Here is a 221,560-nt window from a genome sequence, read left to right as displayed (position 1 = left end):
ACTATTTTGTAAATGTATCTCTCCTACAAACAAACAAACAAAAAAAAAAAAAAAAAAAAAAATGAGAATGAGCAAAAACTGTGTTGTTGCCTTCAACATCTATTCAACATTTCTGTTAGTCAACCACGGCTGTTGGTGGTGATGGTGGATCTTTGTTGTTCATGAGAGCAAAAGAAATCTTCCGATGGAACTTGTTTGTCCTCGCCCAGCAGTCTATGAACATACACTACAACACGAAATATTAAATGGGGCAGACGACAACACAAAAATCAGAAATCAGATAATGGGCACTAAAAGCTTTAACAAGCCTCTTATTGCAGACAGCGAAAATAACTATCAAAACAACGAAGCAGATAAGACAATATACAATAAAAATTGCGGGCACGTGTGTGTGTGGAGGGAGGGATAGGGAGGGATAGGCAGGGGAAAGCCAGGCTCGTGGTGTCATCGTCTAATCAGCATCTGTATCTCATGGCCAGCTTGTGATGTCCCCTGTAATCAGGGTGGCTGCTTCAGCGTGAAATCGCCGTCAAACCCGACTTGTTCGTATCTCAGTCCTGCTCTCTGCGTGACAGGCTTTGTCAGTTTTCTCGGTCAGAACATCGGACAAGACCTCTGCTTCCATCAGCATCCCATCGTGATGAGGGGTTCGGAAACCACTTCGCACGCGCATGCGCTGATGAAGAGTTAGTGCACGTGGTATCAGCGTAGACGGATCGCCAGTCGGTCGCCATCTTTCGCTTTTCGTTGTCGCGCGTCGCGACGTGGATTTAAAAACACTTACATGACAAGCCATGGAGGGTGGTGGCGAGGGCGGGGTGAGTAGGGGGTGGGGGTGATCAGGGAAAACGGTTGGAAACGAAGTTTTGCAGCTCCGTGTTGCGTGGTCAACTACTGACATCGCTTTTAGTCTTTCATCTATCTTCTCTCTGATCTTACTCATCCTCTGTCGGAATCCTGTCTCTCACTCTGTTTGTCTGCCTGTCCTACTAGTTTCATTCAACCTTAAAAAATGTCTGGCACACAAAATGCTTTATTAAAAGAAAAAGAAAGAACAAGTGACGACAGACTATCAGAGAGAGTTTGCCACTCCCCTCCCCCTGCTCTCTTTCTGCCTGCCTCAGTCTCACAGAAGGAGAAAGAGAGAAGGTAATGCCACTTTGGCGGCTACACGAGGAAAGCAAGCTCTAAATCCTCATCTTTCTGAAGAGCGATTAGCATACAAAGAAAGCCAGTGAGACAAAATGGCAGAGGAAGGCAACACTCCCCACTCGGGGAGAGAAAGGGGAGAGGAAAGGGAATCTAATCAGAACCTCTCGCTAGGTCGTCTTTGTGACCTGTTACACGTCACTGATCCCCTAAGTAGCGTCAACGAGCGTAACGAGGGGTCACTGTTTCGTCACCTCCACGTGACCAGCACGGTAAGGAGCGCGTGGAGGGCCTGGGGGCTGAGGGTTGTGTCAACAGACTCGCATTATCCCCTCAGTAAACAATAGTGTCTGTAAGCAACAGGTGGCGCTGTTTCAAGGACTCTTTGTTGAAGCTACCAACTTCTTGTGACCAACTGTCCACCTCCCTCTCTTACACATCAACGCCTCATCGACCAGGGTAGGTCTCTTCCAAAACAACGCCCTCCTTGGATACCAGGCTGGAGGGTATGAGGCAGGTGCCGTCTTTGTCCACAGTCGTTAGGCTGCTTCAACCTTCTCTCCATCTTTCTAGACAGCTTTCCTCCTTAGATAGCATAAGCGGGGTCACGTACTTCGTTGACCTTTTCCCCCCTGTACAACGATACGAAAGTAGCCACTGCATGGTGGACTAAAGATTAGCTTTCAGAGTTTGTGGATTATGTCTTGTTAGTTGTTAGATATATTCATCTGATGAAAGAACTCTAGTTGGCTAATGTGGATCTCGATGCGGATCGCTGTTTGCAGAACCCGGGTGATCGTGATAACAAAGGATTGAATGCACCCGTTATTTCACTTACTTGATGATTCACCTGCGCCAATCGATCCAAATAGCTAATAAGCCGATTTCAAAACCCTTCTCTTTTTTTTCTGTCTGCAAAACGTTTACCTACTGTCTTATCTAAATCGATTTCTTCCTCCCCTACCACCCCTCACCAGAAACATTCATAATAGACGGAAATAAGCCTGTTCCCGTAATACAGACATTCGCAAACAGCTTATGTGTACCTACATGCAAATGTTATCTTGTTGAAAGCGGTTGAAGATTTGCAAAGTATGCGTCTGGCCCTTAGCTGGTCTTGGCGAAGCCTCGAGACAAATCCTTCATGGAGCTTCGCACCTCCCAGGACGAACTTGACAACGAACTCGTCTCTCGTCGACAACGGCGGTCGTCGTTGCTTGATGACCAACGGCAAGTCGTGTAGTTTCCTGGCTAAGCAGTTGAGGTGTTACCTGTTTGTCATCCGGCCAGCCAGGTCCCCCCAACTGTTTCCTTGGGTGGGGTGGAAAAACTGGAAGCGAAGATCCGACTTTTTGCGGCCCGACACGATGCGAGGATTTAGTCCGCTCCTCGCACGCGCCCTATCGCCTTGCACGAGAAGAGCCTGCGATCTCCTGCACGTGCCGCTGTCCAGCAGGTGTGCGGCAGCCTCGACTTACCTGTCCTCGATCTACCGGCAACGGGATGGTATTCCCTGCATGCCGCGCTCAGTGAGTGCACCTGTGCCTCGCAAGCAGCCAGAAGAGTCGTACCTGGTGATCCTTCCTGGGGCCGGCTGCTCGGAGATAGCATGGTGTGTTCGTAGACTAGCAGCTAGACCTCTCTCTGTCAAGTAGTCAACAGTGAAAATAAATAAATAAATCATTCGCCTAGGAAGCTACAGTCATTGAAGCAATGTTAAGCCATGACATACCCCACAGGACCGTATGATGACTCAGTGAACATGCTCGGGTACATTGTCTCCTCTCACCTGGTGGCAGGTCGTCCAGGTGTGACTTTGGGTGTCTCCAGGTAGTGTGGGTCCACTCGCACAGCATGTGTCTGTCCAGACAGTGATTGTTTATCTTTGTGTTACTTTGTTTACTTAAGGAACTGAAACTTCTGATCGTCCACAATAGGCATCTAACCTTTGAACCACAAAGACTCATCAACAAATGACAACTACTCTAACATTTATGAAATTTTTCATGTCACATCACGTCTATACATCCGTACACGACTCCTCTGCTCTTCATTTTCAAGCAGCTCTTGAGAAGGCACTTAGTCGAGGCTCACATTGTACAACACCGTTTCCTTGTTTACAGGAAAATGCCCTCGTGTCGGTGACCTGCGACACCGTCTACCCTCACGTACAGCTCGGTCTGTCGCCACCTCTATGGCCCACACAGCTAGACAGCCACACCAACACTTTTTTTAAAGATTGAGAGAATGAAGAAGATCCTAACCAACGCTTGTTCAGTATCGAAGATTGAATGAATAAAATAATATCAGGTATGGTTGAACATTCTGAAAAAATGAAAAAGGTGAAAACTGTTGAAAAGTGAGTGAGAGCTGTTCACAAATAGCAATAGCTGGTGACTGCACAGTGCTATTAAAGGTCTGACAAAGGAGACTGACGATAATTACATGTTTCAACCTGCAGTTGTAATGAACATGATATAAAACCCCTCTCTGCTTCAAACTGTTACTTCTTGTCAAATATTACAATGCAGAAAATATACAAACATTGGGCAAGAGAAGTAAGATGAAACATGTATATACAGTCTATAGGTGCAGTACAAATCTCAGGATTCTGAAATGAGATCTGGTATCAAATTATTTGCAAATATCTTTTTCATTATTTGGTGTTTCGAAAACAGTTTTAAAGCTGAATGTAAAACCGCGACAAAAGACGATTTTGACAGAGAGCGAGAGAAGGAGGGTGTTTGTTTCATGTCCAACACCCGTCCTTTCATTTCTGTGAAAATTGCAGCACATAGACGATTTATTTATCACACAAAATGCGAGCCATCAAACAGAAGTTGACACTTCTACACATTCTTCACGTGAAAGCTTAATTTAAAAATAACAAGCTAGCTCCCTTTTCAATAAAGTTAATCTTTTGTTTTAATTTATTTTGGTTGTGGGAGAGGGATTAAGGGGTTGGTGAAAACTCACAAAGCTCAATTCCATTTCAATGGAACCCATTGGAAGGTTGTCCGACTGATAGCAGCCCTGTCATACATTCAGCAGGAGACATGTTGCTTGTCCGCTTGCCCAGTGAGCCACTCACCTGTGGCGCGCGCTGCTGTTGACGCTCGTTATCCAAACTGACAGAGTGTCGCTCGGTGTCCGTGATTCCACCTTCGATACGCAGACAGGTAGATGTTCGCCCGAAGCCTGTCCGGGCTTAGGGGTGGCTTTGGGGTACGCACCCTTAATACTGTGCGCCGCAGATATGAAGCATGACTCATGGTACTTGAATCGACTTGATAGCAGGCTTTCAAAGCTTTTCTTTTGTTCTTTTCTTCTCGCAGTTTTTCCACCTCCATGTCACCGAGTGTGTTGTCGAGCTGAAATAAAGTTTCTGCTTGAAGGCGTAGCATTGCAAGCACCGTCTAGAATCTGGCTGGCCCGCCATGGCTGACACTTGGAGTGTTTTCAATAGGGTATGAATAAACACTGAAATTATTTCTCGTGCATGCGTGTCCTAATGGGGGTGTGTTTGCTCGATTCACGTGAGAGAGAGAGAGAGAGAAAGAAAGAGAGAGACGGAGATGAATATCTTGATGAACATACTTTTTCCATCTGCTTCATTTTACATCAATTTGAAGATGATAACCAATAAAAGGCTGCGCATGTTCTGAGATAAAACAAGATCTATATAATTCTTTTCTTCTTTTTTTTTTCCTCTCTTTTGTTCATTCACCATTCTATTTTTTATTTCATTTATTCTCTTTTCCTTTCTTCATTCATTCTCTTTTCTTTCACTGATTCTTTTATCAGTCATTTTCTCTTTTCCCACTCATTCTCTCTTTCTTTCATTTATTCATTCTTTCTTCTGATTTTTCCCCGTCGCTATCGTTCTCATCAACTTCGTCTTCTTCTTATCGAAGTCATTTGTCAATCTTGCTCAACAACTCGTCGGTACAGCAGTTCTGAACTGTATCGGTGTCGAGGAACAAATCCACCGCACTGAACGGAGGCCCCGAGTGTCCGGGGCTGTCTACCCGGTATGGCTTGCTCTCAAAACACTATTAATGTTTGGCTTCAGCCAACCTTAAACTCACACAAACAGCCGCTAAGAATGGTCTTCAACTTCAGCAGCACGCGGTGCAGACAAACAGCCCTTTGGCCCTCGCAGATGCTCGCAAGCCCGGGACGCTGCCTGTTGCTGCTGATGCTCACCTCGGAGGTGGCTGCAGTCGCCGCACCTGGTGGCTATTGACAGGGACGGGGATGCAAGCTGTGAGGCTTCCAGTGGTAATGAGAGGGGCAGGAGTTCCATACCCCATGAAACTATTAGCTGATGAGGTTTCCAGAAAAGGAGAGCACTCACTCACTCACTTTCCCTCCCACTCACACATTCACTTTCTCACTCACTCGGTGCCTCACTCCTTACTGTTGACGACATAATCGTCATCAAAGACTAGGAAATACCTAATGTATGTGGCTGGTGAATAACTGATCAGTTATCACCAATTTCATCACATCTGTTGTTTTCATTCTCCTTAACCCTCCTCTTTATCGTTCTCATCATCACCCACAAAGGTGAGCAGGTGCGGAATCCGTAAAGTGGAAAGCTTTTAACTTCTCCCAGCAACCGAGACACAGTGTACATCAATACTAATCAACTCCCAGCCATCCATCAGCCCGCGGCGGTGGCGTGAAAGGCATATCAGAAAGTGTTAATTATTGTTATTATTTTTTGCCCTGTTGATGGGCCTGAGAATTACGAGTTGACTAACACGTTAAGGCTCTCGGCGCAGGTTGTCAGACCCTCGTTCTCTGCTCGTGCCGCTGTTTGCTGGCCCAACCTCGGGAAAAGTGTTTGTGTGGAAACATAATGTGGAGGCTGCGAGAGGCGAGCTCAGGGTACCAGACTCCTATTTCCAGTAACGGCGCTGTTTATCCAACTCGGGGGTATGTGACCGAATTGCATATAAACAGGGGATCGATAGCAGGAAGGGAGGAATCGGCGGGTCTGGCACCGCACTGACGCCAGGCGCCTCGCCCTCGCAACATGTGGGATTGCCACACCAGCCACCGGGGCACAGACCGGGACGGGGCCAGCACCAGGCAAACACTGGGAGACAAGTGGAGCTTTAGGAAACAAGACACAAGTTAAGAAAAGGTGGGGGATGATCATCTGCTCCATCAGACAGAAAGATGACAGTGATTGCAAGTGTTGGGTCGAGCTTGCTGCGGTTACTGATGGTGGATGTCTGGCGACAAGAGTTTGGGGTGCAGCCAGTCCTGATAGAGTGTGTTTGGTGAGAATAAAGTAAAACCCTCACATACATATAACAGGAATAAATTTTTCCTTTACAGACAAAAGAAACCAGCAGTTTCTATAGAAAAAAAGTGTGTCTTGAGGACAGGCAAACTAAAAAATAGGAATGGAATTCTCAAAAAAATTTGTAAACAATTCTTACTGCCCAAAGTCATACAAAAGAGTTGGCATTCAGCTTTGCTCACATTCAAAGAAACAAACTTGCTCATTTTTGTGTGATCTCCCGAAAAACATTTTTCAAGATGCCGTGAGCATGCATACTCTGGGTGTTAGCTCAGGTAAACTCATTCTACAGGAGCTAAGGACGAGCTGTCTCTCGGAATGGTTTGAACATTCCACTTTTTAAAAAAGTCATTAAAATCTCATTTAAAAAAAAAAAAAACTTTCTGTAAATGTGTGGATGCTGGCACAAACCTATGGCCGGGTGGGATGCTGAACATCTCAGCTTTTGAGGGGTGTGTAAGGTCATTTGTGGACGGCCAGCCAGCCAACCATGAAGGGTCGCTGATTACTGAAGTACTAAGTGTTAGGGTCACACCCTGGAGGTGTGTAGGTAAGTTCGTGGTCACACTAACGGTCCGTACCCCGCGGCCATTTTCGCAGGTGTCAACCTCCGCGCGGAGGAAGGAGAGAAAATACCGCACTACCCCGGTCTGACAAAACACCCGAATACCAGCATCGCGCGTGTGACTAGCATCTCTGTAGCACGAGGGGAGGTACAATGGAAAGTTTGACGTGCGAGCTGCGCGAATAGTTGACAACTTTCTCCTCCCGTCGCGTGTTTGCCCTCGCCGCGCGCGGCCTCATGAATATTAATGAGGTCACAGTGCATCTGACAGACCATGTGTACGAGAGGTCATTCATGGCGGCACCATGGCGCAGGCAGTAGCGTTGTGGTTGTTTCTCACTGGGAATTTTCTCTCCTACGGTAAGTTTCTAAGTTCTTTTTCACAGTTTTGCTTGAAATTATGGGCAGAGCATAGGTGCGTGGACTGTTCGTGGCGGTTGGAGCGGTCAGTGGGGTCGTCCGAGCGAGAAATCGAGGGAAAGTCTTAGCGGCGCCAGGGTAAACTACACGTCGAGGGAGCAGCGAGGGAGCCCTCCCCCCTCTAGTCGCTCACGTTGCTGGGCTAGTCAGTGTTTACATTCAACAGTGCGGCTGCCAGCGGATCGAGTTGAGCTCAATTAGCCGATATTCTGGGCTCCGATCTCAGCCATCGGAAGCAGATGCGAATAATAAGCATTCTGAAGTTCAGCGGGAGGAAATTTGGGTAAATTTGGAAGGGAAAGCAGACAGACGAGGCTCATACACATTCGCTGGCAAAACAGCCCCCTCAGACTTCTGGCTCTGCTCAGCCCCACGACTGCGACACACCAATGAAAGAGGCAAAGCTTGGAGAGAATCTGATAAAAGGAGGTGGAAATAATTGGGTTCAGGCTAGCTCAGCTTTGAAAGTAAATGATGTGGCGGCCCATTAACAAACAAGTGTAGTGCAGGAGGGGTAAACACCACAAATGACATCCTTGCCTTTAATGTCATTCTGTGATAATACTTCATCTCAAGGCTGGAAATTTAGTTCCCAGGTACTTGTGACTGTGTGTGAAAGGGGTAGCTATGATGTGTGGGAATAACAGTGATGTACCTTGTACAAAATGCAATGTACAGGACCCTGAGCAAATGAGGGAATCCTTTGAGTTTTATTTAGGGAATCTGAATATCTAGTAACTAAGTAGAAGCTTAGATGGGATTTGGAGATAAAAAGCCATTATTCCTTACGCCAAACACAGAATAGTGAATACAACAACTACAGTGATTTCATGTTGTATTACGTAGATCATAATTGAATCTTAAGAATCGTTAGGGTGTAATGCTGTTAACTCATTATTCAGACACAGAATTACTCTGGAAACAGGGCAGTCACAATTATATATTTTTTATAAACATTTGTTCGAAAGAGAAAAACATGAAACTGCTTACGTTAAAATTCTCCTTCAGAAAAAAACCCAAATAAAGTGTCACCAGATTTTCTGGTATGAATTATCTTTTAAAGAAACCAAATTGTGCAACAGAATATATAATGGCTGGAGGAATCACTCTTAGTATGTTATTTTATCCTACCTGTCATTAACCACGTGCAGGAGGTTATGCCCTGTAGTTTAGGCTACAGACTGCCATTTCCTAGTGTGTCTTTACTGAGTTAGATAATTTAAAATAATAACTCTGGCATTTATTGGAAAGGAGAAGAGAAACACTCAATGTGAAATGGTTTTTAGAGAAAAGCTGATTGTTTTACAATGACGGACATCTAGGTATATGAATAGAGCAGTCGATGGATTATGTGCATCTTGCCAGTGGGACAGATATTTGGATCAGAATATTCATTGTTGTTGGTCATTAAACATCGTAGATATGTTTAAAGATGAGCAATGTAGAAAAGGCAGAATTTTTTTTTTAGCCGTGTTTTAATGGAAAACTTTGGTGAATTTTTTCATTCATTCAACATATGTTCTTTATAATATAAGAAGTAATTACATAAAAAGAATACCACATACCAGCAATATACAAATGATATAGTAAGTCAATATAAATAGTACAAATGACCACCTGGTAGTGGAAGACAGTATATAAAATGTTAGACCAGCAAAACAATGTTTAAACTAACTTACCTGTGCATCAACTACCTTATACTCCTATAAAACATTGTTGGTTGTAGTTTTCCATTTTGTGTCTGTAGCTCAGGTAGGTTTACACCAGTTTAGCTGATAACACATTGTTCAGAGTAGGTACAGTCTGCTTTGGTTTCTAATAGTCAGGTATGATAGCATGATTCCATTGACATGAATGTACCAAAATTATCTCACATAAGACAACTCAGATACTGTCGTTGGCTGTCATTGGGTAGCCGCTAATTTCTCACTGTAAATTAAAGCTTGATTCATAGCAGCTGCTTTATCTTGAGTTAATTTTAGTAAATGAATGTCTTTATTTTAGATAATGAATTCCATTAGTGTAAATAATCAGTGTTATGCCTTCAGTTCAGTTAATCAGATTTTTGTGTGAATCCTCATTTACATGTTAGGAGAACAATCTGTGTTAAGTAGTCATATACACACAAGTGGAATTGTCAGTCTGTAATATCATAACAGTCTTGTCCACTAATAATTTGAAAATTCACTTACCAGCATTGGGCAGACTTCTTGGCCTGATCATTGAAAAGGTGTTTAAACGAAGCAAATTTAGGAAACCCTGCAGCAAAAATAAGTTTAGAAAATTTTTTAGATGGAACCTAAATATCTGATAGAGTAGTGTGAGAATTATTAGTGAGAATACGATGCCAGTTGCCAGTGATCACTGATTAGAGGAACCAATGCATGATAATTTATTCCAATCATCTTAAAAATCGTAAAACTGTGTGATCACGAAGAGCTTAAAATTGCTGAAATGGTGCCATAAAAAATAAAATTTCTAAGGAGATCACTATGACCAGGTCATTGAGCTTAGACCCGTAACCAGCGAGGCTGTGTAGTGAAGAAAGTATTCCAACTGGTGTTGAAAGTTTTGTAAAAATTCTGCTAGATGAGTTTTAAAGTGTTAGGCAGTGTGTCATGTTGCCTTTTTTTCCTTCCTCCAAATACAAAACAATTTATCAGTTAACCTGGATTAGCTAGAGTGAAATAACGGTTTTCCAAGGTAGGAGGCCTTGTTGTCCGCCTCTTCTATTTCCTGAGCATCCAACCATGACCTCCACACAAAGGCAGCTCAACTCACGGCGGTTGCACAGAGCAGCTTTGTGCTCACCTGGGTACAAGACAAAACTCTTTGCCGCGCGATCATCAGAAATGAGACAAACATTCACCGGTGTAGCAGGTGCTCAGTCGAGCTTGTCTTGGTTCGTCCGCTGTTGTTGTTTTTTTCCCCAAATCCTTACCCACCCGTCTTCCCGGCAGTTTGGGTTCGTCATCATATCGCCTCCTCGAGAATTACTGTTGACAGAGGATGTGTAATAAAGTAGTGATGACTGTCATTAAAAATGTATTAACTAGCGATGACTGTCATGCAAAACGTAGGACATGCTTAGTTTTAAGTAGTTTAGCTCAGTAGTGTAGCCGTAGCCTGAAGTAAATTGAGGAATTCACATTGCCAAGCACAAACTATTTAAATTCTTACAAAATAATAGTTTAAACGTATGCAACTAGCAAGTGAGCGGATGACCAGTACAGATGGTACATAAATACGAATGATCGACAAATATGCAGTTAATTCCATCACTAACATTAAAAAAAAAAAAAAAAAAAGGCTGGGCAGGATTTTTAGAACTTGGAAGCTGGTGTTTGGTTGTTCGGCACCGGCTTAAAATACGATTTTGTGTACTTGAAAGTTTTTGTCCAGCGAATGATGGCATCGTGACCCCTTTCTATTCTGCTCCCCCTCACTCGCCTACCTACCCTCGCCCCTAGAAAGGAAATAAAAGAATGGAGGACGCGGGAGGAGGGACAAGGTGGTTCCCGATGGCGCCGGCGCTTCCTGGGCGGGAGGGTCCGCGGCTGCTAACCGTTTTGCCCACCTGCGTCCTGTGGTGCTTGGCCCGGGAGGTTTCCCAACTGGTTCGTGTCCTGCCGTTAATTGGGGCCGGCTGTGGGGGGAAATGAGAAAGTTGCCCCAGGAACCGTTTGCCACTTGTTGCGACTTGCAACCATGTTTTTAGTGTCTCGCTTCGCAACTTGTGTGGGATGTTGCCGGTTACATAGATGGGGGGGAGGTGAGAGCAGTGAAAGTGCAGCCGCAGATAGAAAAACACTCGTGAAACAGTGGAATAGAGGATAGTAAAATAGTGGAATAGAGGATAGTAAAATAGTGGAATGATGATAGTTAAAGGGTCATGTGCTCCTGAAATAGTCCAGCAGAGTTAAAGGGGCGTGTGGCTTCGGTGTTCACGTACAAATTGTGAGACACTTGGTAAAGGCAAAGCTATGTTTCCTTGTGGTTGGGACAGACACCCTCATTTTTCAAGTCTGTGTTAATTTTGAAAGATTTCAGTGCCACTATTGGAGGAAATTTTGTGATTACAGTTATGTTCCCAAAAGACTTAATGATGAGATATCTATCACAAAAAACACATAGAACCGAAACAAAATTCAGTAAAACATTTAAAGCTATGGAAAGAAGGAAATAATAAAAACAATAAAACACAAAACACGATCTGGGCCTACACAGATGTAAATGTTTTAGCGAAGGATTGTTTTCCCTCGCTAACTGCAAACTGTTGGAATAAATTTATATAGTCCATCCGGTGGCTGGGAAACAAATCTGCTGATGATTTCTTTCCAATTCCCCTTTCACAACACCCTCCGTAAAACACATTATACTTGGTGATGGCAAGGGGAACAGAATTGCTGAATTAGTGTTGGTGCGGGTGTCAGATGATAGGACTTCATTGCCAGCCGCCATCCAGGCGTGAAACCATCAGAGTTAGGATGCTGGCTGTTGGACTTTCTCCTCTCTTACAGCCGCCACTGGGTGTGAGACTAGAATTGCTGTGTAGAACTACAATAAAGCCTTGTTTTATTGACAGGAGTACAATGAAAACAATAATGAACCCTTGTTTTATTGACAGGAGTACAATGAGAACAGTAATGAAGCCTTGTTTTATTGACAGGAGTACAATGAAAACAATAATGAAACTTTATTTTATTGACAGGAGTACAATGAGAACAGTAATGAAGTTTTATTTTATTGAGAGTGTTACTTGTTTGAGAAACCGTATGCGGGGTTAGTTTGAAGACCATTTGTATCTCATTTGTCTCTCGCTCCGTCTTCTTGCCTGATTGTCTGGACTGGCCACCGAAAGTTTGATTGGCCTCACATCATAGGTAGACAGTGAAGAGTTTGTTTTGAGTGATGGCAGCCAGTGTGAGGATGTGCCTTAGTACACACGATCACCTCTCGTGGAATTTGTGGGTAGGAGGCGGGGTAGACCAAACAGAGAGAGGGTTGACTAGCAGCTTGACACCTCTCTGTAGTCTGGCAGCACTTAATACTGTTGTCATTGAAACACTAGCTGCTAGTATAATGGCCCCGCGATTGGCCCACTACACCCAGCGTAGGAACTGTCAGCACTACACTTCACTCCATTACTTACCCAAGACAAGGATCGGCGCAGAAACCCAGGGTGGCAGGGTGGCAGGGGGGACGAGCAGGCGCTGTATTCCTTCCAGTGAGTGTTCCGGGGGCGAAACTTTCTTTCTCCCGGAAACGATGAAACGAGAGTCCGTGCGGGCAATGGTGGACCACTCCTGTTTGGTCTCATTGGTGTGACTGTAGATGTTGTACTGTAGAGCTCTTCCCAACCCCGAGTTGCTTTGTAATATTACAGTGGAACCTCGGTTAGCGAACGCCTCGGATAGCGAATTTTTCGGTTAACGAACAAAAATTTCGCTAAAAATTTGTCTCGGATAGCGAACAAAATTTCGGATAACGAACAAAAATTTCGTTAAAAATTTGTCTCCGATAGCGAACAAAATTTCGGATAACGAACAGCCACGTGAACCACACGTGACCGACCAGCATGTAATCATTCGCGCTCGAGACAGTTACGATCAGTCGTTCCTTACCTGTGCGCATCCTTCTTATTTAGTGATTGTTGTGCTTTATTTTAATAAGATAATCCTCAATCATGGCTCCAAAGAAGATTAAGAGCAATTAATAGTAGTGAGGTAATGACAAGGACGCGGCCAACAAATGAATTGAAAAAGGAAATGATTTCAAAGTATGAAGGTGGCATGCGTCTGTCGGATATGTGATGTCGTCTTACCGAAGAGTTTTACAAAAAAAGGCAGAAGAAGCAGACACTGGACAAGTTTTTTTCTTCAACCTCAAAGCTACAGAAAAGGGAAGTCTCCCCGATTTTATAATGTCACGTGTGCTCATAGAGGTGGATTCAAAGCAGTAATTCCACCCCTTCCTCCCCACACCTGTTTCCAACCACGCCGTCAAAACGGCAAGTTTTCTGATGTTTAAATGCTTTCGTTAATGTTTTTATGTTTATTTAACTCCATTTATATTGCATTATAACTGTTCTCATTAAAACAAATACCTATATATATACAGCCTGTAACTTTCAAATAGCGAGTCAACAGGGGCTGGGAACCAATTAAATCTATTTCCTTTATTTCTTATGGAAAAAATTGTTTCGGATAACGAACATTTCGGTTAACGAACAGCTTTCCAGAACGGATTAAGTTCGTTAACCGAGGTTCCACTGTATATCCTGAATTTTATTTTCAAAGGTGTTTGAAATGTTTCAGTCTGTTTTGAATGTTTATTCTAATTTCCATTCAAAGAAAAATTTATGTCCTCATTCCGCTCAGGAGCTTGTGAGTCGGGGAGAACTGATTGAGTTGTCTTACTGCAGAAGTAAAATTAGTGTAGTAAGTATTCAGCAGCTTATTTAAATGTTCAGAATACTGCATTACTGAACTATAAAGATGGGTTCACACTTTCACTACATTATTGAACTATAAACACGAGTTCACACTTTCGGCTCTGCTTCAATGTGCGAAGTTTAAAAACAAAAGACGACTTTATCTCAGTCGCTGCTACAGTAAATTCAACAAGAGCTTTCGCTTTTTAAAAATATTTTTAGAGGGAATATGCTCTGGGCAAAGAAACGGCAGAGGGGCAAGTGGAGGGAGAGGACTGGAAGGGGGTTGTTGCAAAATAAATTCCCCACTACAGGGGTCTGATTGTTTATGGGATCCCGCAAAGAGCAAGGGGCCATGAGGCCCGTTTTGAAATCTCCGTCTTCAACCTAAACCACATGTAAAGTGGAGCCGGTTGGCACCACGCGGGCAAAGTAGACAAGAGAAACAGGCGGCGATATGCAGGAATTGTTCTCTTGACATTCCCATTGTATTGTCTGCTTCACTTCATCATGGCTTCCTCTCGGGCTGTGGTGGGAGCTGGGGGTTGGTGGCACGGGATGGGGATGTTTCTTCTTTGGGAACATGTTTGATTCTGGGATGCAGTTCATTGATGATATGATGGCGCCTAGCAATTCCTCTAGGAAAATAGTGCTTTGTGATCATTATTGAAATCTTTATCATTTTAGAGACTAACACTTTTATATTATTGAAAATGAAGCTCGTTTATTTCGTTCTTTGGAGAGCAGCAAAGTGAAAGATAGAAATTTTACGAGTTTTCTCACGATAATTATAGCCAATCTGTAATTATTATTGTTGTTATTATTATTGTGATTATTGGCTGTCCACTGTCCACGTAGTACTGGATGGACAGTGGTTATACACTTGTCAAGATGATGAGGCTGGTGCACACTCGGTGCATGCCCCGCCATCTGCACATGTAGGTTTTTGTAGTTGTAAGTTTTATTGTTGACAGGACTGGACTAGTTGGGACTAGCTGCTGACTCGGCATAAACAACCTCCACTAACTTGCCTCGTGCAAGCTTGCAGTGTTGGTGGTGCACCGAGCGCTGTATATTCTGATGTAAGCCATCCTACCTCCTCCCTGCACTTGTAAAATCCTCTCTCTCTCCTCTTTCCGCATTTCGCATCCCCCGTCCCGCAAAAAGAAAAGTTGGAAATGTTACACCTTGCCGGCAAGATTGTCAACATGATAACAGAACAACACCGTGCCTTCTTGCAGCACCCGGGGATATGGGAGGTAGGGGTAGGAGCATCCCTACACTAATCAGGTGCGTTTAGCGCCTTCAGTCTCATCCTCCCACCCCACCCCACCTCGTGCTAGTGGAAAGGTAAGGGATGGGGGTCAGCACAGTGCACACAGTGTTGTTGGGGTCTTAATTAATAATGATGTCTGTCCCTAAACCCCTGGCGTTGCGCCTGTGTCACGGCCTGTAGAATTTAGGGGTCCGTGTGGGGACTGGATTAGCACGGGGCTGTATTTATATCATGGCTGCCATTATGTGACACTGGCTTCATGGCGTTTGCTCGCCTCCACAAGGTTTCGCTCTTGACAACAGCTTTCGCCAGCTTTTTCTTGGCAGGAAATGTCGGGCGGGGGACTGTGGGGTGTGGGGTGTGGGCTCGCGCCTGTATTCTCATGCAAATGCAGGTTATATTGGTGGGCACGCACATTTGCTCACTGCGCTCCCTCAGGCGCCTCGCCAAGGGGAGACAACATTTTATGAGGCGGGTTCGTAGCCCTCAATAAACCACCAGAAGCCAGAAGGAAGCTGAGCTGAAGCAAGATGTAGCTTTGCTGACATCAACAGGTCGTCAGGTCTCATTCCTTTTATTTTTCCTTTCAAACCTGTCGTCGAAAATTTAAATCGTGGTTACGACGAGTTACAGCCCCTGATTATGTCTGGTAAAAGAAGGAAGCAGTGTGGTGGTGGTTCTTGTTAAGTGGAAAGAAAAAAATGGATACGAGTGACGGGGGCACTTCCTTGACAGAAGTGCTGTGAGAGAGTAGCTTAAAGGGGAAAAAAATTCAAGTTGCTGTTGTCAGAAATAAAATGAATTGTTCTTGGAGTCTGGTGTCAGAGAGACCTGTAACAAAATCCGAGACTTGATTACCTGAAGCTGGGGAAGGTTTGCAAATCCACCCTGACATTATACCTCAATGCATTAAAAAATACACAGATTGTTGCAAGATGGAGACGGGTATCATAAACAAACGCCGACTTCGTTTTCAGAAATACTGTATATTTTTGACTTGGTTTGGAAAGCGAGGAGGGTGGTGAAGGGGTGCCGAGGTAATATTAAATATTCAGGGACACGACTTCCTTGCCACCCACCTCGGCGCAGTGGCAGAAGTCGTAGCTGATCACCTGTATTAGGGCCTCACTGTGGAAACCCGCCGTGTGAAGCTCAGTTTAACGGGTAGCCCGCTGTGTCTACACCCGTTTTCATCTGTGTCGCTCAAAGCCTGCTGAGGTGGTGTGAAACCAGTGGCCAAACACGCCGGGTGCTACCCGGGGGGCTGACAGAGGTTGCGTCTTTGTTGTCCTGGGTGCAAGTAGGAGACGGCTTAGCCCGGGGTGGCAGATGGAAGCCCCCTGTCTCTGTTTTTTTGTTGTTGGTTTTTTTGTGGTTGTTGTTGTTGGCTTTTGAAAAAAAAAATAGAGGTATATTCGCATTTCATTCTTTTATTATTATTATTAAAACTGTAGGTAGAGGTGATGGAATACATATATTTGTGTAACCAGTTCAAGGCGGATTACAAAAGAGTTCAAGCCACTTATCACAATACAAAGAAAATGTTTTCAGCCTTCAGTGATAAATAATTTTTTTTGTTTGTTGATGATTTGAAAATTTAAAGTCACTTGCTGCAATCGCATTCCTTTTCGTTTTATTGACAGGCAGTTTTTGTGGTTTGCTCGGCGTATTAAATAACTCTGAAAAGCTCGTAGACATTTTTTTTCATCTGACCACAGGACGAGACCGCTTACTGTGAAGTCACCGCATTTGTGGCGGGCTCGTTATTTTGTTTGTTTGTTTTTTTAAAGATATGAAAGGAGTGATTGAAGGGTTGGAGATACACAAACTACAGTTTTTGTTCATGCAACCTGCTTTGCGCCAGACGTGCATCACACGAGACATGGTTAATGCCAGTTTATTGTGCGAGGTTTGTGAAACTTGTATCTGGTTGACACGTGACTGGAGTCAACGCATGGCTGGGCACGCCGTGCAGGTCAAAGGTCGCTGTTGTGACGTGCGCGCTGTCACAAGGGGTTTGTGGTGAGGTTTTTGTGAGGGTTGGGGACACGTGGGGGGAGGATCACTGTTTCGCTTTTGGCCTAGGAGTGATGGCCAGTCATGTCACGATAACAAGAGCATGGCAACAATTCTTCTGTGTTCTCTTCTTCCCGTCTTCCTATCTTTTACTTGTATCTCTGTTCTTCTCTCTCTTTCTCTGTTTTTCTCCTCTTCTCAGTCCTGTCTCAATTTTCCTCTCCATACTCCCCGACTCATTTCCTGCCTACATGCTTCGCTTCTTGTTCGCTTACTCCCGTCCTTCTCCCTTGTCTGTCTTCCTTCTCCGTTCATGTCCCCCTTCTGTTTGTCCCTCTTTCTACATACTCTTCTGCCAATCATGCCAGAGTGCACATCACAAGGTCGTAGGTCGAACTCCTTGCACTGGCCCGCAACCTTCCGGCCTGTCACCAGCTCGCTGTCTGGCCACCCGTTGACAAATCGCGGTGATCAGGGTATCGGCCAACTTGAGCTTTGTCTGCAGAAGGTGAAGGTGTTTGATCCTAATGTCAAAGGTTGTCTTGCTTTGCTTTTGCTCTTCCTTTCAAACTCGTTCATTGTAATTGAAGAGCAGCAGCAGCGCCTCTAGTTGTTTGACATCAGTAACCAGGTCCTCCCCAGGCGCTGCACATCAAACTCTCCAGTTACTGTTTCGATACATGCATTCACATGCCCCCTAGTATGACCCATGCTCTTTCTGCGCATGCGTCAGCACGAAAACATACTTCCGTTTCCTCTTTGGAGCCTGACTACTGGGACACATGGCGCCGTGTGTCTCACTTTTTGCCATCTACCCACCCTCAGGACATTTGTCTCTTCACCCGGCGTGGACTATTTTGAATTGTTGTTTTGATATGACTTTTTAGTTCTTTGATGTGTATTCTTTCATTATTCTTTTCTTCACCCTTTTCTTACTATTTTTTCCTTTATTGCGTATTTAAATCTCATCCCTGTTCCTATAACAATAACCTTAAAGCAACATCCAGCAACTATTACAGACGGAAGTAGATTTTCGTTTTGACGCATGCGCAGTGTGTCCTAAGATGTGTCCTCTGATGACCTCCTTGGCAGTCTTCCTTCCTGCACTTATGTCAGTTGATTTTGTTTGCAAAAGAAGGCAGTAGATCAGTTTCTTCCCACCATTTAATTCTCTATCTCGCATATGCTGTATATATATCTAATGTCTGTACCTACGACTGTTCACTTTTCTTTGTTTCTTTTCATTAAAGTGACGACCTGATAATAAAAATCAGTTAAAATTCTTTCATTCTCTAGCACCTACACACACTCGCCCCTTGACATTTCAGACGTATGAATATGAAACAAGTTTTGTTAAATTTTTGCAGCAGGTGAGTAAATCAAAGTTTAAAACAAATAAGAACTGTTGGAAAGCTGATTGTTTAGCAAGCACTGTGATCCAAGGGAGAGGCAAGTAAGCTTGTCACGAGCGTCTTTGATAATCGGACCCAGCGGAGGGCAACATGGAGGGTGTGTGTGTGAGGGGGGTGTGTTTGTGAGGGAGGGGCAGGCACGCTCCAGTAGCCACCCAAAGCTGCAGAAAGCTGGCAGCCAGGCGAACCAGTGTCTTCAAGATCTGTTTCTGTGGCGGGGCTGGAGGCGAGAGAAACAGACGCAAAGGCGCCACATCTTGCACTCGGGCTAAGCCTCGGCACCTTCATCACTGATTAGCCGAAATGTAGAGGGGAGTGAGGATAAAGTCGATGTCGGGGGAGATGGAGGAATGGCTGGTAGAGAGGCTTGATGATGCGCATCGTTTGGACAGCTCGGCGATCCTTGTGATGAAGGGCTGGGCCGTGGAAGTGAAAAGTGATGTAACCGTTAAAACTTATCTGACACCCAATGCCTTCTCAGGATCTTTCTTTCCTAACAAGCCGTTCTTAAAATGTTTGAAGTTTTTTCTCCTTAGAGGGAAAATATCTTTGACTGCTGGTAGGCTTCATAGGAAGGAACCACTTGTAAATATAAAACAGACAGGCGCATGTCAAGCTGTGACGGGTAGTTGATGAAGCAGCGATCGCAGTGTCCGGGTTTTTTCCTTCCCTTGAAATGGAGAAGGGGGTGAGATGGAGCCTTTGATGCTAAACTGCAAATATCAAAGGCATGTCGGAATTGCCTGATATTTGCCTGTCTGCACGCCTCTCACACCCCCACTCAGCTGTGGCCTGGCGGGCAGTTTACCCGGTCCGTGCACCCGAATTAAGCACACGGCTGGGAGGCGGCGAGAAGACAGCTCCGTGTTTTCAAACCGTGGAACAAGCGCACGCAAACAGCCGCAGCCAGGGCAGATGGGGGTTAGAACGGGGTGGGAGGGTACACACAGAGAAGCCACGGGATCTGTCAGTGACTTGGGGGCATGTTCAATGAAGTGCAGCCAGGCGCATACAAGCGGACCGGGGACAGGTCTATCCACACGGCGGCGCTTTAATCAAGGTCTGGCTTCGTGTAAGCGCTTGTGGATGGGGGATGTCGGTGTTGTGGTGGTGTGGTGGTGGTGGGGGACACGTGGCACCAGACACACTACCTCCCAAACCTCAACTGACAGTCAACATAAACTTGAAAGCTTAAATCTTATATATACACTGTGGATGTGTGTGCGCGCGTGGAGAGGGAGAAAGTGTGAAGGAGAAGGTTTGGTAAACTCTGGAGTCAAACTACCTGTCGATGACCGAACTCGACTAACGACTGTTGGCATGTCATGTTTCTTCACTTGTTACTGTACATTGACCTTATCCAGACTCCACGGTAAGTCACACGAACAACCGCTGAAATATTTTCATTCCCGGATCGTGGCCCCATTTTCACACCGACGATATTATTGAAGAGTTTACGCGGCCATTGTGAACACTTTCTTTGAGCTCGGTTTTACAGTCCCGGCCGTTGGAAGATGAATAAGAAACGAATGTCGCATTTTTTTCTTGGTACTAATGCGCGCACGCACACACGCACACACATGTATGGGAGACGGGGGACGCAGCGTGGGGAGGCATAAAGCGACTGTGGTAATTCATGGTGGGGCGAGGGGGGGACCTATTGACAGTCCCTCATCATTAGAGCCGCCGCCAAAGTGCTGGGGACGGGTTGTGAGCCTTCCCCACACCTGTCAAATAAGTCGGATTGGCGAGTCCCATGGCACTGGTCTTTTGTGCAAGAGGACCTTCGTGGCTCTTGTCTGGCCTGCCACAGAAGTGTCTGTCAAAGAGGCGAGTAGGGATGGGGTGGAGGGGATGTGGAGGGTGGCGGTGGAGAAAAGCTTTCAGCTTTTGTGTCTTGGGTTTTTGTCACAGCGCCCTCGCACTGAGAACACTCCTTACATCCAACCCTCCACCCCCGAGCGACGAGTGCCCCTTGTCGGTTCATTTCTAATCACCTGGGGTAGAAGAGCAATAACCTGGGCTTAGCCGGGTGCTGAAAGCCAGACCTGCGGTACTTCAGGTACCTAGCCTTGCCTTGTGGTGGTCGTTCGGGTAGCTGTTGATTGGGTCCACTCTACTCCGCGTAAGCCTACTTCACACTCTACCCCGTTGATGTCCATGTTATGGACGGTAGAACTGAGGCCGGGTAGCCACAAAGTGCCGGGAGACGGGGAGAAAAGAGAATGAATGACCTTAGGTGATGGGGTTAAGCGGGTGCGTCAGGTGACCACGACTGGACATTTGGCCGCAGGTGTTGGGTATATACAACGGGTGTCACAGGTGGACCATTGAGGTGGCCATCTGGTCTCTCATTGTGTTAGTCTGTGAAACAGTCATTTCCAGTAATTGATTCTATTCTCGTCCTCATCCAACCGGTGTCAGCGGTCGTTGACTGGAACGTTAACGGACTGTTTCACTGACAAGGACTAATCAGTCTTTGAGGACAGGTGCAAAATATACCCACTGTTACAGCCCTGTCACTGGACTCTTTGCAAAAAAGCTTTTGATTAAATATTTGTCCAAACTCTTTCTTTTTGGAACAAGCTTGTCAAACCGCCGTTGTTTTGGGGAAAGAAAAACCATTATTCCGACTCGACCTCGGTCGTCGCATCTGTAACTTGAATGATTCAAGAATAAATTTTGGTTTTTCTGTGGAGACCGTCACATTTCTTTCTTTCCTTCATTCGTTCAGACTGCAGGCAAAAAGAATGTTGCCGACTTCCCCCAAGCGCTGACACGTTTGTTTGAAATGATAATGGTCGTAAAATTTCCTCCGTGGCGAACCCAAACAGCTTTCAAGCACCGCGCAAGTGAGCGGCGGGTAGAAAAGGCGCTGGAACAACGAAATGCGGGTGGGCTTTGAAACAGGACACCATGGCTTGCGGCAAGTGCTGATCGCAGAGAGAATTTCCTGAGTCCAATGAGGACCGCGACGATAATTGAGAACTATTGATGGTACAGGGGAATATTTTTATAAATCGCCTGCCAAGTAGGTAAACGTGTCAACAAACAGACACGCAGATAGTAAACACTTGAAATGATATTATTAGGTTAGGCAGAGATTAGCCTGTGATTTGTATTGGCTTAGTTTTAGCTAGTGTTCAAGTGTGTTGTTTAGTATAAACAACAACAAATGTCAGTTTCTCTATCATAAAACTTGCAAAACTAATTTATACAGAAGCTTAGACTGCGTTTACTTCTCGCTTTTCTTTGGGATCCCCATGAAAGAACTTCTATTAAGCAGGCGATTGAAGTTTAGCCATCTTGTCATGTCTGGTGGAGCTGCTATCAGAGCAGCCTGGCCTGCTGGCTGGATGGCTGGCTGGATGGCTGGCTGGCGGGCGGGCGACACGCACAAGTGCGACTTGTGAAGGCAGGCGTGTACTTCTCTCCATCCTCAGGCCTCATCTCACGCCTGGCTGGTGGACCTGAAATAATCGACGATGAAGCTGCTCGGGCCGCCAACCACCCAGTCCTCCTGCACCCGTCCCCTTCCCTCCACGACATGAATTCGCCTGCTAACAGCTGTTTTCAAAAGGAGAAATCCATCATTGCCGATCGCAAATCCATTTGACTTGCTGCATTTGTTCCACGCAGAGCTTTCTCAGTGTTGGGTGCGCCGTATAGCTTTTACATACCTACCTGCATACATAATATACACAGGTACATACATTCATATTTACATAAATACTATGCTTACATCGATGTGTACAAGTCATTAGGACTGCTCTTAATTCCATAATTTGGTAAAAACATTTTGACAGTTTGTGAACTCAGGACGTGCTCCTCAGAACACACGAAGACCGTTTTCGAGATTTCCGTGGGAATACAAATAAAAGGAAGAATGGTTGGGGGTACAAAAAAAATATATATATATTAATGTGTAAGCCAGGCATTGAGTGGGGGCCACATGCACGTGTAAGGAGCGCATGGCGCCGTCTGTGCAGTGACAGGTCGGGGCTGAAGGAAGATGGACGGAAATCCGATTGCCCGCAAGATGTATTGCATGGAGCTTGGACTCTGGCACTCCTCCCTCCCATCCGTGTCCTGGGTGTAACCGTTAGGTCTCGGGTTTCGTGGTGGTTGTGTGTAGAAGGGGGGAGGTTCTTCACAAGAAGCGACAAGAGCAGCAACTGCTTGTATATTTTCATCTCGCACACTTTGTTTATGGTAATCATCTGCTTCTTTCATATTTACTATGCTATCCTGCACTTCCCGGGAGTTCTGATGGCGGACGCATATTTAAAAACATAATACACGTAATTAAGCTGTTTGTGTGTGTGTGTTTGTGCGCGTGTACGCTCGAGAGAGCACAGTGATGCTCATGGATGTAAACAGTTGTGTGTGTACACAGCCACGCCGCCCGCTCTTGCAGCGATTCATTTGATGAATATCTTTAATTGTGCGGAAAGCAAGATTTTTTGAAGCCTGGCAAACGCCTTTTTTGTTGATGATTTTTTCGTTTTGGAGGAAAGAAAACAACGCGCTTTGTTTCCCTTGAGAAGTTATGATGCGTATGCACGCGCGCGCACACACATATCTATGCACGTACATAGATTATTCTTATAAATAGTTTCTGTTAACATTGTTCCTCTAGTATTCCCTCCTGAGAATTGTCGAATATGGGTTGAAAAATGGCAGCGAAAGATAAAAAGTGAGGTCAGGAGGAGGTCACAAATAAGGTTTTTGTTGTTTGTTTTGTTTTACACAAACAGCTTTTAAAAAAAGACAGAACTACGAGATGTTTATGCATGGACCTTATTTTTATTATTGTTTGGATTTTAACGTTAAAAAAAGAAAACAAATATCATCAGCTGTCATAACATAAAAATGTATATTCCTTCGGGAATTCAACTCACATTGCATACAAGTTTTGGAAACTCCTGTGTTCGTTTTTACTCCGTTCTTTTTGTTGTCTTTTTATAAACTGCATGTTTATCTGGCTTTGCGGGTTTTCTTGTCTGCTTCCAATCAATTGTCCTGTTGCAAGCGGATGGAGGGAGAACCGCCTAATCTGGTCAAGATGGACGCCTGGGGTTTGGCGGCGACACCCGGTCTGACGATGAACTGAGGCAAAGCCGGAGGGAGGAGGACTTGCGAGAGTGAGGAAGCCACCTTAGTGGGTTCATTAGTTCACAACCATTTGTTGAGGTCGCACGCGACTATATTGGCAAGTAAGAGGTCAGTGCTTGTAATCACACACTTTAAAAAAAAAAAACCTTCGCGAAGATTCGAATCACAAGACTGACACCCTACGTAGTTTGTATGAAAATAGAGGCGACTGTGATTTCTGGACTTCAATACTTTGAAGACATTGTGATAAATGTTCAGTCTGTTCATCCGTCCGTCTGTCCTTTCTTTCATTCGTGAATAGGTGTGATAATCGACATCTAAAAATTGCGGTTGCACACAGAAGTAAGGTATAAAGATAGAAGACGAGAAGGAATTCAGGTTTGGCGTGGGGGGAAGGGTGACGGAAGGAGAGTTGAACAAACATCCAGACGATGACGATGATGATGATGATGATTTTGATGCCTAGCGTTGCCGACGACGACGATGGCAAAACCGTCTGCGTAATCGCTGGCGGAATGTTGCGCCTCATTTCGTCATCTTCCAAGAACTCCCCCCCTCCCACTCTAGCAGCGAGAGTCGCGCCATCTACACTGCACGTGATCTGTGCCGACAGGGGGAGCCATTGCCGGCCGCAGGTTAAAGTAAAAACGAAAATCGCGATTTTTAATGACCGAATGATTAGTCTGTTATTTTGGATTTCTGCCCCAACTGCAGCATGCAGCAGACTTTTATAATTCAGAAATTGGTAGGGAGGGGTGATGGAGCCCCCCTGGTCGTCATGGGCACAGATTTGGTTTTTGTTGGTTTTTTTGGTGGAGAGGGGGAGGGTGGCTGACAACTGCGTTTGCATGTGCGAGCTATGACAAGTGGCAAAACAAGTTAGTGTGGGCTTTTCACAGCGAGCATAAAATAAAAGTGAATCCTCCCTAGCCCTCGCTCCACTCACCACCTCACTAATGTCTTTTTTTTCTTTTTTATGCGTTTGCATATTATCCAATAAGGTCAGCTTTCTTGGGAGAACTGGCCAATCGACGCGTGCGTCACTAATCCATTGCAGTCAGAACGGGTTTTGTGTCAGGAGACCATTATTTTCTCTTTATCTGACGACAAATTTGATTTTAATTATATTTTATTGGGGTTGACGTTGAATAAGTTATTTTTCCTAGATTGTACACCTCAGGGTGTATGAAATAAAGGTCCGTGGTTAGAGCTGACGTGTTATTGCATACTGTAATGTCAGTGGACGCGTTTGTCGCAGTGGACGAACCATCAGATTGAAATAAATCTCGGTCCTGCCGTCTGCTTCTTCTTTTTTCTGTTCCCCGAGAGCACGAAGCTCAAGGACGCGATAAATTCCAGCTCAAGGAGCGCGAGCGCGGGGCAGACAACTGCTTTCGACATGGCGCCGAGGCGCGCGTGGCTTTTCGCGCCTGTCAGCAGGGGAGAGCACCTAATGAGCGCTGGACTTGCGATCAACGTCGTAAAGGTAGGCGAAGTGGCGCTGCAGCTGCCAGCCTTACCTCCCTTTGCACTCCGGGACGGGAAGCTGCGCAGCTGGGCGGGTGTTGGGTGCGCAGGCGGAAGATAAAAGGTGGGTAATGAATCGATGAGCGCGCGGCACGAACGGATTAAATTAATTTGGCCGCCAGTTGCGACTAATCGCCGAGCCACCTCCGTGTGGCCAGAGCGCCATTATCGTTGTCGCGCACACCTCGTTAAAACACCACCAGAGTACTCTCCCTTGCTTTTTGAAATCACCGGCCAGTGGAGACGGGGAAAATGTTGCCAAGTGAAAAGTGGGGTGGGGCTAGGGGGGACTGGGGGTGTTGGTGGGGAGACAGACTCCCCGTGATCGAATGGCTGCCTTGTCGAACGGGTGTCTGGCACAACGGAGCTGCCAGCGCGAGAATAAGTGTGGCATAAATATGCCTCTCCCCGTTACGGCCGTAAATGAGAAAAACACCCAGGAGTCAGATACAAATTTCTCGACAACAAGGGGGCGACAGGGGCTGAGGCAGATTAACCTTTATATATTGCTGCTTCTGTTGCTGCCTCAATTTTTGTAAATGGAGCCTTACAACAGATATCATCAGAAGTCCCATATATTCAGTGTAATCAGGTTATGAGAATCAGTTTGTCTGATTCCTTCAAAACTGTTGTTTGTTTCCCGTTAAAAAAAATTAAGGCCACAAGCGTCAGACGAGGCTGGGATAGTTTGTTATTGTAAATCAAGTTTTTGTGGTCAGACTGACTTGGCATGAAGGTGAGACTGAGTGGCTGAGGCTAGCCGCTGGTGTGTTGCACTGGAGTCAGCAGGTGAGGCTGTATCACAGTCTGTTAGTCCAGCACCACGTCCACACAGGACACGGATGGGAGGGAGAAATCCCAAGCCACAACCCACTATTCTTAACAGACAACCACGTGACCGGACCTTTGATTTTTAATCCCTGCAGGTCTTCTTTAGACTTTCATCATGTCTTTGCATGTCAGCACTGATGTTCACTTTCTACTCTACACATTCTTTTTAAGCCTTATCCAGAAGTTTTGGTTGAAGCCGAAGCTTCAGGGAGGTTTCAGTCAGTAATGAATCGGCCCATCAGTCAAAGACTTTCAACAGTTAATAAGCATTTTCTGGGTCTGGACTTCCATCAGCCACTGACCCCGAGTCTCAAATGTAGCTTCGTGGTCTCTAGTCCCCCTTCCTTTCTCTCCCCTCCCCATCCTAACCCCATTCGTGTTTTTATTTCTTTCTCTGTTTTCTTCCGGACTAACGGAAGGACATCTGCCGTCGGAGAGGCATGCTGGGAAGCAGTGGGGCACGTTGCAGTATGGTGGATGAGGGCCTTGGTGGCGGATGGCGGAACGAGCGCGCGAGGTGCTGCTGCAAGAGGTAGCGGTCTAGCAGACTCGCAGGGGGCTGTTTGATGCTCGAGCCCGAGTGCCTTTACCGGAGCTCCCCCCATCTTCCACCGGTGTCTTGACTCTCGACAACATATGGACCGCAGAGGACTGTTTTTCCCTCCCGCCGTGTCATTTGCCCCCTGCTGGCGGGGGCCTGGCACACCTTTCGGTTAGAAGCGATGAGGGTGGGTTGGGGTGGGGTGTGGATGTAGTTTTTAGAGGGAGAACGAAAGGTGGTGGAAGAATTAGGCCAAAGGGCAGGGCGGTGAAGTTGCGATGCACATCCTACAATCTCACGGTCGGAGGATTCGAGGACGAAGTGTGCGCTGAGGAGGCATCCGGCGGAGATTTGTTCTGACGAGTTTCCAGTGGCCTGATGGGTTTTATTTTGCGTCCTCCTCCCCCGTCCCAACTCCCAAACCCACGCCTTCGCAATATTTGGTTCTGTCACTCTTCGCGGAGACTAGGTAAGAAGGTAGTGGGGTCGGTCACAATGGTTGGCTGGTTACTCGATTCGAGAGGAAGGTGTTTCTAACTACTGGTGGCTTTTCACTCTCAGGGAAAAAGGGGACCGCAGAGCACGTCCTCCAGCAGTGAACATGTGTCACATCTAAAGAGAAATACACGAGCCCCGAGGCGATATTTGAACCCAAGACCCTATCATTTGTTTTACCACAATCCTGCTGGACCGCCTTGGAGTAAGCCATTAAGAAGCAAGGGCAAGTCATGGCCCTGGGACAGAATAGGGTAATTAATGTTAACCCTCTTAAACACCTTACGGATGTTGCTTTCTGTTATTTAACTCCTCGGGGAATCTTCGCCTCCGCTTTTAGGGCCACAGGAGTAAAGCAGCGTGTTGTCCATGTTTCGTTCTTGCTAAGAGCATGCTCCTTAGGGGTGGGAGTACATGCTTTACAAATTTATTAATATTAAACTTGGTCACCTGTTTGTGTAAATTTATCAGAACTAAGAAGCACAATATTTACGGTTTTTATTTACATGCCAGGCCATCCAAGAAGAGGCCAGCTATATGTAAACAACATTGACGAACCTCGGCGTCTCCATTGTGTCCCCGTCTTCTGGCTGGTCTTGGTGTTGGTCTTTAAGATTGAGGGAAGCTGTGAACGATGTAATTGTAGGTTAAGAGCTGGGAGGCCGAGTTCTACGAAAGAGTTACAGTAGGGATGGAAAGGGTTGACTGGCAAGAGACTGGCGAAGACTTTATCGGATTATCCCTCATCTGAGCCTGGTGGCGCTCGACCGAGGGCAAGGTGCAAAGTTTGTAGGTTTTGTCAGGATAATACTCCGTGTGTGTGGGAGCGAGAGAGAGGAAGCGAGTGAGAAAGAGAGCTTTCACATTCATGTATATGCGCGAGCGTGCACGTGTGTAGTTGTGACGGTTTCCTCTCTAGTTTATCAGTTGCACGCGCCCCTATTCGCGATAAGAGATGAGACGACAGGAACAGAAGACTCGGCCACGTCCAGAATAAAGCCGCCCTTGTGCATCGCCTCTCTCCTCCTCTCCCTCTCCCCCCTTAGCTGTGATAAGCACCAACAAGAAGTCTGTTCTCTGCATCGCCCGATATCGGGTACTCGCTGCTCACGCCTCTTGAGAGATGAAATTTGGAATTGAGGATGGAATTTTTCATCAAAGATGCCGAGGGAGCTGTCCAGACAGCCTCACCCTGGCTGGTGTTGTGGCACGTGCAAGGAGGAGACGTGGAGGTGCTTGTTATGCAACCACGGACATCAACACGGGCGTCCTTGGGTTGGGCAAGCTGGGTAACTTTGTTTTTTACCCATCCTACCTCCCACTCCCCCTCCACTCTCCCCTCCACCCTGGCCCGAGCGGAGGGGAGCAGATGGTGCAACCGAACGCCCATGCACACCCGTGATTCCACGTGGCTGTATATTTTGCTTCATGGGGTTGGGGAAGGTACGTCAGATGGCCAATTAACACAAGCCTCGCGGCCGCCGATATAGAAACATGAGGAGCGCGGAGACTTTGTACGAACTCGCCGCATGTTGTCAGATGAAACATTTTAGCTCGGGTGCCCACCCTCTTTGGCCCCGCGCTCGCACGTTTGCACGTGCGCTAACATACACGCACACGGCACCTGTCACGGGAGCCTTGCTACCCAGCTATCCTCACTCTGCATCAACTTCTCTCAGGACCTCATTTTTATCGCCGGGTATCAGCTGTTTATTCGGTGTATGGATTGATTGAGAGTGTCGAGTATACGCGCATAACCGTTGATTGCTATTATGATGAATTATTTCAGTCGGACTGAAACTATGTCAAACTTCATTTTCTTCAGGCTTAAGACCACGTTTGCCAATACCACAGAAATCTGAGGTATTCCTGCATCGTCGTTATCATTATCGTCGTCGTCGTCATCACCATTCTTATTGTTATGGATATCGTCATTATTGTAGTGTGGTCAGAATATGTCACATGATTGCAGTCATGCATCTTTGTCTCTCCAGCCATATATTTTTTCAAATTTCCTACATATATTATTGGACATTTCATTAACCAATCGAAAATCAATACACATCAGTGTAAACATATTATGGTCGTGATTTTTAGTCAAGAACCGTTATCAGTGCCGTGTTTTGTACATGTCACACTGTCACTGACATTTGATAACGGCTTTCACATTATTAAAAACGGTCTTCCGCTACAAGACACCCGACCCAAACTGTCATGTACAAACTAGAAACAGTTTTGCGACCACTTGTTCGTGGTACAGAGGTGCGGAAGGAAGAGAAAAGAGCAGAGACATTGTTGGCTATATTATTTTTCCTCCTGACATATAACAAAGATGTATAGGCGTGTTATATAACAATAATATGATATAAGCATAAAATAACACCTCTTGAACCTAGGAGGTTGGCGGAAGAAGTGCGGTCGTGTCACCTAATACCATCACAGACTGCAGCCTGGTGGCAAAAGTCAGACAGACGCTTGACCTTTGGGGCCTGGTGGGCACCATTAGGCTGACTGAGGCCCCCATAGCCCGACCCTCTGATGTTACCAGCGCATGGGGTCGAGGTTGTAAGGCTAGGTGGCCTGCAAAGAGCATTTTACAACGGACACTGTGCTTCCGCTGAAGCTTTGTATCTTGTACTTGGTTGTCAGCGGAAGAAGTAAAGCGGTGCAGGGTGTGAGGGCAGTTGGGGGAGATTGACGGTTGCAGATGTCAACATTACTAACCTCTGATGTCAACATTGCTGACCTCTGGTGTCATCGACTTTAATGTTTAGATTGTTTAAAACTTTTGTTTTGTCTATATTAACCGAGTCGTTTTTGTGTCTTCGTCACCTGCATGTCCCCCTAAAGATGAAGGTCAAGGGACCTTAAGGTAGACACAGATTTCTGTACCACCCCTCTTCCCCACCACTCGTTTTTTTTTTTTTTGGTAAAGATGACGAGCGTTGGGAACGGTTCGCCTGCCATCTGCACAAACGCTCATCAGTATTCAGCCATTGTGGGCCTAAGGGGACTGCACCCACGTGGGTCTGGTCTGAAGTTTTTGGAGGCAGGATGGGTTGCCTTGTCTTGCCGTGACATTTGTTCTCCCGTCTTTTGCACGTCCATTCACCTGTCATTCTCTCTGCCCAGGTTTCCTTTTTGCTGTGTTGAGTGGTTGTGGGTAGGAGAAAGTATATATGTAGAGAAAAGAATACAGATGGGGATTATAATATGCATGTATACATGTAAGGATAAAAAAACTGTTTCTTGGGATGTGTCTGTCTCAAAAAAGAACACTTGTGTTGACAAAAATTTCAAGAAACTCCAGTTTCTGTTTTCTTCAACCTTTTCTTTAAGCAGTGCTCTCCTTGTATTCTGGACATGGTATTATGACATTATTCTTGGTGTAAAACTCACCTCAACGACTTGATCAGGAGGACAATTATCAGAATTAGTTTCCCAGGCTTTCACAAAAAAGCAAATCGCCGCTTCCTCGCCCTCCACATAGGTAGTTCTCTTGCAGCACTGGCTCCAAGGCGACACAAAGCTTCTCTGGACCTGCCGTCTGCTTCCGAGGACGAGAAGCTAAGGGAGGAGCTGTAATAATAATGATAATGTTAATAATAATAATAATGTTGATTTATATAGCACTATACCAACATCAAAGGCAAAGTACTTTCCAGAAAAACCACATGGAGACATATTAATAATAAATAATAATAAACTCTGATCTCAGAAACAAGTTTATTGTGTGTCCATGTAAATATCGCCATCAGTACATATTGTATCCTGTATCCATGCCGCTGCATGAAATCTTTGAGGGTCAACAAAGTTCAGTTTTTAAAAAGTAGTTGAGAGTTAGTACGATGTTGTTTAGTAGAAGCTCAACTGTAAATGTTTGGTGGAATGGCTTCACTTTTGCAGGCAGCAATAATGCTCCATAACGACAACTCTTGTTCCACCTTCACACTAACGGTCACAAACTAGTTTCACAGAGATCACAGTGTCAGTCTGTCACACCTGTGTTTACTGTGCACGATGCTTGTTGTGACAGCTCACCATCATAATTTTAGTAGTTGTAGAAAGGTGTCTGGTTGACACTGCTGATTCACAGATGTAAAATGTAAATTAGGACAAGATGGCGCTGACGTGGCAGTACAAATAAAATGGCGCAGAGTGGAAAAGTGGCGAAGGCACAAAAGTCAGTCCAGGAATATGTGAACTTGCGATAAAGATGCACAAATTAATGTTGCACACACAATCAGTCAGCAAGTGACACTTCTCTTGTTATCCTTACCTGCGTGCAGCCAAAAGCCATGCAGTTTCGTAGGTTGGGAGGTTGCCTCCCTTAGTCCCTATTGTCACGTGATACGTCATGTGGACAGAGTACAGAGAGTTACCTCGCTTTCATGATGCGTTGTCATGGCGGTTCGTGTCCAGTGTCCGGCGCAGTCTGTTATTGTTCATAATGAGTGCGAGCCAGACGTAGGACCAGCCATCTAACCAGTTTCTGCTTCTCCAAATAAAACAACCATCTGTCTGTCAGGGCGAGCAATCTTAGGCCGCCTTCTAAAGCACTCCTCTAGGTCTTCCCCCTTTTTTTGGAAGATTTTAAAAATCTTTTTACTTATCCCGCTTCCGTTTGTAGGTAGTTCCTGTGGTTTGACTGACTGGAATCTGTCGCTTGTGGTGGAATCGTTTGTTTATTTGCCGAATGTGTCTTTGCGTGTATTTTCTCATCTGGGCCCGTAGTCATGAAGTAGAGGTAGCCTTACCCCAAGGTTAGCTGCGGACCAGAAGATATTTTTTCCCCTATAATTCTAGTATTCAAAACAGGCTCAGGGCTAGCATGCTGGTTGACAGTCTAGAGGTCTCCATCTTGTGTCACGGTCCGCAGCTTTGCGCTACCGGAGGGATTGCTAGGGCTGTGGATCCTGAGTGATGGCAAAGCAAGCCTAGGAGGATGTCCCTCTGTTTTACACTCACGGGCCTGATAAGCTTATTTCGCTAATGCTCTTGAGAACTGCTATAAAGGTCAATACCGGGATAATTACTTTCTCCGTAATCTTTCAGTCAACCCATCTACGACAGCTTCACAAGGAACATACTGTGATAACCTCGAGTACACCGACAACATCCAGATTATTAAGGGTTTATCAGTGCTGAGATTGTTGGTGTAGAATGTTATGTGACTACTCTTGGTTGGGTCACCTCCCAGTAAGTTGTGAGGTACAGCTGTGGGCACTATATTTCACATTTCTATAAACCAAACTATTGACATGCTTCACCTGTAGCTGCTGTAACCTACCTACATTGTTTTTGACAACACCTATATATTATCAGTATTTAGGAGAAGTGCTGATGGCCATGCTTCAAGCGAAGAAACAGCGCGTAGAATCAAGTTGCTGTAAGGGAAGGCTTGCCTCTCATCATAAAAAATGTGCATTTTCGGGTCTCCTCCCCTCCCCCTAACGGCTCCCAAGTACAGCCACTTAAACAGCGAGCCCGGCTGTCGTCACAACCAATCTGGCATTTTATGCTTGCCCGTCTGGCGCCCGGGCACCACCGCACACCTTTCCCTCCCCCCTTCTCTCTCTCTTTCCCTTTGCACTGAACATCAATACCAGACATGGAATGGAAAAATTATCTGTGGGGGAAGGGGGCTTGGCGGGTAGGGAGGCCGATGCGAATTGCAGCCCTTGTTAGACACGGTTGTGCTGGATTGCAAGACCACACCACGGAACTGTCTGGAGACAAGCTGCGTCTCAATCTAAGCGTTTTAAAGGCGGTTGCTGTAGGGTGTCTGTTACTTTCGATCTACCCCGTATTAAGCAGCACACCCTGGCTGCTGCCAAGGCGCGTGTGCTGCGTGGGTAGGCAGGGGAAGGTGGGTGAGCAAGCAGAGGGAAAGGTGTAAGAGAGAGAGACAAGTAGCAAAGGTCAAGCCTCGCTCTGACCAACGTCCCGCGACCGTTGGCATGTCTGACAGAACTCAGGCGCCAATCCTTAAAACCGAAATTAGCATAGTTAAACGGAAACATGTGAAATATATTCTCGATTGTGTCACTCTCCCTGCCTCCTCCGATCTTTTAGTGTGCACGGCGCATGAATAAAAACCATGTATAGTCTGTATATTAATATTCTCACTTAAAGAGAGAATGGTGTGTAGGTGGGGCTGACCTTTCCGTGTAACCATCCACGGCATCTGCTTTTAACTTCAAATGTGCCTCACCTTGTAAAGGCAAAGCAGGCTTAGAAGCTTGTAACATGAAGTATTTTGGATCGCACCCTTATATTTCAGAAGAGAAAAACTATTTGTAGGAAGGGTTGGGTATGGTGAGGAGGGGAGAGCTGCATTGGAAGAATTTAGTGAAAGGGATTGCTTGGCTATCACTCGATGGCTGGGAGATATGAAGGAAGGTTGTGATTTGACCCGTTGTCCATGGCAAACTGTGAGAACTCAACGAACAGAGAAATAAGTGTGTGTGTGTTGATTGGAAATGCGCGTTGACATCCGGGTACCGTGGCAAAGTTGATGGCAAATGTAAAACTGCAGATGTCTGTGTGAGTTTAACTCCAACAAGTTCAAGGGACTCTGCGTTGAACTTTCTCGTGTGCAGACCCGCCATATTTTTTGTGATATCGATCAACCCTAGCGTCTCACGAAATAACTGTTAAGTGATTTTGAAAAGCCCGTCAGTGCTCCTGTGCGCACTCCAGGGTATTGACAAATCATTTTAGGACGAAAACCTCGACTTGGGATAAAAAAAATATAAAAAAAACATTTCACATTGTAAGACGTTTTGCCGTTGCTCTGAATGAAGGTTTTTGCTCACTGCTGCATGACTTCAAAATAGCCAATGACTGCTCCCTTCCTGCCATAAAGTAGGCAATGATTGCTCCCTCTCCTCCATAGGGTGTGACGTAGCGATAGTGTGAATACCTTTCCGGTCTTAGCTTCAGCTTTACAACTTTCGGTTGGACAGGGTGCAGGGAGGAGAGTTGTGCGAATCGTTAGAGAAGCTGAGTAGTGTTCAGTGTTCACTACAGTCGCTTGGGAAAGATGATGTCCGTCAGGGCGTGCGTCTGTCCGTGTGTGTGTGAGGGAGAGTTTTTGTTGTCTTACATTGTTATCGGTGACTGAGTTTACACAACAAAGTTTAGACATGTCGATGACAGTGGCGAGAGAAAGTAGGGATGGCTGATGTGGACGTTGATGATAGCTGCGAGAAAGAGAGAGAGAAGTGTGGAGGGGTCGACGATGGAGATGATGAATGTGCTGTTGCGGGCTCGAGGGTGCACGGCGGTGGGGAGCCCGGGGAAAGCCTAAAGAGGGTGTGTGTTTGTTGTGAAAGGAGCAACTGGCTGAAGAGAGACATCTGCACATCTATTACCACCAGTCTAAGCGCTTTTGCACCCTCTGTGTAAATACCTCCCCCTCTGTCTGCAAATACTCTCTCTTTGAAGACAACTCACGTAGAGGGAGAGAGAGATGGGGGGAGGGATAGCTCACAGCGAAATGAGGATTGCGAAACGCTCATAGTATAATCATAGTAGGAAGACTGAAAGATGTAGTACGTGTGGAACTAGGAGATCATAAAGAAAAGAAATTTACATCAAAGTTTTAATCTTCGAGTTCCATTGGAGAGCGGGGTTGACAATAATATGATCATGTAGTGGTGTGGAACAGGGGTGAAGAGAGAAAGACATGTTGTGTTCCACTAGTCGCTAAAAAGTAAACAAAAACTCCAAAGACTGTGGAGCGATATCTTTTTCAGAATTTTGCTCGTAAACGGTTATAGTCGGACATTTTTAGTCCTGTCTGTCTGCGACTGTGCTGTTTGAAATAAATTCCCAACCTTCGTATGTTTCGAAAGCTCATCGAAACCCGGATATATGCGCATAATTAGACAAATGACAGGGATTTTCAAAGGTGTATCCGAGTATTCATGTCTTAACAGTTGCGATTGTATTCTAATAATTGGACAACTATGCTCATGGCAAGGTCTCCTGAAGGGAAGGGGTTAAGGAGGCCAGTGCCAGGAAAAAGGTTATTGACAGTGACCTTCTCTAAAATCACTCAGCACCAAAGTTAGTCCTAGAGAGCATCAGGGACACATGCGCACTGGGATTCCATTCCACGCTGAACTGTTTATAGCTTTTGTTTATTTTTATAAACAGTTTCAGGGTTCACAATGGAGGGTGGGGTTAAGTTTGACAACTCGGTGGTCGGGAATGGGTGACATGAACTACAATTCATCCTGTTATTGTTGTGGCGTGGTGCCTCATGCCACCTCGTGCAAAAAAGATTTAAAAAGAGGGCGGGGGATTGTTCACCTTGCACACTTATCAACACCTGCGCCAGACGGCGCAGAATGAAGTGCATCCTGTCAAGCAGGGCACCGGGGTCAGGAAATGATCGCAGCAGGGAAGCTGAGTAATTTCAGTCACGAGGAGCACATCTGCATGATGGCATCACACCTGCATGCTTGACTCAGCGATTCCTCATCCTAATAAATCATCAGTGTCCTCCCTCTTTAGTGGGACCGATTTAATTTTTGCTGGTATTTTATTTATTTGTTTGTTGTTTTTTTTTTTGTGGTGGGGGGAGAGGATATTACAGATCTTAGCATCATGAAACTTTGAACTAGGGACTGATGGTTTGTGGGTGTGGTCTGTCACAGGGAACCCTCTGCCGTCCCAGAATTCCAGCGTTCCCTTGTTCTCCTGTGCTTGTGATGACTGCCCCGACTCTACCTGTGAAACAGCATCCAAGGTAAACACCCAACAACATTCACCCTGTGCTCATCTGTTTTCTCTCTCTCTCTCACACACACATGCATCCAGAACAGATTAATTCCACAAAATCCCAAAAGTTTTCCACATTCGTATTTTTTTTGTTTTTTGAGCTAAACTTTTGGGGACAATTTAGAATGCATGTGCTAATCATTGGTTGTCCCTCACCTGTCCTCAGTGCTACACTGTTGCCTATAAGGAGGATAACGGGGAGGAGCAGTACTGGAGGGGCTGCTTCGAGGAGGACTCCTCCCAGATGAGCTGCAAGATCGAGAACCTGGAGTACAAGCTGGCGCTCGCCATCGAGTGCTGCACGGGCCAACTGTGCAACAGCGACCGGCGGCCTCAGATCCCTCACGAAGGTGAAGCCATCACCTGGGTGTCGGTGTTGTCGTAGGAAAACAGGATGGTGGTGGTGGTGGTGGTGGGGAGGGTGTCGGGGGTGTTCGGAGGAGGGGGACGAGGACGATGTAGACTGTGTGGAAACAGTAAAACCTGAAGGACAAGTTGGCGACTCACCATCATTTCCACACAGGGTGCATCGTCAGTCAGACAGATGTATATCGGGCTTGACCAGAGTACAGCGGTGTCATGATGAGGATATATTATTGTATTAGTGTGATGGAAAAAACCATAGAAGATCTGTGAAAATTTTATAGTAAGATAGCAACACACTGAGGTGAAGAGAAAGAACCAGGTAATAAATCTTGACGGCAGTAATAGTCCGTGTGACAAACATATTTGTCAAACTGTCTGTAAGCCTTGTCATCAATTGCTTTTATTGATATTCATGCATTCTCAAGGCCGTACGCCCTCCCTAACCTCTTCGCCGCCTGCTCTTTCTTTGTACCTCCGTGTGAGTGTGAGAGAGAGAGAGACTGAAATATTAGTAGACATGGTTTGAGGTTTACGGTGACCATCTGTTTTCACAGAGCCATACTCGGAGCACAACATGCAGGAGTTCTGGCCCATCGTCATAGCAGTCGTGGTTCCAATTGTCATCGTGTCGATGCTGATTGGGATCATTTCTCTCAGCTGCCGCCATTTCCACAAGCGCCGCATGGACGCCCTCCTGGTGCAAGAGCGCCGCCTGCTGGATGAGGATGGTTTGCGCGTGCAGCACGTGGGCGAGAGCACTCTGCAGGTGAGCACCCTGTGTACCCAGACATGGAAGTGTCCAGAAATCTCGTGGACGTTGAGAATGTGAGGAGGGAGAAATCCACCCGTTGTCGACCCTCTCTGCTTCCTGTCCTCGCTAAATAGTGAACCACATCGCTCCTCCATACTCATCCACTACCTTGACAAATACAGACAAACCTCACATCAACCATTAGTTGTAATATCAGTAACTGGGTTAATTAATTGAAACTCTTTTTTTAATTTTTTGTTGTGAATGTGTATAGAATAAGAAAGCAATTTCTATTCGGTTAAAAAAAAAGACTTCACCAAAGTAGAAAATGAAGGGAACTTCTCAACTCGACTTTGGTAAATGGACTTTTATAAAAAAAAAAAATTAAAAAAAAATCTGTTCTCGTGCATTGGTGGAGCAGGTAATTTAGTGACACCTGTGATAAATCGATCTCTTGTTAATGAGGACTGACTTTGTGTTTTGACCGAGTCTCGCCGAGTCTAACAGGTAAACATCGCCACACCTTGAGTTAAATTCAGGCCACGAGAATAGCGCAGGTGTAAGGCATTTCTTGCGGAAAGAGCGCCAGACTCCGCCGTTCCGTGTGTGGCATTTACATAAAGTAGAGCATCCTTTCCCGACATCACCCAGGCATCGGAAGTCGTAATCATCACACACACACAGAGGAATTTTGTGGGTGGTGGGGAGCGAGGGGCTCTGAATGACATTTGACCACAACTCCACCACCTGCAGAAAAGGCAGTAATTTCAAAATAGTGACTGGAGTTGAGGATGGATTGAAGGGAATAAAAGCTTGTTTTCTACAGAATGCTTGAGTGAAATCTGAGTGTTAATGGTCTTGTTTAGCGAAGGGTTGAGTACAGGTTTGTGTTGTGTGACAACACCTGGCCCAGTTTACATGGCTGCTGCTGTTTAGCATCTTCCACCCAAGTTAAAGATGGCTGAATGGTGGTGGTGGAGGTGAGGGCCTCTGTGGAAGCATTTATGATACCGGTAGCATGGTTCTAGCCATTAAATGTCCTGGCAAAAATTATTGGACTGATGATTTGCAGCAATGCTTTCATAGGTGGTCAGTTTTAATTTGTCTGTACCGAATTTGGGAGGCACAGAATAAGACCTGGTTCCGTGCTTGTAGCCTGTAGTCAGGTTACTGACAACTATTCATTACAGAAAAAAACTGCATGATAAAGATTGCATGTTCCTACATGAGGTGTTGTGTAGCAGATGCTAAACCAAGTAAAACTTGTATTAGACTCTGGGCATGTCTTTCACCTGTGAGACTGATAGAAGGATGGACTGATAGATATGCTGCTTGTAGATTAATTGCAGGTAGCTAAACAGAGTGGTTTTAAGGTATTTGATGAAGCTTTGCTTGTGCTGTTGTTCCAGGAACTTCTTGATCATTCTTGTACATCTGGCAGTGGGAGTGGCCTCCCCCAGCTAGTGCAGAGAACTGTAGCAAAGCAGGTGTGCCTTGTGGAGTGTATAGGTAAGCATTTGTGAAAGATACATAATACACTTTTCTCTAAATAATGTGAAGATGACAGGGCTTAGTTGTGGATTTACTGACCAACATGATCTAGCAGTAGCTAGAGTAAGGGAAGTAACTACTTTTTTTATCTGAAGACATGGCTTCAGCTTGCTGCATTTTTGATCCAGCTCTCATATTATTTTCATAACCTTTTTTATGACATAGTGATATTATTGTGTTTGTGTTTGACATTGTCAGGGATTGTCTACATGATTTCACTACCTCTGTTTAGATTTTAGCAAAAGAACATAATAAAAATTTTTATCTTGAAAAGGAAAAATTTGTTGACATAGTGTTTGCTGCCTATCTCCTTGTTAATCAGCAAAATAGTAATTGATATTGGCTCTACTACAGGTAAAGGAAGATATGGTGAAGTATGGCGAGGGCGATACCATGACGAAGATGTTGCTGTGAAAATATTTTCATCTCGAGACGAACCAAGCTGGTCACGTGAGACAGAAATCTACAACATGTGCCTTTTGCGGCATGAGAACATCCTTGGATATTATGGCTCGGATATGACATCCCGGCATTCATGCACGCAGCTGTGGCTGATCACCCACTACCACCCTTATGGCTCCCTGTATGACTTTCTGCAGAAAACCACATTAGATTACGAGCAAATGCTCAGTCTTGTGCACTCTGCGGCAGCAGGTCTCTCGCACCTCCACACGGAAATCATAGGCAACAGAGGCAAACCTGCCATCGCACACAGGGACATGAAAACCAAGAACATTCTGGTCAAGACGAACATGACGTGTTGCATTGGAGACCTTGGACTGGCTGTCATTCACCGCCAGCAGGAGAATGTTCTGGACTTGGGTCATAACCAGAAGGTGAGACAAAGGTCCTTGGGGCATGGCATTCTGTGATGTATATTTGACATCTTGTCAGTTTTGTGCTGATTTAAATATGCTTTTAAATATTCATATTGAAATACTAACTTTATTATTTCATGAAAATTCATAGATGTTGTGTTTTTTAGACCTGTAATGCAAAATCAAGAATTTATTGTATTGTAATAAAGCATCAATATTCAGCCTTCAACCACGAATTTGCTGCTGGAATAAGATCATGTACAAACAGCTGCCAGAAATTTAATGTATTATTTTAGCATATAGAAGTCTTTGCATCTGGATCCTTTACACACTAAGGGAGGCTAAGATGTAAATGTTTCAAATTCAGAGCTGGTCTGTTTAGTGGTTATTTAAATCAGCCATTTATTTCTATGCTTTATTTGTTATTTGGCTGCTTACAGGTTGGTACAAAACGATACATGGCTCCAGAGCTTTTGGCAGAAACACTGAACCCTGATTTCTTTGACTCTTTCAAGTGTGTGGATGTCTACGCTTTTGGACTTGTCGTCTGGGAAGTAGCACGACGATCAGGAGGTAGGATCTCAAGCCTTGCTTGTATTCGTGTATGATAACTTCGTTAAACTTTTATACAGGTTTCATGGGCTTTATACTTGATACTTGTCTAGTTTAAAGACTAGGATATTTTTAGGGTAGAGAACTGTTAGGCAGAGTGCAAATAATCAGGTTTAAGAGAAAACATTGCAGACTTGTTTTTGTCTCCTATATTATTTCTTGACATGAATCCAGATTTTTAAATGTCTGTTTATTCTCTGGCTTTAGAGTATGCAGAAGAATACAAGCCACCATTCTATGAGTGTGTCTCAAGCGATCCCAGCTTTGAAGACATGAAGAAAGTGGTTGTCATAGACCAGACACGACCTGTCATTCCCAACAGATGGTCGTCAGACCTGGTCAGTATGCATCATGATAAATTATTGGATGAAAGGCCTTGTTGAAATATTTGCTAAATATTTGTTAAAATATACAAAAAGTGTGCATTGTGTATATGGATACATGTAAGCATTTAGGAGGTATTAATGTGCACATAATTTTAGCATGGCCTCATTTGTACACACAGCACATGCAGCTGCTTAGAATTGAAATAACTTAGAAAAACACTATTAGCATCATCATAGGGTGCTAAATATGATTCCTTCCTGAACTTGTTTGTCTATTGTTTCACCAGCTCATGAGCCAGATGTCCAAGTTGATGAAAGAGTGCTGGGCACAGAATCCAAAGGCACGCCTGCCCATTTTGCGGGTAAAAAAGACTTTGTTCCAGCTACTGAACTCTTGGCAGTTACAGCGCAAAGAAGACAGAAACTTGAAAATAGAGAATCTGGAGAAGAGTGTGTGAAAGTGTGCATAGTTCGTTATGGAGTAATACTTCAATTCTGTCATGGATCACAGAGGTGAACACGACCACAGTGTGGCTTTTGATTATCCTGCATATAAGCAAACGGTTGGACTGAGGCAACATTGAGGTGAATCTCATGCAGTGTAGGCAGAGAAGTCCTCCCAGAAAAATCTGCATCCTACTTTGGGCTGTGAAGCTAGGTCCACTAGGAAATGCTGCATGAGGGAAAGAGTTTCTGCAAATAAGAAATTTTTGACCTTATTCTTCAGGAAAGAGGCAGTTGAAGATGATAAAGTGAGGAAAAGTTATGCTCAAAGCCGCTGGTGTTTACACAAGAAAATTGCAGATGTTATGAAAAAAGTAAAGTAAGGAGATTTATCACTATAATTCCTTGTTACCATTGGCCACAAGGAAGAACTTGGTGTTTTGGTTAGCTCCCTTGCAGAATTTGAACATCTGTAGAGGTCACTTGTCTGTTCACAATGAATAATTAGAAGTTGGTGTGTTGGTGGTGGGTAGTGGGAGGAATATCTGAAGCACAGGAATGGATTCTTTTGTTCTTTCTGACAGGCATAATTTAGCATATAGCAGATATGTCAGAACTCTTTTAGCATACACTTGAGTTTTCTGTTTTCCAGTCTGTGAATTCTGTTATTGTGCCCCAGCTATTAACTGCTGATGTTTGAATGAATGCAGCTGTAAAGTAAAACCATGGAAACCCACCTCAAACAAGTGCCTTTCAAAAGACAAAAGGAAATGTGGACTGTAAGCATGACTCTTCACCGACTCACTTTCTCCTCTAGGAGTTTGCCTCATGCCATGGATAATCATTAGTTGTCTCTGCCATTCTGATGGCGGTAGACAATATGTTTAGAGCCGTGAACACTTGAACATGTATCAAGTTTTAATTTAGGAGCTTAGCGTATAATTATCGATACAAAGATTACTTAGCAGTCAGAGAAAGCCATCTTTATTATGATGGGCAAGGCATATATTTTCCATTTCTTTATTATATGATCAAAATGCCAAAACTGTGAGGCTAACCAAGTAGCCTGCGAGTCGGTGGTCTTAACTGGTGCAATGTAGGAGTTAAATAGAAACAAAACAAAATGTGATTTTACACTTGTGGCATGTTCACAGTAGAAAATAAATTACATACTGTTTTGTTTTCTTCACAAAATAAGTGTATTTTCTACTTTATTGACAATATTTATTGTTTGTAGTGTTATAAATATGACTTTTTCTCAAAATATGAGGATGTTTAAATGACCAAAACACCAACATTTTATCAGAATTCTTATTAATATCACCGAAATGTGAGGGAAGTTAGCCCAGTCTGTGAATGCATTGAAAATCTTTATAGCAAAGTAGTCAGAACACTTTGTAGTACTGTTAATAAGGTAAAAATTTACTGCAACTGCTTTCAAGCACTTCTTTGTTAACATTGAAAAATTGTGAAACAAGGTCAAGTCAGTACATGCCAACAGTGTGTTTGAAGACCTAACATAGGCTGTTGGATGCACTTTGTGAGGATTATATGTGATTTTTTTTTTTTTATATAAACTACATTTTATTTGAAAATTTTAACATCATAGGCTTACAGATTAAAATGGTATGACTGAACTCAGGTCACTTAGTATATCATAGAAAGATATTAAGATATTCTCTGATAATGATACCGGCTTTGGTTTTAGGAGACTGAATATAAATTTGTGACTCCAGATGCACGTAGTTATTATTCTGAATGATAAAATTCTGAAAGTTTGTGCATGTTGAATCACAAGCACAGTCTCTTTTTTCCCCATTCCCCTGCCCCCAACACTTCCCCCCAAATTTGTTGTAGGCATTTGCATATCAAATGGTGAGATTTTCATCACATGGGTGCAATTTTGTGAATTTTCGAAAGAATATGTATGTGTGTACATGTATGATTGTGTGTGTGTGTGTGTGCAAATGTGCACATATTAGTGAGGGAATGATAAGATTATTACACAGTTTAATTGTTATGCTGTATATCATTGTTAATCATTTTTCTCACAAGTGTATCCTACATTCACCATGAGTCGGTCCTTTGATGCTTTGAAAGATTGGTTACCATTAGCACATGTGCTGTCTGTCTTGTTTCTTACTTGTAGCGAATCCCTTCTGAAGGGGTACCAGTCTGTGGATATGCAATAATACAGCGTGTGTGTGTGTTTGCATACAAGTATACATGTAGGGATATGTTTTGTTCCGTCCAACTTCCTACACAAATACATGTACCAGCAGATTAACTTAAAGCACACATAGACAAAATAAGTAGGGCTTTTTATTTGCTTTATTGGAAAATCAGGTGCCTTGATATTTTCGAAAACCAGCTAGGAAAAAATATTAACAAGATAGAGCTTCCAAGTATACACAGTCAAGTCTTTTTGGCATAGGTCTACAAATTACCATCCTGGTTTTCCTTTCTGTGCCATTCCATTCATCCACAATGAAAGTTACAGTAAATACTCTTAAATAGGATATCTGAATTGTATTCTGTAAAAGATATTGAAATTCATGGTCATTTTGTGTGTAAGAGAGAGGAAGGACTCAATAATAATTTCTTACAGACAAAAGCATAACTGCTGAAGAGACTGTAGAACATGCAGTCTGTAGAAATTCACTGCAGCACATTTGGGAAGTCTGGCATTTAAAGGTTAGAGTACAAGAGCTTCTTAGACCCTCTTAAAGTGGAGTCTTAAAGTCTACATAGTTTGACACATTGTACCAATGTGTTTAAATCTCTTTCACATTCAATTTCGGAAGTTATGGCTGTCTATTTCATTCCTTGACTTTGGTTCTACAACGAACAATCAAATGACTTTAAGCAAGGTGTGGGCAAACTATGGACCACTGGCTTTGGACCGGACTGTCTGCAAAAATATGAAGTGCACTTGTTTTCATTTTTAATTTATTCAGCCTAGGTTAATTTTATTAAACTTATTAAGTAAAACAGCGTTAGAAATTGGCAATCTGTAACATTCTAACACAAAGTACAAAGATAACAAAAATCATGGCTGAAACCTCTGATGTAGTTCTAGTGAAGAAAAACACTTCTAAAACATATTTATCTTTTATGTTTCCTGTAATGCCAAAATATGGCCTGCTATAAGGAGAGAGTGAAATGCATCGAATACTAAAGCAATACTAATGCAAATGATGATAGAAGCAAGAGAGTTAAAGAGATTGATTATAAAGTTTATTTCCCAGGCCATCATGGTTGTCTCCAGATATACTGTTTCATCCAGCCTATGTGTGTTGTGTGAGAGAGAGAGAGCAGGAGACTTGAGGGAGTAATTCTGATTAGAATGATGGTGAATAAATTTGTAGGATACATTTGATGCCTGCTGGTGTGTGCTTGTGTGACTTCACGTATGTAAGCGCCTTGAGCCTGCCTGTGTTGGTGAGAAAAGGTGCTCTGTAGGTAAACATTATTATTATTGTTGTTAATCTTTTTCCCCCTCCCAGAATCCCCTATGTCAACAGAAAATATGAATTATAATGTGAGATGTTGATCATCATCAGTAAAGTTTCTACATGCTGTAACTGTTCTTGACTTATTTTGCCTATTTTTTTTGTTTTTTTTCGTATGTGAGAAAAGAGATTTTAACAGATGTCACTTGCCCTCACTGTTCAGATTTGCTCCACCTGAAATTATTGTTCACTTTAAGTACTGTGATGTCTTTCGTCTTACTTTGTTAATTAAGTCGTTTACTGTTTTTAGATGTGGCCATGGTTGGGATTCCTCTGTTTGGATGGAATGTGTCTACCTTCATTGTCAGGTTAAATGGTTTGGGTAATGTGTGAATGCCTGCAAGACACATAGAAAAAAAGTTTTCACAAAGTTGTAGATATTCATGATTTGTCATTATATCTTGTAAATAAAAGTACACTTCATGACCGGGTTGGCATGAAAACAGAAAATGAAGAAATAAAATAAGTTATTTAAGAAAAATGTGCGCATTTGTTAATGGTGTGCACATGTGTGGATGAATTGAAGTATCTTCTGATTGTTGCCTTAGTGTTAAGGGTAAGAAGATGGTTGGTTGTCCAGCACTTAAATTGAGCGATGAAGCATAAGTCCCATAGGCCTATGTCAATGGCTCGTTTCGGATCCTAAATCTACGGTTCCAACCTCTCCAAGAAACTGAGTCTTTACAGTCAAAGATATTTGAACGAAAGAACTCTACAGTTTATACAATCGAGTCCCCTTGTCTTCACACTGGCACATCAGCGACACACGCCGCAGAAAAGTTCTTTGAACCCTTCTAACATATTACTCAGCCAAACCAAGGTCTCCACGACCGGCTGATTGGCTCTTCAAAAGAACAAAACTTGAAAGGACTTCATGAGATGAACGGTAGATCAGATAAATTGTTTACACTCACAGAGATAAACGTGTGAAACATGTTTTCGGGGGTTGGGGTAGGAGGAGGACTATATACATGCAGGTGGGAAAAGTTGCACTATCCACCAACTTTCTATCAGGTATGACAAAAGGAACTGTATAGGTAAATCATTATAACAAGATTGTAAAGATTATATTGTAATAATTATTAAAAATATGAAAACATTAAAAGATAAATGGAGTAGCTGTATCAACAATGTACACAAATAATATAAAATAGCTTATATATATATATCAGCACATATGTCCATGTGAACTGAGTACTTTGCTTAAGAGCGTTGACACCTTCAGCCTTGATGAACTGTATGACGAACAAGTTGGTGGAACGACAACTAGCAAGAGATGTCCACGGAGTTAGTTAACAAGGACGTGCAGAGAACTGAACTCTGAAAAATGTTAGGTTCAAGCCACAGCTTCCTCTGTAACATTGTCGCTGTTATTGTGATTCAAGATGCGTTTTCCATGGTTGCAGTTCTACCATTTTGCCTGTGAAATCAAGTCCTCAGGGTAAAGAAAAAGCACCATGATTCTTAGAGTAGTAGCTGCTATTCTCTTACAAATTCATTCTCCAGCTCCAAAGTGTCGATGAGTACTGACGGTTCCTTTTATCCTGCTCTCAATGCTTCGAGACAATACCCCAAGACAATTTTCAATGTATAAGTTCATATTCGGAAATCATAATGTACAGGGGTGTTCTTTTGCTTTTGTTTAGTCTCAGGAGGGTGAGGTCCACAGTACTTCATTAGGTGCTGAGGGGACATCCATCCTCTGGAATAATGTCATACAGTTCTTGTTCTTCATTGGCCTGTGGAGTCCTGAAATAGTTGATACAAAGGGAATAAATACCCACCCCACTGCAAATTTGTTTTTCCAAAGTTGTTGCAGTTTTCTAATTCTTAACTTATTTTGAATATAATCTCCTTTTTCTCCGAAAAACAATCCATGAAGCATCTAAACACTTTATTTGTTTGAATAAGCATTTTGTCACGAGTCTTTTCAAAATTATTTACAAATTTGGATTTAAAGCATTCTTCTGAGATGGTCATTTCCAAAAATTAAGAAATACAATTAAGAAGAAAGACAAATCGAAGAAGAAAAAAAGCAACTGTTAAAGTTTTGTTTTATGGAGAGTCTGTACTCATTCTATACATACAGATGTGAACGCTGAGCGTCTTACATTGGTTGAGATGTGAGGCGCTTAATATTTCAATGTTTTTATTGGAAATATCTCACCCCGGGGCCTTTTGACCTCCAACTTCACGCATCTCCAAGTTTTCGTACCCAGGGTTAAGTATGCCGTATTCCTTCTCCATTACAGCGGAATGTCCTAGTGATACCAAGATATTGCTTTTGCTGTGGGAAGAAACAAATTATGGTTTGGTTGTACATAGTTAACTTTGAATACATTGTTTCATCAACATTGACAAAGTAAGGTAAATAATCAGTGACATTGAGAGTATATCTGTCCTAATTCTCACGTACCCAGTAGAGGGGCTTGTGTCCGAACAGTTTGTGTTTACCGGGTACAAGGAGTATGCAGTAGAAAGTACAAGGATCGCCATTTTAGCGGCTGGCGGTGGTTTCAAATTTTAATTTTTGTGATGAAACTGATCTCTTGACTTTCTGATGTAGGGTTGTGGCTGTTTCTACCCAAGAACATCCGTGAGAAATATTCGACTACCAAGATGGCCCCTTATGTTACAGCCTGTGAAAATACGTCTTCAAGAAACCTCATCAAACCTCTCTATACACACTCTCCAATCCTTTCTATGTGCACTTTATAAAGAGACTCTCGGTCTTTCCATCGTTACATCATGGTATTACAATAAGTTATAATGAACTATAAGTAAGCTTGAATATACGTAAGAAAATAATGCACTAAATGAGGTTTGCTTTTAGAGATATTTAGAAATTCAGATTCTTGCATCAACGGTAGGCTTGAGACGACAACTTGCCTAAATAAAAACCAGATAGTAAATAAAAAACATACCCCCTTAACTTGTATAAGACGACTGAGAGGATAATGACTACGACGACAGCGACGACGCAGCCAAAAATGACACCGAGGTGATGGGTCAGGTAATCGTCCGCATGCACTGTGGGACAACGACCGATGACGAGCAGTTAGATGTGAGCATCGTGATAACGGTCTACTGAAGCCCTATAAATAGGTTTGTGTATTTTTGTTTATCGACTCCTGAGTATCTTTAGTTTTGATGATGAAGTTCTTGTTTACTAATAATCATGATGTGATCGTAAGTAGACATTTTGTTTCTGCCTTGATCTTGATTGTAATAAAATGAAAAGTGTCTGACTACACTAATCTCACAATTAACATAAAGAGAAATAGGAAACCTATGGGTCAGCGAGAACATCTGGTGTTCTTGCACAAAGAATTAATAAATAAACAGTCGGACCTCGTACATCGAATAATGTTTGACGATGACATTACAAAAGGTTTTATTTCTCCATAACCATTGTTCATGAACGAATGATAGACATGCTGGCAGTGCCCAGTTAGCCACCAGATAGACTATAGTCAGAATGATCTTCCATTTCATGATTGTGTATCGTGTTATGAAACCTTATACTCTGAGAATGCCCGGGACTCGACAAAAGATGTCAGTTCGTGAGAATTCTGTAAAACAATAACTGATTTTATAAAGTGAATTCCAGAGCGAAGTTGGTCCTACAAACATTTTGTTAGAGACCTTGATAAGAACAAAATCACCAACGGGTGTGTCTGATCGTTCCACACAAATGTTGATGTTCTTCCTCATCCTGTGAGAGGAGACTGCTGTGTGCAGGTCACACCCAGGGCGTGCCAATGTTACAATATTATGATCACTTTTTGCCATCAGTGTTTGATTTCCGTGAGTGAAGTGACATTGCGGCAGTTTGTGGTTGATAACAACAAAACATAATGTGATTATAGGCTGTCCACGAGGAGAGGATTTCCCTATTAACAGCAACAATCTGTACAAAACATTGAGAGTAGATGCTGTATATTTTGTGTAGTCAGATACGCATTTACCCTTCTAAGGATTTCCGTCAAATGTTCTGATTACAAACGAGGGTGTATTCTAACTCAAATAAATGTCTGACCTTGCGATAATGTTTGTTGACCAGTGTGTTCTACATTAAAATAAAGACAAGCATTTTTCTCCATCTGATCCCTTACCACAAATATTTTCAGAGAGAACGAAGCCTGGAGGACATGTCTGCCTTGAACTGGTGGCGATCTTGTTCTTCTGAAGAACTGTGCCAGGTATCTGCAACTATAAACAACATGGAGTCTTTTTCTTCGATACACTGCTATTTTTTTTAACCTAAACAGTTAAACTTAATAAACAACAACTTCTTTTGTTTGAGTGGCCGGGTGTCTGGCACTATGCATACACATGTTAAGTGAGGCTATGCATGTGTGTGTGTGTTGACTCACGTGATCAAAGATATTGGTGTGTATGGCAGTCTGCAGCAACAGCTCCTCGGGTGGCACCAGGCTTATGTTTGGGGTAGACAGTTCAGTCCTGTAAAAAGATAAAAGGAATGTTTAATAGTTCTTTACATACACATTAAGGTCCCTGATAGTGCTGTTAGTACAAATTAGAATACATGTATTTAGTAATGCTGTCAATGCACACTAAGGTCCCTGATAGTGCTGTTAGTGCGGGCACAACTACCACTCACGGCAGGTTGTCGAAGCGTATCTCGCTGTTGATGACGTAGGCCGTGTAGCTCTCGCACCACGCCGTCACGTGGACGTTGGAGCACGCGAGATCCACGCACACACCGTCTACATCCAGTCGCTGCACCTGGGTAAACAGGTGTGTGCTGACCTCACGAGCCTGGTCATCGGTACAGACAACCAACAGAGTGTAGATGAGAGTCACCGTCACTGTGGTCGAGGGCGCTGGAGATTCTAACAAAATGTAATCCGATGGAGTAACATAAATCTTCAAACCAAACCAAAATGTGATGTTGACAAGCAAAGATCAATCGACGTAGAAAGTATTCACAACTTCTTGGGTAGAGGACAGTTATGTACACGTAGTCACGCCCAATACAATGGTGAGATAATTTAGGAGTAAGTTTACATAATTCTTTATTTTAATATTAAAGACAGCTTTACGTTTATTAAAAATTTTGGTATTTTCACTTGTGTTTGGTTTAATGTGGAGGGGTTTTATTGTGATCTTGATTTACTTGGGGATGTGGGCACTTAAAAGAGCCACTGAAAAAATACATAATAATGTGATTACTTAAAGTTTAAATTATATTACTATTATGGGATAGCTGAGAGTCAAGAAAGACATCACAAAACAAAGTGACTTCAGCGTAACCTTCCCTTGCTTTGCATTTTGCTTTTTAAGATTTGAGTTAGGTATTATAGACACTTGAATGGTAGATAAAAACATTAAGTAATAAGGGTTCTACGATAATTTTCATTTCTGGTGTTGGTGCCAAGCAGGGATGGGGAGTAGCTGTAGCCATTCGTCGACAGCGTGTCAGCAAGACGACGACAGCCACTGCTCTCACTGCTCGGTGTGTTGACAGCCAGACACCACGTGTCTCGCACGCTCAGTAACCGGAAGTACCGGGTCGTCCATGTGGCGGGAGCGATTTGAAAAACGAAGATGGACGTACCCATCAATTTCCAGCCTTATTTGAATTTTTTTACATTTTGCGAAGCCACAGAATGTGGGTATAGTTTCAAATGCAAGAATTGTTGAGAGATTGTTCAGTCTGGCAGGACTTATCATGACAAAAGCTGCGCACTAGGGTGACAGACAACAACTTCGAGGCCAAAGTTCTGGTCAAATTCAATTCCATGAAGGACTAAAAGAATGTAGATTTGTTTTAAGGTTACCGGTACACTCCAAAAATTAAAATCCATATTTTAAATATCTTTAGGGGTTTTTAAATATAGAGTAACAAAATAACATAAATATAGCACTTTAAAACTGTTTTTGAGTACCTAAAGTGAAAATTGTGACTTTAATCAACGTTTTTGTTTCAAAACGTACAAGCATTTTAAAAACAAATTTACACAATACCATAAGTCATATACCAAAGGTTTTGGATTTTTTGTAAACTAGAGGCACTGATCTCAAGATTTCTAGGAGATATAAAAAATCAGACATGGTACCCCCGACTCAGTGTGAATGTGGCAATTAAATATTTAGAAAATATTTAGAAAAATGTTAATTTTATCAAAAGTAATGTTTATACCATATTCTCAAATGCATCACTTTGTAGCTTATGCATTTCTAAACAAAATTGCAAAATTGTACTGCTGTAGCACAAGCCAATCTTGAGAAATATGTTTTTATAGTTTAGGACTGGATGTCAAAAACGACAAACAGAGAAATTCAAGCTTAAAGATTTAAAATAAATATATCTTGTATCAGATCATTTTTGAAAAATATATTTCAGTGTTTATATGCTACATTTGACATCCTACTATATAATTAAAGTCTATTCTAGTATGCCAGGACTATACTTTTCACCCTATCAGCTTTTGGAAACAATTAGTTTGTGTTCCTTTCTTTGTTTTCAGTGTCAGTGTTAGAAAAAAATGCCTTATGATCTGCTTGCCTAAATTAGATTAAGCAGTGTTTTACTTATATTCCATGCAAACTCATTTATTTCAATGGTCTGTTGTTCATTGTCACAGTATTGATAAGAGGTTGACATTTTTCATCACCACATAACCTAACTTATTGAAAATTCCACCAGGTACCTGATACTTAAGCATCTGTTTAGTTTTCATTTCTAAGTAATAGGGAACAAATAGTTATAGAAAACAAATGTTTATCGGAAAACTTATATAATTTCTTTTGTCACTAAAACAGGATGAGGAAAAAGATCCAGAAATGTTTAATATAATCGTAAAATACGTGTACTTATTGTGTGAAAAAGGCCGGGGGAGGAAGGGTGCAAGGAATGAATGAAAGCATTTATTGTCGGTATATCGCAGTTCTCCGTTTCATTATTATAATAAAAACTTTGTAAAGCAAGTAATAGTGTTTTGTGTGTATGTTTGATGTTTGTGTATGTTGCTACAGCCAGCTGGCTACAGCTAACTTGTTACAACATCACGCTTTTAAAAGTAGCCAAAAGAAGCCAAAAGAAGCTGGCTACATTTTAAAAGTAGCCCAAAGTAGCTGGCTACTTTTTGCAAAATTGTAGCTGTAGTGTAGCCGGCTACATTTTGAAAAAAAGTAGCTGTAGCCTAGCCGGCTACAAATTAAAAGTAGCTTGCCCATCCCTGGTGCCAAGTAAGAAGCTGCCGATAAAAGGACTTACTACGGAAAGTATTGAATACTACAACCGCAGTGATGGAAAATAAACACTTGGTACAGTACAAGAACGATATGAATTCGATACAGCATAAGAACGACAAACATTAGGTACTGTATAAGAACAACAACCACTCAGAACACTATAAGAACAATACACTAGGTACTGTATAAGAACGATAAGGACTTCCCAGTGCTAACTAATACGAAATATAAATATATGTCCAGCACTACAACATACTAACCTGTGCAGTTGTTGCGATGCGTTGCTGCTGGCAATGATGTGCTTGTTCCGTGGGGACACGTGCTGCAAGTTGACTGTCCGCGGCCATCTTGGTACTGACCTGTTGGACAGGCCAGACACTGCTGCTGCGCCTGCTGGGGTTGATGCTGACCCTGGGGGCAGGGAAGACAGGTGTCCACACCTGCAGAATGCTGCCCTGGAGGGCACGGCATACACGAGGTTTGGCCAGGTAACTTTTGAATCCAGCCTGCAGGACAATCTGTGCACAAGTCCTGACCTGAGGCATTTTGAAATTGGCCAACTGGACACAAGGTGCAAACCTCCTGACCTGTTCCGTTTTGATGCTGACCCGCTACACACGGAATGCAGCTGTTCTGTCCTGAAGTGTTTTGATAATAACCAACAGAGCATGAAGCACATGAAGACTGGCCAGGCATAGCTTGGTACTGACCAGGACGACAAAGTATACAAGAAGATTGACCAGTTGCATTCTGGTACTGACCTGTAGGACACTGATCGCACTTTGTTTGCCCAGAAATGTTTTGATAATGACCAGCAGGGCATGCACTACACGAAGACTGTCCAGATGATCTTTGGTACTGACCAGGAGGACACGAAATACAGGATAACTGACCGCTCTGATTTTGGTACTGACCAGTAGCACAAGAAATACAAGATAACTTACCGATCTGACTTTGGTACTGACCAGGGGGACAGGAAGTACAGGATGGTTGACCACTCTGACTTTGGTACTGACCAGGAGGACAGGAAGTACAGGACAGCTGACCGCTCCCATTTTGATATTGACCAGGAGGACAAGTAATACAGGAAAGCTGACCGCTCCTATTTTGGTAGTGACCAGTAGGACAAGACATACAGGATAACTTACTGCGCTGACTTTGGTACTGCCCAGGAGAACAAGAAATACAGGATAGCTGACCACTCTTATTTTGATAGTGACCAAGAGGACAAGAAGTACAGGAGAGCTGACCACTTTGACTTTGATATTGACCAGGGCGACAAAAAGTACAGGATAGCTGACCGCGCTGACTTTGGTACTGCCCAGGAGAACAAGAAATACAGGATAGCTGACCACTCTTATTTTGATAGTGACCAAGAGGACAAGAAGTACAGGATAGCTGACCACTCGTATTTTGATAGTGACCAAGAGGACAAGAAGTACAGGAGAGCTGACCGCGCTGACTTTGGTACTGCCCAGGAGAACAAGAAATACAAGATAACTGACCGATCTGACTTTGATACTGACCAGGGGGACAGGAAGTACAAGATAGTTGACCGCTCTGACTTTGATACTGACCTAAAGGACAAGAAGTACAGGATAACTGACGACTCCTATTTTGGTAGTAACCAGGAGGACACGTAATACAGGATATTTGACCACTCTGACTTTGATATTGGCCAGGAGGACAAGATGTACAGGATAGCTGACCGTTCTGACTTTGGTACTGACCAGGAGGACAGGAAGTACAGGACTTCTGGCCACTTTTACCTTGGAACTGACCAGGAGGACACTGCACACAATTAGTTTCTCCTGATATATTTTGGTATTGTCCAGCAGGGCATGGCTTACAGAAGTCAGCGTATGGCCAAGGCTGGTGTTTACCAGGAGGACAGTCCACACACTTCTGCCGAGTTGTATCGAAATACTGCGCTGTTAAACAACCTGAAAAATGTAAGGAGATGGCAGAAAGCAGAAAACAAAAATTGATTTTGAGAAAAAGATAAAGACAGAAAAATAGAAACAAAGTGACAGAACGAAGACATAAAACTAACGACAGTTGCAGTCTGATAACTTTAATTACTGGAATTATTTTATTACGGAGAAAAGTACGACCTGTCAGAGTCTTACGATCCGACAACGTCTGTCTACGAGCATCTTTTTCAATCTTACAGCTTGTCTTAAATAACTGGACCTAACATGATGACTATCAGTGATTAAACGGTAATAAAACAGGACAAAAACAGGAAGAAATAGAAAAAAATGGAAGAATGTGAGGAAAGCTCTAGTATTTGAAAATGATTTTAGGTACAGCAATCTTTTTAGGAATTATTAGATTCAAATTAGTGGTTGTGATTTCCCTGAGAATAGACACTTGCTGCACTGTGAAACTAATTTATGCGAGCTGTATTTCAGGTGTTTATCTTATGGATGGATTCATCATGTCACGACAAGCTTTTCCTTACAAAAATCGTCCCCTTGTCACACTTTTCCCCTCTATGAACTCCCACTTCCTCCCTCTTCCTCTCTCCGCCTGTCACCAGAATACAGTACAGTGAGGATTGACTGTCGTGGGTTCAGATCTCGTCGGGCAAGCTGTGGCCTTTGTTATACAGGCCCGGATGTTTTGAGGTGATACGACCTTAGTTGCTGAGTCGGCGTTAAGCACACACTCCTCTCCTTCCCACTCTGCTTCTTATTTTAATTTTACATGCAACTAAGGAAGTAGGTGTAAGTAATAATCATCAACAGTTCAGTTTAACATCAACAAAACAAAACACCATCGCACACTTATAATCGTCGCGAGATCATCACCAATCATATCCCCAAGCAATCAAAAGTCAAACCTGGATACATCACAATTCATTCAAAAACGTCGGCGTTCAGATCAATATTTAACGAGTTTAAATTAGTAAAATAATTCCTAACAACAGATGATAGTAATACTTGACATGCACTTGACCCCCGCGTCTTCACCATGATCACAGTCATGAGTTGTCCATGAGTTAGCTCTACAGTTCGCTAGAGTTGTCTCGCTCCCTGTGCAGTGTACGCTGTCGAGATTTATTGGGCCTGTGCCCCGCCCGTAGAAATCAGCAACAACAGCCTGCACACAATGCATCAAACTATATCAGCAGGTTATTCACGTTACGATGAAAGGAACGAATCCTGCAGTCAAACATTCATCAGGAACATCGGCAGTATTTTCACCAAAATATAAACAAATATAAACGATGACTAAGCGTTAGAATATCATCAATTCTTCTTTCTCCTACACACACACACTGCGCAATCGCACATCCTCCTCTTTATCATCAGGAGGAATAATCATACTAGCAGAAGGCTAGACATATTGAGTGGTGGATATGAAAGAATCATTCTCACCAGTCCTGTCTGTCCGAACCCTAGCTGTCGACACACAACACTTGCGTCATTGTTGTCCCAGTAGTCGTCACACACAGTGCCCCAAGGGTCACTCACAGACTTCCTCACTTCAACCCGTCCCTCCCGAGGCAAACTTCCATTTACGAGTCTGACAAAGATGTCTGCAACAAACATACCATTAACAGGTTGACAAACACATCTGTGACAAATGTGTTAACAGCACCACGATAATCCCAATAACTCAGAACAACAGATGATAGTCATATTACCGCACTTGACCCCAGCATCTTTATGATGACCACAGTCGTGAGTTGCCCATGAGTTAGCTGTACAGTTCGCTAGAGTTGTCTCTCTTCCTGTGCAGTGTACGTTGTCGAGATTTATTGGGCCTGTGCCCTGCCCATAGAAAGCAGCAGCAACAGCCTGCACACAATGCATCAAACGATATCCGCAGGTTATTTACGTTACGTTCAAATGAACGAATTCCGAAGTCAAAAATTTATCAGGAACAGCGGCAGTGTTTTCACAGAAATATCAACAAAACGTAATTGAGCGTAAGTAAAACAAATGATGAATGACTATGAGAATATCAGTAATTCTTCCTTCTACTCTTCCTTTTTCTACACACACTGGACGTACGCACATCATTCTCTAGCCCTTTCTCCTCTTCTTCGTCATGAAGGCAAATCCTACTAACAGACGGCTTGACATAATTGAATGGAGGATATGAAGGAATCATTCTCACCTGTCCTATCCGTCCAAACCCTAGATGTCGACACACAACATTTGCGTCATTGTTGTCCCAGTCGTCGTCACACACAGTGCCCCAAGGGTCACTCACAGACTTCCTCACTTCAACCCGTCCTTCCCGAGGGGAACTCCCATTGACGAGTCTTACAAAGATGTCTGCAACAAGCATACAATTAACAGGTTGACAAACACATCTGTGACAACTAAATATACCGAAGTACAAACCACGATAATCCCAATAACTCAGAACAACGAATGATAGTCATATTACCGCACTTGACCCCAGCATCTTTATGATGACCACAGTTGTGAGTTGACCATGAATTATCTCCACAGTTTGCTAGAGTTGTCTCGCTTCCTGTGCAGTTTACGTTGTCGAGATTTATTGGGCCTGTGCCCTGCCCATAGAAAGCAGCAGCAACAGCCTGCACACAATGCATCAAACCATATCCGAAGGTTATTCACGTTACGTTCAAATGAACGAATTCCACTGTCAAACATTCATCAAGAACAGTGGCAGTGTGTCACAAACCTGCTGAGCTATATTTTTTTAATTTCTTTTTTCAGCCTGGAAGTGTACAGGGAAAAGTGAATAGAAGGGGAAGGTGTTAAAGATGGCAATTAATGTTGCTGTCAGGGTCAACAGACTGATGCTAGCCGCGCCAGTGATGGCCGTCCGGTCTTTTTGATCAACTGGTGTTGATAGGTTGATTTGTTCGAAGAACAAAGGAAAGAGTGTTGTGGTGTTTTGGATGTTTGTGATGTGACTGAGTTTCTCCTTGACGAGAGCAGGAAGAAGTAACAGTCTTCCCAGTGTTTTCAGTGCATCCGGACGTTTTGTTTGTAACAAGTCCTGAACTGACTTGGTGTTGTAGTCCTGACTGGACTGGGTACAAATCCTGACCAGATTTGTATGTTATGTAACAAGTCCTGAACAGACTTGGAAGTTACCTGATTTGTATAATAGTGTAACATGGAACCTGTTGAGGTGAGTGTGTATCTTTATTAATTCTCGGTGAGCCTGTGTTTAATGTTTGAAGAATGGGAAAATTTCTGTATTGGAGGAATGTGATATAGCTGTGTATTTTTTATGGATATAGTTAAAAATCCCCTGTGGAACCCCGGGGTATGCTTGCCTAGCAAGCATTGTAAGAATAGGGTCCCTGCCATCCAGCCAGGCATGTCGTAAGAGGCGACTAAGGTGGACACCTCACCTAGAGGTAAATTAGGTTGTGGTAGGGCTAACAACCCCACCATGTAAAAAAAAGTATGTTACAGAAACTAAAACCAGAGAACTCGTCACAGATGGCGGAGGTAATGAAGCACACCAGGTGACTGGACTAATGACGGACGACAGCCAAACCCGAAAGGGAGCTGGCGCCCCGACAGTGGATTTACTGAAGCCGAGGCAAAAGTTGAGGGTGGGGTGCTGGAACGTCCAGACCTTGTACCAGACTGGCAGGATGCTCCAATTAGTCAAGGAGTTTGACAACTACAACTTGGACATCCTGGGAGTCAGTGAGGTCAGATGGACCGGCACGGGAAAGAGGAGACTAGCGTCAGGACATACCATCTTGTTCTCAGGAAGATCAGACGCTCAGCACTCTGAAGGAGTAGCTCTACTCCTCAACAAGAAAACGGAAAAGGCACTGCTGGAATGGAAGCCTTATGGACCTAGGCTTTTGAGAGCAAGATTCCATTCCAAGTACACCAAGCTGACAGTGCTAGCCTGCTATGCACCAACAAATGACTCAGAGGCAGAAGACAAGGATGCTTTTTACGATCAGCTCCAGGCAGCCTCAGAGAGCGTTCCAGCCCATGACATGTTGCTCATCATCGGCGATCTCAATGCCAAGGTGGGAAGTGACAACACCTGCAGGGAGCATGTCATGGGCAAACATGGAATCGGAACCATCAATGACAACGGAGAGAGACTGGCGGACTTTTGTGGGGAAAACAACCTACTGATTGGTGGCACACTCTTCCCACACAAAGACATCCACAAGGCAACATGGACATCACCAGATGGGATCACAAAGAACCAGATAGACCATGTCATCATCAACCGAAAATGGAGGAGCTCACTTCAAGATGTTAGAGCCTACAGAGGAGCAGACATTGCCAGTGACCACACTCTTGTGATAGCCACAGTTTCTCTGAAGCTACGTCGATCACGAGGAAAACAGGCATGTCAGCAGAGAGTGGACTCTGGCAAACTGAAAAATCCAGTCATAGAAAGGGCCTTTGCTATGGAAGTAAAGAACAGGTTCCAAGCACTAGGAGACCAACAAGAGATGACATTAGACGACTTCAATCGAGTCTTACAGGAATCAGGAGAGAAAATACTGGGCTTCCAACGGAAAAAGAAAGAACAGTGGATCAGAAGAGACATGGAAGAAGATAGAAGAGAGAAAGTCAGCCAAACAAAGAATCAACAGCACCAGATCTGAACGCCTGAAAGAACAACTCAGACAAAGATATGCAAAACTAAACAAAGAGGTAAAGAGGATGGCAAGAACCGACAAAAGAGACCACATAGAGAAACTGGCAGATGAAGCAGAAAAAGCAGCAAGTAAAAATGACCTGAAGACACTGTACAAGATAAACAAACAGCTAAAACAACGGGTTTAAGAACAGTGATGTGCCAGTGAAAGACGTGAACGGTAATGTCATCGAGGGAGAGGCAGAAAAACTACAGCGCTGGAAGGAACATTTTGAGTCGGTTCTGAACAGACCAGATCCCCCTCAGCTTGCAGACATCCAGCCAGCAGCTATAGACCTTGACATCTGCACAGACCCACCAAGCTGGAAGAAGTGACAGCAGCAGTCAAGACAATGAAGAGCGGCAAAGCACCAGGGGCAGATGGAAATAACAGCAGAGATGTTGAAAGCAGATATAAATGTGACAGCTCCCAAGCTGACTGAAATCTTCAAGCAAATTTGGGAATCAGGGCAGCTCCCTGTTGCTTGGAAGACAGGGCTCATCTTCAAGTTACCCAAGAAAGGAGATCTTGGAGACTGCAATAATTGGAGGGGCATAACACTTCTTTCCCTCACCAGCAAGGTCTTCAGCAAGATTGTTTTGTCAAGACTAACTGCAACTCTTGAGAAAGACCTCCGACCACAGCAAGCAGGATTTCGTCCTGGGCGATCCTGCTCCGAACACATCTTCATTCTGCGACAGATTCTGGAGCAGAGCAACGAATGGAACACACCGCTGTACATCAATTTCATCGACCTGGAGAAGGCTTTTGACAGCATCCACCGCGAGTCCTTATGGAAGATCCTGAGGCATTACGGAGTCCCTGCAAAACTTGTTCAGGTCATTGCAATGCTGTACAGCGATTTCAAATCCCAGGTTGTCTGTGACACGGAGCTCACAGACCCCTTCAACGTCAGTACCGAGGTGAAGCAGGGCTGCATTCTGTCGCCGTTCCTCTTCATCCTGGCCATGGACTGGATCATGAAGACTTCCACCGACAGTGAGAGGAGAGGGATCAGATGGACCATGACTATGACAGCAACAACAACGCTGGAAGACTTGGACTTTGCTGATGACATTGCCCTGCTGTCACACCGCCACCAAGACATGCATGAAAAAACAAAGGCCTTCTCAGAAACAGCTGGAAACCTTGGCTTGAAGGTCAGCACAAAGAAAACGAAAAGTATGAGAGTGAACGCCAGAGTCCAAGACGGCATCAAACTAAATGGAGAAGAGATTGAGGAAGTTGACAGTTTCACCTATCTTGGGTCCAAAATGTCAAACACAGGGGATGCGGAGGTGGAGATTCGAGCCCGACTGGCGAAAGCCAGCCAGGCCTTCGCCTCACTCAGGAGCACATGGAAGGCAAAAAACATCAGCCAGAAGATCAAACTGAGAATCTTCAAGTCAAATGTGATCAGCACCCTCCTTTACGGATCAGAATCCTGGAAGATGACCAAAACCATCAGTAACAAGCTTGACGTCTTCCAAAACAGATGCCTCAGGCGCATACTTAACATCTTTTGGCCAAATACCATCAGCAACGAAGAACTCCACCGAAGAACTGAAACCGAGTCCATCACCACGCAAGTTCAACGAAGGCGTTGGCGATGGATTGGACATGTGCTCCGCCAGCAGACAGCAGACCTTTCCAGAGTCGCCTACGATGGACTCCAGACGGCCGAAAAAACGAGGCCGCCCAAAGGAAACTTGGAGAAAACAGTGGAAAGGGAGATGAAAGGAAAGGGCTGGACATGGGGTCACCTAGAGCGGGTTTCAGCCGATCGACATCGGTGGCGGACTCTGGTTGAGGCCTTATGTGCAACCTGATGCACGAAGAGGAATAGATAGATAGATAGTTAAAAATAGTTAAGTTTATATCTTGCCATTTGTTTAAAGACTGGTTATTTTTTTCTCTTCATGTTTTTTTGGTGGTTTTTTCACTTTTGTTGTTTGTTTTTCGTTCATTCATCATATCCGCCTGGGGTTCGCCGACCAGCGCTGAATTAGAAATAACTTCAGGAAAAGCATCGGTGTAAGGAAACTTCGTGTTATATTCAAGTGGAGACTTAGTGTCATTTTAAACTGGAGATTTTGGGGGGAAATTCAATAGTAGGAAGGAACATTAGATGTGTTGTGACAGTGGAAGTGTTGGGACTGTGGGTTGGGAAATTTGGATTTGTTTTGTGTTTGTTTTTTTTTTACTTCAAATTATATTTATTTTTAAATTTAAATTGTTGCCAGAGTTTTTATTTATCTTCCTCGTCTGAAAGGCACTGAAGAGTGCAGGTGTCTTAGTGTTTTAAAAGAATTATCAACAAAATATTATTAAGCATCAATAGCTTAATAATAAATGATATATGAGCATCAGAAGATCAATAATTCTTCCTCACTCACAAAGATGGATAGAATGCACACCCTCATCCTTCTTCTCCTCCTCTTTATCATCATGAGAAGCACAATCGCACTAGCAAATGACTTGGGTTGCGGATATGAAGGTATCATTCTCACCTGTCCCGTCTGTCCAAACCTAAGCTGTCGACACACAACACCAGCGTCATTGTTTTCCCAGCCGTCGTCACACACAGTGCCCCAAGGGTCACTCACAGACTTCCTCACTTCAACCCGTCCTTCCAGAGGTGAACTACCATTAACGAGTCTGACAAAGATGTCTGCAACAAATATACCATTAACAGGTTGACAAACACATCTGTGACAAATATGAAAAAATATACCGAAGTACAGTGCTACGATATCAATAATTACAAACAACGAATGATAGTCATATTACCGCACTTGACCCCCGCATCTTTATGATGACCACAGTTGTGAGTTGACCATGAGTTAGCAAAACAGTTCGCTAGAGTTGTCTCGCTTCCTGTGCAGTGCACATTGTCGAGATTTATTGGGCCTGTGCCCTGCCCATAGGTACCACCAACAACAGCCTGCACACAATGCATCAAACGATATCCGCAGGTTATTCAAGTTACGTTCAAATGAACGCATTCCACGGTCAAACATTCATCATGAACATCGGCAGTTTTTTCACAGAAATATCAACAAACGATGATTGATGAGTTAGCATAAAATAGTAATAGTTTTTCTTATTACTCTTCCTTCTCCTACACACACACTGCACGCACGCACATCATTGTCAGCTCTTTCTCCTCGGCTTGTTCATCATGAGCAACAATCCTACTAACAGACGGTTTGACATATTGAGTGGAGCAGTGATGCACAACCTTTTTCGGCCTGCGGGCCATATCCATTTCGGACAGCCGTGTCGCGGGCCACCTCACCGCAAAAATACAAAAAAAAAAAAAATAGAGCAGATACCATTTTTTATTAGAAACAAGTTGTACTTATCATTAATTATGTAGTAATTAATGGGATATTTGAAGTTGTTTTCCCGAAACCAACTTCTGAATGTCCGGCTGCATCGTAGAGACACCAAGTCGGAGCACTGAATAGAAATGTTCGTCCATCGAAAAAAAGATTGAGAGACGCCCCTACGTTGGGATAAATACTTCTTCTTCCTTTTTCTTCGTTTTTTTAAGGTCTTCTTTTATTACTAACATGCCGATTTCCTGCACTGTGGGCAGAAGATTCGCGGGCCGGATGGCACCGCGTCGCGGGCCGTAGGTTGTGCATCCCTGGAGTGGAGGATATCAAATTATCATTCTCACCTGTCCTATCTGTCCAAACCCTAGCTGTCGACACACAACAACTGCGTCATTGTTGTCCCAGTCGTCGTCACACACAGTGCCCCAAGGGTCACTCACAGACTTCCTCACTTCAACCCGTCCCTCCCGAGGCGCTCTTTCATTTACGAGTCTGACAAAGATGTCTGCAACAAACATACCATTAACAGGTTGACAAACATATCTGTGACAAATACGTTAAATATACCGAAATACAGTGCAACGCAATCCCAATAATTCCGAATAACACATGATAGTCATATTACCGCACTTGACCCCAGCATCTTTATGATGACCACAGTCGTGTGTTGCCCATGAATTAGCTCCACAGTTCGCTAGAGTTGTCTCGCTTCCTGTGCAGTGTACGTTGTCGAGATTTATTGGGCCTGTGCCCTGCCCGTAGAAAGCAGCAGCAACAGCCTGCACACAATGCATCAAACGATATCCGCAAGTTATTCACGTTACGTTCAAATGAACGCATTCCTCAGTCAAACATTCATGAGGAACATCGGTAGTGTTTTAGCAGAAATATCAACAAAACGTAATTTAGCGTAAGTAAAACAAATGATAAATGACCATCAGAATATCAGTAATTCTTCCTTCTACTCTTCCTTTTTCTACACACTGGACGTACGCACATCATTCTCTAGCCCTTTCTGTTCTTCTTAGTCATGAAATCAAATCCTACTAACAGACGGTTTGACATACTGAGTGGCGGATATAAAGGAATCGTTCTCACCTGTCCTATCTGTCCAAACCCTAGCTGTCGACACACAACATTTGCGTCATTGTTGTCCCAGCCGTCGTCACACACAGTGCCCCAAGGGTCACTCACAGACTTCCTCACTTCAACCCTTCCTTCCAGAGGTGAACTCCCATTAACGAGTCTGACAAAGATGTCTGCAACAAACATACCATTAACAGGTTGACAAACATATCTGTGACAACTAAATATACTGAAGTACAGTGCTACGATAATCACAATAATTCCGAACCATGGATGTCAGTCATATTACCGCACTTGACCCCCGCATCTTTATGATGACCACAGTCGTGAGTTGCCCATGGCCTTGCTGTACAATTCGCTAGAGTTGTCTCTCTTCCTGTGCAGTGTACGTTGTCGAGATTTACTGGGCCTGTGCCCTGCCCATAGGCAGCACCAGCAACAGCCTGCACACAATGCATCAAACGGTATCCGCAGGTTATTCACGTTACGTTCAAATGAACGCATTCCTCAATCAACCATTCATGAGGAACATCGGCATTGTTTTCACAGAAATATTAACAAAAGATGATTGAGCATAAGTAGAATAAATAATGAATGAGCGCTAGAATATCGATAATGCTTCATATTATTCTTCCTTCTCCTACACACACACACTGCACATACGCACATCCTTCTCCTGCTCTTTCTCCTCGTCTTCTTCATCTCGAGGATCAATCCCATGTTAGGAACGGGGACGGGAGAGTGGGGGTGTTGCGCCACTGTCTGTTGGTAGGTATGGATTATCCCCCTTGCCCGTGTACTAGATGGAATGCGTGGAAGTGAAGATGTCTTAAGAAATAGCGTTCTGGGGCCATAGTCACATCGCGTCGACATTTTTCTGGTCGGTAAACTCCAACGGCCCGAGAGCTGGTCGGCCGCCAGGCGAGCGCCATGCGTGCGAGAAATGTCGCCCGTGTAACCGCACTTCAGCAATCGGGCCATCGACACCCTGACCTTGAGGGAATACCTAGGGAACTCCACGTGTGCGCATGCGCGAACCAACGTTTACCGAGAATCGAGAACAATGGAAGAAAAACATGAAGCAGACAACATACCGCCATATAAGAAGCTGAGAAAGGCGAACTGCATGACAAACAAGGAAATCTGGATCTTGTTAGAAGACTGAAGTAGTGTTCGTTATCTTCTCTTTTTATATATCTTGACTGTGCTTTTGTTGTTGTTGTTTGTTTGTTTTTGTTTTTGTTTTTTTTTTTTTTTTGGTCAGGTAAGGTTGGAAAAGGTGTGCTTAATGAGTTCGTTGACAAATGAAATAACTAATAGAAAGAAGAGTGCAATATGGCAGCGAATTGCAAAATTGCCGCCTCTTGTGGCGTAGAACATCGCAGTCTTGTAAGTTGGTTCAAGACTTGATACAAAAAAAAAAAAAAAAACGACCTCCGCTCCGGACTCACTGACAATACTGAAGAGAATCTTCTTCTCCCCACTCCCATCAAGTAAAAACACTCAGTCACACAACAACATTCAAATCACCACAGCACTCTTTCCTTTGTTCTTCGACCAAAACAACCTATCAACACCAATTGCTTAAAAAAAAACCGGCCGGCCATCCCAGCATTGTGTGGCACGACTGTTGACACTGACAGCCCCATTAATTGGGGTCTTTCACACCTTCCCCTTCCACCTAATTTTCCTAGGCCCTTTCCAGGCAAACAAAGCATTTAAAATAAAAAATAGTACAGCACGTTGGTCAGCACACACATTTTGAAAGGTACCTGTCGCATAGAAAGAAAGGCAAGACATACTTGCAATGTCGGTGTGACACTGCGCCCTCGATTCGCAAATGTTAAAGCCTCCTGAATGTCGTCAACGATCTCCAGGATGTCAACTCTTCCAAATTTTCAAAGTTCGTATATCGTTATGTCATCCCATGAATCGATGGGATTACTTCCATCCCGAAATATCCTGTTTCTGTGAAGATTTCGGTCCGTGTCATACAGCATAAACACCACGGCGGCCATGTTTAACGAGCCCTTCGCGAGTTACAGACGCCAGCGGCCGTCTCTACACTTACAGGCCGAATCACCCGAAAACTCAGTCCAAAGACGCGACATGTCTCGGCCTCTAAACCACTTAGAGGGTGGTCGGACCTTTGATGGCCTCTAAGTGGCTTAGCGGCCCGATGTGACTACGGCCCCAGGAGTGAGCGAAAGGTTCACTGTACCCCAGGTGTATGTGGAAAATACTGATTTTAATTATTCCCACCCCAGTCTTCGAAGGAGAGAGACTGTAGCGAATTTTGAGTAGAAGAGATTGGGAATCTGATTAATTTCTTGCGTAGTCAAGGTATAGGAAGTTTTTTTTTGTTTTTATTTGCTTTGGCTATGTCCCTATATGTGAAAGAACGGTGTGCAATGATGTAATATTTAGTTAGAAGTGATGATGATGGAAGGAGTTGGTTGCTGTTGTGATAGTAATTAAGTTCAATACAAATGTTTATTAGACAATAAGCATTTCAGGAATTACCTAGGAGAGGAAGTGAAGTACCTAGGAGAAGGAATTACCTGGGAAAAGAATTACATAGAAGGAGAAATTACCTAGGAGGAGGAATTACGCAGGGGAGGAATTAGCTACGACAAAGGAAGTAATGAAAAAAAAAGGAAGACGTTTGGAGTAGGATCGTCAGCAGCTTGGTGTTTATAGCTTATAGCTTATAGCAACGTTTATTTACTGATGTCCAGTTGTGTAGCCTCTGCACCCCTACAATAAATACAAGCTCTCGCATAATAGAAGAGAAAGTCTGATTACAAATCTCTGTACTTTGTTGTTAGGAAAAACACGTGTGGGACGGAATGTGTTGACAATGACCTTTTTGTGTACCCGTCCCCAATATCCTACTAATAGACGGCTTGACATATTGAGTGACGGATATGAAAGTATCATTCTCACCAGCCCTATCTGTCCAAACCCCAGCTGTCGACACACAACACCTGCTGCATTGTCGTCCCAGTCGTCGTCACACACAGTGCCCCAAGGGTCACTCACAGACTTCCTCACTTCAACCCGTCCTTCCCGAGGGGAACTCCCATTAACGAGTCTGACAAAGATGTCTGTAACAAATATAACACTAACAGGTTAACAAACACATCTGTGACAAATACGCTAAATATACCGAAGTACAGTGCTACGATAATCCCAATAACTCAGAACAACCGATGATAGTCATATTACCGCACTTGACCCCAGCATCTTTATGATGATAAAATAGCTCCTCAGGCATGGTAGAGACCTCCTAAATATAACACAAACATCATGGGATACTGATTTTGACATACAGGTTGAAAGTTCCGTATATGTTCATAATAAAGGGAACTGTGAGAAATGTTTACATTTTAGCACAAACTCAAACATAGAAGAAGAAATTTCTCACTCCGAAATACTTGAAGCTATCCGTTGCCAAAAAAAAAAGCAAAAGCACCTGGACCTGATGGATTACCTTTTGACCTATTTAAGATTGCAGATAACATCCTCCTAAAATTTTTACATCCCCTCTTCAATAAAGTGTTCACAAGTGGTACATATCCAGAAAGTTGGTCCAAAGCAATAATCTTTCCTTTACACAAGAAAGGTGATAAAGGTAAAGTAAATAACTTTAGAGGGATTTCACTTTTAAATATTATTAGCAAACTGTACAGCTGCATTATTAACAAAAGACTGACCCAATTCTGTGAAGAAAATGAACTCATCACAGAAGCTCAAGCAGGTTTTCGTAAAGGTTACAGTACAACAGATAATATTTTCTGCCTTCAGTCACTGATTCAGAAATATTTGACAAAACAAGGTGGACGCTTTTACACCCTTTTTGTAGATTTTTCGAAAGCATTCGACAGTATTGACAGATCTAAACTGTTATACATCCTGCTAAAAAAGGGTGTCCATGGAAGAATGTTTCAAACACTACATAGTATGTATAAAAATGTGAAAGCGGCTGTTAAGGTTGGATCTCAAATAACTGATTGTATATCTGGTGTCAAACAAGGATGTGTACTAAGCCCTTTACTGTTTTCTATATTTCTATCTGAGCTTTGGTCAGACCTAACATTATGTGGTGCACGTGGTATTGATGTCCTGGCAGATCCACTTGGGATCTCTCTTTTGATGTATGCTGATGACATTGCTATTGTTGCTGATTCCCCTGTTGACCTTCAACGTAAAATATGTTATCTTGAAACATTTTGTAACAAATGGGGACTTACAGTCAATATGGACAAAACAAAAGTAATAGTTTTTAAAAATGGTGGATTTATTAAAGATTGCGAAAAATGGTACTATGCTGGAAAGAAGATTATTGTAGAACCCAGCTATAATTATTTGGGGATCACATTCACGTCTACACTTAAATGGGTCAAATGTACTGATAGTTTATCTGGAAAGGCATTAAAAGCCTTTGCAGGAGTCAAGAAGATGTATTTCAGACTAAAGAGCCTTCCAACAGACATAATCTTTAAAATATTTGACACAAAAATAAAACCTATTCTTTTATATGGATCTGAGATTTGGGGATGGAAGAAATACAATGATATAGAGAAAGTTCAAATAAAACTTTGTAAATTAATTTTAAATGTAGGTAGGGATGTTAAAAATGATAGAGCTTTGAGTGAATGTGGAAGGCTCCCTCTTGTGTCTGATTCATATATAAGAGTTATTCAATACTGGTGCAGAATATTAACGTTGCCAGAACACAGGTACCCAAAACAATGTTACAACATGTTATATTTACAAGATAAGGCAGGCAGAACCAACTGGGCCTCCCTAGTTAGAATTTTACTATGTAGCTATGGTTTTGGATATGTATGGGAATGGCAGACAGTTGGTAATCTCCCCTTATTCATCACCACTATAAAAGAAAGATTCAAGGATTGCTCTCTCCAAAAATGGCATGATTCAGTATCTTCTTCTTCTTCTTCAGATTACTGTGATTACCAGCCAGATTTACTTAGAGCAACATACATAGACCAGATATTACGACGTGAACATAGACGGGTCCTGTGTTTGCTGAGTAGTAATTGTTTACCCCTTAATGGAAATACTCGTCACCAAACTAGCAACAAACCTGAGTGCAAGCAATGTGACAGTCAAAGTGTGGAAGACCGATACCATTTTCTGTTAATATGCCCTAAATATACAACTCTACGTAAGAGATATATCCCACTCTTTTACCATAAATTCCCTTCATCCTTTAAGGTCCACCTTTTGTGTAAGAACCTTAAGGGTAAAGTAGCTATTAATGTAGCCCTCTATATAACAGAATGTCTGAAAATGAGGACATCATGACAGTGTACATATAATTACTTAGCACTGAATGTCATTATACTGTTTATCAGTTAACTAAAAACCAAATACAACTAAAAGGTTGATCATGTACAGCAACCCACTGTTAATATGCATGTAACATACAATATAAGAGGTTGATGTGAACCAAATGGTATTTGGAAGTTGTAAACTACACATGTAAGAACCTAGAATCTTGTCTGAATCTTGTCTGATTGTTATTAGTATCTGATGTTGATGTGGGCTAGATGGCCTCCTAAAAACTGAATGAATAAATAAATAAATAAAAATAATAGGCTAAATATACCGAAGTACTCAGCCACGCAAGTCCCAATAATTCCGAACAACGGATGATAGTCATATTACCGCACTTGACCCCAGCATCTTTATGATGACCACAGTCGTGAGTTGACCATGTGTTAGCTCCACAGTTCGCTAGAGTTGTCTCTCTTCCTGTGCAGTGTACGTTGTCGAGATTTATTGGACCTGTGCCCTGCCCATAGAAAGCAGCAGCAACAGCCTGCACACAATGCATCAAACCATATTCGCAGGTTATTCAAGTTACGTTCAAATGAACAAATTACAAAGTCAAACATTCATCAGGAATATCGGCATTGCCTTTGCATAAATATCTACCAAATATGGTTAACCATCAATAGCTTAGTCATAAATGAAATATATGGGCATCAGAAGATCAACAATTCTTTCTCTCTCATAAAAAGGCAAGTATGCACATCCTCATCCTTCTTCTCCTCCTTGTCAGCATGAGAAGCACAATCGCACTAGCAAACGGCTTGGGTTGCGGATATGAAGGAATCATTCTCACCTGTCCTATCTGTCCAAACCCTAGCTGCCGACACACAACATTTGCGTCATTGTTGTCCCAGCCGTCGTCACACACAGTGCCCCAAGGGTCACTCACAGACTTCCTCACTTCAACCCGTCCTTCCACAGGGGAACTTCCATTAACGAGTCTGACAAAAATGTCTGCAACAAACATACCATTAACAGGTTGACAAACACATCTGTGACAAATATGCTAAATATACCGAAGTACAGTGCCACGCTAATCCTAATAATTCCGAACAAAGGATGATAGTCATATTACCGCACTTGACCCCAGCATCTTTATGATGACCACAGTTGTGAGTTGCCCATGAGTTAGCAAAACAGTTCGCTAGAGTTGTCTCTCTTCCTGTGCAGCGTACGTTGTCGAGATTTATTGGGCCTGTACCCTGCCCATAGAAAGCAGCAGCAACAGCCTGCACACAGAGCATTAAACGGTATTCGCAGGTTATTCAAGTTACGTTTAAATGAACAAATTCCACAGTCAAACATTCATCAGGAACAGCGGCATTGTTTTCACAAAAATATCAACGAACGATGATTTAGCATAAGTAAAACAATTGATGATTTAGCATTAGAATATGAATAACTTTTCTTATTACTCTTTCTTCTCCACACACACACACACTACACGCACGCACATTATTCTCCAGCTCTTTTTATTCCTCTTCTCAGAGCGGTCCGGTGGCGCAAAGGTTAGCGCCTGTCACCAATACAGTGAAGGCCGGCTGCCCAGAGTTCATTTCTAGTCCCGGGCACGCTGTTCTTTCTCTGCACGTGGCATCTGTTTACAGGGCGGGCTGCCTTACCGTAATATGGCCTCAGTTATGCGGCACGGCGTAAAACACCAATCCCCCCACCCTCCTATTCTCATCAGGATGACCAATCCTACTAACAGACGGTTTGATATATTGAGTGGAGGATATCAAATTATCATTCTCACCTGTGCTGCATGTCCAAACCCTAGCTGTCGACACACAACACCTGCGTCATTGTTGTCCCAGCCGTCGTCACACACAGTGCCCCAAGGGTCACTCACAGACTTCCTCACTTCAACCCGTCCTTCCACAGGGGAACTTCCATTAACGAGTCTGACAAAGATGTCTACAACAAACATGTCACTAACAGGTTGACAAACATATCTGTGACAAATACGCTAAATATACCGAAGTACAATGCCACGCTAATCCCAATAATTCCGAACAACAGATGATAGTCATATTACCGCACTTGACCCCCGCGTCTTTATGATGACCACAGTTGTGAGTTGCCCATGAGTTAGCTGTACAGTTCGCTAGAGCTCTCTCGATCCCTGTGCAGTGTACGTTGTCGAGATTTATTGGGCCTGTGCCCTGCCCATAGAAAGCAGCAGACACAGCCTGCACACAATACATCAAACGATATCCGCAGGTTATTCACGTTACGTTAAAATGAACGAATTCAACAGTCAAACATTCATCAAGAAAAGCGGCAGTGTTTTCACAGAAATATCAACAAAAGATGATTGGGCATCAATATCTTAATAATTGATGATATATGAGCATCAGAAGATCAATAATTCTTCCTCCAACACAAAAAAGAGAAGTATGCACATCCTCATCCTTCTTCTCCTCCTCTTTATCATCATGAGAAGCACAATCGCACTAGCAAATGACTTGGGTTGCGGATATAAAGGAATCATTCTCACCTGTCCTATCCGTCCAAACCCTAGCTGCCGACACACAACACCTGCGTCATTGTTGTCCCAGTCGTCGTCACACACAGTGCCCCAAGGGTCACTCACAAACTTCTTCACTTCAACCCGTCCTTCCCTAAGGGAACTCCCATTAACGAGTCTGACAAAGATGTCTGCAACAAACATAGCATTGACATGTAGACAAAAAAATCTTTGACGAATTTGCTAAATATACCGAAGTACAGTGCCGCGATAATCCCAATAATTCCGAACAACTGATGATAGTCATTTTACCGCACTTGACCCCCGCATCGTTATGATGACCACAGTTGTGTGTTGCCCATGGCATAGCTCCACAGTTCGCTAGCGTTCTCTCGATCCCTGTGCAGTGTACGTTGTCGAGATTAGATGGACCTGTGCCCTGCCCGTAGAAAGCAGCAGCAACAGCCTGCACACAATCCATCAAACGATATTTGCAGATTATTCACGTTACGTTCAAATGAATGAATTCCACAGTCAAACATTCATCAGGAATATCGGCAGTGTTTTCACAGAAATATCAACAAACGATGATTGAGCATAAGTAGATAAATAATAAATGCTATATGAGTATCATAAGATTAATATTCTTCCTCACACACAACTTTTGCACATCATCATCTTCCTTCACTTCCTCGTCTTTCTCCTCCTCCTCATCAATTATCATCAATCATAAATCAATCAACCATCAACCTTCAATTATCAATCAATCATCATCATTAGAAACAGAATCGCAGTAGCAGAGACTTGAGTGGCGGATATAAAAGAATCATTCTCACCTGTCCTGTCCGTCCAAACCCTAGCTGTCGACACACAACACCTGCGTCCATGTCGTCCCAGCCGTCGTCACACACAGTGCCCCAAGGGTCACTCACAGACTTCTTCACTTCAACCCGTCCTTCCCGAGGTGAACTCCCATTAAAGAGTCTGACAAAGATGTCTGCAACAAACATAGCACTAACAGGTTGACAAACACATCTGTGACAACTACACTAAATATCCCGAAGTACAGTGCCTCGATAGTCCCAATAATTCCGAAGAACGGATGATGCTCATATTACCGCATTTGACCCCCGCATCTTTATGATGACCACAGTCGTGAGTTGCCCATGAGTTAGCTCCACAGTACGGCAGAGTTGTCTCGCTCCCTGTGCAGTGTACGTTGTCGAGATTTATTGGGCCTGTGCCCTGCCCATAGAAAGCAGCAGCAACAGCCTGCACACAATGCATCAAACGATATCCGCAGGTTATTCACGTTATGTTCAAATGAACGCATTCCTCAATCAACCATTCATGAGGAACATCGGCATTGTTTTCACAGAAATATCAACAAAAGATGATTGAGCATAAGTAAAATAAATGATGAATGAGCGCTAGAATATCGATAATGCTTCATATTACTCTTCCTTCTCCTACACACACACTGCACATACGCACATCCTTCTCCTGCTCTTTCTCCTCGTCTTCTTCATCTCGAGGATCAATCCCATGTTAGGACAAATGGGTGGGGGTTGTCGCCTCTGTCTGTTGGTAGGTAGGGATTATCCCCCTTGCCCTTGTACTAGATGGAATGCGTGGAAGTGAAGATGTCTTAAGAAATAGCGTTCACGAGTGAGCGAAAGGTTCACTGAACCCGAGGTGTATGTGGAAAATACTGATTTTAATTATTCCCACCCCAGTCTTCGAAGGAGAGAGACTGTAGCGAATTTTGAGTAGAAGAGATTGGGAATCTGATTAATTTCTTGCATAGTCAAGGTATAGGAACAGTTTTTTTTTTATTGCTTTTGCTATCTCCTTATCCGTGAAAGAATGGTGTGAAATAATGTAATATTTAGTTAGAAGTGATGATGATGGAAAGAGTTATGGTTGCTGTTGTGATAGTAATTAAGTTCAATACAAATGTTTATTAGACAATAAGCATTTCAGGAATTACCCAGGAGAGGAAGTGAAGTACCTAGGAGAAGGAATTACCTGGGAAAAGAATTACATAGAAGGAGAAATTATCTAGGAGGAGGAATTACCCAGGAGAGGAATTAGCTATTACGAAAGAAGTAGCGAAAAAAAGGAAGACGTTTGGAGTAGGATCGTCAGCAGCTTGGTGTATATAGCTTATAGCTTATAGCAACGTTTATTTACTGATGTCCAGTTGTGTACACTCTGCACCCATACAATAAATACAAGCTCCCGCATATTAGAGGAGAAAGTCTGATTAAATCTCTGTACTTTGTTGTTAGGAAAAACACGTGTGGGACGGAATGTGTTGACAATGACTTTTTTGTGTACACGTCACCAATATCCTACTAACAGACGGCTTGACATATTGAGTGACGGATATAAAGGAATCATTCTCACCTGTCCTATCTGTCCAAACCCCAGCTGTCGACACACAACATTTGCGTCATTGTTGTCCCAGTCGTCGTCACACACAGTGCCCCAAGGGTCACTCACAGACTTCCTCACTTCAACCCGTCCTTCCCGAGGGGAACTCCCATTGACGAGTCTTACAAAGATGTCTGCAACAAATATACTATTAACAATTTGACAAACTCATCTGTGACAAATATGCTAAATATACCGAAGTACAGTGCCACGCTAATCCCAATAACTCAGAACAACGGATGATAGTCATATTACCGCATTGGATCCCAGCATCTTTATGATGACCACAGTTGTGAGTTGCCCATGAGTTAGCTCCACAGTTCGCAAGAGTTGTCTCGCTCCCTGTGCAGTGTATGTTGTCGAGATTTATTGGGCCTGTGCCCTGTCCATAAAAAGAAGCAGCAACAGCCTGCACACAATGCATCAAACGAAATCAGCAGTTTATTCAAGTTCCGTTCAAATGAACGAATTACACAGTCAAACATTCATCAGGAACAGCGGCATTGCCTTTTGCAGAAATATCAACCAAATATGAATAGCCATCAATAGCTTAATAATTAATAATATATGATATATATATATATATATATAATATATATCACAAGATTAATAATTCTTCCTCACTCACAAAAAAGACAAATATGTATATCCTCATCCTTCTACTCCTCCTCCTTATTATCATTAGAAGCACAATCGCACTAGCAAACGACTTGGGTTGCGGATATGAAGGAATCATTCTCACCTGTCCTGTCCGTCCAAACCCTAGCTGTCGACACACAACATTTGCGTCATTGTTGTCCCAGTCGTCGTCACACACAGTGCCCCAAGGGTCACTCACAGACTTCCTCACTTCAACCCGTCCTTCCCGAGGGGAACTTCCATTAACGAGTCTGACAAAGATGTCTGCAACAAACATACTATTAACATGTTGACAAGCATATCTGTGAAAAATATAGATTAAATATACCAAAGTACAGTGCCACGATATCAATAATTCCGAACAACAGATGATAGTCATATTACCGCACTTGACCCCCGCATCTTCACCATGATTACAGTCGTGAGTTGTCCATGAGTTAGCTGTACAGTTCGCTAGAGTTGTCTCGCTTCCTGTGCAGTTTACGTTGTCGAGATTTATTGGACCTGTGCCCTGCCCATAGAAAGCAGCAGCAACAGCCTGCACACAATACATCAAACCATATCCGCAGGTTATTCAAGTTACGTTCAAATGAACGCATTCCACGTTCATACATTTATCAGGAACATAGGCAGTGTTTTCACAGAAGCAACAAAAGATGATTGAGCATCAATAGATTAATAATAAATGAAATATGAGTATCATAAGATTAATAATTCTTCCTCACACACAACGTTTGCACATCCTCATCTTCCTTCACTTCCTCGTCTTTCCACTCCTCATCATCAATTATCATCAATCATTAATTAATCAACCTTCAATTATCAATCAATCATCAATCAGTGGTCAATCAATCATCATCATTAGAAGCACAATCGCACTCGCAGACGACTTGAGTGGCGGATATGAAAGAATCATTCTCACCTGTCCTATATGTCCAAACCCTAGCTGTCGACACACAACATTTGCGTCATTGTTGTCCCAGTCGTCTTCACACACAGTGCCCCAAGGGTCACTCACAGACTTCCTCACTTCAACCCGTCCTTCTCGAGGGGAACTTCCATTAACGAGTCTGACCATGATTTCTACAACATACCATTAACAGGTAGACAAACACTTCTATGACAAATACACTAACTATACCGAAAGAACAATGCCACGCTAATCCCAATAATTCACTGACCAGTCGTGACACTGGGCTACTCAGTGCTTGCTGTAGCGTGAAGTGTAACGACTCGTGTACTCGTTACCTCAGTGTATGCGCTCATACTTTTCAAAGAACCATAAAGGAGAACAAAGAAGTCACAAAAAAAAAAGAATCCAGTCTTTTGAGACTGAAAACAGAGTGATCAGAAAAGAAAACATCACATGGTGTGTAAACAGACTGTTTATCGTTTACTCCAAAAACCACTCCAAAATCTGAAATGTTTTGAGTTTTAAAGAAGTATGTAGTGATAATTGGATAAAAATATATCTATTCTTGATAATGAGACGAAAGTCAAATCTGCATTTTTGTTCTTGCACGCTTTTTGGTTGGATATTCGTGAAATATGCAAACAGCGTTACAGGAGGATGAATACAAACTGTGGATAGGTTAGGACTGGTTACCTCCTATGACAGTAGTTTGGCCGCTGACTCCACGATTCACAAACCCATGATTCTGAAAAGGACAAAAGAGTTAAACACTCTTCTATGCAAAACTTTGTGTCCATACATAATCGCAAAAGGCGAGTGAAGGAGACAAATGAGCATCCTAATAAAGGTTATCATCATAGACCACACGTTGCTGGGTGCAGACATATACCGATGGGTTAGCTTACAGGACATGTGGGGCTTAGAATTATTCTTTCTTATGGTTGAGACACTTTCTGCGCGAGATACTATTTCCCCATGTTTACCTTACACAAGTCAAGGTCAACAACACAGACACCGATATTGTACATAAATATCAAAATCAAATCAAATCAAACTTTATTATCTGTCGAGGAAACCCAAGACAGAAATTTTTCTTTTGCACACAACATAATATGACAGCAACTCATACAGACATTTAACACATACACGCATCTACTCATTCTCACACAAATAATGGATGTCGGCACCCTCTTCTCTTCAGTCTGTTTGATTCCTCCTCTAGATCAGGGGTCTCAAACTCGCGGCCCGCGGGCCAACTGCGGCCCGCGAAACAAAAGTTTGCGGCCCCCACCTCAATATCAAAGTTTCATGTTAGTGCGGCCCGAGTTTGATACTGTTACATGTATATCTTATCCTCTCTCGCTCCTTAGTCTGCAACTTCCAGTTTCTGTCAACTGTCCTCTGGATGGTCCGGGCGGGTGTCCATAAATCTTGACCAGTGACACGTGGACCGCCGACTTCAAGCGGACGGCCGTGGGAAAAGTTGGGTGTCTGCCAGTTTCCCTGAATCGGTCAACTTCAAAGGGAGGACTGGAGACACGCCAAGCGGAGGGAGAAACATCTTGGCTTCTGCGTGAGAAAAATCCTCACTTTTCAAACTGCTCGAGGAAACGTAAAGTTGTATGTGGTGAAGATAGGCCGTTTGTGTTGGTAGTTCAATGAGGTGTGCGGAACGAAAGTCAGTTTAAGTTTGCCATTGCACAACAGTGAGCCCGCAAAGACCTCTACGCACAGCCCCAAACATGTCTTTTTCAAAGCCTGCAGTTAAGAGAAAGGTTGGTGATGAGCACAGACAATTTCAGGAAAAGTGGGAAGAGCAATATTTCTTTGTTGAGCACAGAGGCAACCCAACGTGTCTTATTTGCACAGAGAAAGTTGCAGTGCACAAAGAATACAAGTTGAATCGTCATTACACAACTAGACATGCTGAGGAGTATGCAAAATACCAGGGAGATGAGAGAGTCAACCGGGTGGCTAATCTTAAAACATATCTACTGAGGCAACAACATTTCTTTAAGAAAGCAACCAAAGAGAATGACGCAGCAGTCGAAGCTAGCTACGTGGTTAGTGAGATGATTGCTAAAGCAGGAAAGCCATTCAAAGAAGGTGAATTTTTAAAAATGTGCATGTTACAGGCTGCATGTATTGTCTGTCCAGAAAAGAAAGGTCAGTTTAGCAACATCAGCCTTTCTGCCAACATCGTAGCAGAGCCCATTTCTGACCTGTCAAGTGACATTTATGATCAACTGTATGAGAAGGCAAAATGTTTCAGTGTATACTCAGTCGCTCTTGATGAGACCACAGACATCACCGACACTGCCCAACTCGCAGTCTTTGTCCGCGGTGTTGATGACACTTTTGAAGTCATAGAGGAGTTGCTCACAGTGATTCCAATGCATGGCCAGACCACCGCTCAGGAGATATTTCACCAGCTGTGTGATGCCATTGAGAATGCCGGTTTGCCTTGGAGGAGGTTTGTTGGAATAACAACTGATGGAGCGCCATCAATGACAGGGAGGACTGGTGGCACTTGTTCAAAAAAAAAAAAAAAACAAAAACAAAAAAACAAAAAAAAACCAAACAAACTGGAAGAGGAAGGTGTGGAGGAGGCCATTGCTCTGCACTGCATTATTCATCAGCAGGCCCTTTGCAGCAAATGCCTGAAGTTTGACAATGTGATGTCTATCGTTGTGAAATGTATCAACCAAATCAGATCCAGGGGCTTAAAGCACAGAAGGTTTCGTGCTTTTTTAGAGGAAATGGAGTCAGAATATGGGGATGTGCTCTGCTTCACCGAGGTACGTTGGCTCAGCAGGGGAAACATATTGAAGAGATTTTTTGAGTTGAGAGCCGAAGTGAAAGCCTTCATGGAGAAAGATGGGGTTGCTGTTCCTGTGCTTAGTGATCCAAAATGGCTCATGGACTTAGCTTTTTTGGTTGATATGACACATGAGCTTAACGTACTGAACAAGAAGCTACAAGGTCAGGGGCAACTTGTCAGTGCTGCCTATGACAACGTGAGAGCATTCTCTACAAAACTTAGGTTATGGAAAGCCCAGCTTTCTCAGACAAACTTTTGCCATTTCCCAGCATGCAAGGCACTCATGGATGCAGGCACACCGTTTAGTGGTGAAGAGTATGTGGATGTCATTTTGAAGCTACAGGAGGAATTCGATCACAGATTTGCAGACTTCAAGACGCACAGAACCACATTTCAAATTTTTGCGGACCCCTTCTCCTTTGATGTGCAAGATGCTCCTCCTGTGCTTCAAATGGAGCTCATTGACCTGCAGTGCAACTCTGAACTCAAAGCCAAGTTCAGGGAGGTGAGTGGAAAAGCAGACAAGCTCGGGCAATTTTTGAGAGAACTGCCCCCTAGCTTCCCTGAGCTTTCCCGAATGTTCAAGCGGACCATGTGTCTCTTTGGGAGCACATACTTGTGCGAAAAGCTCTTCTCTACCTTGAACTTCAATAAGTCCAAGTACAGATCCAGACTTACTGATGAGCATCTTCAAGCCGTACTGAGGGTCTCAACTGCTTCCTCCCTTAAGCCAAATGTGGCTCGGCTATGCGAGAGTAAGCGCTGCCAGACCTCTAGCAGCAAGAAGTAGGCAGAAGAAGCCATGTTCAAAACAGTTTATGTTCAATGTTCCATTCATATTCAGAAAGTTAAATGTTAAAGAAATGCTAATACAGACATTTACTCGACCTCTGTTTCAATCTCGTCGACACTCGTTGGTCCACCGGCAAACTACTGAAAGCGGACTAACTAGTATGCTCGTAGAGCCTCTGTCCACCCAACGGATAGCATCATGGTCCTCTCTATGTACTAATCTTCTGTCGTGGGCTTCTGCCCGTGATGAACAAATGTTTCTTTTTGTTCAGCAGTGCTTTTAGGCCCTTGGTCACCCAAGGTTTGTTGTTAGGATAAACATACACTGCTTTGATGGACTGGTGCAATCAACACTATTTTACTCCTCACTTTTACTCCTAACTGTGTGTTAAATGTCTGTATGGGTATGTGAGCAAAGACAAATTTCTGCCCTGGGTCTCCTGGGCAGACAATAAAGTCTGTTTTGATTTGATTTTGATTTTGATAATAATAATTACATTTCTCTGGTCAGCAACTATATTTTCTTCAGTCTTCTATATCTGCTGTATTATTATTATATTTTCATTTTCAATTTATTTATTTATTACTGATTGATTTATTTTTTGTTATAAATTTGTTAATTTATTTTTATTTTTTAATAAGATGAAAAAATAAGACATTTGATGACATTGGAATGTTTTTGTAAGAGCTTTTCTTGTGGAAAACCTGATGCGGCCCGGCCTCATCCAGACTCTGCCTCCAGTGGGCCCCGGGTAAATTAAGTTTGAGACCCCTGCTCTAGATCCTCTCAGTTTCTTTTTTTCTGTTCCCTCCCTTTGTCAGTATGTCACTTGAACTCACATCAGGGGCCTGTGTGGCCTTGTGCCGCAGCGATAGCAGAAAGTTTCGAGTGTAAACTAGCATGACTACGTTACCCTTCTAACTGATCGAAGTTTGAAAGTCTGCCGTACAGGGACACGTACGCACAGACATACAATGCTCCACACACAGTCAGACGCAATGCAGTACCATTTGCATCCATATGTGCACACGCTGATGTAAACAAACTTCCGTAGAAATCAATCAAGTTGAACACGCGAAGGACGAAAGGGAACTGGTATCATAATATCACAATGTGTGGCAGATCTATCTCTGAGCCAGCTATGGTTTGAGATTTGGATAGATCTGCTTGGTAGGGGCGACACTCAGTCACTGAAGGAAGGTGATGTTGTCAGCCAGAGTCCTGATTGGCCTCACATGTACATGTATTCTGTTTCTGATATATTCGCTAGATCATACGAGTGTAAAACTAACGGCTGCATCGCCATTTGCAATGCTCGCGGTTTGGCAAGAGAAAAAAATCTCTCGTACAGGGACTCACACACAGAAATACGATACCTCACACAGTCAGACGTATTGCAGTACCTCTTATGCCCATTCATGCACGAGCTGAAGGAAGCAAAATTCCAACAGAAATCCAAAACAAGTCAAAAACTTGCAGGACGAACGTAAGCCGGGTCAAGCCACAGAGTAGCGTCCCCTGATTCATATGTTTATGTTGTTTAGGCCTTCGCCAGTCTAAGAGATGGTACCATAAGTTAATTAGGAAAATTTGTATACAAATGTCACAATTTGGACCCTGTTAGCAGAACAGCCACGTGTGGTTACCGGATTTTTAGTTGCTTTTCTGCAAAATAATAAAACTTTTCCTTTCCATATCTTTCACCTTCCCACCATCGAATCCTTCAAACGTGCTCTATAACACATCTGTACCTTCAGCATTATTCCTTACACCATGCAACTTACTTGTCTGTCTTTTATTACTTGTTGCAATAGGTTTTTTCTACTCTTTTTCCCATTCTGTCCATGTCTCCTACTTGTATTAAGTGCTAAGAGCATGCTCTTTCGTTAGCGTGATTATCATTATCTGATGTGAGAGACAGTAAAGATGTTTTTGGGTTTAAGCTAGAACAGCTATCCTGAATTTGTAATTATATATTTTGTTTTCCTTCTAACAACTGTAGATAGCTCATGTTCAGCTTCCACCGTAGGATCGAATCGAAAGATTGTTCGTATCTGTTTTGAAAATGTAACATTCTCCATAGACTTTATTTAAGTCTGTGAGCGACCTCACGGCCCAACCCTACACTAACACTTGATCCTCACAGTCTTTGGACTTCTCTAAGTCTCTGGTATCGCTCCTGTCAATTTTTCAAAATACTGAAGTTATTGGGTACCACATACAGGCAGTCTAAGGGCCTTGTACAAGTTGTTGAACTGATTCCATACCAATCGGTGTTAAAAAACTTATATACTTCTATACTTACCAGGGCCACAGAAGCGACGCAAAACAAAACAGAAATCATTGCAGCTGAACTCACTTTGGTAACAAAATAAGAAAGTATCTTCTCAGAATAGAGAGAAATTTAAAAAGATCTGAAATGGTTCCATAGAGTGAAGCGAAGCTGCTGCCAATGCTGAGAACAACTGGTCCAAGTGACTCTAGTCTGTGTAATACTGGTTTCCGGCATTGACAGTGAAAAACGGATCCATCCTTTTAAGCGCGCGCGTGTGTATGTGAGAGATGCTGATCACACTAGTACAAATACTCATTAAAACGGTATGAATATCTGCTATAATACAAATGGCTCTTTCCGTAAAGAAGAGAAGTGGGCAGAAGTCAACAAGTTATGGACCAGACTGTGATGTTCTATCGTCGCGTTCATGCCTCGTGCGTCATGTTTACGACAACATGTCTGCGATCTTCAGATAAGCGACTGCGGCATGGCTTTGTCTCCTGCTGTGGACCAGGATGTTGAGGGAGATATGAATAATTAATGACTTCTAGGAAAGGCCAATGTGCTCAGAAATTTGAATACAATTCTGCTTCCGTCTTTTTGTTCGCTCATTGCTCTCTACACGAATAGTTTACGAGAAGAGTTTCAAACTAATATCATTTATCTGTTTATTTTACTCAGCCTCTCTGTTTGCTTTTCTATTGTCTCTGATAATGGATATTAATAGATACAAACAACATCCCTAGTGCCAGATTCGAAATGCTACTTTTGTGACAAGATGGTAAAAGACACCTTTTCCCTTGCCCGCACCTTGAAGGTTTAAGAAGTAGATTCTTGTCATGGACATGTTTATCTCACCAATCTTACTTACCCCCTCAGCCTTGCTCAGTCATACACTGCACCTTGATGGTGTACCCAGATAGCATGAAAACATTTTAAAAACGTTTTAAAAACGTTTACATGGTTGTAATAAGGTTTACGTTTTAGATAAAACGTTTTAAAAACATTTTAAAAACATTTACCAAAAAAACATTTTTAAGTAAAACATTTTAAAAACATTTTTAAAATGTTTGAAAATAAAACATTTAAAACAAAACTGTTAAATAAATGTTTTATAAACGTTTACAATGTTAACCTTTATGGCTGGCGTCATGACGTAATTTTTTAAAAGACGTCACTATTTGATTCGCCGGCTTTCGCTTCTCCTATGGAATTTTAGAGCCAGTCCACGGTGTAGATACTGAAAATCATCACCAAAAAGCTTTTTTAAAGACTGTGTTATATTTGTCTTATGACTAGGTTTGATAGTTTAAAATCATTGCAGTTTTTAGAACATCAATGCTACGTAACTAAATATTTGCTATTCTTCTTGTGGATGCACGTACTCCCATGATTCCACGCGGCGCGACATTTTCTCTGCTGATGTACTGTATGTTTGAAAACCAAGGTTGTAATCTTTTCTCTTTGTTTACCACACACGTACTGCAGGTTCTTAATTATAAAACGCTATATACCGTGTTCTAGTACAACACACATTTAATGTCTGCTTATTGGGTGTGATGTGTCAAAGTTTACTTTCTGAATTGAGCGCTCGTAAATAATCTAACACGTGAAGGCAACTGATAGTTCACATCATGTCGTCCTACTGGACGAAGCGGAGAAAAGTTAATAAAACTTGTAGAAGCAGAGTTGGCAGAACTGAAAGAAGAAAGATGTATTCAATACACACTGATACAAACATTCACGATCCACTGTCGTAGAGAAGGTGCTCACAGTTTTAGATCTACAGAGTCAAATTAATAACAGTTCGAACCAGCGGACACCAGAACTCTCAGCGATAACATCACGCCAGCAATATTTACCGACTAAATACAATTTGGATGAAAATAATGATGATGATGTTGTGAAATCTAATTTTAGTGAATTTGAAGATTATATTGATGATCAGTTTAATTCAGCGATATCTTCAGACAGCGACAGTGAAACAGATACAGATTTGGCCACACAGTTGGCATATTGGGTCACAACATTTAACATTTCTAACAGTTCACTTTCAGTACTTCTTGCCTTGTTGCGACAAAAGCATCCTGTAATAACTGCTTGCTTGAATTCATTGCTAAACCGTTATCTATGGCTGAAATGGTACCACTGGTATTGTGTAATCATTTCTGATTATGGTGTAAATTTGTGTTACATGTTCTTAAAATTTACGTTAAGGATGATAGAGTTTTTACTAACATTAAATAACGTGACATTATAACATTGCATGCCACAGAAGCAAACTGCAGTCAATACAATCATATCTCAGCTAAAGAAGATTCATGCTATCCTCCCTGTATTTACCATAGTTCCTTGAGTATAACAGTGTATAAAAATTTATGCAGTCATAATCTCTGACGGAAATATGACAGATGAAGTCAAACGTCCAACACTCCCATAAAGACACACAGTTAGCCTCCCTGGTAAGAGTTCATAGAGGATTGTTTATTTTTCAGCACGCGAAACGGTTAGCATACTGGCCACCAAGTGAGCTGACAAAACACCTTAAGGAGGGAGCTCTGCCAGATAGACATACCTGGACTCTTCAAGCTGTTTGCATTTTGGGTTCAAAGGGCCCTTTTATACTTTTTTTACTCATTGTCATATATATGTATATTATAGAGATTAGATGTTTGATGACTTCGTCAGCCTGGTTAATATTTTTGTGGTCAGTCTCTTGATAAAGTTTAAAAGTATTGTTCATATTTATTTTGTAAAAGGTTTTAAGGTAGTGTTAGTGTCTTTAGTCCACGCAGACCTTGCTTAGGGTTTATTGTGGTTACAGACTGGAACATACAGCCATATGACCATTAACATCTCAGCGAACAGACAGTTAACTGATTTTGTCATGTGAAATTCATATTGTGTGGTAAAGCATTGCATGCCATTATTCTCGATGTTTATTATAACCACAAAATAATAACCCTTTCAGATGAGTATTTGGTTGCCAGACGAAAAGTGGAAAACAGCCAGTATACATCAAACTTGGATACAACAGATGATGACAGCACTAACGGTTGAAAAGATCGGAAGAGGAAGAGAAACAAGTAGTCACATTGTGTCTTGTTTGAGTTATAGAATGACAGGGATTAGGGAATCCCTAGGTTTGGAGAACAACTTACAAGATCAGTACAGATTTCAGTATTGCAGTTCATTTCAATTTTTCATGAGGGTAATATTGATATTATGATAGGTATAGCCTAGGAATTATTTATTATTTTATTTCTTAAATCTTTTACTCCAGAAATTCTTAAATTTTCATAATTGTCATTTCACTGCACACTTATTTATAGGTATGCTTGTTAATTAGGTTAGGGCTAGAGAGCCAAGACGAGGAGGAAGAAGACGACTTTAGATGGAAATCAGTGCATCCAGCAGTGCCAGCAGGACCATTGCCAGACTCATTGCAACCACAAGTGGAAAACAAGCGTTTATGCCCACAGGTAAATGCACTAACCACCAGAATATTGCCCCCACGACGTGAGCACCCCAGTGACCAGCGTAGTGACTCTCAGCAAGGAGTACAAGAGGGGACAGACCTCACAACTGCAGCAGTAAAAGGCGGTACCCAGAGAGTGTCTAATGAAGGTAATTCAGACAATTTTATATTATGGGTAACTTTTCTTGCTTTTTGTTTTGCCTATTTAATTTTGTTGTGAATTCCCTTTCACAATCTCATGTTGAACATAGTGTTGGTTATACAAGTTTCTTACTGCCTCCCAAATCACCGTTGATTGGCTTCATTCACCTATAAAAGTTAATTGTCCACTTTTGCTCACAGTGCTATGTTCATATTGTTGCAGCATTTGCCTGGCTCATTCTGAAACAAGACAGAGAATTGAAATTGATGCTACAGGAAGTAAAAGATATGGTGATTCATTCACTGATAAGCAAAGACCAGCCTGCTCCAGCAAAGGATGCCTGAATGTTGCCAGAAGATTTGAGCCTTCCGATTAGAACACAGCAAGAGCTGTTGGAACTGGATGGACGCCTTGATGATGATTCCTTTCATGAATTACTCGTACGTAAAGCAGATGTCATTGTTAAAGCCATGATTGAAATGATAATCTGTAATAATTTAGGGGAATTTTAAAGCATAGTTTGACATTTTTGAAAAACTTATGTTTTTATAGGGAATTCATTTGAGAATGATCAGTTCTTGTCAATCTATCATACATATATAGTGTGGAACACAATAAGTCAAATTTTAAATCCAGTTTCAAAGGGTTTCAGCCTCATAAACTTTATGGTTATTGGGGAAGGAAACATTAAATGTCAGCTTTTTGTGAAAGTTTTCAGTTTATAATTTTTGTATGGCCCTTGAATTGTAAATAATTAAAGCCATGTATATTTTCACTACACCCTTTCTTGTTTATGATGTGTGGTTTACTTTTGACAGATATGTTTCTTGTCTTCTGAAGATTTGCAAGTCAAAAGCCTCTCCTGTGTGGGTAGAACGAATGCAAAGGATTGTGCGAAAAGAATCATGCGGCGACTCCTGACCAACAAGGTTGCTCGGAACTATAACTGGAAAGGACAAAAGGGAGAGATGTGTGCTTTCAAGGGACTGAAGGTGCAGGCCATGATCTACAGTAAGTGATGATGTATAAATGTTAGTGTATATTATTATTAAAGGTATAGATATATGATATATTGTCTACACATACTTTGACAAAAAAGAGAAGTGCAGATCTAAGTGCTTATTTTTCTATAACATGAATTGACATTTTTCATTGCTAGCTCTACAGTTGAAAATTATCTGTAGCTCTTGTCAGTATTAATTGCGCTTCTATGGGTGAAACTAGCGTAAAAACGGAAAGACATGGGGAACAAGCATAAGCACCATAAAACTGAAACAATATGTATAGTGTGAGACTTCTTTAGTCCATCTTTAATCTATAAACCTGTAGCGCTTCTTTAATCTACAAATCCCATTTTTGCTATCTGCAGAAGCTGTACGGAAGAACCGTGGGTGTATGGAGGCTTCCGATAAAGTTAGTGCAGGAGCCATCACAGAGTGGAGACCAATGCTTCAGCAGACAGTGCTGTTCCACCTGTCCGTCGTCCTTCCCGCCCGAGCTGCCATCCGTATCAGAGAGCGACGACTCCTCTCCCAGCGACAGAGAAGTCTAGAGATATACACGTAATGTCTACGATGACTGCAATGCCACCTACAGCCGCCGAATGCCAGTACTGGTCACATAGCCATTCGCTTCCAACGGCAACAGCAGGCAGTCCTGACAGTCCTTTGTCACTGGCTCTCCTCCACGCTCAAGAGCTGTCTCCCACATATAACACTTCTGTGCTTTTGCCTCCTTTTACTCCTCTACACTGGCATGTATGCCTAACTTTGCTGCATAAGGAACATCAGGCTTATCACCAAGCCACTCTTAATTGGGACGCTTGCTGATATTTAGCAACAATGTCTCATATTTGAGATATCTAATAATTACATATAAGAAGGTTTTAGTATGTTAAAATGAAGGCATGTGGATCTGATAGTGTTCTAAGTGCATTTTTCGTAAAGCCGCTTTACCAGACATACATGAACTTTTAATTGTTCAGCCTTATTTTACGGTATGGAAATTCTCATATTATTAATTAATTGGAATGATATGTCCCTTGTAGAAGGGTAGAGATGATAATGTGCATGTTGTTATCTACAACAGGGTAACTGTACTTTTTGGTGTATTTTGTACATCATCCAATTGTATTTACAATTCACTGTTTTTTGTAAATCTAAAGGTCTATAAGTTTAGTTTTAGTTTAATTATTCCTTGGCACTCTGCACAGAGCACAGTGCCGCACCATCTCACCTTTAAGTATTTGAAATTGAAATATTTAAAAGTATTAATTTTAGAAAAAATCCTATGCATTGATTTGTCGGTGTTTAATTAATTTATATTCTTTTTTCTCTTTTTTGAGTATCATTTATTCATTTTTATCACAAATGGTCACCATTTTTTACTTGCTATTGTATAATGTAAATGTCTCCTGGGTTTATTCCCAACGACATGAAATATGTTTTAATTACAACAAATGGAAATCTTCTCTGTACGTCATTTATGCCATGTTTGAAGTGAAACTGTGAAAAGTATGTGTGAACTGTGAACATTTACATTAGGTTTCAAAAACATTTTTAAAACGTTTAAAAAACGTGTCCTTCGAAACATTTAAATTAGGTTTAAAAAACATTTTAAAAACGTTTTTAAAACATTTACATACGAATATTTATTAAATGTTTTTAAAATGTTTTACAGAAAAATGTTTATAAAACGTTTTAAAAATATTGTTAAAATGTTTTACAAATGTTTGCAGAAAACGTTTTTAAAACATTACTTTGATGTGCATGATAAACATTTTTAAAACGTTTTCTGCAAACCTTTTTAAAATGTTTTATGTAAACATTTTAAAACGTTTTTAAAACGTTTTTAAAACGTTTGCATGCTATCTGGGTAGTCAGATATCTCTACCACTGTTCAAGTGACGTAAAGCTAATAATGTCAGTAACTAAGTGAACAAACGGTTTTCTTGCTATTTTCTGCTGATGCAGCGAACATTTATTGACTTGTATGATCTTTAAAGTTTTGAGTAGTGTTCAATTCCCAAGTTGTTGAGGCCACATGGTCTAGAACAAATTGTCTCGTTCTGTTTGTGTGATAGGTAATACTGGTTAATTTTCTAGTTCTCTTTGTGATAATTCTGATTTTTGTCTGGTTCTGTCTCTGTGTGATAAGGTAATGCCGGATGGTTCAGCTTTAATCTCATGGAGTTGTTGCGATCAGTGGAAGTCATGTGTATCGATATTCTGTTTGGTAAAGTGTGCACGCCCTCTTGCACACACACACACACACTGTCACGATCACGTCACACACTGACGTCACCGCCTCACACACAGTGTTCACGCGCATTCGAACAACACAAAACACAACGATCTGTCTGGAATAATGTCATAGTTTTCCTCTAGTTTTTCTGCTGGTGACCTGAACCTGAAGACACAGTCACAGACACTGATATTATGATTTGAAGATACTTTTCTTATTTCACTTCTTTCTTTAAATATTAAATATTCCACTATCTATGTAGTATAGGTCGTATTTGAGTTTTGTTGCTCTGTTCAAAATGATAAATAAAAAAACTTGAGTCAAATAATTTTTCAACAGTCACTGTAACGGTTTAACAACGGCTTCACTCCATTTCCGTGATGGCGTCATTAAGATTATTTTTCCTTTTTTGTGACTTTTCCCATTTGCTTCTTTCTAGTTTTGTTAATTTTTAATTCGAAAACATTATTTTCAAACTTGTATTTCTTTATGTTGATTCATTTGTTTAGTGAGTTGTAGTCTCATATTGTCTCATCAGTCACTATCACAGTGACCAGATTATTGTCTCTGATGAACTCCACAAAGACTCTCTACAGAAGCGAGCTATACTGGAGACTAATAGGGTTAAGTCTCTTTAACCTGTTAGTGGCAGAAGGCGAATAACCACGTCTGTCAATACCACAATGACCAGATCATCCACAAAATGAATCCATGTGTTGTTATTTGTTTATAATTTATGTGAAATAGAAAGTTTGAAATCTCACCTGGCATACCAGTGACCTTTGTCTTTGACTGCTAGTGCGTCATATCCTGTCACATCAAATTCTTCTTTCGGAACAGCAAGGCGTCGTCTGTGGTATAAACGAAAGTAAATATTTAGCAAAAGATTTTGAAAATACTTTGTTATATTCTAATCGTAAGACTTTTAATGTAAGCTAGTTGAGGAGATCGAATGAAAATATTATTTATTGAAGATTTCTGGGTGTGTTGGAAAGAGGGAGAGGAAAAAAACGAAGGAGAGAGGGAGACAGAGAGTTTGCGGTTGTGCGAGCATGTTTACGAAGTTTGTGTTCGTTAGTTAACACTGTCTGCTAATCAGGTAAAATTTCAGGAAACAACTACTACCTTCTCATCTTAAACAGTATGAAAGAGAGGATAACAACAAAAAAAGCAGCGATGATGCAGCCGAAAACGACGCCAATCATGTGAGCCAAGTCGTCCTCCACGTGAGCTGAAACAGAGAGCGAGGGATGCTAGATCACGTGACCTGTCATTGTGGTTTAGGTCTCACGGGTTATTAATCGCATGGCTGATCCTAGAAGTGTTGAGAATCCACACACACACACACGTTTCTCACACATACACTCTGTCACATACACCACACAATACCATAAAAACACAATGTCTCTCGAGGTTTTAAAAGGTCTGACCACAACTGGTTCCTGAGAGCTGAAAGCCTGGAGGACATGACTTTTTCTCTCTGACAGCCACACTTTCCCTCAGTAAGACAGCCCCAGGTACCTGCAGCACAAAGTGTGGCATTACACAGAAAGTGTGAAATATAAAGTGGAGCAGCATTCAACCAGGGTTTTGAATGGCGGTATAGTAGATTGAAGGATGGTCCTACACAATAATTAAGATTGTTTAATAAGCCTCGTGATTTTTATTTTTAAACTCTAAGCAGAAAATTCAGGCTAAATTCTTGCGCATAGGGTTGTGGCAAAGGATGTACCAGATAATGGCACAGTTGAATTGTTATGCTGTACATCTTTGTTATTCATTTTTCCTACAAATGTATCCTACATTTATAATGAGTCAGTCCTTTGATATTTTGAAAGATTTATTATCATTAGCACATGTGCTGTCTGTCTTGTTTCTTAATCCCTTCTGAATGGGTACCAGTCTGTGGATATGCAATAATACAGAGTGTGTGTGTGCATGCATTGTTTTGTGTGCATACAAGTATACATATAGGGATATGTTTTGTTCCGTCCATCACTGTCTACACAAATACATGTACTAGCAGATTAACGTAAAACACACAAAGACAAAATAAGTAGGGCTTTTTATTTGATTTATTGGACAATCAGGTGCCTTGATATTTTTGAAAACCAGCTAGGAGAAAATATTAACAAGATAGAGCTTCCAAGTATTCATGGTGAAGTCTTTTTGCCATAGCTGTACAAATTACCATCCTGGTTTTAATTTCTGTGCCATTCCGTTTATCTACAATGAAAGTTACAGTAAATACTCCTGAAAAGATGGATAATATTTTTAAAAGGATATCTGAATTGTTTTGTGTAAAAGATATTGAAATGTATGGTAATTTTGTGTGTGTAAGAGAGACGAAGGACTGGATAGTAATTTCTTTTGTACAAAAGCATAACTGCTGAAGAGAATGTAGAACGTGCAGTTTGTAGAAATTCACTGCAGCACATTTGGGAAGCTGGGCCTTGCCAGCCACACTCGCTCACACACCTGTTAAAATGACGCAGGTGACTCTAGTCAAAGCCACGCAAACAGTCCTCAGCAAACCGACAGACACTAATCTCAGTATCTCGTTCAGCGGCTTTGGCGATCGGAGGGAACTGTGACAAACCTTTCAAGCAAAAGGTCAGAACAGTTCTTTGACCCCTTCTTACATTACTCAGCCAAACCAAGGTCTCCACGACCGGCTGATCGGCTCTTCAAACGAACAAAACAGGAAAGGACTTCATAAGATGAACGGTAGATCGGATAAATTGTTTACAGTTTACACTCACAGAGATTGTCATGAAAGAGTGGGGGTGGGGCTGTAGTGTGGGTTTGTACATCTGTGTTACTCTAGAAATGACGTAGTTTCTCTCTTTAGAAATTACGTCATTTACGCGGTAGCGGGTGGGAGCTTAGGCTCGCGGTGGCGGTGAGGCGTGATTGGTTGTGGTGTGTCAGGTGGCATGACTGGCTACACAGTGCCAGAGTCTCTGCGCTGGAGACAGAGAAGTCGCTGCAATCCACAGTGACCCAAACAGTTCTGGGACGTCGAACAGAGGAGACCTCCACGTGCACGTGACTTTTGGTGTAGTGAGATAACTGGCGAGGGTGTGTTGTGTGAAGTAGTGTGTTGTGTGTGCAGTTAGGGTAAGGATAAGTGGACAGTGACTCATTAGATATCTGGGCTTGTATTCATGGACGTCGGTTAAATCATCGACGTTAAAGTTAACGACCGTTGGTTAGGGAACCAACGGTTAAATCCTAACCGACGTTAGAACTAGCGGCATATTCATGGGCAAGAAAGCATGCTGGGTTACCAAACCGACGGTCTATTTTAGGCACTCAGGGTATCCCCGTCACTGCGCATGCGTTAACGGGGCGAGTACGTAGAAACCAATATGGCGTCAAACCAAGTTACAAAAAAGCGGAAGGCAAATTGTTCTCACAACAAGGTGGTGATGCTGGAGAACACTCTAAAAATAAAAAAATAAGTATGTAGAACCTATGTTCATATTTGTGTCGTCGCTGGGAGCCGCAACACGTACCAGCGATGAAGTACGGGGTTAAAGTTTTCAATTTGAAACGGGAACATCGAGCGCGAGCATCAGCAACGAACAAAACGGGCAAGTGAGGGGCTGCCACAAAACCCTATGACGATGTACATCCTCGATGCCATTGTTGGGAAAGACAAAGCTAATCATGGGGTGAAAGGTGAGTAAACTTGCAAATGTAGACAGAGTAGCAAACAAAGTACAATATAGAATGAACTAGCTGGTGACTGAGAAGGCTAAAGAGTAAAGCATCTTATAATGGGCTGTTTTTTCTTTTGCAAATCCTTTTTCCAAATGACCATGTATCAAGTGTCTTCACCAATGCTGATAAAATCACAAATGTCATAAACTTTCTTGTTAACACAGAAGTGACACATGTTAGAGATGATGATATCTCCAATTCAATAAATTACTGATCAAGTAACCTTGTGAATTTATCTCATTATGCATATTCATAAGTATAAATTATTTAAAAAAAACAAGGCTTGATATACTAATGTTTGCATCATGCAGTGAAATTTTAGATGCATTTACAGTATTTTTTCTGGTTCAATTAGGTGGTGGGCATATTTAAGGGAAGCCAAACTTCTGCATGTAGTGAATCAGGTGGGTTTTTTTTAATGAAATAAATGGATCCTAGGACTATGTGCTATCAATATTAGCTAAACTTTCTCTGAGCTGTTTCCTTTGCTTGCTGTTTTATACATGCACCTAAAGTATGAATATTATGCTGACTGTAGTCCTAGACTGCAATTTTTGTGACAACTGTACAGCTTGTACAAACTGGGGTTATAGGGGATAGATGGGAAATAGTTATTTACAAAATTCCTTTTGAGCCTGGGGGAGTGGTTTGAAATTTTGGTGAGAGTAAGGATTGGAGGTGATAGTTTAAAATTATTTTTTGTGATTTTTATCTTTCACGTCATGTTTCTCGTGTAGTTACTTTGAATATAACTACATCTTTAAGTACACATCACTGTGAATGTAAACATTTCTGCTCTGTAGCTGTGCTGTGGTTGGAAGAAAATCACTTAGGACCACTTGTCAAAGATGAAAAAAGAAAGTTTCTATTTACCCAATTATTTCATAGAAGGCATAAACTAGTAAACACCAATAATTACAAACATTTTTTGACGAAATCCCCTTATTCACTTTAATCAAAAAAGCATTCAAATGTTACAAACAAGAAAATGTTGATCTTGCTCATGATATAACATGTACACATTTATTACAGTCCTTGACACAGCTGCATAGCAAGGATGGTATGGTTGATACAGGCCGCATCAGGCATCGGGCAAAATTTTGGGGTAAGGGGCATCAAATTTATAATTTTATTTTTAATCTACAGTCCATTTGGCAAGAAAAGAGTGCAGAACATATTACATTAAGTTCATCTTATCACTACTAATATCAGTACAGATTTTATGGAACAGTATTATGCCTATTTTAATTGTAACTCTTAAGTAACCAGATACTACATTTATCTGCACGCCTATCTTTTGCTCCCCAAACATTGTCTTTTCTTACATTTTCAGAGTTTACAGAACTACATTTGCCCTTGTGACTATCTTCTTGCAGAGTCTTCAGAAGCATATCAAACAGTTGAGGTGCAGACCCAACACCAACCACCGACAATATCTGAGCGGCCACTGAATGATATTGATGAAATACAGATCCCACCACATCAGACACCAGTGGAACCAAAGCAAAAGACAAAGCAAAGCTGGAAAGACCTAAATAAACAAATGCCACTCCAGAGAAAGCTGAAGAACAGGCAGAGTACAGTAACTAGAGAAACCACTTTGTGGTCTGCATATTGAACTCACTAAACAGACACAAGACTGAACTTATAAAGCTGAAAATAATGAAACTGAAAAATGAGATGAAAATTAGTCACGCAGCAGATGCATGTGCACCTGCAAAATAAAAATTACTGCAAACTATTCTTGTTTCAATTTGTCCGTATACTGCATTTGTGTGAGTACCTTAAAAGTGCATGTTGATCACTCTCTGTCTCTTGTACATGTTGATCACTCTGTCTCTTAGCTTTTTCTGTGGCTATGTACGTGCCTGTTCAGATGCAGGTTGAGCCACTGAGCACTGTTGTGCAATATAAAACATACTGTGATCACATCACAGGCTTTTGCAGAGGATGACCAAAGCTTTGTACGGCAGCTCCATCTCCTCTTGCACACTCCAATGGCATGCTTCACAGGAAAGGTGTGGAGGTATGACTAATGGTGTATTGCTGTTCTGACCTGGTTAGGGTTAAGATTAAGTGTTAGCAGCCACGTTTTCAGCATGTAGCTGGAATCACTACAGAGGCATCCTCTGACAGGCCGATTTGCTTGCTCCATGGTATCGAAGATCCCGGATTCCCTTAGTACCCTGGCATCATGCAGAATGCCAGGCAACTTTGCAACAACATCAATAAGTATCATGTCCACATCACAGATTGCCTGCAAAATAGCAAAAAATTCTGTTACAAATCTCCACACTAAAATCTAGCTGCTTATTTTATGTTTGGATATGTTTACAATTTTGTTTGTAAAAAACAAGTGCTGCTATGCTACTGTACATCTTTGTCACTACCTCAGAGTCTCAATGTGGATGTTTACCCAATAAATTTATATTGACATTTTATGTGGTATTTTAAAAGTTTTAATTGACATTTCACAGTTTGTATGTAACTGTATATTTCATAATTTTTATTTACTCAGTTCTCATCTATGATGGTGGGTGATTAGATAAGTGTCAGAAACCAAGTAAAAATGCTCATAACTGGAATATGAAATACATCATATGAAAATCCTGTCAAAATGGTGGCTAAAAATATAAGGACTACAAGAATTTTCCACAAAGTTGTTACCTGTTGGCACAACAACAACAACAACAAAAATAATGAATGTGCTGCAACAGCTTAAAGTCAAAGAAATTTTAAGGAAAAGAAATTTCACTCACCTGCATATTAATTGAATGTACATTTTTCCTATTGATGTATTCATGTTCGTTTTCTGATGGATTTTTTTTTATTGGAATGTGAGTTCCATCCACACAGCCAAAGACGCCTGTGAATCGCGCTATTTTATAGAATTGTCTCTCTCTGCAGCTCTGCCTCATCGTGATCCGGAAAACTAATCCACTGTGTCATAAGACTGAGCAGAGCTTGTGTCACAGCACTTATGGTCCTTGGTGTTGTTGGCTGGCTCACATTTAACAATTTGCCCGCAAACATCTTGAAAGCCTGTGGATTAAAACCTTAATGCTAAGCACGTACACTTGCAGCACTGTAGGTAGTGCGCCAACGCGGTTCGAATTTACGAGCTGGTTTTCAAAAACATCTGTAAGGCTGAGAATGTGATGTCGGCTATATCTAAATTTGCACAACAGTACAGCATCGTTGTATTTATAAATCGGATTAATCCCATCGCGAAAAACGCTCTTTTTCCTCAAAACAAGCTCTGAGCACAACAAACGCCGCCATCTTTAATCGTCGGTTTCGCGATTTAACGGTGGGGACCTCCACCGTTAAAGCTAGCGTCGGTTATAGGTCATCGGTTAGCGAAATTTCGGCCCATGAATACGCCGTTGTCGCGCTAACCGACGACTAGTCACGTGACCGGTATCGGTTAAGGCTTAACCGACGTCCATGAATACAAGCCCTGGACACATTAGACCTAAGGGGAAACAATTGGGAACGGAACGGCCTAGGGAACCAGCCAAATAAGGGGAAACAACTTATTACAAAGTTATTTGTTCTTGTGTATTCCCTTTTATATTTTTGGTAAATTATAGTAATCTCTAAATCGTACTAAATTGCCTCGAGTTGTGTTTTCATTGGGGTGATGCATGCTGGGGGCTCGTGTAAAGCTAATTATAGAGTGTAGATCTGCAATTTAGTACAATCGCATGCAGTGAAATGTCGACGTGATTTGGTGGGGGTGTCGACGGTGTGTTAGACCGAGTGTCAGAAATCATACCACCTACCAAAAGCTACGGACTCCGCCCCAGATGAGTGACATAGATAAATGTGGGAAACTTTTGTTTTGGAGGCGAAGGGGAACTATATACATGCAGTTGGGAAAAGTTGCACTATTCACCGAATTTCTATCACGTGTGACAAAAGGAACTGCATAAGTAAATAATTTTATTAAGATTGTAAAAAAAAATTTTGTAATAGCTATTGAAAATATGAAAACATTAAAAGACAAATGGAGAACCTGTATCAACAATGGACACAAATAATAAAATATAGCTTATGTATCTTATGTCCATGTTAACTGAGCACTTTGCTTTAGAGAATTGACATCTTCAGTCTTCATGAACTGTATGACGAACAAGTTGGTAAAACGACAACTAGCAAGAGATGTCCACGGAGTTAGCGAACTTAAGGATGTGCAGAGAACTAAAATCTGAAAAATATTAGGTTCAAGCCTCCGTTTCCTCTGTAACATTGTCGCTGTTTTTGTGATTCAAGATGTGTTTTCCATGTTGAAGAGTACCATGAGTAGCTGCTGTTCTCTTACAAATTCATTCTCCAGCTCCAAAGTTTCGATGAGTGCTGACGGTTCCTTTTATCCTGCTCTCAATGCTTCGAGACAAATATTTCAAGAGAATTTTCGATGCACAAAGTAACATTTTGAAATCATAATGTACAGGGATGTTCTTTTGTTTTTGTTTAGTCTCAGGAGGGTGAGGTCCACACTCCTTCATTTGGTACTGAGGTAACATCCATCCTTTGGAATAATGTCATACTGTTCTTGTTCTTCATTGGTCTGTGGAGTCCTGAAATAGTTGACACAAAGGGAATAAATACCCACCCCACTGCAAATTTGTTTTCCAAAGTTGTAGCATTATTCTAATTCTTAACTCATTTCGAACATAACTCCCTTTCCCCCGAAATACAAGCCTGGAAACATCAAAACAATTCTTTTGTTGGCATTAGCATTTTGTCATGAATCTTTTCAAAATTGTTTACAAATTTGGCTTTTTAATCATTTTTCTTATTAGTTCAAATATAAAAATTAAGAAATAGAATTAAGAAGAAAGACAAATTTGAAGAAGAAGAAAAGAAAATGTTGAAGTTCTGTTTTATGGAGAGTCTGTACTCATTCTATACATTTACAGATGTTGTGAACGCTGAGCGTTTGACTTTGGCTGAGATGTGAGGAGCTTAATATTTTGGTGTTTTTATTGGAGGAAATGTCTCACCCCGGGGCCTTGTGAACTGCAACCAAGCATCTTCAAGTTTTCACACCCAGGGTTAAGTATGCTGTATTCATTCTCCGTTGCAGCGGAATGTCGCAGGGATACCAAAAGATTTCTTTTGCTGTTCGAGGACAAAAAGATCGTTTGGTTGTACATCGTTACATTTTCACAGCTTGTATCAGCTACATTGACAAAGTAAGGTAAATAATTAATGACATTGAGGGTGTCCGCCTCCTGCTTCTCACGTACCCATTTTGTATTTACCAGGTACAAGGAGTATACAGTAGAAAGTAGAAGGTTTACCATTTTAACAGCTGACGGTGGTTTCAAATTCTAATTACTGAGATGAAACCACCCTCTTGATTTTCTGATGTAGGGTTGGGACTGTTTCTATTCAAGAACATCCGTGAGAAATATTCGACTACCAAGTGGCCCCTGACGGAAGAGCCTGTAAAAATACATCTTCAAGTAACCTCATCAAACCTTTCCATGTACACCTTATAAAAAGACTCTGGGGCTTTTCACAGTTGCTTCATGGTACTATAATAAGTTATAATGAACTCTAAGTAAGCTTTAATAAACATCCGAAAATATAGAGGTTTGCTTCTAGAGATATATAGAAATTCAGATTCTTGCATCAACGAAAGGCTTGAGACGACAACTTGTCTGAATGAAAACGAGTAAATAAATAAAAACATACCCCCTTAACTTGTATAAGACGACAGACAGGATAATGACTATGAAGACGGCGACGACGCAGCCAAAAATGACACCGAGGTGATGGGTCAGGTCATCGCCAGCCTGCACTGTGGGACAACGACCGATGACGAGCAGTTAGATGTGAGCATCGCGATAATGGTCTACTGAAGCGCTATAAATAGGTTTGTTTATTTTTGTTTATCGACTCCTGAGCATGCTTAGTTATGATGATGAAGTTCTTGTTTACTCATAATTATGATGCGATCGTAAGTAGACATTTTGTTTGCCTCGATCTTGATTGTACTAAATTGAAAAATTCCACAAAGAATTAATAAACAAACAGACTGATCTCGTATATCGAAGTATGTCTGACGATTACACTACAAAAGGTTATATTTCTCCAGCATCATTTTTCATGAACGACTTATAGCCATGCTGGCAGTAGTCAGAATGATCTTCCATTTCATGATTGTGTATCGTGTTATGAAACCTTATACTCTGAGAATGGGACTCGGCAAAAGATGGGAGTTCACTAGAATTCTGTTAAACAATATCTTATTTTATAAAGTCCATCCCTGGGAAGTTTCGGAGAGACGTTGGTCCTACAAACAGACCTTGTCACAAACAAAATCACCAGTGGATGTCTGATTGCTCCACACCACCATTGATGTTCTTCCTCATCCTGTGAGAGGAGACTGCTGTGTGCAGGTCACACCCAGGGCGTGCCAATGTTACAATATTATGATCACTTTTCGCCATCAGTGTTTGATTTCCGTGAGTGAAGTGACATTGCGGCAGTTTGAGGCCGATAACAACAAAACAAAATGTGATTATAGGCTGTCAATGAGAAGGAGGGGATTTCCCTATTAGCAGCAACAATCTGTACAAAACATTGAGAGTAGATGCTGTATATTTTGTGTAGTCAGATACGCTTTTACTCTCCTGACGATTTAAGTCAAATGTTCTGATTACAGACGAGGGTGTATTCTAACTCAAATAAATGACACGCGTGTGACCTTGCGATAATGTTTGTCAACCAGTGTGTTCTACATTAAAATTAAGCCAAGCACCTGTCTCCATCTGATCCCTTACCACAAATATTTTCAGAGAGAACGAAGCCTGGAGGACATGTCTGCTTTGAGCTGGTGGCGATCTTGTTCTTCTGAAGAACTGTCCCCGGTATCTGCAGGTATAAACAACATGGAGTCTTCTTCTGCAATACACTTTCTTTCTTTTGAACCTAAACAGTTAAACTTAATGAACACCAACTTCTTTTGTTTGAGTGGCCAGCTGTCTGGCACTATGCATACAGATGTTAAGTGGGGCTATACATGTGTGTGTGTGTGTTGAGGGGGGGGGGAATTGGTGTTTTACGCCGTGTCAGCAACTAAGGCTATATTACGGCAAGCAGCCAGCCCTGTAAACAGATGCCACGTGTGTGTTGACTCACGTGATCAAAGATATTAGTGTGTATGGCAGTCTGTAGCAACAGCTCATTGGGTGGCACCAGGCTTTTGTTTGGTGTAGACAGTTCAGTCCTGTAAAAAGAAAAAGAGGAATGTTTAATAGTTCTTTACATACACACTAAGGTCCACGATAGTGGTGTTAGAGTAAATTAGAATGTCTGTTAGTGCTGTCATTACACACTAAGGTCCCTGATAGTGCTGTTAGTACAAATTAGAATGTCTGTTAGTGCTGTCAATACACACTAAGGTCCCTGATAGTGCTGTTAGTGCAGGCTAGTGCCGGCATGACTACCACTCACGGCAGGTTGTCGAAGCGTATCTCGCTGTTGATGACGGAGGCCGTGTAGCTCTTGCACCACGCCGTCACGTGGACGTTGGAGCACGCGAGGTCCACGCACACACCGTCTACATCCAGGCGCTGCACCTGGGTAAACAGGTGTGTGGTGACCTCATGAGCCTGGTCATCGGTACAGACGGCCAACAGAGTGTAGGTGAGAGTTACTGTCACTGTGGCCGAGGGCGCTGGAGATTCTAACAAAATATAATCCGATGAAGTAACATAAATCTTCAAACCAAATTAACATGTGGTGTGTGCTAAGCAAAGACCAATTGAGGAAGAAAGTATTCACAACTTCTTGAGTAGATACCAGTTATCTATATACACGTAGTCACGCCCAATACAATGTGAGATAATTTAGGAGTATGATTATATAATTTTTTTCAATATTAAAGGCAGCTTTTCTTCTATTAAAAGTTGTGGGATTTTCGCTTGTTTCTGGTTTAATGTGATGGGGTGAAGGGGAGTTTGTGATCTTGATTTACTTGGTGATGTGGGCAATTAAAAGAGTCACTGAAAAACGACATAACAATGTGATTAATTAAAGTTTAAATTATATTTCTATTACAGGATAGCCGAGAGTCATGAAAGACCACCCCTTGCTTTGTATTTAGCTTATTAAGATTTCAGTTAGGAATTAGACACTTGAATGGTATATAAAAACACGAACCAATAAGGGTTCTATGATAATTCTCATTTCTGATGTTGGTGCCAATTAGGAAGCTGCCGACAAAATGACTTACTATGGAAAGTATTGAATACTACACCCCCAGTGATGGAAAATAAACGCTCGGTACAGTATAAGAACAATACACTCGGTACTGTATAAGAACGATCAACACTTCCCAGTGCTATGTAACACGAAATATAAATACAAGTCCAGCACTACAACATACTAACCTGTGCAGTTGTCGCGATGCGTTGCTGCTGGCGATGATGTGGTTGTTCCGTGGGGACACGTGCTGCAAGTTGACTGTCCGCGGCCATCTTGGTACTGACCTGCTGGACAGGCCAGACACTGCTGCTGCGCATGCTGGGGTTGATGCTGACCCTGGGGGCAGGGAAGACAGGTGTCCACACCTGCTGAATGCTGCCCTGGAGGGCACGGCATACACGAGGTTTGGCCAGGTAACTTTTGAATCCAGCCTGCAGGACAATCTGTGCACAAGTCCTGACCTGAGGCATTTTGAAATTGGCCAACTGGACACAAGGTGCAAACCTCCTGACCTGTTCCGTTTTGATGCTGACCCGCTACACACGGAATGCAGCTGTTCTGTCCTGAAGTGTTTTGATAATAACCAACAGAGCATGCAACACATGAAGACTGGCCAGGCATAGCTTGGTACTGACCAGAAGGACATAGGATACAAGAAGACTGACCAGCCGTATTCTGATACTGTCCTGTAGGACACGGAGTGCACTTTGTTTGCCCAGAAATGTTTTGATAATGACCAGCAGGGCATGCAATACACGAAGGCTGTCCAGATGATATTTGATACTGACCAGGAGGACAAGAAATACAGGATAACTGACCACTTAGATTTTGGTACTGACCAGGAGGACACGAAGTACAGGAGAGCTGACCACTTAGATTTTGGTAGTGACCAGGAGGACAAGAAGTACAGGAGAGCTGACCACTTAGATTTTGGTACTGACCAGGGGGACAAAAAGTACAGGATAATTGACCGCGCTGACTTTGGTATTGACCAGGAGGACAGAAATTACAGAATAGCTGACCGCTCCCATTTTGATATTGACCAGGAGGACAAGAAATACAGGATAACTGGCCACTGTGACTTTGGCATTGACCAGGAGGACAAGAATTACAGGATAGTTGACCGGCCTCACTTTGGTAGTGACCAGGAGAACAAGAAATACAGGACGTCTGGCCACTCCTACTTTGGAAGTGACCAGGAGGACACTGCACGCAATTAGTTTGTCCAGATATATTTTGGTATTGTCCAGCAGGGCATGGGTCACAGAGGTCTGCGTATGGCCAAGGCTGATGTTTACCAGGAGGACAGCCCACACACTGCTGCCGAGTTGTATCGAAATACTGCGCTGATAAACACTCTGCAAAATAAAAGGAGATGGCAGAAAACAACAGAAAAATTGATTTAGAGAAATAGATAAAGACAGAAAAATAGAAACAAAGTGAGAGAATGAAGACATAAAACTAATGACAGTTGCAGTCTAATAACTTGAATCACTGCAATTATTTTATTACGGAGTAAAGTACGACCTCTCGGAGTCTTACGATCCGACAAGGCCTGCCTGCCTGTATTTAAGGTGTTTATCCTATGTATGGATTCCTCTTATCACAACGAGCTTTTCCTTACAAAATTGTTCCCTTGACACACTTTTCCCCTCTGTATACTACCATTCCTCCTTCTGATAACTTTAATCACTGCAATTATTTTATTACGGAGAAAAGTACGACCTATCGAAGTCGTACGCTCCAACAACAACGTCCGTCCGTCCGTCCGTCCGTCCGTCCGTCCGTCCGTCCGTCCGTCCGTCCGTCCGTCCGTCCGTCCGTCCGTCCGTCCGTCCGTCCGTCCGTCCGCACCTTTTTCAATCTTCCAGCTTGTTTTAAATTACTGGACCTAGTATGATGACTATAAGTGATTAAACGGTAATAAAACAGGAAAAATAAGGAGGAAATAGGAAAAAGGGAAGAAGGTGAGGAAAGCTCTTGTATATGAAAATGACTTCAGGTGCAGCAATCTGTTTAGGAATTATTAGACTAAAAGTAGTGTTGTGATTTCCCTGAGAATAGACACTTGTTGCGCTGTGAAACCAATTTATGCGAGCTGTATTTAAGGTGTTTATCTTATGTATGGATTCATCACGTCACGAAGAGTTTTTCCTTACAAAATCGTTCCCTTGACCCTCTATGAACTCTACATATAAAATTATGGAAGTAGGAGTAATTAATAATCATCAACTGTCCAGTTTAAACATCATTAAAACACAACACGATCGCACATTTATAATCATCGTGAAATCATCACCAACCACATCTCCAAGTAATCACCACTCAGGCCTGCATACAATCACAATTCATTCATACACGTTGGCGTTCAATATTTAACGAGTTGAAATTAGTAAAATAATTCCGAACAGATGATCGTCATACTTGACATGCACTTGACCCCCGCGTCTTCACTATGACCACAGTCGTGAGTTGCCCATGAGTTAGCTGTACAGTTCGCTAGAGTTGTCTCGCTTCCTGTGCAGTCTACGTCGTCGAGATTTATTGGGCCTGTGCCCTGCCCATAGGCAGCAGCAGCAACAGCCTGCACACAATGCATCAAACGATATCCGCAGTTTATTCACGTTACGAGGAAAAGAACGAATTCTGCAGTCAAACATTCATCAGGACCAGTGGCAGTGTTTTCACAGAAATATCAACAAAATATGATTGAGCTTAAGTAGAATAAATGAAGAATGCGCATTAGAATATCAATAATTCTTCTTTCTCCTACACAAGCACACTGCGCTAATGCACATCCTCCTCCGTCTCTTCCACCTCGTCTTCATCTTCACGAGGAGCAATCCTACTAACAGACAGCTTGACATATTCAGTAGCGGACGTAAAGGAATCATTCTCACTTTTACATCCTGTCCAAACCCTAGCTGCCGACACACAACTAGTGCGTCATTGTTGTCCCAGCCGTCGTCACACACAGTGCCCCAAGGGTCACTCACAGACTTTCTCACTTCAACCCGTCCTTCCAGAGGTGAACTCCCATTGACGAGTCTGACAAAGATGTCTGCAACAAACATACCATTAACAGGTTGACAAACACATCTGTGACAAATATGCTAAATATACAAAGTACAGTGCTACGATAATCCCAATAATTCCGAACAACGGATGATAGTCATATTACCGCACTTGACACCCGCATCTTTATGATGACCACAGTTGTGAGTTGCCCATGTCCTAGCTGCACAATTCGCTAGAGTTGTCTCGCTCCCTGTGCAGTGTACGTCGTCGAGATTTATTGGGCCTGTGCCCTGCCCATAGGTAGCAGCAGCAACAGCCTGCACACAATGCATCAAACGATATCCGCAGATTATTTACGTTACGTTCAAATGAACGAATTCCGAAGTCAAACATTCATCAGGAACATCGGCAGTATTTTCACAGAAATATCAACAAAAGGTAATTGAACGTAAGTAAAACAAATGATGAATGACCATCAGAATATCAAGAATTTTTCCTTCTACTCTTCCTTCTTCAAAAGACACACACACACTGCACGTACCCATATCATTCTCCAGCTCTTTCTTCTTCTTCGTCATAAAGCCAAATCCTACTAACAGACGGTTTGACATATGGAGTGACGGATATAAAGGAATCTTTCTCACTGTAGAAAATAGGTTTTCTACTTTTGAGCTATTTTGTATATGTAGTATAGTTTGGTATGTTAGTCGGGCGGGGGTAAGGTTGTTTGAAATGTTAAAGCAATGAACTGGTCAAGCTGGCGGCATATCGGCCCGACTGGCGCGCCAAATGTCTAGCCGCCCTATTCATCACCAGTGGGCCAGTCGAAGCTACGACAACAATCGACGTAAGCGGCCGCGAGTAGACCATGGCCAGAGGGAGACAACCGGGTAACAGCCCGACCTCTCTTTGTCCAGCTGAAGGTCGGGGACCGCCTGAGGCGAGCAACGCCCCTTACACCTGCGTCCAGACCCTTGCTACACCTCCAAGGCCAACGGGAGGAAGTTACACCACCGGAAGAAAGGAAGTCTGGCGAGGGGCAGAGAACGTCACTTCTCGAAGTAGCGAGCTGATGAGCGGCCGCAAGAGGGTCCGTCTGAGGGATTCATAGCCAGACGTAAAAGTGTCCATGGGACGTGAGAACTTCGAATTAATTGCCTAGAGAACAGAGTAACCGGCGTATTTGGTGTATATGAACCAGGGACTGAGACTGTGAATTGTGATCTGTTATGAGTGAACAGTGAACTTGAATTGTGAATTTTAACCAGTGACACGTGAACAGCGACAAATGGAATTATCATTGTGCGAACGCTAACGGATGAGACAGCCGAGAGATAAGTTTCTTAGATTATGTCAGTACTGGTAAACTATTCTTTTTTTTATATATATGTACTCTTTTGTTTAATTATACTCTTTCAATTTGTTCTGAAGTCTCTTTATTAAGATTGGCACTGAATGCGTTGTAATTAGATGCGTGTGGGCGCATGCCAGATGATTGTACGAATGCACCAAGCTAGCCATTGCCCACAGAGCCCCATTCAGTCCATTACACTCACCTGTCCTATCTGTCCCAAACCTAGCTGTCGACACACAACATTTGCGTCATTGTTGTCCCAGTCGTCGTCACACACAGTGCCCCAAGGGTCACTCACAGACTTCCTCACTTCAACCCGTCCTTCAAGAGGTGAACTCCCATTGACGAGCCTGACAAACATGTCTGTGCAAACATACCATTAACAGGTTGACAAACACATCTGAGACAAATAAGCTAAATATAGCGAAGTACAGTGCCATGATAATCCCAATAACTCAGAACAACAGATGATAGTCATATTACCGCATTTGACACCCGCGTCTTCACTATGACCACAGTTGTGAGTTGCCCATGGCCTAGAAGTACAGTTCGCTAGAGTTGTCTCGCTTCCTGTGCAGTGTACGTTGTGGAGATTTATTGGGCCTGTGCCCTGCCCATAGGTAGCAGCAGCAACAGCCTGCACACAATGCATCAAACGATATCTGCAGATTATTCACGTTTCGTTAAAATGAACGAATTCTGCAGTCAAACATTCATCAGGAACAGCAGCAATATTTTCACAGAAATATCAACAAAATATGATTGAGTATAAGTACAATAAATGATGAATGATCGTTAGAATATCGATAATGCTTCATATTACCCTTCCGTCTCCTACACACACACTGCACATACGCACATCCTTCTCCTGCTCTTTCTCCTCGTCTTCTTCATCACGAGGACCAATTCTATGATAGGAACAGGGTGATTGGCGCTTCTGTCTGTTGGTAGGCAGGGATTATCGCTCTTGCCCGTGTACTAGATGGAATGCGTGGAAGTGAAGATGTCTTAAGAAAAGCGTTCACGAGTGAGCGAAAGGTTCACTGTAGCCCAGGTGCAGGCCCGTTCTTAGCCCCCGCGGTCCCCGAGGCAAAGGGCATGTGCGGGGCCCTCACGCCACGATCACACGGTTTTAGTTGGGATCTAAAGTCACTTTTTTCCTCAGGGATATCTCGTCTTTTATCATTGACAGCACGCTGTATACACATTACAACACAAGCCTACGATTAATTTTTTTGTAACATTCGTCAATACCCCTGTGGGACCCCGGGGTATGCTTGTCTAGCAAGCATTGTAACAATAGGGTCCCTGCCATCCAGCCAGGCATGTCGTAAGAGGCGACTAAGGTGGACACCTCACCTAGAGGTAAAATAGGTTGTGGTAGGGCTAACAACCCAACCATGTAAAAAAAATCATGTTACAGAAACTAAAACCAGAGAACTCGTCACAGATGGCGAAGGTAATGAAGCACACCAGGAGACTGGACTAATGACGGACGACAGCCAAACCCGAAAGGGAGCTGGCGCCCCGACAGCGGATTTACTGAAGCCAAGGCAAAAGTTGAGGGTGGGGTGCTGGAACGTCCAGACCTTGTACCAGACTGGCAGGATGCTCCAATTAGTCAAGGAGTTTGACAACTACAACTTGGACATCCTGGGAGTCAGTGAGGTCAGATGGACTGGCACGGGAAAGAGGAGACTAGCGTCAGGACATACCATCTTGTTCTCAGGAAGATCAGACGCTCAGCACTCTGAAGGAGTAGCTCTACTCCTCAACAAGAAAACGGAAAAGGCACTGCTGGAATGGAAGCCTTATGGACCCAGGCTTTTGAGAGCAAGATTCCATTCAAAGTACACCAAGCTGACAGTGCTAGCTTGCTATGCACCAACAAATGACTCTGAGGCAGAAGACAAGGATGCTTTTTACGATCAGCTCCAGGCAGCCTCAGAAAGCGTTCCAGCCCACGACATGTTGCTCTTCATCGGCGATCTCAATGCCAAGGTGGGAAGTGACAACACCTGCAGGGAGCATGTCATGGGCAAACATGGAATCGGAACCATCAATGACAACGGAGAGAGACTGGCAGACTTTTGTGAAGAAAACAACCTACTGATTGGAGGCACACTCTTCCCACACAAAGACATCCACAAGGCAACATGGACATCACCAGATGGGATCACAAAGAACCAGATAGACCATGTCATCATCAACCGAAAATGGAGGAGCTCACTTCAAGATGTTAGAGCCTACAGAGGAGCAGACATTGCCAGTGACCACACTCTTGTGATAGCGCCAGTTTCTCTGAAGCTACGTCGATCACGAGGAAAACAGGCACGTCAGCAGAGAGTGGACTCCGGCAAACTAAAAAATCCAGCCACCAAAAGGGCCTTTGCTATGGAAGTAAAGAACAGGTTCCAGGCACTAGGAGACCAACAAGAGATGACCTTAGACGACTTCAATCGAGTCTTACAGGAATCAGGAGAGAAAATACTGGGCTTCCAACGGAAAAAGAAAGAACAGTGGATCAGAGAAGAGACATGGAAGAAGATAGAAGAGAGAAAGTCAGCCAAACAAAGAATCAACAGCACGAGATCTGAACGCCTGAAGGAACAACTCAGACAAAGATATACGAAACTAAACAAAGAGGTAAAGAGGATGGCAAGAACCGACAAAAGAGACCATATAGAGAAACTGGCAGATGAAGCAGAAAATGCAGCAAGTAAAAATGACCTGAAGACACTGTACAAGATAAACAAACAGCTAAACAACGGGTTTAAGAACAGTGATGTGCCAGTGAAAGACGTGAACGGTAATGTCGTCGAGGGAGAGGCAGGAAAACTACAGCGCTGGAGGGAACATTTTGAGTTGGTTCTGAACAGACCAGATCCCCCTCAGCTTGCAGACATCCAGCCAGCAGCTATAGACCTTGACATCTGCACAGACCCACCAAGCCTGGAAGAAGTGACAGCAGCAGTCAAGACAATGAAGAGCGACAAAGCACCAGGGGCAGATGGAATAACAGCAGAGATGTTGAAAGCAGATATAAATGTGACAGCTCCCAAGCTGACTGAAATCTTCAGGCAAATTTGGGAATCAGGGCAGGTCCCTGTTGCGTGGAAGACAGGGTTCATCTTCAAGTTACCCAAGAAAGGAGATCTTGGAGACTGCAATAATTGGAGGGGCATAACACTTCTTTCCCTCACCAGCAAGGTCTTCAGCAAGATTGTTTTGTCAAGACTGACGGCAACTCTTGAGAAAGACCTCCGACCACAGCAAGCAGGATTTCGTCCTGGGCGATCCTGCTCCGAGCACATCTTCATTCTGCGACAGATTCTGGAGCAGAGCAACGAATGGAACACACCGCTGTACATCAATTTCATCGACCTGGAGAAGGCTTTTGACAGCATCCACCGCGAATCCTTATGGAAGATCCTGAGGCATTACGGAGTCCCTGCAAAACTTGTTCAGGTCATTGCAATGCTGTACAGCGATTTCAAATCCCAGGTTGTCTGTGACACGGAGCTCACAGACCCCTTCAACGTCAGTACCGGGGTGAAGCAGGGCTGCATTCTGTCGCCGTTCCTCTTCATCCTGGCCATGGACTGGATCATGAAGACTTCCACCGACAGTGAGAGGACAGGGATCAGATGGACCATGACTATGACAGCAACAACAGCGCTGGAAGACTTAGACTTTGCTGATGACATTGCCCTGCTGTCACACCGCCACCAAGACATGCAGGAAAAAACAAAGGCCTTCTCAGAAACAGCTGGAAACCTTGGCTTGAAGGTCAGCACAAAGAAAACGAAAAGTATGAGTGTGAACGCCAGAGTCCAAGACAACATCAAACTAAATGGAGAAGAGATTGAGGAAGTTGACAGTTTCTCCTATCTTGGGTCCAAAATGTCAAACACCGGGGATGCGGAGGTGGAGATTCGAGCCCGACTGGCGAAAGCCAGCCAGGCCTTCGCCTCACTCAGGAGCACATGGAAGGCAAAAAACATCAGCCAGAAGATCAAGCTGAGAATCTTCAAGTCAAATGTGATCAGCACCCTCCTTTACGGATCAGAATCTTGGAAGATGACCAAAACCATCAGTAACAAGCTTGACGTCTTCCAAAACAGATGCCTCAGGCGCATACTTAACATCTTTTGGCCAAATACCATCAGCAACGAAGAACTCCACCGAAGAACTGAAACCGAGTCCATCACCACGCAGGTTCAACGAAGGCGTTGGCGATGGATTGGACATGTGCTCCGCCAGCAGACAGCAGACCTTTCCAGAGTCGCCCTACGATGGACTCCAGACGGCCGAAGAAAACGAGGCCGCCCAAAGGAAACTTGGAGAAGAACAGTGGAAAGGGAGATGAAGGGAAAGGGCTGGACATGGGGTCACCTAGAGCGGGTTTCAGCCGATCGACATCGGTGGCGGACTCTGGTTGAGGCCTTATGTGCAACCTGATGCACGAAGAGGAATAGATAGATAGATAGTTCGTCAATAGGTTACATTCAAAAGAGCGGGGCCCCTTGAAGCGCGGGGCCCTAGGCAGATGCCTCGTCCGCCTGCCCCTAAGCACGGCCCTGCCCAGGTGTATGGGGAAAATACTGATTTTGATTATTCCCACGTCAGTATTTGAAGGAGAGAGACTGTAGTGAATTTTGAGTTAAAAAAAGATTGGGAATCGGATTAATTTCTAGTATAGTCAAGGTATGGGATAAGTTTGGGTTTGTTTGTTTTTTTTTATATTGCTTTGGCTATCTCCCTATCCGTGAAAGAACGGTGTAAAATAATGTAATATTTAGCTAGAAGTGATGATGATGGAAGGAGCTGTGGTTCCTGTTGTGATAGTAATTAAGTTAAATACAATTGTTTATTAGACAATAAGCATTTCAGGAATTACCCAGGAGAGGAATTAACTACGACGAAGGAAGTAACGAAAAAAGACAAGACGTTTGGAGTAGGATCGTCACCAGCCGTGTTTCTGCCGCGTCAGCACCTGTTGTTCGGAAGTTGGAAAGTGTAGTGCAGTCAGGTGAGTCTTTCAAGGAAGTTAAAAGAACGGGTATTCAAGGAAGTGTGTGTGTTAAGTATGAACGTCTCTGGAACATCATCCAAACAGTGAGTTAAACTATTTTGTTGAACTATTGGAGAAGCATGTGTTTAAAAGGGTCGTCAGGTTGAAAGTCATCAATGACATTAATATGATGTTAATACTTTTAGCCACATTTATGTACTGATGTCTAGTTGTGAAAACCTAGTTGTCCCCACTACAATAAATACAAGCTCCCGCATAATGGAGGAGAAAGTCCCCTTACAAATCGTTGTAGTTTGTTGTTAGGAAAAACACGTGTGGGACGGAATGTGTTGACAGTGACCTTTGTGTGTACCCGTCTCCAAGATCCTACCAACAGACGGTTTGGCACATGGAGTGGCGGATATGAAGGAATATTTCTCACCTGTCCTATCTGTCCAAACCCTAGCTGTCGACACACAACATTTGCGTCATTGTTGTCCCAGCCGTCGTCACACACAGTGCCCCAAGGGTCACTCACAGACTTCCTCACTTCAACCCGTCCTTCCAGAGGTGAACTCCCATTGACGAGCCTGACAAAGATGACTGCAACAAACATACCATTAACAGGTTGACAAACACATCTGTGACAAATATGCTAAATATACAAAGTACAGTGCCAAGATAATCCCAATAACTCAGAACAACGGATGATAGTCATATTACCACACTTGACACCCGCATCTTTATGATGACCACAGTTGTGAGTTGTCCATGAGTTAGCTGTACAGTTCGCTAGAGTTGTCTCGCTCCCTGTGCAGTGTACGTCGTCGAGATTTATTGGGCCTGTGCCCTGCCTATAGGCAGCACCAACAACAGCCTGCACACAATGTATCAAACGATATCCGCAGCTTATTCACGTTACGTTCAAATGAACGAATTCTGCAGTCAAACATTAATCAGGAACATCGGCAGTGTGTCACAAATCTGCTGCGCTATATTTTTTTATTAGATGTTTTTTAGCCTGGAAGGGGACAGGAGAATTAGCTGGAAGGGGGAGGGGTGAAAGATGGCAAGTAAAGCGGCTGTCAGGGTCAACAGACTGATGCATTCCGCGCCAGTGATGGCCGGCCGGTCTTTTTGATCAACTAGTGTTGATTGTTTTGTTCGAAGTAACAAAGGAAAGAGTGTTGTGGTGTTTTGGATGTTTGTGATGTGACTGAGTTTTTTCTTGACGGGGGCAGGAAGAAGTAACAGTCTCCTCCATGTTCTCAGTGAGTCCGGACGGTTTGTTTTTAACAAGTCCTGAACTGACTTGGTGTTGTAGTCCTGACTGGACTGTGCAAATCCTGACCAGATTTGTATATTATGTAATAAGTCCTGATTAGACTTGCAAGTTACCAAATGTGTATCGTAGTGTAACTCTGAACCTGTTGAGTTGAGTGTGTATCTTTGTCAATTCTCAGTGAGCCTGTATTTAATGTTTGAAGAATGGGAAATTTCTGTACTGGATGAGTGTGATACATTTGTGTATATTTTATGGATATGTTTAAAAATAGTTAATTTTGAACTTGCCATTTGTTTAAAGACTGATTATTTTTTTCTCTCCAGATTTTTGTGGGTTTTTTTTTTCACTTTTGTTGTTTGTTCTTTGTATATTCATCATATCCACCTGGGGTTCGCCGACCGCTGAATTAGAAATTACTCAGGAAGAGCATACGTGTCAGTGGAAACTTTGTGTTATATTCAAGTCGAGACTTGGTGTCATTTTTCAACTGGAAACTTTGGGGGAAATTGAATAGTCGGAAGGAACATTAGATGTGTTGTGACAGTGAAAGTGTTGGGACTGTGGGCTGGGAAATATGGGATTTGTTTTGTGTCTTCTTTTCCTTCATATTATATTTAGTTTAACATTTAAATTGTTGTCAGTTTTTTTATTTATCTTCCTCGTCTGAAAGTAACTTTAGAGTGCAGGTGACAGTGTTTTAAAAGAAATATCAACAAACTATGATTAAGCATCAATAGATTAATAATTAAAGATATATGAGCATCAGAAGATAAATAATTTTTACTCACTAAAAAAAAAGGCAAGTATGCACATCCTCATCCTTCTCCTCTTTATCATCACGAAAAGAACAATCGCACTAGCAAACGACTTGGGTTGCGGATATGAAGGAATCATTCTCACCTGTCCTATCTGTCCAAACCCCAGCTGTCGACACACAACATTTGCGTCATTGTCGTCCCAGCCGTCGTCACACACAGTGCCCCAAGGGTCACTCACAGACTTCCTCACTTCAACCCTTCCTTCCAGAGGTGAACTCCCATTAACGAGTCTGACAAAGATGTCTGCGACAAACATATCATTAACAGGTTGACAAACACGTCTGTGACAAATATGCTAAAAATACCGAAGTACAGTGCTACGATAATCACAATAACTCAGAACAACGAATGATGGTCATATTACCGCATTTGACACCCGCGTCTTCACCATGATTACAGTAGTGAGTTGCCCATGAATTAGCTCCACAGCTCGCAAGAGTTGTCTCGCTTCCTGTGCAGTTTACGTTGTGGAGATTTATTGGGCCTGTGCCCTGCCCATAGAAAGCAGCAGCAACAGCCTGCACACAATACATTAAACGATATCCGCAGGTTATTCACGTTTCGTTAAAATGAACGAATTCTGCAGTCAAACATTCATCAGGAACATCGGCAGTGTTTTCACAGAAATATCAACAAAAGAGGATTGAGCATAAATAACACAATTGCTGAGTTAGCATTAGAATAGGAATGATTCTTCTAATTACTTTTCCTTCTCCTACACACACTGCACGCACGCACATCATTCTCCAGCTCTTTCTCCTCATCTTGTTCATCATGAGGAACAATCCTACTAACAGACAGCTTGACATATTGAGTGGCGGACATAAAGGAATCATTCTAACTTTTACTGCCTGTCCAAACCCTAGCTGCCGACACACAACTAGTGCGTCATTGTTGTCCCAGCCGTCGTCACACACAGTGCCCCAAGGGTCACTCACAGACTTCCTCACTTCAACCCGTCCTTCCAGAGGTGAACTCCCATTGACGAGTCTGACAAAGATGTCTGCAACAAACATACCATTAACAGGTTGACAAACACATCTTTGACAAATATGCTAAATATACCGAAGTACTGTGCCACGATAATCCCAATAATTCCGAACAAAGGATGATAGTCATATTACCGCACTGGACTCCCGCATCTTTATGATGACCACAGTTGTGAGTTGACCATGAGTTAGCTGTACAGTTCGCTAGAGTTGTCTCGCTTCCTGTGCAGTCTACGTTGTCGAGATTTATTGGACCTGTGCCCTGCCCATAGGCAGCAGCAGCAACAGCCTGCACACAATGCATTAAACGATATCCGCAGGTTATTCACGTTACGTTCAAATGAACGAATTCTGCAGTCAAACATTTATCAGGAACAGCGGCAGTATTTTCACAAAAATAACACAAAGGGTAATTGAACGTAGGTAAAACAAATGATGAATGACAATCAGAATATCAAGAATTCTTCCTTCTGCTCTTCTACTCTTCCTTCTTCAAAACACACACACACTGCACGTACCCACATCATTCTCCAGCTCTTTCTTCTCTTCTTTGTCATGAATCCAAATCCTACTAACAGACGGTTTGACATATGGAGTGACGGATATAAAGGAATCATTCTCACCTGTCCTATCTGTCCCAACCCTAGCTGTCGACACACAACATTTGCGTCATCGTCGTCCCAGTCGTCGTCACACACAGTGCCCCAAGGGTCACTCACAGACTTCCTCACTTCAACCCGTCCTTCCCGAGGTGAACTTCCATTAACGAGTCTGACAAAGATGCCTGCAACAAACATACCATTAACAGGTTGACAAAGACATCTTTGACAAATATGCTAAATATACCGAAGTACTGTGACACGATAATCCCAATAATTTCGAACAAAGGATGATAGTCATATTACCGCATTGGACTCCCGCATCTTTATGATGACCACAGTTGTGAGTTGACCATGAGTTAGCTGTACAGTTCGCTAGAGTTGTCTCGCTTCCTGTGCAGTTTACGTTGTCGAGATTTATTGGGCCTGTGCCCTCTCCATAGAAAGCAGCAGCAACAGCCTGCACACAATGCATCAAACGATATCTGCAGATTATTCACGTTTCGTTAAAATGAACGAATTCTGTAGTCAAACATTCATCAGGAACAGCGGCAGTATTTTCACTGAAATATCAACAAAAGATGATTGAGCATAAGTACAATAAATGATGAATGATCGTTAGAATATCGATAATGCTTCATATTACTCTTCCTTCTCCTACACACACACTGCACATACGCACATCCTTCTCCTGCTCTTTCTCCTCGTCTTCTTCATCACGAGGACCAATTCCATGCTAGGAACGGGGTGATTGGCGCCTCTGTCTGTTGGTAGGTAAGGATTATCGCTCTTGCCCGTGTACAATGGAATGCGTGGAAGTGAAGATGTCTTAAGAAAAGCGTTCACGAATGAGCGATAGGTTCACTGTACCCCAGTGTATGGGGAAAATACTGATTTTGATTATTCCCACGCCAGTATTTGAAGGAGAGAGACTGTAGTGAATTTTGAGTAGAAGAGATTGGGAATCAAATTAATTTCTTGTATAGTCAAGGTATCGGATAAGTTTGTTTTTTTTTATATTGCTTTGGTTATCTCCCTATCCGTGAAAGAATGGTGTGAAATAATGTAATATTTAGCTAGAAGTGATGATGATGGAAAGAGTTGTGGTTCCTGTTGTGATAGTAATTAAGTTCACTAAAAATGTTTGTTAGTAGCTAACCACTGGACAGGATTACAGAAGAAGCAGCAATGACTGGCCTAATCATCAACATCAAGAAGACGGAGGTAAAGCAGGTCAACACAAAGCAAGAAGCCCTACTCCACCTACATGGAGAATGTATTACAGAGTCTGACCGTTTCACCTACCTTGGCAGCATAGTCAGCAACAAAGACGGAGGTACAGATGAAGATGTCAGAAGCCGAATAAATAAAGCCAGGCTTGCATTCTACACCCTAAGACCTATCTGGCACTCCAAGGCTTTGTCTCTACACACCAAGATCCGCATCTATAATACCAATGTAAAGTCAGTCCTTCTGTATGGGTCTGAGACATGGCGGGTGACAAATGCCATCACTAACAAGATACAGACATTCATCAACAAATGTCTGCGCCGCATCCTCAACATCGGATGGCCTGAGGAGATCTCCAATGAGGACCTGTGGGAGAGAACCAACCAAAACCCTGCCAGCCAAGACATCAAGAAGCGAAAGTGGGGCTGGATTGGCCACACTCTACGAAGGCCAGCCGACAATTTAACGCGACAAGCTCTGGGCTGGAACCCACAGGGGAGGCGCAGGGTTGGGAGACCCAGACAGACGTGGAGGAGATCGGTCCACAGAGAGGCAGAGACAGCTGGCATGACATGGTGCCAACGAGAAAGGGACGCCCAGGACCGGGTCCAATGGCGGGGTGTGAATGCGGCCCTATGCTCCACTGGGGGCGTATAGGAAAGAAGAAGAGAAGAAGAAGAAAAATGTTTATTAGACAATAAGCATTTCAGGAATTACCCAGGAGAGGAATTAACTACGACGAAGGAAGTAACGAAAAAAGACAAGACGTTTGGAGTAGGATCGTCAGAAGCTTGGTGTATATGCCTAGTCAGCACCCGCTGTGCCTGGTTATTGTGTTGTATCGTCACCAGCCGTGTTTCTGACAAGTCAGCACCTGTTGTTCGGAAGTTGGAAAGTGTAGTGCAGTCAGGTGAGTCTTTCAAGGAAGTTAAAAGAACGGTTATTCAAGGGAGTTACCAGAACGGTTATTTAAGGAAGTGTTACGGATGATTATTTGAGGAAGTGTGTTTGTTATGCATGAACGTCTCTGGAACATCATCCAAACAGTGAGTTAAACTATTTTGTTGAACTATTGAAGAAGCATGTGTTTAAAAGGGTCGTTAGGTTGAAAGTCATCAATGACATTAATATGATGTTTATTCTTTTTGGCCACATTTATGCACTGATGTCTAGTTGTGAAAACTTAGTTGCCCCCCTACAATAAATACAAGCTCCCGCATAATGGAGGAGAAAGTCCCCTTAAAAATCTTTGTAGTTTGTTGTTAGGAAAAACACGTGTGGGATGGAATGTGTTGACAGTGACCTTTGTGTTTACCCGTCTCCAAGATCCTACTAAGAGACGGTTTTTCACATGGAGTGGCGGATATGAAGGAATTATTCTCACCTGTCCTGTCTGTCCAAACCCTAGCTGTCGACACACAACACCTGCGTCATTGTTGTCCCAGCCGTCGTCACACACAGTGCCCCAAGGGTCACTCACAGACTTCCTCACTTCAACCCGTCCTTCCAGAGGTGAACTCCCATTGACGAGCCTGACAAAGATGTCTGCAACAAACATGCCATTAACAGGTTGACAAACACATCTGTGACAAATATGCTAAATATACAAAGTACAGTGCCAAGATAATCCCAATAACTCAGAACAACGGATGATAGTGATATTACCGCACTTGACCCCCGCATCTTTTTGATGACCACAGTCGTGAGTTGACCATGAGTTAGCTGCACAGTTCACTAGAGTTGTCTCGCTCCCTGTGCAGTTTACGTCGTCGAGATTTATTGGGCCTGTGCCCTGCCCATAGGCAGCACCAGCAACAGCCTGCACACAATGCATCAAACGATACCCGCAGGTTATTTAACATATTAAATTCATCAGTCAAATATTTTCAGTAACACTGGAAATTTTCACAGAACTATGATTAAGTATCAGTAGCTTAATAATTAAAGATATATGAGCATCAGAAATCAATAAATCTTACTCATTCACAAAAAAGGCAAGTATGCACATCCTCATCATTCTTCTGCTCCTCCTTATCATCATGAAAAGCACAATCGCACTAGCAAACGACTTGGGTTGCGGATATTAAGGAATCATTCTCACCTGTCCTATCTGTCCAAACCCTAGCTGTCGACACACAACATTTGCGTCATTGTTGTCCCACCCGTCGTCACACACAGTGCCCCAAGGGTCACTCACAGACTTCCTCACTTCAACCCGTCCTGCCAGAGGTGAACTCCCATTAACGAGTCTGACAAAGATGTCTGCAACAAACATACCATTAAAAGGTTGACAAACACATCTGTGACAAATATGCTAAATATACTGAAGTACAGTGCCACAATAATCCCTATAATTCCGAACAACAGATGATAGTCATATTACCGCACTTGACCCCCGCATCTTCACTATGACCACAGTTATGAGTTGCCCATGTTCTAGCTGTACAATTCGCTAGAGTTGTCTCGCTCCCTGTGCAGCTTACGCTGTCGAGATTTATTGGGCCTGTGCCCTGCCCATAGGCAGCACCAGCAACAGCCTGCACACAATACATCAAACGATATCAACAGCTTAAATAAGTTACTTTAACATGAACAAATTCTGCAGTCAAACATTCATCAGGAACATCAGCAGTGTTATAACAGAAATATCATGAAAAGAGGATTGATCATATATAAAACAATTGATGAGTTAGCATCAGAATAGGAATAATTCTTCTAATTACTCTTCCTTCTCCTACACACACTGCACGCACGCACATCATTCTCCAGCTCTTTCTCCTGCTATTCTTCATCACGATGACCAATCCTACTAACAGACGGCTTGTCATATTGAGTGGCGGACATGAAGAAATTATTCTCACCTTTACATCCTGTCCAAACCCTAGCTGTCGACACACAACAACTGCGTCATTGTTGTCCCAGCCGTCGTCACACACAGTGCCCCAAGGGTCACTCACAGACTTCCTCACTTCAACCCGTCCTTCCAGAGGTGATCTTCCATTGACGAGTCTGACAATGATGTCTGCAACAAACATGCCATTAACAGGTTGACAAACACATCTGTGACAAATATGCTAAATATACCAAAGTACAGTGCCACGATAATCCCAATAATTCCGAACAACGGATGATAGTCATATTACCGCACTTGACCCCCGCATCTTTATGATGACCACAGTTGTGAGTTGTCCATGGCCTAGCTGCACAGGTCGCTAGAGTTGTCTCTCTTCCTGTGCAGCTTACGTTGCTGAGATTTATTGGGCCTGTGCCCTGCCCATAGGCAGCAGCAGCAACAGCCTGCACACAATGCATCAAACGATATCCGCAGGTTATTCACTTTATGTTCGAATGAACGAATTCTGCAGTCAAACATTCATCAGGGAACATCGGTAATGTTTTCACAAAAATATCAACAAAAGAAGATTGAGCATCAATAGCTTAATAATTAAAGATATATGAGCATCAGAAATCAATAATTCTTACTCACTCACAAAAAAGGCAAGTATGCACATCCTCATCATTCTCCTCCTCTTTATTATCATGAGAAGCACAATCGCACTAGCAAACGACTTGGGTTGCGGATATGAAGGAATCGTTCTCACCTGTCCTATCTGTCCAAACCCTAGCTGTCGACACACAACACCTGCGTCATTGTTGCCCCAGCCGTCGTCACACACAGTGCCCCAAGGGTCACTCACAGTCTTCCTCACTTCAACCCGTCCTTCCAGAGGTGAACTCCCATTAACGAGTCTGACAAAGATGTCTGCAACAAACATGCCATTAACAGGTTGACAAACAGATCTGTGACAAATATGCTAAAAATACCGAAGTACAAACCACGATAATCCCAATAACTCAGAAGAACAGGTGATTGTCATACTCGACGCGCACTTGACCCCCGCATCTTCACCATGACCACAGTTGTTTGTTGCCCATGGCCTAGCTGTACAGTTCGCTAGAGTTGTCTCGCTTCCTGTGCAGTTTACGTTGTCGAGATTTATTGGGCCTGTGCCCTGCCCATAGGTTGCGCCAGCAACAGCCTGCACACAATGCATCAAACGATATCCGCAGGTTATTTACGTTACGATCAAATGAACTCATTCCTCAGTCAAACATTTATCAGGAACATCGGCAGTGTTTTCACAGAAATATCAACAAAAGATGATTGAGCACCAATAGATTAGTAATAAATGATATATGATCATCAGAAGATTATTAATTATTCCTCTCTCAACGTTTGCACATCCTCCTCTTCCGTTACTTCCTCACTTCATCCTCATCATCAATCAGTCATCAATTAGTCATCAATCAATCATCATTATGAGAAGCACAATCGCGCTAACAGACGACTTGAGTGACGGATATTAAGGAATCCTTCTCACCTGTCCTATCTGTCCTAACCCTAGCTGTCGACACACAACACCTGCGTCATTGTTGTCCCAGTCGTCGTCACACACAGTGCCCCAAGGGTCACTCACAGACTTCCTCACTTCAACCCGTCCTTCCAGAGGTGATCTTCCATTGACGAGCCTGACAAAGATGTCTGCAACAAACATACCATTAACAGGTTGACAAACACATCTGTGACAAATACACTAACTATACCGAAAGTACTTTCGTGACACTGTGCTACAGTGCTTGCTGTAGCGTGAAGTGTAACGACACGTGCACTCGTTACCTCAGTGTATGCGATCATACTTTTCAAAGAAGCATAAAGGAGAACAAAGAAGCCAACAACAAAAAAAAAAAAAAAAAAAAAAAAAGAATCCAGTCTTTTGAGACTGAAAACAGAGCGATCAGGAAAAAAAAACATCACCTGTTGTGTAAACAGACTTTTTATCGTTTACTCCAAAAACCACTCCAACAACTGAAATGTTTTCAGTTTTAAAGAAGGATGTAATTAGAATTAGAAAGATAGAAAGATATATCTATGCTTGATAATGAGACGAAAGTAAAATCAGCATTTTTGTTCTTGCACGCTTTTTGGTTGAATATTCGTGAATACAGCGTTACGGGAGGATGAATACAAACTGTGGATAAGTTAGGACTGGTTACCTCCTATAGCAGTAGTTTGGCCACTGACTCCACGATTCACAAACCCATGATTCTGAAAAGGACAAAAGAGTTAAACACTCTTCTATGCAAAACTTTGTGTCAACACATACTCGCAAAAGGCGAGAGAAGGAGACAAATGAGCATCCTAATAAAGGTTGTCATCCTAGACCACACATTGCTGGGTGCAGACATATACCGATGGGTTAGCTTACAGGACATGTGGGGCTGAGAATTAGTTTTTCTTATGGTTGAGACACTTTCTGTGCGATTTCCCCATGTTTACCTTATACAAGTCGAGGTCAACAACACAGACACCAATATTGTACATAAATATGTTTATGTTGTGAAGGCCTTCGCCAGTCTAAGAGATGGTACCATAAGTTAATTACGGAAATTTGTATAGAAATGTCACAATTTGGACCCTGTTAGCAGAACAGCCAGGTGTGGTCACCGGATTTTTTAGCTGCTTTTATGTAAAACAATGGAACTCTCTTCCTTTCCATATCTTCCACCTACCCACCATCGAATCCTTCAAACATGCTCTATAACACATCTGTACCTTGAGCATTATTCCTTAGACCATTCAATTTACTTGTCTGTCTTTTATTACTTGTCGGAATTTTTTTGTATTCTGTTTTTCGCATTCTGTCCATGTCTCCTACTTGTATTAAGCGCTAAGAGCATGCTCTTTCGGTAGCGTGATTATCATTATCTGATGTGAGAGACAGTAAAGATGTTTTTGGGTTTAAGCTAGAACAGCTATCCTGAGTTTGTAATTATATATTTTGTTTTTCTTTTATCAGCTGTAAATAGCTCATGTTCAGTTTCCACCGTAGGATCGAATCGAAAGATTGTTCTTATCTGTTTTAAATACAGTGGAACCTCGGTTAACGAACTTAATCCGTTCTGGAAAGCTGTTCGTTAACCGAAATGTTCGTTATCCGAAACAATTTTTTCCATAAGAAATAAAGGAAATAGATTTAATTGGTTCCCAGCCCCTGTTGACTCGCTATTTGAAAGTTACAGGCTGTATATATATATAGGTATTTGTTTTAATGAGAACAGTTATAATGCAATATAAACGGAGTTAAATAAACATAAAAACATTAACGAAAGCATTTAAACAGAAAACTTGCCGTTTTGACGGCGTGGTTGGAAACAGGTGTGGGGAGGAAGGGTGGAATTACTGCTTTGAATCCCCTCTCCATGAGCACACGTGACATTATAAAATCGGGGGAGACTTCCCTTTTCTGTAGCTTTGAGGTTGAAGAAAAAAACTTGTCCAGTGTCTGCTTCTTCTGCCTTTTTTTGTAAAACACTTCGGTAATACGACATCACATATCCGACAGACGCATGCCACTTTCATACTTTGAAATCATTTCCTTTTTCAATTCATTTGTTGGCCGCGTCCTTGTCATTACCTCACTACTATTAATTGCTCTTAATCTTCTTTGGAGCCATGATTGAGGATTATCTTATTAAAATAAAGCACAACAATCACTAAATAAGAAGGATGCGCACAGGTAAGGAACGACTGATCGTAACTGTCTCAAGCGCGAATGATTACATGCTGGTCGGTCACGTGTGGTTCATGTGGCTGTTCGTTATCCGAAATTTTGTTCGCTATCGGAGACAAATTTTTAACGAAATTTTTGTTCGTTATCCGAAATTTTGTTCGCTATCCGAGACAAATTTTTAGCGAAATTTTTGTTCGTTAACCGAAAAATTCGCTATCCGAGGCGTTCGCTAACCGAGGTTCCACTGTATTACTTTTAACATTCTCCATAAACTTCATTTCTGTCTGAGCGACCTTAGGGCCCAACCCTACACTAACACTTGATCCTCACAGTCTTCGGACCTTCTGTAAATCTATGGCATCGCTCCTGTCAATTTTCAAAATACTGAAGTTATTTGGTATCACATACAGGCAGTCTAAGTGCCTTATACAAGTTGTTGAACGGATTCCCTACCAATCTGTGTTAAAGGACTTAAATACTTACATACTTACCAGGGCCACAGAAGCGACGCAAAACAAAACAGAAATCATTGCAGCTGCACTCAGTTTGGTAACAAAATAAGAAAGTATCTTCTCAGAATTGACAGAAATTTAAAAAGATCTGAAATGGTTCCATAGAGTGAAGCGAAGCTGCTGCCAATGCTGAGAACAACTGGTCCAAGTGACTCTAGTCTGTGTAATACTGGTTTCCGTCATAGACATTGAGAAACGGATCCACCCTCTTAAGCACTCGCGCGCGTGTGTATGTGAGAGAGATGGTGATCACACTAGTACAAATACTCATTAAAACGTTATGAATATCTTCTATAATACAAGTGGTTCTTTACGTGAAGTAGGAAAGTGGGCAAAGGTCAACAAGTTATGTACCAGACTGTGATGTTGAGGGAGATATGAATAATTAAAAACTTCTAGGAAAGGCTAATAATGTCAGTAACTAAGTGAACACAACGGTTTTCTTGCTATTTTCTGCTGATGCAGCGAACTTTTATTGACTTCTGCGATCTTTAAAGTTTTGAGTCTTGTTCAATTCCCAAGTTGTTGAGGCCACATGGTCTAGAACAAATTGTCTCGTTCTGTTTGTGTGATAGGTAATGCTGGATAATTTTCTAGTTCTCTTTGTGATAATTCTGATTTTTGTCTCGTTCTGTCTCTGTGTGATAAGGTCATGCCAGATTGTTCGGCTTAAATCTCATGGAGTTGTTGTGATCAGTGGACGTCATGTGTATCGATATTCTGTTTGGTAAAGTATGCACACCCTCTTGCACACACACACACACTGTCACGACCACGTCACACACTGACGTCACCGCCTCACACACGGTATTCACGCGCATTCGAACAACACAAAACACAACGATCTGTCCATGGGCTTCTCGTCTTTCTTTACTAAAATAGCCCGCTGTCGTTTTTACCGTAAGGTTTCTTTTCCTTGGGCTCTTACTTATCCTCTCTCTCGGTGGATAAATGGCAACAGTATACACACAAAAAGCAAAATAAAGATTAATATCTAGAATGAAGCTACACTAACTTTTCTCAAAGCTAATTCAAATACTCAAATAGACAGGATATTCATCATCCTTGTCACTCATCAATATCATCACACACTACATTTCTAACTCAACCAGTCTTGCACCAAGAAAAGGAGCGCAGCTCTGGAACTCGGTCCAGAATACAAATGGCCTCCCTGATAATTTGTAGAAAGTTTGAAAACACTTACTGTTACTGTCCACAGTGTCACTGAGACGCACGGAGAAAGTCAGACGTAATCTCTGCGTCAGGAGCGCTCCCACTCAATCCACGACGAGGGTACAGGTTCACTTACACACTTTCTAAACACACTAAGATACAAATTCCACCAGGATTTCCGTAGCTGGCACGCACACACTCCAAACTGCTATTCCGAACGCTGGGGTCGTCGAACAACACTTCAGAACGTCGACGGACTGAACTCCGCCCTGGACGCCCGACACACGACGCAAGTGGAGGACTCACTCTTTACGCCCCTTGGCCCTTCGTCTAGGCCTTGCCGTCGTTAGGGACTTCCCTTGCACACTTCGTTCACCTTAGTGGGTCCCTCAGAAGTTTCTTGACTAGGCAAGCAACTTCAATTATTCCCGGTCCTGTAACCACACGTCCATCAAGACCATCCGTCTCGGCGGTTTCGTTGCGAAACCTGACTCCCCGTTTTCTTAGCTAGAGCGTGAGGTCACTGTCGTCTGCTTCCTTCCTTTTTCTTTTCTCTCCAAACGTGAAATAAAATCTAAAATTGCGTCAAATTATGACGTCAGATTATGACGTCAAATTATGACGTCAGATTATGACGTCAGACTATGACGCAGCAACCTCGCTCACGCACAGGTAAGGGCGATAATGCCTGCCTACCTATTCCTAACCACCTGTTCCTAACACACAAACAAACAAAATAACCTACAATACACAGCAAGCCATTTAAAGGTTGATGTTTAGTTAGCTTGGATACATTTCACATGAAATTCGAATAACAGAATGTAAACATATACTGTTACGTGTTTTGTGAAGGAAGAAAAGTGGAAGGATGCACACACACACACACATGTTAGTGTAACGCTACAGTTCATAAATACTGTACATTTACAGGTACTTTGATATACTCTCTATTCTGTCACTCTATCTTATTTGTAATAATCCAGAGAAATGTGTAAAAACAATATCGTGGGAGACATTTGTCGCAATATTTTTTGAGTTTTAGATAGTTCATGATTACTTGAAAAACTCTAGAGTTGAAGAAAAAGATTCAGAAGTGACAGGATCAGTTGGCCAATGAAATGAGTTGTAACTTCGTGCGCCACGTCAGGTGTGTTTACCGAGACAAAGATGGCGGCAAGGTGTCGTCTTTCCTGAACTTATTTTGTCATACCAGCCGACACTTTTTTGAATAAAAATTGGGTCTTTGAGTAAAAATTGGGTCTTGCTCATTTCCCTAGGAGCTGTTCACAAGGAATCTTCTGGAATGATGTCATAGTTTTCCTCTAGTTTTTCTGCTGGTGACCTGAACCTGTAGACACAGTCACAGACACTGATATTATGATTTGAAGACACTTTGCCTATTTCACTTCTTTCTTTAAATATTGAATATTCTACTATCTATGTAGTATACGTGGTATTTGAGTTTTTTTGCTCTGTTCAAAATGATAAATAAAAAATCTTGAGTCAAATAATTTTTCAACAATCACTGATGGCGTCATCAAGATTATTTTTCCCTTTTTGTGACTTTTCCCATTTGCTTCTTTGTGCTTTGTTAATTTTTAATTCGAAAACATTATTTTCAAACTTGTGTTTCTTTATGTTGATTCATTTGTGTAGTGAGATGTTGCCTCATATTGTCTCATCAGTCACTATCACAGTGACCAGATTATTGTCTCTGATGAACTCCACAAAGACCCTCTACAGAAGCGAGCTATACTGGAGACTAATAGGGTTAAGTCTCTTTAACCTGTTAGTGGCAGAAGGCGAATAACCACATCTGTCAATACCACAATGACCAGATCATCCACAAAATGAATCCATGTGTTGTTATTTGTTTATAATTTATGTGAAATAGAAAGTTTGAAATCTCACCTGGCATACCAGTGACCTTTGTCTTTCACTGCTAGTGCGTCATATCCTGTCACATCAAATTCTTCTTTCGGAACAGAAAGGCGTCGTCTGTGGTATAAAAGAAAGTAAATATTTAGCAAAAGATTTTAAAAATACTTTGTTACATTCCAATCGTAAGACTTTTAATGTAAGCTAGTTGAGGAGATCGAATGAAAATATTATTTGTTGAAGATTGCTGGGTGTGTGAGAAGAAAGGAGAGAGAACAAAAATGAACGAGAGAGGGAGACAGCGAGTTTGCGGTTGTGCGAGCATGTTTACGAAGTTTGTGTTCGTTAGTTAACACTGTCTGCTAATCAGGTAAAATTTCAGGAAACAACGTCTACCTTCTCATCTTAAACAGTATGAAAGAGAGGATAACAACAAAAAAAGCAGCGATGATGCAGCCAAAAACGACGCCAATCATGTGAGCCAAGTCGTCCTCCACGTGAGCTGAAACAGAGAGAGCGAGCGATGCTAGATCACGTGACCTGTCATTGTGGTTTAGGTCTCACGGGTTATTAATCGCATGGCTGATCCTAGAAGTGTTGAGAATACACACACACACACGTTTCTCACACATACACACTGTAACATACACCACACAATACCATAAACACACACACACAATGTCTCTCTCGAAGTTTTAAAAGGTCTGACCACAACTGGCTCCTGAGAGCTGAAAGCCTGGAGGACATGACTTTTTCTCTCTGACAGCCACACTTTCCCTCAGTAAGACAGCCCCAGGTACCTGCAGCACAAAGTGTGACATTACACATCAAGTGTGAAATATCAAGTGGAGTACCATTCAACCAGGGTTTTGAAAGATTGTTTAATAAGCGCCATGATTGTCATTTTTAAACTCTAAGCAGAAAACTCAGGTAAAATTCTTGCTCATCGGGTTGTGGCAAAAGGATGTACCAGCTCGTCAAAGATGTTGCTGCTGATAACCGCCTGAAGTAGCTGCTGCTCAGGTGAGACTTCGGTTGCATTGGGCAGGAGCGTCTCCACTCTGTTCACACACGAACACACACACACACACGCACACACAAACACGCACACACACGAACACACACACAGGTGGGAAGTACGTACTGTTACCAAGAACTGTGAATGAACAAATACTAATAATACAAATACATGTTAATACTGTATACAGTTTTTTCATGATTCTTTTTGCTGTATTAATTTGTTTTATTTAATTTTTCTTTAGTCTGACTACCTTTTGTGCGTGTCGTGCATCGTTCTTTAGCAAGGAAGTGAGTGAGTGATGCTCAATTCCTCTCCACGAATTAAAGAATGAAAGAGTGAGTAGTCACCAATAGTGAGCAGTGAAGCGACTTAATTTGTCACATGACCCTGTTGGTCATAGATCATACCTATAAAATATCTAAGTCAGGACAGCATACAAACAAAACTAAACTCTTTTTGGGTCGAGTGTTATGTGGTGTGGGCTACTTACGGCAGGTGTGAGGTAGTGAGTCACGTGTGGGCTACTTCACGTGTGGAATAAGTCGGTCACGTGTGGGAGACTTTGTCAGGTGTGGGGTACTTAGTCACGTGTGGACTACTTACGGCAGGTGTAGGGTACTTAGTCACGTGTAGGCTACTTATGGCAGGTGTGAGGTAGTGAGTCACGTGTAGGCTACCTACGGCAGGTGTGAGGTACTTAGTCACGTGTAGGCTACCTACGGCACGTGTGAGGTACTTAGTCACGTGTAGGCTACCTACGGCAGGTGTGAGGTACTTAGTCACGTGTGGGCTACTTACGGCAGGTTCTCGAAGCGTATCTCACTGTTGACGACGTAGACGGTGTAGCTCTCACACCACGCTGAGGCAAAAGCGTTGGAACAAGCCAAGTCCACACACAGACCCTCGGCCTGAGAGTCCAGACGCTGGACACGTGTGTACAGAGCCGTACTGACAGTCTGTGCCTGCTCATCAGTGCACACAACTGCCAAAGTGTATGACATTGTCACAGTCACTGTAGAGGATGGTTCTGGATTCACTGGTAAAAAAAAAATGCTAAAGTTCATCAATGTCCATGTTATCACTTTCAGACAAAGGGTTTACATATTAAAGGTTACAACAAAATGAATCAAACGACTGAGAAATAATAATTTTGATTGGTAGAAATAATTTTCGTTAATGTTAATCACAAGAAGAATATTCAACTCTATCTTTAGTATGCGCGTCGTACACAGTTGCAATGATTATTATACAGTGATACCTCGGTTCTCGAACGCCTTGACTTTCGACCAAATCGGTATTCGACCAGGAAATTCGAGAAAATTTTGTCTTGGAATTCGAACAAATATTTGGAACTCGAACATCCGAACGTCCGAGATGAGCCGAGTTGAGCCGAATGGCGTTCATTCTGCCCAGCGCGCCTTGCTTGCGTCATCAGTGACAATAACCATCCCCCTTCCCTCCTCCCTCCACATTCATTCCCTCCTGCCATAAAGTTTCGTACAGGTACAGTAAATGAAACACAATTTACTGTACTGTACTGTACAGTACATTTTTTTGTTTGTTTGTTTTAATAAATACACTTTTATTTCTTATTTCTTGTTGAGACTCATGTTTTCTACATATTATATACAAATTAGGCCAGTAAATAGGCATTTTCTGGGGCTTGGAACGAATTAATCCAGTTTCCATTATTTCCTTTGGGTTTCATTGCTTCGGTTCTCGAACAATTTGGTTCTCGACCGTCCTCCCGGAACGAATTATGTTCGAGAACCGAGGTATCACTGTATCTATATAGAGAGAGATGTTAGCACCAAAAATACTTATCTGACGTAGACACCTACATATGTAGTTGTCAAAATTACTAAAAATAAAATTTTACGCGAAAACTGTTTGTAGTTTCTGCCCACCTGTACAGTTGTCAGGATGGTCAGCGCCCAGTCTTGATGTACTTGTTCCGTCTGGACATTTCACACAGGACGACTGACCAGCGAAGGGTTGGTAGTGGCCAGCAGGACAGGATCCACATGCGCCATGTCCCTCTTGTTGCTGATACTGTCCAGCAGGACACGGAAAACACTCGGACTGTCCGGTCAGATTTTGAAACCAACCTTTTGGGCAAAGTGTGCATAAGGGCTGGCCGGATATGTTTTGGAACTGACCACCAGCGCAAGGAGCACAAAAGTTTTGCCCTGATGCATTTTGATGATAACCGACTGGACAAGGAGAACAGGAAGTTTGACCCACTTCTTCCTGATAATATCCGGATGGACAATGCGAACATGAAGCCTGACCAAACAGTCTTTGAAACTGACCAGTCGGACACAATAAGCAGGTTGTTTGTCCTGTTATATTAACGTACTGTCCATGGGGACATGGACTGCAACTTTGTTGTCCCGACATGTTTTGTATATGGCCTACTGGACACGACATGCAGACAGGCTGGCCAGAGGTTTCCTGATAGTGGCCAGGGGCACAAAGGTTACAAGAAGTCTGACCGTACATAGGCTGCTCCTGGCCTACGTCACATGGCAGACACGACGGTTGTCCCAGTCTGCTCTGAAAAGATCCAGAAGAACAAGTGTCACAGGAGGACTGGCCTGTTTTGTTTTGAAAATGCCCAGCAGGACAGAGTTCACACGAAGACTGGCCTGTCCTGTTTTGAAAATGACCAGCAGTACAGGATTCACAAAAAGCTTGACTTGGTCGGGGTTGATGGTGTCCAGCAGGACATGGAATGCAGGAAGTTCTGCCAGACAAATTTTGATAAAATCCAGGTAAACATGGAAAACACAAGCGTGTTTGTATCTCTTGTTGCAAATAATGTCCAGCAGAACAAGCGAGGCACTCGGACTGTCCAGTGAGATGTTGAAACCAGCCATCAGGGCAGGTATTGCAAGAGAGCTGACCAGAGCGATTCTGGAACTGATTTATGGGACATTGAAGACAAGAGACCTCGCCGGGCAGACTTTGAAACTGACCCGAAGGACAAGAAAAGCAGGAGCTCTGTCCTGTCCTATTAGCGTAATGCCCTGGGGGACAAAGTGCACACATCTTCTGTCCTGATGTGTTTTGATAGTGACCTGGCGGGCATTGTAAACAGCTTGGCTGACCAGCATTTTCTTGATAGTGACCTGGTGGACATTGTAAACAGCTTGACTGACCAGCACTTTCTTGATAGTGACCTGGTGGACATTGTAAACAGCTTGAATGACCAGCACTTTCTTGATAGTGACCAGGGGTGCACATTCTACAGGCATTCTGGCCATTTAGTTCTTGTACATGTCCAGGAGGACAAGGCTGACATGACAGTTGACCCCGTTCACTCTGAAAATGACCTAAAATGCAGGAATGGCAGGACGACTGACCGGAAGTATTTTGAAAATGACCAATGGGACAAGATTCACAAGACGACTGGCCTGTCAATGCTTGGTAATGACCAGAAGGGCATGGAGTACACGAGGTCTGGCCGATTGTGCTTCCATAGTAACCAGGAGGACAAGGAGTGCACGGTGTCTGACCGGTCGAGTTTCCATAGTGACCAGGAGGACAGGGAGTGATTATGGTCATTTTAGTTGTGTTTTCATACTGACCAGAAGGAAAGGAAGTTTCTGACCTCTGGCTTGTCGTGTTTTCATACTGACTAGGTAGGAAGGGTGTGGAGGAGCCTTGACCGCTGGATGGCTGGTAAGAATCTGAAAAAATGACATAAGGTTTAAATATAAATGGTTTAAAAAACAACAAAAAGACTGTAACAATATTTTTGGCATAACTTATTTAGGTAAGAACAAATAGGGCTGTTAGTGTGCCCAGTATTATTTTAGTCTGAAAAGAGACATTTTTGAGCCGAAAATAGTTTGATATACTTCAATGTTTTCGTATACATGTATGTACAACTGTACAAAAAAATGCATTAGGTATATGGTAACATACTTAACCTTCTCAACAATCTTTAATACGATTTATGACAATTTTAATTAAGAGTCATTTTTAAGGTGGTAAGCATCTTGTCGTCCCGGGAATGGGTTTGGAAATAGTCAATAAGCACAGCAGTTGCTGACAGTCATGTGTTAATCAAACCTTGAAAAGTTTCAACCTGACAGTGCTATGCGTGATGCTACACCATTTGCTCTCAGGGAGGAGAAAGCAATAATATTTGTGAATAGGTAACAGCCCCACCAGGTTGACAAATAACACCAGCATCTTCCTGGTGGTCACATTGATGATATCCCCAGGGATGCATCTCGCACTCCTGTAGAGATTGCTCAAGTCCCTTGCAGCTCACTTCGTAAAGGTATATGGGGTCAGCATCAGACCCCGGTCCGAAGAAAGCATCACTCTTTGCCTGCACATGAACATTTCATCGTGGCCTCATTCAACTACATTTCACTTGAATTCAGCCACAGAACCTTAGTTTGCATTCAATGATGTTCTTTGAAAACATTTTGATTGGGCTGGTCATTAGATTACACATTAACGAAGACTAGACTACTGATCGCTAAAGACTAGCAAATGTTCGCAATCATGTGTTAGACGCCAGCAGTTGTGTGGAAGAAAGATAAAAGAAGTGTCGAAAGGAACTACAATCTTACTATATTTTATTATTAGGTCTAATTACATGTTCGTGGCAATGTACGTGTGTTTAGAGAGTGTCGTGTTTTATTGTCTCTGATATAAGTAATGCAGGGCTGGCCCAAATTACTGTAAGCATTACAGTTGCATTTCAACATGGTCTACATTCCACTTGCTGCGAGATTCTGTAAAATAATTAGTCTCTACCAGCGAGTAGACTGTTAGCATTATCCATTATGTCATTAGGAGAAAACAGTTGTTGACCTGACCTGCCCCGAGTTTCCGAGCTTCAGCTGCCGACACACAACAGCCGCATCGTCGTCATCCCAGCCGTCGTCACACACGGTACCCCAGCTGTCACGTGCAGACCTGCGTACTTCCACCCGACCCTCCAATCGTGACTGGCCATTGACGAGTCTGACCTCGATGTCTGCAAAAATCAAGTTATCTAGCTTACAGCAGATATGTAGCTAACATACGAGCTAACTAGCTAACTTGCAGGAGCTAACTAGCTAACAGAAGCTGTCCAGCTAACTTACAGGAGCTAACTAGCAGAGCGTAGAATCCAATAAGAGCATTAAAAGCAGTTGTAGCAAAAGGGATGTAAGCGAGATGCTGTTGCTGCTGCTTCTGATGAATATTTTCACTGCCATTATCGTCATTTTTGTTCGTGATATTATTCTTGCTGCAGCATTTTGAGCCAGAATGAGAGTTCAACTGGGTTTGTGGACGTACTGAAGCAAGTTAAAAATGGTAATGACATAGTGTATTCATTACTTTTTAGAGATGACAACAGGAGGAAAGTAGGATTGAGTAGGGGGGAAGAGAAAGTGGAAGACAGGAATGAGGCTGGCTAGTGATACCATTTTGATTAGCCAACAGACTCCTGCAGCATTTTCATTGTGACAACTAAACAATCATGGAATGTTCTCATACCTGTGGTTTCCTCGGTTCCAAGGGTACAGTAAATCCCTTCCTGAAACTAAGCCAACAAAGAAATAGTGATCACACGTAAGAACATTTATCACACACTTCTAGTCCACAGTCGTCGTCGTCGTTGTAGGAGTTGTAAACGTCATCCCCAAAGCCCGCGAGAACTGCGATGTTCAGCTCGTACAAGGAGGATCAGTTGAATTTTGCGGTGGCAGTTGAGGAGTACTTAGTCTTCAGCAACCTGCATTTCCCTTTTTCCCTCCAAGGATACTGACTCCATCTTAGTTTTTATGAAAGGGTGATGAGTAAATGTGATCCCCAGTGTGTTGTTTACAATGCAAGGGAGACAATGTGTTTTGCCAGACGTTGGTAGAGCATTGTTGTGTGAGTGAGTAGATGTTCACTTAAATCAGTCTGACAGTGTTGAGAATGGCAGGCTTAAGGCAATCTCTTAGCACTGGACCCGAGTGGTGGTCGTAGTCCTGACCTTTGACACGACATCACTGACGACACCAAGTTGTTATCGTCAACATCGCCAGACAAACACGCCAATGAGAGGACTGGCAGTCGCCACATGACCTGACATGACCCAGGAAGTCCTTGACACGAAATATTCCGACACCAGCAACAGTATGCTTCCGAGTATCTTAAAGATTTTCATTATTAATAAAGGTATGAACCGGATCTTTCACAGCACGGTGACTTATTTATTTGTTATTCGAAATGTAGGAAGCTTATGATTGACCACTCCCCTTAAATATTAGAGAATCTTACACTAAGAGTTAGCAGCATTTGTCGGAATGCCGAAGTAGTTTATTTCGAGAAATTACTGATAAATTAAAATGAAGTTAATTTGTGTGAAATGCTGAACACTGTTCCCAAGTTTTTGTTACACAGTGTTGCCGGCACATCGCATTTCCACGAGTAACTTTGGGAGGGAAAGGACAAAGATTCGGAGGAGCAGGTATCGTCCTCACCAGCAAAATGAATTTCTCCTCCCTTAAAAAGTTCTCTTTGCGGACTTGACATGGATACAACCTTGTTACATGAGTGATACTGTAGCTTTCTACACACAGAAGAGTGGATGACATTTACAGTTTTGTGGATGAAACATGAATAACGGTTATGTAACAGTTCAGGTCGAAAGTTGTGAAAACCTGTCTGGCAATTTTCTTATGTCAACAGTTTTGTCTTTTTCTTATGTCAGGCGACATAAAGAAGATGCAAATGCACTTCGTTTTCTATCGCCGATTTTCTTTTCGTGAGAGAGCAAACTAAGATAATCATCCAATGAACGGTCTAGCTTTACCAAAGACTAACAGAAGACGAGCATAAGTACAATTAGCTTAGTTATACTTCCAACATTATTTACACATATTCAATGGCACAAGGTGACCACCTGAAACGACTCACCCACAGAATGGTTAGAAGACAGGCAGCGGTTATGATCATTGCTGTTAGTCACATCCAGGACATCCGCGCACAATGAAATGGTCGGAGGAGCCAGGCTGTGTCACACGTCCTCCTTACTTGTGGTGAAGTGTGTGTCGCCTGAAATAATCTTCCATCGGCATATTGTCGCCGCTTAGCACTAATTTTCTTCCGGATCTTGCTGGGAACATGTCAGCACACATCAACAACATCAACACACCCACCACACATACTCGTCATCTGCCACAACAGCGTACAGTCACAGTTCATTCACACATGCCAGAGTTCGAAAGTGGTCCAACGACCAAAGGACAGACAACCTGTTGGTCCCACATGGCAAGACACAGACTAGAGGGTCCAACGGGAGGTGACGGAACTCTCCCAACAGGACATGCCTAGCATCATTGGAATTTTTAAAACTTGACAGCATCTACCGGCTACTAACAGTTTGACAAATAGTTATGACCAGTGATGTTAAGACTACTGGTGCTTGATAGGATGCAGAGCTATGGCTTTCTTTCTCCTATCCACCGACTTCCAACCTCAAACCATCCATAACTGATCAAATCTATATTCTAATCAATGTGTATAGTTGTATGTTTACTGTAACTGTGATACCCAGTAGACAACATCCAACTAACGACTGGCATGCACTCCACGTTTGCGGAAGGCCCGTCACATGAAGGCTGCAAACGACTAAAGGACCTTCGACACGAAAAACAAACCTTGCATTCTACTCGACCCACATGAGGGACAGCTCGATGTAGAACAATGCAGCTTTGAAGGAAATGCTTTTGATGGTGCTCACGCACTTTGAGCAAGAATGTCAGAATGCACATGCCGGCACGAAGCACAGCAGGGAAATGAGCATTAACTCATAATTATGATCCCTGGTTCTACCTGCATGCTTTGCAAGGTTGTGTGTGTGTTTATGCGATATGTGCCTGTGTAATCACATATGTATGCAGCAAAGTTCCATGAACACAAATCTTGATTGCCCTACATTCAACATCGTGAAAGGAGACCCGCCCTTGAGCCCAAGGATCACCACCAGCGGTTCCGAAGCCAAGTACAGCTGTCACCCGAGACCCGTCTTCCGTCATGTCTGTGAGGTTAATGCATTGTTCCTTGTCTGTTGTCACTTGAATAATACTTACTGGGTTGTTGTAGCGAGTAAATGTGAGGAAACCTCTCCTCTAAGGAAGATGTGAATGACAAAAAAAATCACATTCGTTCTTTCTTCCTGCGCCGTCCTCTGGCGCTGTGGATGTCTACTCCGGCACTTTTCCTCCTCACTTCTGCCAAGCATGTACACATAGTCTTTTACATATGTCCTTACCTGGTATTTAATGTAAAAGCAATACTTTCTGATCAGACAGAAAGATGGAGGTCAAGGTTTGTTAAACTGTTACCACTTTCAGCTGCTCACGCATGCGTAGAGCGTCAGTGGTAGAAGTCTGTTGAAAGTGTGTTCGCATCCGGACTTGGCGGAAGTCAGCTGTTAGTGGCGCAGTGAACAGTCTAGTCTTGCAAGAATTGCAGGACGAAATATAGTACCCGTGTGTGTGTGTGTGTGAAGCTTGTTGGACACACACGTTCATCACATGTTTTCTGTCTTTTAGTAGTGTCCTATCTTCATTCCGATCTTCATCAAATTTTTCTTTTAAGACAAGAAATGAGTTGATATGTTTTATATTTACAAACTGCGTACATGCATTTATGAATGTATATTTATTGCTATTATAAGTCACGTATAATGAATTAAAAACGACCAACAGTGAAGATAAAAATTAGAGGTAACATGCACAAATACACATCTCTGATTGTAACAGTTTTTCAAACACTCAAAAATTAACACGAATTTGTCTCTGTGTGTGATAGTCTTTATTTACAGTCCAAATCAGTTCTCGCTCTGCTAGAAGCAAAATAAGTTCAAAAATCAGAACCCTGAGTCAGTGTTAGGTCGACCTGTTTTGCTAAAGTTCTATTTAAAGATTGTAAAGTGGGTCAAGTATTTGTGTCAGGTGACATGCTCATCCGCTTGTGGTGTAGTGAGTGCAAGATGCCGAATTCTCTAAACATCTTTTTTTAAGTAAAAATCCTGTATAAGTGTACAGAAAAATAAATATGAAACAGTCCTGTTAAATATTGTAGTTTTGTAACCACCATAATCACTTTATATAGTCTCGTAGGCGACATTTAGGAATTAATAATACACTATTAATAAGATTTGTACAACGCATTTCCCCACACGGAGGCGAGGTCAATGCCCTTTATAAGATGTACAGAGAAGTAAGTAGCGATCCCGTATGGCATAGAAGGGCATCACAATAAGACGAACATACAAATTTAAATATAGAAATATAAATAAATTAACATTGTAATGCATAAGGTGCTAGTGAGCGTGTTCTTAGACCAATAATTATAGCAAATGTCGTGAACGAGATGAGAAAAAGGAGTTTCTGTGCTGTACACCTCACTCTAGTCTAAAAGGCAGCCAGCCTAGATGTCACGTGCAGAGAAAGAACAGCGTGCCCGAGACGAGATCTGAACCCAGGACAGCCAACCTTCACTGTATTGGTGACAGGCGCTAACCGTTGCGCTACCGGGCCTCCCATCCTTCAGTAAAAATCAGCAGGTGCTGGGTTCAGATCTCTGGGGTCAGGCTCACTGAGCTTGATCTCTTTATTTAGGGCTGGTTCTTATGAGTTTTGTCGATATTTCATTTCTAATAAACCAACCAAGTAGTCGATCTTAAAACAGAAACAAATCTTTATCTCCCAGATGCAGGAATAGTGTCGTAAGCTCCATCTGATTTATTAGTCCCAACATCCCTAAAACATAAAAGATGACAAAGACTTAATCCGACATCACCTTTTACCTAAAAACAAATAAGTACATATGTAAAATAGTAAATGTATTACTAGAGCGTGCTCCTAAAGAATAATTTAAGCACCTACATTCTATTCTTACCTGAATCTGTGACTTACATCGTGTTGCTATCAGACTCTGTGTGTATGGGAAAGTTGTAACACGGGTGGTAAAATAACCCACCATATATCCTGACACGATATTACATTTTGTTCACCCAACACATCACTGTCCTCCCCAGTCGCCCTTACTCCAGAGACCTGCTTCTTTACTGAGACTGTTGACTCGTCTCTATTCCCACTTTGATAGCATCTTTTTTTACAGGAATTAATTGCGAGTCCATTGCTCAGCCCTCTGTGACATGGAGGACTTGAGGAACGCTCTCTGGATGATCTCTACCCTTTGACCTGTCCATCACAGGTGACCCTGGCATGACCTAGCGATTGTCGGCTTCAGTCAAAGGATGATTGGGACGCGCATGTCCCCTACGTGGTGGTCTGAGAGGGAGAATCTACTGACATAGGTATTTATTTTTATTCTCTACGCTATTTCTTTCTTTTATAGGAAATTGATTTCAAGGAAAGTAACTTTAGACAATTTGATTGATTCTGAGTGCAATAGTTTTTTCCTGCGTGACACAAAGAGGTGAGCTCTAAACACTCTGGAGTGTTTCTCAAAAGACATGATAACATCGATAAGACACTTGATGATATAAGGTTAGGAAAACATTTAATCGATGACTTCAAAGCAAACTATAAAAATGATTAATGGTTTAATATCCATTCTGTTCATTTTAGAATAAAGAAGTAAGTATTTCTAATTTAAAGAAATAAAGCAAACCAATCTTTCTTACCCAAAGAAAACATAGCCGTCATCTACTGTGCTGTAGATCGTGGTCATAGGTTTGGAGAAGACTTCCGCGTTTCTGGCAGAAATGTTGTTCCTGTGGAGCGGAGACATTTGACAATAAATGACACTGTCTGCTCTTTTCATGTTTATTCTTCACCAAAGTAATAACAATAGGAGGACGAAAAATGTATGGATGTGAATGTTAATGAGCATGTAAGTACCAGACTGAGCTCAAAAGTTACACAGTGTTCCTAAATTTACAGGTACAGGTAGATAAGGTACAGGTGTGTGGACACTACTACCTTTTGTTTAGCTTGACGAGGATGATGATGAGAAAAATGACAGCAACAAGAGCGACACAGCAGCCGACAGCTATGCCGATCACATCTGTCAAGTTATCCTCCACATAAACTGGAAGGTGGAGAAAACAGTTGTTATTACAGTGATCAACCGTGGTAACTTTATGTTATTTTAGTATCGCACGGATTTTAGTTTAGAGAAGTGTTCTTTCATTCGTCCAGACGGACGTGATGTCAACAATAATGTGTGTGTGTGTGAGAGAGAGAGAGACAGAAAGTTGTGTCCATGTCTATCTGAGCTGTGTCTACGGAGACTGCCCAGTGCACTAAGGTCATTTTTATCAACAACAAATTAGATGAAGGGACAAGGAAGCTTAAGAAAGGAGAAGATAAGATGTGGGTTAATGACTGTGGTGATAACAGCTTTCGTTTAAAATAAAGATACAAGAAGTCAACGAAATCTCTAGAAGGCCTGCTTACCACAAACGGTTTCCGAGAGCCGGAAGGTGGGCGGACACGAGGGGGTAACTGTGGTGCTCACGCTGTCCCGCTGTAAAGTAGCCTCCCCTTCCTGGGGGCACCACAGACAAAGAACATCATGAGTGTAATGATAATGTGTAATAATAATAATGTGTACAAGCGTGCTGAGTGTTCATCCGTGCGTGAAATATGTTGAAGGGTGTGGTTGATGCAGCAGTGGGTTGTAAGTGCGTGTTGAGCAAATATAGAAATAAATAAATAATTAATTAATTAATAACGAAATACAGAAATAATCATCCACACAAACCTCGTCTTGTCTAGTGGTGTGTGTACTAAAGGACTTACCAGATTGTGGAATATAGTAATTTCTTTCACCGTATGAACCAGAAGTTCCTCAGTTGTGCCTTCTGTTCCGTTGGACAGTGTCGTCACCTGTCTGTTAGTAAAAGTGACTCATAGACACAAATACACATACATTGCACTTAAAACTCCCTTCCCCATCCTTCTCTTCGTTTATTAACATGAACCTAAAACTCTAGTCTCATGGTGGTTCTTCTTTTTCATCAGCTTGTTGATTTTATACTCAAAGGTTCCCAATGTTCACCAATGTTAAAATTTTAGTAATTTCATTAGTTTTAGATTTTTCCACTTTTCTTTGAATAAACTGTATGTTCTTTTCTAGGAATTCTGAAATTATCCTTGGGGTTATTTGTTTTGTTTTATATGTTCCTGACACATTTACCATTTACTAAAATAACTTTGTGGGTTCTAGCCATTTGCCAACTTCAAAATGCAGACCTTTCTTTCATTTAACTATTTAAAAAAAAGAATTAGATTTTACTCACAACGGGAAAAAAGTTACAAGCTTTTAAAAGTGTTTGTTTGTGCGACTGGGTCGTCTACATGGCAACCGACTGCGTGACGTGTCAACAACAATTTGACATTTCAGTCACGGACAAAACTAAATACATCAAAACATTACCGATATCAGGTAAATACTAGATATTTAATTTCTAATTGTTACTAAACTAAATTTAATGTATTTACGATACTTATTCTGCTATTCATTATCTTCATCAGACAGTTCTACTCACGCCAGGTTCTCAAAGCGGATCTCGCTGTGGACGATGTAGGAGGTGTAGCTCTGGCACCAGGTCTTCACCAAAGCATTGGAACAAAGAGGGTCCGCACACACTCCGGTGATATAGTCCTCCAGTTGATACACTCGGGTAAAAATGGCTGATTTAACCTTCAGAGCGCCTTCTTCAGTACAGTAGACCACCAGTCTGTAGGACATCTTAACGGTCACTGTAGAGGTGGGATGCGGCGATTCTGTTGAGGAATCATCAAGCAGAAATTGATGAATATTTTTTCTTCCTGATACCTTGCTTTAAGAACACATATTCTGACTCAGTTGAAGAGATTCTAGCACAACATTTGTTTCGATAATCAAAGTATTTACCTGACTAGGCCATGAACCAACTACCTTCTGCTGTATAGTCGAGGTAACTAGTCACTGACCACTACTAAATTAACCGAGTTGTCAGGGTTACTAAGAAACATATTTATAACGACATCTACTGATAAAGGTTGCCTGTACTTTATGCATACCTGTGCAGTTGTCAGGATGGTCAGACCCCAGACTTGAGGTACTGGATCCCTCAGGACACTTCACACAGGACGGCTGACCAGTCAGACGTTGGAAGTGACCAACCGGACAGGCTTTACAACTCTTTTGTCCTTCTTGCTCCTGGTGCTGTCCAGCAGGACAAGGAGAGCACGTGACTTGCTCATGAATACTTTGATAAAAGCCAGGAGCACAGAGCTTGCATTTAGACTGACCAGTATTTTCCTGGTGAGTGCCGGGAGTGCATTTGTTACAGGTACTTTGACCGCTAAGCTGCTGCTCCTGTCCCCGAGGACAAGGATGGCATGACAGTTGGCCTGTCGTATTTTGATGATGACCCACTGGGCACACAAGACATAAAGTTTGTTTGTACATGCTTTGATAGTGTCCAGGTGAGCAGGTATCGCAGGCAGCTTGTCCACTTTTATCTTGATAGTAACCTGGTGGGCAGGCAACACAAGAGGATTGTCCACTTTTATCTTGGTATTGACCAGGTGAGCAGGCAACACAAGAGGTTTGTCCACTCTTATCTTGATAGTGACCTGGTGAACAGGCAACACAAAACGTTTGTCCAGATATCTTTTGATAGTGACCAGGTGAGCATGCAACACAAGAAGTTTGTCCAGTCATGTTTTGGTAGTGACCAGGTGAGCATGCAACACAAGAAGTTTGTCCAGTCATGTTTTGATAGTGACGAGGTGAGCATGCAACACATAAAGCTTGCTCTCTTTTATCTTGATAGTAACCTGGTGAGCATGCAACACAAGACGTTTGTCCACTCTTATCTTGAAAGTAACCTGGTGAGCAGGCAACACAAGAAGCTTGTCCACTTTTATCTTGGTATTGACCTGTCGAGCATGTTTCACACGAAGCGTGTCCACTCTTAACTTGATAATAACCTGGTGAGCAGGCAACACAAGAGGTTTGTCCACTTTTATCTTGATAGTGACCTGGTGAACAGGCAACACAAAACATTTGTCCAGATATCTTTTGATAGTGACCTAGTGGACAGGCAACACAAGAAGTTTGTCCAGTCATGTTTTGGTAGTGACCAGGTCGGCATGCAACACAAGAAGTTTGTCCACTTTTATCTTGATATTGACCTGGTGAGCAGGCAACACAAGAAGCTTGTCCAGTCATGATTTGATAGTGACCTGGTGAGCAGGCAACACAAGAGGTTTGTCCACTTTTATCTTGATAGTGACCAGGTGAGCAGGCAACACTAGAGGTTTGCCCAGATATCTTTTGATAGTGACCTAGTGGACAGGCAACACAAGAAGTTTGTCCAGTCATGTTTTGATAGTGACCAGGTGAGCAGGCAACACTAGAGGTTTGTCCAGATATCTTTTGATAGTGACCTAGTGGACAGGCAACACAAGACGTTTGTCCAGTCTTGTTTTGATAGTGACCAGGTGAGCATGCAACACATAAAGCTTGCTCTCTTTTAGCTTGATATTGACCAGGTGAGCAGGCAACACAAGACGTTTGTCCGCTCTTATCTTGATAGTGACCTGGTGAACAGGCAACACAAGAAGTTTGTCCAGTCATGTTTTGATAGTGACCAGGTGGGCAGGCAACACAAGAAGTTTGTCCAGTCATGTTTTGATAGTGACCAGGTGAGCAGGCAACACTAGAGGTTTGTCCAGATATCTTTTGATAGTGACCTAGTGGACAGGCAACACAAGACGTTTGTCCAGTCTTGTTTTGATAGTGTCCAGGTGAGCATGCAACACATAAAGCTTGCTCTCTTTTAGCTTGATATTGACCAGGTGAGCAGGCAACACAAGACGTTTGTCCAGTCTTGTTTTGATAGTGTCCAGGTGAGCATGCAACACATAAAGCTTGCTCTCTTTTAGCTTGATATTGACCAGGTGAGCAGGCAACACAAGACGTTTGTCCGCTCTTATCTTGATAGTGACCTGGTGAACAGGCAACACAAGAAGTTTGTCCAGTCATGTTTTGATAGTGACCAGGTGGGCAGGCAACACAAGAAGCTTGTCCAGTCATGATTTGATAGTGACCTGTGGAGCATGCAACACAAGAAGCTTGTCCACTCTTATCTTGATAGTGACCAGGTGAGCACAAGTCGCAGGTCGTCGAGTTTGTCTGGTTTTGGTACGTTCCAACTGCACAGGGTATGCAGTCTCGTGATGTAGCATTTTTGAATGTTCCAAGATCGCAACCTGCCACATCATCATCATCAATCATCAATCATTGTTAATCATTCTCATCATTATCATTATCATCATCGCCTGTCCTTCTTGTGATTGTTATCGTCATGGTCGTCATCAGAACTAGCAAGTGCTACCGGGCGTCAAGCGTGTAGGACAGAGAGACCCGTCGCGATGGCTGCACCTAATGCAAGGGCAGAGAGGAAACATCCGAGGGTCATTTTACACCTACGAGATGGGAGAGATGTAATCTTTCTCCTCCCGCAACCCGTCCCCTCAAGCGTGGCTAGCTGTATGTAGCATTGCTCATTTCGGCTCATACCACTGAGTAGTCGATGAGCAAAAAAGTTGTCAAAGAAGCAGAGTAACGTCTCTGGACAGGGACAGCGCTCGGTATCCGTGTTTCCTTGGGAAATTGCTGCTTATCTGTCCTACCTTTTCCCAAGTACCAGCGAAGTATATTGCCCGAGTTGCTGTCTCTGTCGCTTGACGACCCTAACAAACTAGTTTATCCATGCCGACCGACTACACTAACCTACTCTGTTACTCAGGTGGGCATACAATTTTTTTTTCTTAGCTAATCTTCGGTATATATCAAAGCAATTTATGAGGCCTCTCACATTAATTTACTTAAGTTATGCACAACGGACTTAAAATCCTCTTAAAATCCTCAAGATCATAGTCACTGCTTTTGTCAAGACTTTAATGTACCCTTGATTCTTTTCTCTTTATTCTAGACTGTTACAGCGAATAGGCAGTGGGATATGGCCGACATCAATTCTAAATAAAGCTTAAAAAAGACCCTGTTTTCTGCTTCCATATTATCTCAACGGAGAGGGGTGGCAATGAACAAAGGTCCTGCAAACTATGAATCTCACACACACACCACACGCGCACACACACACACATCACAGTAAAATTGTCGAGAGAGAAAAAGAAAAGAGGTAACACAGTGAAGACGATGGTCCGTGAAAAGCTTTACCTGGCTGGCAAACTACACCTGCATCTTCTGTATGTTTACAGTTGTGTTGGTTCCAGTCAAGCTTTGGGCACTCTCCCAGAGTCTCCTCACCTCCACTGCACTGGACATTGTCCAGACTTATTAAACCAGACCCCGCTCCGAAAAAAGCTGATGATTTTGCCTGCACATGCATTTCAACATGAATCTCCTCTCTTTATTTAAAGAATTGCTAAACAATGGAATCTACTGTGGTGTTCAACCTATTTTTATACTAATCTTTCTTTAATTACGGCAATGCATGTAGAATCATATAAGAAAACGAAATTATAGCATGTTAACAGCTGTGTTTGTCTTTAACTGTGACGACCCTCTGTCACTTGAACTGCTTGTGAGGAACAGGAAATCATAAAACTTGAACACTTGATATACAGTTTAATGGTATAAGATTGTAATTTGCTGTAAATAAATATTGACATCATTTGGGTTGTCTTTGGTGCTTTTTATACGTAGTATCAAAGAAGAGATGCAGAATGGTCATCACCACCAATGTAGAACTAAGGGGTGACAATAGCTGCTGCTTTTGTTTACATGCTACCTCCCCTCACATGCTACCTCCCTCACATGTTACCTCCCCTCACATGCTACCTCCCTCACATGCTATCTCCCTCACATGCTACCTCCCCTCACATGCTACCTCCCTCACATGCTACCTCCCTCACATGTTACCTCCCTCACATGCTACCTCCCTCACATGTTACCTCCCCTCACATGCTACCTCCCCTCACTTGACGAACAGTACCTGTGGACCAGCATAACTGCTCATCTTTTCCAGTCAAGGAATAAATGACAATGAAAATGGGAATGATGAAACAGGTTTGTAACATTCACTTTTCCACTGTGTATAGGACAGCTTTATTTTGTCGCTTCTCTCATATTTACATTTTTGTCGTGGATGTGGATTGAATAGAATGATCGGACCAAATAAAAGTATGAAAACATAAAATCTAGAAATAAAAAAATAGATAAATATTGAGCTCTGTGGAAAGTTACACTTGTCAGATCATGGCAATGCAGAGATACACACAATGCCAGTCAGACAGGTGGACGAGAAGGACAGAGAGGAATACAAGATAATGAGATGGACACTCACGGTTCCTTTATTTCCGAAACCCAACTGTCGACACACAACAGCAGCATCTTGATCACCCCAAAGGTCATGACACACGGTGCCCCAGGTGTCACTGACAGACCTGTTTCGAACCTCCACACGCCCCTCCCATGCCACACTGCCGTTGACTAGTCTCACCTCGATACCTGTCCACCAGTCAATTTTATTTTGTAGAAGAAAAAGATTTCAATCTCAAACAAGAAACAGTAAAGCATGGGAAATATTACATTTGTGCGGTTAAGAGAATGACTAACCCATAGTTTTAAGTTTACCATTTCCTTGTAGTATTTGTTGATTCGTGAGAAACTCGTTAATTACGAGAATCATAGCCGCGATCATCAGTTTACTTCCCATTTTCATTTCAGCTGCAGTTCGCTTGTCTTCGGCGACCTTCCTAATGTTGCTTGCCAACAGGATGCAGCTCTGCCCGCGAGAAGCAAATCAGTAAATCAGGAAATGTGTCATCTACAAACGGTTGGGTACAATTAAAATAAGTTGCGTGGAAATGAGTTTGAAATGATTCACTTTGTCTTGACATTCTCAAGCACCGAATATTAGTTTTAATCTGACATACCCTCCAAAAATTACCAAGGATTACATTTTGATTGTCTGCACTCTTGATTTCTTGTCAACTTGCTGGAGTAAAGGAAATGATAGATGAACAGCTTCAAACACAGTTCAGGATTGTCATAAGAAATCTTATTTATAAAATTCGAAAGTTGCTATTATCATATTGTAGAACATATTATGTCTATGCACTAAACCGTGTTTATACCACACACAGATGGACAAAAAGCAACTGATGGAAACTGTCCGATTACCTGTACTTGTGTTCATGCGATGACGACAGGCGGTTCATTCCTGAAACTAAGTGCACACAGGTTATTGGGCAGGAGTCCACTGAGATGTTTATCTGTATGGAATAGAACTTTGTTTTTCTCACCTTTACGATCACCTAACTGCTCTGCCGTTAATTCAAGAAGTTAACGAATCAACAGTTTCGTGACAGTTAAAGCAACATGTACCGAATGGTAACATGAGAATGGAGCAGTGACTGCAAATATTCACTAGCCTCTTCATCCAATGAAATACATGGAACTAAACTCACAGGCTTAGCTTTTGTTTCAAACAATGTTGAGCACTATATGCAGACTTGAACAATGAACAGGCATCTCATTTTAACATTTGGGGCTTCGTGGTTAGAACGTAGACAATGTTTGAAAATTATCAAGGAAGCTTAAAGATTGATCAACAAAAGCTGTTCAGACAGCGACAGGGAAATGTAAGCATTACAGATTATTGTTATTTAATTATCAAAGACTGATGTATTTAATTATCAAATACTGCTGTATATTATGATTACAGTCTGCCATGTGTTATAATGTCTGTAAAGACTCACCCACAGGACTAGGTGTAGCAGGAGACAAGCAGCTGCCTTGAACATTGTGTTAGCTTCTCCCTCATCCAACCGTCAACAGCTGTTCAACGATTCACACTGCAAATGTCGCAGGCTCATTAATTGTCATAAGTTGAGTAGGATGCTCTTGTTGTGTTACCAACTTTCTTCCGGCTCTTACAGACGCCATGCTGGAGCCTTTCCCGAAAGTTCTAGTGTCAGGGACATGAGTTATCGCCCCTGGCTGGTTAAAGAAGCATAGATTGTCATGGATTTCAGCAATCATTTGGAGGCAAAGTAAGACGGAAACATAGGATCACAGAAGTTGTAACATCGCCCTCGTCAACCTGAAGTTTCAGCATGGTCAACACCAGCGGTCACGGACTGTAACAGTTGTAACCATCCTCATCAGGCTACAGTCCAGCAACAACTGTCGTGGGGCGTCGAGTGGATAGCACTGGTGGTACACACAAGGGTGTGTATATGTGTGTGTGACAGTGTTATAGGTCGGATGCTGATGTCACTTCAACACAAGTGTGATCTGTTGTGATTTTCTTTGCATGTGAACAGCGGTCTGGGTCGTTGCTGTTACCAGTTGTGGTTCCACACTTAAGAGACTGTAGAACTTGGAAGTCTGAATTTATGTGTTAGGGGAATTATCTTTTATATGTAAAAGTCTTGTGACTTTATGGATGAGAGTAACTTATGTAAATGATGTGTTATGTTGGAATTGTTATTTAATATCTGTTACTGGTATGTTCTTAGAATAGCTTTTTTTCCCTCCCTTGAAAGATAATCTCAACTCCCGACAGTAGAAAATGTGAAACCCATGGACAGATCTTTGTGATTTGTTGTGAGAAAGAACACATGTGGGACCTACTGTTTGCTAGTGTGTACAGTCCGCATTGAGTGTGTCCCTGACATCTATCTAAGTTTCATTCCTTTCATCCATTCCATTCATTCACATTTAACCAATTAACCAAACTGTGGGTTGGTTTGCTAGTGTCAGAGACGAAGTGACAATCGTTTGTATAGACAGAGAGATGACATTTGTGTTGCTAGTAGGAAATGTCAGCAACCACCTGTCGAAATAACAAGAACTCGTTTAGATGTTGACGCCTTTTCAGAATAAAGCAAGTTTTGTGATTGGCTTGGGTTGGCTGTGATTTTAATTGGGTAGATCGGGTAAGATGGTGTTTGCAGATGTCATTACACCTTTTTACACACCTTGACCACCCTCATCCCAAACCCTAACCCAACCCCAGATCCAGCATTAGCTAAGGCAGTAACATATTTTGTAGACTTCTTAAGGAGCTTAAAAATATAAAAGATGGTAAAACAAACAAACAAACAAAGAGAGCTTTGATCGAAATCAACCACCTGACTTTTGAACAAAGTGAAACTCGTCACTTGGCTACAAGCAAGCCAAGGTGTATAAATGTATTTTCATCGGCAAGTCGCCCAACCCCTTGGAGACAAAATTGCTTGGCTCAGAAAGAACTGACGATAAGACGAGCTTGGACTAAGAATGTTCTATTTGTACCCTGAAAGCAACACAAAATATTTTTTGCTTGACAAAAGCACTCGAGGCACATTCCAGAGAGAGTTTCCATAAGCATAAGAATAAGAGACCCTTGTTTGTCGATTGGAGCTTTTCTGTGCAAAATGAAAAGCGGGAAAGATTTTCTGCAAATCTCACATTGGATCTCTGTACATTATAGGGTCGATAATAAACTATGTGATCATTTAATCTACTCTGCATGCTTTCCTGATTACTGGTTGTATAACTGATCTATGTAATTAGATAAAAATGACGTCTATAAATATATATTTCTTAACACTTCGCATAAGCACGTTTGCAATTATAAAACATATGCAAAGTGCTGTAAAAGAAATACAAATAATAGAAAGAAATATGGGCGAAAGCTAATAATAATATAATGATAATTATAATAATAATAGCTTTGAATTTATAAAGCGCAATATGTCAACCAAAGGTGGACTCATTGTGCTGAACAAGATCACAAAATAATAACCAAGATGTAGAAGGACAATACGAGGACTCGCTGCGTGCCGCCAGCAAAGGGAGATCACTGTAGAGTGTAGATGTAACGGTAACGACTCCAGACAATAAGCTCAGTGACATCAGGAGAATACTGGGACGATATTGAGTGATCTTGAGAATATGAAGAAATCTTATCATATGAAAATACAAGAGGGTGATCATCACTTCAGTTTACTCCATGTAGCTCCAGGTCGCCTCCACAGAGAGTGAAGCAGACGGAGCGGACTCCAGCCAATAGATCCAATCAGTTCGCAAGTCAAAATAACATTATAAACATTATATACAGACCTGCTGCGAACCAGAAGAGGACCAAAACTCAGCAGAAGCGTATATAAATATGAAGGTCTAACATTTTTAACCAAACTGAAGCACGACCACAAAACATTAACAAAATCAAGGAGAGCCGATCGCCTCGCCGTTAGGCCAAGGGACACAACTCTCATGTAGTCCAATGCAGTGTTACTTTTAATTACTGGACAGCACTTCATTTACCTCTTTATTTCTTTAAACAAATGAGTACATCGGGATTACATCAAAAATAAAAAGGAAAATATTCATAAATATTTTACAAATTGGAAGCAATTAAATTTTACAGCAAATTATGCAGGTATGATGCAGCAAAGAATAAAAATGAAAATCTCACAATGTGTCCTATTCTCTCAGCAGAAATTGTTTCAAACATAATTTTTGTATTTATCTTGAATATGTACATTTTTTCGATGAGAGAACAAAATGCCGAAAATGTTAAAAGCTTTAATTCTACAAACTTTACATAATCACGAATTAAAAGTTTAAGAGAAAATATACGAATTATACGATTAACAATTGAGCTTCACTTAAAATTAAAAAGTCTTACATATGAATCATTTTTATTTGTTGCTTTCAATAACAATTATAAACCAAAATAATACATAACAAGTAAAACTATTTCCCTCAAGTTACACTACAGAGTAACACTAATCTTACCAGTCTCCCAGCGATAGTGTTTAATATTAAAACTAATCCTATCAAGATGAACTGCACAGAACAATTACTGATATGATGAACTTGAAAACAAAGTCTAACAGTCGTTAACGGGTTTAATTAATGCTTCATTGTATTCACTAGTTTTATTTGACAACATCATGTGTATATTATTATTTCTTGAAGAAAGCTGCCGATAAATCTTACCCAATGGATTCATAAGTTTCATCTTCGTGAGAAGGTTCCGCACAAGAGTTTGAAGAAGCTTCCACGTTGATGGCAGAAATGGTCTTCCTGTGTTTTCACAGTAAACATCAGCGAATGTTATCAACAAAACTCGGACAATGCTCGTTTATACATCAAATCATTATGTAGAAAAGCGATGAAGGCCTTAGAAAATGTATGCATGGGAATGATTATGAAGAATGTATGCGTTAGAATGACCCAAAGCTTACAGAAAGTGGATTTCTAAATTAAGGAGACAATGTAGAGATGTCAGGACACTACTACCTTTTCTTCAGCTTGACGAGGATGACGATGAGCAATATGACAGCAACAAGAGCTACACAGCAGCCCACAGCTGTGCCAATCATTTGAAACAATTTATCTTCCATGTAAACTGGAAGGTAGACAAAACAGTTGTTATTACAGTGACCAACCGTTGTAACTTTCTGTTATTTTGGTGATGCACAATTTTTAGGTTAAACCGGTATTATTTTATTTGTTCAGACGAATGTATTTTTGTGCGTGCGCTAGCGTACGAGAGAGAACGTGTGGTAGAGGGTAGCAAAACAATTAGGGAAATAAGAATAGAAGGAAAGAAATAAAGAACAAAGGAAGGAGTGTGTGTGTGTATATATATATTACAAAATGTATGTGTTTCTGTGTGTAAGTATGTAACACAAAATAATAATATTTATTCAGTTTATGGGAGGCCATCTAGCCATATCAACGTCACTGTTGGTTACATACATGTCAACAGCGGGTGGGTGTACGATCAACATTTCAGTGATGTTTCAGTTTCAACCTAATAATAACAATATAATGAACTTCAATACTGAGCGTTTATATGCACTGTCATGCGTGCGTGCGTGCGTGTGCATATATGAGTGCATGGGAGAGAAAAAGAGAGGGAGAAACTTGCAGGATGCACAAAGAAAGAGGATGTAACGTGAAGTAATAGTGTTGTCAAGCAAGATTATACAATTTGAGCTAAGTCTAGGTAAGGCAACTGTCTGCCGTAACAAGACCTCAACCTCACCACAAGTAGTTCCTGAAATCCGGAATTCTGGGGGACAGGAGTGTGTTATGGCGGCTTGAACACTGTCTCTCTGTAAAGTGGCGCCGTCTGTCTGCCCACACAAAACATCGAATGACGAGTATAAATCTGTACATGCGTGCCCGATTTTCATACTAGGATAATATACATGTGTGTGTGTTTGTTTTTAATGCAGGAAGCAAGCGCACAAGTACGAGCGTCTAAAATGCAGAAACCAACATACTTGCAAGAGAGAGATATGTACGTATTACAGAAATAAAGACTAAAGTATCTATCAGTGTCAGACACAAATACTAAACTAAATGCGTGTTTGACAAGTACATAGCAGAGTGTAGTTACTTCTTTAGTTTCAGGAAAAACAAGTCTAAGACACTGAGACACTGAGACACTGAGGTATTGCAACACTTGGCTCCCACCGACGACGACCAGCAGAAGTTGAGGACTGTCAGGTGAGAATAGCCGTAAGTCAGCGTGTGTGTGTGCGTGTGCGTGCGTGTATGGGTGTGTGTTCATGTGTGTGTGTGTGTGTGCGTGCGTGTGTGTGTCTGCGTGTGCCTGTGCGTGTGCGTGAGTGTGCGTGTGAAAACTAACCAGATTCTGAAAGATGCCGGTCTCTTTCACTATGTGCACCATCAGCTCCTGCTTTGTACTGTTTGTTCCATTGGAAACTGACGTCACCTGTCTGTTAGTAAACTAGTAACCGTACACATGTATGCACATACAAGCATATTACACATAGTAACATAGTACACTGTTAGCGTGACGTAGTACACTGTTAGCGTGACGTAGTACACTGGTCGTGTGACAAGGTATAAAAGTCGTTAACTTTATTAATTAGCATTTCATTTTATTCGCTAGTTTCTTTGACGACATCATATGTATATTTTTTTCTTCTTGAAGAAATCAGCAGAGAAATCTTACCCAACGCATGTATTACTTCTATTCCCGTGAGAAGGTTCCGCACAAGAGTTTGAAGAAGCCTCCCCGTTGATAGCAGAAATGGTCTTCCTGTGTTTTCACAGTAAACATCAGCGAATGTTTTCAACAAAACTCGAACAATGCTCGTTTATACATCAAATTATAATGTAGAAAAGCGATGAAGGCCTTCGAAAATGCATGCATGGGAATGATTATGAAGAATGTATGCATTAGAACAGGGGTGTCAAACACCCGGCCCGCGGGCCACATCCGGCCCGCCATGAAATTTTTACCTGGCCCGCGAAAGAATTTTAATAAATCATTGTTAATGGCCCGGCGACAAGTAGAAGGCAAACAACAGAAAAGTTCCTGTCTAGGACAGCAAGAGATGGGATGAGTTTAGTTTTCTACTGTTCAATAACAAGTTATCGGACTTAAGTAATAACCTTCGGCCCGCCACCTTGTGTACGATGTGAGATTTGGCCCCCTGGGTAATTGAGTTTGACACCCCTGCATTAGAATGACCCAAAGATTACAGAAAGTGGATTTCTGAATTAATGAGACAAGGAACAGGTGTGTGGACACTACTACCTTTTGTTCAGCTTGACCAGGATGATGATGAGAAATATGACAGCAACGAGAGCTACACAGCAGCCGACAGCTATGGCGACATTGCATGTGAAACCTTTTTTTTTTTTTTTTTTTTTGGCAGTAAAAAAAATTTAAAGATTTTTCAGTACAGTAACAAACTATTGTTATTTCTTAGATGTTTTTTCTTAGAATAACAACCTGTTCTTAAAAAGGAAATTCTACTATTGCTTCAAACCTGGTGGAGATTGTTCCTTCAGCTTCGTTTGTGATGCCTATTTATTTTGCTATTCCTTCTCTCAAAAGATTATTTCTTCTACTCACGCCATGTTCTCGAAGTGGATCTCGGTGTGGACGATGAAGGGGGTGGAGCTCTGGCACCAGGCCTTCACCACAGCGTTGGAACAAGTAAGGTCCGCACACACTCCGGTAGTATAATTCTCCATCTGATGTACTTGAGCAGACATGGCTTCTTCCACTGCCAGAGCAATTTCTTCGGTGCAAAATTCCGTTAGTCTGAAGGACATGGTCATTGTCAGCGTAGAGACGAATGCTGGCGACTCTGTTTAACAAAACATCAAGTTTAATATTTTGTCTTCTGTGCATGACTGCTACCTCGCTTTAAAACTATATATTTTTACTTAACTGGCGGTGATTGATGGACGAGTAGTGTTGAAGAAAAAGTCCTTCACCAATTTTGTGTAATGAGGTGTGAGTGGTGAAATATGTCAAACGTCCCATGCCCTAATGGCCATAAGGAATAATAGTTCAAGGTTTGCTGTGTCTAGGAATGTCTTGCTTATAGAATGTCTTAACCTAACAGTCTAACCGTCTCTTTTACCTAGATAATAAATCAAGGGCATATTCCTATTGAGTAGAAAAGAGTTTTCATATGCAAAATTTTCCCGAGTTACCACTACAGGTTTCGATATTACTAGTTTTTAAAAATATTTTTTTCGTCTCTTTCGACACAAAAACTCTACGAGAACAAAAGCGGGACCAGGCATGATACCTGAAGTTTCTCAACCATGCTGAAACCATGAAGATTTCTCAAATACTTTAACACGAGTTTATACAGAAATAATTAACAACTCTATCGTACACCAATAATACACCCTTTATATAATAATACACCAATAATACACCCTTTATAAATATCATCCAGTGTGATAAAAATCAAATATTTCTATAAACGTATTTTGATAAAGATGCATAAATGCCACATTAACCACAAGAAAGTTTGTTTTTATTCTATACACTGTTGGACGAAAATCAACAAAGGGAAAATTCCAGATTACCTGTGTTGTCCTCCGTAAGATGAACATTGGCGGTACATCCCTGAAACTAAATATTTACATATTACTGGTCAAGAATCTGGTGTATTCGCATATAACAAAGAAACGTACACGACAAATGTCTTGTGGACACGTGGCTTTAGGGGCCGTGAATGTCAGTGTTTCTTCTTCTGGATCATCGCCTTCTTCACTTCATCTGAAGGAAGGGGAAGGAACCCGAGGGAGTGTTCAGTCAGAACTCGAGGTTATCAAGCAAGAATATTTAAAGATCACTAGTACGGAAGGTAGACACCTTAGAATAAAAAAAACCCGGTATTTTCATATATTGAAGGGCTCACCGGAGTACTAAACCGATTTCTACAATAAATTATATTTCAATTATTGGGAGAGTATTCTTAATGCGCGAAAAAAGCTTTCTGTAAATGTAACCATTGGTTTCCATATAAACGATCCAATTTGTATCATCAACAGTAAACTTCAATATTGACATCAAGACCATGTTATACAGTAAATATCTGATTGTTGTTGCTTGCTGAATAAAGTCAAATTGTGATATAACATTTGTCTAATAACGTTCTTCGCTTTTAACATGACAAAATTATCAAAATCATACAAACTCCCATGTATTTTAATACACACATCATGATACACACATAGATATGTCTATGTTTCTGTGTGTTATTAAAGCCAGCTGTATATAACAAATAGACTACAGCATATAACCAATGTTATTCATGAGACTCACCCACAGGACGAGGAGAAAGGCAACTGTAGAGACCATTGCCTGGCACTAGACGTCTGTCATGTCAAATGTAAGTCACTAATGGATTGCACAAGGACTGGAAGTCAGTCTGTATCTTTATCAATGTTCTTGTATCATTAGAATTTTCTTCCGTATCTCTTTAAGGTCGTGATAAATCGGTCATTTGGAGCTTTGGGTTGAGGGGCAAATTTAAAGTGGGTGAGATGGAAGGGTGATAGAAGTCGTATAGACGATGCACTGTAATTGTAGTTCCATGAACTCCGAGTTTGTGGCTGGTGCTACATTGTCCATCACCTTACAAGTCCGGTCTACCTTGGAGTTGACGATGAATGGTACAGTACCATGGGGACTACAATTCCTTTCTTGTGGGATTACATAGATGTTTGCTAGTCAAATGTCAAACAGTTCAAAACTGTTCACTTATTCTTCCTTCATGCAGAGCTGATCAACACTGCCTCTTGTCTCTGTGAACAACATTGGATACCAGTTCAGCCTCTCTGTGACATGTTGCACTCGTTGTCTTGCCCAGGATGTTTGTCTGAGACACTCACCAGTCCTTTCCTATCTAAGTGTGTCATCAAGCGAAGCGAATCCGAGAAAGGCGCCGCAAGAATCCCAAAACATTTTACAATTTAATTTCTGACATGAAAGAACCGTCCAGTTTAAACTTTGAAATGTCAAAATAAATAGAGGCAGAAGAAAATAAAGAAGAATAAACCACTATTCTCTCATTTTATGCGTGTATTTATTGTTTGTCTGTCTATTCCTATTTCACATAATATTTGAAGGAAGTAAAATCAACAGAGAAGAAGGAAAACATGCAAACAACCATACAGACAAGGAATTATGGCCTATGTTTAAAATATATTCATGTTGCTTTTGTCTTCTACATATTGTTTTGTCAATCACTGCTCATCGACACATTAGTGCCTTTCCGGAATCCATTGAAAGAAGAAACCATGAAAAGTATCCGTGCTTATAATCTCTCTGGTGTCTAAAGAAACTTTGGGCCAAGTTCTCAAACTAGAAGTTTGTTTGTGGGTAGGTAGGTGGGTGGGAGAGAGATTGATTTGTTCACTAACTTGCCACAACATCACCAAAAGAAGAGAAAATGATGATGAGGCAAGCGACAACCGGAACTGACAGTCAGGATAAGACGAGTATCATCAGTTCTGTCAACTGTAGAACTGCGGCCGATTCTAAATTGTGTATCGCCATGCCAGGATATATAGGATGCCAGCACTGTCCAAAAGCCATTGTAATGGCCACAGTTTTAGGTCCGTAGAATGTAACTTCCTCGCCTTCGTTGAAAATAAATATTATGACATATACAAATTGAAAAAATCATCAATCATCAATCAATCATTCGTCATCAACAATCATCATCATCAATCATCATCAATCAATCATCATCAATCATCATCATCAATCAATCATCAATCATCATCATCATCAATCAATCAATCATCCATCCATGTAACTTGGTGAAGCTGGTTTTAGATACAGAGAATACTTACACAGAACACACAGCTTTGGCATAACAGAAAAATATATTTTTCATACGAAGTAATAAATCCACAAAATACAAATTTTATATAAATACCGAGACATTCTTTCGCAAACAAATATTCTTGCATCATGGACATGGACATATTGCATACTATCCAGGAATCACTGTATATAGACTGGTACATAAGTAACCATGGGAATAGCAACCGTTTGCTGAGTTCATGTTTTGATGATGACGATGACGATGACGATGGCGACGATGATGAAAGATTTGTATAGCACATATTATCAGTCGTAAGGAGCATTGTTTTATCTTAAAAGAAAAATGAGACATGGACAACATGGAGAGCATACAGGGATGGAAGAATTAACAACAGTATTAACGACCAATCGAAATATTTAGCCAAACTTTTTATTTACAATCATGTCCTTTGAACTGGATTTTTCATATTTGAGTAAAGAAAAGTACTGTTCTATGACAAGAAGAAAGTAAATGTTTACACAGATAGACACTGATTATCTCTGTATACAAGACTTTAAAGAACTACACGTCCCAGCAAGTTTCTGTATAAGACTGGTTACAAAATTATTTACAGTCTATTTACTGGACAACAAGTACACTTGCCTAGAATCCCAAAATGAGATGTCTTCTGCAGTAAATGAAAACATTCTTCGTTCCCTCGTAATCTTTAATTAGTCAGCTGCTAATATTTTTAAAGAATTTTAGCTGATGGTGTAGCTCTATACCCGGTGCCCAAGCACTCGATGGTCTTAAGAAAAATCGTAACCATCGGAGTCTTGATCCTCGTTACGGACTTCTTCACAACTGTGGCCCTGTTCCTAGGTCACGTGATTCTTGCAGAGACTCTCACATTATTGTGTGTGTCCATCTAAATCCCTATGGAAACGGAAAAGCAGCCATTATCACAACGAAATTAATCAGGGGAGGTACTCTAAACAAGAAAATAGTTGTCATGGGTCGGGATATTCTGCTAACCAATAGACTGAATGAAAATAGTCACACACTGCCAGTCCTCACTATGGCCGACAGGATGACAGTCAAATCAGAGATGTTGTTGTAAGGAAGCTACTTGTAAATAAGTCTTTTTTAAATAAAAATAGTTGTATAGCGTTTGGTGGGAACGAAGCTAGTTTGCTGCATTTTTCCTTTTTATCAGCTGGTGACTAGTTAGAGTGTTTCATGGCTTTCTTATACACATCCTGATGAGTTCTTGTTTGGAAAGTCATCATCATCATCAATCATCCATTATCATCCATTATCATCAATCATCATCATCATCATCATCATCATCATCATCATCATCATCATCATCAGTTCAATATAAGTAACACGCGTGCTTACTTTACGTCTATAGCATTGAAGTCTTTCAGCTCCGCCACAATCGCTTTCGCCTGCGCCTGTTGTTCTTTTGTTAAGGCAGGTTGCAGATGTGCAGGTACTCGTCTCCTGGACAGGAATTTTTGTTTTTTACCGATTTGCTTCTTTGTTCTAAACAAATTACTCTCTATGTGCTGTCTCGCCATGAACAGGTTAGAAAAGTTAAAACTCGCTGTGGCTTTAAATCAAAGACTCGGTATTGGCACTAAATGTTACCTGGACAGCTTGAAGACAACGACGGAGAGGATGGCGACTCCAACACCCCCAATCACGCACCCGGCAATTGTACCAATCAGCCGCAAGAGTCTCTCTTGCTCAGTGACTGTAGGACAAGATGAACAATGAATGAACGAACAAACGATTGAGTGCATGTTAGCTAGCGATCAGCATGTTTACACAAGAACAACAGCCCAACAGGATGTAAACAAAATAAATAACAAAAACAAAATATAATAATGTAGAAATTCCTAATATAATAATATGAAAATGTAAGTATGGGTTGGTTTCTTTTTGGGTACTGTACCATAATAAGTTAAATATAAACATATGGACCATATTTCAAATGTTGCGTTTTTAACCATTTTTTTCCTTTTATTTATGAATTATGTGATTTTAACAAAGATTTGTGTCTTTGCAGCAGATGTTGAACACATTAGACACGGAGGTGTGTGCAGGTTACACGCGAAGTGTTTAGAAAGCGAATAACTTACTGCATTGGCCGTCAGACAACACAAAACCCGGAGGACATTTCTCCCCTTTAGTCACTGCCACGGCCTCCTTCCTAAACCTGCTACCAGGCAACTGTATAAACAAAGTACCAGACAATTGTATAAACAAAGTACCAGGCAACTGTATAAACAAAGTACCAGGCAACTGTATAAACAAAGTACCAGGCAACTGTATAAAAAAGTACCAGACAACTGTATAAACAAAGTACCAGACAACTGTATAAACAAAGTACCAGGCAACTGTATAAACAAAGTACCAGGCAACTGTATAAACAAAGTACCAGGCAACTGTATAAAAAAGTACCAGACAACTGTATAAACAAAGTACCAGACAACTGTATAAACAAAGTACCAGGCAACTGTATAAACAAAGTACCAGGCAACTGTATAAACAAAGCCGTCATTACCAGTACATCTCTATCCCCTCATCTGTCTCTCTCTATGATTTGCCTTCGTGTACGTACGTTTGACCGTCCGATTGTTTCATCCTGTATGTCTGTTTGATTGTCTATCCTTCTCCTGTATCTATGCCATGCGTTTTCCTATTTTAATGCCTGTCAGTCTGTCAGTTTGTTCGTACGCCCGTCCTTGCTTCACTTACTTGCAATGACAAGTCAAAGATCTCTGTTTTCTGGGCCTTGTCAATCAGAAAATGTTCAGGTGTTGATTCTGAGCCGTTGTCCGTGGTCACCACATTCCTGTACATTCACAGTTGACACAAACACGCGCATGAAGTAGTCATGACAGAATGAACTCAATACAGAGAATCGACAGACTAGTGCAAATAGGAATCCTCAGACCGTAATTATTTATTATTTCTTTTTAAAACGTTGACACTAACAACTTACAGATAATGAAAAAAACCCAAAGTTGTATTTAACTTCACCAAAAACTCTAATTCGATATAATAAAATATATATATATATATTCGAAGTTAAATGCTTGTATTACAGATTTTCCACTAATTTTTTAGTCAAAAGACTTGTGGGGCAACAAAACCATGATGAACAGCCACACCCTCTTACTCCAAGTTGTAGAAGTCAAGTCTGCTCTCGATGATGACTGCGGTGTACGACTGGCACCAAGCTTCGGTGAGGAGGTTGGAGCACGAAGGGTCCACACAAACAGAAGACGAATCCAAGCTGACCACCCGGGTGTAGAGTGAACGGCGAACTTGATCGGCTTTGTCGTCTGTACACAACACATCCACCGTGTACGACAACACCATCGTCACTACTGTCGCTGGTGCAGGCTTTGCTGTAGACGGGAAACCACTCACACCCTTTGACTACACATCTTTAAAAGCAGCTTTTGGTGTGGGAGGAGAGCCTTATTGTCAAAATCATGCTTATCTATGATGATGATGATGATGATGATGATGATGATGATGATGATGATGAGGAGGAGGAGGAGGAGGAGGAGGAGGAGGAGGAGGAGGACAGGGTTCCATGAAGATGTTATGCTTACCTGTGCAATTGTCCAGGTGATAGGAGCCTATAAACGACGTAGTTGCTCCGTTCGGACACTTGGAGCAGTTGGTTTTGCCGGTAAGATTTTGATAATGCCCATGCCGGCAGGTGTCGCACATGGACTTTCCAGCTAAGTTCTGGAACATGCCAAGTGGGCAGGGGTGGCAGCTCAGCTGGCCACTGACATTCTGGTAGTAGCCTGGCTCACAAGCGGGGCACTCCACCTGCTCACTCACATTCTGATAGTGACCAGGCTCGCAAGACAGGCAGCTGGAAGCACCTGTGGCATTCTGGTACTGCCCAGGTAAGCACGGCATGCACGAGCTTTGCGCGGACTCGTTCTGGTACTGTCCGGCTGCACACTCGATGCACCTCGTCTGCGCGGATTCGTTCTGGTATTGTCCAGGTCGGCATTCAGTGCAGTTGTTCTTTCCCTTTGTGTTTTGATAGAATCCCGACTGACACGGGTGACATGAATTCTTGCCTTCGGAGCTCTGGTAATGACCTTCTTGACAAGACTCACACGTGACCTGCCCGGTGAGAGTTTGAAAGAAGCCTGTCTCACATGCTATGCACGATGTTTGGCCAACGTCCGGCTGAATGTGTCCTTGTGGACAAGGAGAGCAAAAGCCCTTGCCAGTCTCGTTTTGAAATGTTCCATTGGAACAAATCTTACACGAAGTCTCTCCTTCTCTGTCTTGATAGTAACCGGGTAGACATTCGTCACAGTCAGGTTGTCCGGTGTTGTTCTGATATTTACCGGGTGGACATAGCTTACAACTGTCCCGTCCATCATCGTTCTGAAACTGGCCTCTGGGGCAGGAAACGCAAAAAGTCATCTTTGTCAGATTTTGATACTGACCAGCCGGACATTTTTCACACAAAGCTTGCCCAGAGCTGTTTTGATAATGACCAGAAGGACAAGCAGAACAGTTCGTCTTTCCAGCTTGATCTTGAAAATGGCCGACAGGACAGTCTTCGCAATCATCATGTCTGTCATCGCGCTGAATCTTTCCCGCGGGACAAGCTGTACAGCTGCTTTGTCCAGTCTGGTTGTTGAAATGACCAGCAGTACACCTTGGACAAAATGCTTGACCGATATCCTTCTGATAATGTTCAGCAGGACATGGATAGCAGGATGTCATGCCAGTCTCCTTTGAGTAACTTCCTGCTGCACATTTCAAACACTTGTCCTGCCCAGTTTTAGGCTGGTAGTGCCCCTCCAGACATGGTGGACAAAATTTCATCCCACGATTTTTCTGAAAGTGTCCTGCATCGCAGACTTTACAGGCAGTCATCCCCACCGAGGGTTGATAGTGGCCAACAGCACACTGGACACAGGAATCTTGGCCAGCCAAGCTCTGGTAACTGCCAGCAGCACAGTCAATGCAAAGAGCACTGGTTGAGTCCTTTCTGTGCTTACCAGCTGGACACTTTGTGCAGTTCTCGAAGCTTGTTAAGTCTATTTCTGTGCCTGGAGCACATTTAACTGCCAAACAAACCAACAGTAATATCAGTCTTACTGCATTTGGACCTTTATCAATAGTTTTAGTGATGTTTGTATCAAATACCTATCTCCATCTAATAACTACTGAAGAACAGTTATAGTTTATAATAAATTCTTATTTGTTTTATGAGTATATTCAATCATACATACATGTGAACCTAAATATATCTAACCCTGTGCGCCAAAATGTCTCCCATTTAGATACTATTACAAATGAGTTTTAGGCAACAGGCTCATGTGCTTCTTCTTACTAAACTATTAGCTTATGACTTACTTCAATACTACCGAGTAACTTACTAAAAATGTATTGAATGTTCCTAATCACTCACTCAAACACTACCTAATCCCCTACTCTACTATGCCCAATGACTTCCTCCAGTACTGACTAATCACTTAATCTTGAACTGTCTAATCGTCTAATCTACTACTATATAATAACTTGCTTACCTACTTCCCTATCCCTTACTCCAGTACTGCCTAATCACTTACTGCACTACTTTCTAAGGACCTAATATACTGCTGGCTTATCACCTACTCTATTTCTGCCTAAGGACATAATCTACTATTGCCCAGTCACTTGTTTAAGTAATTACTCATCACTTGCCCCAATACTGCATAATCACTTACTTTAAGTCCCTAAACACCATTCAGATACTCAAATACTGACCAAATAATTACACATGTACAATAGTACTTAGTCACTAGTACTGTCACAAGTACTGTTCCCATTCACTTACTGCAGTTCTGCCTAATCACTTACTCTAGTTTTTCTGATCAATTACTCTAGTAGTCATAACCAATTACTCTAGTGGTCCTAATCACTTACTCTAGTATTGCCTAATGACCTAATCTACTACTGCCTACTACACTTGTTTGAGTACTTCCTTGTCACTTACCCCAGTACTGCCTAATGACTTACTCTAGTACTTGATAATGACCTAAACTACTACTACCTTTTCATTTTCTAAACTACCTACTAATAATTTTATTAATTAGTTCAAAATAACTCTCTCCAGCACTACATAATCCTTTAATCTACTGTGCCTAATAACTTACTGCAGTACTGCCTAATCACCTACTCTACTACTGCTTAATCACTCCCTCTAGCAGTACTTAACAGCCCACGTGTCTCAGTAGATTATGGTCAACAAAACATTTAAAGTCAGTAAACATCGACTGAAACCATAGTGACAATCAAAAGAGTCAACGAGACTCACAAAGTTTAAGCAACAGTAACTCTGTCATCACCAAGAACGACTAATCCCAATGTAAGGGAGGTAAGCAGCACTCACTTATGCGGCACTGCACGCCGGCATCTTCACTGTGGCCGCAGTGAGCTAGCTTCCACGGATCCAGGCTCCAGCATGTACTCAAGCTATTTGCCGACCCGGAGCATTGGATGTTAGCCAGGAATATTGTGCCAGTCCCAGGACCGTAGTAGGCCTTCTTCTTAGCCTGAGACACACATGTATGCAATAAAGTTTGTGTGATGGCGGGTAGATACACAAATAGAAAGTATAAGACCTCGAAACTTAGGAACATAGATGTAGTAACTCTTTCTATCTACCCCTACATGTAAAGTTATCTCATTAAAAATCGAATAATCATTTTTTTTCCACAACATAGTTCTGCAGATTCTCACACATAGAACTGTAAATACTTTATTCACAAAGAGTGATACAAATATAATTAAATACACAGAAATGAAATATCCACTTCCCCCAGTTTTTCCTGATACCTGTTTTCCTCAGCGTGCGGGCAAACTCACATACAATCTTATCGCACACACACACACTTATACAAACAAAAAGAAAGAAATGAAGGGCAGACCGTACACAGAATGACACACAGAATAAAGAAGGAGAACTAGATCAAGCCGAATAGCAGTGTGTCTCACCAATCCACGTTTTGAAAAAGAAAGATGGCGGCAGACGACGCCGGCGTCCTCGTCGTCCCACCCGTCGTCACACACGGTGCCCCAGTCTGTAGACCCGGGTCTCCGCACTTCCACACGTCCTTCCCATTGCACCTTTCCACCAGCCAGCCGGACGTCAACAGCTTTAAACCACAGCATTCAACCTCATCAGCAACTTGTAAACGATGATAACACCGAGTAATATTTCTTTTAAAACCCTAGTAGAATGCAAAGCGTTCTTCAAATGATTGAGTTTAGTCCCACATACTCTTCCCCTCAAGGTTCTGGAGGTGCAGAACTACAGACACCAAGCACAGAAAGAGGTCTGACTAAGCGGATGCTTTCTGGCCTCAGTCCTTCCATTGGCTGTAGTAAGCAAACCGTGGTTTCTTGTCAGCTGCTTATCTCACAACGGCACTAATGTGCTAAAAGTCGAATTTCTCACTAAAAATACATTACACCTTTAACTGTTATGGTTATTGGAGAAAAGAGTTAGTCACATATATTGCAAAAGATAGCTTTTTAATTCCTTGGCAGAACAGTATGTATTAGGACACACAACATATAGCTGATATGACCGGGACAATGAAAAGAGAGGTTCAGAGCGAGGGCGACGACGAGTCAACACTACTCACGACCAATGACAGTGAAGTTTGCGGCATCCACGGAACAGAAGCACACATTCTGAAAATACCATAATGACAATCTTAAAGAAACACTAGAAGAGGCAGTACATTTTATTAGTGTTCAGTGCAATATTCTCAACAGGATACATTAACCAAGCATTTGTTGGATTACCAGAGAGTTCAAACCTCGGTGGCATGAAGACGCTCTTATTTACAAGGTACAGTCTGCGTGTTGCAGCTGTCTTTTGTACATCTGTATTTCCTACTATCCTCCCAAACTGAGCCAGCATCCGCACACGCACGTTCACTGTATTAATTAATTCTCACCTGCAAAGTTAGAAGAATGATTATGAATATCATCCTGAATTCTGAGTCTCATCAAATTGCGAAGACAGCTACCATCTGGTGAGATTGATGAACTGCGAGCGCAGCTTCCAGTCCCGTGAGGTGTTTGTTGTCGTCCTTGTTTTGAACCAAAGTTTCCACTTCCTGTTCAATGTTTATACAAATGTTTACATCAATAAAAGAGATTCGTTAGCCAGACAAAAAGCTGTAAGACTCACTGTGTAAGTCATGCAGGGGGCGTGTCATGAATTCCGTGTGTGTACAGCTGTGGACACAAGGCTGACGTCAGCACAACAAGGAAGTGTGCCTTCGTCAACACAAGTGTTTTCAAGGAAAATTCCTGAAAGGAAGATGCTTTGCCGATAAAAAAAGATAGAAATGACAAAAAATGTCTTGTGTCTGCTCCAACGGAAGTCACGCCCAGCGACGTTCGACTGAAGTACAACCACCATATCACATCCTGCCATCAAAAGCTTATTTCCGAATTCAACTGATGCCATGAAGACTGCAGTCAACACCCACCTACTGAGGACAAAGCATTAAACTTGTACAAAATGAAACCAGTCTAGAAATACTCACTTGTAAAACACACAAGCACGTACACAGACACATTTATTGCTCTTCCTTGACTTTTAATATTCTCAGTCCTCATTATTCCAGTTAGTATACCCGACTTTATTCGGCCCTATGCTCCACTGGGAGTGATTAGAACAAGAAGAAGGAGACCCGACTTTATTGGCCTCATCTTATGACAGGTGTTTGTGTGTGAAGGAGCTCTAGGTACATTTGAGCATGATCTCCGTGTGTGTGTGAATACAGACTGGCTGCCACCGACTCGATACAAGACACAGCTGTGTGTACTAACGACAGAGTGTCTCAACATGTCCCCCTCTTACCCTAGAAATATTTCTACTGAAGGCAGGCAACAGCCCTCCCCCTCTCAAGAAAGTTTCGTTGGGGGGAGAGGGAAGGAGAGGCATGGATGCAAGGTTGAATTGATGTACTCAGTACGACAGTAGGTTGTCATCTCTCTCTCTGTCTCTTCTCCCTTTCTTCTCTCTCTCAGCTGTGAACACGTACTCACAACGGCTGAACATATATTTTGTGTTTTTGGGTGTGGAGAAATAATTTTGCGTTGATGGCTTCTATTTCTTCAAAGACAATTCACATCTGCTAGTGTAGTGTTTTTCAAACATCAAACGGGGACACCTGAAATATCGTCTTTACCGCTCACTAACCTACCACAGATGGTCACTGTGTAATCTAATAGCAGAGGCAGAACCTGGCGATGATAGGTGTTTTCTTCTTGGAATGCCTTGACACATTTATTCTGCACATGTTTCTGTCTCCTGCGTGTTGTGAGAAAATCACTAAACTCCAACTCGCTCAACACCTTACTTGTAAACACTTTCAGAAAGATCACAAACATGTGGTGGTGCACCAGTCGCACTTCCAGGTATCCACGGGGATGGACGTCTGCGTGTCCCTACAACTGTCTAACCTTGTCAGGTCAGCATAAGCCATTCGTTTACTAATCAGACTAGTCAATCTTTCCGGCGGTTCGTGTTTCAGTGAGACTGAGATCTGTGATACATAATAAATGGTACGACCCTCAGCTTGGTACACCTACCCCGCCTGATGAATAGTTCAGCCATAGATATTTCTTTCAGTATGTTTCGTTGTTATTATTCTGTACAAAAAAAATCCAAGCGCAATATTGTTTTATCACTGATTTGGTGTTTATTACAAGACCCTTTCTAAAAATACAAGAACATGTTCTTGTGGTGTGGAAGCAGAGAGCAGCTACAATGTCGGTGTCTGCGACTAGCAAAGTCCTGCACTCGGCTCGGCATCCTGCGGGACACGTTCCCGCACCAACGGCCTCAGGAAGTCTTTAAAGTAGGTGTGGCTGTAAAATGCCTGATAATGTGATAACGATGAGGATGTGACAGTGTGCGTGTGTGTACACAGCAGGCGCGAGGAAATCACGTGACTGACGTAAACACAGCGGAAGGCGTTACTAGTGAGAGGCGCATGCGCAGATCAGATGAGCTCTACCGACACTGCGCGCTGCTCACTCACAGGAAGCAAGTAACTCCATACAAGACCTTACACCCATTTATCAGCAAGTTGTATTCAAGTCACCATGATTTTTCAGAGTAAAGTGCATCGGGTGGAGGAGGGATTCCAATTGAAGTTTCTTTTTAAGACCTCCTAGCCCTACCGTAATATTTACATATTAACATTTTCTTTTATTTGTCATCAACATTTTCATGTTGTTCAGTTACTTCTTTTAAAATGTTGTTCCTTTGCCGATGACATTCTCCTCTCGTCCCCCACACCATTTTGATCGGTGACATGCCACATGGCATACACTGACATGGCATCACACACTGTCAGCGACAAATTAAAGACAATACTTTTTTACGCTTTATTCAGCAAAACCTCATTTCTACTACCTTGTCACTGGCTACACCCGTTTTACTTGTCAGAATATTTCAAATAATCATAACTAATTGTACACTTGAGGCTCGGGCAATATTTCAATGTGAAACAGTAACTCTCTGATATACTGGACCAGTATCTTCTTGTAGTCTATTGTAATCAGGAGAGTATGTTTATGATAATGTGCTTGTGAGGATGATACCACAGAGGTAAATGAGGAATAGGCTTTGTGGGAGACGATGTCATAGGGGTCAGGTCTCCTTATTGTCACAAGGGTTGAGTGAATACTTCTTCGTGCGATTGTGCGCTGTAAATTATTATTATGAAAGTGTAGAAGCGAAGTACAGTAGATGCACGGTTGTGGACTGTGAAGAACTGTAGAAATGTGTAGCTTGAATGAAAACTGTAATGCAATATGTGGTTTTATTATGTAACCATTACCTTGCAATGTAGTGATCACAGTTACATGCAGTCTCCAGACATAAACAGTGACTGTCAGAAATATTCCCACTTGTCCACTTCCGTCTTTCAGGGAAATGTTGCTGTCACTAATCCAGTGATGGAGTGAGCTTCACAAGTCTTTACATGGTCAAGCCCTGGGAGTATCGGCAAGTCATTGGTCGCCAAATGCGTGAACTGGTATTGTAGTTTCTACGTTCATTTTCTTGAGATTGTTTCCGACAAAAAAAGAAATCACTTGATATGCCACGAACTGAGAAGGCCTGCTGGAACAGATGTTTGTATGTATACCGATACGCTTACTCCAAATTAGTCGTGCGGAAAGCAGGTAACAATTCACCACTGCCCACTACCTGGATGGCAAACAGTTAAAATGTTTATAAATAGCAGTTACTCCACCTTAGCCATCCACCAGCAGCCTATTGCATCCTGTTAGTGTGCACGACCCCCGGCTGTTCATGCAACAGTCATTCAAATGCCTAACCCAGATAATAAAGGTAGAAGACTCTCTACTTTATCGCAGGTGTGTTGTTTTGTCTAGTTCTTTGGCACCATTCACTCTTCACCTGATTCACAATTGCTGGGTCTGCACATTAACTGATGAAGCAGATACATATTCGGCAGCAGCAGCAGCAGTTCCCCCTTACAAGGTATTTCTTGGCCATCTATACTGAAACTTATCTGCAGGCTACATAATTTAATGCCATCTTGTACTTTGATTTTTTTTTTTAATTTAATACATGGATTCAGAAGCATCTTGTTAAAAACTTGCATTCCCAAGACATTTTTCTAACATTTGAAAGCTGGTTGGTAAAATGATTTCAACTACTTAAACAATTGTATTACTACTTTCAAGAAGTTAAAATAACTAGCACAGCATAATCAGAATGGGCCTTTTAAACAGTAATGTATGAAGAACTTTTGCGATAATTAGTGTTATTACTGCTCTGCCCAGACCCATAATCAAACTAATGCTTAGATCAACAAGCAAATGATTATAGTTGCAAATTTTTTATTTTTAAACAAAGACAAAATTTCATTTAGTTTTAAAATAAAAGGAGTTTTAAGTTACTTGTGTTTTTTGATCGAGAACAGTACTTAGAGTGCTTATATATTTCAATGAGCATTTGACATATAACTCAAACATAGCATTTCAAGCGCACTACTGTTTTTATCCTTGTCAAGTCGGTGTTAAATGTTTCACTGTTGTTGTTCCTTCATACACAGATGCCTTGAATTGCTATCTGGGAAGAACAAAATCTTTATTTCCAAAAAATAGTTCAGAATGATTGTTTATTGGGGACATGACCTGAAGCAAAGAAATTTATGACAACAAACACGATGACAAATGCACAAAATCACCATAACCAAAATAAACACCTAAAACAATATTTTACGATGTGCCAGATCCCACCATCAAATACTACAGCCTGGCTGCTTTCGATGATCACAGTTGCCTTTCCCAGCAGGCAACAGGTGCCATTTCTCTGAGCACTGAAGAAGGAACAGCCAGCAAAGGCAGTCCTAATGGTCAAAGGTGTGAGGCTAGCGAAGATGATCACAGTCTCTGAGTGACAAACAAAGGGATGTTTCAGAATAGATCAATACTGTCCACCACTGTTCCATTGTCCAGTTTTCTGTGAGCTGTAGCCATTAGTGAAGCCATTAGCAGCTGCTCCAGCACTGCCATTCTTCTGGTAGGAACCACTGGTTGAAGCTCCATAGGACCGTGCACCTCCATAGCCACCTGAGCGTCCGCGCCCTCCACGACCTCTACCGAAGTCACCACCACCCCAGCGTGACCTTCCTGTAAACATTTGTCATAAAGGTCAGTACATGAAAATGATCCAGCTGCTGCAGTTTGTCCTATCACTAAAGAAAGAAAATACACTTCCCATAAGGTTAAAGGGTTTTAAAATATTGCCAAGCATCAAAATTTATTGATTTGATTTTTTTTTAAACCTGAAAGAGCTATGCAATGACACATGCTAATTGCCTAAACTTGAAAAATTCAGAACTTTCTATACTCTTGACCCAAAAAAGATTTACACAAACACCCAGAATGTATTAGATAAAGGTAAAAGCTGATCAGTAGGTCTATTTTATTTTAATCAATCAACATAAACACATAAAAATTACCTTTTGATAAGCCTCTAGCATTTTCAGCCATCTGGATGAGCTTGGGGCTGACCTGCTGATTTGCCTCACGGAGTATATTGATGAGTTCATTAGCTTGTTTGATGTTGCTAGGCGTGAAGAAGGTGTAGGCTGTGCCTGTCTTATGAGCTCGCCCTGTGCGCCCAATACGATGAATGTAGTCCTCCGAGCCATTTGGGTAGTCATAGTTCACCACAAACTTTATGTCATCCATATCTGCAGAGAGAATGTGTTATTTAGCGCAAGACCAATCAATAAACAAGGATAAGAAAGACTTGCAATTAGGGGTCTAGAAAATTCAGCTGGTTATCACTGAATCTGATAAAATCTGTCAAAAAGAATTTAAAAGTTGAACAAAATATCACATTAGGACACAGATTTTCTTTGCATCTCTTAGTCATTAACCAGCAAATGACAGATTCTGACACTGTTGTACCAGGGACAGAATCTGTCGCTTAAGTACTACAGCCAGCTGAACTGGTGCTACCCCACATATGTTAATCCACAGCTTCAAGTGGGAGAGAGGTATTATTGGTTACAGAGGGTCTCGCATGACTGGTGGCATCAATTTTTAATGAACCAAAGGTGGCGATGGCAACAGTTACCTTACACTCAACTTCTTTGTGTGGGCGTTTTTAATGTGACACACATAAAATATGACTGTTCACCAAAGCATATATTTAAACAGTCCCATTTAAAAATGTGTCCAATAAAAAGTACCCTTCAGGCCTACTATCCTAAGAAAAATGTGTCAAGATGTCTGATGACACAGTGCTCTTTTAAAATAGCTAATTTAAATCCAAGCTCTAAAATACAGCAAGGTTCTCTTAAATGCTGCATTTATTAGCTTAGATTTATATTTCACTCTTAGATTTTATGAAAACTCACTGATCCAGGTGAAAGAGCACATCATCCCAGTTTTATAAAAGTACTTGATATTGGAGTAATTATAAAGTAAAGAATGTTTACTAGTTAGCAATGTTGCCAAGATTACATAAGTTTAACTCTTGCTCTGTGTAAAGTATACTGGTTTTGTTGCCCCATCCCTCCACCTCTGTAAATGCCACACAGTACTTACGGTTGACCTTCTATCCGTTACCCCAGCACCATTATATCTGGCAGCAGGTCAGCTCGACCTTATCTAAGCCTTAGGCCTCTCCCTCCTGCGGTGTGGCCGAATCAGGGCGCTCACGAGCTCCTGACTACAAAGGGGAAAAATGTAACATGGACCAGAACATCTCATGAAACAAAACCACACATGCCTGCCATGTGCTACATAAAGTGACAAAACTAACATTACTACTAACATTGACATAGCATTGAAATCAGATAACCAGACACACCATTAAGACATTGCACAATTTCACACTTTTAATGTTTATCAGTCAACTGCCACTATACTCTTTAGTTAATAATATGATAAACCTGCAGTCATTTGCGGTTTCTGACTGTAGCTGCGTCATCTGGCTCTCATCCATAAGCAAACAGTGTCTACTGGTCTTGCTGTGTTTCATTAGCTTTGGGTGAACAGTTGTGCAGTATGTATGAAAGAATAGAACTACACAGAGAAAGGAACAGTGCATTTGTTTGTAGCTACTATATATTTTGTCCAACACTCATCCGTCTTAAATGTTTGCATGTAGCCCACAAAGGGGGGAAAAGAGGTTAAAATACGCAGGAATCTTACTGAAGAGTGAAATTGTTTTCTCACTAAAAATGTCAACATAGGTACACAATTACTACTTTTATCATGCAATGTAATTTAGGTACTGCATTGCTCATACCTAAGCCACGGGAGGCAACATCTGTTGCAAGAAGGATTGCTGATCTCCCCTGCTTAAAATCTGAAAACATAAGCAAAAAGGTATCATGATAAATTCGGTACATCCATGGCAAGTGTGTTCACAGAACAGAACCATCCAGCAATATAAATATAACAGAAGTATATCTTTGGTGGCATATCTCACTGCTTTTGAGATCCTTGAGTGGCTTCTAGTCCACTCTTTAGCAAAAATAAAATCAGGAAAGAATTAGAAGATGCAACTTTCACAGAACACCAAATGATGCACAATTCTCCGTTTCACCATCTGTGGCTTATCTTGGCACTTCTATCCCTATATCGCAAAAGCTGCTCATATAACAGTACTGTATTCGTGAGGCGAGGGTAATATGGTCCCGTTGGCAAAATGGGAAATCAAAGGAAATTCCGCTGTTTTTTTTAAAGCAGCTCCTTGCATTCAATGATGTTATTTTTACTGTTCAACTTTCTTGGATTAAACTTTACATGCTGAAATGCACATTTCTATATTTCTCCTCCAAAGCCTCCACCAAAAACTAATTACTGGACCAGAAGAGCAAACTTATTTTAATCTATGAAGCCCATTGGAGGCCTAGGAAAGGGTAAAAAAAAATTGTGGTCCACGGACACCATCTACTGTAAATGACATCCGATCCAATAAAAGGCACCACAGAAGCTAACGCGAAAACCCTGTGCACCAAGTTCTGAAGGTGCCATTGGTGATTTGGAAAGTTTCTTGAAGATCATCAGGCTAACAGTATAGGAACTAGCACTGACTTTTCAAAATGAAGACAGTAGGGAAGTCTTGAATTTGACGAAAACTGAATCTGTAGCCAGTCTTAGTGAAAAGCAGCACAATGTTGAAGGAAATGCAGTTTAAATCAGCTTTTGCTTAAGCAATTTTAATAGAAACAGCTTTAATAATATAAAAAAGTTGTATCTTCTTAAATTAAAACTAGTTCTATATATTATTTGTTAAAAAAGAGGGGAGGCACATACCATTTAATGCCCAATCTCTCTCCTGCTGAGATTTATCTCCATGAATGCATGTGACTGGCCATCTGTATTAAGAGACCCAGACAAAAAAGAAAAACTTAGTCATCTACACTAAGTGCTTTATAATCTTATGCATTTTTACTGTCTCAACAAAAATACACGCAAGAAAAACGTGTAAATGAATATGCCGAACACAACAGTGCAAAGATGAACACTTTTTTAAAGTTTGTGATTGTAAAACTCAATTTGTTGTCCTTACCCATCACGCTTCATTCTACGATGCAGGTCATCACACTTCCTTTTCGTGTCCACAAATATAATAGTTTTGTTCTCCTTTTCCTCGATAATTTCATTCAACAACTTCACAAGTCTGCAAAGGATGAAGAATCATTTTGCATCGAGCTTTTCGTTTCTTTTCCATCACTACCAGTAAAACCATTGACACAGTACTGGGGATGCCAATAAAGCAGAATAAAACAAGAATTCATCAGGATATTACTTTATAAATATTTAGACACATAAAAAAGAAAGGGTTGGGACAGGAAGTATTGTCCTTCAACACTTACTTCTCCTCTTTCTCATGGTCCATGCACACATCAACAATCTGAAGGATGTTGTGGTTGGCGGCAAGCTCAACATTGCCAATGTTAATCTGCACAAACTCAGAAATGAAGTCTTCAGCCAACTTGCGCACTTCCTTGGGCCAGGTGGCACTCCACATGAGAGTTTGACGGTCAGGCTGTAACATACACAAACACTTTTGTTAGATCAACTTTAGCAACTAGATAGTGTGCGCCCTTAAACTCGAGAAACGTACTAAACTTTTCCTCATAACCAACACCATAAAAAATTGTCACAGCATAGTTGCCATTTGCTTTTATAAATTATGTAAAGTGTCATCTATGTGGGGAGAGAAAAGGAGTGGAGGCAGGGCGTTGTGGAGTATCGTGAGTGAATTGGTGTTTTATGCCATTCCACTGCAAAACAGCAAGCCCTGTAAACAAATGTCGTATGCAGAGAAAGAACATCTGCCCAAGATAAGATCTGACACCAGGACAGCCAAGCTTTACTGTATTGCTGACTAATCATTACACCCAAAAACTCCCTAGATGAGATAAGGAGAACTAAAGATTGAAAATCTTACACGAATTTGTTCAATGATCTTTCGGATCTGAGGTTCAAAGCCCATGTCAAGCATCCTATCTGCCTCATCGAGCACCAGATATGTACAGCGGCGCAGGTTGGTGCGATTAGCTTCCAAGAAATCAATGAGACGTCCAGGCGTGGCAATACAAATTTCTGCACCTGCATCAGATACACATAGCTTTTGACAGGAACAATATCAGTTGGCTGACTAAAATGGCAGGTTAAATTATAGCCCAGCTAACATTTTATTTAACAATGCTATATATGTACTTCTTTACACGTGTATCAAAATGCATCTAAGATATGTTTATTGCCCAAAAATTTCTTAGGGAAACCTTGACCATTCAACAGTTAAAATTATTAACATGCAAACATACATAATTAACATACATTTGCAAACTATTCTTAAATACTTACCCCTTTCTAAGTCTCGTATCTGTGGTCCCTTTGGCGCACCACCATAAACACATACACTGCGAACCTGAGTTGTGCGACCATATTCTGAAGCCACTTCTTGAACTTGTTGTGCCAGTTCTCGGGTTGGGACAAGAACAAGACACTGAAAAATACAGTATATTACTGATAGCACATGCCGAATTTGAAATATATTTTCTTCCAACCAGATTGGTGTAAACGATCAGTAAACAGTACTGCTTTATCCCAAATTCATCGTTTGCTTTTCTTCCAATATTTGCTCTTCAACACAGCGCGATTTAATACTACGCTTTACCTTATACATAGGTTCCTAGATGCTGCCACTACTAAATAAAGAAATTTGAAGAATTTACTTTAAAAAAAAGGTTTTTCAGCCTTGCTTGCAACAGCCACCATTTTCCCACTTGCAGAAAGGCATTGTCTTAATGTGCCTACCATAGGCAGTTTTCAATTCAGTTTTTAAGCAAGTCGTGATCATTTTGTGTATTAATATTTTGCAACGCATCAAAAGTACTCACAATTGGTCCATCTCCACGAGCCAGATGTGCTTGGTTAGTGATATGTACAATAGCAGGCAAAATAAACTGAAAACCATGAAATATCCAGGCATAAGCAACATGTTGGGAAGTTCATAAAATCTGATCTTGCTGTAAACTGTTTTAGTCTAGTCACACTTTGAGATGAAGTAACATGGCATGTGAAGTACTCACCCCTAAGGTTTTTCCAGATCCTGTTTTAGCAATGCCTACTAGATTCCTGCCAGACATGACAATCGGCCAGGCTTGTGACTGAATGGGTGTTGGTGATGCAAAGCTATTTTTACGAATTTGGTTCATCAGGTAGTCTGCAAAATCACCAATCACCAGATCATTTAAAGATCACAACTGAACACAGAATTAAATGAACTAACATAGGATCATAGAAATAAAATCAGTGAAACCCCATCATCAAAAGTTATGTCTTGTGTAAAGTTTTCTTAAACAGGCAGCAGTCAACAAAATACCTGGCAAACTTGCTTCTTCAAAGGCCATGACAGGATTTGGCACTCGCTTGTCTGACAATGTGATGGAATGAGTCTGCCTAAATTGATAAACCTCCATCTGCAAAATAAATTCACAAGAATCAGAAGTCATTTCAACAGAAAAATCTTTTTTAGCTTCAAGCCTGCAGCAGGAAAAATTAAAAAAACTGGTGAAATCTTAGGCATCAGAGTACAAAATAATTGCACACTTTTTCGATGTGAGTACATAGATGTTCTTTGCCCAAAGTTTTCAGTTTATGCACTTACTGGAGACCTGTTTGTAACACTAGGCAGCTCCTTGTAGAAATTTTTTTCAAAAGGTGGAAGTTCTTCTATATTCCAGTTTGGCTTACGAAGACGTTCTCCACGCTGCATGCCGTTCATTGAAAAATCCCTTCCGTTATTGAATCTCCCCCCTCCCATGCCACCACGTATATTGCTTCTGTCTGACCTTCCAAATCTGTAAAAAAGCATACAGGTGTACACATTACTTGCAAACTGAATGAAAAACAAAACAAATTTACATTTTACTACTCAAAGATGTACACAACTGGTTAGAATACGAAAACCTCATCACAACTTTTTCAACAAGACTCCACAAAATCGAATACAAAGTTACATTAATCATTCCATTTGTACAAACTACAAACTACTCCAACAAAACTAAATACTTTTATAATTTTTTTCTATTTCTTTTTTCATACCTTCTCATCTTATTCCTCTGTAAAAGATTACTTTAAAAAAGAAACTGTCAAATGGTGAAAAACAGTGTACAAACCCTCCACTCCTATCCATTCTTCCTGATGAATTATTCATTGTTGGGTTGCAGAATTGTACCTTGGACTTGTATTCAACCTGAAACAAGATAAGGTTATATATTTTTAATATTCTTCTCATGAAACAATTACTTTAATCTGAAAACGCGATAAAATCTGAGGCGGAAAGCAAGAGGTTAAAGCTTTTATATACACTTCCGGTGTGATTTGTTTCATTTCGAACCCAATAAAAATGAGTAAGAGATGGAAAATGGGAAACAATAATAACAAAATATAGCTTGCAGTTGAAATTCATTTAATTTATTTGCACAGTTTCAAAAACCTTCCCGATTCGTCTCATGATTTACATAACATTACAAGGAATTAAATGTTTTTTATTGGCAGTGTGAAACAGGTATGCAAACATAATCAGTGGCTGGAGGCACTGTTCTACAGACTAATATATAACAAGCAAAATCAAAAGTATAACAATGGAAGCACAAAATTTAACACTGCTACTGATCCTACAATTGATAACAAATAGAAAAATTGAACAAGATGAAAATCCGTTGGGGTTTTCAGTTTTAGGACTGGTACCAAAATGTCTATAGAGACAATACATTTGTCGGTGTGGGGCTGTCCGTGGTTAGAACAATTTTAGTTTTGAAAGTGCAAACATTGATGGTAATTTATTCTCTCATTCATCAATAATGGTTGGTTTTTGTTCTTTAAATTATATAGTCGTCCCTCGCTACTTTGAAACCCCACTTATCGCATGTTTTTATAAGACATTAATCTATGCTTCTTCGCAAATTTTCTTCCAAATTCAATCAGTGGAAAATTTATATTTTATGAATTTTTAGATGAAAAAAAGCCAAAAGTGTATAAAAATATATTACTATTAATCTTAACAATTAAGAAGTATTATAAAAAATAAAATTAATATGAATGACAGTAAAAAATACATGCGCAGAACATTGTGGGAATGGTTATTAAGGAAATGGGAAAGGTTCATGCAGTGTGAAAGTATGGGGGAAGGTTTATAAAGCCTAAATGTAGTGTATAAATACATAAATAAATATACCGTTTCTATTTCGTATATCGGAGGTGATTCTGGAACACATCTCTTGATAAATGAGGGATTATTGTATTATTCATTTCCAAATCTTCATCAGAACTTCACTCTGTTTCAGTTAACACGTTTTCTTTATATTCGGAATCAAATTTGTATTGTTCAACAACGCAATTTCTGATATCTTCTACTACTTTATAAGTTTTCTTTTTTAAAGTGCGTTGTCCAAGTTGCCTCCAGTTGTGCTGTACACTTTCTTTACTGTAATTTGAAGTAGAATCTCTATCATGTTCATTCCAGTCTAAAACAGCAAGACCCATGTGCATGTCACAATGCATTGTTTGTAATGTGAACATGCTTAGGCAGATAAATCAGACACACTGTTAAAACTTTCAACCCCTGACCTGCAGCCTAGTCACTGAGTTGAAGAGGCCAGTCTTGCTGTGGTTCACTTGAGTTATTTGTAACTAGCTTTTATACTTTTAGCAACATACCACCATTTGATAATGCTTCTAACATTTATTTCTCACTAACGTATTAATTGCCACGTTATGGTCGAGAACATCCTCTAGAACAGTGGTTCTTAACTGACACCTAACCGTCGTTAACGATGGTGTTTTGAAACCGATGGTCAAAGATAGTGATTTTTGAAACGATTAAAATATGTAGCAGTGCTATTTCAGCTCATTTCGCTTCGCAGATCGTTAAATAACAACGAATCTTACCCGAGGTAAAAAAAAAAAAAAATCTTACGTAATCAAGACAACGTTTAATCGCGAACGCAGCAACAACTTGTTTCGGTTAACTTTCAAAAAAATCTACAATGAAACCAATCCTATCAATTTTAAGATTTCGTTCTTCATCGACCCTGCCATAAAGAACTGAAAACTTAAATAATTTTCATTCACAAAATTGAGGTTGGGCGTCAAGGCTCTACTGTTTCGAGCTGGACGCCATTTTGATTTTCATTCCATTCTTCAAATTCAAACAGCTTTTTCGCAAACATTTAGTCTCTTTCTGGCCTTTCACCGAAAACGATTTAGTCAAAGATTATTTACACGTTTTATTAACTGTATGAAATCAATCTGAGCCTTGGATAGCCATAATGAAGTAATCTGTTCGTCAACTCCAATCTGAGCTAGCATGGTTATAATGTTAATGAGCAAAAAAAGTGAAAAGAAAAGCCTGTCGCCTGAATAAGACCTAAAAATTAAGTACATCACCCAAATTATAAACCACATGAACGGCATTTCTATAATAATGCATTAATCATGTTACTAAACTGACATAAAAGTCTTTTACCTGTCGTGAGATAAAACAGTTTCGATCGCTTATTCACACAGACCACGAGCTAAATGCGTCCGTGCGCTGACAGCCACCACGTGTAGACTATTGGTCACGTGGTTCTCTGCGCATGCGTATAATCCCGGATCCTAGGTCAAGGATGTTAATTCTGAGTGAGGTTTCGAATAAAGGTTGCATTCTGTAAAATATAATGTATATATTTGTAAATACGATGCGTCGGTAAACGTATTGTCCTTCTAGTTTTTGCATGTAAAAATTATCTGAAGGAGAGGTAAAGAGAAGATTTTATTTTTTAACTTTGTGAAAGTAGAATAACCAGTAAGAACCACAACTCCGTATACTCGCTGAGTTATCGATCATAATGGCTCCCATTCATGACATAGTTTGTAGGCTCTTGAGAGCACGGAATGGATTAAGTTGTAACAAAGACAATGGGACAACTATAAACTTCTATGATCTGTGTAGACAGCCGTGATAATTAACTGTGAATGCGTTATAATTACCCACCGAAACGGGGCTACATTCGAGAAACGGACAGCTAGGGAAATGTTCTGGATTAAAATGCCCTGCATGCCCCACATGCATACTCTTTGTAATTTTTATATTCTATTTACGAACCGGCAACTTGAAAGGAGTTGACCATAGTAGTTTATAGCTAAAATGGCAGACACCTTAAGTTTACGAAACTACTGATCATAGACGGCTGTAGATCACGTTAGAATTTGTTGCCCTGGGAACAGTTGTCACTCTCTGACTTGGTTGGTGGACCTAATGGAAAAATGATGGCAAATAGACAGCTGGCCACTATGAGAGAAGGGTCATCGGCATTCCACAACTGTCAGCTCAGACCTGCTACTGTTTCATTACAAGCATGTATTCACACCATAGAGAGGCTGAGACATGACGAACTTGTATGTATGCAACACTGTAGCTTGAAAGTATGGATAGTAGTGGAACTCCCTTTTACACAAGCTCAATTGTTGAATGTATCTCATATAACTTGTATGCTAATATATTTTTTACTTTTCTTCATGAATCAATAAATCCTTTTACCAGGGAAGAGCAGGAGTGGGATGTTATGAGTGGTATGGTGAGATTTTAAGTGATTGACATGAATATTTGACATAATGTCTGGCTCAAGAAAAAAAGCCCCCACCCCAAAGAATGCATTTTTCTGATTATGTCTCAGTTCTAGACACAGCCCTGGCATATTCTATTTCAAATGTTATCTCTCTCACTTTCTATTTTGCTCTCTTACTCATTTTTCTTTCTCACACACACACATATACACTCAGAAGAGAGGAGGGGTAGCAGAAGGATTCCTCTTGTAGAAGACAACCATTAAAAAAAGCAAAAGTCATTGCATGTCACATTCCAACTGGTCATGCCAGGTAAAGACATAACTGGATGAATTAAGGAAGTAATTTAGTGGCTATAACATCAAATATAGTGTACAGGTTGATAGCATTATGATGAAAATGATCATTTTTTTATCTTGATATGTAAGGAAGAACCTTGTAGTGTTAAACAATAATTTTAAATGCACAGTTTCCACAAAACTAAATAAACTGCTCAGCGCAAAGATACCTGTAACTGCTGGGTAACTGTAATTGTTCAGCTATGCATGATACTTCTTACAGAGCTGAAACAGGACTGGTAATTTGTCTAAATCCATGTTTAAATTTATGTTTATATATATTATTTTTTAAATCATAAAATTCATTATCAGAATATATAATTTGGTTCATTCAGAGTTCCTCAGATTTTGTGAACTTCAAGTATCATAAAAAGGAGTGGAGTGTCTGGATTTGACTTTCGTCCCAGGAAAAATTTTGGCTCCCCCCCCCCCCACCTTGCATAAGGAATAAGTCGGATTTGCATGCGTGAACATGTAAGACAGCCATTTTCAAACTAAAAACATTTTGGGGAAATTTTTTGCCAGTGGCAAATAAGCAGCTGAAGTCATTATGCATGGAAAACTGGAAAGTGCAGTTTTCAAAATTGATGGTTAAAAGGAAAAGATTACAAAGATTACAAAGACAGGATGTTGTAAGAAAATTTAAAAAAAGCACAGTATGGATGTTGCAGTGTGTTTGAATATTGCTTCCATGGGTAAAAGAAGACGTGACAAAAAAAGAAAGACAGGAAAGGTGAGGAGCACCATGGCGCTAAAACTTATTTCTTCAGCCAGCTCCAGTTAGAAAATAATAAAGTTGTGACAGGTTATCTTGTTCTTCTTTAAAAAGAAACCCATAAATTAAAAACAAACTTCCCGCTAGACTACTTTTCAGCGTCTATTTTAGGCTAACAGCACTTAGACACAGAAAACTCGACTGTGACCCCAGTGATTACATCGCTATGGTACCAACAACTTGGCAACAAGGTTGGTGCGTTCTGCCTGTATGGGAGTTGGTACAATTTGCCATGTTGACCACAAGTCTGCCTGGATGTGTGGTTTTACAGTAAAAAGTCTGTGTACACCTCGCCCTGACTTCACTCCCCATCGTGCCTAGGGCAAGACCGCTCGCACTAGTTATAGTGTCCCTCATCAACACACTTTAATCTAACCTTAGATAAATATATTCTACCAGGGTTATCGTCTCTTAAAGCAAATGGGTTCTCTCACAACAGTATACGCATACTATTTATAATTATAATGAGTTGTGAACAGAGGGAGAGTGATGGAGGAGATAAAAGAAGTGTAGACATCTCGTTACTGCTGATTTCACAAAGAAAAAGAGTTCCAAAACGTAGATGACTCATAAAAGTGCAGTAATAGATGTGTTTTTACCATCGAAGGCGAGCTCAAACGCTTTAAAGAAAATGAATATTCAATGCACACAGATACGGGAACACACCCTCAGTAGGCGCCAGGCGTGCCTTAGTCACTACCACTCATTCCACTACCAAGGGTGGAGTGAACCGAGGAAAACTACCGGCGGTCAGCCACAGTGAACAATGTGAACAGCTGTCACATTCACAATGACGTGTTTTTGAATCCAACATCCCAGTTCGCGACTCTGTTCTAACGATAACCACTGCATGCACCACCTACCGGCTCACCCTTCAATCCATCCGCCGCACCTTGTCACTCTTACAATTGCAGGGATGGGTTGTGCGCAGTCATTACTGCCGGGTATGTGACGTCACACAAAAATTCCAAGCACGCGGCTGAGGGAAGGATAGAGGGAAGAATTCATCAAAATAATATCATTGCTTTGTGACATCACACAGAAGGTCCCGGATATGAGACTCGGGAAGTTTGCTTTTGTGTAGCAGGGGGAGGTTTATGACTTAATAGTTTTTGAAGGAAGATGCACAAATATTGAGCTAATTTAGTGACTTTCGAATCAAGGCTTTTATTAAAATAAATAATAATAATAATCGGTCTCGACTAGTTCTTCTTTCTTAATTTTCTGCTGGTACCCTGGGGTGTCGTAGGGAAATGGCTCCGTATGAAGTCTCGGTGACAGTATGGACAGGTGATGACAGGATCTCTGTACGAGGTCTCGGTGACATTATGGACAGGTGATGACAGGGTCTCTGCCACAGCCATCCAGCCTCTGAGTAGTTTTATCTCCTGCTCGGATGCCACAGCATCTTTGAATGCAGGCTCTCAGTGTTAACATCCTGGTCGTGTCCGAACCACTCGACTCTCTGCTAGAGGATGTGTTGATGGACTGGTGTGGGCCCCGCTATCTTTCTGTTCTTTTCATTTTGGATCCTATACCTTTTAGTCTTGTTTTCTGCTCGTCTGAGACATTCATTTTATTATTCTCTCCTGGGCTTTGGTCAGTGTCCAAGTCTGGTACTGATGATGCCGAGAAGCGATGTCGTGATTGGTTGCGCATTGATGTCCACTGGAGATGTAAGGTATCTAAAGAGGGTGTGGGAAGCCAACTGATAGCTGGTAGTGTTTGTTGGATTCGACTGGCTGACGCCCTGAACACGCATCAGGAGCAGAAAAACAGCTCAGTATCAGTGTGCACGTGACAATGCTCCGAGACAACCACATTGAACAGATAGCAGACCCCTCGGTACATCTCGATGACACCAAATGCGTTGTGTACTTAGAAAATTCACAAGTGAAACTTTCCCTCCTCCCCCTTGATGTGCAGCCGAGATGCTTGTCTTATCAGCATGTTTAGTCAGTGAAGATCGTGTCGGCAAGAACGAAAACAGACAAAAACCCTGACGACTCCAGTCACACAACACTGATAACAGCTCCAGGCTGACTGGTGAGGTGGGTAAGGAATCTGCCATGATCTTCAAACAGCAAGTGCACATCCGGATTTGCATGACTAATCCGCTAAAACTAAGATAATAAGCGTCGATGATTTTACTGATGTCATAATCGTGCTTTGACATGGTTATTAGTCGGATACACTAACACAAAATGCAAAGGAAATCTTGAATAAATTAGATAAAAATCACCTCGAAAAGTTTTGAGAACGTACAAAGAGAAAAGCTCTTCTTTGGCGTGTCCGAATAGCATGCGTGCGTGCGTATATTTTATGTTTTGTGTGTGTGTGTGTGTGTGTGTGTGTGTGTGTGTGTGTGTGTGTGTGTGTGTGTGTGTGTGTGTGTGTGTGTTTTCACTCATCGCTGCAATTGAATATGTGCGAATGTGGTTTGTCCATTATAAATCAAGAGTTCTAATTTTTAATGTTACATAAAGCTGTGAACATAATGTCAGTTTTATCGACGATCAGAAAAATCACACCAATGTACGTATTAATAGTATTGACATTAAGGGGACATCATTAGCATGTACATGTAAATATGTGTCGCTAATATTTAATAGCAGTAATTACATAAAAACATTGAACTTTTATGTTTGATTTGTCACAAAATGTCACTGATGTGACCTCCGACCAAACCTCCTACGTTTTCAGATCTTGGAGATTTCTATTTCTCGATTTTTACACACATTTTCTGGACTGAAAACCTTGAAGTAAAAGAGAAAAACAACGGGTATGTCCAGAGATAAATGATTGGGGTGGAAGGGTATTTCTATTCTACGTCGTCAGGCCACTGTCGTGAACTGTTCTTCTGTATGTGTTAATTTATTGAAAATTTTGAAAAAAATCTTAATATTTTTAACCTTTAATTATCGAAAACCTTCAACTATCGATGTTCTCAGGAAGACGCATGCACACCAATAAGTGACCCCTGTGACCTCTCTTAGATCAAGGGTTCACCTGACTCATAGACTCCCAGTGGCCAGGAAGCTTTAAACTATAGGGAGTTTGGAATGGGAGGGATGGGTTCTGCCTTCTTTATGTCATGCCTAGAGATGTTGAACCACTTACTATTACCCCATAATGGCTTGGGAGCGCTTGACCTCGTCAGCTATCTCGCTAACTAAAGGGGGTTGTGTACTTCGATTTCAGTAGTATCTTGTAAATAACAACATTCAGTAATTACCCAGATAGCATGCAAACGTTTTAAAAACGTTTTAAAAACGTTTTAAAATGTTTACATAAAACGTTTTAAAAATGTTTGCAGAAACGTTTTTAAAACGTTTATCATGCACATCAAACTAATGTTTTTAAAACGTTTTCTGCAAACATTTTTATAACGTTTTTCAAATGTTTTTAAAACGTTTTATAAACATTTTTCTGTAAAACATTTTAAAAACATTTAATAAATATTCGTATGTAAACGTTTTTAAAACGTTTTTAAAATGTTTTTTAAACCTAATTTAAATGTTTCGCATGACACGTTTTTAAAACGTTTTTAAAATGTTTTCATGCTATCTGGGTAGTATGTTGTACGAACAGTTTTCAGTAATTAATATGCTGCAAGAACAATATTCAGGTTCAGGTGCAAGTCACATTAGTATGTTGTAAGAATAATATTCAGTAATTAGCATGGTGTAAGAATAATATTCAGTAATTAGTATGCTGTAAAAACAACATTCAGTAATTAATATGTTGTAAGAATAATATACAGTAAATTAGTATGTTGCAAGAACGATATTCGGGTTTAGGCACAAATCAAAACTTACTGTATTTATGGTATGTATGTGACTTTTTTTAGCATTCGACTTCTAGTTTTCCTGCAACCAGTAGCGCACACCTCCTAAACTGTGTTGGTGATCTTGGACGTCCATGGCAAAACCAATATTTATGTCACTTCAATGCTTCTAACCCCCACACCCAACACACACACTTACTTAAAAGGGAATATTAGAATGACAATATCTGAGAAAGATAGCTCTTCAATATCAACACCTGTAACGTTCACTTCCAGTTCAACTCTTTGTCCTCTTTCATCTGATGAAGATTAAAAAGGTTGACCTATAAAAAGATTTAAACATTTATTTTTTATCATTTGTTTAAATTCGGTGTGGCTGACCTGATTGAAAGATATATACTTTCATAAAGGCATAAAGACAGTCAAGACGACACATCCATCCATCAATCTGAGTAACTGAATGCAATTGCTCTGTCTCTCTGATACACGGTAAAACAAACCATGTTTTTAAGTCAACCTGGGGTTCATATCTGTTTTCGTCGCTGTGGTAATACTTTTAAAAAAAGTTATCAGCAGATGGAGGCCAGTAGAGGCAGTCACGTGCACATATAAAAACTCAACTGCAGACCCCGAGAGACAGTTTATCACTGATGGCACAGACAATAGCGGGTACACGGAGGCTACCATCAGCAGCAAGCAGGGACAGGCTACTCTGTGGATTACAAGCTGATTTCAACCTTAAAACCTTATCTACGACCCAAATTAGTGGCTTTGTGTGTTGAAAACAGACTGACTCCATGTGGTGTAGATACGGCCGTGTAAGGAAAAACTACACGGCGGGGACATTGTCTCTGCCTGCACCCTCTACTCGAGATAAAACAAAAAGACAGCCTTGAAAGAACCTTTTCTTCGGTGAGTAAATTCTCCATTTTGTTTGTGATCACTCCAACCTGCGATGCTTAATACCAGAGCCATGATTGCAGTTTTCGCAGTTTCTTAAAGACGACAACAAAACCCAAAATAATTTCTCGACTTTGGTCTGGCTTTGTATATTTCCCCTGGAGGATTCTCACACCGCCATCCCTTTCTTGTACATTTTCTATCAATAATTCTCCACTAGAATAACATTGATTTTTAATAAAATTGTGCTGGCAGATAACTTCAATAGCAGCAAAGGTCTACATTTTAACTAAATGTTACCTCAATCATCTTCATACTGGTTTTTCTCTTTCGTTTTGTTTGAATTCGTGAATGCAGTTGACCATTTATCGTCCCTGCCTACATTAGGGTAGTAGAGGATAGAAGATAAAGATTAAAATAAACAAGGATATTAAACACATTTTAGGTAGAGAACCAAATTAACACACTCCGATGAGGGCTTCGAAGTATCTGGTATTGACTGTAGTTATTACTGAAAATGTTGCGATTTATTTCTGATTTTATTTTCCTAGCAATTCACAATTCTTTGTTACATTTTAGTCAAATCTCCATACAAATGGAACAAAGTAGAGGATGTAAGCTTATTTTCTTGGGAAAGACAAAGCACCGCAAGTAATTATCCACCACAACCAACTGTTTTCAAATATTTTTGGAATGTTGAAATAGCGTCTCAATGTTGGCGATGTAGAGGTTGGTGATTATCTGGTGTTCAGGTTTATTCAAAGAGAAAACTGGAAAAGTTGCTGTTATAGGCGAGTTTATTAAGTGTCTTGATTTGCTCCAGAAATAATAGAATTTTATAAAATACAACTAACACGACGAAAGAGATATGTAATACAGCCATCTTTATAAGCGCATCTGTTTATACCAATCTGCCCACCCGCACCCACAAACTCTGTAAATGTAACCGTCTTTATAAGCAATTGAATCTATTTATACCAATTAACCCTCCCCTCCCAAAAAAACCCGACAAAACAGTGGATGTAATAGTTTATCTAGAAATAAATTCACCCACCCGATGAGACAGCTCTGTGGGTGTAACAGTTTTTTCCTGGAAAATGAAAAAAAAACCTGTGCGCAATAAAAATGTATCTCACACCTCTACATCCGTTCACCACTTCTCGTAAGAGGTTTGCTGCTTCCACACTGTCTTTAAAGGAGTGTTTGGTGATTAGATTATCGAAACACTTCTGTGTCTCCCTCAGAGGAATGTACTGTATGCTTAGCCCAATGTGGTTGTCTGGATAATTCATTTCATATTAACTATTCAATTCTTTTATCAACATTTGTTACATTGAGGATTATGAGTTAATTTTGTTGTTTAAATAAAACTTTACCAAAATATTATATTCTGTCTGAAAATAATTAATGTTTTTATTTGGACAAACCTGACCTAGTATTTCCATGCTGATCTCATAAATTATTGTTCATATTTTTCCCCCATGTTATTATGCAGCACAGAATTTTTCTAGAATTTTGCTAGAAAATCTTATGCAACTTTATACAAGTAAATTGTAAATTGACTGAGGTATTTCAAATATTTCGGACCTCACTAATAAGACTGACACGTTGTATCTCTTATCTATCTCATGACTGCGGGTGTGCACCTCACTAAAGATGTTGAGAGCTGATACCACAAACATGACTTTTTATATCCCTGACTGTGGCTGTGTTCACCATGGTGGACTAGTATGACCACTCAATCTGTTGCAATTGGCAAAAAGAAAATTTCAGAAGATATAGGGACTTTGCTTAGTCATGAATAGTGGCAAGAAAAATCATCGGGAAATAGTCTCAAAGACACTGACACAAGATAATTTTACATGATGGTGAAAGTAAGTAGTGTAGAGACAAAAGAGCTCTCGGTTCTAAAACATTACAATGTAAATTTTCATGGCATGCGCGACGCCATGTTAAGATGTTTGAATAGTAGTATAGGGTACAGAGGTGAGCAATTCGAACAAGGATGTGTGGCATTAATGAGCTGCCTTTAATGAATCGGTTGATAGGCATATTTTAGTGGCGGTTTCTGTGCTTCGGTTACAATTAGGCCAGAGGTAAGGTTCATGGTCTTGCGTGCCACCCGAGTAACCCGTTTAAAAAAATTAAATAATTCTTTTGATTGTAATGTATTATGTGTGGTTTGCAAAGTAAAAAAAAAGGCTGAATGGAGAAATAAACATAGCGAAACCGACATATTAGGAATTTACACAATTTGAATATCAGCCACAAAAATCAGTTTCACAAACAACAACAACAAAAAAAAAAAAATCAAAACCCGAAAATAGAGCAAAACGATAACAAGATGGCGGCCGGGTATCGATCATGGGAGTGACCAGCGTCCTTCCACTGGGATGCACTCAGGTCAAACTCTGACGTCACCTCCAAGATGTCTGCTCGTCTTACAGGCACAAGATGGCTGGTGTGACTTTGTGTTTGCTTGAGTAAGTAGGGGCAGAAGCTCGGTAATTATCAGCACTGTTCTCGCTTACATCTCAGGGCAGCTCTCAATCTCGAGCTTCCTGAACGTTATCAGCAGCCACAGCAGGTCAACAGGATCCTTAGCCACAACAGTTTTATCTCCACAGTAATTCTGGCTTTTCTCAATCTCATGTTACTGACGGTCCAACGTGGAAAGTATCTGTTTGAAGAGTATAGGGACACATTTTTGAAGGAGAATTATAGAATTATGGATGTTTAACCATGTCTGCTACCAGACTGGCCGGCTATAAACACCATTGCGGCATTCGGTTTACTGACTGTCGTTATTTTTTTCTGTTGTGGCCAAACGTCGCCATTGTTTGCAGAGTTACTTCCCGCTTTAGATACAAGATGGCGGCGTCACTAGGCAACGAATCATCATCATCATTCCTTGTTACTCCTCAAGGAGCATAGGGCCGCAACAGGCAACGAATACTGTTCTCGATTAACTTGTGATGTGCATGAGTGTTGTCAAGTATTATGACAAGAATTTATATATCAACATCTTTGGCTAAAGTAAATAAACATGGCGGATTACAGTACCACGTCAGATTCACTTCCGCGGAAACAACAGTAGCTACTTCAGGCCCGATGTAAAAAGGTTGGGACTTCACTTTCCACATGGCCTGGCGGGAATCACTGGAGTTTACCACTCCTATAGCCACTAAGCTATTTGATCCCAAAATTTTTTTATAAGAATTGCCAGTTTCACTATCGACACTAATTCTATTGTCAGGGTAATTGTAAAACTACCATAATCTACACCGTATCACTGTTATTTCATAGTTGAGAGGAAATCCCTCTGCCTACCCCATTATTGAAAAAAAAAACAAACAAACAAAAAAAACAACAACAACCAAACAAACAAACAAACAAACAAACAAACAAACAAACAAACAAACAAACAGTGACTAAGACTCGCTTTTATAATCCTTATAGAAATTCAGATATTGTCTGCTCTTGGAGTTATTCATTTTTTTTGTACTGGAGTAAATATTTTATTTACTTCTTTGTTGGTTTCTTTGTGTTTTTTAAAATTACGTGCTGTGTATTCAACACGAATAAGTTGTAGTGTGATATCTATCTACATCATATGTATTAGATAAGCTTTGGTTAAAAATATTTGACTTCTCCCACAATCTAAATTTAGGTCCATTGTTAAAGACCCTCAAGTTTACAACCATCACTAAACAGCATGGGAAAAATTAACACTAGATATATCTTTATAAGAGGTGTATCACTTCAAAATCACTTCTTCGGCAAACCAATTTCTGATCTGTTTTTTCCAGGTGTATTTCAAATCATGGATTCATCTCCAACCATTGTGTTCGTCACATCAGAGAAATCATCGTCGGGGGACGGCTTAGATAACCCTGGCTATGGTGATAGCAATGATTTTCCACCACCTCCCTGCGACAGTGGTTCTGAAGTAAATGACAGCGACAACTGGTCCGTGGCAAAACTAGTAGATGAGAAGTTCATTGACGATGCCTCCACCGCGACTGACTACGCCATGGATGGTGCATCCGGCGGGTCTGAAGAGATCAACTCCAGATTCCGCGACTTTGAAGACTTTGAAGGCGGAGGGTAAAATAATGTTTTGATTCATCATCATCATCATCATCCATCCATTATCCATCATCATCATCCATCATCATCATCAAGGATCGAATAGACTACACCACCTGTTGTCACACTACGCATTTAGCTAATGGGCATTTTGTTGATATTTACAATTAATTGTCAATCCTTTCCTATGATAAAAGAGAAATTGACATACCAATTTGACAGATAAGACGAAGGAGAAGTAGACAGATGAAAGAGACAAACAGATGAATAAGTTAAAGCAAGAGAGAGAGAGTTGGGTCATGAGAGACAGAGACAGGCATGCAGAGGGAGCCAGCAGAGTACGACATTGACAAGAAGCGACATAAGAATATAATATATATGAAACTAAGCTTTCACTGTTAGAGGAACAGATGACTTCGATCTTGTCACTTGTCATGTTCTCACTTATCCAAAAACTAACATGTTGAAGGGCCATCGGCGATTGGGATGTGTTCGAAGAAAATCCATGGGAAAATTTCGCTCACGCGGACCGGGATTTCTGGTCACGTGTACACGCCATCAGCCGAGTCGTCTTTTGCATCTTTCTTCTCTTGTTCACCATCTTCACATCCTCAATCAGCGTCCTCAGTGTTCTCATCATTGCCTTCAACATTAATGCGACCAGCAAAGCGTTTGCCTTGCCCAGTGGTCAGGTGCTAAGACCCCCCGGTGAGCACGTCGACGTGCGTTGGGTGTGGGCCGCCATTTTAGTGATGACAGCGCCCTATATCTTCACTTTCTGCAAATGCATGATGAGGCTCAGTCTTAAAAGAACAAGGTCGTTGACATGGAGACCACTGCTGCTGGTAAGTAGCAGGGGAGGCGAGTGAGGTCAAATGGCAGTAATTAGAAAGTGGGGGACAGTTTTTCGAGAACGTTTAACCGGAGAGGAATAAATAGGGTGAGTTTGAAATGCTTGCGGAGACTCTGGGATGCAGAGGCTGCAGGTGTGAGGAATATAGAATAGAGGTGGATGAGAAAGCACTGTGTGTTTGTACTGAACCTGATGTGAGGGAGCTATGAAGAAATTGCTGTGTGGGATTTATTATGAATAGTTAAAAGAGAAAAGCTATTTTTATTTGTTCATTCTACAAATGCAGACTTTTGACATAATTTGTTTGTGTTTTTCCCCTTTGTGACAGGCAATGATCATAGAGACGATTCACAGCGTGGGACTAAATGTGTTCATGTTTATGGTAGCACCTAGTTACGATCCTCTGACAGTGCTGATGTTCAGCTTGGCTCCTTCTCTCGTCCCGGCTGCACTTCGCATTTATCGACCGCGGAAGGTGGAAGAACAAGGACAGGAACAGGAAGTACGATCCTTCTCTTTGATGCCTTCTTCTTGTTCTTCTTGTTCTTCTTGCTAGTAGTGATTGACCGCTGGTTAATACCAGTAGTACTGCATTACATCAGAAAATGACGCAATAAACTTTAGATGACGTGTGCGTGACGGTATTATGCAATATGACGCGATATGACGTCATTCTAGGCTTAGTCAGGATGTCGTCACTGGAGACATTTACAGGGTGAGACATAGACAATGGACGACATCAAACATCTTCATAACGAGAGCCAGTAAAAATGTTCATGGTCATATTCGTGTTTAGCTCACCAAGGTACTACACATCAGGAGCTTTTTAGGTCAGTAATAATTTCAGTGTTGACCAGTGACCAATAAGACAGAACAAATATAGTTGAGAAATAACGCCACCATTTCTTTCTATTATCAACAGAAACTTGGATTTAGCATCATAAATGCTCTGGAATTCGTGCTTTCGCTCGGGTATGTTATGATTCTGGGTATCAAGATATACGCGAGCAGTGAAACGATGAACGTTCGAATAGCCGGCCCAGTGTCCTTGACCTTAGTCTCCGTCATCTGGTGGGACAACTTCGTTCCGGTCTTGGAATCCTGGAAGACTGCACGGCGATATGAAATCCGCCACATGCGCAAGTTGAAGATTAAAGAAGGTTTCATGGCCGGAAGCGTCCTCTTCCGCGCCAAATACTCCATCAAAGACCGGCGCACGAAAATAGACGCCATCTGTTCCGTGTGGAAAATCCTCCTCAACCTCTTGATTCCTTTGATCCTGCTGTCGGCCAGCGGAGGAAACAGCTGCGTGTCCACTTTTTTCCTTGTCACCGACAAAACCGACAGCGGCTGCGTGTTGTGGACAGGAGGTCTGGGCCTCGCGAACGGTCGACCTCACGACTGGTGCAAAGCTTTCTTGCCGTTCGCGGTCGCTGGAGTCTGCATCCTCACCAGCTTCGCCGCCTACAAAGCAGCACAGGTGTCGTGCAAAATCAATGCCCAGCAGCCTTGTTTCTCCCTTCCACTGCTTCTGACAGGTAGGCACTGACAACTGCTCTTCATTCATAGCTCTTTATAAACCCTTTTTTTTCTTGAGGGAAGGGGTGTCTTTCCGAATGTCTTACACACAACTTAATTACATCCACCCTCCTTTGCCACATTTGACATCTTTATTTGATGACGATGCCTTCATTTATGTCTAGCCGTGGGACTTCGACATGTTATGTAAAGAAAGTTTCTTGTCTTTGTTTGGGTTTTTGTTGTTTTACTTTGATGGTTTGTTGTTGTTTCTGTGACAAGTAGTTTCGATGATAAAAGAAACTCTAAAGCAAATCTTTACAAACTGCAAATTCTCGTTATGTGTGTGTGTGCTCATGCACGTCTGCGCGCGGCCGTATGCCTGTGTACGTGTGTTCACATGTTTTCTTCCAAAGTGCCCGTCACATTTGTCATCTCACTGGCGATGTACCGGAAGCATTTCTCCCTCCTTGGTTGTTCCGTTCTCTGGCCAACCCTTGGTCCCAACAACACATTGCTGGACCTGCTGAAAGAGTACTCCAGGGAGTACTGGCTGCCCATCATCTTTGGGGGCATTCTTCAGATGGCCTTGACCTGCTCTCACGTCTGGACTCCTTCTGCAGAAAGAGTGGCATCCACAGACAAGTAAGTCTCGCTGTCTCCAAAACCTTTTATTGCATCGCTGCTAATGAACAATCATTTGTATTAAACGCTCTTTAGTAAAAATAAGGATTTTTTCCTTGGAAAATTCCAAAGTATCATCTTTATACTAATTTTTAGGCTTTAATTCATTTTCTCTTAAGCCTGGTACGATTTCTTCTTGTCGCGAGACAATGGTTCGGGGTTGATGGGCTTCTTTGTGGGGTTAAGGAACTTTACTTATGGCGAGGAGATGGAGGTAGTCTGACGTATAGTGTCTCAGACCTCAGATGACTTCCAACATTATTGTAACCTCTACCCATTATGCAAATGCAAATGAGAAAATTTAGCAGGAAATAGTGCACGATCTCAACATTTTTGCAGAAGAGACTTGTTCTGTTGAGTCAGCACATTTGCGTTGTTGTTGTTGTTGTTGTTGTTGTTGTTGTTGTTGTTGTTGTTGTTCAGGCTTAATAAAAATCTAGGAAGCATTTGAAGCGAATCAGCTAAAAGTCAAGCAAAGCACAAATCACTAATCTGTTTCAAAGCCCATTACTATTCGTTTTACAGTGAAACCTGTTTACACGATTTACAGATTGTTCGTTCGTCCCATGTTTTGCGGGATCCTCTTTGTCCAGTCCATGCTGTTCAGTCGGGCTGTCGACGATCATGAAACACCCAGTGCAACGGTAACTTTCAATATTACTCATGGGAATTGCTGATGTCGGTACATTAAAATGTACTGAAGTTTGTAGGTACGTAGGTAGATTCAGATAATTACGGGTATGTGCAAGAGCTGCTAAGGCAGGGGCATGGTTTTCTCAGTCACTCATTACCATTCAGTCACTAGAGTGAGTGAATGAGCGAGGTTTGAGTCAGACAGACACGAGAGTTATGCACCATGTCTTATGCATGAAGTGTCACTAATGTCTACTCAATCTCTATACACACTCAAATGTACTGGTTGACCCTGATGCATGAGGCAGAAAGTCTATAGGAATACTTGACTTTGCTGCCAGAAAACCAAGAAAGCCAACACGGAGAACGACAACTGGACCACGCGCTTGCAGTCGATGACAGCCGACACAGACAAGGAGGAGGAAATCGAAGAGCAGATGAAGCATGCACGCTTTCCGCGTATCTACGCATGCGCGACGATGTGGCACGAGACTGCCCGAGAAATGACGCAGCTTCTGAAATCGCTCTTCCGGTTCGTAACTCTCCCTCCTTCATACACAGTATTTCGCTTACAGCACTTATTCCCTTTGAACCTTGTATACCTCCTCGATCATTTAGTCTGTAAACAGATGAAGGTGATGCATCAGTAATACTATTTGTTATTTAACTTTTAATGTGATGTTTGAATGATCCAGTATGTTCCACTGTTTTTTCAAGGTAAGTTTTTATTTATTTGTTTGTGTGTGTGTGTGTGTGTGTACGCCTGTCTGTTTGACGAATACGTTTAATCAGTCGATCGGTCTATCGGTTGCTATGCCTGCTCATTCATGCGTCCGTTCCTCAGTCTGTCTACTTGTATACTTCTATTTATATTGTAAACGATTTCAGGTAACCAGCCTCGTGTATCACAATCTATAAGTAAACTTTGGGAACAGTGATGAAATGGTCTAACTTTGTATTATTTTTTTATGTTCTTAGAATGGATTGTGATCAGTTCGCAAGATCTTGCATGTGGAAGCGTTTTAATATTGTTGACAAGGACTTTTACCATTACGAAGGTTGGTAAGATTATGGTCTGTTTACTTCTTTTTAAATTCTATACTAATCATTCTTTTCTTTCTCTCAGGATTTTTCTTTGATAATCTTTAATATTCGTCCCCATTCCCTCTTGCTCTTCAATCCTTAATCTTCATCTATACACTTTTGAGGAAATGGGGTATAATTATTTTATTCTTATTATTGATGGTTAGATGGGATGGAAGTATGTTTACATGCTAACAGAAATACAAAGGATCTTCCTGGCTGAAAGGTAGCCAAATACGCAACCCACCCAAATACATATATAACAGAAAAAGAGATGGATAGAAAATAAATTGGTAGCCTGTGTCTGAATGAGTTACAGTGGTAAAGCAAAAATTTAGAGAAATGAACATCTTCTAACACAGATGAATATTTGTCCAGTCAATTGTTTTAATGTAAAAAAAAGTGTCACAATACACAAAGAAATATTTTTATGACAAAGGTTCTAAACCTGTATTGTAATCAACGATCTTGCGACCTATCTCTCTCTGTGTGCAGCTCATATTTTCTTTGACGATGCTTTTAAGAAGATCAACCCTGATGCCACTTCGGATAACTATACTGACTCGGATTTTGTCGTCAATGACTATGTGAAGCAATTCACCAGTGTCGTGGATGAGGCTTCACAGTACGAAAAATAAGTCGTTTATCAGACCTGAAATCACAATGATTTCGGAAGTACTGTTGATTTGTGTTTTGTATCTCCTCTCTCTCTCTCCCTATCCTTCTGTGTGTCACTCTCTTTCTCTCTTTGTGTGTGTGTGCTGGCGCTTTACAGAGGAAAACTCCTAGTTCTAAGTGGTGTTGACCCCCTCCACAATTTTCTCGGCAGTAAACACAGTCTGCGCGCGCGATCTACGACTGAATGAATACAAAGAAATACGTGCGCCTGCACAGTGAGCATTAGAACTGATTGCCGGGATACAAATACTGACCTGTGACTTGTGACCTCTCTGTCTCACACAGATCTGTCTACCCCCCAAGAGTGTCGGTCTCACCTCCAACCAAGATCATTACGCCGTACGGAGGACGTCTGACATATGACCTTCCTGGAGGGAACCCAATGGTTGTCCATCTGAAAAACAAATATCTTATCCGCCACAAGAAACGCTGGAGCCAGGTGAGTACAGAGAGCTCCAGATCATGGACGCACGATATGCGAACATGACTGTATGCTTTCGATTTGACAATATGCGAGTTTGGGTGAATCCATTCTATCATGCCTTTAACGTTTGTCCATCAGCTCTTGTGTAATAAGGTTTTATACTTCACTGTTGTCTGAATGGAGGGAGGGAAAAGGGGGAAGTTGATAGCCGGATGGTGAAGCACTGTTGTCGGAGGCTGGAAGGTTAGGTAAAGTTGGTTCGATACCCGCATGACGCAGCTTTTTTTGAGCACTCATTTCCTAACACCAGAAAGGTCATGGGGTCAACGCTTCCCTATATTTCTCTAGCTAGGGAGCAGATTTTAGGTGAGATACTTCCGCTTCTGCGCGATGGGTGAAGCACATGTATTAGCTGCTCTCGTATCAACAGGTGATGTACATGTATTACCTGCTGTCGTACCGACTGTTGCTGGGAGAAGGTTCAAAGTCCTCAAAGAAAAGACTGGCAGACAACACATTCCTTCTCGCCCTAGACGGCGACGTCGACTTCTACCCGGATGCCGTGCAGCTGCTAGTGGACCGCATGAAGAGAAGCAGCCACGTGGGCGCCGCGTGCGGCAGAATCCACCCTATCGGATCAGGTGTGGACTCGCTTCATCTTTGCACTCGTCGTCTTTGTCGATGATTTTTACTTGCGCTATCGCCCTCAACCCTGTTGTCACCCAAAGTGGGGAAAATAACGTTTTTTTTTAAATTATTATTTTGAGGGGAGAGTGGGCAGACAAGGTAATAAAAACAACAGGAGGTTGTTTTCGACCGTAGATGGGACATACATAGATAAAAGAGAAGGAAGCGGAGGATTAGGGATGGGAGAATGTAGGCGACGTAAGGTCACGCAGTGTGACCCTTGTTTATTCACTGGCGTCAGGAACATTTTACCCTCGTTGCTACCTCTCTGGGGTTAATGATATGTACGAATGAGTGCATATAGGGCAGTAGAAGAGATATAGCTACACTACCTTGTAAGAGAGAGAGAGCAGGCAAGAGAGAGAGATGGTTCTGTTTGCAATATATATATATGTACGAGTGAGTGTATATAGTTTTGTACTAATAGGGTATAACTACAGGTTGCTAAAGTGTTGTGTCAGTTTGTGTGGGTGTGTGTGGGTGGGGTGGGGGAGGAAGAAACGTGATGTGCATGTATCAATGTATGTGTTTTTGTGTCGGTATTCTTTATGTTAACTTAGTCTATTTAACACTAGATTAACACGACAGGATGGAATTCCTTATGGTTCTTGTCAGCATCGTTATTGTTCTCGAGTTATCATTCCTTTCATACCCGAGTTGTCTGCCCCGTGTTTCCCGACGCATTTTTGCAGCACCGAGTGAAGTGAAACGTTGCAAACTAATCTTCGTTACATTAACAATAAAACGATAACTCGGCTCAGCACTAGTACTTCAAAACAGCTCCTTTGTTTGTGCAATATTTTGGTTTCCTGGAGATGGAAGGACTTTAGTGATCACCGTGTAGGTGCGTCCCGTTCATCACAATGGATGAAAGCAGTAAATGACATCTGAATGCTGCATTGTGTATCTGTAGGTGCCTCAGATATCCTTGGTTGCGATAGTATGTATGTAACCTGTCGTACCCGTGTTACAGGTTTGATGGTCTGGTATCAGAAGTTTGAGTACGCCGTCAGTCATTGGCTGCAGAAGGCCACAGAGCACGTCTTCGGCTGTGTCCTGTGCAGTCCCGGATGTTTCTCCCTCTTCCGGGGATCAGCACTCATGGAAGACAATGTCATCAAGAGATACGCTAAGAAGGCCACAAATGCCAGACACGCCGTACAGTATGATATGGGTACATGTCGGGAACATAGCGCCACCTACACTCATATGTTAATATTGTTACCTAATTTTATTCTAAAGTAATGCAACTAAAAGAGCTAAAATTTATGAGTATTACACACCATTAATACAATTATCTTACACATAACAAAAAGGATCTTACAGTTACTAGCAATGGGTTTTAAATAATTCTCCCTTTTTTTATTAAATTATCCCTGTATTTCATTTGTAAACGTCATGAACATGTCTGTACTCCTTAAAACAATAACAGCAAGAGGTGAAAGGTTGTTGTTGTTGTTGTTTGTACCAGGGGAAGACCGTTGGCTGTGCACCCTGCTCCTGCAGCAGGGCAAGCGAGTGGAATACGCTGCGGCAGCAGATGCCCTGACCTTCTGTCCTGACGACTTCGGCGAGTTCTTCACCCAGCGTCGTCGCTGGACGCCGTCCACAATGGCCAACATCTTGAACCTGCTGTCCGACTGGCGCCACATCACGAAGGTCAACAGCAGCATCTCCTTCCCTTTCATCGTGTATCAGGTAACATTCCTGACATCCAGACAACTTTTTTATTGAAAAGGGTTTTGAAATCAGCGGGCGGACATTTCAAGTCAGCATTTGTATTAAGAACAACAGGTCTCTCTTAGACCTCTGTAGTAATATTACTCATGCTGTAAAATGAAACTCTGTATTTGAACAAGTTTCCTTCTTTCTTTCTTTTGTTCTCCTCCTTTTTATTTCCTTCTCCTGTCCCCTTTCTCCTTCCTCCACCTACTTTCTTCTGTTTTCTTTTCCTCCTTCTCGTTTTCCTTCTTCCCCTCCTTCTTCTTGTGACAGCTGATTTCCTTACCTCTAGTTGCGTGTTGACGGGCTGGATTTGTTTGTCTGAGTTGGTGATAGAGGGGACACGACTGCAAAAGGTGTTGTGTTTGACTGTATAAGACGTTTCTAAATTTCATATTTCATTCACAAGAAAAAGACGCGGTAACATCTACAGTCTCGCGCGCGTGCTGCCCGTGTCCTGACGTCATTGTAGTATGAGGGTGCTGTTGTCGTTACCCTTCGTTAACATAGTATGGTCCAGGCTCTTCCACTAGCTTTAATCGTGAATTGTCTATTTTGTGGGGAGGGGGAGGGCTTCGTAGTGATAATAACAAGTCTTTTTTATGAACAAGCATTTCAACAGTTTACTTTGGTAGCCAACTGTTCAAGTCTATTTTTAACTTATTTTTATGCACCTGACAGCAAGTTGTCCAAGTCAATATGAGCCATTATTTATTTACATGATAGCAGTTTGGAGCTATCAGCAACTTTCGCCTTAGACTCTAGCAAGTCTGCAACAAATTTTAACACTGAGGCGTAGTAACGGAAGACACTTTTATCCTAATACATTGATACATGTGAGGTTCATCGGTCAGTCCTCAAACTCTCATGTAGTACATACGTAACCGCACACGCACTCACACTCTTTCTCTCTCACCCATACAAGGTTTTATGCTGCAGACATTTCTCTTCGTCTCTTCGATTCTCACGCCGGGGACCATCTTCCTCCTCATCTTCGGGGCCATCAACACAGCCTACCCGGAGCTGCCACTCTACGTCGCCATGCTGCTGAACTTCGCTCCTGTTCTCGTCTTTATCATCTTGTGCTTCGTCGCCCGAAGCGAAATCCAGGTACAGGTGTACGAGACCCTGACCTGCAGTTACCTCCTGCTGTTTACTACATAAAGACCTTAGTCGGCTTAGTGAGACGGTGGCGACATGTCTGTGCCACTGGGGAACATGTTCGGAGGGCTTAAAAGAACAATCATAAAATCAGTATATCAACATATTGAAGAACTTGGTTTGCACGTCACAATGTCGCCGAGCGCCATGAGCGCCATGTAGTTCCTCATTAACGGATGTGAGTGTCATTAACTTTCACCTGTTTGTTTTTGTTTGTTTTGTTTCAGATCGCTTACGCCACGATTCTGTCCACCGTGTACTCGCTAGTGATGATGATCGTGCTGGTGGGTCTCCTCCGCCAGATACAGGAGAGTGGCCTGTGTTCTGTCACCGCCATCTTCTTCCTCGGCATCGCTGTCGTCTTCGCCACTACAGCTATTCTGCATCCTCAGGTAAGAGTTGACAGCCTTAGTTGCAGCCTTGCAGTCGCAGGTAAGCCATTGCAACTTAACATTCTGGTTTGCAAAGAGGCATTGCAACCTTTCATCAGGCAGGATATTACATCCTTCCAGTCGTAAGTATTATAATGGAAGGATGAATAATATTTATCTATACAGGCAGGACTCTACAGTCACAGTTAAGACTTTCAAACATCACAATCACAAGAAAGACATTACAGATTTATTTAAGTAAGACAATTAAGATATCTAGTCCTAGGTGAGAATGGCAAGTTGACTAATCCCAATAACCTCATCACAACATCGAGCTGACGTTCATTAGACGTGGGTTAGCTTGTCATGACTGCTCTGAGTTTCTGTTTAACACGTGTGTGTGTGTGTGCATGAATAAGTGAAAGGAATATATGAATAGCTTTACAATGGAATAAATAATAATTTTCGCACTTTCATCGCGCCGCATCACCACCAAGACACCTTTCACTCTCTGCGCTGACCAGTAATAATAAAACGAAATTTGAGCATTAGGTATCTGAATGACTTTTGCTGATTATATTTTCATGCTTTTATTTTATTTTTCTGACAGGAAATGGGAAACATACTCTTCGGTTTACTCTACTTCCTGGCCATTCCCTGTACCTCCATGATTCTTGTCTTCTACGCAGTGGCCAATCTGAACGTCGTCTCGTGGGGGACACGTGACTCCACCACGCCCACCGCGAGAGGTGGCGAGAAGAAAAGCCTGAGCGAGAGGCTGGGTCTGGGGCGCATCAGACGCGTCATCAGTGGGAAGGGGGAACCCGAGGTGGAGAAGAAAGTTACTTCTGACTATACTTTCTCCTTCGGAAACCTGTTCAGGTACGCCGTGCATCCAGGTTCATCATTAAAAGCAAAATTGCAGGTGTTAACACAGATCATCCCAGAAATACAGATGTCCTGTTGCCGCTGCTGCATTAAGTTTCTCAACAAAATATTCCTGAGACTAAATATTTCATAATCCTCAAGGTGACTTATCTACCCTGTCTTGTGACTTTTTCTGCAACAAAGGGAATGATATCTAATAAAAACTCGCGTATCAGTAAGCCACCCCATTCATGCAAGATTTTCATTTTAATTTTCTTCTGAAGAAAAACTTACAGGCCAACAAACAGTGGACGCACACGCAAAGGAAACATACACACATTCGAGGGACATTTGATGCATTATTGAATATATGAGTCATGTTTAGCAAATGTTTTGCATGACGGTCGCAGAAAGTATTTGCTATATTTATTCATCTATAGTCGACAATACTCGTCATTTCAGAAAGTCGTTAAGAGTATGAAAACCCTTTAGTTAGAATATCAGCTTTGGTATCTGTAAGCGTTCGGTCGCTGCCTTATCATTGTGAACAAAAGACCAGCTGACGATTATTCGTTACATTTCCGCCTTTGCTTCTGCATTGATTGATTGATTGATTGATTGATTGATTGATTGATTGATTGATTGATTGAAGGTGCATCTGTTGCCCGATCGAGAAAACAGACGACACAGCAGTGAGATTCAGAGACATTGAGAACGCTCTGTATGACCTGCGGCGCGCTATCCTGGACCAGAAAGGACATCCAAGTGAGGACGTCGAGCGGCAGGAACTTTCTTTGGACAAAGAACCAGGCCCTTCTGTCAGCTTCAAAGTCGAACCTGCACGTAAGCAGACGAGAGGGATTAAAATGACCCTGGGATTAATGGAAGACGAATGCTGCTGAAAGACATTTTCAAGCGGTTGGCAGACGGAAGGGACCATGGGTTTTAGAGAAGATGTAGAGAAGGGATGAAATACCTTTTAGAATGCATGTATTAGTGTTGGATTGTTTGCTTTAATGTTTGCCAAGTTTGGGAAAGAATAAAGAATGGGAGAAGTGGGAGAACAAAGGTAGAAAAAATTAACACAACTCCCCGAGACACACACGCGCGCACACACAAGCAAACACCACACATCCCCCACACGTGACGATAAAGATGCGAAGATATAGGAAGGTATGTAGACATTATTGAGTAAATGTTTATGGCGCATACACCTTGTGTAAATCACTCTCTAAGTTGATGAATCAAGATTCAGTGGACGACAGAATTATTCAAACGTGCCCTGAAAACACTTTGGTAAAGAAACATCGCGAGTTTTAGGCCCCAGAGTGCAGTCGTGCTATTATTCCATATCATGTATAACTTTTACTGTGGTACCTGTTGTGCATCTTCTACTGTTCATGTTGTTCCTGTAATTGACTAGCGCTCAGCGTATAACCCTACAGCTGTGATAGATATCTTTGCAAAAATAATAATTATTATTTATATGTATTTATATTATAATTTTTTATTATTATTAAGTCATATATATATATAAATTTATATTATTACAATAGATTTACAGAGTATTCCTACACATTTCACCCACATTATCCCTACATACTTCACACATTTATTTTTGTACACTTGGTACACAATAAGCATGCAGTATAAGGGAAAGACTGTTAGCAGAATCAGTGTTTCTCATTTTCCCAGCCATTCCAGCAATAGAAAAAGATGCGGACAACACTCCTGGTCACCCAGCCACTGATCCTTGGCCTGAAAGCTGGTGGCAGGAAGAAGCCCTGGGTATGGGCCTGGTGGAAGGCCTGCCTCCAAAGGAATCCACTTTCTGGTCGCAGCTCATTGAGGTAAGGACATCTCTGCTTGTGGTAGTGTTGACGGAGAAGACGTGTTGGACACCGTCGACTGTTTGTATACTCTGTTGTTTGAAAAAGTAGTTTATGTGGACTTTGTTGACAGGACGTTACCTTTTTGTAGATTATCTGAACTATTTTCACTGTAAATTAGGCTGCATTCGTTTGCGATTGTGCCAGTAAAATTGCCCTTGCGGATGAATAAAGAAGTTTTGTTGTAATCAGAGGTACCTGAAGCCTCTAGAAATAAGTCAGGAGGAGCAGGAGCAGATGGCCAAGGATCTGACGATGTTGCGCAATAAGGCAGCCATGTTGTTCTTCCTCGGCAACGCTCTCTTCGTCACCATCATCTTCATCCTGGAGTCTGTGTCAGAGTATTCACCAGGTAGGTGGAAAAGGATTTGTTGAGGGCTGTTAGTGCATCATCGTCCTCGTCATCATCATCATGTACCTTTCTTTGCTATGTTTACAGTATAGATGTGTATCTTTAATTATGTCGCTTAAATTTGCTCGGTCTTTTGCAATGTAGAGGAATCTTCTTTGGGAAATTAGCTGATGCACTCACTCAATGCAGTCCTGCATTCATACTTGATATAGCTCTCAAATTAACAAAATCAGACCTCGCTTTCTATCTTCGCTTGGTATTTTTTATTAATACCGATGAGGCAGAATTTATTTCTTAAAATGATTTTCATACTATTTTAAAAAAAACCTCAAACGTTCTAAATCCATCCTGGTCATTATGGTATGAAAAGCCATCAGGAAAGAAATGCAAGGCAAAAATTACAACTTTGTGTGAATGTATACTGGGTTTCTTTTTATTTTGTTTTTGTTTGATGTTTTGTTTTTGTTTGGTTTACGGGGTAGGGAATGTTAAGTTTTGGGGGGGGGAATTATTAGAGAAATTCATACCTTGTCAAATTTTCCTGGACTTCTGTTGCAGGCTTGACAATCCAGCTGCCGTGTGACCAAGGTCACGTTGGACAGAAGATTGAACCTATCTCAGTCGTCTTCACGGTTGTCTTCGGAATCCTGCTCATCTTTCAGTTCTTCGCCATGCTCATCCACCGACTCTCCACCCTGGTTCACATCATCGCCTCCACCACGCTGCAGAAGAAGAATACTGGGAACGAGGCTGAGAACTTCAATCAGTTTGGCTTCTTCGACTTGACCTATGACATCCTGCGCAATCCTTTTCCTGAGGAAATCAGACCAGGGACAGACGCGAGTAGCTCAACTCCCGACAGCGGAGTTCAGTCGAATGACGACACTGCTACAGAAGCATCTCACGATCACATCAAGCAACTCATAAGGAGGCAGACGACTCGTGGACGCAGCTTAAAGGGGCGAAATCTCCAAGAAGTCTTTGAGGAGGGGGTCAAAACTCTAATATTGGGGAATATTGGCGAAAGTTCGGACGACCCAGAACGTGAAGGAAAAGAAGACAAACCTGAAGCAGAAGATGATAAGGATACTAGCCAACAGGTTGAACGTGTAAAGCCCTGGATAAGAAGCAAGTCGATCAAGGCACTAAATGCCATTTCAAGGAACAAATCGATGTTGGAGACCGTGCAACGACGAACGAATGAGGCGGCGCGAAAAAATTGGGAACGAGCGAGACGTTCCTTCATCTCTGAAAGAGCAGGTTCCATGCCAAGGCGGCAAAGGCCGAACTTCGCCAATGTAGTCAAACAGGCTATAGAGCACGAGCGGAAAGGCGGATCGACGGAAGGAGAGACGAGTCCAGTAAAAAAGGAAAGGACAAAAAAGAGCGTGCGGATTAAGACTTCAGACGAGCCGGAGCAGAAGCGGTCAGAACAGACGGATTCAGAAGAAAAGCCTGCAGAACCTCAGGCGTCACCGGCAACTGCGGCATCACCAGTGGCTACAGCTAGAGTCAAAAGGATGGATCACACGAGCAAAGTCAAACCTTTCGCAGACAAATGGAAGGATGGTCCCACCCCGATTGCCAGCAGAGGCAAGGTCAAGAAAGCCCGCGCGCCCCCTGTACCTCCAGCCTCAGCCGCCGGAAGGCAAAGACGGGAGGGAGCAGGGGCTGATCGACCCCAGCCTCTTTCGAGCCCCTCAGAGATCGTGGTGCACGTTGCTGACGAACATGCGACAGAGATCACAGAGTTATAGTTAGTGCTGGTGGCTCCATCAAGGCTGAGATTTAAAATACTTTCTCAATTGCCTGAAAATCAGTCAAACTTGCAAAAAGAAGGATTATTTGTAGCTTGCACGTATGTTGTCAGTATGTCGACTGTTTCATTCGTGTTTTCTTTGACATTTGTCTGCCCGCTCACCTGTCGCCGCAAGTTTTTAATTACTTTTCTTGTATTTTAATAATCATTTCCTTACATCGGTCTATCTAACGTTTCCTCATTCCTTCCACTTCCATCTCTCTTCCTCCCCTCATGCCCTCCCCTACCCCCGTTGATCCCTCAACCTTAGCCGGTATGTTGTTCTGTACCTCGTTCGTAGAAAACGTTTTTGAAGAGGTCCTTCAGCTCTGTTTGAGGCTAAGCGCAACAGCAACATACACGTGCACAACAGGCAGGACTGCGGGTGTGTCCGTGAATCAAAGGAACACTTTCTTTCGATATTAATGTTTGCTTACCACCCTGGGTAGAAGCGTTTCGTTTGATTTCAATCAAAAACTTATACCGGCTACTGCCAACGGAAGATTCCAGAACGTGGGCCTTGCTTTTGTGAACAAAACACACTGTGATTGTTACCGTGCACATGACTCTGACTCACTCTTAGTTGTCTCCCGCTGCTGCCTTACGTGAGAGACCAGGGCGGACAACCCACGTCGATTTACCGCCCTTACTTCCGATCATTTGAGATCATTGCTATTTATGATTGTGTGCCATTGATGATTACGATTCAAATTTACTGATAATTATTATTATTTAAATTATTTATTAGAATTTAAACCCATTGTTGCAGAGCCAGACTGATGTCCCTTGTCGCCTCACGTGCCAGATTGATTATAATTATATATATTCATTTTTATTCATATCACAGTTTCTTTTAAGCCTATTATTTTGTTATTTAGACACAAGAGTGCTGGTAACAAAGTCTTGTCTATATTGCTGATAAATCACACTTTTGAGCAAACTTTTTCGCCTATGCGAGTTCATTTTCTGTCATTAGGTTTCACTCTCTCTATTTGTATTAACACCGCCTTTGTCATATCAATATTATCATTGTTCTGTTTAATACCACAATATTAAAGGAAACTATATATTTCCCTCAGAAGTTTTAACACTTTGATAAAGGATTCCCCTTTTTTTCAAATGTAGAGAGGCCATAAAACTTTGTTTTAAAAATGTTTAAAAGTTTATTACCATGCTACTGGCAAAAGAATATTCTCCTGTATGGGCCTACTTCAATTCTATAAACCTCTTTTAAACTGAATTTTTCAATGGTCTTTTTGTTTTGTTTTATATTTGGCTGGCTGTGTGGAAGGATGGTTGGCTAGACTGGTCGCTGTCTGGGCCGTAGGTCTGTCAGTAACTTGTTTTGACACATCAGTGAGATGAAGTCACAAACAATTTCATTTTCCCTTGTCTGCCAAAGTACTTTTAAACGAGGTTTGCTCTGGGAGCGCCCACCCTCTAAAAATGACTAGCATGTGAGGAGCAACACTATACACAGTAACACAGGTGGCAGGTGAACACGCACCTGTAGGCCTAGTGATGGGGTGTACTAGTGGTCCCCGTCCTAGCGTGTTCGATTAAGGGCAGCAACTCTTGCGTTACTTTCTTATTGTACTAATGTTATTACCTCCCGTGTTCAACACAGCTAAATCGTAGACTGGGTGTCCTCAGCTGCTTAACAGGTTTGTTCCTATTTATCTGGTTATAATGGACTTAAACCACACTACATCAGGACGAAAATATCAAACTGTATTGCTACAGTCGCACCATGTGTACTGCCTATACTAGACTATGTACCTGGGTTCGTCCGGGTTTTTGGCCGCTAACTCCTCCTGCTGTACTACTGTTGTCATCTCTCCATGTAGCTTATTCACGCACAGAAGTAGTGCAGCACATTAGTCAAACACTTGATGTAGCTTACATGACTTGACAGCTACGTGAGCTGCTGGTTTTCACTGACCCCTCGCCCCCTTTCTCTAATTCCGTGCTGTCGCCCTTCATCCCGGTGTCCGTGTTTGTTCTGTGTCGCAATTTCTTGTCACGTTGTATGTCTTTTTTTTTCTTCTTTTTTTGGAGCTGTTAAAGCTTAAAACGGAGAAAATAAACAGGAAATATATACAGGCTTGGTGCAAGAATATGTCATAACATTGTCCAGCCGTAATCAAAAGAAAATCTTCTTGCCTTGTGTGTAAGGAATCGAGGGGAGGGGGCATTGGTGCCAGCAACTAAGGTTATATCACGGCAAGACAGCCAGCCCTGTAAAAAGATGCCACATGCAGAAAAAGAAAAAGAACTGGATCTGAACCCCCGACAGCCAACCCTCACTGTATTCGTGACAGGCGCTAATCGTTGCGCCACCGCACCGCCCGAGGTAAGAATCGAACCGGCTGTGTGATTTGATCAGGGTATAACCGAGACACACACACATTTTTTAAAGAAGATTTGGAGCAGAGTGGAAGCTGGGGAATCATAGCGAAGGGCTATGTTGACCTCAGAGACAGAAGAGAATCAGGCAGGCAAAGGGTCGGATATGGCGGGTGGGGAACGTTGACTTCAGGGAGCTAACTCTTGCGGTCTGTTCCTAGCACTTGTTAAATTTATGTGACTGTCAGAGTCGTGACAGGCTGTGACAAATGTCTGCGTGATCAAGCGCATAACACCGACACATTAAAACAACAAGATAACAGGTTTTTTTCAACAAAAAAAAAAAAGGAAAGCAAGCGTTATGTAAAAAAAAACCCAAACTATTATTTTCGTACAACAAAGACTTCACACGCTATAAACCAAAGAGAGTTCCATTTTATCCTCCTCTATTCTAACACAAAAAGACTTCCATTGTTAGAACACTCCCTTACACATTTGTGTCCCTTTTCAGGATATTTTTTTTGCAAGAAAACGACACCTACCCGAGTGTTGAAATATATCAAATCACAGTAATGCAGATTTGAATACATATCAAAACATGTGACGGACCTTACATCTGCACCACTACATGTCCGCAGGACCATGTTTAGAATGCAACATTGTTGGTTCAGCTTATGTAACCATACCAAAAAAATCGTCAGCCTGCATTATCTCCCTTTACAGCCGCAGGGTTACCGCGCTTGCCGAAATCGGGGATCAGACCGAGGGTCGTTAACTGTCATGAAAATGCAGTTTTGGTAGAGCTCTTATGGAAAACAAGACACGGCATCCGAGCTGTTCCTGTCATTTTTATCATTTACATGTAATGGGACCTCAACAAAAACCTGAAGGTGTTTTTTTACTCACATTCGGAATGCTTCGGTCGGCATTTGTACGGACAGACAAACAGAAAGATGGATAATGTGATGGAGAACGCGAGGACAATGACGGTGATGACGAGAGACAGGAAGGGTTATTACGAGGTCAAGGTCGGGGCAGACAGAGAAGTCGACCAACAAATCTGTTGACATGTGGAGGCCATCCTTACGACCCTCGAGCGTCGTGGTGTAAATCAGTCTCGCATAATTTATCATTTGCTTGAGCCTCACCGGCCTGACATATTCCTCAGAAAAGCGGTTTTTGCGGCGGGTCGCACTGTTTCCCTTTCCTGCCCTTTTCAGAGCTCTGTCCCTTCGTAAATGTCGGCAGACTGGGTTTTGTGCATCGGAAAGCAAAGTTAACCGACCAGTCAGCAGAGTTAAATTCACGTTTGTCACCCAGGGGCCGTAGTTATGAATCGAGAGTAAGTTGTTTCCCCAATAGAAAATGGGGGAACTGAAGGGAAAGAATCTTGTTTCCGAAGCTATAAAGCGGTGCCAAGACCCCGCAGACACTATTTCATGTTTCTTGACCCCAGGGCACCTTTACCACCGCTTTAAAACTACGGCTCCAGGGGTAAAACAACATCTGCGGGGTCTGAACACTGTTTTAATACATGTACTTTGAAAACAAGAGACTTATCCCTAAGTCCTCACCGTGTCTCCAGGACAACCACCTACCCTCGCTTCATAACTACGGTCCCAGTGGGTAGCATGTGTTTGGTTTTTTTTTTTTTTTTTTTTTTTGTTTTGTTTGTTTTTTGTTGTTTGTTTCTTTGTTTGTTTTGCTTTTTGTTGGTTTTGTTGTTTTTTTTAACTCGCCTTACGAAAATTTCAAGTCGTGTAGATCTGTGGCTAGGTTGGAGAGGGGTGACAATATCTCAGAAGAAAGTGCATTCTTTTGGTCGATAGCTGCAAGGTTGGTTCGCTAGCTTCATGGTTAATCACTAGCTGTAAACTGTTCATAAAATATTGTATCAGGCGACTGATTTGCATCAGCGATCCAGCTGACGATTAACATTATGCTCTTGCCCTTCCACCCGGCAGCAAATATCTCTCTTCTAGACCCTCAGCTAGTGGACCTGCTGGGCTGGTGGACGGTCAGGTGCGTGAAATTGTCTTCAACAGCTTTGTCAGTCGTGAGTTCTCACGGGTATCATCCAGGCATCCGGCAGACTGGCGGCTATGCCAGGACGTGCAGAAGGATCTGTGACAGGTCAGAGAGGTCACGGTGACCCAGTATTTATCTGTCACTGTGTCATTAGTTCAAGCCGCCAAGTAGGTTGACGAAGGTGGAAAATGCGAGAATTAAGCTGGCGTACCGGTGCACAGAGAGGTTGACAGAGAGACAAACAGGCTTTAACAGTTTAGCCCCGCCCGTCGAAGCTTTGTGCTAATGATGATATCCACTTATCTTAAGTAGGTGTGACCTAATGAACCGGAAGATGCATTGGCGGGCCGTCACATGTCCCTGCCCGTGCACTGTGTGCCGGAAATGACCGAGACCTGCCAGGGCTCGTAACTCAAGCGGGGAAAGCTGTCCTCACGAGTAATGCGGCTTGCTATATCTCTAATAACACCCGACTGGTTGGCAGGCTCGTTCACTGGCTGACCGACCGACTGAGTGAACGAATAAATGGCAGTTACTTTTCCCGGGGCCATGACAACGCAACAAAGATATAATAAGTTCTGGTCTGGCTTTGGGGCATCGCTGGAAGGATCTCTCTAAATTCCGAAGGTTCACATAAAGTCTGTTACCTTCCTCATGGGCTTACCTCTGAACATCTCTTGTTCTTGAGAACATCTTCGAATTGAAAGGAAATCTGGTGCCTTAGGCTGAGCTGAGATTAAACCACGGCAAAACTCGTATGTTGTCCATGTTTCGTATTTGTTCTTAAGCGCTAAGAGCTTGCTCCTTAGGAGTGTGAGTATGAACTTTATAAAGTTTGCATTTATTATTGTTATTATCTCTGTAAATCTTCGGTTGAAAGCATCAATGTCCTTCATGACGTTTGCCGATCTTTTTCCCCATTCAGCCTGCCTGTCTTCGTGTCTGATTGTCCCCACTTCCAGCCCGTATGATGTTCAGACGCCAGAACCGTGTATTAACCGTTGACTGTATTGCAACTCAGCTTCCGGCGCCTCGTCATCAGCGCCGACCTCCGCCCTCGCATCCCCCACCTACATCATCGTCGTTCTTGTGTCAGCGTGATCCAGACGGCTGTCGGTCTCATGGCGGCTCAGCCGATACCTGCCTGCTGCCAAAGCCATAGACATGCCAGACCTGGGCTCAAATTACCGCAGTTGCCAGCGACAGAAACCGTGGCCAATTGTTGGCCAGACGAGTGGGAAGAGGTGAGAAACAGCAAACCGGGCGCAATGGAGGCTTTATTTATGGAGGATGTGCTTCAGACTATGTCATCAGATGAAGGAGTTTGCTCGTCAGGCCAATGAACTTGTTGCTCAATGCTTTCGTACAAAGTTGCCCGACAAAACTACTTACAGAAAGACGCACAGACAGGTAGACAAACAAACGCACCTGAAGACATCATCATCATCATAATTATCATCATCATCCATCATCATCATCCATCATCATGTCCATAATTAACCATCGAAGTACTTCGAAATCTACTACCACGAAATATCGCCATCTTCCTCTGTTATCGATCATCGTCTGTGACGCGCTGGATGACAGGTCAGAAGACGGAGGAGAGGCAGACAGCTTGTGTCCACCATCATGCCGGCCTCTGTGTTCACTCAACAGTCGACTGTGAAGCTGCTTTCACTCTGTTTTTGTGACTTATTTTCGAAGCTTTGTGTTTCCGAGTTCGATCCACGGAGACTCGCTGTCGACAGGGACTCAAGGTTGTTGCCACTGGCAACCGCCGACGCTTGTCAGGTGTCGTCACTGCCGGCTGGACTGTTCACATACTAAAAATAACTCGCACTCTGCTGCCCTCTCCCGTAATTAATTCCCGTTTGTGCGAGGTTGGACTTCGTCGTCATCAGAACCATCTCATTGTCCTTGCCCCGGAGGTACATACTATCCCTGTACTATTGTAGAAGGGAATTGTTTCAAAGAAAGGGACTGAACTCCTGTTCGTGGCAGGCATGAGAGGGGAGAGAACCCACAGGAGGAATCTAAAGTCAGAGTTATGACCGGTGGAGTGGCAAGTGCTCAACTTCACCCTTCGACTTCTGACATACATCTACCTCAACACATATTTAGACAAATAAACATATTCACCTATAAACAGTCATTTACACACGAGCGTGCATTCAACTCCTCTCCCTCTTTCTCCTTTGACTGGCCGGCTGGGAGGTCGGGTGACATTTTAACTGCTTGGTATTTTGAATAAAAGAACTTTTGATGCTATTGAAACGATGAAAGAGAAACTCTACTCAAGCATTATGTTTTCTTGGGTAGCAATTTTTGTTATTAAAGTAAATTAATGTTCTGGATAGTCTTAACATTCCTCTCAATTTTGTAAGCTCGCCGAAACCAGAAACCAAAACTATTGGTTTGCTGAAACCATGAAAACTTCATTGACTGCATCTTTTGCACCTGCTTCTTTCTTTTTGAGCCTCTGCCACCATCATGCTGTCAATAATTCTGCTATTTCTGTGTTTGTTCCCGAAAGATAAATCCACTGACACTTGAGGAAATTAAAAGAGTGATTTAAAAAGTTTGCCCGACTTTGGAGATCCCGCTGTTTTTTTCCTACATTCCTGACACACAGATCGATTTTTATGTCTTTGAACAAACACCAGACACTGAACACCGGTAAGGACATTCCAACAGTTTTCTTTGTACAAGCTCACACAGTGATCTGAGAGACCCGGAGGGAAATTGATTTCCTCTCTAAACTGAAAGAAACGAAAAGAACATCCGGGAATGTTGAGGGAGAAAGAACTCTGGCAGACGGCGCTTCGCAAAGATGAATATTTATCAGAACCACCATCATGCTACCGGACACCATGGTGTCGCAGCTCCGGGAACCCTCAGCAAACTTCGGGGATCATGGATGTCCTGTAATTCTGAGTGGTCTCTGTCGCAGCTCCACGATTGACTTTGAATTTCTGAGATCCAGGTTCTAGGGATCTCCTTTGAATGTCTTTAATTGATGAAATTTGTGGGATTTCCTTCAAGGAGACTTAGTCACGCAAGCGCCATCTTGAAGCCATTTGTGTGTCGCTATGTTGTATAACTTACTTTGCCCGCTGTCAAGATCTATATATATATATAATTTATACATTGTATAGTGTGTGTGTGTATATATAGCTTGTGTCTGTGTATCAATTTTACTTTTTTTTTGCCCCATGTGTAAATATCCCACAGTGTGTACATTCATATTTCGTGTGTTTATAATTTCGAATTTTCTTAAGTGTAATATTTTCGTACCTGAAATTACCAAATTTTTGTTAAATGTGACTTCACGGTTGTGATTGTGTTGTCTGCAGACAAGATATAAAACACGGGAAACATTGCTGGTTTACATGTGGCATGCATTAAATTCCAAATATTGTAAGAAACTCAACCAGGACACATGCAACTTAAATAAAAACAACCTGTGACACCGGTTTTGGAGAAAAAAGCCAGAAGAGAACCAAAACCGCATGTACAGTTAAACAGCTTTACTCTCATTGACTACAGGGACACTGTCGTGGGTTTAACAACAGGATAGCAAAATGTAGAGTAGGAGCATCTGTACCTGATATTCACATAATCCAATTGGAGTGGTGAGGAAAGAAACAAAAACTATTTAGCTACTAGTTATCATCATATTTATTTTACGAACTTTATTAATACATAATTATCAGAAAAATATTTTTAAACTTACAATATGAAACAAATTTGAAAATATGTTGCCGTTGGAATGTGTTGGTTTATATTCATTAAAAACCAATGAAAGAAAAGGCTGACAGACAAGGGCCTGTACTAGTGAATCTCACAAGCGTAGCATACCTTTATTAAATAATTTTAACTTGATTTTAATTTTAATTCTTGCAGCGTTGGTCAACTGTACTGACATGTTTAGTATGAAAAAGCAAGGCATGAATTACATTCAACAATTTTCTAAAATCTTACATGTTTGTCTTCCAATCTTTATTTAACTCAAAGAATTTATTTTTTAATCCTTTGCAGACAAAGAAACGACAGTCAGGCCCCACATTATCTATTGTACAGAACAGCACACAACAGTTCCTGTGTTCTGACTGTCTTTGTGGACCTGACGGCCAATTGTCCTCGTGGCCATGACGCCCACGAAGCCTCGTTTTGGAAAGCTAAGGTCCATTCTAAGTCGTCTTCCGTCGCAAAGTACAATGAAGTTGTTTATGCCAAGGGTCAATGAGTAGGGGGAATAGGGTGAAGGCCAGGGAGGGACACTGACCTGGGAATGAGGTTACCATATGGCGCGCAAAGGTCCACGCGCGTGTAAAATGAATGTACACGAAAAAGTGATTGTATGACAACACAGGTCACCCACAGGGTCATGTTTTGTTACTGTCTAATTGTTTGTTATTGCCAATTGTTTGTAGATCATCCATATTCTCGTGTTTTGTCAAAATTGTCCTCTGAACAAATATGACCTGCTGTCTCGTAACCTTACTGTCAAAATGATAAACCATCGCTTATCGTAGGGCTTTCTCTCTCTCTCTTTTTTTAAGGGATGAACTCATCTTCCCTCTTTAGAAGTCTGATACATTTCACATGGGGGGGGGGGAGGGGGAGTACTCTGAGTTACTGGGGTATCGAACTGGCTAGTGCCCCTTTGTGTTCGGACACTGCTCTGACAACTCGTCTTGGCCACCCGGCATGGCAGGTGAAAGACGGAGCTCAACCAGTTTCCTTCCGCTGCATTTATCTCCCTTGATAAATAAGGTACGAGAGGGGTTTCCGGTCACACATCCAAAGCTACCATTAACTACACGGAAGAGGGCCTAAAGGTGCGGACACACGAGAAGCCAAAAGCGGCTTCGCAAGCTTGGCTTTCGAAGCAGTGCTTTTCCGAGCCTTCTTGCGGGCTGCTTGATAAGCTGGCTTGTGGGGACCGCTGGTCACACACACGAACGCTGTTTCGGTCTTAAATTGTTTGTGCCTATATTTAAGCCGTCTTGAATCCCATAGCTCGCTATGGGAGTTAATTAATTCGATCAAATGAACGGTCTGGTCCTCGCTGAGGTTCGCCAGAGGCCCTGTTGCTTTCACAGCCATGTGGAAACGCGTGGAAAAGTAGAACAGGTTCTAAAGCGCGAAGCAGGCCGCAAGCTGAAGCCAAGCAGGCTTACGAAGCCGCTTTGGGGATAGCTTGCAGTGGTGGTCACACGGCAAGCAGGAAAAGCAGGGTTGCTTCGGAAAAGTTTCGCGCTTTTTGCTTCTCGTGTGCCCGCCGCTTTAGTCTCTTCCACTACTGCTGTCTCAAGACACCATTCACCCTTCCACCTTTCTGGAAAAAGCTGCAGGATACTTAAAAATTTTAACTTCTAAACATTTGCCATACTTTGTGACGATACAGTTTTCTTCGCAAAAAAAATATCACAGTTTCACACCCAATGGGTTTGCCTTTAATGGCGGCGGCTAAAGGTCATACCATGCTCCACCGCGCGACCAAAGGAGGGCAATGAAGATGTAACATGACACCGAGTCATTTGATACGGTTTACTGATGTCACAGACTGCCAACTGCTTACCCCGACTGTGATCCCCACTCAGTCCTGTGGTTTTATTTTCCCTGCTCTGCTACCTGTCTAGCATTTCTTTCTCCTCTCTCAAGTTTGCCGACGTACACGTGATCAGATAACAAATCCGGTTTAAAAAAAAAAGATAAAGAAAGATTTATGGCAGTTAATTTGACATTCAGGCTTCCATGCCTGCAAGTGGTCTTCTTCGTGCGATAATTGAATCAATTTTCTTGTGGCTCTTTTGATACTAAAGTGCTGGAAGAACAGACTGAGAGATTTTTGTGAAATATCTTTCGCACAGGTTTAGTAATGTCGCCCACGCCACCAGCTAGTCAAACACCAGCAAACTCATGAAAAGCATGACAATTAATTTACTATGAGGCCGTACAATGAGTGAGCATTTCGCACTTTGTCCTTCTCGGTCTTGTCACGAGAAGAGAGACAAGTTTGTAGAGTCAACTACATTGTAAACATCCAAACTCGACAAGATGTAACTATACGAACTCGTCAAACAACGAGTAAACATGTCTTCGTGAAAATTATTCAAAAAGCATCGCGAAACATGGAAAAGATCGTCAATTTTTAAACACGTATACACGCAAATAACCCTGTAAACATATAAGCTTGTTAACACATTACAGTAAACATGTAAACTCAACCTTTAACCCGCTACCTCCCCTTTTTCGTCATGTGTGGGGATGCACGCGCTTTCACTTGTACAAAACGCTCAATTATCCACAAATCCATTTGTCCACAAGCCCACTTGCCTACACACTCACTTGCCCACTTGCCTGCATACCCACTTGCCTATACACCCACTTGCCCACTTGCCTACACACTCACTTGCCCACTTGCCTACACACTCACTTGCCCACTTGCCTACACACTCACTTGCCCACTTGCCTACACACTCACTTGCCCACTTGCCTACACACTCACTTGCCCACTTGCCTACACACTCACTTGCCCACTTGCCTACACACTCACTTGCCCACTTGCCTACACACTCACTTGCCCACTTGCCTACACACCCACTTGCCCACTTGCCTGCACACTCACTTGCCCACTTGCCCACTAGCCTGCACACTCACTTGCCTACTTGCCTACAACTCACTTGCCCACTTGCCTGCACACTCACTTGCCCAATGGCTGCCAGCCCGCCCCGAGAGGTTTGTGACAGGCAGCGCGGACAATTAAGATGTAAACATCAGTCAGTCTCCGGCAAGAGCCCGCAGCTTGATGGCCGCCATGCCGCCCGCTGCTGCTGTAATAGTTTGTGTTTGCTGGCGCTGATAAAACACAGGTTACAGCGATCTCGTGTCTTGCCGCTCACCTTGGGGGACATGGCGGCGAGAATAGCGGGGAAAATCGAACCCCCAGCGCCGGAAGTGCGTGGGCATCCATTTGCGTCACTGATGACACGTGATGGCGTGCAGCTGTCAGCAGCGGTCAGGGACTGAGGGCAAAGGTGTCACTGCTTCATCCAGCATGTCTGAAAGGCTTGTGTATCTGTCTCACAGCCTTTAGTTCAACATCAGTGATCAATCTCTCTCTTTCCCAGTCTATCCCTTTCTTCCTCCTTCTCTCTCACACACACACACAGCACGAGCATTGCCAAGGTAACAACAGCGACATAATATCCTTCTCACTACCACACTCATTTTTTTTTTCTCGAAGCAAAAACAGTTGCCTTAAAATTTTCCAGACGTGTATAATCTTGATTAAGATGCTATTCTTGATTATTTTTAAACTTATTTTTTTTGGAGAACATCGTGCGAGAAACCTTCCACGACCAGCACACTTCCTCCTCCATTGAAGGAAGGCCGCTATGCAGACGATACCCATCTGATGGTAGACATCAGCAGAGACCTGCAGGACTCACCAACCAACCGACAGGAGCAAAGTCATGGTCACTGGCAATGGCTAAGCTAAGGTCAGTATGCAAGAAGCACAGCACCAAGAGGTAAAAAACTTTAAGTACTTGGGACCTGCCCCTCCCTTTCCACACACACACACACGCACACACACACACATAAACACTAAGATGGCAACTCCACGACAGACATCCTTAAAGATCCCCCAGAGATATGTAGCCGACCAACCGGCAATGTAAAAAAAACGTTCATTTTCGGACTCCTGACTTGACAGTTGACCTTCGACCCCCAATTAGTCTTTCCAGCAAATATCTGTCTGCTTGTCTCTCCTTCTGTCATTCCATGATCCCCGTCTCACCCCCAACCCTTTGACCTTCTAGTCTGCAACTTACTTCATCACAGCAAGCCATTCGCCAACGGATAAATTTTGAAAAAAATAATTTCGCATTTATGTAGCCTTAAAAAAACAAATCTTTTGTGGAAAAGCTTCTGTCGCTCTGCTGTCATCAGCCAGAACTCAGCAGTCGTCCTGCTGCAGCCTCGTGGTGTGGGCGCCGTGCTGCAGGCATTCTTGCAGGAAGCCAGCCATAGGAGGCATCAAAGGGGAGGTGACACAGCTTCTCATCTAATGATAAAAAAACAGAAAGTGTAGGAGTTGGCTTCAGAGCCCTCCTTCAACCTCCATCCCTTACTCGCTTTACAAGCCTCGCGACACTCACATTTTTGTGAACTAATCGTCCGATGACAGTTGTTCAATAAATCTTTGTTACCTGTGATTGCATGTACACCGATCCTAAAAGCAATTTGCTTTTCATCAAACTAGGAAGAGACTGTGTTGTCTCAGGTTTTAGCGGCAATCAAAATGTCCGTCAGTGTTGCTAAGTTACATCTGCCTACACTCAAACTACTTTCCCTCCTCTCCTCCTCGTTTTTCTTCCTCGCCTTTCCTCCTCACCTCTTCAAGCTGCGTCCCCCTCTTCCCTTTCCTTCACACCTGACACACACACTTTCTCGCCATCCAGTCCTTGATGTGTTCATTCTTCGATTGTTTATCCTTTCTTTTATTTCTTTAATTCATGCATAATGGAGTTTCTTGTTATTCGTCGCTGCGTGTTGATTAAGAGTGAATTATATTGCTGTAAAGTGTATCTCACTGTGGGTTCCTTTAAGCGCAAAGTAATGCCACAAAATTATTTTATAACAGACAAACAAGCAGGTAGACTAGGATGTGACCAGACTGTGTAGAAAAAGAAGATTAGTGCGGAGGCAAACACTCGGTGAGAGAGAGAGAAGAAAGAAGCAGCCTGGCGGTTCATATGTTAACTAAATATCCACAAAATCGAAACCGGACAGCTTGAGGTCGACACCTTTTATCCGATCCCAGATGCCTTCCTTTAGAAAAGTTTAAAACTGTCGCCGTCTGCCACTCCATCGATTTATCTGCTGCAGGATGATAGCGATGTCTGGAGCTGGTAACCAGGAGACCAGGCTGGCAACTGTACCAAGACTTGCTTCCTCCTCCTGGGGAGATAACCTTGTCAGTCTCTGCGCCCATCCTGTCTTCCAACGACCTGCACAGACTGAACACCACGAGGGTAGTAGATGGACAGACAAGTTGAGTTCCGCCTTTCTACTCACTGCCCCGAGGGAGATGCAAGATGTGGTAAACTCAGGGGCCATAACTCTGCTTCTAATAAGTGTTGTGATAACACAATGTGTCTGGCCTCTCCTCCCAAACCAGACGATGAGGCAGTAAGCTGCTAACATATGTCTGTGACTTGAAAAGAAAAAGATTATAGTGGATCCCGAGTAGGCAAGCTAGGAAAAGTAATGTCCCTTGTAATGTCCGCTAACAGGAAGGTAGGTAAGCAATTATCTGCCCTTAACCCAGTTTAAAGGTTGAGGGAATAGATGCTACTAGTTGTCGGTCGTGGATTATACACATAGATTCCAGATCGACAATGGTAATTCATGAAAACTTTGCATTGGCAAGAAACCACACACACACACAAAGACAGAAAGAAAAAAAGAAAGAAAGAAGAAAAAAAGGGGGGCTGTCGATACTGTAACTACATCAATGCTATTCGCTCATGATGCGGGTCTGAGTTTTCTGCTCTTGATGTGAGCCTCGGAGGAAGCAAAGGCCATAACTGTCAGAAATAAAAGGAAGAATTTGCACACGGCCTCACAAGCATTCCTCTTCCCCGCGAACTTAATGGTTAGGACAAGTCCATGCACACTGCCACAGTCACGTGTCGGAGGGAGGAGTGGAGGAGGTTGCAGATACATGAACTGTATAATTGTCATTTACAGCTATTTATCACACTGTCCGCCAACACACTACGTGTGTTCACAGTTGACATGTCACTGTCATCAATCAGCCAGTCATCTCTTCTCTGTTTTCGTCTTACTGCCACTGCCACTGCCACTGACACTGATGCTGACAGCAGTCAGTAGACTGACAGACACAACGATCCATGTGCACCTTACACTCCACTCCAGGTACCCTAAAGGTAAGTCAAAGGCAAGAGAACCCATGAACCTCACTGGCCGTATTTTTACCTGTAGTTTTGAAAGCTAATCTCCGACAAAGCAAACAACTTTATTGCCACGTGACTGGGCTTGTGTTGAGTCTGCGCACTGGGCAGGTGGATACACAGGTAGATACACAGCGCAGCACCGTGACAGTCAGAGGCGGTTAACAACTGCTATCTTTGTGTTGGCCAAACAAACATCTAGAAACAGCTTATCACCCCGAAGCTATAATATATTTTATCTGTGCGACTGCCCCAGTCTGAGGATGGAGAGATGGAGGAGAGGGTTGGAAAAACGATCGACGGGCGTAACAGACGGAGAAAAGACAGTCAACCCTCCAGGAACATTGAGTGAGGACAAGCACTGGCTATGAGGCAACCAACCGTCAGATAGGTTGATAGGTTGAAAGGTTGATAGGTTGATAGGTTGATGGGTTGATGGGTTGATCGCTGAAGAACATTCATCATCATCACAAAACTCAGCCGCTCTTTTTAAATCGTATTCTTAGGAGCGAAGACCTCAAGACTGAAAGTTCAGTGTGGCTTTAAAGGCTGATGATAACGGTTTTAATGACCGTGTAGATGTTAAAATCGAACAAACGTCGAGTTGATAAAGTGCGACGTACCCCGGTACATCTAAAGTTCGACACTTTTCCAAAGAGTCTTTCTAACGAACTTTGTGTAAACTACGATGGACGATTACAATTACTTTGTGTTATAAAATACCTTGCACTCAAAATACGTTGCTTCGACCTTTAAAGCTCGTACCCGGGGTAATGTTGTCCCCATGCTGTGAGGGCGGCTGATGGCGCAGCGGTTAGTCACCCATACAGAGAGGGCTGGATGTCCTGGGTTCAGATCTCATCTCGGGAACGCTGTTCTTTCTCTGCATGTGGCATTTGTTTACAGGGCTGGAGGCCTTGGTGTGATAACACTGTTTGTTCTCCCCGCCACGGCCTGATCGCATCCATTAAGTTTTATGTTCTTCGATAACTTCCTCTCTGACTTGTCGTCCAGTTTTTTAATTTAAACTTGCTTCTATTTCGTGTAGTTTTAGAACAAGCAGAGCACACCGTATCCTCTCAAGCATGTCCATTTTTCATCCTCTACAAATGTATCACCATCACCAATCTCCTCTACATCCAGGCCCTGACCTCTTCAATGCCCTCAATCCCCTCTCCGACAGACATTGATACTAGAGTGATCACAAAACCTTGTTCTGCACGTACCCACCCGACACAGAAGCACCCTGTACACTATTCAACTTCTTTCATCCACAGAGTCAGGATCAGTGAAAGCCGGTTGTGCATCCAGCGGCCTCACTTCAATCGTGCGTGGTGCTTTGATGTCGGAGACCGTGGCCGCCATAACGACAACATTATGTCCGACACAAACTCACTTTATTATGCATTTGCACCCGCTCAATGTCCTGCGAGGGCTGGGTGTAGCTCGGCTGTGATGGACAGACAGTCGCAGTCGCATACAGATGACGGCATCTTCCACACGTCACGTGTGAACGAGGGCAGCGCCACCATGCTTCATAAAATGGGGGATCACGACCCTCCTCCCGACAGAATACGTTTGGCTTTCTAGCAAATACTGTTTTGGGAGGAGAGTGGTGAGCTGCACTCTTCTGTAATCCGTTGGACGCCTGTCGATATGCTAAAAGGAGTGAAGGAACTAATAAACTCCTGTCATACTCCTATGAATAAATCTGAGTGGACACGCGCGAGGACACACACACACCACAACACACGCAAACACGTGCCCACATATTTAAACACGCGCATGCGCGGCAATGTCGTTGACATCCTTGCTGTACTCTTTCATCTTCCACCGATGATTAATAGAAACATAAACAGGATGGTAAGATGACAAGATGGACAAGCTTCGGTTGGAAGGTTTCGAGCATCGTGGATTTTCGGGTGGCAAACAAATCGGGTTAGTCACGTGATCATCATCCCAAGCTCCGCTCTGCCAGTGAATCGGGATTGTAAACACCGCCTGAGAGAGAGGAAGAAAAAAAAAAGAACAATGAAGTGGCTCAGCGACTGGTAGCCACAGGCGGGCCGGTGATGGTGCGGGGAGCATTGTTCGAAATAAAAGCAAGCGGGGTCGGCACGGCCCTGACAAGTTCTGTCAGACAGGGGCTGTCAGACAAGAGCTGTCAGACAGGGGCCGAGTCCACAACCCAAGCGATATAATGAGCCCCGCGACAGGCGCGTGCACGGGTGAGGGGAGGGGAGGGATGAAAGGGGTGGAGTAGCGGGGTAGCAACGTCGGCGACGATGTGACGGCGAAGCGAGAGAACAAACTGACAGGATGCTGTCCCAGCTGTCGACTGATTAGTGGTGAAAGTATCGTGGACTGGATGCAGGATTTGTGATGCACCTATGGTTTATTTATTTAATTTCTCTTTCTTTCGTAAGCAGACTCCCTTGTGTGAGCCACCCGGAACATGACTGTTCTCTCTAGCATCGCTTGATTGGGAGGGTTGTTGAGGGGGAGCAACTGAATCGTGCACGTGTATGTGTCGACTTACTAACAAAGGCACGATGGTGTCTACAACCTTCTCCACATCAACATTATTCCTACCGGACCGTGACTCGGGACAACGTTGTTTATACGTTGAATAACGTTTCTTCCCGTTCTAGGCATGCGCAGTACAATGGATCATTTGTCCACCATTGCTGTGAATGCAAACATTCTCATGAACACACACATTCTCCTCGACAAAAATCTCGTGCAAAACCAAACAGAAATCTGGAAATCGATGGATTTTAGGCAGATTCACTACTGAGCATGCGCACACCCGGGCATCATTTGACCTCGCACCGTGGGCCTACAGTAGGTGGGACTCGTGGCGAGGGAATGTAAGTGAGACAAGAAGCAGCTGCAGTATACAGTCGCCTCCTACATCTCCACAAAACCCACATCTTCAAACCGCCATTAAACCTCCACGCAGAGTAATCACAATTCACTGGCAGACGAAGCGAGTTTTCTTCCCTCCTGTCACCTCACCGCCCCCGCCCGCAATTCAAACTCTGGGAGGAAAAAGCAAGAAAAAAATTGCCACAATCGATTGCTGAGAAACGAGTGCAAACGAAGAATGCTTGAGTGAAAGATTAAGCGCCGGCGCCCATGATAGCATCTCACAACTGCTGCGAGGTGTTCAAAGAAATTTCGCCATCGAGCGAAGCCAGTTTCACGCGGAGCTCCTTCATCTAAGAAGCTGTTATTATTTGCAATAAAGTGCTATTGTAATCGCATCGAGTTTCCAAGGGCTGCTCAGAATGAAAGGATCCCTCCCTACATGCTCTCTTGTTCTCTTTCTTTCTTCCTTTCTCTCTCTCCTTCTCTCGCCACGGCCACACTACGCGGCGGTATGTTCTCGATCGATCAGTTGACGCCCAAGATGTCAGCATCCACCCCGTTGTACACTTCTTGTACACAAGTTACACCCTCATAGTTTTCTGAGTTCTTGTTACTTTAAAGTACGAACCAGTAGTTTTACAATCGGGGTATTTTCTAAAGTGTAATTTTCTGGTAGGCCTGTACGTATGGTCAAAAAATAAAAGGAATTAAAGACAAAATTAAACCGACACCAACTATGACCAGAGAAAGTCTGGCAGAACTAGTCTCAGCTGAATGAATTTATGTTGCCATAGCAACGTCAAAGGTTTGTTTCGGGGTTACCACTGCTGTCCTCCGTCCACTTCCATAGCACCACCATGGGCTCTTCGTTTTAGCGAAATGCTTAGAGGAGCAGATAGCCCAGAGGGGTGCAGGTTCGATACCCGCGTGACCCAGAGACTTTCCTCGCGTTGGCATTGCCTTAGGGAATGGTATAGAGGGTTACGAAGGGGAAGGCAGCAAAGAAGAGGAGATAAACACTGGCCTCAAAGAAAGTTGGTTCTGACAAAAGTTGTCTCTAACCTTTCACTTTCCAACGACCGAAATGTTAGAAAACGAGCTTCAGCTCAATGTGTAGGCTGTTTGAAAGGCGATGAGAGATGTAAGTCAACTAGCTCATGAAAATCCTCTTATCATTCTTCTTTTTTTCCCCCTTCATTTTAGGAAAGAGTGTATTTTAAGTACGTACTTTTTTAATCATCTTACGGTAGCTTAAGAGTTATTTATTCGTGACACTGGGATTAAATGTATAGTTCCCATCATGCAATAGCCACAGAAATATCATGTGTATGTGTGTGTTGTTTAATTAAAAAGCGAAGTAGTATGTGTAGCAGGGTTGTATTTTTTAATCTAATCAAAGACATCATCGCATCTTACTCGAAACTTAACATTCATGTATCTCATCGCTACTTTTTTGTGATGAAAAACGGGTTTTTGGTTTCGTTTTGTTGTTGTTTTGTTTCATGTTTAATTTAATGTAGCGGTGGACAGCACAGTCACGTGGCTGTATGGTGGTTATATTATCTCAGCCTGCTTTGGGTGGATAACTAACCGCTACTAACCCCGCCTCTTGCTCCTCCCAACGGAGGGTGGACCCGAGACAAACATGGCTTCTCCTCGAGCAAACCTCTTGTCCCTCCCATGCATCGTTGGCAATAATTGTTATTCATGTGAGACAACACAATGATTGAAAGGCTGGGTAGTGGAGTATTTTGATTAGTCATTATAGATACTAATTAAGCAGTTTCAATAAAGTTTGTACAGCACAGAATCCTGACTGCCTCTTAGCTTGACTTTGTACTATTTACATTAATTATTTTTATATCACCAGGTAACATCACTATTTACCTGTGCGTTCACTGCATTGTTTACTCAAAGCCCGTAGATAAAAAGGTGTTTATAAGAAGTACAGGTTGTGGTCCCCTCACCTACCCCAGACAAAGCACCCCTATCTCACACATTCACACACACACAATCTAAGTATAAGGAGGACTGATATCCCGTCGGCAGTACTCAAAAAAACTGCCACCCCGATGAAAAGGTCAGTGGCAGGCACGACCCCAAACACATCAAAACAAAGTTCAGTGACACACAAGACATCAGGCGAGACAAACAAACAACAAGTTGCTACTCGACTGTTTTCAAGTCTCGCGGGGTCAGTCGCACAAACCCTGGGTTCATCTGTCTGTTGTTGTTTTCTCGTTTACATCAACGAACTGCTGGCGGACATGTTGTTGTCCCACGTCAGGCGATTAACTTCCTCAAAACATTTCCTCCGAGGTCTACTGAAGTCGCCATGTGATTAGTCATCATGTCGCTAGTCTGGCAGTTGATACAAAGTCGTCTGCTCGTGTCCAAACTAAAGTGCGTAGAAGCTGTTGTTACAAGACACGTGACTATATCACGTGGTGGGTTGATTCTCATTTTGAATGAAAGTGCGGCGGACCGTTTGTCCCCAGTTTTGAGTTTTGTCGTGAATGTTGCGGTCGTAGTAGGATTCGTGAGATAGAAAACATGTGGTTGAACAGAGTATGAGTATGATCCAAGTGAACACAGGGGAGGGGAAGTGAACAGACTGGATGATAGAGGAGGAGTGAGGCACGGAGCTGTGTCGCATGAACTTCTTTTAATGAACCGGATGACAGGAATTTTTATAACGGGGTGTGGGGACTTGCATCTTTTAAAATGTAGCCACCTCTTCTAACATCCGATGACTAAATTTGAAGCTTGGGTCAGTGTTGGTGCGGTCTGTTGACTGAACGGGTGTTGACTGCTGTCCTCGCTGTGTTAAATTTGTTCCGAACATGTACATATTTCTGATTATTGAAAAAAACTTTCCCAAGTGGAATTATCAATTTTGATTGTTTGAAATGAGAACCGAGAATCTTGCCGCTTTCCTGTTAAATGCAGGAAGTAAGTAGAAACACGAGATAGTACAGGAGGAAGAGCAGACAAGACTTCAAGTAGCCGACTGCTGATAGGAGGAGCGTGGGCTGAGCAGAGCTCACTTCACAGGGAAACTCGCGAGCTTAGGACAGATTAGACTGCACACACACACACGCACGCACACACGCACACACACACACACGCACACACACACACACACACGCACGCGCATGCACACATAGGCGCGCGCACACACCCACACAGAGAATTTGGTCACGTGTCCTCCAAGCTGTTGTGTTTTGAGGCCAGATTACACATTTAGTGTCAAGGACAAGAGATATGGACAGCCATGGGAAGAATCCTCCCACGCAGGGCCCCAATGTCAAAAGAACCAATCAAATACCAGTAAATGTTGATGACAATGGTTGTTTTTTTTAATTACATGCTTATTTACCTAAAGCATATTGTTTCATTTTTTAACAAGTAATCATATCCCTTTGACTAAAATTATCTTATTTTGTTGTAATTAACTGCATTATCAATTAGTGTAGTGATCTGTATCAGGTTAATTTCATTCTTTGCGCTAATTAAAGAAGTCAGACATGATTGCTTTTGCCAAACACGAGCAGCACTGGAAAGATTAGTCATAGACATTCGCTTTACTTAAAAAAGAAACAAAGGAAACATGACACATTTAAGGGTTGTGATTTGTTACAAATGTGTGAGGAGGTATGAAATCAATCAGTAATTTGATGTGCGTGTGTGTACACTAGTGTCATGTACAGAGATTCAGGTTTGAAACGAAAGCTAGTGAGTGGAACACGCCGGGGGCCGCCATCACCAAAGCTATCAAATAATTGCATCCCACAGCCATCGTCGTCACTGTTATCAGTGTTTCATCACAGAAATACTGTTGAGGTCGGCGACAAGGACCCCCGAGGTCTTTGTTGGCACAACGTTTGGCAGTCACGTGACCGATGTTGTGACGACACCGAGGCTTGCAAAGGTCGACTTCGCTACACAGACACACCGCATCTTGAATATCTCAGTTCTCTTCCGCCGGCACGTGTCCACAGCGTGTAGTTGGTTATCTGGCGACACGTGATACAGTCGTCGTTATTGTCATCAACAACAACACAGCGACACGTGATACAGTCGTCATTACTGTCATCAACTACACAGCGACACGTGATACAGTCGTCGTTATTGTCATCAACAACAACACAGCGACACGTGATACAGTCGTCATCACTGTCATCAGCAACACAGCGACACGTGATACAGTCGTCATTACTGAGTGCATGCTCGCGCACGTCTGTTGCCACTGTAGATGTGTGCGTGCAGTTCGTCTGTTATCTGATGCAGATGCAGGATCTCACGCGCAGGCACGTGCACCGTGGTACACACAGCCTCCAGTGAAAGCCGCGAATAATAAACAACGCACAACGGTCTTGTCTGACGAGTGTTTACACCATCATTTTCTACAGGTTTA

At 42.1% G+C, this 221,560-nt stretch overlaps 8 protein-coding genes and 1 long non-coding RNA gene across 51 annotated transcripts; 3 read left to right on the top strand and 6 right to left on the bottom strand.

Annotated features, from left to right (window-relative positions):
* The first annotated feature begins 7,155 nt into the window (after positions 1-7,155).
* Positions 7,156-44,745, top strand: LOC112568636 (activin receptor type-1-like). The gene is made up of 9 exons (XM_025246032.1): positions 7,156-7,388; positions 35,761-35,852; positions 36,051-36,234; positions 36,805-37,016; positions 38,411-38,510; positions 38,907-39,388; positions 39,811-39,943; positions 40,190-40,320; positions 40,596-44,745. Exons 1-9 carry the CDS (start codon positions 7,334-7,336, stop codon positions 40,764-40,766), a joined length of 1,560 nt encoding a protein of 519 aa, XP_025101817.1. The 5' UTR covers positions 7,156-7,333; the 3' UTR covers positions 40,767-44,745.
* LOC112568406 lies at positions 43,066-120,672 on the bottom strand. 40 transcript variants are annotated; one of them, XM_025245710.1, is made up of 59 exons: positions 120,419-120,667; positions 118,411-118,462; positions 117,738-117,898; positions 117,236-117,395; positions 116,958-117,118; positions 116,499-116,652; positions 116,217-116,377; positions 115,739-115,892; positions 115,457-115,617; positions 115,021-115,174; positions 114,740-114,900; positions 112,432-112,585; positions 112,150-112,310; positions 111,662-111,815; positions 111,380-111,540; positions 110,902-111,055; positions 110,620-110,780; positions 109,158-109,311; positions 108,877-109,037; positions 103,904-104,057; positions 103,623-103,783; positions 102,230-102,383; positions 101,949-102,109; positions 101,473-101,632; positions 99,234-100,406; positions 98,296-98,527; positions 97,981-98,068; positions 97,623-97,713; positions 73,538-73,698; positions 73,051-73,204; positions 72,769-72,929; positions 71,478-71,631; positions 71,196-71,356; positions 70,672-70,825; positions 70,390-70,550; positions 69,928-70,081; positions 69,646-69,806; positions 68,965-69,118; positions 68,683-68,843; positions 68,223-68,376; positions 65,475-65,635; positions 62,818-62,971; positions 62,541-62,701; positions 62,068-62,221; positions 61,787-61,947; positions 60,892-61,045; positions 60,612-60,772; positions 55,890-56,043; positions 55,614-55,774; positions 55,138-55,291; positions 54,869-55,029; positions 54,431-54,590; positions 51,746-53,428; positions 48,889-49,120; positions 48,641-48,728; positions 48,380-48,476; positions 47,189-47,294; positions 46,432-46,551; positions 43,066-46,013 (listed from the first exon to the last, which is right to left on the bottom strand). In XM_025245710.1, the coding sequence occupies exons 1-59, from the start codon at positions 120,455-120,457 to the stop codon at positions 45,941-45,943; spliced, it is 11,337 nt and encodes a 3,778-aa protein (XP_025101495.1). In that variant the 5' UTR covers positions 120,458-120,667; the 3' UTR covers positions 43,066-45,940. The 40 variants fall into 40 exon arrangements, with proteins under 40 accessions (XP_025101495.1, XP_025101502.1, XP_025101558.1 ...); XM_025245717.1 differs by having other exon boundaries at positions 48,380-48,470; XM_025245773.1 differs by lacking the exon at positions 68,965-69,118 and having other exon boundaries at positions 68,683-68,693; positions 69,657-69,806.
* LOC112568643 lies at positions 86,659-88,688 on the bottom strand. Its single transcript, XM_025246045.1, has 4 exons — positions 88,530-88,688; positions 88,225-88,330; positions 87,864-87,950; positions 86,659-87,264 (listed from the first exon to the last, which is right to left on the bottom strand). The coding sequence occupies exons 1-4, from the start codon at positions 88,675-88,677 to the stop codon at positions 87,177-87,179; spliced, it is 429 nt and encodes a 142-aa protein (XP_025101830.1). The 5' UTR covers positions 88,678-88,688; the 3' UTR covers positions 86,659-87,176.
* LOC112568657 lies at positions 89,144-92,566 on the top strand. The gene is made up of 4 exons (XR_003100138.1): positions 89,144-90,783; positions 91,181-91,229; positions 91,858-91,930; positions 92,202-92,566. It is a non-coding gene; the product is annotated as an uncharacterized LOC112568657 (long non-coding RNA).
* Positions 120,673-121,291: 619 nt separating the features above from the next.
* Positions 121,292-144,387, bottom strand: LOC112577235. The gene is made up of 22 exons (XM_025260269.1): positions 143,270-144,387; positions 142,692-142,737; positions 142,143-142,293; positions 141,853-142,016; positions 140,724-140,883; positions 137,555-139,753; positions 137,038-137,275; positions 136,289-136,379; positions 135,944-136,034; positions 135,467-135,575; positions 135,169-135,258; positions 134,221-134,278; positions 130,017-130,062; positions 129,350-129,510; positions 128,688-128,853; positions 126,419-128,203; positions 125,310-125,547; positions 124,461-124,551; positions 124,200-124,290; positions 123,887-123,992; positions 123,524-123,610; positions 121,292-122,960 (listed from the first exon to the last, which is right to left on the bottom strand). Exons 3-22 carry the CDS (start codon positions 142,228-142,230, stop codon positions 122,897-122,899), a joined length of 6,123 nt encoding a protein of 2,040 aa, XP_025116054.1. The 5' UTR covers positions 142,231-142,293; positions 142,692-142,737; positions 143,270-144,387; the 3' UTR covers positions 121,292-122,896.
* Positions 144,388-148,282: 3,895 nt separating this feature from the next.
* LOC112568649 lies at positions 148,283-151,618 on the bottom strand. Its single transcript, XM_025246059.1, has 4 exons — positions 151,120-151,618; positions 150,378-150,423; positions 149,404-149,641; positions 148,283-148,581 (listed from the first exon to the last, which is right to left on the bottom strand). Exons 1-4 carry the CDS (start codon positions 151,153-151,155, stop codon positions 148,491-148,493), a joined length of 411 nt encoding a protein of 136 aa, XP_025101844.1. The 5' UTR covers positions 151,156-151,618; the 3' UTR covers positions 148,283-148,490.
* A 1,050-nt stretch (positions 151,619-152,668) lies between these two features.
* On the bottom strand, positions 152,669-161,132 carry LOC112568626 (proprotein convertase subtilisin/kexin type 5-like). The gene is made up of 11 exons (XM_025246024.1): positions 160,618-161,132; positions 160,300-160,348; positions 159,647-159,807; positions 159,042-159,204; positions 156,241-157,731; positions 155,799-156,030; positions 155,375-155,471; positions 154,756-154,846; positions 154,262-154,367; positions 154,010-154,114; positions 152,669-153,544 (listed from the first exon to the last, which is right to left on the bottom strand). Exons 1-11 carry the CDS (start codon positions 160,648-160,650, stop codon positions 153,520-153,522), a joined length of 2,553 nt encoding a protein of 850 aa, XP_025101809.1. The 5' UTR covers positions 160,651-161,132; the 3' UTR covers positions 152,669-153,519.
* A 3,402-nt stretch (positions 161,133-164,534) lies between these two features.
* Positions 164,535-174,373, bottom strand: LOC112566310 (probable ATP-dependent RNA helicase DDX17). Of its 3 annotated transcripts, none has more exons than XM_025242405.1 (14): positions 174,222-174,373; positions 171,871-171,947; positions 171,360-171,552; positions 171,075-171,171; positions 170,782-170,915; positions 170,590-170,655; positions 170,054-170,195; positions 169,635-169,795; positions 169,057-169,229; positions 168,750-168,860; positions 168,494-168,555; positions 167,481-167,540; positions 165,679-165,912; positions 164,535-165,346 (listed from the first exon to the last, which is right to left on the bottom strand). In XM_025242405.1, exons 2-14 carry the CDS (start codon positions 171,906-171,908, stop codon positions 165,141-165,143), a joined length of 1,677 nt encoding a protein of 558 aa, XP_025098190.1. In that variant the 5' UTR covers positions 171,909-171,947; positions 174,222-174,373; the 3' UTR covers positions 164,535-165,140. The 3 variants fall into 3 exon arrangements, 2 of the variants coding, with proteins under 2 accessions (XP_025098190.1, XP_025098200.1); XR_003099556.1 differs by lacking the exon at positions 164,535-165,346 and adding an exon at positions 166,775-166,898 and having other exon boundaries at positions 165,774-165,912; XM_025242415.1 differs by lacking the exons at positions 164,535-165,346; positions 165,679-165,912 and adding an exon at positions 166,638-166,898.
* A 6,461-nt stretch (positions 174,374-180,834) lies between these two features.
* On the top strand, positions 180,835-201,152 carry LOC112569062 (chitin synthase chs-2-like). 2 transcript variants are annotated; one of them, XM_025246715.1, is made up of 21 exons: positions 180,835-181,115; positions 184,913-185,210; positions 185,662-186,037; positions 186,374-186,547; positions 186,968-187,583; positions 187,980-188,208; positions 188,798-188,891; positions 189,222-189,412; positions 189,859-189,938; positions 190,459-190,588; positions 190,927-191,080; positions 191,496-191,706; positions 192,726-192,926; positions 193,224-193,450; positions 194,414-194,584; positions 194,863-195,027; positions 195,617-195,888; positions 196,526-196,716; positions 197,569-197,723; positions 197,955-198,114; positions 198,673-201,152. In XM_025246715.1, the coding sequence occupies exons 2-21, from the start codon at positions 184,927-184,929 to the stop codon at positions 199,869-199,871; spliced, it is 5,280 nt and encodes a 1,759-aa protein (XP_025102500.1). In that variant the 5' UTR covers positions 180,835-181,115; positions 184,913-184,926; the 3' UTR covers positions 199,872-201,152. The 2 variants fall into 2 exon arrangements, with proteins under 2 accessions (XP_025102500.1, XP_025102509.1); XM_025246724.1 differs by lacking the exons at positions 180,835-181,115; positions 184,913-185,210; positions 185,662-186,037; positions 186,374-186,547 and adding an exon at positions 186,752-186,875.
* Positions 201,153-221,560: the final 20,408 nt, after the last annotated feature.

Source organism: Pomacea canaliculata, linkage group LG1 (genome assembly GCF_003073045.1).
Source record: "Pomacea canaliculata isolate SZHN2017 linkage group LG1, ASM307304v1, whole genome shotgun sequence".
Classification (NCBI taxonomy): Eukaryota; Metazoa; Mollusca; class Gastropoda; order Architaenioglossa; family Ampullariidae; genus Pomacea; species Pomacea canaliculata.
This window is presented reverse-complemented; position numbering and strand designations above follow the sequence as displayed.

What these genes read in the sequence shown, in the direction of transcription:
- LOC112568636 (XM_025246032.1), top strand. Translation starts at nt 7,334, where the DNA reads ATGGCGCAGGCAGTAGCGTTGTGGTTGTTTCTCACTGGGAATTTTCTC. An exon ending in TGGGAATTTTCTCTCCTACG is followed by an intron (nt 7,389 to 35,760) that starts GTAAGTTTCTAA and finishes GGTCTGTCACAG; the next exon opens with GGAACCCTCTGCCGTCCCAG. An exon ending in ACAGATGGTCGTCAGACCTG is followed by an intron (nt 40,321 to 40,595) that starts GTCAGTATGCAT and finishes TTGTTTCACCAG; the next exon opens with CTCATGAGCCAGATGTCCAA.
- LOC112577235 (XM_025260269.1), bottom strand. Translation starts at nt 142,230, where the DNA reads ATGAAAATGGGAAGTAAACTGATGATCGCGGCTATGATTCTCGTAATT. An exon ending in CTCGTCAAGCTAAACAAAAG is followed by an intron (nt 135,259 to 135,466) that starts GTAGTAGTGTCC and finishes TCCGCTCCACAG; the next exon opens with GAACAACATTTCTGCCAGAA. An exon ending in TGGAACCGAGGAAACCACAG is followed by an intron (nt 129,511 to 130,016) that starts GTATGAGAACAT and finishes TGATTTTTGCAG; the next exon opens with ACATCGAGGTCAGACTCGTC.
- LOC112568649 (XM_025246059.1), bottom strand. Translation starts at nt 151,155, where the DNA reads ATGGTCTCTACAGTTGCCTTTCTCCTCGTCCTGTGG. An exon ending in CCTTTCTCCTCGTCCTGTGG is followed by an intron (nt 150,424 to 151,119) that starts GTGAGTCTCATG and finishes GTAAATATTTAG; the next exon opens with TTTCAGGGATGTACCGCCAA. An exon ending in TCTTACGGAGGACAACACAG is followed by an intron (nt 149,642 to 150,377) that starts GTAATCTGGAAT and finishes TTTGTTAAACAG; the next exon opens with AGTCGCCAGCATTCGTCTCT.
- LOC112568626 (XM_025246024.1), bottom strand. Translation starts at nt 160,650, where the DNA reads ATGATATTCATAATCATTCTTCTAACTTTGCAG. An exon ending in AAACTTCACTGTCATTGGTC is followed by an intron (nt 159,808 to 160,299) that starts GTGAGTAGTGTT and finishes TGTGGTTTAAAG; the next exon opens with CTGTTGACGTCCGGCTGGCT. An exon ending in GTTGTCTTCAAGCTGTCCAG is followed by an intron (nt 154,115 to 154,261) that starts GTAACATTTAGT and finishes ATTCCTGTCCAG; the next exon opens with GAGACGAGTACCTGCACATC.
- LOC112568643 (XM_025246045.1), bottom strand. Translation starts at nt 88,677, where the DNA reads ATGCTGCTCCACTTTATATTTCACACTTTCTGTGTAATGCCACACTTT. An exon ending in GCTCTCAGGAACCAGTTGTG is followed by an intron (nt 88,331 to 88,529) that starts GTCAGACCTTTT and finishes TCTCTGTTTCAG; the next exon opens with CTCACGTGGAGGACGACTTG. An exon ending in AAAGGTCACTGGTATGCCAG is followed by an intron (nt 87,265 to 87,863) that starts GTGAGATTTCAA and finishes CTGTGTCTTCAG; the next exon opens with GTTCAGGTCACCAGCAGAAA.
- LOC112566310 (XM_025242405.1), bottom strand. Translation starts at nt 171,908, where the DNA reads ATGAATAATTCATCAGGAAGAATGGATAGGAGTGGAGG. An exon ending in TGAAGAAGCAAGTTTGCCAG is followed by an intron (nt 170,916 to 171,074) that starts GTATTTTGTTGA and finishes GTGATTTTGCAG; the next exon opens with ACTACCTGATGAACCAAATT. An exon ending in CTCGTGGAGATGGACCAATT is followed by an intron (nt 170,196 to 170,589) that starts GTGAGTACTTTT and finishes TGTATTTTTCAG; the next exon opens with TGTCTTGTTCTTGTCCCAAC.
- LOC112569062 (XM_025246715.1), top strand. Translation starts at nt 184,927, where the DNA reads ATGGATTCATCTCCAACCATTGTGTTCGTCACATCAGAGAAATCATCG. An exon ending in TCGCCCGAAGCGAAATCCAG is followed by an intron (nt 194,585 to 194,862) that starts GTACAGGTGTAC and finishes GTTTTGTTTCAG; the next exon opens with ATCGCTTACGCCACGATTCT. An exon ending in CTTCAAAGTCGAACCTGCAC is followed by an intron (nt 196,717 to 197,568) that starts GTAAGCAGACGA and finishes TCATTTTCCCAG; the next exon opens with CCATTCCAGCAATAGAAAAA.
- LOC112568406 (XM_025245710.1), bottom strand. Translation starts at nt 120,457, where the DNA reads ATGATTTCTGTTTTGTTTTGCGTCGCTTCTGTGGCCCTG. An exon ending in AGATGCGGGTGTCAAGTGCG is followed by an intron (nt 102,110 to 102,229) that starts GTAATATGACTA and finishes TGTTTGTTGCAG; the next exon opens with ACATCTTTGTCAGACTCGTC. An exon ending in AGATGCTGGGGTCAAGTGCG is followed by an intron (nt 65,636 to 68,222) that starts GTAATATGACTA and finishes TATTTGTTACAG; the next exon opens with ACATCTTTGTCAGACTCGTT.